Source organism: Aedes albopictus, chromosome 1 (assembly GCF_035046485.1).
Source record: "Aedes albopictus strain Foshan chromosome 1, AalbF5, whole genome shotgun sequence".
Lineage (NCBI taxonomy): Eukaryota > Metazoa > Arthropoda > Insecta > Diptera > Culicidae > Aedes > Aedes albopictus.
Genome location: NC_085136.1, coordinates 294505932 through 294794289, shown reverse-complemented (window position 1 = coordinate 294794289; position 288358 = coordinate 294505932). Strand labels below are relative to the sequence as shown.

The 288358-nt window shown below is 42.8% G+C and overlaps 2 protein-coding genes across 2 annotated transcripts in view; one reads left to right on the top strand and one right to left on the bottom strand.

Moving 5' to 3' along the window:
- The window catches only part of LOC134291962 (uncharacterized), a 24417-nt gene extending 10759 nt beyond the window's left edge, over nucleotides 1–13658 (bottom strand). The window contains exons 1-2 of the mRNA XM_062860519.1: nucleotides 13631–13658; nucleotides 11601–13503 (exon numbers count right to left, since the gene is read on the bottom strand). Coding sequence (XP_062716503.1) covers nucleotides 11601–13503; nucleotides 13631–13658 — 1931 coding nt within the window. The remainder of the gene's footprint in view (nucleotides 1–11600; nucleotides 13504–13630) is intronic.
- Nucleotides 13659–85511: 71853 nt separating this feature from the next.
- LOC109414765 (G protein-coupled receptor kinase 2) lies at nucleotides 85512–266608 on the top strand (the record flags this gene model as incomplete). The annotated part of the gene is made up of 10 exons (XM_062860508.1): nucleotides 85512–85632; nucleotides 127376–127496; nucleotides 152049–152494; nucleotides 153320–153419; nucleotides 224970–225075; nucleotides 249051–249240; nucleotides 263244–263492; nucleotides 263557–263918; nucleotides 263983–264246; nucleotides 264448–266608. Coding segments are annotated over 10 exons (2061 nt in total), but the record flags the coding sequence as incomplete, so codon positions are not given.
- Nucleotides 266609–288358: the final 21750 nt, after the last annotated feature.

The window sequence follows — 288358 nt, the reverse complement described above, 5'->3', positions numbered from 1 at the left end:
ATTCATATGGATTTCAGGTTTCCTTTCGGGCTACCGACAGGATGCTTCTTTCCATCTGGTGGTGGGTTTTGGAAGCAGCGTAGATGGTGGCGACGTACGGTAGACTCCTAAACTATGGACTAAAGTACCTGACGAAGAAAACGAAAACTACCTGCACTATTTTATGGCTTTAGGACATTTGGTCGAAAGACATTTAGTCGAATGACGTTTGGTCGAATGACATTTGGTCGAAAGTACGTTTGGTCGAAAGGACATTTGGTCGAATGGACATTTGGTCGAAAATTAGTTTTAAGATAATTAATTACACGACATTTAGTCGAAAGTGTATTTGGTTGAATGAGCAGTTAGTCGAATAGCGATTTCGCACATTTTATAAATTCATTTGTGTGTTTATTGTAGGCAATAATGTTGGCATTAACATTGGTTACATCTTGCTAGAGGTTTTCGACTGGAAATATTATGCTTTGGCGATTCTGGCTTTCTCAGTCTAGGGAATCCAAACGATTAAATTTTCATTTTTCTAAATTTTCTTTCATGTTACCTATTTGAATTGTGTTTGAATGGTACAGTAGCTGACATTTTAATGGATATTTTTCCTTCTTTCAAACATTGGCTGTTCTTCCAAGCAGAAAGTTTCATTGCGTCTTAATGTACCAACTGCGAGTTTTTCATCAGAGATTTTTCCTTCTTTTGAACATAGGCTGTTCTTCCTCAATGTGTTAGAGGTGTAGATTTTTTATCAGATATTTTCCTTCTTTTATCTGATGTTCTTCCAAGTCCATAATTCAACTAAGTGTGTTCATATGTTCAAGCTGCTTACATTACATCAGATGTTTTTCCTTCTTTTAAACATAGGCTATTCTTTCATGCAGTATTGCATTCGAATGAACGCGCCTCAAAAATCAACTGAGCGCTTTCAATTTTTTGATTGAGAAAGCATTGAACTTGCGTGTAAGAGATTTTGCTGCTCAAGAACGCCCCGCTTAGATCTCCATACGGCTCTGAGTACATAGCACTTATCTTCGTCATTAAATCCTATATGTCTTTTTAAGATACTGCTCAACAATTTGGATTTTTCGGAACCCACGATGGCTGGTACACTCTCTCAGGAGATGAGTTTTTGAATCCAACGATTGCTAAAATTGACAAAAAATGGCGGAAATATGACCATTTTTGTTTCACAGGTACCAGGGAACCATGCTAGCTATAGTATGCTACGGGTGCAGTTCTTGCTATTAGTTCATGCGGTGCTCAATTTGCGTGTTCAAATATATTTGATCGCAGTGTGCGAGTTTAAACTTGAACACAAATTGATCGTGTTCAAATGCATCACTGCAATTCGGTTCTGAACTCCTGTGCGCACAACAATGCATGACATATATGAGGAATAATTTCTGATGGGATGCGTATATAACCCGGTCGTTCCGGTCAACCGGGGTTCTGGAAAATCTGGAAATCTAATGTATTGGCGTTTATTTTCAGTCATGGCTCGTTGACAGACCTTATCTGGAATGGTCAACTTTGTTATTTTGACTGTTATGACAAGTCGAAAACTCCGTTAACCCTCCTAAGATGTTATGTTTAGCGCGCCACGATGGCGTAGTACACGTTCAACGTGTCTATCTGGATCATATTGACCCCAACATCCTACAAGGTTTAATGTATTGTATAATCATGTGCTTGAAACCACGGATTCTTCGAAGTCGATGTTGACTACACTGGTACAGTAAGAAATGCTTTAAATAGCGTTTCTGAACCGAATGAGCCCACGATTATTGAAATCTGTGAAAACATGGCGGAGGTTTTGCCACTTTAGTTTCGGGGGTCTCAGAGTACCCTGCAGGCGTTTAATTTGGAGTTCAGGCGTATTCCAAATTTTTTCTCTTCCAAAAATGGATTTCGACCAAATGTCCATTCGACCAAATGTCCGTTCGACCAAATGTACTTTCGACCAAATGTCATTCGACCAAACGTCATTCGACCAAATGTCTTTCGACGAAATGTCATAGATTCATTTGGTCTATACCCCTCCATCAGCGTTTCCTTCTTTCTTTCTTTGGGGATAGGAATAACTAACACTTCTTTTCACTCGTCAGGTATAGCACCTGTTTACCATACTTGGTTAAAGGTGTAAGTGTTCGCATTTCAGTGTGATGTGTTTTTGAGATTTTGTTGGAATATGAATCATGTATTGTTATAAAATAGGAAAAAAAAAACAGGTGCTATACCTGACGAGTGAAAAGAAGTGTTAGTTATTCCTATCCCCAAAGAAAGAAAGAAGGAAACGCTGATGGAGGGGTATAGACCAAATACCCTTAATTACCCGCTCGAGCAGATGGTTAACCGTCACCTGTCAACAGAACTGAGAAGACATGAACGTATCCTCCTACAGCAACACGCATTTCGGTGGGGCTCTGGATTTTGGAGAAAGCGTCCAGTGAGGACCTGCGATGAGGTCGCTAAAAGACCTATACAAGGCCTACGACATGACATGGTCCTGACAATCCTCAAGAGTTGGGATATCCAAGAATGAGACCACATTGCTATCCGTCAGCATCGGTGAGCACGCAGTCGAAGACGTGCGCGAGATGAAACTGCTTGGCCTTCTGATTGATAATAAGCTAGCCTTTATCAAGCACGCGAAACAAGTGAAGTAGAAACTCAACACTAAGTTAAACATCCTTCGGGCGCTGAATGGACGATTCGGTGGATACTGTCGGAGTGTGGAAGGCTATCACTGGAACATCTGGTAAGGGAAAATCTGTCTATAAAGGCTGCGCGTACCCTGAGCGTGCCTCAAGCCAGTGGCACGATCTTACGCCGACGAATCGCTCGCTAACCCGACCAGAAGCTCCTAACAAGATTATAACAAAATTATTACAACCGTTGTTAGAAATAACACAATTTGATATAATTTTGTTGGAAGAATTCGTATATGTGAATAATCATAACTAAATTGTAATAAAATTTGTTATTATTTTAAAAACAAAACTATAACAAAACTTGTATTATTTATTCAAACAGATATATAGCAGCATTTGCTACATTATGAATATCAAAATAATTGCCCATAACAAAATATCGTAACACATTTATTGCAGTATTTGCTACATTTTTTGTAACAAAATAATTTCAAAATGTGTTAGGGTTTTTATACTGACGCGAAATAGTTTGATTATTTTTGTAATACTGTCCACCCGAGTCAAAAGCCATAAAACAAAACTTATAGCATTCATTTAGAACGCAACACTAAAATCGTCATGTTTTAACACTTCCGTTACGCTTTTTTGTGTGAAAGTCCTAAAATTTTAGTATGGACCGTAACGTTCGGTTGTACTTTTGCATCTCCCTTGAGCGACGCGTAATTTGGGGACGGCGTCATATTTGTTTAAAAGTTATAATCTGCCAAATTCTTCCCAAACCAGCAGTGCTTTGTAGCGTTTTATAGAACATACTTTCTGCTGGAAGCTGTGGCGAAGAACCTGTTGACGCAACAGTATTTTCTAGAATCTACATGATGTTGGGTTAGTTTTGTGGCACAATTGTTAAGTCTTGTCTGGTGTGAAACAAAACAAGTAAACATTGACAATCTTCCCCTTCATCAGATCATAAGCTTTTCTGTCTTCTCTGTGAACCTTTGTTTTGTATTCTTACGCGATAGGTAGTCGGCTAAACAACGTGAAAAAAGGTTTGGAACTTTTTATCAGATCGTTTTCAAATTTTAGTCGGATATCAAAGATATAGTAGACGTTCGATAACTGCAACATGTTTACGTTTCACTTAGCGAACAAAAATCCGATAACTGGAACGCCTGACAGTAACAACAAACCATCAACTGACGTTAAATGAACGTGAACTTCACCCGTCTGTTCATTTGAGCTAACATGGCGAACCCATTTTGACATTTGGAGGTGCTTGCAGTTAAAAAGCATTGCAGTTAAACCGCTTGCACTGACCGAACGTCTACTGTAATAACCTTTCTGAAAGTAACCGTTTCCGAGATATTCGGAATTTTACTTCATGAGTTTCTCAATATGTAAGAAGATGTGCTATTTTCATAATTTATTCGATGCTCCATCAACAACATTATGTTATTTCCAACACATTTGTATATCCCAAAAACAATCACTCACTTGATTGGACGAACAGTTCGAAAGTTATAGGAAGATTGTGAACTTCATTTTGTAGAAACGATTGAAGTTTCTAACGTGAAATGATGATAATGGGTTGTTTTTATCGATAAACTCTAAGTAAGAACAAAGAAATACAACTTCGGAATAAGTGAATTCTCAGTTTGTAAATCAATCATGCGTTTTATTGTTTTAAACAAGTGTCATTTCTGCGTGAGCATTCCTATCAACCAGATTTGGATTTCCTTTATAGTGCTTTATCTGACGATAGTGTGCCATCGATTCAATACACACTTAAAAAAAATGACGGATTACGGTACGTAAAAATCACAGAACGTTCGGTATGTTTGTTTACGAATATCACTGTACGTACGGTAAATTTTACAAATGATCAGTAAATATTACAGACCGTACGGTAGTTTTTCACAAATTTACGGCGATTTTATGAGAGCACAAAAAAACCTCTATTTTCATAAAAAATGTCGATCATGGGATTGAATACACGGCCTTCTGATCAGGAACCACACTTGCTGCCACTGTACAAGACAGTCTTGCTTGGAGATGATGCGCAAATTCTAATAGAACTGAAGCTCAAAGCTGCCGGCGTGGCTGTCAAACGCATTTTACAGTAGTACGGTAAATACTCCCATCACCGGTTTGTTCGGTAAAATATTCACAGTTCTTCTGTACATATGTCTGATTTCACCGGTTCTTCGGTGACTTCTTAGAATTCACCGATTTTCTCCTGTAATTTCATCAATTTCGCCGTAATACTGTAGTATGCTTGTTTACAGACCAGCTTCGGTGATTTTTTTCACCGAATACTGTAATTTATTCTAAGTGTGTACAAATCAATATCCATCGATATCGAAAATCTCTCACTGGTTGACCGGGATGGTTCAGGCAATTTGGCCGATAAAACCCTCAAGACGAATAGAACAATCCTGTCGATAATACCCAAAGTCATCCTATCTAAAACGACGGATGTTGCATGTGCTGCAATTTGCGACCGGACGAACAATGTTTCCGTTACATGGAACTACGTTTTGTATGCCTTCCAATACATTTGAGTTGAATTTTATACAAATGACGTATTTTTACACGCGAAAACATTAGATCGATTACAATAAATACCAAAACAGTACTGCTGTTCTAATTTTGCCAAAATGTATACCAAGTAGTGAATGGTATTCAACATGGAGAAAGCAAAAGTGGAACTAAATAATTATAACATGGAATTTATTTGTTCTACGCAGAAAAATGGCGCTTGTTTAAAACAATAAAACACATGGTTGATTTTCAAACTGAGAATTTACTTATTCCAAAGTTATATTTAATTGTTTTCATTTAGAGTTTATCGATAAAAACAACCGATTAGCATCATTTCATATAATGTCAAAAATTTCATTTGTTTCAACGAAATAAAAACCATAAACATGGTCCTAAAACACTCACACATCTATAAAATGCTTACCCCAACATCGCCACAACGAAGAATGTGCAGCAAATCCATCACGCCAACTTCCAAGTGCAGCTATATTTTGCTTTGACCTTAGGGAGCATTTATTAAGTACGTCACGATAAAATTGGAAATTTTCAACCCTCCCTGCCTTATCCAAAAGTGACGATAAAGTTAATGGATGACCCCTTATGTGATACATTCCATTTCATTGCTTAAAATAAAAACAAATGGAATATCACTAAATTATATCTACAGCTGCTATCATATCTGCATATGATATAATTGTGATAGATTAAAACAAAATCACTAACGACAAATCAAGTCTATTATACGTCAACGAGCTCAATGTGACGTCATACTACCCCGCTCGTGTGCGTCTGACAAACAAGGATTTGAATGAGGAAACTAGAAATACGCAGAACCAGTAAAGCTTCTATCACCGCCCTCTTCAAGTGTTGTGATGGCGTCATTGGCAAAGGCGTCAGATTGTTACCGATGGTAGGTGTCTTGGTTCGAATCCCGTTCGGACCCGAAAATATTATAACGTACTGGAAACTATTTTTTTTGTGACCAACTTTTTCTAAAAATAGAATAACACACTTAAAAATATTTACCCAAAAAATGAGTATACAAATTTAGTTTTTACCCTTAAAGGTTGTCAATAAATTATAACACAATTTGTTATAATTTTGTTAAATTCTATCATATTTCATGGAACAAGTTTTGTAATATTTTTGTTATGTTCTTAACAAAAGTTATTACATTTTTGTTCTTTTCTTGTGGGAACTTTGTTAGAATTTTTGTTATTTTAACTACTAACGGTACATGTTTTATAACAACTCTTGTTATAAAAATTTATTGTAACAAAATAACACAGCTTGTTATAATTTTGTAATGTCCATCTAGTCGGGAACGAACATGGCAGCGGCCTCTGGGATGCGGACGTCCCAAACATCGACTAGCGAGTGAAGGACGTTTGTGGGACTGGTATAAACCCTGAAGTAGCCTTGGTCACTTCAGCTGCTTCTATGTGGATCGGTCAAACTTTTTCATTGATGGCTCATCATGTACAAGTGGAAGTAGGTTATGGAGTGTCTGGGGGAAGCTACATATATAAACCGGTGTGGCCGGTTACCCGGTCTCTGTGGTATGTTCTCAGCTGAAGCCTATGCATTGCTGCAAGCATGCAGACTCCGCGAGTTGTCGATCTGCCCAAGAGCATGGGAAAGTTGGACAGCCTTACTGGTTGAAGGGCAAGGGTACACTAATATAACCTTTTTCTGGTTGCCTGGACACACAGGCATCCCAGGAAATGAAGCTGCCGATGTTCTAGCGAATCAGAGACGTCCTGCTCCACAGGAGGTAACCTCCGTTCCTCTATTGAATCAAACAGATCTCGAGGTATGCGTGGAATGCACCCAAACACTACAACCGGGAAGCCTTCCTCTGCAAGACACAGAACGACCTTACCTCTAAATGTTCACACCATGGATCCCGCACAACATCTCCTGCAGCGTTACGATGCCAAATTTGCGGTATTTCAGTACATCGGCGAGTATGCGGGTACAATTGGGAGATCTTCAGCTCCTCGTACCGAGTTTCCAAACGCAAGTCCTTTTCCGTCTCCGCCACGCACCGTTCTCCTGCACACCGCCGAAGATCGTCCTTAGCACGCGTCGCTCGATAGCTCCGAGTGCTTGCAGGTCCTCCTCGAGCATGGTTCATGTCTCGTGCCCGTAGAGGACCACCGGTGTTATTAACGTTTTGTACATGGTGCGTGGGTGAATCTTTTTCGACCGCAGTTTCTTCTGGAGTCCGTAGTAGGCCCGACTTCCGCTGATGATGTGCCTCCAAATTTCACGGCTCACGTTGCTGTCAGCCGTCAGTAAGGATCCGAGATAGACGAATTCCTCCACAACCTCGAAAGTATCCCCGTCTATCGTAACATTACTACCCAGACGGATCCGGTCGTGTTCGGTTCCGCCTACCAGCAAGTACTTTGTTTTTGAGACATTCACCACCAGTCCGACCTTTGCTGCTTCGCGTTTCAGGCGGGTGTACAGCTCTGCCACCGTTCCAAATGTTCTGGCAATAAGGTCCAAGTCGTCCGCAAAGCACACAAATTGTCCGGATTTTGTGAAAATCGTTCCCCGGCTGTTGAGCCCGGCTCGTCGCATCACACCTTCCAGAGCGATGTTGAAGAGTAGGCATTAGAGTCCATCACCTTGTCGCAGTACCCCGGCGAGATTCGAATGAACTGGATAGTTCACCCGAAACCCTTACGCAGTTTTGCACACCGTCCATCGTTGCTTTAATCAGTCTAGTCAGCTTCCCAGGAAAGCCGTTTTCGTCCATGATGATTCTCCATACCTCTGCGCGGTCGATACTGTCGTATGCCGCATTGAAGTCGATGAACTGGTGATGCGTTGGGACCTGATATTCACGGCATTTCTGGAGGATTTGCCGTACGGTAAAGATCCGATCCGTTATCGACTGGCCGTCGATGAAGCCGGCTTGATAACTTCCCACGAAATCATTCGTTTTAGGTGACAGACGACGGAAGATGATCTGGGATAGCACTTTGTAGGCAGCATTCAAAATAGTGATCGCCCTGAAGTTCTCACATTCCAAATGGTCGCCTTCTTGTGAATGGGGCAGATTATCTCTTTCTTCCACTCCTCCGGTAGCTGTTCGGTTTCCCAGATCCTGACTATCAGCCGATGCAGACAGGTGGCCAACTTTTCTGGGCCCATCTTGATGAGTTCAGCTGCGATACCATCCTTACCTTGAAATACAGAACCAAATTTTATTTTCTGTCCTAGTTAAGACGTCACGTCAATAGAAAGAAGAAGTATTTTATTTTAGCATTAGGAATAACGTCGACTTGTCTGCAAACTGCAAATCGTCAACGACAACCGTATACGACCACACAACCATTGACTGGGGATGTTTATGTCGCATCGTTGACCCACAAAATCCAAAACCTAAATCCGTCAACACGACGAGTTGTGACTCTCCGCACAGAGTAGGTACGACACCGGACATCCCAATCCCAACCGACCGACCAACCAGCTGTGTGTTTAGTATCACGTGTTGAATGAAGTGCTAAATTGATGGCATAGTTACTGGATGACAGGTTGTCGTGTTCAAGTCTACTATGGTCGGCCGGTCGACTTCGCCGGTCGCATCTTCTGAGAAATCGATAGGTCTTTCCGCGACCGCGGCGGAATGGCGACGACGCAGCGGAAGAGTGAATTGCGGTTTTTTTCTCCCGACTTCTCGCTTCAAGCTTCAAGCGAGTTAGACAAATGACACGTGATTCGAGTGACATCGACAGTGTTTGGGAGTTGGTCCGGGGCCAAAGCTGCTCATCTTCATCGCCGCCGCGCCATTGATAATGATGATGGCTCCCGCAGAAATGACAAATGAGACACCGTGACTTTGCGCCGGTGGGTGTGTGTGTAGTGTGTATGTGTATGTGTTTGTGAACGTGGGTGGCCGGCCATCCAGCCAACCCAACAGCGCTAAATCCGGTATCCATACAGTTTATTAGGGACCATCGCGAACCAGTGAATTTTTGATCGGGGTCATATTTCAAAGGCCATTGAATTTCATTAGCGATTTGGTGAGCGCAGGCGAGGAGCATGGTGTGGTTTGGCCTGGCCGGTAGTAGTAAAGCTCATGAATAATGCATACTTGGGGATGGGACAATGGCGACGCAAGCGATGATGAAAGTTTTAACTACGGTAAACGTCAGTCAAGTTTGACGTTGTTGGGTGATTTTTGGGATGGGGGACTGTTTTTGGGGATTACTTTGTAACAGGATAACTTTGATTTAGTAGTGTTTCGATGGTGGGGTGGTGATCAAGGTTATTGCAGAACTTGGTTTTCTAGATATTATCACTGTCTTAAAACTTCATGGTGTCAAAAGTTTCGGTTGACACTAGGGTTGATAAATCAAACCGAGCATTTGTTCTTTTGTTACATTGATCTTTAACGATATCAAATTTTCTTCTCTCTTTTCAGGTTTGTACCCACGTCAAATAAGGATTCTAATAAATCTATAGTTGGTAGGAATTATGTTCAAATTGTGAGTCGCAGGAGTGCTTTCCTTTGTAAAAGGATGATTTTTTTAGTATTCCAAATCTAGGTCAAGGCACGTATTGTATTAAAGAGGGGACAGAAGCGTTTCTAGAAATTAAGAGCTCTCCGGAGAAGATTTAAAAGGCTCCTGGAGGGCGATATACAAGCATTTGTTGGCGGTTCCAGAGTTTCGCCCTGAAACTCTCATGACTTACATACCTTACATACCGGTCAGTCTAGGGCCTGCTGTACGAGGCAGTCGTCTCCATTCCACTCGGTCCATGGCTGTGCGTCTCCTGTTCCGCACTCTGCGAAGAGTCCGCAAATCATCATCCACATGATCGACCCACCTAGCTAGATCGACCAACCGATATCGTGTTGACGTGACACGCCCACCGTAGCCTCCCGAATTTCGCGGTGTGGACGATGGTTGGTTATCTCAGCAGCTGATGCAGCTCATGGTTCATTCGCCTTCTCCAAGTTCCGTCTTTTATCTGCACTCCGCCGTAGATAGTACGCAACACCTTCCGTTCGAAAACTCCAAGGGCGCGTTGGTCCTCTGCACGTAGGGTCCATGTTTCGTGCCCATAGAGGACGACCCGTCTAATCAGCGTTTTGTAGATAGTTAACTTCTTGTTACGGTGAACTTTATTCGATCGTAGAGTTCTGCGGAGTCCAAAGTAAGCACGATTTCCTGCCACAATGCGCCTCTGAATTTCTCTGCTGGTGTCGTTGTCGGCGGTCACCAGTGAATCCAAGCACACGAATTCTTCAACCGCCTCGATTTCATCACTGTCGATAGAAATTCGGGGTGGCGGGCGCGGTGATTCCTCCCTGGAGCCCTTTGCTATCATGTACTTTGTCTTCGACCCATTAATGACTAGTCCGATTCGCCTGGCTTCACTCTTTAGTCGATTGTACGTTTTCGCCATCGTCTCAAATTTTGGAGCTATAATATCAATATCATCAAAGAAACCAAGCAGCTGAACGGACGATATTAACCTTTATGTTTCCGACAAACTTTTTGCTTTTTTCTACACCATTTGTTTTAAATGGGCGCTGGGTACCCGGGTACCCTGTCGGCCACACAAGGGTTAAACAGCAAACACGAAAGAACATCACCTTGCCATAACCCTCTGTGCAATTCGAAGGGACTCGAGCTAGGACTCGAGAGTGTCCCTGATACTCGAACTACGCACATCACTCGATCCAACGTCGCCTTGATTAATCGTATCAGTTTATCCGGGAATTCTTATTCGTGCATAATCTGCCATAGCTGGTCTCGATCGATTGTATTATACGTCGAATCGATGAACAAGTGATGTGTGGGCACGTTGTATTCGCGGAATTTCTGCAACACTTGGCGGGTGGCAAACATCTGATCCGTTGAATTCCAGGGCTGAGATTCTTAATAATGAAAACTAGTCACGGAATTAGTTCTACTCATAAATTAATAAGTGTTGGGGAAGTTTTCAGTTTGGACGTCGGAAGAACAATCCTGATAGCGGGTCCGTTAGACACAGCTTCAAAGCTAGAAATTTTATTTGCATGTTAATTTTAAGCATATTTAGGAATAAGTTTTACTCACATTTGGTGTTCTTTTACAAATTCTAGGTTATTTTTGTCCTCACTGTGTTCTTCGTTGTAATTCTACCTGTGATAATAGTTCTAAGTTTAGGTTAACAAATTCAATCGTGTATTACACATTTTTACCTTTAGAAAGCACAAATAGTAAATAAATTCAAGTAGAATAAGTTTTCAAATTAGTTTTAAGTTTAGAGTAATCTTTAGCTTTAGCTACAAATTTGTTGCTACACTGGTGATCTCAAAAAAACTGTTTCTCCTTGCTAGTGCCCAATGACAATTCTTCATCAGCCGTCACCGCATGGCGGATGATTATTGCGAAGGGCGTACCGCGTACTCACTCCTTCGAGTTCGAAAAACTGCACAGTGGTTCGCCAACATCCCCCCGCCCGTGTAGTTCCGGTACGCCAGACTCCGGTACTTCTGGCTCGTCTTTCGGCACCCTTTTTACCTCCAGTAACGCCAACTTCGTTGCTGGCCGGTTGACCAGTCCTCGTGCTGTTTGCACAACTGCTCTGCGCACCTGGCCATCCTTCCCTGATAGAACTTCTACCACTCTTCCACGAACCCATCCGTTCCGCTTTCCTTCTTCTACCACGACAACCAGATCCCCTGGTTTCAGTGGCCTCACTGGCTGGAACCACTTGGTACGTCGTGTCAACGTGGGAAGATATTCGCGGACCCAGCGAGTCCAGAAAGTATCGACGAGATACTTCGACAACTTCCAGCTGTCTCTTAGTAGTGCCTGCTCCTTCTCAATATCCCGACTTGGTTGATTGATGCCTTGCGTTCCGTATAGCAGGAAATGATTGGGCGACAGTGCTCCCTGGTTCACATGATCCAGCGGGACGTAGGTCAGTGGTCTGGAATTCACGAAGGACTCTGCCTCCAGAGCTATTGTCTCCAGGACTTCGTCACTGGGGTGGCGAGGATGATCTGCAATTGCCGACATTGCCGCCTTCACTGACCACACCAAACGCTCCCATGATCCTCCCATGTGGGGGGCGAGTGGGGGGTTGAAAAGCCATCGTGTGTCAGAGTTCGTAAAGGTTGTTGCACAGCACTCTCCGATCGCACGAAGTTGTTCCCGAAGCAGGTTGTTCGCGCCCACAAAATTGGTTCCGTTGTCGGAACAGAAAGTTGCGGGAGACCCTCTGCGCGCAACGAATCGACGGATGGCCATGACACACGACTGCGTCGATAAGCTGTGGACCACCTCGAGGTGCACGGCCCTGATGGACAGGCACGTGAAAAGAGCGATCCATCGTTTTACCGTGCTACGTCCTTGCTTCACGAAAACAGGCCCAAAATAGTCCACTCCGGTATGAGTGAACGGTCGGATGAACGATGTTAGCCGAATTTCGGGTAATGGTGCCATCATTGGCTCTTGGGGAGTCGCCTTCCGCACACGGCAATACTGACATTGTTTGGCTACCTTCGATACAACCGAACGGAGTTTTGGTATCTGGAAACGTTGCCGCAATTCATTAAATACCGTCTCCTTGTTTCCGTGTAGGAAACGAATGTGGTAGCTTTCCACAAGCAGTTCCGTTACCCGATGTTCCTTCGGGAGAAAGATAGGGTATTTCAGGTCCGTGGATACAACAGGGGCTGCAGTTATGCGACTGTTCATCCGCAGCACTCCATTGCTGTCCAGCATCGGTGACATGTTGAACAGGGCGCTCGATCTCTCCAACTTCCGAGGTTCTTCACGAGGGTGTTCTTTGTTGTACAGAAGCGTAGAGTATTCCTCCGAGTATGCTTCCCTTTGCACTTGCCTCCACAGCAGTGTTTCCGCACTCTGCAGTTCTTCCTGCACCAACGGTCCGTTCACCTTCAGGCTAAGGAACCGTTTGACCGCTCTGATAACGTAGGCTGTAGCTCGTACTAATCTTGTCCATTTGGAAAACCTCTCGACAGCTACGATGAACGGTGGATGCAGCTTTCGATGGTGCAAGAACGCTGATCCCATGTCTTCCGTTGTTACGAAATCCTCCGATGTATGTTCAGTCCATTTTTCCGTCGTGTCGGATAGAAAACTTGGGCCGGAGTACCACCAATCTTCTGGGTTGAAACTTGGTCCGTCCTTCCACTTCGTTGCCTGATCAGCAACATTCAGTTTTGACTGAACCTTCCTCCACTCGCCGATGGTGGTCGTAGTTAAAATCTCTCCAACTCGAAATCCGACGAACTGATGGTAACGCCGTGTTTCAGACCTCAGCCACGCCAAGACCGTTGTAGAGTCTGTCCAGAGATATCGTGCCGAGATAGGGATTGTTAGAGCCTTGCATATGGTGTCCAGTAAACGGCTCCCGATAAGAGCCGCTTGCAATTCCAACCGTGGAATGGATAACGGTTTCAGCGGCGCTACTTTCGTCTTCGCCGCTATCAGCGTACATCGTGGGATCCCGTTATCGGAACTTCGCAGGTTTTTTTTTTTTTTTTTAATTTATTTAACGACACTTTACACTTAAAAGTGCTTTCGTGTCGGATAGTTTAATATATTTTACAATTGAAGTATAATTTTGCTAAATCATTTTGAAGATATTTCAAAGCTTATCCTTTTTTTACATTTCCTAGATCGCGTAATCCTCCAGCCTAAATCTGGAGAATCAGCAGTATCATTTCTTTCTGATATATTTTCAGTTTTTTGTTCTTCACTGCGCATTCGTTCTGTATCGTTATCATCACTTGATGTTCTTGCTGACAGTCGCCGCTTCGTGGTGGTTTGCAGTTCGCCGTCAGTTGCGCTATCTCCACTGTTGCCGTCGTCGTCATCGTCATCATTGTCGGTTTCATTCGATATTGTTGGTTGATCATCGCTACGGTTTGTTTGAACAGTAGCAGAGCACTGGGGTCCAAGCACGTCGGAGCTGGATGCTTGTTTCTGACACTGCTTTTGTTCATCGCATTTCTCGTGTGTTGCGAGTTTCTCACCCTTCGCATAGGTGACAAGCGAAAGTTGGTTGTCGATAGTGATATGAGACGGCACCGGTTTCTTCATCTTCATGCGCACTACTCTTACCCCGTTCGGTAGTCCCACAAAATAGTGTTTCCATACTTCGTTTGATACTTCGCAGGTACGCAACGCAAGCGTATGCATTTTCGCTGGCATCCACAAACATATGGATCTCGGCGCCATTGCATACTGATCTATTACCGGAGAAGAAACACCTTGGGGGCTGTCCATTAATTACGTAAGGGTTTATTGGGGGAGGGGGGGTTTGAAAAATCTTACGAGCCATACAAAAATATTTAGGTCTCCATATAAAAAATCTTACAAGGGGGGGTGGGGGTGTCGAAAAACCGGAAAAATTCCCTTACGTAATAAATGGACAGCCCCTTGGCACGCCAACTTCGTTGATCTTCAGCAGCAGTCCGCTCCATCTACGCCAGTCTTCTAGTATTTCGCAACTAATCGCTTCGTCCCAGTCTAAGCCTTCTCTCCAGATGCGCTGCATGATTAACTTGCCGTGCACTATGAAATGCGCTACCAAACCCAACGGATCAAAAAGAGACATTATGGTCCGTAAGACTTGGCGCTTCGTAGGCGTCGTGTTGTTCAGCACAATGTTCCGTACTTCTTCTTTCAGGTCCAACTCGAACGTGAAGATATCCTCCTCCGGTTTCCACACCATTCCCAAAACTCTTTCGACGATCGACTCCAATTTGACTAGCTTTTGTTCAGCTTCGCTGACTTCTCCGATGCGCTCGAGAACTGCAGGTGAATTTGATGCGAAATTCCGGATCTCCATTCCAGCCATGGCGTGAACGTGTTTCACATCTTCGATAAGCTCCACTGCTTCTTCGACCGTATCAACACTATCCAAAAAATCATCCACGTAGTGGTTTTCGACGATGGCACGGGCTGCCTCAGGATATTGCTGTTTGTAGTCCTCTGCGTTCCTATTTTTCAGGTACTGAGCGATGCAAGGTGAGCACGCAGCGCCAAACGTGGCGACATCCATCACGAAGATCTGTGGAGGTTCTTCAGGGTGCTCCCGGAAGAGAAATCGTTGTGCCTGTCTGTCCTCTTGCCGAATCCGGAATTGGTGAAACATTTCTTTTATGTCTCCGCTAAAGGCTACGCTTTTTTGGCGAAAACGCAGCAGAACAGATGGTAGCGCTGTTAACAGATCCGGCCCTTTCAGCATCAGGTCGTTGAACGAAACACCTTCTGATCGGGCTGCAGCGTCCCAAATAAGACGGACTTTTTCCGGTTTGCGTGGATTTCTCACCACCCCCAGTGGCAAGTACCATACCCGACCCGGTTCTGACGATTCCAACTCGGCAGCGGTAATTCGATGAGCGTATCCTTTGGCAACATACTCCTGAATCAGTTGGTTGACTTTCTCTCGTAGCTGCTCATCTTTTGCCAGCTTACGCTCCAGAGCTTCCGCTCTACGGACTGCCATACTGTAGCTATTCGGAAGGGAAGGTTCATCGTTTCGCAACAACAGGCCAGTTTCCAGCCTACCGTCGATCCTTCGGGTAGTTTTCTGTAATATCTCCAACGTTCTCTTGTCTTGGTCCGATAGTGGGCTCTGGTTGACGCTCGCTTCATCGACCGCCATAAACTGCCTGAACAGCTTGTGTAAATCCGTGTCTGCGCCGTGTAACTCTTGGTGCGTGTGCACGTACTCTACTGGACTACTACCGACGGTATGTTTTCCGAAGAGGCTCCATCCGAGCCGCGTTTTGACCGCGACCAGCTCTCCGTTTCTACTCTCTCGACTTTTCAGTGTACTGATCAGCTTAGCGTTATCTACACCGATGATGAGACGAGGAACAGCACTAGTGTAACTTGACAATGGAAGCTTTCTGAGGTACGGGTGACCCAGACAAAGTTCCTCGTAATCCACCGTTTGGCTTGGCAGTTTTAGTTGGCCAACCGTCCTAGCCTTCAGTGGGAACATGTTTGCTATGTTGTGCCCGGAAATAGCGACATTGACGTGCTGGGAATCTTTCTCGATCCTCGTAATATCTCCAGTCCAGCCCAGACACAACGGCTCAGCCGGTCCCGCTGCACCCAGTTGTTTGGCTACCTCTGCTTCCATCATCGTCGATGAAGATCCATCATCCAAGAACGCGAAGACCTCTACGCTGTTTCCGTTGTAGTGCAGCGTCACGGGAAGGTAACGCATCAAAGCACAAGAGGTAACGGAATGGTGGTTTTGATGGACGATGTTTCTTTCCGTCGGCGTTGATGTTGGAACTGTTCCAGTCTGCACCTTGTCCAGGTGTAGTAAAGCGTGGTGACGCATGCGGCAGTCTCCAACTCCACATTCTTGTTTTGAACGACAAGGCCATGAACGATGAGGGATCAAGCATATTCTACACAGCCCTTTTTGTCGCAAAACCTTCCATCTTTCGTCTACACTCAGTCGCTTGAAGTCTGGACACTCAGCAACACGATGGTCTGTCTTGGAGCAGTGCACGCAGGGCTTGACGGTGGGGTTACTTGATTCAGTCCCAGACGACCCCGATGTATTTGATGAAGATTGATGGACGAACAGCTTCTCCTTCGAAGCTCTTTCTCGTTTCGGCTTCTCCTGCTTCTCCGCCGGCTGTTGTCCTATACCAGTCAGGAGAGTCACGTCGCTGGCCATCGTATCAAGGTCCTTCATGAAGTCGTTGAAGGTCGCCAAATTCACTGTGTGGTAGTGACGCTTAAAGGAAGCCCACTGTAGTTTCAGAGTCGGCGGAAGTCTGTCTACCAGCTCTTGCAGCAACATTGGGTTGCTAATATGCTGATGTTGTTGGGCTAGTATCATGTGTTCCACCATGTTCCCCACGCCCATTCCGAACTTGATCAGGGTTTTCAGGTCATCACCCCTGGGTGAGGGTATTTCGCGCATCCGCCTCAGAAGGGAATGGATAATCACTTCCGGTCTGCCATACAATCGCTCCAGGGTTGCCAGCACGTAGGGAACTGACTCCGGAATCAGCAATCGACTTCTCACGCTTTCCAACGCATGTCCACGTAAACATCGTTTGAGTCTCGCCAGGTTCTCAGCGTCGTTATAGCCGCAAGCCTCTGTCGAGTTGTTGAAGGAACTCAGGAAAAGCGGCCAGTCCTGTGGATCTCCAGCAAACACGGGCAGCTCTTTTGGAATAACTTGGCGAGCTGCACTCGACGAGGTTGCGATTGGCTCGAGTTCTGCCATTGCTCACGCTGATCCGTCCGGTGCTGATGATTTGGTCGCGCCGTTGGTTCCGGGTATGTCTGATGTCCCGGCAGTGGTTCCAACCTAGACGTGCTCGGAAGAGCCCCTTGCTGATAGCCTGTAGACGTCAAATACTCTGTGGAATTCAGAGCATAATCCGGTTGGCCGTACGTTGAATGGAAAGGGATCGATGGCTGATATCCGATGGTTCCAAGATGCGGAACCGATGGCCATGCCGGGTTCCATGTTGCTGCCGTTGGTTTCCTCGCAAAGTTCTCGTATCCGGGGGGAGGCTGATTCACAAATTGGTCTCTAGCACTTGTCACTGTACACTGTTCACGACCGGACGGTGGTTGTACCTCTTGACGATCGGGCACACTGTATTGCTGCTGTTCCACCGGAGGCACAAATGAACGATTCACTTCACTACCGTGACCGGGCACAAAGACGGACGATTTCGGAACGCGTATCTGATTCTGATCGGAAAAAGGTTGCTTCGCGGCTGGTTTTGATTCGCAAAACTGCGCGGATTTCAACGACGGTATTTGACCCATTGTGTTCAACCCTGGGGGAGGTTCACCCGATGTTGGCACAGTGCCCAGAGAATGATATAGTGCTAATTGACCCTGAACTGCTCCTAGCTGATTGCCTGGCTTGGCTAGATTTCTATGGGTTTGTCTATGCCCTGACTGTCTACCTACGATTTGCTTTATTGTTGGTATTAAAGGTGTACTGGTTTGGCCTACTTCTGGTATAGGATGCAATCTGACGTGCAAGGTACTAACGCTAGTTCTCACCTGGCTCTCTGAAGACAAACCTGAACCGGTAGGTGACGCAACTCGTACACCACCCCGCGTCATACCTGCATTGGTTTTCGTATAGGCTGCTCTTGCCTTCTGCTGTACCCGTTCTTCGGACTCCAGTTCACCGGTAGTAAGCACTCCAGTATGCCTGCGGGATGACGGAATAGCTCCGGCCGACGTGTCTGTCCCCGAGCCTTGGTGGGACGTAGGTACTTGGGCCGCTACTGTGAACTCCGTGGAACGAACGGTTTGCTGCTCTTCAAGAACGCTGACGACGCTGGTCGTCTTGTTGGGTTCAGCTTCTCGGTCGCCTTCGGCCGATGCGGGTTGGAGTGCTTCTTCGGGAATAGCTGCTAACGTGATCTGGTCTTCGGATTCATCTGCTGGAGTACGCAGGGTTCCATCTAGGCTTGTGGATACGATTTGAGCCGACGTGGTAGCTACTTGACTATTTGCTCCATCTGTCTGACTCGATGCACCGACCCACTTCTTGGTACTCTCGCGGATTTGCCTGGAACTCACTCTGCTCTTGACGCTACGATGCTCATCCTCATCCTGCAGTTGTGCGTCAAGGATGGCAAACTGTTGTTTCTCGAAGTCCTCCTCGACCTGACGCCGCAGTCGCTGGAACTTCTCAGCATCTTCGAGCTCCCGGAGACGGTTTTGCTTCTCCTTCTCAAGCTGTTGCAGCCGCAGTGCCACCCGTGCTGAGCTGCTACCACTATGTGACGTTCGCCGGGAGCTGCGGCTAGTGCGGTGGGATGAAACAGTGACGACTTCATCGCTCTCGACGCACCTCTTGCAGGTGAAACTCCGATCGGGATCGGCAATCGAGTCTCCCACGTCCGCGCACGAATAGTGTACGTACCCGTCACAGCGGTCACACTGGACCAGATTATCGGCGTTGTTCGGTCTGTTGCACATTATACAGTGGCTGTCCGATGGATCCATTGTTCCTTTGTTCGGATGGCAACCACATGTGCTTCGAAACAATCGCAAATCTTTGAAGATTTTTGTTGGGGAAGTTTTCAGTTTGGACGTCGGAAGAACAATCCTGATAGCGGGTCCGTTTGACACAGCTTCAAAGCTAGAAATTTTATTTGCATGTTAATTTTAAGCATATTTAGGAATAAGTTTTACTCACATTTGGTGTTCTTTTACAAATTCTAGGTTATTTTTGTCCTCACTGTGTTCTTCGTTGTAATTCTACCTGTGATAATAGTTCTAAGTTTAGGTTAACAAATTCAATCGTGTATTACACATTTTTACCTTTAGAAAGCACAAATAGTAAATAAATTCAAGTAGAATAAGTTTTCAAATTAGTTTTAAGTTTAGAGTAATCTTTAGCTTTAGCTACAACTTTGTTGCTACACTGGTGATCTCAAAAAAACTGTTTCTCCTTGCTAGTGCCCAATGACAATTCTTCATCAGCCGTCAACGCATGGCGGATGATTATTGCGAAGGGCGTACCGCGTACTCACTCCTTCGAGTTCGAAAAACTGCACAGTGGTTCGCCAACAATTAGTTTTTTGATTTTCTACTCAGTATCCATTAAAATCGGAGCAGCTCAATGGCTATGAGTAGCTCCTTTTTGCTGAACAGTATCTAGTAGAACAGTTTCTGGGTATAATAAAACAAAAAAATCCTTAAGTTCTTCATTACACCACGAAACCTAACTTTCAAAGATTCAGGATCAGAGACGTTTCTAGAAATTAAGAGGGTTGCAGAAGGAGTATTACAAGGCTTCCAGAGAGGCGCTGCCCATAAACTACGTAGACTTTTTTTTTAGGCAATCTCAGACCCCCCTCCCCCTCGTAGACTTTTGTCCATACTAAATTTTCGAAATTTGTATGGAGCGTAGACTTTGGCCTGAACCCCCCTCCCCCCTTAGAGTCTACGTAGTTAATGGAAATGGCCCAGAGGGATTTCGACGATGATACAGAGATTTTTGGGCAGTTGCATGAGAGTTTTCTGAAGCCTCTCCAAAACCGCCTGAATCCCTCAGAAATGATCTTGAAATTCAGTAAAACGTCTTTGAAACTGCTTGGAGCTCTCCTCCCAGAAGTCCCTTTAATGCCTCTTGGTATTCCTTAAAAATCATTAAAACATTCTTGAAATCTCTTGGAATCCTCCTGAAATTTATTTTAGTTCCTTTTGAAAGGTTCTTGAAATCTCTGAATGTCCATTTGAAACCCCTTTGAATCGCTCTTGAAACTCAACGAAAAACAATGAATTCTTCGAAAACGCTCCAGAAACCCCCTGAAACTCTCATGAAACCGCTTTCGGACCCTCTGGCAACCCATTGAATCCTCATGAACCCTCCTGAGTCCCTTTGATCCCAATGAAGTCTTCTCTAAAACCATTTTCAACCCCATGAGATCCCTTAGAAACTTCCTGAAACGTTCCAGAAGTCCACTCAAATGTCCTTGAATTATTTCATTAATTTATTTAGTATTCATATTTTTATTTCAATTGAACTGAACCATCAATTCCTCGTCGCATCGCTTGGTTCGTGGTTGCAGTCCTCCATCCTCGGCCGCGCCTCACAATAGCCAGATTGTTCTGCACTTCGCATGCTGCCCTCCTGATCTTCTTGTACCATCCGGATCTCTTACAAACGTCATCTTTACAAGGTTGTTGTCTTGTCTGGCATTATTTCAACATGCCCTGCCCATCGTATCCTTTCCGTTTTTACCACCTTCCGGGTGCTGGGTTCACCATAGAGGGCGGTGAGTTCGAGGTTTCTCCTTTGCCGCCACACACCGTTCTCCTGCAAAGATGGTGCTTAGTACCTAACGTTTTAAAACTTCGAGTACTTGCATGTCCTTCTCAAGCATAGTCCAGGTCATGTGTCCGCAGAGAGCCACCGGTCTTTTGAGCGTTATGTACATGATACATTTGGTGCTATGGTGAATCATTCTCAAGCGCAGATTCTTGTGCAGCTCATGGTCCTCATGACCCGACTTCCAGTTATAATGACGCGCTCACCACCAGTCTGACCTTTGTATTGTTGCTTCACGTTTAAGGTGGGTGTACAGTTCTGCCACCGCTCCAAATGTTCTTGCAATAATGTCCTCCTTCTCCGTTAGATGTTCGGTCTGCCAAAGCCGGTTCAGACAGGCAGCCAAGATTTCCGGTCCCATCTTCATTAGCTCCGATACCATCCTCACCAGCTGACGTGTTGTTCTTGAGCTGCTAGATAGCATCCTTAACTTCCCTCAACGTGGGAGATGGTTCACCCTCTGCTCTCTGCTGACGTAGTCATTTCTTCCACTGCCCAGGCGGTCCAAGTCTGCTCTCCCCACACCATTCAGGAGTGCATCGCTGTGTGGCTTCGACCTGTTGTTTAACTCATGTCCGTACTTCAAGATGCTCCCGTCCTATCCGAAGGATACGTTGAACTTCTGGCAGACCTTTCATTCACAACATTTTTCATCCACCTTGGAGACTCTTCGAAACGCCCCAAAAGCTCCCTAAACGTCACTAAGAAGCCCACTGAAACTCCAATTTCTGATAACTTTTCTAAAGTTCCTTTGAGACTCCTCTGAAGCTCGCAGAATGATCTTGAAACATCCTGAAAGTCCTGGAACACCAATGGAACGCTCCAAAACTTCGATTCTTCGATTGAACCACTTGAAACTTTGTTCTACTCACTCAGATTCCCTTAAAGTCTTCAAAAGGCCCCTGGAACATCTGAAACCGTCTTTGGAGGGCCCTTTGAGTACTTCCCAAGTAACTAAAAGTTCAGATGAAAGGGTACTTTATAAGCTAAGCAGCTTGTTCGAGATTGCTCATTAGCCTTCTAAGCAGCTTCATTTTTAAGTAATTTTGGAACTTGAAAGTTCACATGAGCACGCTGGATAGCCTTCTAAGCAGCTTCTGACAGAACTTGGACGAAATTCACGCAGAAACAAAAATGTGTTTTTCAGAATTACAACCCCGGCCCTGTTGGTGGGTTTGTGATTCATGTCTGAAAATTGCTTCTGATAATTACATTTTCACACATGTCGCTGCTATGTAGAAATGAACTAGATCCTTCTGCGTGATAGCCTGCCGATTTACCACTGCGCTGCTGAAGACACTTGACAAAGTCAAGCTAACTTCACTGCTGTACAAATGGGCAAAACTAGCTGCCGACAGAAAATCGATTCAAGTCAGACTTTACCTGCTGTTCACTCAATCACAAGTGTAGTATCGTGGTAGAGCGTAGACTCTCACGCAGCGACTCTCGGTTTGAATCCGATGGGCGACATTTTTTTTGCTCAAGCCAAGTATTCATTGATTTGATAAATTCATATTTGTTTTTTATTCGTGTATCTTTAAACAGTTGTTTTCTGTAAAAGAAATAAATTTAATCTTCATTGAAACACAATGCTACTGAACTGAACTTCTATGAACTTGAAAGTTCTGACAAAGTTTCGAGTAGCATCTTGAGCAGCTTTAAAGTTCCACGAAGCTCAGATAAAGTTCCGAATGGAACTTTCTGGCTGCTTAAGAGGCTAATAATGAGCCTTATCTGAACTTGTGGCCGAAGTTCCAGCAAGGCTCATCGTTAGCCTCTTAAGCAGCCAGAAACTTCTATTTGGAACTTTATCTGAACTTCGCGGAACTTGAAAGTGCATTTTGTCATGGGAAGCGGAACTTTTGGTTACTTGGGTTATGTCATCAACTAAAGACGATCTACTGAAATTATCTGAAACCCTCTGGAATCCCCCTGGAGCGTCTTGAGCTCCCTTGAATTCTCTTTGAACTGCTGATGCCCTCAGAAACGCGCTGGATATATTACTGAAACCCTTTGATAATCCCCCTTTGCGCCGCCCCAAAACTCCGATGTAGGGGTCTTAGGGAGTATTGATGATGATGCTTAGGGAGCTGCTGATCACTGATGATGGCAAGAATTTGTGTGAAGAATTAGCCTATGTTTAAATTCACGAATAAAAAGAAATAAAAAAGATGGCAAGAACACATTCTACGCGCAGTCGAACGTGAGTACGACCGTTGCTCAAGCCACTACGCAACGGTTCTACCCAGCCTCCGTTATCGCTACACGTGGAGACTGGAGATACATAAAACGGAGTCAACGGAACGAATATTTGGAAATGAAATCCGAAACTTTCGTCATCATAACTTTGATAACAATCGCATCACACTGAACAGTGACAGTGAGTCATTTCGAACAAGCTGTTATTATTGTTCAGTTGAATACTTACAACCGGCCGCATTCAACCCTGAGGAGGCGTTCATTTTCAGCAGGAATTATTGCAAATCGTTCAAATTTTCAATCCGCGAACGACAACGCCTCACACGCAAATGCCAATCAAATTTTTAATGCGCCACCGTGCAACTATTGTTGAACGCCACCTCCGCCACACAATAATCGAATGGAACAGCAAGAAATCGCATTCACATATGTGTATCTCTCTTGCTGGCATCTGTTGACGATGCCAGTGAGTGAGTATTGTTGAGATCGGTTCGGTAGCAGCGCTGGCTGTTTGGATATTTTTAGCGTAGCGCACCGCGAGCGAGCGCCAAAACGCCAAGGCCACCGAGGAATCCCTATCAAGCGCAACGACGACGACGGCGACGACGACGCCGATGCCAATGTCGACGCCACACCGCACCGCAGTCAACACACTCCATCGACTGTGAGGGGTGTGTTTGCTGCACGATGAGCCGAGCCACACTATTGACGTCGAAATCCAGAGTTTGGTTGCTGACGGCCTCCAAAATTGACGGCGATTGACGTCATCAACGGCGTTGTTGGTCGGTCAGGCCTCAGCTCATCCAGTCGGCGGAGAAGTGCGGTAGTCGGTGATGTCGATGTTGGCTGGGTTCCGATTTCGATTCGCCAGCTGTCATGAGTGTGGGATGCTGGAGCGAGGCCCTTCGGAATCGGCGGCGACGCCGCGCACACCCACCCACCGCACCGCCCGAAAACGCCGGTCCGGTCCCGGTAATTGATTGGAGCGTTTACGTTTTAATGATGATAATCTCCGGTGAAGTAATGGGTCCAATTACAGCATGATTCGATCGACACGCGGGCGGGGGGTTTAGTTTTCGGGTGTTTCATAATTCAATGAAGCAGATAATTTGGAAAATTTTCAAATTGAGCGAGCGCGGTGGATGCTGTGCCGTTGTTGTGAGACCTTGGCGGAATGACCGCTGCCGGGCTGGAGCTAGATTTGTGATACATGCGAACAAGTGTTCTCGGTATTCAATTTGCGTAATGCTAGTGAGGTGAATTAGATGAATCGTAGAAAATTAAACAACATGTTATAACTTAAAAATGACGATTATTCAATAGCTAAGATTTTTCTCAACTATTGAGGAAAAGCTTTCGCAATTTTTGTGAACAAAATACTATGAATGGATTTTGTTTGGTTTCGACAGTTAGAAAGTTCAGCACCCACCAGCTGACGAACGAGAACAGCCTATTTACAACTGATTAATTTCGCCGCCCCTAAGAACATGATCACACGTAGCAACTACTTCCTGCATAGTCTCCCTTAACGTTGACTACGCAACAGCAGATGGAATCCCAAATCGACTACGTCCTGGTTGACGGACGTATCGACGTCCTGAACTATCGATGCGCAAACCTCGGCTTTTGATATTCTTTGAGAAAATTCTAAAATTATTAACTCAATTGCTGGGGTCGATTTTGCGAAAACTCCGTAGAGAATTCCTGTCGGTACGTTTGATGAAATCTTTGGAAAAGTTGCTGGTCGATCATAAAGATTTTGTTTTGTGGAACTTCAGCATCAAAACATTGCCGTACCTAGGATTTTTTCCTGGAGGGGGCCCAGGGGGGCCTGACTTATAATGACTTTTAAGCGGGATGGGCGCCAGATATGTGAATATGCAAATCGGCATTGCAGTTTTGAGGAATCAAAATGACTGTTTTAGATTTGTTCATGGTTTCGTAAACTATATGAGTATAAATAAGAACTCCAGGATTTTCACCCGCGAATTCCCTCTACAATTCTTTCAGGAACAACTTCCGGGATTATTTTAAAAATGCATGCAAGAACTCTTCTTGGGATTCCTTCAGAAACTCCTCCAGGAATTAATCCACGATTTCAGGATTTCCTTAGGAATTTCAGCAATTTCTTCAGTACTGAGATTTCCTCAGAAACTTCTTCTGGAATTCCCTCAGAATTTAAACTTTGTATTTATTCTGGAATTCTTCCTGGGATTCCTTCGGGAATTCCTCAAGGGACTCCTCCGGGAACTGCTCAAGCGATTTCTCCAAAAAATCTTCAAGGAATTAATTACAGGATTCCTCTGAGAATTCTTGCATGGATTCCTCTAAAAATTCTACAGGGATTCGTTCAGGCATTCCTCTAGAGATTCCTCTAGGGACTCCTCCAGGAATTCTACCAGGGATTCCTCCTGCAATTGTTCCAGTGAGTCATTAAGAGAATTCTCCAGGAATTCATTCAGGCATTGCTCATGGAATTTTTGCAGGGAGTCCTCCAGGAACCCCTCAAGAAATTTCTCATGGAATTTCTCTAGAGATTCCTCTAGAGATTTCTCTAGAATTCCTTCAGAAATTGCTCTAGCACTTCCTCCTGGAATTTCTCGGGAAATTCCTCCTGGAATTCCTTCAGATATTTATCTGGGAATTCCTCTAGGAATTTCTCCAGAAATTTCTCCATGGATTCCTTCCAAAACTTATCTAGAGATTCCTACAGGAATTAATTCAAGGATTCCTCCAGGAATTCTCCCAGGGATAGTTCCTGTTGGGAATATGCAATACTGTTTCCTCTCAGTGTGGCATTCGGCGAGATCGAAGGCTAGATCGAAGGCGATATCAACCCTGCGAAAACTTTCCACAGCAGAGCCGAGCGAGCGCGCCACGCGTGCATCAATGAGTAGCATTATTCATTCAGTCCCTTACGTTAAACCCGTTCAGACGTGATTAAAGTATTTTTCTAGTTTCATTCACACGAAGTCCGATTCCCTTTTTTTAGTTATTTCGTTTCCATTGTGTTTTGTCCACCTCTGCCCAAGAGTTCCACGGAATTGCCCCAAGAATTCTTCTACGGATTTCTCCAGGAATTCCTCCTAAGATTCCGCCATGATTTTGTCCAGAAGTTCCTCCAGGAATTCCTCCTGGGTTTCCGACAGAAATCTGTCCAGAAGTTGCTCCAGGCATTCCTCCTGAGGTTTCTCTAAACATTGCTTCAGGGATTCCTCCAGGGTTTTTTTTTCAAGAATTCCTACAGAGATTCTTCAAGAATTTCTCTAGATATTTCTCTGAAGATTCCTCCAGGAATTCATCCAGAGGTTTCTTCAGAATTACCCCAGGAATTCCTTCAAAAATTTTCTCCAGACATTGATCCTGGAGTTCCTCCTGAATTTTCTACAGAAATTACTACCGCAATTTCCTTCAACAATTCTCCCAGGAATTTCTCCCGGATTACAGCAATTACTCGAAGAAATCCTCCAGGGATTCCTGCATGAACTCCTCCTGAGATTCCTCTAGGAATTCCTTCAAGGATTTCTTCAGGAATCCTCCAGGAAGTTCTCCAGGGATTCCTACAGAAATTACCCCAATTCTCCTGGAATTATTTCAGATATTCCTCCAGGCATTTCTCGATGGACTTCTCCAGGAATTCCACCAAGAATTCCTTCAGGAACTACCCCAGGTATTTCTTCAGGAATTTATCCAGGAATTTCTTCAGAAATTGGTCCAGGAATTCCTCCGCGATTTTTTTTTCAGAAATTCCTGCAGCATTTCATCCAGCAATTACTGCTGGAAATCTTCCAAGGATTTCTTCAGAAATTTATGCAGGAATTCCTCCAGGATTTTTTCCAGGGATTCCTCCGGAAATTCTTCCATTATTACCTCCAGGAATTAATCCAAGAATTTCTCCTCAAGGGATTCCCCCGGAAATTATCACACAGGTGTTTCTCCAAGGATTCTTCTAGGGATTTCTCCAGGAATTCTTCCTAGGTTTCCGACAGGAATTTGTCAAGAAATTCCTCCAGGCATTCTTCCAGAGGATTTCCTAGAAATTGTTCCAGGGATTCCTCCAGGGATTTTGCCAAGAGTTTCTCTAGAAATTTCTCTAAGGTTTCCCCTAGGAATTCCTCAAAAGGTTTTTTTTTCAGCGTTAGCCCAGCAATTCCTTTAGAATTGCCTTCAGGAATTCTTTCAGGAATTGATTCAGGGATTTCTTCAAAAAAATTGCTACAGCAATTCCTCCTGGAGTTTCCCCAAGAATTCCTTTAGGGATTTATACAGGAATTCTTCCTGGGTTTCCGACAGAAATTTGTCCAGTAGTTCTGTCAGGCATTTCTTCTGAGGTTCCTCCAACAAATTTCTTCAGGGATTTTTCCAAGAATCCCTAAAGGGATTCTTCCAAGAATTTCTGTACAAATATATCTCGAGATTTCTTCTGGAATTCCCCAAAAGGATTCTTCTGAAATTTCTCCAGAGAGTCCTCCTAGAATTCCTCTAGGGTATTTTCCAGGAATTCATCCAAGGATTCCTTCAGGATATTTTCCAGGGTTTGCTCAAGGAATTCATACAGGAATTTCTCCAGGGAGTCCTTAAGGAATTTCTCCAGGAATTCTTCCTGGGATTTCTCCAGATATTCCTGCATGAATTCCTCCAGGAATTCCTCCACGGATTAACACAGGAATTCTTCCAGGGATTATTATAGGAATTCATTCGGGAATTCCTCCAGGGGATTACTCCGGGAATTTTTCTAGAGGTCTCTCCCAGAATTCCCAGGTTTCATCAGAAATTCATCTAGGGTTTTTTCCAGGGATTGTCCAAGGTATTCGTTCAGGAATTTCTCCAGGGATGCCTCCAAGAAATCCTTCAATTATTCCTTCAAAAATTCCTCCAGGGATTTGTCCAGAAGATTCTCCAGGATTTCCCCCAGAGATTCGTCAAGGAATTGCTTCAGGGATTTCTCCAAGAATTCTTTCTGTGATTTCTCAAAGAATTTCTCTAGGGATTCTTTCAGGAATTCGTCCAGAAATTCCTCAAAGGATCCATCCAGATTTTTTTCTTGTAATTCTTACAGGGATTCCTGATGCGGTTACTTAGGATTCCTCCAGGAATTCATCCAGGGATTCCTCGAGGCATACTTTCAGAAATTCTTCCAGGGATTTCTACAGTTTTTGCTCCAGGCATTCCTACAGGAATTCCTCTAGGGGGTTTTCCAAGAATTCCGTCAAGGATTACTTCGGGAATTCCTGTAGTGATTCCTTCAGAAATTCCTCTCAGGATCTTTTCAAAAATTTATTCAGGGGTTTGTTCAAAAATTTCAGTAACCCGTCAATCATCTTCTCCAGGGAATCACTCAAGATTTTTATCCAGGATTATTTGAAGATTTTTTGAATTTCTTGAAGGATTTCTAGAGAAATTGCTCCAGCGATTTGTATTGGAATTCTTCAATATTATTTTTCAGGGATACAGTAGAAAGGAAATTCTCCAAAAAGTCATCCAGGTATTCTTTCAAAATTATCTCCGGGAAATCATTAAGGAGTTCATCCACAGACTTATTCAGGAATCCATCCATGAATTTCTTCAAGAATACTCCCTGCAGTTCCTGCACAGTAGTTTCTTCATAAAGTCGTCCTGCGATTCTTTCGGAAATATATCCTGTGATTCTTACACAGTCACTGTAACTAACTTTAAATATATAAGTACTTACATGCTAGAAGCGCTTTCGGACATTTCTCCAGGTAATCTTTCAGGAATTCATCCAGAGAAGATTCTTTCGGAATTCTCCGAGGAACTGTCGAGGAATTCCTCCAGGGGAATTCGCGAATTTTTCTCCGAAAATACTTTGAAAACTTATGATTTCGTTATTCGGCGATTTAAAAAAGAAGTCATACAAAGAATTGCTATTTATATATGTAATTATAATTCATATTTCTGGTACATATCATATTTCCAAACAAAACTAATGGAGTCAATCACATAGTCCATTTTGGACAATGATCTTGTAAAATGTGACAAGTAGAATATGTTGGCGAAAGTGCAACGGTAGCCCTAAATTCGACCTATTTGCGGAACCCCCTTTGGTCGACCTAATTGCCGACACCATTGTGCGCATGTATTTGACGTTTCCCTTTGCGCACGTCTTAACAACAATATATTTACCATTCAATAGTGTACTAGTATGACCAAAGTTTATTTACATTCATTATACGTTTTACTCTTGTGTACGGCACATTCGAGTTGTTTTCTCCGGTATTATTTATCCGAAATTCCCGTGAGTTCTTACGTGATTTGATACGCGATTCCGCTGTAGTTGTCCGCTCTGGCTAACAGGTGATGTGCCCAGTGATAATTGCGCGAAGAACGGTGTAAACGGGTCGGAAAAGCGTTGAGAAAGTGACGGTCGTTTGTGTGGCGCGTGTGAAACTTTCGTCCATCACTAGCAATTTCCCAGCAGCAATGGAGGCTTTGAACAAGTTTGTCCAGTTAAACAACCAAAACTGGCAAACATGGAAGTTTCGCATGGAGATGCTGCTAACGCGGGAGGAATTGTGGTACGTGATCGATACCCCCAAGCCGACAGTGAACTCGAGTCAATGGGAGAAGGACGACAAGAAGGCCCGCGCAACGATGGGGTTGTGTATCGCGGAAAGTCAATATGGGCTAATCAAGGCAGCGACAAGTGCGAAGGATTTCTGGTGTTACTTGAAAAAGTACCACGAAAAAGTGACTGTGACCTCCCGTGTCTCCATGTTGAAGCGGCTGTGCAGTCTTAATCTGCTGGAAGATGGCGATCTCGAGTGCCATCTGTTCGAGGTGGAGGAACTTTTTGACCGTTTGACGCAAGCTGGGCAGGAGCTGGCTGAATCGCTAAAAGTGGCAATGATATTGCGAAGTCTGCCGGAGTCGTATTCTGGGCTCGTTACGGCACTGGAAGGAAGGCCGGATGCAGATTTAACACTGGAGTTAGTGAAATCGAAGCTTCTGGACGAGTTCGAGCGTCGGAAGGAGCGGTCTGTGCAAAGTTCTGGTGAATATCCTGGTGAGATGAAAGCGCTGAAAAGTCTCAGCAATCGGAATACTTCGGAGTGGAGATGTTTCCGGTGTAAGCAAAAGGGGCACCTGAAAAGTGATTGTCCGGTTCAGCAAGAGGAGAAGGAACAACGCAGTGAACACAAGAAGAAGAAGAAGAGTGAATCGTCAGCTGCGAAGCAAGCAGCGGTGAATGACAGAAGTGCTGTTTTGTTCCTGGCGAACGAAGTGCGGTCATGCGGCTGGATTATAGATAGCGGTGCCAGTGTCCATATGTGCAATGACAAGCGACTGTTTGACTCTATCGATGACGAAAATGTGTGTGAGGTAGTGCTGGCTGATGGAAGGTCAGTGAAGGCTCAAGCATTCGTCATCATTTTTCGGAAAATGAAAAGCAGTTTTTTCTCTCAAAACAAAAGTTTTTGCCATGAAAATGTTTTCATTGTATTTCATTCCTCATGTGAAATACAGTGAATACATTTTCATTACAAAATGTTTTGTTTTGAACGAAAAAACTGCTTTCAAATGTTTGATGATGACGATGATTTCAATGACGAATGGTTCAACGTGAAGGCGTCTGGATCTGGAACTGTGAAGATGGCTGGCGTGAATGGCTGTGGAGGAATAGTGGATGTGATCTTGGAGAAGGCGCTGTATGTCCCGTCACTGAACAGTGGGCTGTTGTCAGTGAAGATGCTAACCTCCAAGGGATTCTTTGTCAACTTCCGGAAGAATGGCTGTGATATCGTGGATGCGGCTGGAAAAGTGGTCGTGAAAGGAAATCGTTGTGGCAGCCTGTACAAGCTAAAGACAGTTGAGCAAGCGCGGAAGGAAGATCGCAAGAAGCAATGTGTGGAATACCAAGCCTCGGTAGCAGTGCGTGACCATCGTGAGCCGGAAGAAGTTGAACGTCAGGAGGAGGTTATGTCAGGGAAGCCAAGTGAACGTGTGGTGTTGGATGATCCGGACGACGGTGAAGATCAAGATGAGCCCGAAGAGTTTTACGATTCAAGTTCGTCGATCCCGGATGACCCACCGTTTGAGGAGGAGCTACAAGATAAAGTAACGTTTTTTGGAAAGTCGTTCCGTATTGATCGGGGTAAGTTTGGCGTGGACTGCGAAGTAGAAGGCCCGATACAGGAAGTCAGGAAGAAGTCTGTGGCGGTGAAGTCAGCAGGGAAGAAGCGAAAAGTACCCGGATGTTCGTGTACTTCAAAGATGGCGGGCTAGCCGTTGAGGAGGAGTGTTGGCGAAAGTGCAACGGTAGCCCTAAATTCGACCTATTTGCGGAACCCCCTTTGGTCGACCTAATTGCCGACACCATTGTGCGCATGTATTTGACGTTTCCCTTTGCGCACGTCTTAACAACAATATATTTACCATTCAATAGTGTACTAGTATGACCAAAGTTTATTTACATTCATTATACGTTTTACTCTTGTGTACGGCACATTCGAGTTGTTTTCTCCGGTATTATTTATCCGAAATTCCCGTGAGTTCTTACGTGATTTGATACGCGATTCCGCTGTAGTTGTCCGCTCTGGCTAACAGAATAGTCTCCAATAACTATCAGTTCAAACGCATATTATGCCAAATCAATGTCTTTTATGGATCTATGTTTAGTATTAAGACAGTGGCTCTCAGATTTTTTTCTAATTTCTATACATAAATTCATGAAAAATTCCTGGGAGGGCCTGGCAGATTCTGGGGGGGGGGGAGGTGGCACTACACTACAAACAATTGTATACGTATCCTCGAAAATAAAAGCATTACTTGTTATTTCTGAATAATCAAGAACAAAAGTTGAACTAAGCCTGTATTGTGACTGAAGAAGCGATGTGAACTTCACAAAAACATATGCTTTGGGTGACTTGTTAAAACTTATTTGGTTAACGGTTGAACAACAGATGATTAATTCTGCATTCTGGTGTATGCTTTAAAGCTGGTTATTCTGATGAATAATATTCTATGCATTGCTGATTAAAGAGGTTGAATTAGCCTTACTTCAGACCAATATTCAGCTGCCATTGGGTTCAGCCACTGACACCATTTATCAGCCACTGTTCAACGACTACTCTCACTGTTCAGCATTCATTGTTACTTGGCAATACGTGCTTAAGATAGCGTGACAAAGAACGGAAGGAGGTGGGTCTAGAAATCCCGAAAAACGAAAGGTTTGTTGAATTGTAGGTACATTCTTGGAGATGCATCACACAGCTCAGTGAGGAGCTAGGTATCAACTGGTAGGTAAAGTATGATGGAAATGAATTGTAAATAAGTTATACCTAGATTGAATAAAGGAGAGACACTGCGCTGGTAGCGATATCAGTCAGTGCCTGGGTTTGGAGAACAAAGCCTCGCCTGTGTTTTTATTTCCAACAGGATATGGGCCCAGGGACGCCCTGGCGGTGGTTCGGGAAGCGAGGAGACCAAGATGCGGTACCATCCAATATCCGATGAGGTATCAAGATATCCAATATCCGATGAGGTATCAAGATTAGTGCCCCGAAATCGAACTTGAAAATCGCCGGGTCTACGCTGCGGCGGCAACACATCGACAGATCCGAGGTCGTCCCATAATTAAGTAATTTCAGGTCAAACATCCATTTCGAAATGCTCAACGCTTCCAACGACCGAAATTTACTCTGCGCAAAGCAAACTTCGCACAAAGCGTTACAAAGTATACCTACCAAGTTGGTAATTTTTGCTCGCAGACAGAACTTCATTCCATCACGTTCCGGTACCGAAGGTACCACCGCCACCATTGAATCCAGCTGTTTAAGATCGAGCAGCAATCATCATTCGATGGCCGTCAGCGAAGTCACACTCTCGCCGCGCGACCTCCAGTGGATCAGCAGCCAGCAACGGCACAGATCAAACATCATTAAATCGATACGGTCCGAAGCCCGGTGGCGTTGAGTTTTGAGTTGCCTGCAGCGCAGTTCGCAGCTTCGTGCGTTCAACAGCTGTCTGGCTTGGCTGGGAACACACGGCTCTACCCGTTTGCTCACACGACGACGTTCGTTACCTTAGCCAGTTAATTTTTGCACAAAACCATATCAATGACACTTGCTTGCTTGAGAGCTCGGTGGTAGCAGTTGACTACTAGTACCCATATCCAGCGGGAAAATCTTTAATTCATGAGAGGTACTTAATTATCCGCACTGCGTTCCGAAAGGACGGTATCGCACCGCACCGAACCCTCCCCGAACTGATTGGTGTAGCAGTGTTGCCAGTCAGAGTGACCTTTTATCGAGTTGCTTCTTTACAGCTGTTCAATTAGCTGTTGAAATTTGCAAGGACAGACTCTCTCATGTCCCTCAAACTTCTGAACCATCTGGCGAACTCGCCAACCAATTTCCTCCAATCGACGACGACGACAGCTGCCCTTGTTTGTCGCTCCACCGGGGCACTAATCACCGAATTAATTTCCGCTAGCATCACCTCGCCTGCAACCCTACACATAAATTGGATTTGATGGGAAGTCGGTCCTTCGTTTTACAGACAACGACGGGCAGCGATGGAGTTTCGATTGGGTCGATTTTTTTTTTCATTCATTCATTAACTTTCAAAGCCCTGAACCGCACTTGTTGTCACCACCGCACGGCACCGACATCGTTCGAGAGGGTAACAAGAAGAGTGTTAATTAGTGGCAGATATCATTACCTCTGCCATTGTGTCGTCTATTGGACTGGAGGTGCGTGCGTGAGAGCGCGCGAATTCGAAGTGAATCGAGTGGACAAGGGTCCACAAAGCGTGACGACAATGGAGTCGCAAACTAATTAAATTGTATTGAGTGTTAGCAGCGTTTAACGAGAGTGATTTCAGGGTGACGGTTTTAGTTGTGGTGGTTTTAATTGTGGAATTAAAAGAATGCTAACCTTCATATTCATATTTGTTTTATTTTCAGTAAAAAATCTAATCAAATGCAATTTTTTTTGATCTGCAAGTTGGTCAGTTGTCTACAAACATCTATACATATATTTGCTCAACGTCACTTAAAGTGATACGGTACGCCGTGTTATTTTACCTATCTTTTCTAATAATTTGTCGCGCAATTTTGAAGATGGAAGTACACTCAAACCTCCATTTAAGTCGAATCCATTAAAGTAAATTCCCTTAAAGTCCCTTCATTTAAGTAACGCAACTTAAATGGAATTTGACTGTATTCACAGCAAAAAAAATGTAAATATGATACGGATTCGAAAACATCTGTTCTTCGAAAAGGTCATAAGACTGAATAGGCCGAATAGGGATCTTTTTGGCCCAGTCATGAGGCTGAATACTTCATTAGGCTAATACGTCATTGGGCCGCAAAAATCGTTAGGCCGCAAGGATCATTAGGCCGCAAAGATCGATAGGCTGCAAAGGTCTCTAGGCCGAAAAGGTCTTTAGGCCGAAAAGGTCTTAAAGCCGAAAAGGTCGTTAGGCCGAATAGGTCTTTAGGTAGGCCGAAAAGATCTTAAGGCCGAAATGGTCTTTAGGCGCCTGTTTGATCTCAAAACTGCACTACGCTCGCACTGAATACAACGAGCAAGGTTTTTGGTAGTATAGTACATACTTTTTATGACCTATTCGGCCTAATGACCTATTCGGCCTAATGACCTATTCGGCCTAATGACCTATTCGGCCTAATGACCTGTTCGGCCTAATGACCTATTCGGCCTAATGACCTATTCGGCCTAATGACCTATTCGGCCTAATGACCTATTCGGCCTAATGACCTATTCGGCCTAATGACCTATTCGGCCTAATGACCTATTCGGCCTAATGACCTATTCGGCCTAATGACCTATTCGGCCTAATGACCTATTCGGCCTAATGACCTATTCGGCCTAATGACCTATTCGCCCTAATGACCTATTCGCCCTAATGACCTATTCGCCCTAATGACCTATTCGGCCTAATGACCTATTCGGCCTAATGACCTATTCGGCCTAATGACCTATTCGGCCTAATGACCTATTCGGCCTAATGACCTATTCGGCCTAATGACCTATTCGGCCTAATGACCTATTCGGCCTAATGACCTATTCGGCCTAATGACCTATTCGGCCTAATGACCTATTCGGCCTAATGACCTATTCGGCCTAATGACCTATTCGGCCTAATGACCTATTCGGCCTAATGACCTATTCGGCCTAATGACCTATTCGGCCTAATGACCTATTCGGCCTAATGACCTATTCGGCCTAATGACCTATTCGGCCTAATGACCTATTCGGCCTAATGACCTATTCGGCCTAATGACCTATTCGGCCTAATGACCTATTCGGCCTAATGACCTATTCGGCCTAATGACCTATTCGGCCTAATGACCTATTTGGCCAAATAAACACTTTGATGTAACAATATTTTTCGGCCACACGACCATCTTTCGACCAAACGATATATCAGCCTTATGACCTCTTCGACCTAACAACATTTTCGGCCTTATGGCCTTTTCGACCTATGCAATAACTTTTTCGCTCTTACGGTCTATTGACTTGTTTCGATAATACTGTAAATATTTTGACGTAAACTGCAATAGGCCAGGGGAAGTGGTTCACCTAGGATGAATCAAATGTCAAATCCACTTTTTTCTTTTCATAGAGGCTCTGTGGAAGAAAAGTAGCTTTGACATTTGGTTTATCCAAGGGCGCTCCCCTATGGAAGAGCATGAACTCTATTTAAGTCAAAAACAGAATCCATTTACGTAATGAATCCATTTACGTAATGTATCCATTTAAGTATCCCCGACTCATTACTTAAATGGAGGTTTGAGTGTATCGATTTCTATCACACTGAAGTTGCTGAAAAATAATCAGCATATGAACTGCAAGTGACCATACTTAAGCAGTCATTAGTCTTAAGCAGTTCTCCAAGAATTCATATGAGTTTTCCGGAAATTCCTCCATAATAACCCTGAGCATTTCAAAATCTGCACAAAACTTCTTCCAGAAGTCCTTTAGGAATTCCACGAGAATTCCTCTAGGAGTTCCTGGGAAATTAATACAGGAGTTCACGAGAATACCTCCATGGCTTCCCCAGGAACACTTCCAAGATTTAATCGGTATATTTCCCCAAGAATTCCTCCAGCAATAATGCCAAAAAGTTCTCTAGTAATAATGCCTGGGAACTGATCCAGCAGTTCCCCAAAAAACATTTGCACAAGTTTCTCACAAAAAAATCCTCCAGAATTCCTGGGAATTCATCCAGGAGTTTCCCAAGAACTTCTCCAGGAATCTCCTGAGATTTCCTTCAGGAGTTTCCGGTAATTTATCCAGCATACTCCAATAACTCTCTGGTAGTACCTCCAGGAGTTCCCTGGGATTTTTTTCAGGAGTTTACCGGGTATTCCTCCAGGAGTTCCCCGGACATTTCTTCAACAGCTCTTCGAGAATTACTTCACGAGTTCCCAAGGAATTCCGCCATAAATTGTCCAAGAATACCCCCAGAAGTTCCCCAGTAGTTTTTCTTGGAGTTCCCAGGAATTTCTCCAAGAGTTCCCCGGTAATTCCTGTAGTAGTTTCTAGGGAGTTTCTCCGTGAGCTCCCCGAAAATTCTTCCAAAAGTTCTCCGAAAATACCTCCAGAAGTTACCCGGCAAGTCCTCCAGGAGTTCCCAGAGAATTCCTCCAGGAGTTCTTCGAGAATTCCTCCAGGAATTCACTGGGAATTCCTGCAGGAGTTCCTCGAGATTTTTGTCCAGGAGTTCCTCGGGAATTGCTCCAGAATTCCTTTTGGAGCTCCCAGGGATTTCTTCCAAGAGTTCCCCTCGAATTCCTCCAGGATTCCACTAGGAATTCTTCCAAGAGTTCCGCGGAAATTCTTCCAGGAGTTCCCTGAGAATGGCTCCAAAAATTCACCGAAAAAGTTACCCGGCAATTCCTCCAGGAGTTCTTCGAGAATTTCTCAGGAAGTCACCGGAAATTCCTCCAGGAGTTCCTCGGAAATTCTTCCAGGAGTTCGTCGGGAATTGCTCCAGAATTCCTTTTGGAGTTCCCAGGGAATTCTTCCAAAGGTCCCCACGAATTCCTCCAGGATTCTTCCAAAAGTTACGCGGGAATTCCTCCAGGAGTTCCCCAAAAATTGCTCCAAAAAATCTCCAAAAATACCTCCAGAAGTTACCCGGCAATTGTTCCCGGAGATCCCAGGAAATTCCTCCAGGAGTTCTTCGAGAATTTCGCCAGGAAGTCACCGAAACTTCTTCCAGGAGTTCGTCGGGAATTGCTCCAGAAACCCTCCGAAATTTCTCCAGGAGTATTTCAGCATTTCTTCCTGGAGTTTCTCGGAGATGCCGTAGATATTTTCCAACAGTTCTCCTGGAAGATTTTTTTTAGGAATTCCTGGATATATTCTCGAAGTGCTTCTGAATGAATTCATGTAGAACTTCTGCAGGATTTCCCAAGTAACTCGTGGAGAAACTCCCAAGCATTTACTAGAAGAAATCCAGGGGAACTCCTGAAGGAACGCCAGGTATTCCCGAGGAACTCCTTGAGAAATTCCCAGAGAACTTTCTTGGGAAATCTTGAAGAGGAATTACGGAGGAAATTGTGAAACAATTTCATAGGAACTTCTGGAAAAGTTGCCAAGAATCTCCTGGGAACATTGCCAAGGAACATTTGGAGAGATTCCCGAGGAAGTCCTGGAGCTCTTTCCGAGGAATTATTGAAGAATCCTTTAAAGTATTCCCGTGAAACTAATGGAGTAATTCCCGAGGAGCTCTTGGGGGAATTTCCTAGCAACTCCTGAAGGAATTCTCGTAGAACTTCTTGAGGTATTCCCGTGGAACTCCTGGATAAATTTCTGAAGAATACCTTGAAGTAACTGGAAAACTACCGGGATCTCCAAGGAAAATCGCCGTGTAACTCCTGAAGAAATTCGCGAAGTTATAGAGGAATTTCGTGGAAGAATTTCCGAGGAACTTCTGATTGAACTGTTGGAAGAATTATCGAAGAACACCTAAAGAAATTCCCAAGGTACTTCTGTAGAAATTTTCGAGGAACTCCTGGAGGAATTCCCAAGAAACTTCTGAAAAAGATGCCAAGGAACTCCTCGAAAAATCCCTAAGGCCTCCCAAAGAAACTCCTTGAGAAATTCCAGTGGAGCTCCTGGAGGAATTTCCGAGGAACTCCTGGAGGAATTTCTGAAAAAAAAAACACCAGAAACAGTGCTATAGAAGAAGTCGTGGATAAATTGCCAAGGAACTTCTGCAGAAATTCTCGGGCAACTCTTGGAAGCATTTCCTTGGAATTTCTGGACAGGTTCCCAGGGAACTCCTTGAATACATGCCGTGGAACTTCTAAAGAAATTATTGATGAACTTTTTGAAGAAATTCCGAAGAACTCCTGAAGCAATAGTGGACGTCCCGGAGGTACTCCCTGGGAACTCTTGTAGAAATTCCCGGGAGCTCCCTGAGGAATTCCCGTGAAACTCTTTGAGGTACTCCTGCAAGAATTTTCGATCAACTCCCGGAAAAAAATCCAAGAAACTCCTGCACCATTTTCCGAGGAGCTCCTTGAGGAATTTCCAATGAACTGCTGAATGAATTCCCGAGGAACTCCTGGAGAAATTTCCGGGGAATTCCTGAAGAAATTTCCAAGAAACTTTTTGAGGATTTCCCATGGAACTTCTGGATGAATTCCCAAGAAACTTCTGAAGAAATCACCGATGAACTTCTAGAGGAATTTCCGAGATATTACCGGGGAAAATATGCTTGAATTCCTTAGCGACTCCTGGTGGAACTTTCGAGTATCTCCTGGTGGAATTTCCCTAGAACTCCTGAAGTGTAAAGAAACTTGTGAAGTAACGTTTGAAAGATTCCTACCAATTAAAACTTTCTTACATATTCTAAAAACTGTTAAGGAATTCCTAGTCTTTGGAAAAAAAGAGAAATTATTATTATTATTTAAAGCTTTATTAGGGAGATTTTCAGCCCGAGGCTGGTTCATCTTCTAAAAAGAGAAATGTCACTTTTTTCTTACACGGAGCCGTCAAACTACCCAAATTTGAGTTCTTTTGACGCAACCCCATAGTTTGTCCCAATAACTCAAATTTAAGTAAATCGATTAAACTTACACTAGGTAGTTTGTCTTCAATTCCAGCAAAAAAAATAAACTCAAGAGTAGGTAAATTCAACCCAAACGTGAGTTTTTTCAACCCAATTTCGACAAAAACGGCATTTACCCAAAATTGGCTTATTGGGCCAAATACCCCCGATGGGTCGATGCAGCTCGCTTTGTTTTTGACAACATCGGTGGGGGAGAAAGAGATAACAACTTAATTTTGGGTAGAAAGTTTAATCGATAAACTTTCTTTTGAGTAAAAATAAACCCAAAAAATAGGTAGTTTTAGTTCTCCGTCTAGCCTTGCACATTTTGCACATTTTCGTGGTTCGCGGGACGAAGCCGTTGCGGGATATAGGCTGGTCTGCAGTTTTTGCCTTTGTTTGTATCGTTTCAGGTTCTGCCGGGTTCCATGCTGCAGCATTACCGCCCGTCAACTTCATTTTATGTGCCAGATACTGCTTTTGGCTGAGTCGTTGATGGCTGCTGTTTCTGTACTCCAGTATTCCTTTAGAGATGGCACAACAAGCTCGCTCCTGTCTGACAGTTCGCCTATCACCAGATAGTTCTCGGAGTCGATGTAAGCGCCACGATAGGTCCTAACTTCGATAATGTCGGAGAATGGATCAGAAGCTGGAGCTGTAGAGTTGTTCGGTAATAATTCATTAGAACCAACAAGTAGGGCACAAGAAAACTAAAACGAGATATAATTGCTTGTTAGTAAGCATGGAGAACCATCAACTCTGAGATGTTTAGAACAGTCTATGTGAAAAGAACAATTATTTTTGTCCTCAAAGCCCATGACTTCCGCTTAAACTTTTCTCATAGTCGTGGAATTTTAAAAGCTTTATTTTGTTCTTTTTATAGAAATAAATCTATTTCTTTCATGCATTAGCATTAGCATTAGCATTGAGCGAGTCGCACAAATTCGTAGGTGGTACAGTAGGTGGTAGACCGCTGTTATGAGGGTTGCCTCCTTCCCGTCCGAACCAAAGCACAAAGATTTGGGACTAATCTCTGACTCATAGACAAGACTGACGCAATGGTCGAGCACTGTCCTGGCCACGTCCTTGCGACTGCTGAGGAATGGGAAAGGATGGTTAGTTTTGGACACCTATAATAAATGTTGACAACTCTACGATCTCTCAGGCCTAGGTGTCACGGGAATTTGGGTGTTGTTAGTGGAAGGGTAAACTCCAAAGGATACGCTTGGTTAACGTTCAGGCACACCATTGTTAGACTGCCCAATTCATCCTGTTTTCCTCGTCATCTTGTTGGCATTTGGTTGAATTACTAGATTCTTCGGTTGATAATCTGAAAATAAAATAATATTACCATCGTACGTCAAATAAACTACATATTAGTGATACGCTCGCCACAGTTACATATTTTTAAAATATTATTTATATCGTACGATACATTTACCTGAATCCTGCTGAAATAAAATGTTAATTAGTAGTACATTGAAACACAAATACTACAAAACACAAGGAAAAGAGCATCAAACTTTGATCTTGGAATATTTAAAAATACGGTAAATATCAAGATCAAAATTTGATTTGGTAGATCTTACACCGCAACGCACCATTCTAAGGTGATCTACCCACGTTACGGGTGATAAATCTATTTCTTTCATGCATGGCCTTAGTAAACCTCGACTACAATCTACAATCAGATGGATGCAATAAAAACAAATTTTCCTGCTCTTTCTGCCACTGTATCTGAAAGCGATATCTTTTCGATTGAACTGTTGACATTCAAATTTTATATGTCCCACATCCCATACATTTGGGATCAGATCTCGAACCGCATGTTTGCGCTTTTCCGATTCCAATGCTTCGAATCCATTGGACCGTGAAAAAAAAAATAACAAAACGAAACAAATTCGTCAAGTGTGGTGCGGTGGAAGTTCCGAAGAACTATTCCAAAGGGTTAGGATACATTTGCTGTGGTGGAAGACGAAGAGCAGTCAGAGGTCAAGTGGGCGAGACGGGACCCCACCACAGACAGACATACTGCGTGCGGTCCTCAAATGATTTTGTTCCGCTCAGCGAGCTGAATCGCAGGCAGTTCTATTAACTGCGGTCGAGATCCGGACGATTTGTTCGCAAGTGTATGCCTGCCTCTAATAAATATACAACCGAGATCGGAGGAAAGGAAGAAAAAACAGCTACTTGGAATTCCGGTTTGCTCCCAATTTTATTGGGTTTCGGAATGTAAAAGAGTATCGAAACGGCTCATGCCTACGCCTAGGCTCTCGATGATGCTGATTCGACATTAGGAGGACTGTACGTATTCAGTTCATGTGTGGGTACCGAAGGGTTTCCAAGGTTGTGTGCTGACTGGCGCTGCCGCCGGGTCGAGTGAGACTGTTATTGAACTGTGGACTGTGTTGTGCAGAGTACAAATAGCGATTGATTGGAACTTTATTTTGCTGACATAGGCACCGAAATGAAATGTCAATCGAGTTGGGTGAATTTATGATGAAATCATTTGATATTGGGTCTTCTGTTGATTGTGGGGTTTTGTCAAAACATGTTCAAAGAAACTCGGAACTGAATTCTAACTTTCGACTGAATTATTAAGGATTGAGATACTGAGTTGCAATGGAATGCCTAGTAAAATCTCGAAGACAATTGTCAATGAATTTCAAAGAAATTCGAAATTGAATATAATTTAAATCCGGCATTGAGTTCCATTTGAATTTAATATGGAAGAAATTTGCTTCGTCATATGCGCCAATTTCCGTCCTATCAGATGAAAAACAGCCAAACGCAATTCCAATCTAACCTTTGCCAATGACTCATTAGATTCAAGCAAAAAATGTAGACTATCAATAACCAGTCGCTATAAGACTGGAAATCCAATATTAACGTAAAATTTCACGTTTCAATTTCACTCAACTTACGACTTTGCTTTTTTTTCTCGTTTTGCGTATGACGAAGGCAACCGCACCAAACCTGCAGCTAGCCGAATTGTTCTTCATCACCGTTCAATTTTAACCTCGCCAGATTCACTTATTGAACTTTCAATTCACACCCCACAAAAGCAATGTGGCACTCCAAAGTTGGGTTTCACTGCTGCAGAATGCATCAGTAAAAACTGTTAAATTATTGAAATACATTGCTTTTCCCGTCGGTAAATTGTAAACAAACACGTTGTCTTCGTCCTTGGGAAGATACAGGCAAATGTGTGGGTGGATTCTCTGCATTGACCAATCCAAATTCCTGTGTGGTAGTGGTTTGTGTTCAGATCTCCCGTGTTAATCTATTTGTAAGAACTTTGTAAACATCTTTTGTTCTCACGTATATGGATAGGCTTGCATTAGGTTTCGTGAGACATTTTTTGGACAACTCAATACGAAACGTCGTACTTCACAACCACAGAGAAAGATTTCTTCGTTGCACTGTGATGGCGTGTTATAATCTGGTGGGCAAAAATATTAGCCTAAAATATTTTGGTTGTTATTCTAAAGCTAAATCTATCTCAATTTTGAAGCTTTCTGCTCAATAATACTTTGAACACCAGATTTGATTTGGATTGCGAAGAATTTGACCGACATTTCGAATACACGACTACTACAACTAGTGTCACGTAGAAGGTGTGACGGAAATTGAATTCATGTTGTGTCCGAAATAGACGCGACCTAGATGGAAATAGAATTCGAGGGACAGTTATTCAATCTTGTTATTTTCCAGCTGACCATATTGCCAACGAATCGATACCACCGACCAAGCGATCTGTCGTTTCCTAAATTAGCAAGCTGTTCGATGCGATTGGTCAGGAGACCAATACCCCCCGATAAAATCGCCAAGCTCATCATGCAGAGGATTTGGCTAGTTCGAGTTTCGTAGGATGCGAAACTGGTAGGCGACTTTCTTCAAGAATGGTTGCAGTTTCGAATCTCTCTTCAGCAAGTTCGTCTTGAAGGTGGACAATATCAATCTCTGGACGGACAAGTCCTCGCTTGGCCGAAGAAACCACTGACACTGAGTTTAAAACTTCACCGATCGTCGCAGCATCGGCTATCAACCAAGATGAGCTACCTGTGTTTTCGAAATACAGCTCATTTCGAAAACTACAGCGTGTGACTGCTCTAGTTCAGCGATTCATTCGGAACTGCCGATTAAAGAATGTCTTACAGCGTGTTACCAGTCTTCATACTACGATTCCAAAACTACGATAGTCTCTGGAATTCATTGTGAAGGTCATCAAGCATGAGGCGCTAGCGGATGGAATTCATCGCATGGAGGCTCGTTGGCTGTAACAAAATTCTAAGAGTCGGAGGAAGACTTCAGCATTCGAAACTTCCTTTCGCCAGCAGAAACCGGTTCATGTTACCAAAGCATCCGATCCCGACCTCATCAGTAGATCCTCTGGTCTACTGGCGGCCCTTCGTCTGAAGTTTTGGCTGCTAGACGGACGATCATCCGTAAGGAAGATTACAAGATGCTATGTCCACTGCTCAAACCAGAGGGTTTCAACAAACAGGAAACCTGCCGTCCTGGCTAGTGACTCAAGCACATCCATTCGAAAGGACTGACGTAGACTACGCAGGCCCGCTACTGGTCAAGGAGGGCATGTACAAACCACCACTTGTGAAGGCCTACATTGTCGTATTTGTTTGCATAGCTAGCCAGCATTCCACTGGTTTACCAGTCGGCGTGGTTTGAGCAAGGAAGTATATTTTGAAAATGAGAGTAACTTCAGCTGCATAAACTGCATCAACTACATATTCCGAATCGAGGAGTATTGCCAACCGGAGAAAATCGCCTGGCATTTCAACCCACCCGAAGAACTGAATTCAAGACGCGTTACGATTTCGGCAGTCTTTGGGAGGCTGTGTGGTGAAAAGTGCCAAGTACCTTCTGAAGCAAACATTGAAAGCAGCTAAGATGACTTTTGAGCAATACCCTACGGTATTGACGCAGGTGGAGGCGATTCTCAATTCTCGATCTCTTCTCTTCATCACCATCTCCGCCGACCCGCTTCATACGCAAATTGTTTCAGGACATTTCTAGGGGAGATCCAGGGGTCTTGGTTTTTTTTTCTTTTTCCTCCCCTGTTGGGGAAATTAAGCCACTGCGTCCAATAGGCTGAACTTGGGGTTAGAAAGGGGTTTCAAAGGGGGTTTAGTGGTATTTCAGGAGGATTCGGATGCGTTTCAAGGAGTTTCAGAGGCGTTTTATGAGGTTTCATGGGTAGTTTGATGAACTTTCAGGAGCTCTTTGGGGAATATCAGACACGGAGCCCATTTTGGGCCATTTAGGAGGTTTGGTGAGGGTTTCAAAGGGGCTTAACCCTCTACAGGAAACCTTAAATGATGGTCCATTTCGGAGATCTTCTGTATCGTATGACCCTGATTTATTAGAATATCGGTGTCTTCAGTATAGTTGCTGGGTTGGTCAAGGACTTACAGATGCTGGACCGTTTAGTTCGGATTTTCATATATAGGTGGCGCTAGTGAGCATGTAAGTATTCAGTATTCGAGCACATATATATCAAAATCCTGACCACATAGAATTTTGGTATCTTCAGCAAAGTTGTTTATTAGGTAAAGTGTTTACTAATGATGGACCTTTTTTTTTTTTTAAAATTTCATACGCTTCTGAGCGTGTAAATTTTATATTAATATATCTCAGGATCCTGATCACAAGGATTCTGATGTTCAAAGACTGACAGATGCTTGTCCATTTAATTTGGAACTTCACACATAGGTGGCGCTAGTGAGCATGTAAGTATTAAGTATATTTACAAGATCCTGACCACATAGAAATTTGGTGTCTTTGGCAAAGTAGTTTATAGGGTCAAGTGTTTACTAATGATAGACCATTTGTTTGAAGATTTCACTCATAGAGGGCGCAACTAATCGTGCTAATTTTATATTTCATATATCAGGATCTTGAGCACCTGGAAAGATGATATCTCCGGCAAAGTTGTTAAGTACGTCAAGAACTTACAGGTGATGTACCGTTTGATTTGGAACTCTACGTATATACTACTGAGCACGCATATTTCTTATATCTCATATATCGCAGGATTTTGATCACTTAGACAGATGGAGTATTCGGAAAAGTTGTTGCGTAGGCCAACTACTTACTGACCATGGGCCGTTAAATTTGGGAATTCGCCATACGTATATGGTCAGCATGTAAATTGTATATGCCATATATTTCAGGATTCTAAGCTCAAAGAAACATGGAGACTTCGGCAAAGTTATTGCTGTGTGCGTTTAAGATGCAAACGGTGCCCAAATGCGCTTCAAACGCGGTAACACATGTTATCAAAGGCAACGTAGCAACCATAGCCAATATCACCGCCTACCTAGGATTCGAAAGCTCCCACTGACATCGGATTACTTGTTAGAAAATCTTACCGTATTTGGTGCTTCCGCATTTGATATTTGCATTTTGAATGCACACAGCAATATTGGGTAGATGAACGACTTACAGTTAATTGACCGTCTAATTCGGAACTCCACATGTAGGTGGCGGTACCGAGCATGCAAATTAAATATCTCATATATCTCAGGATTCATTGCCATACCTTTCTGATTTAACCATTTTGTTGAACAAGTTACTTTTTGCGTATTTGAAGTATAAAATTTGCATACTCAGTAGCGCCATGATTAGGATTCCCGAATCAAATTTTGCATCATCTGTAAGTTCTTAGCCTATGAAACAACTTTGCCGAACTCATCATCTTTCTATGTGATCAGGATCTTGAGATGTATGAGATGTAAAATTTGCATACTCACTAGCGCCATCTATGTGTGGAGTTTCAAATCAAACGGCCCATCATCTGGAAGTAATTGACAAGCACAACAACTTTCTCGAAGGCGTCATCTTTCTAAGTGATAAGGATCCACTGATATATGAGATACAAAATTTTCATGCTCACTAGCACCACCTAGTGGTGGAATTTCGAATCAATCGGTTCATTATCTTTAAGCGCTCGATTACTGAGCAACTTTCCCGAAGATATGACGCTTCTACAAGCTCTAGATCTTCCGATATTTCGTTTGAAGACATTATATTCCTAAATTGTTTATGCAAAATAGCGCCATCTAGTGGGGAAATCTCGAATTATTCAATGCACCGCCAGATGGCTCATGACTTACCGAACAAATTTGCCGAAGACATGAATATTCTAAAACATCAGAATCAAAAGATATAGAGAATTCAATTTGGGGTCCAAATGGACCCTAGGTATACAAAATCACCCGGTTCAACTTTGACATGGAATAAAGATCAAAGTATGCCATGAAATCAACTTTTTTTTTGTGCTTAAATAATAGAACTAGGTCTATTGAAAAAATAAAGTCAATATGTATGTTATATTCAACATGTTTGCCATTACTCCAAAGTTGCGTAGTCATTAGAGGGTTAATCGACGTTTCAAAGGGTTTCCAGCAGTTCAGGGAGCATTTGAAGGGTTTCAGAAGCGTTTTAGGAAAGAGAATTTCAGGAAGCTTATAGGTGACGTTTAAGAGGTTCGAGGGGTTTCAAGTTCGTCTCCGTAGGGGGTTTCAGGAGAGTTTCATAGGGATTTCAGAAACGTTTCAGTGGACTCAGTGAGATTTTAGGGCATTTTAGTGTATTAAAGTGTAATTCAGTAGGTTTCAGGAGCAAGATTTCAAAAGATTACACTGCAATTATGGCTAGAACTGCATAAATTAATAAAAGCACAAAAAGAGCGAAACTGTTGCATAACTTAAATTTGAGCTTTAATTGCGGGAATCTAGTTCGCAATAACAGGACTTGCTCCTGGGAATTTGAGGTGGGGCTTCCAGAAAGTTCCCAGAGAGCTCGAAAAAGAGGGTTCTAATGGGCTTCAGGTGCGTTTTCAAGGGTTGTTTCAGGGGATTAGAGAAGCTTTTTTAGGGCGTTCTGCCAAGATTTGTTGCCTTTTTAATGGAAATACGGGGAATTCAGAGGAGTTTTAATAGTATTAAGGGTGGGGGGGGGGGGGGGTTTCAGGGACGTTTCAAGGGGCTTTAAAGGTAAGGGATTTGACGGGCGTTCCAAGGTATTTCAGAGTTATTTCAGAGTCATATAAGAGAGTTCATTTTAAGGGCGATCCTAGAAGTTTTAGGGGCGTTTGATAGCATTTCTGGAGCGGTTCAAGGGGTTTTCAGGTGCGTTTCAGGGACCCTATTAACGGCGTCCAAAGGGGTTTCAGAGGCATTTCAAATTAATTATGATAATTTCAAAGGCGTTTCAATGGGATTACGGAGGTTTCAGAGACGTATCGAGGCATACGACCTTGACCTAAATCAGGGGGTTTCAAGAACACCTTTAAATCAAAGATTATTTCAGAGGCGTTCCAAAAGATATTGTGGGTTTCTTAAAACCCTCTGAAACTTACTTAAATGATTCCAAGATCCCCCTGAAATCCCCTTAGACCCAATGTAGCGCACCTTAGACCCTCGAAAACTTCTCCGTAACTCCGTTTCCGTAACTCCTATAAATCCCGCCGAAAATGCTCTGAAACTTCCTGAAATGCCTCCAAAATCCCTATGAAACCCTCTCGGACCCCATGTAACGCACGTGAGAGGCCGCGAAACCCCAGAAGCCCCTCCCCCGTAATGCCTCTGAATCCCGTCGAAAATGCACTGAATCTTTCTGAAATGCCTCTAAAATCTCCTTAAACCCCCTCGGACCCCATGTAACGCACCTGACAGGCTCCGAAACTCGCGTTAACTCCTCTGTAACACCTATAAATCCCGCCGAAAATGCTTTGAAACGTCCTAAAATGCCGCTAAACTCCCCCATTAAACCTCCTCGGACCCCTGGTAACGCACGTAAGAGGCTCCGAATCCCCAGAAAACTCCCCCGTATCGCCTCTGACTCGCGCAGAAAATACTCTGAAACTTACTGAAATGCCTCCGGAATCCCCCTAAAACCTCCTTGAACCCTAGGTAACGCACGTGAGACTTCGGAAACCCCCGAAAACGTAACTGTAACGCATACAAAACCCGTTGAAAATCCTCTGAAACTCTCTGCAATTATTCAGATCCCTGAAAACTCTCCTGAGATCTCCTGGGAGCCGGCTGAAACCTCTTGAGACCCCTTGAAACGCCCCTATAACCTTCCTTTGCTCGCCTCTATAAACACTCTCTGCCGCTGTTGCAATGATTCCCGTCATTATTAAATATTCGTATGCACAATATAGGTTCTGAGTACTTTTCAGTGGATTGCCCGAAGGCTTAAGGGGTGTTTTAGGGGATTTCAGGACATCTCAAGGAGCTTTGAGGGCTTTCCAGAGGGGTTCAGTAGAGTTTCGAGTGGTTTCAGAGCTGTTATACGAGAGTTTCAGGGCAATTGTGGTAACACCTGTCCCTGAAGCACCATCAAACCCCCCACACAATGCCTTGACATCTACTATAAGTCAAATGGAATCTCATTAAAACCATCTTAAATTCCTACACCCTAAAACGTATATTAGACGCCACTGAAACGCTGCGAAATTCTTCTGGAACACCCTAAATTAAAAGAAAATCGGGTTAAGTACGGTTCCTTGGCCAGTTACAAAAGTTCTCACTCATTTGTCTCTGATTCCCGTTAAAAACGGGTCACGAGCACGTGGAATTGTGTGAAGCACAGGTTTCTTTTTTATCTATTGTAATTCAACACAGATTTGCATTGGAATTCAACACAGAATTCCATTGGAATTCAACCCAGAACACTAATCAAATTTTGCTCGTAATTTCAGAAGAATTGGGCCAGACTTCTTGGAAACCATCAAGCACATCAAGACCTTCACAGTCTTCCTGTGCAGCAGCCGTTGTATATTTTTCCAGCAAAGTACACCAAAACAAATCCCGTATGACCAGCCTTCTCCCGTCGATCAATAAGTGCATGCCACTCGGACAAACCGGTCGATCTGAAATCTGAACGAACGCTTTCCTCCCTCGCCTCTATCCGACACAACAAACAAACAATCTCGCCGCAAAACATCAGAACCACACCACGAGCCACGGACACGGGGTCGTATGATTGAGAAATTACGAAACTCATTTGCTCCTCATCTCATCTCGGATCTCGAACAACGACGGTGACGGCGACGACGGTACAGAGCCAGTCTATGGGCTGCTTCCTGTCACTCAGTCAGTCAGGCCCAGGCCCGACCATTCATCAATAATCGTCCTAACAATGTGTTTTACCGATGTTTTTCCCTCCGGATCCGGACCTCCTCATGGAGCATCTTGTTCCCTTCCGGCGCAAGGAAGTTGGTCGTTGTTTATCAGGATCCGGACGGCAGGACAGGACTACCGCAATAATGTGATTCAACATTTTTGTCGTCCGGAGTCTGCCTCTTGTAGGCTTCATCATCGTTACCACTTCCACCACCAGGCTGCATCATCATTCTCCATGTCGTCGTCGTAGAGTTATGCAAATTGAAATGCATTGTTGCGGTGTAGGGTCTGATCTAGTTTATGCGTTTTAGTTTGAGATCTGTGGACTATGTGTATCCCCACGTTTCTAGGCTTAATTAATTTTATATCAGGAGTCAGCCAACCGGGTTAGGATAGCTGACGTAGTACCCTTTTTACTTCTTTTTTTTTTCTGAAAAAAAAATCACTACATTCTTGAATGAATGCTAAAATCAAACAAAAACTATGGAAATCCTGTGGAATTCCGGATAAAGTGCTCGAAGGGGTTTCTGGAATAATTTCCGAATAGATTCCTTAAGGGAGCACTGCGGAAATCCCTGGAGGGATTCCTGCGGAAATCCCTGAAATGGATTCCTGCGGAAATCCCTGGAGGGATTCCTGCGGGAATCCCTGGAAGGATTCCTGCGGAAATCCCTGGAGGGATTCCTGCGGAAATCCCTGGAGGGATTCCTGCGGAAATCCCTGGAGGGATTCCTGCGGAAATCCCTGGAGGGATTCCTGCGGAAATCCCTGGAGGGATTCCTGCGGAAATCCCTGGAGGGATTCCTGCGGAAAATTCTGGAGGGATTCCTGCGGAAATCCCTGGAGGGATTCCTGCGGAAATCCCTGGAGGGATTCCTGCGGAAATCCCTGGAGGGATTCCTGCGGAAATCCCTGGAGGGATTCCTGCGGAAATCCCTGGAGGGATTCCTGCGGAAATCCCTGGAGGGATTCCTGCGGAAATCCCTGGAGGGATTCCTGCGGAAATCCCTGTAGGGATTCCTGCGGAAATCCCTGTAGGGATTCCTGCGGAAATCCCTGTAGGGATTCCTGCGGAAATCCCTGTAGGGATTCCTGCGGAAATCCCTGTAGTGATTCCTGCGGAAATCCCTGGAGGGATTCCTGCGGAAATCCCTGGAGGGATTCCTGCGGAAATTCTTGGAGGGATTCCTGCGGAAATCCTTGGATTCCTGCCGAAATCCCTGGAGGAATTCCTGCGGAAATCCCTGGACAGATTCCTGCGGAAATCCCTGTACGGATTCCTGCGGAAATCCCTGGAGGGATTCCTGCGGAAATCCCTGGAGGGATTCCTGCGGAAATCCCTGGAGGGATTCCTGCGGAAATCCCTGGAGGGATTCCTGCGGAAATCCCTGGAAGGATTCCTGCGGAAATCCCTGGAGGGATTCCTGCGGTAATCCCAGGAGGGATTCATGCGGTAATCCCAGGAGGGATTCCTGCGGAAATCCCTGGAGGGATTCCTGCGGAAATCCCTGGAGGGATTCCTGCGGAAATCCCTGGAGGGATTCCTGCGGAAATCCCTGGAGGGATTCCTGCGGAAATCCCTGGAGGGATTCCTGCGGAAATCCCTGGAGGGATTCCTGCGGAAATCCCTGGAGGGATTCCTGCGGAAATCCCTGGAGGGATTCCTGCGGAAATCCCTGGAAGGATTCCTGCGGAAATCCCTGGAAGGATTCCTGCGGTAATCCCAGGAGGGATTCATGCGGTAATCCCAGGAGGGATTCCTGCGGAAATCCCTGGAGGGATTCCTGCGGAAATCCCTGGAGGGATTCCTTGGTGGGATTCCAGTGGAAATCCCTGGAGGAATTCTTGTGGGAATCTCTGGATGGATTCCTGTGAAAATCCGTGGAAGGATTTCTGTGGGAATCCCTGAAGGGATTCTAGAGAAATCTCTTACGAGGAAAACGGTCTTTGTGCTTTTCTGGATGGAAAATATTCTCTTTTGTGCTTTACAACAGAAATCCCACTCTAACCTCTTTCCGAATGTCCTTCGTCGCTAATTTCATCATCCATTCAGGGTCGTCAACTCGGTTACCGGTGCGGTAGTGGTCGAGGGCTCCTCAGAGAAAAGCAACCATTCACGGAACGGAAGGTAGAGATGCTTATTACCCTCTCTGCCTAGCCTTTGGCAGATGGCCTTCATCCGGTATTTCCGACTGCCGTTGCTGGTTGGATGAACTGAGCTAGGGAATTGTGGGATGGGCACCGACGCAGCGTGAAAACGGACCATATAAAAGGTTGATTAAATTTTAATTGAAGGTAATTGATTGCTTTGGGTTTTGCTTTCGTTTCTCTCTATTTTTCATTTCTCATGACGAACGTGTTGCAGTTGGTGGATACGACCTAATAATGGGAGAGGAGGCGGGAAAACTAATAAGTGGGGCTATTTTGGGGGGAGGTGGTTGGATCTGGGATTACACTGTAAGTACATGTGCGTTCGATCTAGCCATAATTCGTTTAATTGGTTTATTGTTTGCAGATGGTTTGTGTAATCGGAAGATTGGGCTTGACGTGGATGGTCGATAATTGAGGGTGCAACATGGCTAATTTTCGAGCATTGTTGAACCATGGATTGCAGGCTGTGAAAAAGAGTGTTCAACGGCTTGGGAAATCCGGCGATGTTCTAATGATTACGCTTTGTATGTTTATCTCAATTGAACGTGTTGGGAAACTATCTGTTTCTAGTGTGCATAAAAAAAACTAGGTTTTGGTGAGTTGATGCCAGTTAAAACTTAATTATATAACGTCAACCTTTTTTGACGTAGGACTACGATGTATTTCAAATATGCCACTTTGAATAAACTAGGTTCAAAATCAGGCTGCAAACACGCAGTTCAGTGTGGATTTCTGACCGCACATACATAGTAATTTAATTTCGAAAAAACTTTATTCTATTGACATTAGTAATTTTGACGTAGGACTACTGTACGTCCTCTTCTGTTCTGTATGTGTATTCGATTTAACTAGCAGCAGCTTTAGGTAGTATGATAAGAAATATTTATGACTTTATTCTGGAACGCTTTTAAGTGTCAAAATGAGTTTAATATTTGCCCGACGTTTCGACACGGAATATGTGTCATCTTGAGGGGTATTAACACCATTTACATGTGCTTAGTTGATGAACTATTCATTATTTTATGAATCTAAATACATCTCAAATAAATGATGAAAAACTCATTGAAGATATCATGAATTCTAGACCGCTTGGTGGCTGAATCATTGAAAACCTGCCGACTTTCCGTCTTCGTTCACGTAAAATTCAATTGCCAAGACGACATCACCTGCAGTAAAATCAATATCCATTTACTGTCATACACCAATAGTTCCATCCATCGTGTCACGTATCTTCCAACGTTCCACTGACTTCACGCTGGCTCTTCGTCCCAAATAGTCGACGATGATGGAATGGTTTCCTACACCATCGCCCTGTTTTCACAGTGCAGTGAGACTCAGGTGTTCGCCAATCAAACGCGCGCTTCAGATAAAAAGTTTCCCATTCACAAACAATATTCTGGCGCTTCTTCGCAGACACAGGTGTGACGAAAGAAGATGCATGTGTTCGATCATGGCGGTGGCAAGTACATAGCCAAGTGCCACCGAAGAAGACGACGACAACGACGACGTCAGCTACGTGACTTTTGGTACTTTTTTTTTGATGGTGATGGCTTTCTGTAATGCGCGACAGAAAAAGGTATCTTCCCGTGTTTTGCACTCTCTCTCTCTCGCGTCATAAGTAACGTTTTATCATCGTTCGCTCCAGCAGGTTGACGACGACGACGGTTTGATTCAATTATCACGGGGGCGTGAAACTATTGCTGTTTTGTTGAAGATGGGCAGCAGCTCTAGATAAACAGTGTTCGAGGTTGAAAGAAAGTTTTGCCTTGACGGGACCAACGCGCTGAGTTGGTATATTAGCAAATGAGTGCTATTCAGGAAGTTTTGCGAGAAATATTAGATTCGAATTAGATTTTCTTGTTTCTTAAGGTTTTTGTGTCTTTTTACTTTTCTGATACACCCACGAATATTGTTTATAAAACTTCCATGGTTCTTGTTAGCATCTTGTTAACCTTTTTTCTTTCCTTCTACTTTCAGGTATGCTCCAAATCGTCTATTTGTTGGAAATTTTGAATAACTGTGTTGGGTAAAACAAGGTAAGCTTGTAGGCCGATGAAATTTGGTTCCCAGTGAACAAGTGCGAAAATTGAGTGAGTTTTCTAAACGTTGTGAGCTGTACGGATATTTTAAATGTGCCTGAAGAGTGGAATCGTAAGAGCAGTTGACTAGTCACCACTCTGGTTACCAAGATGTTGTTCACACCTAATCAACAACTGAAGAACTTAGTATTATTAACCAGCTTCTTTACTGAACACACTTATTTCTCTATGGGTTATGGGCCCAGTTGCTTTAGGCCACTGAAGATAAAGCGAGTTATTTCAAGATTGGAAAGTTCGTTGGAGAAGACGTTAGAATGTTGAGTGCAGTCAAAGTTGGAATTGTGCAATTTGCCAGAGATACGACGCATGGAGATTCCGTGTAGAAACGCTGATGTTCGCTCACGGCGAGAAGAAGATGCTCATGAAGAATAAAGCGCAACTGGAAGCTCCCTGAAAGAACTCCTGGAGGAATCTCTGAAAGAACTCCTTGAGGAATCCCTGAGAGAACTCCTGGAGGAATCCCTGAAAGAACTCTTGGAGGAATCCCTGAAGGAACTCCTGGAGGAATCCCTGAAGGAACTCCTGAAGGAATCCCTAAAGCCTGAAGGAACTCCTGGAGGAATCCCTGAAGGAACTCCTGAAGGAATCCCTAAAGCCTGAAGGAACTCCTGGAGGAATCCCTAAAGGAACTCCTGGAGGAATCCCTGAAGGAACTCCTGGAGGAATCCCTGAAGGAACTGCTGGAGGAATCCCTGAAGGAACTCCTGGAGCAACCCCTGAAGAAACTTCTGAAGGAATCCCTGAAGGAACTCCTGGAGAAATCCCTGAGGGAACTCCTGAAGGAATCCCTGAGAGAACTCCTGAAGGAATCCCTGAGGGAACTCCTGGAGGAATCCCTGAGGAAACTCCTGAAGGAATCCCTGAGGGAACTCCTTGAAGAATCCCTGAGGGAACTCCTGGAGGAATCCCTGAGGGAACTCCTGGAGGAATCCCTCAGGGAACTCCTGGAGGAATCCCTGAGGGAACTCCTGGAGGAATCCCTGAGGGAACTCCTGAAGGAACTCCTGGAGGAAAGTTCGTTGGAGAAGACGTTAGAATGTTGAGTGCAGCCAAAGCTGGAATTGTGCAATTTGCCAGAGAAAGATACGACGCATGGAGATTCCGTGTAGAAACGCTGATGTCCGCTCACGGCGTGAAGGAACTAATGGAGGAATCCCTAAAGGAACTTCTGGAGGAATTCCTGAAGGAACTCCTGGAAGAATCCCTAAAGCAACTCCTGGAGGAATCCCTGAAGCAACTCCTGGAGGAATCCCTGACGGAACTCCTGGAGGAATCCCTGACGGAACTCCTGGAGGAATCCCTGACGGAACTCCTGGAGGAATCCCTGACGGAACTCCTGGAGGAATCCCTGACGGAACTCCTGGAGGAATCCCTGACGGAACTCCTGGAGGAATCCCTGACGGAACTCCTGGAGGAATCCCTGACGGAACTCCTGGAGGAATCCCCGACGGAACTCCTGGAGGAATCCCCGACGGAACTCCTGGAGGAATCCCCGACGGAACTCCTGGAGGAATCCCCGACGGAACTCCTGGAGGAATCCCCGACGGAACTCCTGGAGGAATCCCTGATGGAACTCCTGGAGGAATTCCTGGAGGAATTCCTGGAGGAACTCCTGGAGGAATTTCGGAAGGAACTCCTGGAGGAATCCCTGACGGAACTCCTGGAGGAATCCCTGAGGGAACTCCTGGAGGAATCCCTGAGGGAACTCCTGGAGGAATCCCTGAGGGAACTCCTGGAGGAATCCCTGAGGGAACTCCTGGAGGAATCCCTGAGGGAACTCCTGGAGGAATCCCTGAGGGAACTCCTGGAGGAATCCCTGAGGGAACTCCTGGAGGAATCCCTGAGGGAACTCCTGGAGGAATCCCTGAGGGAACTCCTGGAGGAATCCCTGAGGGAACTCCTGGAGGAATCCCTGAGGGAACTCCTGGAGGAATCCCTGAGGGAACTCCTGGAGGAATCCCTGAGGGAACTCCTGGAGGAATCCCTGAGGGAACTCCTGGAGGAATCCCTGAGGGAACTCCTGGAGGAATCCCTGAGGGAACTCCTGGAGGAATCCCTGAGGGAACTCCTGGAGGAATCCCTGAGGGAACTCCTGGAGGAATCCCTGAGGGAACTCCTGGAGGAATCCCTGAGGGAACTCCTGGAGGAATCCCTGAGGGAACTCCTGGAGGAATCCCTGAGGGAACTCCTGGAGGAATCCCTGAGGGAACTCCTGGAGGAATCCCTGAGGGAACTCCTGGAGGAATCCCTGAGGGAACTCCTGGAGGAATCCCTGAGGGAACTCCTGGAGGAATCCCTGAGGGAACTCCTGGAGGAATCCCTGAGGGAACTCCTGGAGGAATCCCTGAGGGAACTCCTGGAGGAATCCCTGAGGGAACTCCTGGAGGAATCCCTGAGGGAACTCCTGGAGGAATCCCTGAGGGAACTCCTGGAGGAATCCCTGAGGGAACTCCTGGAGGAATCCCTGAGGGAACTCCTGGAGGAATCCCTGAGGGAACTCCTGGAGGAATCCCTGAGGGAACTCCTGGAGGAATCCCTGAGGGAACTCCTGGAGGAATCCCTGAGGGAACTCCTGGAGGAATCCCTGAGGGAACTCCTGGAGGAATCCCTGAGGGAACTCCTGGAGGAATCCCTGAGGGAACTCCTGGAGGAATCCCTGAGGGAACTCCTGGAGGAATCCCTGAGGGAACTCCTGGAGGAATCCCTGAGGGAACTCCTGGAGGAATCCCTGAGGGAACTCCTGGAGGAATCCCTGAAGGAACTGCTGGAGGAATCCCTGAAGGAACTGCTGGAGGAATCCCTGAAGGAACTGCTGGAGGAATCCCTGAAGGAACTGCTGGAGGAATCCCTGAAGGAACTGCTGGAGGAATCCCTGAAGGAACTGCTGGAGGAATCCCTGAAGGAATTCCTGGAGGAATAATGGAAAGAACGCTTGGAGTAATCCCTTAAGGGACTTAAGGGACTCTTGAGGGAGTATTTCCTGAAGATACTCATGAAGGAATCCCTGAATGAATTCCTATTAAAATACCACCTTTTACGCTTGAAGGAACATCTGGGGGGAAGCCTGGAATAAATCCTGGAGAAATTCATACAGGAACTCATGGTCGAATTTCTGAAGTAATTTTGGGAAGACTCATGCAAACGCCAGGAGGAATCCCTGAAGGAACTCCTGGAGGAATCCCTGAAGGAACTCCTGGAGGAATCCCTGAAGGAACTCCTGGAGGAATCCCTGAAGGAACTCCTGGAGGGAGAATCCTTGAGGATACTCCTAGAGGAATCCTCGAAGAAACTCGTGGAGTAATCCCTACAGGAGCTACTTAAACAATCCTTAAAGTAACTCGTAGAGGATTCCTTGAAGGAATCCCTAACGGGATTCCTAGTGAAGATGAAGATATCTATATGATATCTACTAGAAAGCGGGTTAAATTGTTTTCGCCCTATTTGAGGTAGACAAAAATGTTGCAATGGAGAAAGATTTCTATTGAACCTGTAGTAGATATGTGGTTAAATATCTACTTGACATTTTGGTTTGTCTAGTAGATACCTCCTAGATTTCTAGAAGTTTCAGAGCGGGATGTGTCTGAGCATTCACAGACCGTAGATTCATTCATATGGTTCCATTTCCTCTTTATCGCTCATTCAATGTCCCGAACCGCACATCCTCGTCTCTATTGCAAATTGATAGACCAACCCTCCGCGGACTCTACTCTCCATTCAAGCTTGTTTATTTATATCTTTGTTAAAATCATTAAACTGTCATTAGCATCATCTCCGAATGCTGCTGGCAGTGCGCCAATAAGTAGTGCGGGATCGCACCACCGCACCGAATGAACCTCTCTCTCGATTCGCACTACCAACATATTCGCCCGCCACATATCATCCGATTGCCGCGCTTTGTTTGCCGACAAACTAAGCCCGAAAAGTTTCAAAATTCTGATAAATGAATGGGTAAACAGCCGACAAAGTTCGACGCTGGGAATATGCTGCGGGTACGAGCCTCTATACGTTGGGTATCCGGATTCCGTATTCCATTTTATGTGCAAACAGAGCTGGAGGAGACGTTTGCTATCACAAATGGTTAAATGTTCACATGTAGAAATTATATCATGCGTAGCATTTGAAATTGTCCTATACCTCAAACTTTGTTGTCGAATCGACCAACAAAATGTTTTCATGCAACGGTTTCGGTTATCGTGTGGATTTGTGCAGGCTGTCAAAGATTTAATTGGTCTCAAACGTCCTGGTAAGGGGCTGTCCATTAATTACGTAAGGGTTTATAGGGAGAGGGGGGGGGGGGTTTGAAAAATCTTACGAGCCATACAAAAAATTTTTGGCTCTCATACAAAAAATCTTACAAGGGGGGGTGGGGGTGTCGAAAAATCGTAAAAAATCCCTTACGTAATTAATGGACAGCCCCTTAAGGTGAAATGCGTTCACTGAAGTCAAGACCATTTCCAATAAAGTGGAATTCTTGGTGAATCCCAATCTTGGTGAGCTCGTTTCATGCTATTTTCGGTTAGTGTCCTCTGTATCTTGAGAGTGAAGCAACATTTTGGGTGCATGCGTCTGCGCTTTCGATGAGATTCCATTTTTTATTTGTACGTTTGTTGATGACAGCAAAAAGGCTATTGACAATTGATAACGCCATTATAAGTATTTGATCGGTGAGCTCGTTTCATTATAATTTTGTTCTGATTTTTGCTAGTTTTGATTATGGCATAAATATGATGATCTTGATTTTGCTTATTCATGTTGGATTATGCATACGCCTGAATCAATGCAAAATTTATTACCAATCAACTTGTTTAACTTTTTATTTTGTTCCCATATTGTGCAAGCCGACCTTCGCTTTAATAAAATCCCCATAAAATTCCGTCCGAATATACGTATAAGACAAAACACTTCGCTTTTGTCTTCCCAATCGCAAATAAACCCTTTCGCGGTACACCGTTCCACTAGACTAGATCCAAAACAAACCACCAGAATGGTGCGAGAGTGGTGTGGTGTTATAGTGTGGGATCAGGGCCATAACCCAAAATTGTAAATCAAGCCTTTACTGCTTGCTTGCTGCGTGCGGGTGTCGTAAAAATTAAACTACTTGTCACCGTGCGTGTAGAAGTATGGAAGGATGAAGACGGCAGCTGCGGCGGTTACCATTCGATGATCGTCCGTTGATGGCGCGAAGGCAGGCAAATTCGGGCAACAACAGAAGTCCTTGATTTATTGTTGATATGATTTATCGTCGAGACAGCGCACATTACCCCAATAAGTTGAGCATAAAATATTGTTGACACCTTCAAAACAAACCGAGAAAAGTAGTCCTTGAACAAGTGCTAACGAGTTCTCAATTTTAACGACTTGACAGTGGGAAGAAAAATTGGTGTTCGGGCAAACAATGCTGGTGAGCTCGTTCCATGCTATTAGTTTGCTTCAAACTTGAAAAAATATACATTATTCACAATTGAATGTTTCAATAATGATAAACTTTGCATCAAGCTTGACTATCAAGCTGTAGATATTTTGTTCGAATTGCAGTACAATCCATGATCTTGCAGTAATTGACATTTCTCTGACTACGATAAACATCGCATTTCCTATCGATACCTAGAAATATGGCCACCAGGTGATAATTTTTGCACACCCATGACAAATGCACACACCGTCCAAACCGGCGATGATGCCAATCAAATGCCTAGTTCTCCATGAACAATCGTGCACACGCAACGCAACAACGCCTTTCAGTCTTTCAGAAGGAAAGTGCAAATTTTCGCAATTATTCACTCGTCATCGTCACCGTCATCATCGCCAACAATAGCACGAGCCCTTCTTGGTAGGTGGTGCGTTGCGACGGATGCAGGGAGCAACAGTCCGTCAGTGAGTTAGCTTAGTCGGTAGGTACCTACATAAGGGAGAAAGGAAAAGTGTTTTCTAGTGCCCACCCAAGGTGAGCCAAAGAAAATCGTTTGCTAATTGGTTTCGATCACGCAACAGCAATGGTGGAGGTGTGGGTCATCCGGTATACCGGTTGGATTGACGGTCAAGTTCAGGTATAACCATAGTAGTACATGGAAACAGCTATGGGAATAACATAAATTTGCCTAGGATAAACGATATAAGCCATATTAGCTGTTAGATCTATGTAATGTTTGCCTATTCTATCGACCGCAGTATGCATAACACTTGGCCATTGACCTGCCTCTTTCTCTACCGGTAATCATGTACATTTAACCCTACTTGTGCATTGGGGTCATCATGATCTACGTTTTCCTATACTCGGCTCGTAACACTAATCATCTAGTCTAGTGGAATCCAGTCTCAGGAAAAATCTCCAGAAAAATTCTGAGCGGAATATCAGCAGGAATCAGATGGGAAGATGGGGAAGAAGTCTGCAGAAATCTCGGAAGAAATCCATGAAAAAATCTTGGAGTGCTCCCTGAAAGAAGTTCAAGAGAAATCTCTGAGAGACTGCTGAGGGAATCCCTGGGACAATTCCGGAAGGAATTTCTGAAAGAATTCGCTGAAAAAAAAAGCAAGGAATCTCGAGAGAATGACCATGACGGAATCGCTGAAGGATTCCCGTGGAAATAATTAAAACAATATCGGATGAATTCTCCGAAAGAATCTCGGGAGGAATCTCTGAAAGAATCATCGAAAAAATCGTGCATTGCGTGAAAAATCAATGAAGGAATCCCGGGAGAAATTCCTAATGGAAACCAGGGAAAATCAATTAAGACGATTCTGTGAAGGAATAACGGAAGGAATTCGTGAAGAATTCTGATAGAATCCTTCAAAGATCCTGGCAGAAATCTTAGAATGAATTCAATGAAAAATTGAAGTTATCCCTAGAAGAGTCTCAAAAAGAGCCTCTTTGCATATCCAGGAGGGATCTTGGGAAGTATTCCAAGATGAATCTCCAAAATATTCCTGGAGGAATCCCTGAAGAAATTTCAGGAAAAATTTCTAAAGAAATCATTGCAGGAATCTCTGGAGATATCCATAGAGAAATTGTTGTGGGATTTCAAGAAAACTCCCGGGAGGAATTCCGAAAGGATCTCTGAAGGAATCATTATATTAATTTCGAGAAAAAAAATCTTAGAATTCTTAAAGGAAATCAGGAAATACTTATTGAAGGTCTCGCGGGAGAACTTTCGGAAGGAAATCCGTAAAAGGAATACGAGAAAGATCAACAAAGAAATGCTGGATGGAATTCCTAAATAAATATCGAGGGAAATCGCTGAAGGAATCCCGAGAAATAGTGCCGGTAAATGAAAACAATGAAGAAATCCTTGGGGAATCTTTGATGGAATCTAGGGAGAAATCCCTTGTCGGAAAACCAAGAGAAATTTTCAAAAAAAAAAAAAGCCCACAGGAAACCGGTGAGATACCAATGGTGGAATTCTGGATGAAATCTCTATATGAATCTCGGATGGATTACCTGAAAGAATACCGGAAGGAGCCCGGGTCCAATCCCTGTAAGACTCTCGGGAGCAATCAACCAAGGAATGCCGGAAGGAATCCCAGAAGGATCCCGGGAAAAATCTCTGGCAGAACATCTGAATGAATAAATAAAAAGAAAATCGGGTTAAGTACTGTTCCTTTGAATTCCACTAAGAATTTGCATCCTTTGACAGATACGTATTTCGACCTCAACTGTAAGGTCGTCTTCAGTGTCTTGTACTTGAGTCGAGTCAAGTACAAGACACTGAAGACGACCTTACAGTTGAGGTCGAAATACGTATCTGTCAAACGATGCAAATTCTTAGTGGAATTCAAAAGAACAGTACTTAACCCGATTTTCTTTTTATTTACAGATACTCCCCTAACAAGCCCAGGTTAATCATCATCATCTGAATGAATACTGAAACGAATCCCTAAAGGAAACCTGAAAAAAATCGATGAAAGTATCCCGAAAGAAAATTCTGAGGGAATTCTTGAAGAAAACACGGGAAAAAACCTAGAGGGACTCCCGGTGGAATCTCGGTAAGAATCCGCGATCTCTCACGGGTTCTAACCGGAAATGGATTCCAGAAAAAAAATCTCTAATGGAATCTTGGGATCAACAAATAAGGAATCCCGGTAGGAATCGCCGATGAAGTGCTGGAAAATATCCTGGAGGAAAAATCTTTAAAGCAGAAATTTACAGATCGTGCACCGTGAGAAAGTACCTGTATCATAGGGTCGATAGAAATGCTATCAAAATTCTCAATCGACCTGTGTTTTTATTTAACAAGTACGATGGGAATACTGGAAAAACTTGTAATCAGAAGATTCAGAATGTTGATTAATTGGCAAATTGATGGATTAAACTGCGAAAAAAAACCGCGCTCTGGTGGGATTCGAACCCACGACTTCGTTTTCGCTAGACTGACGCTTCGACCAACTAAACCATAAAACAAAGCAACGATTCTGCGGAATAGAAAGCCAAACTGACTCCGAGCCCTCACCATGAACGCTCACATTTTCACAATTCCATCTCTCTTTCGGGCTAGATGCCAACCTCTCAAAACGCTCGCGGTCGTACCTACTAATTATACAAGCGAGAGCTTACTTCTTAGTGTAATTTCGATTGTTATTGTCAATCACTGAGTGACTATCAACTATGAATTTTAAGCGCATAGACTCCTTCATGATTCTACTAATAAAACTCTTTTTCTATTACACTACCACACTTCTGACTATCGTCTACGACTGAAACTTTCGATGAGCGAGATAATTTATCGGCAATAGCAGTCTGAGTGGTAGGCAAACATAGGCGACGTAGGAGCAAAAACTGTGTTTGCTTACCACTCAGACTGCTATTGCCGAAAAATTATCTCGCTCTACCACACTTCTTTGGTCTAATTCAAACCTTTTATTTTGTAAGACTATGCTGAGAGTGTCTGGGTTTGATTCCCAATATTTCCATGATATTTTCATAACGATGAATCCATAAATGAGGCCACATTTTTTTTATCAGTTTATGAAATTATTCTGCGTTTTGCAGCATGTTTTTTCCATGCTTGGCTCGTAACACTGTCGGTGAATCATCTGAATTCTCCCGTCACAGAAATCCAGGGAAAATCATCTAGTGGGATCCAGGCTCAGGAAAAATCCTCGGAGAAATCCTAAGAGGTATATCGGAAGGAAACACGGGAGGCATTTATCAAAGATTTCCGAGAGAAATCTCTGACGGAGTCCCGATCGATTTCCATGAAAGAATCCTGGGAGGAATTTCTGAACGAATCCCCGGAGAAATTAAGGAGGAATTCCGAGAGAAATTTATGACGGAATCGCTGAAGGATTCGTGTTGAATTTATTGTAAGAGTTTTCCCGGAACTCCGGAAGAATTCCATGAAAGAATTTAAAGTAATCCTGTGGGAAATCCATTAATGAATTGCGTGAGGAATCCATTGAGGAATCCGGGAGGGATCCTTGACAGAATACCGCAAGAAATTCCTAATGGAAACCAGGGAAAATCAATCAAGGAATCCCGGGTGGACTCAGTGAAAGAATCCCTGAATTTTGGAGTAATCTCTGAAAAAAAAAAACTCAAAAAGAGCTCGTTTGCATATATGTTTGGTTCTCTCGGAATATCTGGTAAAATTCCAAGGTAAATCAAAATATTCCAGGAGGCATCCCTAAAAGACCTAGTAGAAATCCCTGAAGGAATCATTGAAGGAATCCCTGGAGTAATTCCAAGAGGAATTATTGTAGGAATCCGAGAGAACTCCTCGAAGGAATTCCGAAAAGATCTCTGAAGGAATCCCAGAAAGAATTCGTGAAGGCATCGTTAAAAGAATTTCGGAAGAAATCCTTATAATTCTTAAAGGAAACCTGGGAAGCATCAATGAAAGTATCGCGGGAGAACTTTTGAAATGTTGGAAGGAAATCCGTAAGTAGCAACAACAAAGGAATGCAGAAAGAAATTCGGATGAAATATCGGCGAAAATCACTGAAAGAGTCCCAGAAGTAGTGGCGGTAAAAGAAATTAATGAGGAAATACCTGAAGAAATATTTGATTTGTCTTTGATCTTGTCAGAAAACCAAGGAAATTTCTAAAGAGATGCATAAAGGAACCCGGTGGGATATTAACCCGTTAACACCCAAGGTGTCTCACAATTTGAATCTTTAAATAGATTTGTTATCAAAGATCAAGTTCCAATGAAATAAGCATGATTTGTCGAAAAAAATTGAAGTCTATGGTGTTGTTCCAAAAAAATTCTTCATTGTAGGTCCTCAATATCTGATAATTTTCTCAAGTTCTACATCAGCACAACTTCGCCATCGTTATATTCTGATCCGTATAGATACAATACAGCTCTAAGCAAGTGAAAGAGATGATAAACACTCAAAAAGAATAGAAAAAGGACTTATAAATTGGGACAGAAATCTAACCCAATAAACGCCTAAAAGTATACATGGTCCTTATAATTTTATGTAGTTTCAACTGCAGTGTTCAACATTTTTCAAATTTAATTTACTAAAACAAATCAAATAATGAGTGCTCGCTATGTGTAGCATAGCTAAACGTTAAAATACTGTAGAAGTTAGATTTAACACAGGTATTGATTACTGATAATGTCATTAAATTTTTCATTCAGTACCCCACGAACTCTCTTACCGTACTCACCATACGTAACATTTTCAGAAATATTGCATGTTTTAAAAAGAAAATCGTGTAAAATACTGATCCTTTTAATTTCACTAAGAATTGGCATCCTTTGACAGAAACGTGGTTGACCTCAACTATAAGGTCGTCGTCAGTGTCTCGTACTTACATGTATTCCACTAACACGCCCAGGTTCATCATCATTCTATGTTTTGATATAAAATTTCAACCAGATATACTCTACACGGCTTCTCCACTTGTGTTTGTACTATTCCATGTTTTTTTTTTATTTGTGAACAATATGCGGGTTTTATGGTGTTATTTTGGGCACTATCAAAGTTACATCGAAAAAATAATGTGCATTCCGGCTACAGGACTCCCTGTAATAATTCAAAAAATCCCGGGAAGTAAGTAAATAAAAACGGGAAGAATATTTGAAGGAACCCCGACAGGAATCCCGGCACGAATACCTAAAAGAGTCTCGTAAAAATCTCAAGATTCACATAAATCTCTGATAGAATGCAAGCTGGAATTCCTGAAACAATCCTAGCAGGCATCTCTAAAGGCATCCTTTACGAAATCCCAGAAGGGATGTTTGAAGGAGCTCAAGCAGTAAAGGAACTAAAGGAATGTTGACAAAAAAAAACTTGAAAGAGACCTTTCAAGATTTTCCAAAACAATCCCGGTAGAAATTGCTGAAGGAATCCAGGGAAGATTTACTGAAGGAACTCTGGGTGGGACATCTGGTATAATCCTGAGTGGAAACTCAGCTTGGTAGGAAACCCTAAAATATTCACAGAAGAAATCCCGGGAGGAATTGCTGTATAAATCTCGAGAGGAATTCTTGAAAAACTCCCGAGAAGACAGCAAAGACCCCGGGACGTATACCAGAAAGAATTCCACTAGAATAGATTCCACTGAAAGTATACTAGGTTGAATCTGTGAAGTAATTCCAGCAGAAATCCATAAAAGAATGCAGGCGAGAATTTCTCTTAGGGTCCTTTCAGGATCTTCAAAAGCAATTTTGGCAAAAATCCCTGAAGGAATCCCGTAAAGAATACCTGATTGAATCCTTAGAGGGATCATTACAGGAATGCCGGCTTGAATCTGAGGAGGAATTCCTGCAAGAACCATAGAGGATGTCTCTAGGATCTAAAATTGCCTGAAAAAAAGTCTCGTGGTTTAGAATTGAAAGTTCCATCTTGGATATGTCCGCCATCTTGGATTTCAAAATGGCGTCAATGATCGATTATTGACTTCTACTTATCAAGCCCGATCGATAGATACTCATATTGCATGGTATTATAGCACAAACTACCATTCCGTGGCCACCATCTAGGATATTGTCTGCCATCTTTGATTTCAAAATGGCGTCGGATACACATTTTTGAGTTCTACTCATGAAGCCCGATCGAGAGATACCCATATTGCATGGTATCATAGCTAAAACTACCATTCCGTGGCCGCCATCTTGGATATGGTCCGCCATCTTGGATTTCAAAATGGCGTTAAATATCGATTTTTGACTTCTACTCATCAAGCCCGATCGATAGATACCCATATTGCATGGTATTATAGCTCAAACTACCATTCCATGACCGCCATCTTGGATTTTAAAATGGCGTCGGTCATTCATTTTAGATCTATTCATGAAACCCGATCGATAGATACCCATATTGCATGATATCTGAAGCAGCATTGCCGTTAAATAGCATACATTCTGGAGTTTTGGCCGCCATCTTGAATTCTAATTAGGGACACCTCCACATCCTAAGGGATGCGTTTGCCAAATTTGAATGAAATTTCTTGACGCATTCCAGAGTTATGCTAGAACATACATACATATAAACATACAAATAGACAAACATACAAACGTATAAACATACAAGCATATAAACATACAATCATACAAACATCGACTTTTGTATGTATTAATTAACCAATCTGCCGAAGAAATGAACTATAAATTATTAACCATTGTCAAGATTCCAGGAAAATATTTTTTTTCGCATTAGAAATGAAGCTCATGGATCGTGACAATATGTAATCTTTGCAGCATCGTTCACGCCACCTGGTGAACCAGTTGCAAACTATATTGTCCACTATGCGCAAGGTATGGATGTGGAGAACATCTTCTCTGAAGAAAGTATTCTAAAATTTCGCGTAATTCTGGAGATATTCACATCAAAAGGACTGCCCTATTTATAGGACGCTGGGCGTTCGGGGCATCTGTCCTATAAATAGGACGCTGGGCGGATATGGGTTAATAAAGGAATACCGAGTGAAATTTTTGAAGGAATTTTGGATGTATTACCTGAAAAAATGCCTAAAGGAGCCCGGAATGTCGGAAGGAATCGCGGGAGAAATCTCTAAACAAATCCTGGTAAAAATTCTTGACAAATTTCTGGACTGAATTTTGAAAGGAATCCCTAAAGGAAACCCGCAAATATGCCGGAAGGAATTCCTGAAGGAATTCTTGGAAGGAAACTTGGGAAGAACCCTGGAGAAATCCCTGGTGAAATCTCAGGAAAAATCAGCGATCTCTAACGGGTTTAACTCGAAAGGGATTCCAGGATTTTTTTTTCAAAAATCCGGTAAAAATTTTAAACACCGTAGTAAACATCTTCCAAGGATCAGCGCAATATTTCTCCGATATTCTCTTTATGAATCCAACAAAAATTGCCATTTATTTTTATACTACGTTTCTTCTAAGGATCTCATCCACCATTAGATAGAATCTAGTTCCAAAATTTCCATGAATATCAACTTTCCACTCAAAATCATAAAAGTACCTGTTAATTTCAATCTTTTTCAGTTTTGCGGAAACATTCGTATCACATCTCAAAATCTGTATATTTTTTGTATCCAGCATTTTGTTTGTATAACAATTTTTATAATTTTTACGTTGCAAATTGACATTTGAAACAGAAAAAAATCTGTGAATTTTTCACTCCGTGCATAGTGTAGAAATCTACTTCTTCATGTGCGCTAATTCCCGTCATATCAAAAGGAAAATAATTTAAAATCATTTAAATTTTAACTACTTTTCGCCAGTGACACAATAGACGGAAGCATAAAGATGTAAACTATCGATAATCACCCTCTATAGCACTGGAAATCAAATAAATCTCGTATATTTCAATATTAAATTTCACTCCACTTATGAGTTTGTGTTTTCCTCTCGATTTGCATATGCCGAAGAAAATCGCACCAAAGCAACAGTTAACGAAATGGTTTTTCATCCCCGTTGGATTCACTAATTGATCTGATCATCAATTCACACCCCACAATAGCTCTGTACCGAGAATAGAATTGGAGTAGACGGAAATAGACTTCGGGGCATCATAATAATAATATCCTATTTTTTTATGATTTTTTTTTTGGTTTTACAACAAACCATTACATTAATTGAAAGTTAATTTTTGAATTAATGCTTTAGTATTGCATTGATTATGAGGTATTAGGCACGGTGCAATAAAATACTCGATGGTTATTGGTTGGCGCTTCGTACGACGGGAATTAGATCAAACCCCTATAAAAACTTTTATAATTGTTTGTCCAGAAGTTTTTTTTTTAATCTGTCCGAGACAAGAATGAACATGGAGTGGGGTACGTAGTCATTATAGAGATCTAAACCGGAGCTAGGGTATATAGGAACGTGGATAGTAATTTTGGGACTGCTAGGGAAGCGGAACCATTTTGTCAACATGATGCGCCATACAGTCATTCAAAACCAGAGCACAGTTGCGTGCCTTTCTAGCTGAGGACGCGACGCCACTACGGGCGCCGCTTAGAGACGATGAGGCTGCTTGATTTGAATTTTTCATTTGCGTATCGATCGGCAACGCTGCTCCTTGGTTGGTCGTTGGCCATCCATATCCTAACCTGAATGCATCATCAGACTACAGGCGACGACGACGATACGACGACAGACGGGGACGGATACTAGGGAAATTTCCAACAACGACGATGACGAAGGCTACGACGCGATGACATTGGGAAGAGTGGTTGATGTTTCCAGATCCAGCCATCAAATTAATAGTCCCGGCTTTTGATGTATGCGTTTTTGAGCCCTGATGGGACCGATGATGAAATTGAATCGAGGTCGATTGGAGGATTTTAGGGATTTCGTAGGTATCCTGAAAGATATTGATTTTTGCATTCTTTCTGAAGTGATTGGTTGATCAGCAGTTAAATACTAGATACACAAAAAGTTGCTGTGTTTTGTCTGGATTGTCAAAATGAAAAAAAGACACTACATTTATTTAATGCGAAACTAATAGCGTTCAATGAAAAAGTCCTGAGTAAGTAACTGAGGGAGTGTTTATCAAATACCAAGTTAAAAGCGGCAGATTAGATGGAATACCAGGAACAGTGAGCTTCACTTTGAGCTTGAGCTTGATTGGCTTCCCGTAGGATCCAATGAACTGTTTGAAACTAACTGGTAGCTTAAGAGTGTGAGTGATTTTCTATCTTAAATAGGCAAGAATGGCGCATGCTACGTCAGATTGAAGGGCAATGTGGAAAAGAGAAAGGAAATCTCTTTTCCCATGGCAAACCGTAGACCGTATGTACACGCAGAAAAATAAATTGTAAACACAATTAAATTCCAGTTCAAATCAACCGATTTTTCAGTTTACTATAGCGAGAAACTGATTTCTAGTTTAAACTGAACTGTTCCATTGTTTGGTAATATTTTCATTTGTCGATGTTTTTGACAGTTCTAAAACAAATAGAGATATGGTAGTTTCAACATAAAATAATGGATTGTTTTAAACGACTGCAATTTTGCAATTAACAAAACCGGAATTGATTGTGTTGGTGACGACAGCAACTGCGGCAGCTCGGAAATCTATTTTTAGACCGCCGGCATGCGGATGGAAAGGAGAACGACTAAAAAAAGACAAAAAAGGCGAAACCGACCAAACTTTTGTGGATGCTGTCGTGAGTACCTGCGCGTTATCCATCACGGCCAAAGTTGCACTTGGAAGTTGGAGTGATGGATTTGTTACACCTTCTTCGTTGTGGCGATGTTGGGGTAAGCATTTTAAAGATGTGTGAATGCTTCGATAAACTCTAAATAAAAACAATGAAATATAACTTTGGAATAAGTCAATTCTTAGTTGGAAAATCAACCATGCGTTTTATTGTTTTAAACAAGCGTCATTTTTCTGCGTGTAATACTGCGTCAACACAAGTTCATGCTGGGATATCGAAGTGTTTTTGGGACATGGCTGTATGGCAGAGGGTTCACATTGGTGTGTAGATGCCAGACGTTGTGCGTTGATTTCTCTGAAGATGATGCGGCACAGTTCGATGGTTGCATAACTTGTAGGCGTGATATGATAGATTGACACTCTGCTCTGAAGGTGAAAGAAAGAGAAGCGACTTTTTAAACCATTTTTTGGTCTTGCGTTGTATGAGTAAATAAGAGCGAAAAAGTAGATAAAGAGTTACAAAGTAGGAGAAAATGAACGGGCCAGAGATTGAATTCAGGAACTGTTACATACGATTTAGAAACGGTAGCCATTAGACCATCAAACCCGTCATTATCACAATGAAATCGGACAGTTTTTTTCCCTAAATTTATATCCCAGTTTATCAATTAAACTTATAGTACACCTTCAAATAACGGATCAAACTTCGCAATAAAAATCACGTCATCGCATTAGCGACCTCGCCGGGTCAATCCCGCGCGCGCTAGACATTCACCAGACAGGTTGGACAGAAATTGTAAACATTTCCGCCGGAGATCCATGCGATGCACCGCAGAAAATCGTCTCGCACCATCGCATCGCATCGTCCCCGTCCATCGTATCTATCTATACACGGAAAGACAGGCAGGCATCCATCATCGAACTGTCTTCACAGACATCACATTCGCTCGGGTGGCTGGCTAGTGGCTATAGGTTGTCGCTCATCCACCGCACATCATCGCCACCGCGAGCACGATTAAAAACATCTTCCTTTTCCCGATCAAACATTGGCAATGTAAATAAACAGCTAGATGGCGACGGCAGCAACAAACTCTCACTGAATCCACGGTGGCGCAGCGGGTCCCCCTTTATTTGCATTCATCAGCTCCTCATCGGCGCGGCGCACGGCAATGATGTGCGATGATGACAACCCAAACAAAAGCAGAGGCGACGAAAAAAATATTCATTCCAATGCCAATTACGTCAATCCATTCGGTTCCGGCGGCGGCCAGTAGCATACACAACAATACACACCCCGTACTGTTTGTATCTGTGTTTCTCAAATTGCGGGTTGCGAACCACTGAAAGGTTTAAGGCACAAATTCCCCAAATGGAGGGGAACGTTCCTCTGGATGATGCTGACCTCAAGATTGGCAAAATCCATAGATAATTAAAACAGTGCAGTAGCTTTCCAAGTAGGACCCTTATAGCCGAAGCGTTAAACGAGCGAGTTTTAGCAACACCATTTTGAGAGTTCGATTCCTATTCGGTTGATGAAGGTTTCGTAATGAACATTTCCTTGATTTCGTTGGCTGAGAGTATCTTCGTTCCAGCCACACGATATACGAATGCAAAACGGTCGTTGACAGAAGAAACTCTCAGTTAATAACTGTAAAAAAGCTCATAAAACACTAAACTGAGAAACAGGATTTGTTGTTGTAAGGACGTCACGTCAATGAGATTGAGAAGATTGATTGATTTTTACATATTACAAATATCGCCAAGTATGGATAAAGATCCTCCATAAATTTCTCTAAAACTTCTATTAGATCCTCTTCTGTTGGAGAAATTAAGCCACTGCGTCCAATAAGCTGACTTTTGTGGCATGAATGAATTGGTGAGCTCGTTCCATACCACTACCCTTTCGCATTGTATTCCATTTTGTTCGACATTCTTCGTTTGAGAACCCCTGTGCCAATACCAAAGAGAGCCTTGCACATTCCCGGACCGGTTGATTAGAAGCACGAGAGAGAGTGAGAGAGAGGGCGAGAGAGAAGTAATTATCAAATTCCTAGATCGCGAGCGAGCGTTGTGCGGTTTCTTCCTGAAAATTCCAACGTCGCCGCCACAATTGTCGTCACTCACTCATATGCAAATGAGTAGCTGCGGTTGTTGTATGATGACGATGACGGACGCTGTAGCTTTGGGTGCGTACTTGTAAAAGATCGTGTAAAAGTCACCTAAAAAATTGAGCACCTTTGCTGTTGTTGTTGCAGTCGCAGTCGATCGCGAATCGTCGTTCACTCACGATACTAGCGACCGGCAATGAGTAAATCGTCAGAGGACTGTGTGACCTTTGACAATCTCTATCGCGATCCGACGACGACTCTATAGAACTTTAGAGGAAGCGTTCGTGTTAGTTGCGGATCGATTGATGTGGCGGCGCGCGGGATAGTTGATAATTCATCACACTTCGGTACAAGCTCTTAACAATCAGGGTTGTTTCAATTTCAGTAGGATTGATGAACGATGAGATCACGCTTTTGTAGCTAATTTCGTTTAGATTATGTGGTGGCGGAAGAATCGGCGAACCATCGGAAAGGTGCTGTATACAACTGTAGTTTTCCCGACCAGTGCGGAATGACAAAATTATGACAGGTTGTGATAATTTGCTACAATGTTTCTCATAACAAGTAGGAGAAATGCAGTATCGATAGCAGAACAAAGTTATTACACATTATGTTGTCATGTTTCAACCCAAGCAACCAAAAGTTCGGATAAAATAGCATGTTTGGGCTTAATCAGCTATTCGAAGGAAGATGAATAGCATTCTATTCAGCTCACTTTTTAAGTAATTAACCGAACTTGAGTTCACAAAAAGTACACTTGTGTCGCTGAAAGGAACGCTATTCAGCTTAAAAATAAGCTTCGAAAAAATTAAAAAAAAATTAGTCCTATTTATGCAATTTATTATTATGAGACGTTAGTACATGTGTAATCCAAATTGACTAATACCTTGAAATAATTTTTAATGTTTTTTACTTACTGAGAATTGAACTCGGGTTTTCCTCGTTGAAAGCCGGCGCCTAACCACTACTTCATGTATGTGTTGTTAGGCGCTGCGAGATTTTACTCAATGTGCTGATATCATTTAGTAGAGCTCAATCAGGTTCGCGTGTGAACTTTCTCTGAACCTCAAGCCGAAGGTTCGAAAGAAGTTTACGTGGAACTTCTTGTGAACTTACATAGTTTGACATTTTCAGTTTGTTTTGGTTCGTAATTGAATCAAGTGCAAAGCAATAAATTAGTGCTAGTGCCAATCATTCAGAAAAGTTTATAAGTTTTTAGTGACAACGATCGCGTCGATTACCGGCACGCTGGTGCGACAAGTGAGACGGAGTTGAAACATCCAGCAAAACTGGAGGACTTTTATCCGCAACCGAAAAAACTCCGGCGGCATCCTAGGCAGAACAGTTTTTCGCTGCGGGGGCAGCCTTTGAGCCACACAATACGGATGCTTTGGGTTGATTGCAAGTAAGTATGTTGAAATATTATAGTGAAACAAAGTGTACTTGTGAAATTAACACAAGCTGTGGCTGCTGCGCTCGATTTCCGAGTGATTTAATTGAATGAGAACTTCTTCCCGGCCCCGCTGTCGCCGAAGTTCAAATGAAGTTCACTTTTGGTGCGGTTAATATTTATCCGAACTATGAGTAGTAAGTTCAAAACAAGTCCGAAACAAGTTCGGAACGGAACATTTCAAGTTGTTGTAATATGCCCAAATGAACTATATTTGAGTTTTAAAGGCACGCAAAAGTTCAACATGAGTTCGGTTAATATTTGATTGAACTCGGTTTTAAAGTTCAACATAAGTTCTTCCAGAACTTTTTTTCGACTTGAATGTCGTTTTGAAGAGATGTCAAAAGCCTGTACATGTACTTCCAAGTTCATAACTAATACATAAGGAACTTTTTGGAGATTTAAGTTCAACGAAACTTGAATTGAACCAAACTTAAACTTCTGAGTTCGTTCTTCAAGTGATATCCGAACTTTTGGTTGCTTGGGAACCTCTTGGAGCTGGATTGTTCCGCCATAGCTGCTGTAACCTCGCTGGAAGCTCCTAGAACCTCAAGGAGGTTGCAAGAGAGTTGCAATTCCCACTAAATCTCCGTGAAACCACCATAAAACCATTGAAATGTTCCCGAAAGATCTCTGAAATCTCCAAACACTTTCTAAAATTCTCTTGAATCCCATGAATCCATATCACCTAAGTAACGCAGATATTATATAAAAGCTATGGCAGCGCAACTTTTGGTTGTATAGAAGTCACTGTGATTGTAAAAGTCCCCTGAAACACCCTCTAAGCCTCAGGGGTGTCACTGGAGCCTTTTAGAGCCCTTCTGAAACCTTCATGAGTCCCTCTGAAATCCCTTACTCTTGGAACCCAATACAGCCTTATTAAACTCTCATGAAAACTCATACAACACCTTTAAACTAAAATCACTATGTAACGTCCCTGAAACCCCCGTGGGAGACCCATAAAACCCGCAGAAACGCTCAGATACCTCCCTCGAAAAACTCATTTTGACGTCCTCTATAACCCCCATGAGGTATGCTGAAATTCCCATGGAACTACCCTAAAACCTCTTAGAAACTCTGGAACCTCCCAGCAGCCCTCTGAAGCTCCGATAAATCCCCCTGAAATGCACATAAAACCCAATAAAATCCCGTGGAACCCACTTGAGATCCCCTACTATCCCCTGAAACCCGCTTAATCTTCCTATAACATTCCTAGAGGAACTCTTGGAGCAATCCCTGGAGAATCTCCTGAAGGAATCCCTAAAGGAATTACTGGAGGAGTCCCTGAAGGAAATCCTGGAGGAATCCTTGAGGAAATTCCTGGAGGAATACCTGAGGCAATTCCTGGAGGAATCCCTGGAAGATTTCCTGGAGGAATCCCTGGGGGAATTCCTGGAGGAATCCCTGAGGGAATTCCTAGGAATCCCTGAGGGAATCCCTGGAGGAATCCCTGAGGAAATACCTGGAGCAATCTCTGTGGGAATTCCTGGAGGAATCCCTGAGGGAATTCCTGGAGGAATCCCTGAGGGAATTCCTGGAGGAATCCCTGAGGGAATTCCTGGAGGAATCCCTGAGGGAATTCCTGGAGGAATCCCTGAGGGAATTCCTGGAGGAATCCCTGAGGGAATCCCTGGAGGAATCCCTGAGGAAATACCTCGAGCAATCTCTGTGGGAATTCCTGGAGGAATCCCTGAGGGAATTCCTGGAGGAATCCCTGAGGGAACCCCTGAAGGGAATTCCAGAAGGAATCCCTGGGAGAATTCCTGAAGGAATTCCTGAGGGGTTTCCTGAAGGAATTTCCGAGGGAATTCCTGGAGGAATCCCGGAGGGAATTCCTGGAGGAATCCCGGAGGGAATTCCTGGAGGAATCCCGGAGGGAATTCCTGGAGGAATCCCGGAGGGAATTCCTGGAGGAATCCCGGAGGGAATTCCTGGAGGAATCCCGGAGGGAATTCCTGGAGGAATCCCGGAGGGAATTCCTGGAGGAATCCCGGAGGGAATTCCTGGAGGAATCCCGGAGGGAATTCCTGGAGGAATCCCGGAGGGAATTCCTGGAGGAATCCCGGAGGGAATTCCTGGAGGAATCCCGGAGGGAATTCCTGAAGGAATCCCGGAGGGAATTCCTGAAGGAATCCCGGAGGGAATTCCTGAAGGAATCCCGGAGGGAATTCCTGAAGGAATCCCGGAGGGAATTCCTGAAGGAATCCCGGAGGGAATTCCTGGAGGAATCCCGGAGGGAATTCCTGGAGGAATCCCGGAGGGAATTCCTGGAGGAATCCCGGAGGGAATTCCTGGAGGAATCCCGGAGGGAATTCCTGGAGGAATCCCGGAGGGAATTCCTGGAGGAATCCCGGAGGGAATTCCTGGAGGAATCCCGGAGGGAATTCCTGGAGGAATCCCGGAGGGAATTCCTGGAGGAATCCCGGAGGGAATTCCTGGAGGAATCCCGGAGGGAATTCCTGGAGGAATCCCGGAGGGAATTCCTGGAGGAATCCCGGAGGGAATTCCTGGAGGAATCCCGGAGGGAATTCCTGGAGGAATCCCGGAGGGAATTCCTGGAGGAATCCCGGAGGGAATTCCTGGAGGAATCCCGGAGGGAATTCCTGGAGGAATCCCGGAGGGAATTCCTGGAGGAATCCCGGAGGGAATTCCTGGAGGAATCCCGGAGGGAATTCCTGGAGGAATCCCGGAGGGAAATCCTGCAGGAATTCTTGAGGAAATTCCTGGAGGAATACCTGAGGCAATTCCTGGAGGAATCCCTGGAAGATTTCCTGGAGGAATCCCTGGGGGAATTCCTGGAGGAATCCCTGAGGGAATTCCTAGGAATCCCTGAGGGAATCCCTGGAGGAATCCCTGAGGAAATACCTGGAGCAATCTCTGTGGGAATTCCTGGAGGAATCCCTGAGGGAATTCCTGGAGGAATCCCTGAGGGAATTCCTGGAGGAATCCCTGAGGGAATTCCTGGAGGAATCCCTGAGGGAATTCCTGGAGGATTCCCGGAGGGAATTCCTGGAGGAATCCCGGAGGGAATTCCTGGAGGAATCCCGGAGGGAATTCCTAGAGGAATCCCGGAGGTAATTCCTGGAGGAATCCCGGAGGGAGTTCCTGGAGGAATCCCGGAGGGAGTTCCTGGAGGAATCCCGGAGGGAATTCCTGTAGGAATCCCGGAGGGAGTTCCTGGAGGAATCCCGGAGGGAGTTCCTGGAGGAATCCCGGAGGGAATTCCTGGAGGAATCCCGGAGGGAATTCCTGGAGGAATCCCGGAGGGAATTCCTGGAGGAATCCCGGAGGGAATTCCTGGAGGAATCCCGGAGGGAGTTCCTGGAGGAATCACGGAGGGAGTTCCTGGAGGAATCCCGGAGGGAATTCCTGGAGGAATCCCGGAGGGAATTCCTGAAGGAATCCCGGAGGGAATTCCTGAAGGAATCCCGGAGGGAATTCCTGAAGGAATCCCGGAGGGAATTCCTGAAGGAATCCCGGAGGGAATTCCTGGAGGAATCCCGGAGGGAATTCCTGGAGGAATCCCGGAGGGAATTCCTGGAGGAATCCCGGAGGGAATTCCTGGAGGAATCCCGGAGGGAATTCCTGGAGGAATCCCGGAGGGAATTCCTGGAGGAATCCCGGAGGGAATTCCTGGAGGAATCCCGGAGGGAATTCCTGGAGGAATCCCGGAGGGAATTCCTGGAGGAATCCCGGAGGGAATTCCTGGAGGAATCCCGGAGGGAATTCCTGGAGGAATCCCGGAGGGAATTCCTGGAGGAATCCCGGAGGGAATTCCTGGAGGAATCCCGGAGGGAATTCCTGGAGGAATCCCGGAGGGAATTCCTGGAGGAATCCCGGAGGGAATTCCTGGAGGAATCCCGGAGGGAATTCCTGGAGGAATCCCGGAGGGAATTCCTGGAGGAATCCCGGAGGGAATTCCTGGAGGAATCCCGGAGGGAATTCCTGGAGGAATCCCGGAGGGAATTCCTGGAGGAATCCCGGAGGGAATTCCTGGAGGAATCCCGGAGGGAATTCCTGGAGGAATCCCGGAGGGAATTCCTGGAGGAATCCCGGAGGGAATTCCTGGAGGAATCCCGGAGGGAATTCCTGGAGGAATCCCGGAGGGAATTCCTGGAGGAATCCCGGAGGGAATTCCTGGAGGAATCCCGGAGGGAATTCCTGGAGGAATCCCGGAGGGAATTCCTGGAGGAATCCCGGAGGGAATTCCTGGAGGAATCCCGGAGGGAATTCCTGGAGGAATCCCGGAGGGAATTCCTGGAGGAATCCCGGAGGGAATTCCTGGAGGAATCCCGGAGGGAATTCCTGGAGGAATCCCGGAGGGAATTCCTGGAGGAATCCCGGAGGGAATTCCTGGAGGAATCCCGGAGGGAATTCCTGGAGGAATCCCGGAGGGAATTCCTGGAGGAATCCCGGAGGGAATTCCTGGAGGAATCCCGGAGGGAATTCCTGGAGGAATCCCGGAGGGAATTCCTGGAGGAATCCCGGAGGGAATTCCTGGAGGAATCCCGGAGGGAATTCCTGGAGGAATCCCGGAGGGAATTCCTGGAGGAATCCCGGAGGGAATTCCTGGAGGAATCCCGGAGGGAATTCCTGGAGGAATCCCGGAGGGAATTCCTGGAGGAATCCCGGAGGGAATTCCTGGAGGAATCCCGGAGGGAATTCCTGGAGGAATCCCGGAGGGAATTCCTGGAGGAATCCCGGAGGGAATTCCTGGAGGAATCCCGGAGGGAATTCCTGGAGGAATCCCGGAGGGAATTCCTGGAGGAATCCCGGAGGGAATTCCTGGAGGAATCCCGGAGGGAATTCCTGGAGGAATCCCGGAGGGAATTCCTGGAGGAATCCCGGAGGGAATTCCTGGAGGAATCCCGGAGGGAATTCCTGGAGGAATCCCGGAGGGAATTCCTGGAGGAATCCCGGAGGGAATTCCTGGAGGAATCCCGGAGGGAATTCCTGGAGGAATCCCGGAGGGAATTCCTGGAGGAATCCCGGAGGGAATTCCTGGAGGAATCCCGGAGGGAATTCCTGGAGGAATCCCGGAGGGAATTCCTGGAGGAATCCCGGAGGGAATTCCTGGAGGAATCCCGGAGGGAATTCCTGGAGGAATCCCGGAGGGAATTCCTGGAGGAATCCCGGAGGGAATTCCTGGAGGAATCCCGGAGGGAATTCCTGGAGGAATCCCGGAGGGAATTCCTGGAGGAATCCCGGAGGGAATTCCTGGAGGAATCCCGGAGGGAATTCCTGGAGGAATCCCGGAGGGAATTCCTGGAGGAATCCCGGAGGGAATTCCTGGAGGAATCCCGGAGGGAATTCCTGGAGGAATCCCGGAGGGAATTCCTGGAGGAATCCCGGAGGGAATTCCTGGAGGAATCCCGGAGGGAATTCCTGGAGGAATCCCGGAGGGAATTCCTGGAGGAATCCCGGAGGGAATTCCTGGAGGAATCCCGGAGGGAATTCCTGGAGGAATCCCGGAGGGAATTCCTGGAGGAATCCCGGAGGGAATTCCTGGAGGAATCCCTAAGGGAATTCCAGGAGGAATCCCTGAGGGAATTCCTGGAGGAATCCCTGAGGGAATTCCTGGAGGAATCCCTGAGGGAATTCCTGGAGGAATCCCTGAGGGAATTCCTGGAGGAATCCCTGAGGGAATTCCTGGAGGAATCCCTGAGGGGATTCCTGGAGGAATCCCTGAGGAAATTCCTGGAGGAATACCTGAGGCAATTCCTGGAGGAATCCCTGAGGGAATTCCTGTAGGAATCCCTGAGGGAATTCCTGGATGAATCCTGGAGGGAGATCCTGGATGAATCCCGGAGGGAATTCCTGGATGAATCCCGGAGGGAATTCCTGAAGGAATCCCTGTGGGAATTCCTGGAAAAGTTCTGGAGGGAATTCCTGGAAGAGTCCCGGAGGGAATTCCTGGAGGAATGCCTGAGGGAATTCTTGGAGGAATCCCTGAGGGAATTCCTGGAGGAATCCCTGAGGGAATTCCTGGAGGAATCCCGGAGGGAATTCCTGGAGGAATCCCGGAGGGAATTCCTGGAGGAATCCCGGAGGGAATTCCTGGAGGAATCCCGGAGGGAATTCCTGGAGGAATCCCGGAGGGAATTCCTGGAGGAATCCCGGAGGGAATTCCTGGAGGAATCCCGGAGGGAATTCCTGGAGGAATCCCGGAGGGAATTCCTGGAGGAATCCCGGAGGGAATTCCTGGAGGAATCCCGGAGGGAATTCCTGGAGGAATCCCGGAGGGAATTCCTGGAGGAATCCCGGAGGGAATTCCTGGAGGAATCCCGGAGGGAATTCCTGGAGGAATCCCGGAGGGAATTCCTGGAGGAATCCCGGAGGGAATTCCTGGAGGAATCCCGGAGGGAATTCCTGGAGGAATCCCGGAGGGAATTCCTGGAGGAATCCCGGAGGGAATTCCTGGAGGAATCCCTGAGGGAATTCCTGGAGGAATCCCGGAGGGAATTCCTGGAGGAATCCCGGAGGGAATTCCTGGAGGAATCCCGGAGGGAATTCCTGGAGGAATCCCGGAGGGAATTCCTGGAGGAATCCCGGAGGGAATTCCTGGAGGAATCCCGGAGGGAATTCCTGGAGGAATCCCGGAGGGAATTCCTGGAGGAATCCCGGAGGGAATTCCTGGAGGAATCCCGGAGGGAATTCCTGGAGGAATCCCGGAGGGAATTCCTGGAGGAATCCCGGAGGGAATTCCTGGAGGAATCCCGGAGGGAATTCCTGGAGGAATCCCGGAGGGAATTCCTGGAGGAATCCCGGAGGGAATTCCTGGAGGAATCCCGGAGGGAATTCCTGGAGGAATCCCGGAGGGAATTCCTGGAGGAATCCCGGAGGGAATTCCTGGAGGAATCCCGGAGGGAATTCCTGGAGGAATCCCGGAGGGAATTCCTGGAGGAATCCCGGAGGGAATTCCTGGAGGAATCCCGGAGGGAATTCCTGGAGGAATCCCGGAGGGAATTCCTGGAGGAATCCCGGAGGGAATTCCTGGAGGAATCCCGGAGGGAATTCCTGGAGGAATCCCGGAGGGAATTCCTGGAGGAATCCCGGAGGGAATTCCTGGAGGAATCCCGGAGGGAATTCCTGGAGGAATCCCGGAGGGAATTCCTGGAGGAATCCCGGAGGGAATTCCTGGAGGAATCCCGGAGGGAATTCCTGGAGGAATCCCGGAGGGAATTCCTGGAGGAATCCCGGAGGGAATTCCTGGAGGAATCCCGGAGGGAATTCCTGGAGGAATCCCGGAGGGAATTCCTGGAGGAATCCCGGAGGGAATTCCTGGAGGAATCCCGGAGGGAATTCCTGGAGGAATCCCGGAGGGAATTCCTGGAGGAATCCCGGAGGGAATTCCTGGAGGAATCCCGGAGGGAATTCCTGGAGGAATCCCGGAGGGAATTCCTGGAGGAATCCCGGAGGGAATTCCTGGAGGAATCCCGGAGGGAATTCCTGGAGGAATCCCGGAGGGAATTCCTGGAGGAATCCCGGAGGGAATTCCTGGAGGAATCCCGGAGGGAATTCCTGGAGGAATCCCGGAGGGAATTCCTGGAGGAATCCCGGAGGGAATTCCTGGAGGAATCCCGGAGGGAATTCCTGGAGGAATCCCGGAGGGAATTCCTGGAGGAATCCCGGAGGGAATTCCTGGAGGAATCCCGGAGGGAATTCCTGGAGGAATCCCTAAGGGAATTCCAGGAGGAATCCCTGAGGGAATTCCTGGAGGAATCCCTGAGGGAATTCCTGGAGGAATCCCTGAGGGAATTCCTGGAGGAATCCCTGAGGGAATTCCTGGAGGAATCCCTGAGGGAATTCCTGGAGGAATCCCTGAGGGGATTCCTGGAGGAATCCCTGAGGAAATTCCTGGAGGAATACCTGAGGCAATTCCTGGAGGAATCCCTGAGGGAATTCCTGTAGGAATCCCTGAGGGAATTCCTGGATGAATCCTGGAGGGAGATCCTGGATGAATCCCGGAGGGAATTCCTGGATGAATCCCGGAGGGAATTCCTGGAGGAATCCAGGAGGGAATTCCTGAAGGAATCCCTGTGGGAATTCCTGGAAAAGTTCTGGAGGGAATTCCTGGAAGAGTCCCGGAGGGAATTCCTGGAGGAATGCCTGAGGGAATTCTTGGAGGAATCCCTGAGGGAATTCCTGGAGGAATCCCTGAGGGAATTCCTGGAGGAATCTCTGAGGGAATTCCTGGAGGAATCCCTGAGGGAATTCGTGGAGGAATCCCTGAGGGAATTCGTGTAGGAATCCCTGAGGGAATTCATGGAGGAATCCCTGAGGGAATTCGTGGAGGAATCCCTGAGGGAATTCGTGGAGGAATCCCTGAGGGAATTCCTGGAGGAATCCCTGAGAGAATTCCTGGAGGAATCCCTGAGGGAATTCCTGGAGGAATCCCTGAGGGAATTCCTGGAGGAATCCCTGAGGGAATTCCTGGAGGAATCCCTGAGGGAATTCCTGGAGGAATCCCTGAGGGAATTCCTGGAGGAATCCCTGAGGGAATTCCGGGGGAATCCCGAAGGGAATTCCGGAGCAATCCCGGAGGGAATTCCTGGAAGAATCCCTGAGGGAATTCCTGGAGTAATCAGTGGAGGCATTCCTGGAGAAATCCCTGGAGAAATTTGTCCAGGAGTAATTCCTGAAAGAATCCCTGGATGAATTCTTCGAGGAATCCTTGGAGTAATTTCTGGAAGAATCTCTGAAGGAATTCATAGAGGACTTCCTGGAAGAATTCTTGGAGGAATATCTGGTAGAACGCTGGTAGATTTCCTGGGAAAATCACAGGATGAATTCTTGAGGGAATCCATGTAGGAATTTCTGGAGAAAACCGTGGGATTCCTGAAGGAATTCCTGAAGAAATCTCTAGAGTAATTCCTGAAGGAATTCCTGGAAGAATTCCTGAAAGAATCCCTGGAGGATCTCCTGAAGGAATCCCTTAAGGAATTTTTAGCGTTATTCTAGGTATGCACCTCAAACACAATCGCTCAAGTAATTGAGTGCATCCTTTCTCATTGATTCCGGCTTGTTGTTCAGAGGCCGCGAGAGTGCGAGATATTGACATTTTAGAGCGGAAGGAGAGATAAAGTTGTGAGAGACGCACGTGGTTAGGGTTGTGTTTGGAATCCAGTTTGACTTTCTATTTTGCAGAATCGTATCTTATTCTGTGGCTTAGTTGGTTAAAGCACCGAACAAGCAATACGAAGTCGAAGGTTCGAACCCCACCAAAACAAGTTGTATTTTTTCACAAAATCATTTCTCAATGTCAATTAAACGAATTATGCCTTAAAATGCTTCATGTTTTTATGTGTATGACCACTTCCACAGTTTTTAACTCAGAGTTGTCCTAGTAATACTCCATGCCTAAGAATGTCAAGGAAATTTTCATTACGAAATCGGTACTGAACTCACCTTCCTCTGCATTGCTTTATGCCTGCGCCTTTACCGCTTCTGTTATATCTAGCCGTGTTGCAGATGTGTCATGATTATTTTCAAAAATTTCATTCAGGATTCTTTTTAAGTTCCTCCAGCGATTCCTTCCGCGACTCATTATGGAATTTCTTCCATGATTCTACCTTTATCCCTCCCAGGATTCTTTTGAGAAATGGTATCGAGAATCCACCGAGATTTTTCTCTGGAATTCGTACCGGGATTCCTCTTGGTAATTTCGCCAGGGATTTTTTCCCGGGAACCTTAGTAGATTACTCTAGAGATTTTCTCCATCATTCTTTCCAAAATTCTTTCTTCATGGATACTTCCTAAGATTTCTTGGAAGATTTTCTCGAGAATCCACCATGAATGTTTTTCGAGGTTCCTCCAAGGATCGCTTCTTTCGTACTTCAATGGAGTTTCTCGTGATTCACCCAGAGTTCTTTCTTGGATTATTCAGATATTCCCTCAAGATTAATATCCGAAACTTCTTGAACGTTTCATCCTGAACATTCTTGAAACATTCTTGGGGTTCTTTTCAGGAATTTGGCATAGGTTTCTCCTGTGGTTCCATGAGAAATTTTCCCTGGTTCATCCAGAGATTTCTCCTGAATTCTAATTTCTGCGAAGATTTATTCAGAATCTTTCCGGTATATCTTCAGAATTTTAAACGCCAGGCTGGTTCATCTCAGGGGACTGCTAGGCAGACCATCAGTAAACCTTCCAGATCTATTTCTTATTTGTATACCAACTTTTGTTTCAATTTATCAAAAGTATTTTACATTATTGGCAAGAATGTAACAGCGCCCAAGTAACTTTTTGATGGCTAGTTAGTCTCGTAGAGGTTTTTAGAACCATCATAAAACCTAATAACTTTTATTTTGGTTGTATGACGGTTCTAAGAACAGCTTCTAGTCTATTTGACCAAAAAGTGCTGCTTGGGCGGTATGTGATCCGCACCAAAATGAGTTTTCAATCATTTTCTGGCCTTTGTAGCGCACATTGATGAACTTTTCTGGAACCATGCAAGAAAGAATTCACTTCATAAATGTGGAAATGCCCATAGAATTGACGGGATGATGGGATGCAGACTATGTCCCAATATTGCCGTAATGTCAGGAAAAAAAGATTAGGGAAAAGCGGAATAATCAGAAATCGCATTCTGAAAGTATGGACAATTGATCCACACTACAACTTATGAAATCTCAGAGGGTAATAAAATCGGTTTAAAATCGTGATGAAGTCGGGTCTAGACAGAATCGGGGGCCGACATATTTAATTGAATGCGGAGAAGAGACTCGAGCAAGTGGGGTTCGCATCTCCCTTGTATGCGTCTGTTTGATGGACCGTTTTCTAAATTGGTGCGCTCGTTTCATGCTATTATTTGTTTTGTAAAGGTTCAATATATGTAATTTTCCCATATCACAAAATGTTGTGATAGTACTTATGTCTAAGTACGGCACGTTTAGATAGTCATCTCTGTAAATTTATCAAATAAACAGTGTAAAGCTCACCACTAGAAGTTTCGGCGTGAAATCCTAGAATACAGTTTTATTAAAATATGCATTCCTCCTGATAAGAGTGATAACATCCGATTCTGATGACGTCGTTCAGGAGGACATATTTAATCACTATACACAGGGATGGATATTTATCGGTGAGTTCGTTCCATATTAAAATAAATATTTAATACGAACATAAAATTGACCATGAGTCTCCAGTTATCCTAGTGGTTAAGGCTTTGGATCGCCAATCCGGAGACGGCGGGTTCGATTCCCGTTCCGGTCGGGAAAATTTTCTCGATTCCCTGGGCATAGAGTATCATTGTACTTGCCTCACAATATACAAATTCATGCAATGGCAGGCAAAGAAAGCCCTTCAATTAATAACTGTGGAAGTGCTCAAAGAACACTAAGTTGAAGCGAGGCAGGCCAAGTCCCAGTGCGGACGTAGAGCCACAAAGAAGAAGAAGAAGATAAGTATTCCATGTATCTAGTTCTATAGAAGTAAAAAACTGACCAACCTTAATAAAGTTGTATCCGTCGTTTAACCGTAATCAGTGATTGTCCTCAAATGACCAACATAGCACCGGCTCAGACATACTATGCTTTCAGCCTTTCGTATTCAGCCTTTTGTGCATTCAGCCTTTTGTTATTCAGCCTTATGTTAGAATCCCGTTCGTAAACATGTTTTATTGAGTGCGAAGAAGACTCGAGCAAGTGGGATTCGTTTCTCCCTTGTGTGCTCAAGTTTGATGAGCTTTTAGTCGATTCATGCGTATTTCGCCGATAATGCATATATTTATAAATTGGTGAGTTTGTTTCATGCTATTATTTCATTGTGAAATGTTCTGCCGTGTGCAGCATAGTTGTCCCATGTTCTATGGGAATCCCTATTAACATGGGACAACTATGCTGCACTCGGCAGTGTTGTGATAATAAGTCTTAGTACGATACGTTTTGACGGCCATCTCGGTATATTTTACAAATAAACAGTGTAAAGTTCGTCATTAGAAGTTTCGGCGTGAAATCCTAGAATACAGTTTTAATGAAATATGCATTACTCCTGATAAGAGTAATAAGAGCCGCTCTGTCTACGTCGTTCAGAAGACTGAACACAGGGATGGATATCTATCGGTGAGTTCGTTCCATATTAAAATTATTATATGATACGATCTGTAAAACTGAATCAAATTTTTTGTGTATCTCTACTGTTAAAAATTTGGCGAATGACCCATCTGACTTCTGTCATTATACCTACTTGTGTTCAAATGTGTAATCATGTTTCTGGTCGAGTCTTTTCCTCAACATTTGGTTCAGTGTGACTCGACACAGGTGAAATTTATCCAATTAATACGAAGAGCGTTGAATAAATGATAACCATTGCGCAAGAACCAACCTTCCTGATCATCGGGTAAAGTGCTTGCTTCTTACGGCCTGCCAAATGGCTTCATTTACACCCGACGGCCGTCATTGTAGGTGGGCTTCTAATTGAGTGTGGCCAGCCAGCGAGCCAGCTGTCGGTCGGTGGATGAGAAAGAAATGCAGCCTTCAAGGCACAGCTTCTACCGATCCAGCAGCGCCAACGCTAATTATGCTAATGAACCTTCTTGCTTTGCTTGGTGTTCGAAACAGCCAAGAGTTTAATTTTCGTTTGTTAAGTAATTCAAAGCGTAAGTACCGCAAAAAAACGGGGAATCACACAAAATTACATCGTTCGATTCGATCCCAAAAGAGTGGGGGATCTAAGCCTGTTGTGTCTCCTGGGCTGGGTCAACCATGATTACTTATGAAATTTTCTCAATTTCCCAGACCAACGATATTAATTGGTTCTAATTTTCTCCTTCTCTCACTATCTGTTTCTTTCCAGGAGGGTCCGACAGCAATAAGGGTAAAAGCAAAAAATGGCGCAAAATCCTCCAGTTTCCACACATATCGCAATGTATAGATCTCAAGAACAAAATAGGTAAGTGGACAACACGAATGAAGTTCTATGATGGAGTGGGTGGAGGGGTAGCTACGAAATGAAGTCCTGTGGTTCGTCGAATGTCCGAAGGGAAAAAGAAGAAGCCGACGATGAGACCCAATCTTATTTTTGGGTTGTGTATCCTTTTGTGGGTGGGTGGATGGTGCTGGGCCATGCTGAGCCTTGTTATGGTACCTTTTTGTCCTGCGGCAATGGAAATCTCATTGTCGAGTTCTTTTTCCTCTGTTTTGTGAAATAGGAATCTTCCGAAGAAGGAAGATGCTATTGCTGAAAAAGAGGACGAGATTTTAATAAGGTTTGGTCGCAGAATAATAGGAGATTTCTTTTATCGTGATTTCCTCTGGGCAGTTTCAGCTTTGGTCACAAACGAGAGGTTCTTAGAATGGGGTTTTATTCAATTTCAATGCGAAACATTTTGAGGAAACAGGCTATCACCAAGAAAGTGATGTTTCAACGTTTATTATATTGCCTGGAGGAATTCCACGAGGAACTCTTGGACGAATCTCTGGAGGAATCTCTGGAGGAATTCCTGAAACAATCTCTGGAGAAATTTCTGGAGGAATCCCTGGAGGGATTCCTAGAAGATTCTCTGGAGGAATCCTAGGATGAATTCCTGGGAAAATTCTTGGAGGAATTTCTGGAGAATCCTTAAATGAATTCTTGGACAAATGCCTGGAAGAATCCCTGGAGCAATTCCTGGTGGAATTCCTGAAGGAATCCCTGGAGGGATTCCTGGAGGAATCCCTAGAGGAATTCCTGGAGGAATTCCTGGAGGAATTCCTGTAAGAATCCCTGGATGAATTCCTAGAGGAAGCCCTGGATGAATTCCTGGAGGAATCCCTGGAGGAAGTCCTGGAGGAATCCCTGTAGGAATCCCTGGAGGGATTCCTGTATGAATTCCTGTAGGAATCTCTGGATGAATTCCAGGAGAAATTCCTGGATGAAGTCTTGGAGGAAGCCCTGGAGGAATTCCTGGAAGAATTCCTAGGGGAATGCCTGGAGGAATTCCTGGTGGAATCCTTGGGGGAATTCCTGAAGGAATCCCTGGAGGAATTCCTGAAGGAATCCCTGGAGGAATTCCTGGAGGAATCCCTGGAGGAAGTCCTGGAGGAATCCCTGGGGGAATCCCTGGAGGAATTCCTGGAGGAATCCCTGGAGGAATTCCTGGAGGAATCCCTGGAGGAATCCCTGGAGGAATTGCTGGAGGAATCCCTGGAGGAATTCCTGGAGGAATCCCTGGAGGAACTCCTGGAGGAATCCCTGGAGGAATTCCTTGAGGAATTCCTGGAGGAATCCCTGGAGGAATCCCTGGGGGAATTGCTGGAGGAATCCCTGGAGGAATTGCTGGAGGAATTGCTGGAGGAATCCCTGCAGGAATTGCTGGAGGAATTCCTGGAGGAATTCCTGGAGGAATTCCTGGAGGAATCCCTGGAGGAATTCTTGGAGGAATCCTTGGAGGAATTCCTGGAGGAATCCCTGCAGGATTTCATGGAGGACTCCCTGAGGGATTTCCTGGAGGAATCCCTGCAGAATTTCCTGGAGGAATCCCTGCAGAATTTCCTGGAGGAATCCCTGGAGGAATTCCTGAAGGAATCCCTGGAGGAATTCCTGAAGGAATCCCTGGAGAAATTCCTGGAGGAATCCCTGGTGGAATTCCTGGAGGAATCCCTGGTGGAATTCCTGGAGAAATCCGTGGAGGAATTCTTGGAGGAATCCGTGAAGGAATTCCTGGAGGAATCCCTGGAGGAATTCCTGGAGGAATCCCTGGAGGAATTCCTGGAGGAATCACTGGAGGAATTCCTGGAGGAATCCCTGGAGGAATTCCTGGAGGAATTCCTGGAGGAATCCGTGGCGGAATTCCTGGAGAAATCCGTGGCGGAATTCCTGGAGGAATCCATGGAGGAATTCCTGGAGGAATCCCTGAAGGAATTCCTGGAGGAATCCCTGAAGGAATTCCTGGAGGAATCCCTGAAGGAATTCCTGGAGGAATCCCTGAAGGAATTCCTGGAGGAATCCCTGAAGGAATTCCTGGAGGAATCCCTGAAGGAATTCCTGGAGGAATCCCTGAAGGAATTCCTGGAGGAATCCCTGAAGGAATTCCTGGAGGAATTCCTGAAGGAATTCCTGGAGGAATCCCTGGTGGAATTCCTGGAGGAATCCCTGGCGGAATTCTTGGAGGAATCCGTGGAGGAATTCTTGGAGGAATCCGTGGAGGAATTCTTGGAGGAATCCGTGGAGGAATTCCTGGGGGAATTCCTGGAGGAATCCCTGGAGGAATTTCTGGAGGAATCCCTGGAGGAATTCCTGGAGAAATTCCTGGAGGAATTTCTGGAGGAATCCCTGAAGGAATTTCTGGAGGAATCCCTGAAAGAATTCCTGAAGGAATTGCTGGAGGAATTCCTGGAGGAATCTCTGGAGGAATTCCTGGAGGAATTTCTGGAGGAATCCCTGGAGGAATCCTTGGAGGAATTCCTGGAGGAATCTCTGTAAGAGTTCCTGGAGGAATTCCTGGAGAAATTTCTGGAGGAATCCGTAGAGGAATCCCCGAAATAGTTTCTGGAGGAATCCCTGGAGGAATTCCTGGAGGAATCCCTGGAGGAATCCCTGGGGGAATTCCTGGAGAAATCCCTGGATGAATTCCTGGAGAAATCCCTGGAGGAATTCCTGGAGGAAATCCTGGAGGAATCCCCAGAGGAATTCATGGAGGAATTTTACGATCGATTTTTATATCACTCTCTCCACAACAACATTATAATTTGTATATCTACCATTACTGTCCCCGCGAGCAACCGGGTCATTATGCATCTCCGCAATAAATTTGTCATTATACACATTTTGCAGCCATAGTTTGTTGTACTCGGAGACGTCATCATTATCACCGTCATCATCATCACCATCACCATTACTCACCGAACCCAACTCTAATGGATCATATCCAGCGGGCTCGCCGAGAGGACGACCGCAAAAGAGCGCACAAGCGTGCGCGTGCGAAATGAAGTGAAATTATTTATTTACACAATTAAAATTGATATAAATTAGCGAAGATTTATTGATTCAAGCGCGGCTCACGCCCCTTGTTCTGCCCTGGTTCCTCTTCAGTTAAAGTACTCTGGACGGACGATGATCCCGGCGGTGCAGCTCTGCAATTTCAGTTAGTCGCCACGGCGCATCACATTCGCCGACCACCGACCAGCTCCAGTGCGAGAATCGAGAATGCGATGCTCTGGCATATTTTCACACTTTTATGTCCCCCCACAGCTTGGATCGATCGTCTGCTGGACAGCAGGGTGGACCGTTCTGATTTTTGAGACCTAAATTTTTGGGAAAAAAAACTTGAATTTCCTGAATCTAGCCGCACGCACGTCATTTATTACTCTTCGCGTCGAACCATTTCTGGCAAGGAATCTTCTGAATCTAGCCGTGCTCTCGTCAATGTTTACATTTCGTGTCGAACAACTCACTCCCGGCAAAGAATCTACCAAATCTAGCTCTGCTCACGTCAATATTTACTTTTAGCGTCGAGCAACAAACTCCCAGCAAAGAATCTTCCAAATCTAGCCGTGCTCACGGAAATGTTTACTTTTCTCGTTGAACTACTTATTCCCGACAAGAAGCTTCCTAATCTAGTCGCACTCACGACACATTTGATTTTTCGCGACAAAAAATTGCATTTTCACTTTTTAATATCTCGTACAAAGAATAAAGCTTCTTCCCAATACCAAATATACACATATTGCATGGTTTTAGAGCCTGAAACCCATTAAACAGCCACTACCTTGAATGTTGAACCGCCATCTTTGATATTCTGGTCGCCATTTTTGAAGTTCAGACTTCTTTCCCATACCAAATATACCCATATTGCATGGTTTCAGGTTCTAAAGCTCCATTAAACAGTCGCCATCTTGGATTTTAGTCCGCCATCTTGGATATTCTGGCTGCCATTTTTGAACTCCGGACATCTTCCACATTGCGGTAAAACTCCGGTTCGATTCGAACTATAATCCGAAAAATGGGCCAATGGAAAGTGCCTTAAAAATGAGTGAACTTTTTTGCGCACAGACATACACTCCCGTTCAAAAGTTTGGGGTCACCCCCTCAAAAACATGTCATTTTTTTAGGCCCATATCTCCGCCAATTTGCGTCCGATTTCAAAACCCTAGGTTTCATTCAAAAGATAATAAGTCAAAGAAACTTTGAACATGATTTAAAAGAAACTTTTTCAAAAAATTTTGTATGTAAACTTAACCCAAAGTTGCCAATTTTTTTTAAAAATGAATATAAACTTACGGCAGTGTCGCTGGAAATTGGGTCGACCAAATTTTAAGATGAGAGCGGTAATATGACCCATTTTCTATTAGCTTTCAACTGCTTTTTACAGAACTTAGCTAAAAAATCTAGAAAAAAAGTTATTATTTAAATTAATCCTTGATGTCATCGGCCAAAAGTTTGGGGTCACCCCTCAATATGATGTATCGGTCAAAAGTTTGGGTTCACTATCGTAAAACATGGAAAAGTGATTTGTTGATATCTTTGTCATCTTTCATTCAATTTTAATTCTTCTTGGCTTATTTGAAACAAAATGAATGATACTTACTGCATAGACATTGAACCACACATATTTGTTGAAATTTACATACTAAAACTTAACGTAAAGTTGCCTCATTTTTTGAAGCGTGGTAAAATGTGCTAACTTTACATAACATTTTTATATACAAAAATCGTTAAATACGTTAAGTTGAAGACATCAAACGTAAATTTAGTTAATTATCTTTGAAATGAGCCAAAAATAATTAAAATTGAACTATAGATGACGAAGATATCACCAAATTACTTTTCCATGTTTTACGAAAGTGACCCCAAACTTTTGGCCGATACATCATATTGAGGGGTGACCCCAAACTTTTGGTCGATGACATCAAGGATTAATTTACTCAATAACTTTTTTTCTAGATTTTTTAGCTAAGTTCTGTAAAAAGCAGTTGAAAGCTAATAGAAAATGGGTCATATTACCGCTCTCATCTTAAAATTTGGTCGACCCAATTTCCAGCGACACTGCCTTAAGTTTATATCCATTTTTTAGAAAATTTGGCAACTTTGGGTTAAGTTTACATACAAAATTTTTTGAAAAAGTTTCTTTTAAATCATGTTCAAAGTTTCTTTGACTTATTATCTTTTGAATGAAACCTAGGGTTTTGAAATCGGACGCAAATTGGCGGAGATATGGGCCTAAAAAAATGACATGTTTTTGAGGGGGTGACCCCAAACTTTTGAACGGGAGTGTACATACATACACACATTCAGACATCATCTCAATTCGTTGAACTGAGTTGTTTGGTATATGTGAGTTGATCCTCCGAGCCTTCTATCGAAAATTCGTTTTTCGAGTGAACATATAGCCTTTTAGTAAACTTCGGTGTACGAGAATGGCAAAACCGTTTGGAATGAACTTCTTTAAAAAAAATGAGCCACCCTACTGGAGCTGGACGGGGTTAGTGGCCAAGCTACCTCAGTTGGTTTGTAAAGTGTGCCAAAGGAGTGCAGTAACGGATTTCATTACTGCATTATTCAGTATAGTACCAATTCGGGTGCAGATATACCTTCTCGAATGTTTACTTTGGCCGATTCCAATCGAACGCGGCGCTGCTGACCATCATTTTCTGTTTAGGCGATTTAATACCAAACGTGAATTTTAACCAAAAGTAGTTGTAAGGTTTTCGATATTCAGCGAATTCGGAATGAACCGATCAATTCTTGAAACAGTGCGGTCCAACAATGGTCATTCCACCTTTTTCTGCCCTTGCGATACATATCCCCGTGCTATGGATCACCAACCAAATTGTTTATTGTTCGTTTTGGGCACTCCCGGTACCTACCCAACCTATACGGTTGTGGGTGTGATGTGAGTGAGTGCTGCTTGTTTACCTGTGCACCAATTTGGGCATGGCGAAATGAAACGTAAACATGATCACTGTAGGTAATCAATTGCACGCAGCAGAGGCAGGTTCCCAGAGGTCAACGTAACAGCGGTATTTGATTGAATTTTCGACAAAAACCACCGTAGTTTATGTTGAAGTTTTGCTTTAATATTGCCATATTCGAAAAAAAGGCGAAGGAACTCAATATAAAAATGGCTTCTGATTGCTATTTTATCATATCCGACGTTTCGGTCTTATTTGGGGCCTTTCTCTTCTGAGGGACTCAATTGGTTTGGCAACGAATGATGACTGATTTGGGAGCTTTGATTTCTTGGTTGTTCAGTTGGTTGCATGGATCGCATCGATGGCCAAAGTGAATTCCTGATCCATGCCATTATCAATCCCTTCTTACTAGTGACCATATGTTTAAAAGAAGAAAAAATCTTTGATGACATTGTTAGCAGCTGTCATGGCAACCAATCTCAACAGTATGACTCGAAAGAATAGCTCATGTTCAAAGAAGCAAAAATCTGTGATTGAAATATCATCAGTCATTTTTTATGTTCGTTGGTATGCATCATTAGCCTCTTCATTAAGCACAGCCTATGACTAGGGATCATATATGCAGCCGATGTGGTTAGCGAACGGGTAGTCATTAGTATGGGACAAACACCAAATTCTCGCTCCAGTGGACTTTTTTGATTCCATTTAGCTCCCATATGAACTGTGCAAAATTTCAGCGCAATCGGTGAAACTATAATTTAGCGCAAGCGGTTCAAAGTTTTCATAGGATTTACTATGGGAAAAGTTGTACTTTCTGATAAAAAATCCCAGAGGTCGCCTTTTGTCCCCTTAATTCAAATCGATCAATGCTTCTTGTAGAAAAATCATTTATGAAACTTTCCTTCGAAGATCGCAAAACGATTGGATGCTTGTGGAAAAAGTTATAGATTTATTACCGATTAGTGATCGAACGAACGGGTTTTTGTTTTGTTTTATTAGCAGCACTGTAGCTGCTGCTTTGGCTGCTGCTATTTCTGGGGGTGGTGATGCCTCCCGCCACCCCATGCAACAGCGGCAGCAGCAGTGCTGCTGATAAAACAAAACAAAAAGCCGTTCGTTGGATCACTAATCGGTAATAAATCAATAACTTTTTCCACAAGCATCCAATCGTTTTGCGGTCTTCGAAGGAAACTTTCATAAATGTTATTGCTATAAGAAGCGTTGATCGATTTGAATTAAGGAGACAAAGGGTGACCTCTGGGATTTTTTGTTTGAAAGTGTAACTTTTCCCATAGTAAATCCTATGCAAACTTTAAACCGCTTGCGCTAAATTATAGTTTCACCGATTGCGCTGAAATTTTGTACAGTTCATATGGGGCCTAAATGGGATCTGAAAAGTCAACTGGAGCGAGGATTTATTTTTTCCATACAAGCGTGTCCCACACTAGTAGTCATGCTGAGAGAGATACAGGTTCGATTCTCGCTCGGACCAGGAACTTTTTGTAATGGAAAAATCCTTAACTACTGCGGGCATAACGTATCTTCTTGCTTGTCACACGATATACAAATGCAAAGTGGTCATTGGCAGAGAAGGCTCTCAATTAATAACTGCAGAAATGCGTAAAGAAGCTGAGAAACAGGCTTTGTCTCAGATGGGACGTTACGCCATGAAATAGAAGAAGAAGAAGTACTATAACTCCTTTCCTGCGTTTTCGCAAATTCAGCCTTTTGTGCATTCAGCCTTTTGAAATTCAGCCTTATGTTACTTTCAGCCTTTTGTGAATGCACAAAAATTCAGCCTTCTGAAATTCAGCCTTATGTTAGCATCCCACGATAACATTTTACCGAAATTCTGTAATTTTTTACAGAATCTCGGTAACAATCCATTACCGAACGCTCAGCAGTTGAGATTTTGGTTAAAATTACCGAACGCGATTAGCTGCGTGGTACGACTTAAACTTAACGAACTGGAAAAGAAATCTTGAAAATGAGAAGACACAGAATATTGATTATTTGGCAAATTGAGAGATAAAATTGTGAAAAAAAAATCGCGTTCTGGTGGGATTCGAGCCCACGACTCCGTATCCGCTAGACCGGCGCTTTAACCAACTAAGCCGCAGAACTTCCCAGTTTTTCCCAGTGCGTTAAGCTGCACCAGCAAATTGGTATATATATTTCTGATATTTTTTGGTAGATGCCTTCAACTATCTTGGCGTGATTGAAGATGCCTGATTGAATTCCAAAATTTGTAGCAAATCCCATAAAAAGGTTATTGTTAATGCTTCGGCATATTACTGACATGACGTGTGTTAGATTATCAAAGCTGATTAGTCTAGATACCCCAAATTGAGCGTCCTTTCACTGGTACATTCCCATGTATGAATTCCTGGAGGAATCTCTGAAGGAACCGCTTGAGGAAATGCTGAAACAACTTTTAAAAGAATCCATGGAACAAATTTTGGAGAAATCTCTGCTGAAATGTCTGTAGTAATTTTAGGAATATTGATGAAGTCTCTAAAGATATTTCCGAAAGTATCGCCAGAGAATTTGAAAATTCTTGAATCTGAAGAAAATTCTTAAAGAATTTCAGGAAGAATTTGTGAAAAAAGCAAGAATATTATATGAATCCACGGATGGATTTTCTGAAGAACACATGAAGTAACACAACCTCTTGATGTATTTTTGAAAAAGAATCCCCTAATTAAAATCCTAAGCATTTTTTTAATGAATTCTCGAAGGAATCCATAGATAAATTTCTAGAGGTATACTTGTAAGAAATCCTGGATGAATTTCTGAGAAAATACATAGAGGAATTTCTTATTAAATCGTTGTGTGAATTCCTGCAGAAATCTCTGCAAGAATGAGTAACTCCCGTTGAGACTGGCCCACTATTTACACCTAGTCTTCAAAAAATTTTTGTTTACGAAGACGAATTTAAAATCTGATCCCACTAATGGAAAGCCGAAAGTTTAAGCTTTTCAAAACTCTAAAAAAGTTATAACAGCAATGCCCGCATTATTGAGAAACAGTCAAAAACGGAAACGAACCTACCATTTTTCCAAATTTCGCTGCACGGTGATATGTGAATATATGCGGTGCGCATGGAAATGTATGGAGAAAACGTGACTTGATTTACAAAACTGTAGTTAGCTTTTGACAGAAAAAAAATACATCTCGAATTTTTGGACATGTTGTGTATAAATGCCCCAGCTTTCAATTGATGCAAAAATTTGGAAAATCGGTGGTTGCCAACATGACTAATAAAAACAAAAAAAAAAGTTCTGGTATAACTATCCAAGATGGCAGCCAAAATCAATATGGCCGACCCAACTTTTTATAACTGTAAATAGTAGCTCTACCTTTCCCCTTTTCAACAACGTTTCGTTTTGAGGGAGTTTTCGAAGAAACTTTCGAATTATAACAGTTCAAATGAGCCAACATTTGACCAAAATCGAGGGGTGTGCAAAAATTGTTGTGGCTCTAACTAACGAGGGGTCCATCAATTTGAGCAACCAAATGAATTTTCCTTACTTTTTTGGCAAGGACTTTCAGAAAATCGCCAGTTCTAAAAATCAAAAAAAAAAATCATAGTGGCTCATAAAAAGATGCTGTTATGTATAATATCAAAATATTCATCTTCTATATATATAAAAATGCAGTGGTATACGTGGGACCGCGCATAACTTGCGAACGAAAGGTCTGATTTTGGTCGTCTTAGTTTTGTTCTGTTAGTTTTCACCCAAGGAAGGTTTATGGGGCAAAAAACATGGAAAAAAATAGAGTTTTTGATAATCGATCTTCCATACATTTTGTCAAGAAAGTGGACGCAAAATTTTCTCTATCCGTCAATTTTGCCCTTCTTCCATAATTTTAGTTCAAATTTAGTGTAATCAAATAACGAAATTGGACGTAGGAAAGTTCTGTAGCCGGGGTTTTCCTTGAAGTTCAATTGTGTGCAGGCGTCTGTTCCTGAAGAAAGTTTCGATTTTGTCTGCGATAATCCAGTACAAACAAACGGGAAGGAGACGGATGTACTGTTGCAAGTAGATCGATAAAAAGGCTGCGTATATCTGGTTTAAGCCCTGGATTGCGTTCGGGTTTCTGATGGCAGCATATGGAAAAACAGCATCCGGAAGCAGGTTGGACTCTAGGAAGGGCATAAAACTAGATGCTTGATGACGACGATGGCACAACTTATGGCAGAAATTTCCCTAAATTGGGGAGAACGTGCCTCTGGAGCCGATCTACTGACGATGAAGACAAATTTCCGAAGGATGACTGCAAAGTTTGGTGAGATCAATCTAATTTTACCCTTCATTGTTTTTGTATAACAACATTATACAATTTTCATTTATATTTTACCTATTGCGGGGTTTACACACGGGGGGGTAGCCTAAGGTAGTTAAATGACCTGATGACCGGACTTAAGTTCGTGGAATAGCCAGTCTTTTGTCATGAGATAGCAACTTTAAGTTGACTACCGAAGGGATTCAGCGATTTTAACTCACCCTGCTACAACAAACCATCAGGTAGATCATTCTTTTCCGGAGTGACTCTGCAGCCATAGGTAATCCTTGCGCTGATGGTGGGTACACTTTCATCATCATCATCATCATCATCGATCTTCCATACATTTTGTGACCAAGGAATTGGTCTTGGATAGAAACTTGAAACGTCAAAAAACGCAGTAGGCAAGACAAAGTTTGCCTGGTACAGCTAGTTTTTTTTAATTTTAAAACCCAATTCCTGCTTGAAATCCACTTGAAGGAATCTAGATTTTTTTTCTCTCTGATTGCTCCAGGAATGCTGCTGGGACTTAATCAGGACTTCCTGGTGGATTCCAGGAAGTCTTGCTTCCAGGAATAGTTGAAGGACTTCATAGAACAATTACAGGATGAATCCCATATGAAAGTGCTTCAACAATTCCAGCAAGAATTCCTGAAGAAATCTTAGTAGGAATATAGGAAAGAATCCTAGCAGCAATTTTTACTGTAATTTCAAAAAATATTCTTAAGAAAATCTTTGGAGAAATCTCTTAAGAAATCATAAGAGTAATTTCTAAAGGAATTCTTGAAGAAGCTGCAGGAAGTATTTGTATAGGATTCCTTGGAGAACCTCTGGTGCAATCTCAGCAAGAATTTTTAGAAAAAAAGCATTAGGAATTTTTGGAAGAATTTCAAGAGAATTAATCCAAAATTGTCTCAATGATTTCCTCCAAGGGTTTCTCTTGGTATTTCTCTCCGGATTTCCCCAAGAGTTCGATTAGGAATTCCTCTAGAAAATTCTCTAGATATGCCCACTGGGGTTTCTTCTGTGATTTCTACAGGGATTTAAAAAAAAAAACCTTCGCAAGTTTCTCCTGGAATTTCTCGAAGAATGCCTGCGTGGTTTCCTCCAGTCTAGTCTAGTCTAGTCTAGTCTAGTCTAGTCTAGTCTAGTCTAGTCTAGTCTAGTCTAGTCTAGTCTAGTCTAGTCTAGTCTAGTCTAGTCTAGTCTAGTCTAGTCTAGTCTAGTCTAGTCTAGTCTAGTCTAGTCTAGTCTAGTCTAGTCTAGTCTAGTCTAGTCTAGTCTAGTCTAGTCTAGTCTAGTCTAGTCTAGTCTAGTCTAGTCTAGTCTAGTCTAGTCTAGTCTAGTCTAGTCTAGTCTAGTCTAGTCTAGTCTAGTCTAGTCTAGTCTAGTCTAGTCTAGTCTAGTCTAGTCTAGTCTAGTCTAGTCTAGTCTAGTCTAGTCTAGTCTAGTCTAGTCTAGTCTAGTCTAGTCTAGTCTAGTCTAGTCTAGTCTAGTCTAGTCTAGTCTAGTCTAGTCTAGTCTAGTCTAGTCTAGTCTAGTCTAGTCTAGTCTAGTCTAGTCTAGTCTAGTCTAGTCTAGTCTAGTCTAGTCTAGTCTAGTCTAGTCTAGTCTAGTCTAGTCTAGTCTAGTCTAGTCTAGTCTAGTCTAGTCTAGTCTAGTCTAGTCTAGTCTAGTCTAGTCTAGTCTAGTCTAGTCTAGTCTAGTCTAGTCTAGTCTAGTCTAGTCTAGTCTAGTCTAGTCTAGTCTAGTCTAGTCTAGTCTAGTCTAGTCTAGTCTAGTCTAGTCTAGTCTAGTCTAGTCTAGTCTAGTCTAGTCCACACTTATACAGCCATCACTTGAAAGAATCCTGGAAAATGATAAAATCGACTACTTTTGTAAGTTTCTTGTCAGTATCAATCCTGGCATTGCATCGAAGATGCATTACAAGTATTGAAGCGGCCAGGCCTACTGTGTAGCATTAACACAATAAGCAAGACCATGGAGTCAGTCGTTCCGTAGAATATGTATTGTAGATGTCAATCCAAAACGTCAGGAGTGACGTTGCTAAGAAAGTTAATGCCACTCCATTGAAGCTCTTCGTTCTGGGATGGGACATAGGAATTTACGCCTCATGTCCTGGCTTAAGCGCCATTGTTCGCTCTTTATTGCATCGTACCCAGTAATCCTGTCAAAAACCAAGAAACTGTTTTAGGAACTCATCCAATTGATTGATTGATATGTCTATATTATAGAGACTTTCAGCCCTTGGCTGGCTGGTTTGTCTCTAATCAATCCAAGATTTTTTTTCAAGATTCAATATCTTATAAACATTTCTTTTGCAGGAGGGAACTCTTGCTGGGAAATTCCAAGAAATTCTTTTTCTATATTTTTCAATAAACCGGACATTTTCCTGATTTTCCATTCCATTCCATCTATACGTTTTCCGCCAGGACAGGAGTTTGGCTATATTTTGATAGTACTAAGCTATAAGTTTAAATTTCCTCAATCATTTTTTTTGCCCACATGATGTATCAGCACGAAGATGATCCACGATATTCCACGTAGCATTGCTAGCTATTTTTATTTGATGTAGAAAACATCACACCTTATACCGTTTTAGCAGGCACTGAGGTAATGCAGCCGTAGAAAACCTGTTCAAATCTCTATAACAGTGAAAATTACCGCCTGAAATCTGGCATCTCCAATGACGCGGTACCTATATTGTCGTGAAAAAATAAACCGAACCTATTTTGAACCAATCGGATTTGGCAGGTATCATTCAATCATCCAACGCAATCCCGCCTGTATCACCGGCTTACCCTGCCGAGGTTGCTAACTCGGCAAGTACACAAAGATCAAGTTATGGATCGGTGGGAGCTTGAGCTGGATTGAACCCAACCATGCGCTCTCCTGCTCGGATAGTACAGGTGAGTGCCGGTGCAGTTCGGATGAAATGCATGGTAAAAACTAAAATCAACAGTTCTGCCGGAGCGAACTAACTGCGATGCAAGTTGTAATTCTTTGCTGGCGCTGACGACGGTTACTGCTTGGAAAAATATTTATCTGACCCTAATAGCGTGTCTAAAATTATCTAGGAAATTATTATTAAAATTATTCGTTACATTTGTCACTAAAAGCTATATCATTAAAAAATTAAAAAAATAATCATGACAAGTATAGTGCACATATAAAAATAAAAAAAAATGAGAAAAAAAGATAAAGAAAATGAAATGCTAAAATAGCATATCATAAGACAACAAGAACAAAAACAAAAAATAATTAAAGAAACAAAGAAAAGAGAATCGAAAGATTCGAGAAGGTTGTTACCGAATAAAAAAAAACTAGAATCTAGAAGCGAATCCATCTCTTGAGACTTTACACCCAACAATAAACTTCTAAATTTCAAGTTGATGTCACAACCAGCACTGCTGTCACCATGACTCAATTACCAGAGAATGACACAGTCATTTTGCGCCTTCGCTCGCAATCTAGGCTAAATTTTGCACTTGAGCTGACCTAAATTAGTGCGCACCGAAATCGAATTAACCCATTGGAGCGGAAAACTTTTCCACTTGCTTCAACCTGTCACAAGTGCTTTCCACCATCGCCACACACCCACCAAGATCGCACGATTCCTACGATGATATCTTGGAAAGCGGCTGCCTCCGGAAGCGCGCAACGCCTTTTCTTCGTCTTCCGGATGACGCCCCTTTTCACCATAATGAAGGCGAAAGGCAACAACAACAACAACAACAGCTGCTGGCAGCTTGCGCGCCTCTGGTGCTGGGAAGCACGGGAAAAAGGTTTGAAGAATCGTGCTTGTTGTCCCTGGGTTTGGCGGGGTGGCGTGCGTCTTGCAATGTGTATGGGACAGGGGTTCCCAAAATTTTTCAGCTGGATCAAAATATTGATAATTTTATAGTATTTTCTTTATATTTTTTAAGATAATCTTTGGTATTCTTTCATCTTCAACGTTACAAGTGAAACAAAACCTGCTTCTCAGCTGTTATATGGCTACATGTAACAGGCACAAAGATACTCTATACCCAAATAACCGAAGAAAATTTTCATTTCTTAGACCGATTGGGAATCGAACACGTCATCCTGAGCATGGTCCGGCTGAATGCTCGCGCGTTAACCACTAAATAACCGTTAACCGTTGAACCGCGACCTATAGTTTGCGAAACACTGGTACAGCTTTAGGTGGAACTACAAAGGAATTTAAAGTGACAGAGAAGAAAAAAAATAGCTGAACCAGTCAGCAACGACGGCTGCGCTCTCTCATTATGCAAATTAGATTTGTATACCCATCACCAAAGTACGGCAACGACGACGACAACAACGGCTCCGAAACCCTCCATAACAGCAAATTGCACTTGGGAACGACTCTCCGGTGCTGCGCTGGTTGGCTGACTGGCTGGCAGGATGCCCTTTTTCCCATTCAATTTTCGTGTTACGTGCATATCGGGAAAATGTCCCTTCTCCCCATTACAAGGAAAAGTTCCCTCTAGCTCTGACACATGTCCTGACAGTAGGTAGTGGAACCCACAGCAGTCACAGTTCGTCCCAATTCGGGACGATAAAGGACAAATCGACAGGATTTATGGCTGGACATAAATCTCGATCGCGCGCGCAAACAAAAATGAAACTTGGTGCTCTATTGGAAAATTCCACCGTCTCTATCACGTTCGACCAAATGGGTTTTCGAAACGTCTTTGGTTGTTCGACAATTTCCTTGGAGTTAAATTGGAACGAAGGAGACGGTAGGATTCGTATTCACATATTTCATGGGGACAAGAACTATTTGTATAACGATGAAACGTGTGAATTTTACTGTGAATATTTTTTGTTTAAAAATTGTCCAAAAACTCACTTCAACTTCTGAATGGAATGAAAATCTGAACAAGACTGAATTTCATAGCCATAATTGTTTTAATTATGGAAAATAATTTGAATTTGAACCCACGACCCCAGAATTTGCTGGACAGGGTGCGTTTATCAACACAAAAAACAAATTACCCAAAACAAAAATGGTAAAATGAGTCATGATTTATCGATAAACTTGTGTTTTTATGTTATGAAAATATATGGGTCATTCCATATGAAGTGACCGAGAAAAAGTGGAAACGTGTTATCGACCATCACGGATTTTGACCAAATTTTGTTGGAATGTTTGTTTAAATGGAGGAAGAAAAAATCCAAATTTTGGTGCCGATCGGATCACCCCTCGGCCCTTGGCAGCACCCCTCGTCTTTGCCAATACAAGAAAAAACCAAGTTTTCCCTTCCTTTTCTTAATTTATAGCTTTGAAACTATAACATATACACATTTGTGACCTTCGGCCTTTTTGAAGAAAATTGTTGGAGGAATCCAGGAAAAATATTATTTTTTTGATACAGTGTTGCCAAATATGTTATTTTTCAATTTTAAAATTTAAAATCGATTTTTCTTCGAATGAGTATATTTTGATTTCAAATATTTTGATTCCATCGTGTTTATCAGACATTTTCCAGTCGAAAAAGCTTAACTCCCCGAGGTCTTTTTGGCCGTTTCAGAGATACAGCGTTTTAAAGCTTGAAAACCGGTTTTCTCTAATATATAAAATAAGCCCAATTTACAAGTTTCGCTAAGAAAACATTATTCGATGCAATTTAAAGGTGATTTGGGCTGATTTAGACCAAGGAGAATAGAAAACTATGGAAAAATAATAATATGACAGTGCTGCCAGTTTATCAATTATGGATTTATTAGAATGGATAACAAAAGTTTAAAATTTATGTATTATAATCCTTATTTCAATTGATATTCTACCTATGTAAACATTGAGGTTGAGGAAAGTGTTGCCAGACATTTTAATTTTATTGTAAAAATCTACATGAGAACTTTTGTATCAAATCAAATTATCAAGCTAGAATCAAGAATTCCTTTTTTACATTTTTATTGCTATTGGCAACACTGAACCTTGATAGTTTTCGTTTGATGTGCAACTTTCTATTCTTCGAACAAACCTTTAATAAGGGCAGTGGTAAATTCAAATGTTCACTGCAATTTATTCATGATTCAGAATTACGCAAATTGATTCCGACTGCTCTTGGTGTATTTTTAAGATTTTTAGCTGTTCAGTCCGATTGTGAGATCAAAAACAACCTTATGTTCTCATACTCCGACGCTTCGAAACGGATCGAAACGTTGGAGTAAGAGAACATAAGGTTGTTTTTGATCTCACGATTGGACTGAAAAGCCAAAAAATCCTAAAAATAAGTTCAGAATTACGAAAACCCATTCTGGATGACATGTTATGCCTTAACGTACAAGTTGCTATTCTTTTTTTTCTGTTTATCCATTGTTTTGAACTTGTACGGGGAAAGGAAAGTTCCCAAAAGTGAGTTCAGTTAACTTCATTAATTCGCATACAGACAGAGTACTTAGAGTAGAAGTTCTTTTTACCCAACAGCCAGTTCAAATTACTCAACTATCAATACTATGTCACTTACTCATTTTTTTACCAATTTTAATGTTGTTTAGGTGCCTGGATAATTACACCTTGTAAGCACTCCCGGGTTGCTAGTCTTTTAAATGTGCCATCTAATCCTTCGCTTGGTCCTTTTTCACGTGCGAAACAATGCAACACTACGGGAACTCAATAATCCTTCTCGTGAAACTTTTACATTTAAACTAACTTTTGAGCTCTTTTTTGCATCTTTGAGTAATTTGAACTGGCGGTTGAGTAAAAAGAACTTCTACTCAAAGTACTCTGTCTATATGCGAGTTAATGAAGTTAACTGAACTCACTTTTGGGAACTTCCCTTTCCCCGTACAAGTTCAAAACAATGGATAAACAGAAAAAAAGAATAGAAACTTGTTCGTTAAGGCATAACATGTCATCCAGAATGGTTTTTCGTAATTCTGAACTTATTTTTAGGATTTTTTGGCTTTTTAGTCCGATGGTGAGAACAAAAACAACCTTATGTTCTCTTACTCCAACGTTTCGATCTGTATGAAATCTTTCTAAAGATCCGATACGAAGCGTCGGAGTATGAGAACATAAGGTTGTTTTTGATCAAACAATCGGACTGAAAAGCTAAACATCCTAAAAATACACCAAGAACAGTCGGAATCAATTTGCGTAATTCTGAACCATGAATAAAAAGTTGCACATCAAACGAAAACTGTCAAGGTTCAGTGTTGCCAATAGCAATAAAATTGTAAAAAAGGAGTTTATGATTCTTGCTTGATAATTTGATTTGATACAAAAGTTCTCATGTAGATTTATACAATAAAATTAAAATGTCTGGCAACACTTTCCTCAATCTCAATGTTTGCATAGGTAGAATATCAATTGAAATAAGGATTATAATACATAAATTTTAAACTTTAGCCATTTATTGTTATCCATTCTAATAAATCCATAATTGACAAACTGGCAACACTGGCATATTATTATTTTTCCATAGTTTTCTATTCTCCTTGGTCTAAATCAGCCCAAATCACCTTTAAATTGCATCGACTAATGTTTTCTTAGAGAAACTTGTAAATTGGACTTATTTTATATATTAGAGAAAACCGGTTTTCAAGCTTAAAAACGCTGTATCTCTAGAACGGCCAAAAAGACCTCGGGGGAGTTAAGCTTTTTCGACTGGAAAATGTCTGATAAACACGATGGAATCAAAATTTTTGAAATCAAAATATACTCATTCGAAGAAAAATCGATTTTAAATTTTAAAATTGAAAAATAACATATTTGGCAACACTGTATCAAAAAAATAATATTTTTCCTGGATTCCTCCAACAATTTTCTTCAAAAAAGCCGAAGGTCACAAATGTGTATATGTTATAGTTTCAAAGCTATAAATTAAGAAAAGGAAGGGAAAACTTGGATTTTTCTTGTATTGGCAAAGACGAGGGGTGCTGCCAAGGGCCGAGGGGTGATCCGATCGGCATCAAAATTTGGATTTTTTCTTCCTCCATTTAAACAAACATTCCAACAAAATTTGGTCGAAATCCGTGATGGTCGATAACATGCGGTGTGTACACTTGGTGTGGAATGACCCATATGAAACACGGCATGAATTAAAATGGATCAATTGCGGCGTGATATCATGCCGCATGTACTCTGAGTCATGGCGAAAAATTGTGAATCCATAAACCTTATTAATAAAATATGTATTTGTCATTTACGATTTTGGTTCCATTGAAAAGAAGTAGACAATTGAATCATGATATCATGTCTGATGTAATTTAAAACCATAATGAAAATTTATGAAATCATGAGTCTTACTTGTCAAACTTATGCCAGTTTTTTTTAAAGATGCATAAGAAATTTCGATTCACAAAATAATGATTGAAATCAGGCACCTTCGTGGTGAATGAAGAAAACATATCTTTTCTGGGAAGTATACATTTTGCATACAAAGCTGCAGAAGTAATTCAACATAGCTTTTTCTTCACACTGAGGTACTGAAAAATTAACGCTACATACGCTGCTTCATGGTTTTGCAACTCAGCGGCATGTTTCATTCCTGAAAATTATGATGCTTGATAATTGAAAACAAGAATAGGTTTGTCGTAATGCTTTTGGCAACCATAGCCATTATTTATGAAAGTGGTTGAAATATTTATGATAATCGTCATGAGCTTCATGACATAATGACTCGTAGTCATGGTATCATAGAGAAGCATGTTTTATGAATTCATGACATTTTCGGCAACGCAATTTTTCCGCTAACAACAGAACAGGTAACGATTCTGCAGAGTAGAAAGCCGATGAAAAAGCCCATGAAATGAGACACAATAGATCGCGCTGATTTTTGTAATCTTGTACATATAGCTGTTGATTTGCTAAGGAGTTATGTATTTAGTATTAGTGTTGAATGCTGTTCGAAGCTCAGCAATGCTGGTCTGCAGAACCAAGATGGTGATTATTATATGGAGTTTTTTGGGCTCTAACATGTCATAAAACGTTTGTAGAAAGGGTTTGAAGTGTTCAGGAAAAGACAGGTTCTGTCCAGCTAGTGCATGTTGTAATGTTGAGCGTGCCGAATACAGCTTTTATTACTAACAAAAAATAATTAACTAAAATTTGGACGAGTGGAAAATTGGAAAATTTAAGTAGTAAAATATCAGAAGCATTTTTACTATTTTACCGTGTCTGTAGATGAAAATGAAACAAAACATAACATTTATTGCGCTATTCAATTAGTAAAAAATTTAAAAGTTGACCGGTTACAGGATAGAAGACATTTTTTTTTTAAATTATCATTAACTCCACAAGGGTTAATATGACCTAGACATTCTCGTACACTATGGTATCGTGATGCGTCTAGCCTAAAATCCTGGGAGGGTTAAATGAATATAAACGCGATATTTATGGACATCTTAAGTAACCATAGACATTATTAACACTAGTAAGATGTTGGGGTCAATGTGACCCAGATAGGCACGCTGAACATGCATTACGTCAGCGTGGTGCGCCAATCCCCACATCCTAGGAGTGTTAATAAGCACTATAACACCACTCATAGTGCTTTTGCGCAGTACGTCTGCATAATCTAAACCAAAGTGTAAAATATTTGAAGATCCAAAAAGATGATTGACATTCTAATTGTTTTCATTTGTGTTTCACCTAGTGTTTCACCGCATTAAGTGTCGGCTGAAAGTATCTCTTTTTCATTCGTTTCTGTGTCTTCAAGGCGTTTCTCCTGTGATTCCTAAAGTCTGGGATTCCTTCAAGAGCTCTTTCCAGGATTTCTCCAGGAAGTACTTCCGAGATTCTTCCAGATTCGAGATTCGAGATTCTGAGATTTCTCAAGGATAATCTTCTGAGATTACTTCAGGAGTTCAAAAATTCTTTCAAAATGCCCTCCGTAGTTTCTCTGGAAATTAATTCCAAGATTCCTTCTAGGATTACCCCAAGAATTTTTCCTGAGATTCCTCCGAGATTTTTTTCTCCATAACTTTATTCTAGGATTTCTCTAGGATTTCCTTCTCTGATTCCTCAGGGAAATCCAGCTGAGATTGTTTTTGGGATTCCTTCAGAAGTTCTCTCTGAGATCCTCTCTGAGATTTCTAAAATATTCCTTCAGAAACTCTTTTCAGGATTCCTTCAGATATTCCTTCTGGGACTTCAAGGAATTTTGCTTCGGAGCTCCTGGGAATCTTTAAAAAAATTCCATTCTAGATTCTCGATAGATACTTTTGGAATGTCTTAGAAGTTTTTTTTTGTCTTTCAGAAGGTATTCCTGGAAAATGTGTCTTCTGGAATTCCTCCAGGAGTTCTCTCGAAGATGGATTCAGGAATTCTTCCAAGATTCCTGTAGATGTGGGCGTAGCCGTGCGGTTAAGGTCACCAAGCTTCTAATTGCACCATGCTACGGGGTGAGGGTTCGATTCCCGCTCCGGGCGATGAAACTTTTCGTGAGAATAGTTTCTTCTCCGTATCCACTGGTGCATGCTCCGTGTGTCCCTTGTCTAGTGTTAAGTTTCATTCAGTCTGTACAGCCTCTGGCTGAAGACGGTGTCCGCGTTTTTCTTCTTTTCTCTTCTTCTAGAAACTTCTTCCAAAATTCCATCTGGGATTTCTTCCAGGAATTTAATGCGAGATTCCTCCCGGAGTTTCTTCTGAAATTTCTTCAATAATTTATTCTGAGATCCTTTCAGAAATCCTACAAGAACTTTTTTCAGTATTCCTCCAACTTCTCCGAGATTCTTTCAAGAGCTCCTTTTGGGGATGCTTTCAGTAACTGCATCTGGAACTGCTTCAAGAATTTTGGGAATTTCTGCTGGGATTAGGTCAGGATTTGATGTTGATGAGATTCTTCCGTTTTTTTCGGATTCCATCAGAAGAAAGAGGGCTAAAGAGTTCCGTCTGAGATTCCTTCAAGATCTCTTGCAAAAATTCCTCCAAGAAGTTCTAACGGGGTTTTTTCCAGAGATCCTTTCTGGGGTTTAAGGAATACCCTCTGAGATTACGTCATTTGTTCTAGGAATTCTCAAGGAATTTATTCAGCGTTCCATCTTAAATTCTTCCAGGAACTTCTTCCAGGTTTCCTCCAGAGTCTCCTTCTGGGACTTTAAGGGATTTTTCAAGGAGTTCCGTAAATCCTCCAGGAATTCCATCTATTTTTCCAATAGTTTGTATTGGGATGTCTTCAAAAATCGTGTTGGATTGCTACAAGAATTTAGCCAAGATTGTTTCAGAAACTCTTTCCAAAATTGCGTCAGGGTTTCTTTGCAAAAATTCCATGTGAGATTTCTCCTGGAGTTCCTTCTGGGATTTCTTCAGGGATTCTTTCTGAGATCTTTTCAGCAAACGTACAAGAACCCTGACAAGAACTTTTTTCAACATTTCTTCAAAATCTTTTTCGAGATGCCTCCAGGAACACTTTCCGGAATTCACTGGAACCTCTTTTAATGCACAGGGCTGGGAGTGTATAAATTAAAAATGTGCATAAATTAAAAAAAGAAGCATACAAATAGGGAAATTTATGCATAAATTATGTTTTTACTTTAAGGCAACACTGGACGCATTTACTCATTTTTTTGGTTTTTTATTTTTTATTATATAACGAATCAATATTTTCAGAAACGGTTTTCGTACACAGTTCGACAAAGGATCGAGCTATCTCCCGGTTTTTTTTTTTCAGGTGTAAAACTTTTACCAATATTTCAAAAACCATATTTTTTAAAATTGTATTCAAAACATTTGTCATTCAATTTGTATTCAAACATATGTCAAAACATTTTCCACCTGAAAAAAATAATCAGGAGATACCTTGATCCTTGGGCATTGGAGGTGGAGCTAAGGGGCTTTCCATAAAGTTCCTAGAGTACCTAAAAAAGGGGGCTTCAGGGACGTTTAAGGGGTTGTTTCAGAGGACTTGAGGATCCTTATGAGGGCATTCTGTCAACATTTGTTGGCGTTTTGGGATTCAGGGGCATTTGAATAGCATTAAGAGGGTTTCAGGGATGATTTGAGGGGCTTTAAGGACAATTCAAGCGATCTCAGGATCCTTAAAAGGGCGTTGCAAGGGGTTTGAGGCGCGTTTCAAGGTATTCCAAAGTAATTTCAGAGTCATTTAAGAGAGGTTTAGGGTGTTTCAGGAATATTTTAAGGGCGTTCCTAGAAGTTTGGGGGGTGTTTGATAGCATTTCAGGGGCGTTTCAAGGGATTTCAGGTGCGTTTATGGACTCTATTAAAGGCCTCCAAGATCTCTTTGATACTTCCTTGGACCCCACGTAACGCACCTGAGAGGCTCCGAAACTTCCAAAAATCCCTCCGTAACGGTTCCGTAATGCCTCTGAATCTCGCCGAAATGCCCTGAAACTTCCTGAAATGCCTCCAAAATCCCCCTTATCAACCTTATCCCTTATTGGGTCCGAGGGGGCCAATGTAACGCACCTGAGACGCTCTGAAATCCCAAAAACCTCCTCCATAACGCTTCCGTAACGCCTCTGAATCTCATCGAAAATGTTCTTAAATTTCCTGAAATGCCTCCGAAATCCCCTCAAGACCCACTCGGACTCCATGTAACGCACGTGAGACCCCCTAAAACGTACTGTAACGCATTCAAAACCCGTCGAAATTCCTCTGAAACTGTCTGCCATGCTTTTGAAAACCCCTTTGAGATCTGCTGGTACCCAGCTGAAACCCCTTGGGACCCCCTGAAACGTTTCTGTAACCTTCTTTTGTTCTCCCCTATAAACACCCCCTGACCGCCGTTGCAATAGTTCCCGTCATTACTTTTTAGTGTAACAGTTTCTTAAGCTGAACTTTGCTTAAGAGTTGTTTGTTCAACTCTTTTACAGCTAAAATGTTGATCGGCTACTTCTGGGGTTGGTTCAAGAGCTACATCCGGATTTTTTGTAAGCATTACACCAGTGACAACTTGGATGTGGTCAGATAAAGCTCCGTTATGCAGGAGTCCGAATGTAACGGCTTCCCTACTGAGCTTCGAAGAGGTTGACGATTTTATTCGCTATTCCTTTGCGTCTCAGGGTACCCTTAGATTTTCGTAGTTCAGTCGATCAAAAACTTCTTCGCAGTTAACCTTCGAGTGTTCGCGCTGTTGTATTTTGTACGTCACGTTGAAACATCTCGCTTTTTGTACACTGCATAAGCATGGTGTTGACGGTGGTGACCAACCGCGCGAGTTACGGAAGGTTAATGAATACCAAACAGAGAGACTCTTGAAATTCATTGTCCAGGTCTAGGCTAAATTGAAGCGTGACAATACCTGTGGTCCACACATGATTTCCTGGCATACAACCTGCCTGCTACCACCGGAGAGTAACGTCTCCCATTTAATTATCTGATTTAGGGTGACTGTGTACAGAATATTTACAACAATGCATGATGCCCCGCCAGTCGCTGTACTTGGCAGCATTCATTTATTAAGGAACGCTAAAATCGACATTTTTCGACCCCCCCCTCTCCCCTCTGTAACGCTTTTTTGTATGAAAATCCTAAAATTTTTGTATGGGCCGTAACGCTCAGCTGTACTCCCCCTCCCCCTAGAGCGTTACGTAATTTGTGGACGGCACCTAATCAGATTCCCCTTCTTTAGCTCGGGCTTGGTGTGATGGTTAAGCCACGTGACGATAACGCCGCGGACCTGGGATCAAACCCCACTTTCGATATGCATTATTTTTAACCACTTAACCTAATTTAAAGCTCTACTGACCACTAGAGCACTTCGTGAGAAATTCTAATTGGCAGCTGCACTTTCACTTTTGTACAGCGCCTAAATGTATTCTATTATTCTACTATATCGAACTAGCCGCTTTTTGCGCTGTTTTCACTTTCTACCCTACACACGAAAAAAAAAACCGTTCTGATAAACGTAAACAAACAAACGCAAATATGAGAACGAGCAAATATACGCCGTGAACTGGAACTAGTTCCAGCTGTCAAAATGGACGTTCTAGAGAACGTGAAATCTAGTTCATGGCTACTTGGGATGAGTTCGGTTCACCTACTTTCGTTTTTAATAAAACTAAATTGTCCGTATTCTTTTTTCTTCAAATTAAAAATTCATATTCATTCAAATGAATGAAAATTCCAATCCCAATTGTTCATGGGTGGGCACATCCAATTTGCCTACTTCTACTATGTACTCCCCCTTTTTTTCTTTTTTCAAGTCACATAAACTTCCACCCCAACTTCGCACAAAATGATATGTAAAAGTAACAGCCAAGTAAAGCTTCCCGTTTGATATCATTGATTGCATGTACAATACATTGCTGCTGCTTCGACATCCCCAAATTACACATTGCGAAAGGATAATGATTTCCGTTTTATTCCTTCAAAAAGTGGGGCACGGCGCAGTCGAGTCGCGTGATATCGACACTCCCGCTCCAACCATCCGTGTCCGTCCGTGTCGAGAAACAGCCAGCGTGGGATTAAATTTCCCAACCAGCAGCGTCAGCGTAAGAGGTAAAAATGATTCCCGCAATTGCTGAAGATATCTTTTCTTTTTTTTCAAATGGAGAAAACGGCGACGATGCGGAAGGGAATGAATAATTCAAAGTCTGCGTCGTGGAATGAAAACGCTTTCCAAATGTACATGAGTGTTTGCGTTTCTTAAGGGGGGAAATCTGTCTTACGCCGAAAATGAGATGGCACAGTCCCCCGGAAATCCGCTGCTAAATCCCTCCCACTCTGGGTTTGTGTTAAAACGGTTTGTAGGTCGGAGGAAGGTTATCTTCCTCTGCTCTCTCGGTAGTAAATGGCCAGAATTGCTCCAGATGGGGGATTTGGACTTAAGCCTCCAACATTTGAATCTCGGATATAGTCGAATTCACCATCAGCCGCCGAATATTAAATATTCAAATTGAGATGTCCCTGCGAGTGCTATTCAAGTTGGTGGTAATCAGAAGCAGCAGCTTAAGTGTTGTATCTATCCGCACGAGGAAATGTCATCCTGATGATGATGCTGCTGCTGCTGATACGCTCAGTTACCAGTTTCTGGAACCGAAGGCCGCTAAAATGTAGCTCCAGAGAGTCGTGCAACAGCTGCCGCATCGAGTTAACCCACGTATTACAATGAACTTTACACGGTTCACGTCATACCTGCTGCTCCTTCACGACAACCCCGAAGGACAACGAGCTGCCAGCAGCTGCCCAGTGCTCGTCGTACCTACCTCTAAGCCTCTGTCACACAGAGCTTCACGGCTTCGTCCGTTCCGCGTTGAATTCCCTTCTAATCTATATTAATGGATATGGCACTCCGGGTTGCAACGCCGACGATGACGACGGCGATGACGACGCTAACCGCCCACAGATCGTTCAAAGTGCTACGCGAACCAGAAGCGGAACTGAAAGCTTTGCCTTGGCCGGCGTGGCGGTAACCGCCTCTGATCAAGAAAAATGCGTTCACACAGCGTCAGCGTTTGGCATCACAAACGGGGGATTTATGCTGGCAGGCAGCATCACCGTCATCATCTTCACGGGTTCGTGGCGGTTGAGATGGATGCAGTTTTCGAAAAATGGCTGCTCCCGTGAGTTGAGTGACAGTTTGCGCCATTAGTGTCTTTTCCGCGCACACCTGCTGTTGTGGAAGCGCAGGTGCACACCGAGGGTAATAGATGGGACGGGCGGTGGTGGCTACTCTTCAAGACGAATGGGAATTGCATGCACATTGTTGCACATTTTATGAACGATGATGGCGTGTTGAATGCGATGCCTTTTATCAACGCATAATTTTCCACTATATTGCGCTGTGATGCAACTTTACCGTGGTCGCGTCGTTCATTATTACCTACTAAATAGCTTACTACACATGATGGTGGTGGTCGTGGAGGATCGTCATCCTGAACCATTGCCGGTCATCATCGCCTAGTCAGGTTCATTTGAATGAAATTCAAAAGAATGTTTTCGAAATGTCACCCACTAAAGAAGATTTCGTCCGAAAGTTTTCGAATGTCTTCACTAGGCCTTCACATGTATTCACTCTCTATCTATACTTTGGCTTCTATTATACTAAATCGACGTTTGCAGTCAATTAACCATATAAGATAATGTCTATGGGTTATACAATCTCGCGAAATGTGACGCATTATCTTCTAAGTAATAAATACACAAATCTATCACACCTGGCATCCACGCACCAATGCGTGAACCCTTATCACCCATATCCCATCAACACCCCGATATTCGCGTGAATTTGTGCAGCCTCAGTGATATAAATGGCCAGCCGTTGTTTCCTTTATTCCGGAATGCATTCTTCGACGAGCATCATCAAAGATTGCTCTAGTTTTTGCTTCAAAGATTCCTGTAGAAGTTTCATGTGAGATATGTTTAGGAAATCTCAAGGTTATTTTTCTCTGCAATCACTTGGCACTTCTACACAACTTTTTTTTAGGTTTCCCCAAGAAGTAGCTTCTGGAATTGGCTTTTTAAGTGATATTGAGATAATTCCATATTCTGAATCTGCACGCCAAACTGAGCCGAAATCCAAATTTTCATGAATTTTGGAGCCCGGGAATCTGTTTAAAAATCAATTTGAAGTTTGTATGGGAGCGATTTGTCGAATCACCCCTCGTCGGATTTTGTACTGGGCGAAGCTGTCAAGCAGTTGCCCAGCTATCAAAAGGTGATTTGAATAAATCTTTTTGAAATTGATTTTAGGTATCAAAACAAAGTTCTTAAAATCTGAGAAAAATCATAGAGGCTTAGAAAAAGGTGCTCTTTTGTTTAAAGATATAAAATCATTGAATTTTTCTATATTAAAAAACCCCAATTCCTCTAGGGTATCTTGTATTATGGTAGATATCTATTCGTCATATGCGCTAATTCCCGTCAAATTAGACGGAAAATAGCCAATAATTACAGATATAAGATGTATACTATCAATTAACCAGCCCCTATAGCATAAGATATCGAGAAACGATGCAAAAATTTCATGTATCAATTTCACTCCACTTACGAGTAGATTTTTTTTTGTTTAGAGTAAGACGAAGGGAATCGCACCAAAGCAGCACCTAGCCGAATTGCTCTTCATCATCGTTCAATTATTTTTTCGCCAGATTCACTTATTTGACCAACTTTCAATTCACACCCCACAATAGCTCTGTGGCATACATAGTTGGATTTCACTGCTGCGGAATGCAGCGTCAAATAAATGTTTTTTTTTCCATCAGTAGAATGTAAACAACAGTTGTCTTCATCTAGGGAGGATGCAAGCAAATGTGTGCGTGGGTTTTCTGCATACGATACATCGCATCGAAAATATCACAACCACAGAGAAAGACTTTTTCGTTTGCACTGTGATGGTGTATTAAGATCTGGTGGACACTATCTCAAAGCTTTCTACTCAAAAGTACTTTTATGGGGTAGCGAGCCACTTGCGCAGTGGTGGGTATTTTGGGCACTTTCCGCTATAACTCAGTCAATTCCAAGCTAATTGACTTGAAACTTTGTACACGGCTAGATAGTATACGTATCATACCGCGTTATAAAAATGGTGTCAATTGCTTTGAAATTGCCTAGAGTTATAGCAGAAAAGTACCCAAAAAAGGACCCCTGCCGAGTTCTACTTTCATACATGATTTGATTTGAATTACGAAGAATTTGACCGACTATTGACTTTTGAACTACGGTCAAATCATAATTTTTTGACCATCCTGATCCTATACACCATAGTGTCACGTAGAAGGTGTGACGGGAATTGAATTCAGGTTGGGCCCGAAACAGACGTGGACTAGATGGGTACAATTTTTCAATCTTATTATTTTGAGCAAGCTCATATTTTTTGTACATGATATGGAAGCTAGTTTATAAATAAGTAATTGATACCAAATTGGCTATGAGATATTAGGCGAGGCGCAAGAATAAACTCGGTGCCCATTGATCGGTGCTTGGCTAGACGGGAATTAGAAAACAAAATCTTATTTCGCTTGGGTATCTCATGGAATTCGATGAGAATTTATCGAAAAAAGAATGTCTGACTTCTGGGATTTCCTTTCCGAATTAATCCAGATATTCCTTTTTAAATTCCTTCTATGATTTCTTCGGGGATTTTTTCAGGAACTCCAGCAGGAATCGAAATTCATTGAGAGAACCGTTCTGAGTTTCAATCAAGAAATCTCATTGCAATTTCTCTCAGAGTTGCCTCTGAAATTCATCAAGATGTTTCTTCCGGTATTCCTACAAGTGCTCCTCTGCTTCTTTAGAATTTTCCATGGTTTCTCTTCCAAGACTGTTTTCTGAAATCCCTCCAGATTTATTTTCTGATATTCTTCCAGGAGTTTTTTTTACTGGAGTTCTCCCGAAATGTATATCCGTCCTGAGAGTTTTTCTTGGATTTCATCAGAAGTTCCTTCTGGGAATCTTCAAAGAATTTCTTCTAGTACTTTTCAATGAAATCTTCCATGTATTTTTTCCAGGAGGGACACTATAGAAATCTTCCAGGATTCATTTGAGGGAATTCTCCAGAAGTTCCTTCGGAAAATCTTCCACGAGTTCCTTATGGGAATCCTTCAGGGATTCTTGGTGGGCATCCTACAGAAGTTTCTTCTAGGAATCCTGCAGGAGTTATTTTTAGAAATTCTCAAAGAGTTCCTTCCTCAGCGTTTATAGTATTCCTATTGAAGGTTTTTTTTCTGCATATGCTCCAAAAGTTTCTTGTTTTCCTCCTTACTTATAGAAATCGTTGAGGATTCTTTTGAGGGAATCCTCTAGAACACAGTTTCTAGAACAGACGGGGGGGTGTCGCGAGAGTCAAGGTTGGGAAGTGATGGTCAAGAAGTCCCTTCTGAAAATCCTCCAGAACCTGCTTGTGGAAATCCTTCCAAAGTTCCATGTGAGAATCCTGCAAAAGTTCTTTCTATAAATTCTGCAGGAGTTCTTTTAAGAAATCCTCCAAGTTTTTCTTGTGGAAAACCTTGAGGGTTGATGGGATTCCTTTAAGAGTTTCTTCTCGGAATTCTTCAGGATTTGCTGGATAAATTCCTAGATCAAATTCCGGGATCCCAAATTTATCTCCGGTTCCCTATATGAACTAACTCGTAACAAACTGAACTCCTTAATTCCCTTGAGGAATTTCTTAAGGATTTCATGGAAAATTTCGCAAAAGAAATTCATAAAAGTATCTAGAAGAATCTATAGCTTACAAGATGAAATCCGTAGCAGGCGTTACCGCATTTCGGAAGTAATTCCTGGATGGAAATCCCGTATATAAATGCTGTAAGAATCTCCAGATGAAAGCTCGATTTTCCGGCACCCACGATGGTCGGACCGATCCAACCGAATATTCTCTCGATAGGCAATCGGCGTCTTAGTCAGTGATCTCATCTAGGTTACTCCAAGTTACTTACTGATTAACCAGCTCTTGAGCTCTTGAAAATTCGGATGTTTTCTTCAAGGGTTTCTATAGTATGTATTCCATATCATAAGAAATGCATCCAAAAATCTTCCAGCTATTCCTTAAGAAAATTGTTACGTTCTTTCCCAAATAACGCACATAGGAGTTATGGCAGTGCAAGTTTTAGTTGTATAGAAATTCATTTTCTTCAAGTTCAAGTTCTTTTATGACATGCGTGTTGCTTGGGTTTAGAATTTTCTGCAAACTTTTTCTCCATACATTTGTACATACATAAAAGTTCAAGGAAATCTTCTATGTATGTATTTCCGGAGTAAATCGCGAATAGGGTGTAACTGACAAAGCAATAACATTGCAAAAACAACAACCGAATTTTGCTGACACAATTTTAATTCTTATTTAGGAGCATTTCAGTGTAATTTAACATGAACAAGCTTAAATGACACAATTCTGACACATTTTCTTGACTTTCTAATAAAACAATACAAATTTGTTAATTTTTGCACTAAAAATTGCATTTATTTTATTACGCCCGAATTGATGCCCGATAATGCTAAATTCGCCCAAAACTATGCGCCTTGAATCGATATAAATTTCAGAATTGCCTTTTACTATTCGCCTTGTTTTTGATTTTGACAGGATTTCGCCGTTTGCTTTCGCCGTGTTTATGTTTTGATTTCAGATTCGCCTTTCACTATCGCCGTGTTTACGTTGTGATTTCAGTTTCGCCTTTTACTTTTGTAAACAAAAACACCAGAAGTGGAAGGCGTAATTCTTGTTTTGTTTCGTGCGACACAGAATGGAATTACGCCTTCCACCCAACCCGTGATTTTCAATAGTTAGAAAAGTGATATCAAGGAAAGTTTGTGAGTATTTAGTAGGAAAATCTAGCATCTTTTTCCTCTTATAATCACTTAATTTGTGTACATTTTGTCAGTTACGATCTTTTCGCGAATTTCTCCGGATTTCTTCTAAAATTAATCCATGGTTTACTTCCAAAATTGCTTCTGGAATTGCGTCTTATAATCTGCCAAGGATTTCGGCTCCGTAAAGCGTTATACGCGATTGAGCCCAAAATAAACGAACTAGATAAAAAAATCTGCCAAGGATCCTTTTGTTTTTTTTTTCTTGAGATATTCTTCCAGAAGTTTTCGAATATTCTTCATGGCTTTCTTCAGAAATTCGTTCAGGAATTGCTTCAGGAATTCCACAAGAGATTTGTTCAGGTATTGCTCTAGGGAAGCAGAAATTCCTGCTGAAATTCATTTAGTAAATCCTGTAGAAATTCCTCCATACATTCATGCATTATTGTTGCATATTACGCAGACTCCAGGTATTCTGGATTTTTTTCTGTAATTCGATCACACAATTCTTAAAGATAACTTTCAGAGAATGAGAATTTTTCCAAGAAATTTTATATGAATTCCGCAATATTTTTTCTAGAAATTCCACCAAGAATTTTCGGAAAAGTTTCTCAAAGCAGTTTTTAAGAAATTACTCCTTAGATTCCTCTTCAAGAACTTCTTTGGCATTTCTCCGAATATTGCTTCAAAAATTCTCCCCGGAAACAGTTTAGGAGACAGTCCATCTTGCTAATCACAAAACTCCTCAGAGTTTTTTTTTTCAGAAATTTCAGCAGAAATTAATCATCAGAATTATCTCTTAGGATTTCTCTAAAGATCGTAGCAGAATTTATTCAGAAGTTCTTCCAGAATCAGCACAAAATTACTGAAAAATTATTTGAAGAATCCTACGGTGGAGCGGACCTGGTGTGTTGGTTAAAGTACGTGACTATTGCGCTGAGGACCTGGAATCGAATCCCATTCCCGACAAACTTACAGAATGTGAGTTCTTCCTTCGGAAGGGAAGCACAGTGTGGGTCCCGAGATGAGCTAGCCCAGTGCTAAAAATCTTGTTAAAACAGTATAAAAAAGAATCTCTGATGGGATTTCTAAAACATCTCTGGAGAATTGTCCCAACAAATCCCTCAAAAACTCCTAGAGATGTCATTGGCAACTCCAGGAAGAAATTTTTAAAATTGTTTTGAAGTAATTTCTGAAATCATCTTGCGAGAAATTCTCTATGAATGCCTAAGATAATACCTAGGAGAATATTTGAAGACACACCGTAAGATAGCCCCTTTATTCTCAGAAAAAAAAACATGAGAGAATTATGGAGGAACTCTGCAAGTGATTCCGAAGAAAAAAAAAACTTTAAAATCGTTTGGAGGGATTCGTGGACAAATCCGTAAAAGAAATTTTGAAGGAATCTCTTAAAAACCATAGCAGACAAAAGTACAACCCCTCAATAGTTTTCTGAGGGACTCCTGAAAGATTTTCTGAAGGAATACTGGATGGTCGAATTGACACACCTCTGAAGGAATGCTCAGAAAAGAATCTTATGCAATTTTTAAAAAGGGATTTGTACATAAAAATCCCTAATTAACTGCCTAAAGAAATTTCTGAAAAAAAAAATTCTGAATCACTGAACTGAAGATTCAAAAAAAAAAATAATCTAGGCGAAATAATATCTAGAAAAGCTTGAGAACCCTCTGCAGCAATTTGAATAAAAATTTCTTTGAAAATTCCTTGAGAAAATCTAAGAAATAGATTCTGGAGTAATTTCAGCAGGAATTGTTGAGAAAGTCTTTGGAATAAAAATTGTGAAAGTATATGAAGAACTGAGCAAAGTCTGGAGAAATACCTGAAGAAACTATTTTAGACACTCCTGAAGGAACTTTCAGAAGAATCTCTCGAGAATTGTCTGCATGAATTTCCAAATAAATGTTCGACAAAACCCCTGAATAAATGTAGAAATACCTGAAGGAATTTCTGGAGAAATTTTATGAAAAAGTTGCTGGACAAAAATAAATTTCTAAGCCTCAAAGAAATTTGTGAAAAAAATCTCAGAATCTTAGTGAAAAAAATTTCCTAGAGTTGCAACTTTAATATAAACGGTTGGAGGAATTTCTGGAGAAATTCCTAGTAGATTTTTTTGAGAAATTTCTAGAACAATTAACGGAGAAATTTCAAAGAAAACACCCAGAATCGCAGAAGTAATTTTGGAATGTAACTTGAAACAATGGCCTTTTCAGTCTTGACAAAAATCAAATACTGTTATTTGATCTTGTCCAACGTTTCGGTCACCTTTGGGACCTTCCTCAGGGACTCCATTATCACAGATTCTTCGTCCAGTGTGTTCTGTTGAACAAAGGTTGTCCAGCGGATTGAATTTTCCCTCACAGTGGCGATCGATAAAGCACGAGGTGTCAAATTCTAGAGCGGTAAAATTCCGGAAGGGTTTTTCCACAGTTACCGATTCCCAACCGTCAACTGCTGTGAGGGAAAATTCAATCCGCTGAACAACCTTTGCTCAACAGAACACACTGGACGAAGAATCTGTGATAATTGAGTCCTTGAGGACAAGATTAAATAGCAGTATTTGATTTTTGTCAAGACTGAAACGGCCATTTTTTCAAGTTACATTCCATCACAGTCAAAACAAAAAACTGGTAATTTTGGAAGACATTTCTGAGGAAAACCGTGGAATTGCTTCAAGATGAATCTCTTGAAATATTTCTTGTGAAGCTCCTGCGTGAGCGCCTAGGAAAATTTCTGCGGAAATTCCTTAAGGGGTTGTATATGTTGAAGTACGTGGAGATTAGGAAAAGTATGAATTTTTGTAAAAGTATGTAGCCATATTTTCACGAGAATTTGTCTCGTTTTACGTCGTACATACACAGCTTGAGAACATGAAAAAATAGTACTAATTACGAAAGTTATTACAATTTCTGTGAAACGGTTATCCGTGACCATGATTACAGTCCAACGGCTTAACTAAAAGCACAAACCATAAACATCTCCGGTGTTAGAGGACTATGGTGTCCTTGAATGATCAGCATATCAAAAAATGGTTTTATTTTGCAAACGGCAATTTTTTTTTCAAAAAATCACTTTTTTCATAAAAAAATGTAAGTATGAAAATAATCATAACGCTTTTTTTTTCAAAAATGTTGATCGTTCAAGGACACAACACATGAATAGCGAACGCACTAAAACAATTAATTTAGTTGAAATCGCTTGAGATATGTTTCCGTAATCGCAGTCATCGCGTCAGTTTTTTTTTTTTTTAAACACGAGTTTTAGGCGATTGGGTTTAAAGTTTCAAGTTTACCCTCGTGAGGGAACGAGGCATAAAACACAGTATATTTGCTTCTATAGCTTGAATCTCTATGAAAATTTGACACAGCATTTTGAAGAACCCATATTTTAAGATAAAAGAATAAAAAGTCGATTTTTGCCCGACCTCAACATATATCACCCCGCAATTTCCTGAGGAATTGAAATATTTATAAAGAAATTTTCAGTGAGGATAATTGCAAACAAAAATTTCGGAAAAGCTTGAGATGGAATTGTCGCAAAGGTTCGTAAAGTCCTAAGTGTGGTATTGGCTTGTAAGATAAAATACATATCAATAAAAATAAATAAAAAAAATCGTGAGAAATTGCCTGAAAAATAAAAAAAAAATACTTGGATGAAATTTGAGATGATTTCCAAAGAAATGTTTAGAAAAATTGCTGGAGAAATCTCCTAAAATAAGGAGAGGTCCTGAAAAAATTAGGGTATGAGTAACCTTCTTCATCGTATGTCCCTATGTTTATCCTATCAAATAAACATACGTTTAATGCTCCGATTTTTATCGTTCATTTGCTTATCATACAATCTCTCTCCCCACAAAAAAAACTAGGATACAAAACAAATAGCGCTTACTTGTTTCATTTTAGGTAGAATGTAAATTGGAGCACTTTGCTCGAGATGGATTCCGTTCTTCTACATGAGAAATTGTAGAAAGAAGGCCGGGAAAATTTAAAAATAATGTTTGGGAACGATTCTGATAAATTTTAAGAATTCTTGAAAAAGGCTGAATAATTCCTAAAGCAATTTTTTAAGATGTTTTACAAACTTTTCAGGACTTTACTTCCAGGATTTGCTACGCAATATATGTAGTAGTTCATTTGAGAATTTCTCAAGGAGTCCTATTGCATGTTTTTTGTACAATTTCTTTAGAATTTCCTATGGCATTCTAATGGGAATTCTTTCGAAAGTAACTTCAGAATTTGATTCCAAATATTATTTCAGAAGTTCTTGCTGGAAATTATTTGAGAATTCCTCCTGCATTTAAAAAAAACGGCGTTTTATAAAAAGTTGCCACCGGCAATTTGTTAAGCATTTTTTTCGGTAATATTTTAAAGATTTCATGGAATACATTTCTGGAAAAAGTTAAGTAAAGAAAGCAATGAAAAAGTGTTGCGTATTTCCTTTCCAAATTACAGGTACAATTCCAAATTAATTTGCCTGAGAAAATCCTGGAGATTTTTCTGAAATACTGAAAAATATTAAAATAATTGTCGGAAGAATTTGTTACGAAATTTTCGGAGAAACTCTTGCATCCATTTTTTGCGGAGGAGCTAGAGGATATTTCCAAAAAAAAAAAAATCTTAGAATAGTTACAATAAGATTTCTCAAAAGAATTGCCGGAGGATTTTCTAAAATAATTGCCGCAGAAATTAAAAAAAATGTCGGGAAACTCACTACTTGATTGCCAGAGAGATTTTTGAACAAACTGCAGAAGAAATTGTTCAAGGAAATCCTGAGTAAAATGCTGGAAAATAACATGAAAAAAATGTCAGAGAAATTCTTGGAAAAAAATCCAAAGAAATTGTCCAAGGATTTTTGGAGTTTTCTCTAGCAATTCTCAAATGACTGGAGAAATTCATAAAAAAGAAAAGAATTGCCATAAGAATTTTTAAAGTTATTGTCGGAGGAGTCCCTTGAAGAAATATCAACCCCTTAAGGCGAAACTGGATCCATTTCCTCATTTTTTGTTTTTTTTTTTTTATTTAATTACGAAGCAATATTTTCAAAATCGGTTTTCGTGCACGCGTTGAGTATGGATCAAGGTACCTCCTGATTTTTTTTCTTGGTGAAAATGTTTTTCGTTTTTGCAGAAACCATTTTTAAGCAAAAACTCACAAAAAATGGTTTCTGCAAAAACGGAGAACATTTTCACCACCAAAAAAAATCAGGAGGTACCTTGATCCATACTCTACATGTGCACGAAAACCGATTTTGAAAATATTGCTTCGTTATTTAATGAAAAATCAAAAACCAAAAAAATGAGGAAATGCTTCCAGTTTCGCCTTAAGGAGCAGCCGAGATAAATCCTACTGGCGATTCGAGGGATCGCCAGTAAATAAATTTAGAATGTAGTGTTAAGAGAAAATAAATTAATAGCTCCAAAAAGATTCTATTGAATTGTTACACTAAAACATAAAAACTCAAAGCTTTCATTGCTACTGATTTCAATATTCGCAAAGTAAATCAACTAAAAGGAATTGCTAAACGTTGCCTTTTCTGCAAAGAATAAAACATCTCAACTCTCGTTTACCGGACGGACGTTCGCCCCTTTCAAGCACAAAAAAAAGGTTACACAAAGAAGACAAGCAGAGCTCAACGAGCCGCGGGCGGCGCGGGGTCGTCAGACGATTACATAATTAAAACACTGGAAGGCATCGTGTCTCTTCTGTCCGGGTGCTTGGCTCCCGACGGGTGGTCTGACGGCTGCCAAATAAAAAAAAAAAAAACGCAAGAAAAATGGCTTCCAACTTCGAAAACCCGGCAGACAATTCGGGGTCGTCCGAGCGTGGCTCAGAAAAATGAGACTTACAACCAACAATGGCCTAAACAAAGCTGGGAAACTCAGAACGTCCGACATCCCGGGAGGCTTTTTTCCTCCGACGACGAGACGTTCCGTTTCATGTTCCGGCCGCGGCTTCCGCCCGGCCCAGAACTCACAGGTTCAAACGCGTTGGTGAGTGCACCCATGAAGTACGCACAGGAAAAAAGACGTAATTAATTCTGCCGCCTAGCAGACCTGTGGTAGTCGTACCCATCAGGATGCTCGTTCTCGGAACGAACACGTGACGTGACGGTGGAAATAAGGCACCCATCTTGAGCAAAGAGTTTTCCGTTTTCCCGGGATGAAAGAGTGGCCCAAACGAAGAATGAGGGTAGATTAATGACAAATTAGAGGAAAATTTTGGCACACGACTGGCGATGGGTAAAATTGAGGAAAACTTGACTCCGGGAAAAAGCTGCGGAACTCTCGTCAAACACCTGATGAGGAAAAATGGCAGTCAACGCGCTCGCTCATTAGGCGCGCAAGGGGAGGGGATGAAGACGTTTCTTGCAGTAGGCAGGTGAGGAAGTTTGTTGCTTGATGGGTGACATATTGATGGGAGTTCATCATCTGTTGCTGGCATTCAAGCGAGAATGATGGGATTGAGTGAAGTGGGCCTCGGTTACATTGTTCTTGCTAATTACTCTCATCAGCACGAGGAGGTTTTTCTGCATGGAAGCACTTATGATACACAAGAGCTAATTGAATCCTTAAGAAGTTTTGAAGTCGATTGCTTCCTAATGTTACATAATTGATAATATTTTTTTACTTCCAAGTTATTTCTAACTTCGCTTGAAAGTTTCAGGAGAGCCTTAGAATAGGAGATTCCGTGGGTCTCCAGAGCTATACAATAAGGTATCATATTATTTCAGGGAGTTTTAGAAACGTTCAGGGATATTCCTTTGCAAAAGCTTCTATTGTTTTTGTTTTCGAAATTGCTGCATGGTTTCTTTCAGAAATAAAACTTCGGTTTTAAAAACCTACCAAAGTTTCTTTGAGAAACTATTCTAGCGGTTCCATCAGAAATTCTTCCAGTTTTTTTTTAGGAAATTTATCCAAGGCTTCCTTTAGATATTCCCTCTAGAATTTCTCCAGAAATTCCTTCGAAAATTCCTCTAGATAGATTGACATATTTTCATTTTTAATTTCCGTTGGGAATTATTTTATAGATTCTTCTAAGGAAAAAAGGTATTTGGAAAATCCTTTGGAAATTGCTCTAGAGATTTGTTCAGAAATTTCATTGAAAATGAAAAGGCGTCCAGAAATTGCCTCAGCTGTTCATTCCAAAAATCCTGCAGGAATTCCTCCGGAAATTCTTACATTACTATTTTAAGTGTTTCAGTTGGAATTCGCCCAGAGATTCCTGCTACAGTCCATTCAGAGATTCTTCATGTTTTTTTAGGAAATTTCTCAATAATTTACTAAGTGGATAAATCCAAAAATTTCTTCACAGATTGTTCACGGAATTCAGAATTGATTGATTGATTTGTCTTTATTTAAGAGACTTTCAGCCCTGGAATTCAGAAATACTTCCCATGAATATCTGCAGGAATTCCTGTAAAAATATCTCAAGAGTTTTTTCTATTTCAAGGGATCACTGAAGGAAGGCGTTTTTGAGGTATTCCCACAGTAGTTACATAAGAAATACGCAAAAATACAACAGATTGCTCCAGGAATACTCTCAGAAATTCCTCCAAGAATTTTATTAAAGGATTTATACAGTAATTTTCAAAAAAAAATCTAGGAATTCCACCAATGGTTCCCGAGGAGTTTCTCCAGTTATTTATCCAGGAAGCTCTTCAGAAACTCCTTCTGAGATTTTTTCAAGAATTTCCATGGTACTTCTTCAGATACTTTTCTAGAGATTTTTTCAGCAGTTCTTCTTGAGACTTCTACTGAGATTCTCTAGTTTACTTAATTTTTCTCCAGGGATTTCTTCGAGGATCTCTTCAGAAATATCTCCAGAGATTTCTTCAGAGTTTCACAATTTTCTTCAGGAATACTAGTAAACGATTTCTTTGAATGTTCTTTCATAGAGTTTTTAATAGGTTCCGCTAAAATTATCTTTAAAAATCCTACAGAGATTGCTTCGAAAATTCTTTCATAGGTTCCTCCAAGAATTTCTGCAGAGATTGTTGCAGAAATTTCTACAAAGATTGTTTTTAGAAACTGGTCCTGCAACTCCGTCATATCTCCTGAGATTCCTTTAACAATTTTTGCAAGAATTGTTTCAGATATTCCTCGAGGTATTGTTTCAGAAGATGTTCCTGAATTGTACAAAAAAAATGGAATAGCTGAAGGAATCCCAGGAAAATATCTTCTTGAAAGGATCTCTGATGAAATTCTTGAGGATGGTGTGAAGAAATCCCTCGAAAACACCTGGGGATACCTTTGGAGATTCCGAGAAGTAGTTTTTGAGAATTTTCTGGAGGGATTTCTGGACAATCTGGAGGGATTCCTGGATTTCTGTAGCAATTTCTATGTTTTCTCCAAAGAATGCCTGGAAAAATATCCGAAGGAATTCTTCAAGATACCTTTTAAATTTGAAGAAAAAAAAATATTGCAAACTTTTGTAGAATCTCTGGAAGTAATTCTCGCATAACTGTCGCATAACCCACTCGCATAACTGTCCCATATGAATAGGAATCCCAGCAAAGATGGGACTGATATGCGAGTGGGGACAGAAAACTTGTTTGAGAAATTTCTAAAAGGGTTCCTGGAGAAATCCATTGAGGGACTTTTAAAGAAATTTCTTCAAAATTTCTTGGTGAAACTGCAAATTAAGGTACTTATTGAATGTATAATATTTTTTAGGGATCCCTAGAAGATCCAGGAGATACCTCCGGTGTAACTCTTCTAGGGGAAAGACACTGTGCAATCCGAAGCAATTCTGAGTTACTCTCTTTTGCTCGTATCTAAACGGCTCTCAAATGCGTAAAATCTGACATAAATTCTCGATTTTCCTCTGGTACCTGAGAACGCTTTGTGAAACCAGAGTAATCAAGAGGATTCGTGAGTATCACTCTGAAAAAAGATCAACTTCCGTTATATCTGCCTTGCCCCTAGGAGTTCTCAGAAAAATTGTCCATACAATATCGGAAGTGGATAAAACATAAACAAGAAGAAAAGAAATTTCTGATGTAAATCTTACAGAAATGAAAACGAAACTTGGGTGGTTCTTCAGGGGACTACTGAAGAAATTTCTAAAAAAATTTTTTTTTGAGAAAATCAGGAGAATTCTCTGCAAGTATACATAGGAGAATTTCTTGACAAATTCCTTAGAAAATGCCAAGCAATGGTTTAAAATGATATAGGTACATTAGTGACCCGATTTTGTCAGCCCCTTTTCGGAACACATGTTTTGCTCCCTGCAAAAACTTAAACAATTTTTCAAACTTTTTATCCCTGTATGTTCTGCATCTCAGTTGTAGGTTGATGATAAGCAATAATAAAATAATAAAAATTTGACTGTAAGATAATGAAAGTGAAAAGTTTGTCGCAAAATGGGGCTGACAAAATCGGGTCCTTACTGTATCTGCTGAAACAGCTGAGAGAATCTTCGGAGACATTTCTGAAGTATCTAATCAATCCCTGGAAGAAATTCCACAAGAATCCCTTTAAAATTTTCTAAAGAAATTCATAAACAAATGGCTGAGACAATAAGAGTCCTACCTGGAAGGACCTCTTGACAAATACCAACAAGAAAGAATCTCAGAATCTCTGTGAAAAAAATCTCCTGGAACTGCATATTTTAAAGAAATCTTTAAATGAGTTTCTGAAGAAACTCATGGAGAAATCCAAGAAGAAATTCTTGAAAAAATTGTAAAAGAATTCCTGGAAAATTCCCAAAAACTTATGGAGGAAATTCTGATGATATTTTTAGAGGAGTTCCTTCGGAAATGTTTGAAGGAAAACATGGAGGAATGCATGCGCAAACTTCTGTAGCAGTCCTTGAAAGAATTTCCTAAAGAATCGCCAAAGGAGTCCCAGGAGGAATATCTGAAGATTGTTTGAGGAAACCCATGGACTGGTTTCAAGATGAATTTTTAGATAAACTTCTTGAAAAATTCTTGAAGAAGACGCAAGAAAAATTCCTGGTGAAAGTTCAACAGAAATATATTAACAGAAATGCACTTAACCTAGAGAAATCCTTAGAGGTATTCTTGCTGAACTAGTTACGAGAATCATATGTTTATGCCAGCTCCGGAAATTTTTTGATAAATTCCGAAAGAATCTCAAAAGTAATTTGTTGTGGTGTACCTGGAGGTAATCGGGGGAAATTCTTGTCTCAATTCTTGTTCAATTGCTGAATTACTAATTTTACAATCAGAGAGTGCTGATAACTTATGGGATTGGTGTTTTTGATCCAAGACTGGTAAACAAAAAAAGCTGAACTTAGAGGATTATTTTTCATAGAAATAGGGGAACTTACGTATGCTCGTCAGTTTTATTTTCTTGGTACCCCCCATTATTTTGAAGCTCTGAGAGGTCAACAGCTCTCAGAGCTGGCCTCAAATCTTTCCCAAGCAAGCTGAGTTATATAACCAAATTTCAGGCAATTTGGTCCACAAAAACACCACATGACGAAGAAGACCCTTCATTCTTTCTGCCGGAATTCCTGGGAGAATTTCTGAATTAATTGGTAATTTATTTTGTGGAATATCTTGAAATAGGGTCTTGTACCATGTGGGCAGGTGTACCTATTTTGGGCACTTGCCGCTATAACTAAGTCGATTTCAAACCGATTGATTTCTAACTAACAGTATCTAACTCTGTACAAAAATTCAAATAAATCGGTTTGAAATTGACTTAGTTATAGCGGCAAGTGCCCAAAATAGGAACACCTGCCCAAATGGTAAAAGACCCTACATTCGGAATAATTGAGGTTTTTAAGATTTTTTTAAAAACGTGTGTTTTTTATAAATTTCTTTAGAGTTCCTGAAAGAGAACAATCGGTTGTTATAGAAATAACAGTTTAGAACTTTATCGTATTAGTCCTGATAGAACTATTTGTGTTAAATCTGACAGCTGATTTCATGGACTACTTTCTGAATCTTTAGATAAGGATTTTTAGTAAAACTATTCTTGGAATTTCTTGAAAATTTTTTTAATGTTGTTGGTAGATTTGCTTGAGTAATATCATCTCAATTTTTTGGAGGAATTTCTAGTGAAAATTGTAATTAGTTCTGCCATAGTTTCTTAGAGGAATCCAAGACAGAAGGTCGAAAAACAAATAATCGTAACTACAAAAGGTAAAATGGACAAACCCTTGAAGAACCTCTTTTATCTTTCGACCTTATGCCTTTCAACCGTCTGTTAGAATAGTGGCGAGGGATTTGAAGAAACCCCAGAAAGATTGCTTTGAAACTTTTTTTTAATATTATATCATCATTTCTAAACTGATTTAAAGAGTATATTTTTTTTATCTAATAAATTTATGTAACATTTACTAACTCAAACTCTTTTCTTTCCCTCTTCCAGATGTAAGTTACGGTTACGTAGTTGATCAGCAGCCAATCGGGCGGGAGCTGTTTTTCCAGTTCTGCAAAGTTAAGCGACCGCAGTACTACCGGTATATCTCCTTTCTGGAAGATACGACGAGGTGAGTAAAATTCCTCCTATCTACAATATACACTGTGTAAACAAAATCATCCCACTACTGGGAGGAACGCATTTTCGCAAATCTTTTCGCTCCTACGAGGTTTCTTACTTTCCTAGAAGTTTTCCCCGGAGGCGCACCAGAAATCCTGTTCCTAATCTCTCGGGTCCCGAAGCCCCGCGGAATCCAACCAACTTTGGCTTCCCCAACTTCATCTTCGTCTTCGTCATCGCCGGGAGCGTTCTATTCTTTTTGTTTCCTCCCCTTATCTTTATCGGAGGGATAATCGTCGCCCACACCAAAGCGGACTTTGGGGCGAAGATTTCGGGGAACCACTTCCCCTCGGGGCTTTCAGGCGGTCGTCGCGTCGCGTCCATCGATGGACGGTGGACACAAACAACTCCTTGGAAGTCCATCAGCTGCGCCCGCCGCCGGCGGTCAAAGGGATCGTTTTCTTCCCACTCTGTGCTCCTGTTTGTTCGACATAAAAATAAATCCTTGGTGGCGAACAAATTTGCTGTTTGTGTCCTATTGATGATGCTTTGGCGTTGAGTTTTGCCGGTGCGATAAAAGATGAAGCGAAATTGATAGGAACCTGACGACCAACTCTTCAACTTGCCAAGACAAGCATCATCATCTGCGATTGTTGCCAGTCAGTGTCAGTTGCGACATGATGAGGAAAATTTACGGTGCTGGAGATATGGTTCTTTGTCTAAATAAAAGAAAATTCCAGGGCAAAGATGCCAGCAGCTATTTTCGCGGGGACTGAATTGTAAGCTCCCCTTAGGGATTCACAAAGAGCTCCTCCCGGTCACATCGTTACATTGTTTAAGGGAATAATTTTAACATTCTAGACAGCATCCTCCATGAATGGCGAATCTTCCAGGAGTCCTAGCTGTGGATTCTTCCAGAAATTTTCGCTGAGAATCCGTTTTGAAATTGCTATTGCGGATTCCACCACGAGTTCGCGAGCGAGAACTTCAGAAAGAATCTCCACTTCTGGAGTTCTCGCTGAAGATCCCTTCTGGAGTTCTTGATGAGCATTCCTTCAGGAGTTCTCGTTGGGTGTTTTCAGGATTTCTCGCACATTATTCTTCGAGTTCTCAAGTTCTCGTTGAAGATTCCTGAAGGATGCCCAGCGTCAGCTGGTATTCCTCCAGGAATTCTGAAGAGATTCCCAGTGTGTACTTCCAGAGGGAAACTCTTGGGAGAATCCAAAGCGGGAACTTCTGCAAGAAGAGGGATAGCCCTCCAAGAGTTCTTGCTAAGGATTCCTCCAAGAATTCCTGCTGGGGATTCGTTCAGGAACTCCTACAGAAGCTCTCGTTGAGGATTCCTCCAAGAGTTACCACTGTGGGTTCATCCAAGAATTTCTTCTGGGGATTTCTTTACCGCTGGAGATTCCTCCACAAGTTTCCGCTGGGAATTCCTCAGACTTCGAATGCTTAGAGAAGTTCCCGCCGTAGATTCTTCGAGTAGCTCTCTCTGGGAACTCCTGCAGGAGTTCTCGCTGAGAATACTTTCAGGATTTCCCTTGGGGATTCCTCCAGGAGTTCCCTCTAGGAATGTCTCCAGAATTAACTGAAAATTCCGCCAGAGTTTCCCTCTTAACATTTCTTCAAAAGTTCCCACTGGAGCTACATCCTGGAATTCTCTCCCTTGTATGGGAGTTCCCACTGGTAGATCGGTGGATCTGATAAGAGCTTCCTACGGGATTTCTTCCAGGAATTCCTCCAGGGATTCTTCTAGGAGTTCCTCCAAGAGTTCTTCCAGAAGTTTTTCTGGGAATTCTTCCAGGAGTTCCTCAGGGAATTCTTACAGGAATTCCTCCGGTAATTCTTCCAGGAGTTTCACTGGTAATTCTTCCGGGAGTTCCTCAATTCCTCCAACAGTTCCTCCGGGAATTCTTGCAGAAGTTCCTCCGAGAATTTTTCCAGGAGTTCTTCCGAGAACTCTTCCAGGAGTTCCTCCGAGAACTCTTCCAGGAGTTCCTCTGGGATTTTCTCCGGGATTTTTTGTGGACTTTCTCCAGAAATTCATGAAGAACTCCTCCAGAATACTTACAGGAGTTCCTCCGAGTATTGTTCCAGGACTTCCTCAATTCCTCTAGGAGTTCCTTCGGGAATTCTTCCAGGAATTCCTCCGGGAATTCTTCTAGAAATTATTCTGAGAATTCTGCAGAAGTCTCCTTGGGATTTTTTTTCTGGAATTTCTCCAGGAGCTTATGAGGAACTCCTTCGGAATTCTTCCAAGAGTACCGCTGGTAATTCTTTCGGGAGTTCCTCCGTGAATTCCTTCAAGAGTTTCTCGGGGAATTTTTCTAGGAGTTCCTCTGGGAATTCTTTCTGGAGTTTCTCCAGGAATTTATAAGGAAATCCTCCGGATTTTTTTAAGGAGATCCTAAATTCTTCCAAGAGTTTCTCTGGGAATTCTTCCAGAAGTTCCACCCGGAATTCTTCCAGAAGTTCCTCCGGGAATTCTTCCAGAAGTTGCTCCGGGAATTCTTCCAGAAGTTCCTCCGGAAATTCTTCCAGAAGTTCCTCCGGGAATTCTTCCAGAAATTCCTCCAAGAATTCTTCCAGAAGTTCCTCCGGGAATTCTTCCAGAAGTTCCTCCGGGAATTCTTCCAGAAGTTCCTCCGGGAATTCTTCAAGAAGTTCCCCCTGGGAATTTTTCCAGAAGTTCTTCCGGGAATTCTTCCAGAAGTTCCTCCGGGAATTCTTCCAGAAGTTCCTCCGGGAATTCTTCCACAAGTTCCTCCGGGAATTCTTCCACAAGTTCCTCCGGGAATTCTTCCTGAAGTTCCTCCGGGAGTTCTTTCAGATATTTCTCTGGGAATACTTCCACAAGTTCCTCCGGGAATTCTTCCAGAAGTTCCTCCGGGAATTCTTCCAGAAGTTCCTCCGGGAATTCTTCCAGAAGTTCCTCCGGGAATACCTCCAGTAAGTCTTTCTGGAATTCTTCCAGGAGTTCCACCGGGAATATCTCCAGTAGGTCCTTCGGGAATTCTTCCAGGAATTCCTCTAGGAGATTCTCCGGGAATTGCTCCCTAGAGTTCCTCCGGGAATACCTCCAGTAGGTCCTTCACGAATTTTTCGGGAATTCCTCTAGGAGATTGTCCAGGAATTCTTCCAGGAGTTCCTTCAAGAGGTCTTCCGGAGATTTCCTCTGGGAATTCTTCCAGGATTTCCTCTAGGAATTCCTCCGAAAATTCTTCCAGAATTTCCTCCAGGAGTTCCTTTGGGAATTGTTCCAGGAGTTTCTCCGGGAGTTCTTCCAGGAGTTCCTTCGGAAATTCTTCCAGAAGTTCCGCCGGAAATTCTTCCAGGAGTTCCTCCGGGAATTCTTCCAGCAGTTCCTCCGGTTTTTCTTTTAGCAATTCTTCCGGGAACTCCTTCATGAATTCCTCCGTAAATTCTTCCAGGATATCCTCAGGAATTTTTCCGAAAGCTCCTCCGGAAATTCTTCCAGGAAATTCTCCGGGATTTCTTCCAGGAGTTCTTCTGGGTATTGTTCAGGAGTTTCTCTGGGAATTCTTCCAGGAGTTCCTTTTGGAATTAATATGGAACTTCTCCGGGAATTCTTCTAGGAGCTCTCTCGGGAATACCTCCAGTAGGTGATTCGGGAATTTTTTTCAGAAGTTCCTTCGGGAATGCTTCCAGTAGTTCCTCCCGCAATTCTTCTAGAAGATCATCTGAGAATACTCCAGTTGGTCCTTCGGGAATTCTTTCAGAGATTTTGCTGGGAAATCTTTTAGGAAATTCCTCCTGGTTGTATTCCTCAAGAACCGAAAGTGCTAGGAAGAAGTGGAAATGTTTTTCGGATAAATCATCTCAAGGATCAGTTTCTCTAATATAGATATTTTGGAAAACCAGTGGTTTCCAATCTATGGTTACGGATCCCATGAATATCTCAAGAACCGCAAGTGTGACGATAAAATGAAAATGTTTTCCGGATTCTACGCCTTTGGATCAACTTACTTGAGTATAGCACAGCGGTTCCCAATATGAAACCACGGGCCACGGAAATTTCTGAAGCGCTGAAAGAGCTAGAACGAACGTAGACAAATATTTTTCGGATTGTTCATCTCAAGCAGCAGTATCTTTAATGCAGATGCGTTTTGAAGATCGGTGGTTTCCAATTCATGGTCACGACCCACGTTAAATTCTCAAAAACCATAAATTTGAGGCTGAAATGAATATTTTCTTTCGATTGACGTCTCACAGAGCACTGATTACTATAAAGTTGTGTTGCAAAACTCTGTGGTTTCCAATCTGGGTTCTCGGGTCACAAGAATTCCGCAAGAACCAAAATTGCCAGGAAGAAATGAACGTGTTCCTCGGATTGATCATCTAAAGAAAGAGTATCTTCAATATAGGTCTGTTGCAAATAGCAGTGGTTTTCATTTTATGGTAACGAGCCACACGGATTTCTGAAGAACCGAAAGTGTGAGAACGAAATGAAATTATATTTTGGGACCATTAGCAGGTCTCAGGGGTTCTCAAGGTATCCCAAGATGCCTCAGTGGAGTTTCAGGGAGGGGGTGTAAGTGTCATTTCAGCCGTTCTCAGGGGGTTTCAAGCGAAGTTTCAGGCGGATTCAGGTGTTTTTTTTAGTGGGTCTCAGTGTCATTTCAGGCATTCTCAGGAAGTCCATGGGGTAGCAGGGGCGTTTAAGGTGGCCTAAGATGTGTTACAGGGGTTTTCAAAAGGGGTTTCTCATAGGCGTTTCAAGGGTTTCTGGGGTTCGCAGGGGATTCCAGGGGGATTATAAGAGAGGTCCAAGTGGAGTTCCAAGAGAGCTAAGGGGGGATCCCAGGAGCGCTCAGAGGGGGGAGTTCCAGGAGGTCCCAGATTCATTGCAGGAAGATTCTGGGAGTCTCATGAGTGTCTAAAAGGCTCTTAGGGTGTCCGAGGGAGATCTCAAGAGTCCTAATGGGCGCTTCCGAGTGACGAGGGCCATCTGAATGGCCAAAATTTGGTCTATGTGGTTTATGAGCTATTACTAGATTACTATACGCCAAATACGACCGTTATCTCAGTTTGGAAATCACTATGCTATGTTACGCTCCTCTATTGTAAGAAATGGTTCGTGATGACTCCTAGCTTTTGAGAAAATTGCATGACTTGTGACCACAAATTGGGAACCACTGATTGCATAATCTGTAATATTTTTCAGTTAATCTGTTTATTTTTCTCATCGCACTTAAGATTCTTGCATGGCCCGTTCTCAATCTGAAGAACCGCTGAGGTTTACAACACCAGTATATTGTAATAAGTACTACTTGAGACGCAGAATCTTGAAAACATTCACACCTTCTCCTCGCACTTTGGGTCAAATGTGAGCTCACGTCGAGGCTGCAAAGAAGCTTGAATGGCCTGACAAAGTACTTTAGCAGCTGGAAGAGTTGTGTCAACGCGGTAAAGACCCAGGCCATCATCTTCTCCCGCTGCAAATCCCCAAGACTTGTTCCGGCTGATGATTCGATTGCTAGATTACCTTGTACGACTTCAGGCTTGAGTCTAGACAGGAAGCTGGTCTTCATGCAGCAGATTGATTAGACGGTGAAAAAGTGTAATATGTATCTTGCTAAAGCTTTTGTACCCGCTCGTCAATCGGAGGCGATATTATCCCTCAAGAATTGCAGATTAGGCTTACTGTCTCGAAACAGGCCTTCTTTCCGGTGCTCGAGTACGGCTTACCAATTTGGAAGAGCTGTGCTAATACTCACCACCTTAAGCTCCAGCGGATCCTTAAAAAATGATGATTCTGTACACTCCACCCTGTACATCAGATGCTGAGGTTCGTCGTCTGGCCGGGATAAAAATATTACAAGAACGCTTCGGTGAGTGTAACGAGAAATTCAGGGTTCGTTGCTTGGCCTCTGACAAGCCTATCGTGCGGGATTTGATCCAATATTAGTTTATCATGTGAACATGTTCCAAAATAGCAAATCTCCAATAGTCGGAATGTTTAATTAAAATTCCAAATTGAAACATCTTAAGCATAGCTTGAGCTTGAGCTTGATTGACCGCCCGTAGATGCTACTTCAGTATCGCCAGACCAGCTACACTCACACAAGGAACCAATCAGATATTTGCCGGGGATTAGCAGGCATCTTCAGTGTGTGAGCGTTGGGGGTCTTCTATTTTAGGAACGTCTGCCACGTCAGGTTGCAGGTCCAAACCAAAATTCAATGTGAGAAGGGGAAGGAAATGATTATTGCAATCATTTGTATCCACGTTAGACCGAATATACCTCTGCGTCTGCACTGCACAAACTCATGCGGATGTCGGAGTGTTGGTAGGAATGGTTGGCAGAGGGTTCATACATTGGTGCGTGGATGCCAGGCGTATTTAAGGTGACAGAATTGTGTGTTTTATTATTCTGAAGTTGCGCGGCACAGTTCAGCTGATTGCATCTCGTAGGCGTTATCTGATAAATACTGTGCAGTGAAAGTTGGAAGGAAGGGAAACGGATTTTTTCAACATATGAATGTTCATGAATTGTATATGTAGAGGGGAGGGAGAAAATACATAGAAAGATACAAAGTAGGAGGAAAGGGACAGGCCAGGGATTGAACCTAGGACCTTCTGCATACGAGTCAGAAGCGACAGACACTAGACCACCAAGCCCGTGAAACATCTTAACCATATTATAAAATCAAAAAGTTCTAAAGCGGAAGTGCCCAAAGGCAAAGTAATTAGGGAGCTCCTTATAAAAAAAATTGGAAGATTTCTACTGTTCAATAAATGATGAAATGAGAGCTAACATTTCTGTTGGGAATGACACTCATATTAACTTTTCTTACAAGTTAAATATTTGTTCAAGTTTAGCTTTGAAGGGCCTCTGTTTACTCAAATAGGGCCAACAGAGCCAAAGACAAACATCCCCAAAATTCTATCAACCAAAAAATCCTATCCAAACTAACCAACAAGTTGAGATCATAAAGAAACTGAGGGCGAGGATGCTTCTTTGATTTCCGTTGACTCATTCAAACAACGCCGGAAACAAATGGCAAGATGAATTGATTCCGGGGTTTTCTGATCTCCACGTGGTACACATTAGTTTCCCCCATTCCACGTGCGACGGACAGGTGCCAATGAAACTCAATAATCACCAATTGGTAGTTAGCCACGGTGACCCAGCAAATTTTCCCGCCCATAACACAAGTGTGGAACCAGCTAGCTAGCTAGCCAGCACGCGGCCAGCACTTCGTTGACCGAAACCTCTAACGAGAAAAGTTTTGTCTTTTCGGGAAAATTTCCCGCTACGGGGAAATCCAAAAATGGCAACTCATAGAGACGGACGGCTGTGTGCACTACTTCCTTCTTGGCCACATCCGGATCCGATACGATGATGATGCGCGAGGGTGTGCGGGGGATGAGGTGAGTGATTTTCCCACGTCACTCAAATGTGTATCCGCTCCGGATAATAGCTGGCTGGCTGGTGAATCCTAGTTGCTAGGTAGGTAGGTATGCGTGATAAGTGCTTTTCTACGAATGGAGCAAATCCAGACGGCCGGCGGCGGGACACGGACGCAGGAGCGCACATATTGGTGGCACTTGCTGCTTGATCGATGATTCGCAACATTCGGGATATTTGACAGCTTCATCCAGCAGAGCAGAGGAGCACGTACTGTTGAATCATGTTCGCTGTCAGAAGCGGTTATCGTTTCGATTTGGGCGGAAGAAAGCGAGACTTTTCTGTTAGGGCATTGTGAAATTTGAGATTATGACGTGCGCTTTATCACTTATTGTTCGATAAGTAGAATCACGAGCGTAGCCAGCTTTTTCTTCATCGATTTTATAATTTGATTTTAATTCTGTTCAATCGCTCCATACCAACCGTTCAACAATACCTCGAAGTGCACTCTCCTCCTGGTAGCCACCATTGTTTTATCTGGTAGTAAGTCTCCACCACGGTCGTTATGCATGACGGGAGAAGGCGCTGTCTTTCTCCACACGCTATTGACAGCTTCGTAAAACCTCCGCATGTTATTCTGTTCCACAGCTTGGTATTTGCCGATGAGGGACTTTTACTGAAGATAACAAATGAGACCCTTCAGATAACTAGCAAGTGAACCGTGTTCGCCGTTCTTTCAATCCGGTAGCTTACCTTACCAACTATCCACCAATAACTTTCTGCATTTTTTTTTGAAATTTCATTTAGAGTACCCTCTACGGATTGCTGCAGAAATTCTTTCAGAATCGCTTCCAGAATTTCCTCTAGATGAACCACCAAAAGTTTCTTCAAGCATTTCTCTAGAAAAGCATCCACGGTTGCCTCCCTAATTTCTCTACCGGAAATCGTCCACGAATTCCTTCAGAAATGCCTTCAGCGATTCCTTCAAAAAATCAAAAGTTTAGAATTCTTTCAGAAACTTGTCCAAGAGTTTTTTTAGAAACTCTTCTACAGACTTCTTCAGAAATTCTTTCAGAAGATTTTTTTCAGAAACTCGTCCAGTGGTTTCTTTATAAATTCTTCCAGGAATTCATAAAGCAATTTCTCAAGAGCTTCCTTCAGATATTCGCTAAAAAATTGCTCCAGAAATATCTCCAAGAATTCTTCCAGGTAGATTCTGGAACTCCGCCAGGGATAAGTTCAAAAATTCTTCTAGAGATTCGTTTAGAAATCATGGATGAATCTGCCTCGGGCTGAATTCCCCAATAATAAAGAACTAATAATAATCGTTTAGAAATTTCTTCGAAAATTTCACCAGAGCCTTTAGAATTTTCAGCAAAGAAAATTTAGAAATTCTTACAGTATTTCTTCAGAAAATCTTCCAGATATTCTTTCAGAAATTCTTACAAATATTTCTTAAAGAAGTCCATCAGATTTTTTTATACACTGTATATTTTAACTTAAAGCTAATTCTACACTTAAGTTTCCCAAAGATTTGTTCGGGAATTGCTCGAGGTAATCCATTGAACATTCTTGTAGAAATATTCCCAATATTTTTTTCAGGGGTTGATTAAAAAAGCCTGCAGTAACACTCCAGAGATGCTTGCATTATTGCTTTCGGTGATTCAGGCAGGAATTTTTCCAGAACTGCAGGATTTCTTCCACATATTCCATCATGCATTTACCCAGCAATATCATCAGAAATAATTCAGACATTTTTTCAGAATATCTAAAAAGTTTATCTAGGTGTATCTTCAGGTATTCCAACAGGGGATTTTTTTTATTACCGTACGGGTTTGGGCCGAAGGGTCTCAGATTTTCATGAAACTTTTTCCACAGGCGGGGCTCATGGATATATGAACAAAAAAAATTGAGAAAAATTCGGGGTCGCCTATTTTCCGGATTTTTTTGATTTTCCCTTGACACTATTGAAAAATCATAACGCAAGAACGAAGCATCGTAGAAACAAAGTTTTTTTTTAGAAAATGACAGCAAATTTTTTCAGGAGTCCAAAAAAAATGAACTGAAAAAAGTTTTCCATAGTTCAGAAAATTCGTAAAGAAAAGCCGAAAAAACTATGCCCGAACTCTTGGAAAATTTTCGAAAAAAATATTTTGGAGATGTGTTGGTGACGCCGCCTCATGTTTGGCAACCCTGTCAGGAGCAGGCAGCTGCCCGAAGCCAAATCAAGGAGCAGTTTAATACAACAGAGCAACAATAGATTGTAGATGCTGAAGAAGCGACTGAATCCACATATTTTTGCTATTTTTATATCGCTTTTAAAATAGTGCACAAATAATTTAGACACTAATATCTATTAATTAAGTGCGAAAAGTGAGTGCCTTGATTATATGCGGTTTAGTGGCAGCTGTAGTGACTGGGCTAAGATGCTCGTATTAAGAATCTAAGAGCAGTTAGCATTATAGGTTAGCGCACATTTAGATCCATTGAATTTTTAACACTGATGATTTAACTATGTCCCCATAGTGATCCCAGGTTCCAGTGCGTGTCATTACCATTAATCAACGCATTCTTCGGTAATTGCGATTAACGAAACAAGTATCCTCTTTCATTATTATATAAACCCAAATTAATTGCCTCTAAATCTGTTATTACGTTACAAGCCAAGAATTTATGCTGTTTGTTCGAGGAAGGTTAAAATTAGGGTGATCGGAATTTTTAAGTCACAACTGCGTCTTAAAAAAGAATTATTATTAACGAAATACATATTTCAGCTTAAAGCGTTATCGCTAAAAAGAATCGGCCGTCTTATCTTTCCCGAACAAGATGGTTATTTTATTAGCTTCAATCGCTGAAATTTTTGGAATGCTATTTTTTTTTAAGTTTTTGAGTTATGGCCAATTTTGTTGAAAAATGTCCAAATGTGCCATAAAAACCTTTTCTTTGAAAAATCATTACTCAAGAAAGAATCATCGTAGAAACAAAGTTTTAATAAAAATGAAAGAAAATTTTCTCAAGAATTCAAAAAAAAAATATGAAGTGGAAAAAGTTTTCCACGAAATTTTCCACCGTTGAGAAAATTCATAAAGAAAAGCCGGAAAAACTATGTCCGAACTCTTGGAAAATTTTCAAAAATATTTTTGAGACGGTAATTTCATGAGCTTTGATTGCTGAAATTTTTGGAATGCACTTAATTTTCGTTCCTGAGTTATGGGAAATTTAGTGAAAAATGACCATATAATATAGGCTTACATGGTCATTTTCACTAAATTGGCCATAACTCAGTAACGAAAAAAAAGTACATTCCAAAAATTTCAGCGACCAAAGCTTATAAAATTACCTTCTCAAAAATATTTTTTTGAAAATTTTCCGCGAGTTTGGACATAGTTTTTCCGGCTCTTCTTTATAAATTTCCTCAACGGTGGAAAATTTTGTGGAAATCTTTTTCCACTCCATATTTTTTTTTTGAATTCTTGAGAAAATTAGCTTTCGTTTTCATTCAAAAAACTTTGCTTCAACGATGCTTCGTTCTTGAGTTATGATTTTTCAAAGAAAAGGCTTTTACGGCACAATTGGGAATTTTTCAACAAAATTGGCCATAACTCAAAAACGAAAAAAAGTGCATTCCAAAAATTTCAGCGATTAAATATTATAATATTACCTTCTAAAAAATATTTTATCGAAAATTTTCCACGAGCTCGGGCATAGTTTTTCCGGCTTTTCTTTACGAATTTTCTCAACTGTGGAACATTTTGGGGAAAACTTTTTCCAGTTCATATTTTTTTGGATTCCTGAGAAAATTTGCCTTCATTTTCAAAAAAAAACTTTGTTTCTACGATACTTCGTTCTTGAGTTATGATTTTTCAAAGTAAGTAGTGTCAGGGGAAAACCAAAAATTTCCACCTGAGTTTTCCGGGAAAATAGGCGACCCTGATTTTTTCTCATTTTTTTGTTCATATATCCATGAGCCCTGCCTGTGGAAAAAGTTTCATGAAAATCTGAGACGCTTCGGCCCAATTAGTACGATAATAAAAAAAATGCCCAACAGCAATGTCTTTATAAATGAAGACGTTCACAGATTGCACCAGGAATACGTTCAGAAAATTCTCCAGGACTTCAATTGAAGGATTTTTCCAGGAATTTGAAATACAATTCTTAATAAAATTTTCTAGAAATTTCGTCGAAGGTTTCCTGAGGAGTTTCGTCAGGTATTTCTTCAAGAATATCCCTGAGATTTCTTCGGACATTCCTCTGGAGATTTATTCAATAGTACTTTCAGAGACTTCAATAGGGATTCTACTGGACATTTTCTCAGAAATCCATTTTGAGATTCCTCCAAAAATAACTCCTGATATTTTTTCAGAATGTTAGGAATTCCTCGGGAGTTTCAGCAAGGGATTTTTTCGAATGTTTTTTTTTCATGGAAGATTTTTTTTGAAATTACTTTCGTGGTTCTGCCAGAAATACATTATGCGATTCCTTCCAAGATTTATGCAGGATTGGTTTCAGATATTCCTCCAGGAAGTTTTTTAGTAGTTTTTTTTTCTAAAGCTATTCCAAAAAATACTGGAAGAACTGTTGATTGAATCCCTGAAGAAAATTCTATAAAACTCCGTGGAGGATCCTTTGAAGAAATCCCCTATAAACGACGGGGTATACCTGTGAAGGTTTTTTGGAGGTTAGGCTTGACATTTTTTGGAACAATTCCTAAACGAAAATTTCTAAAGTTATCTTTGAAGGATTTCTTAATAAATTCATAGAAGAAAACTTTAAAAATTCATAGAAAAAAATTTCTCATTATTTTTTCGAACTCCTGAAACAATGAAACATGCTTGATATTTCTTGAGGATTTTCTGAATCAATCACTAAAAAAAATTTTTGCAGAAATTGCAAACAAATCTACTGGTTTTTTGAAGGAATCCTTGGAAAAAATCCTAGAGATATTTTGGAGGAAATCTAAAAAAAAAAATATCATATATATCATGAGGGATTCGTAAAAAAAATCCAAAAAGACTACCTGAAGAAATTTTGGAAGAAAATCTAGCAGAAAATGAAACGTGGAGAAATTCTTAAGAGAACTACTGAAGAAATGTCTGAAATTTTCTTTTTCAAAGAATCTTTAATTACCTGGAGAAACCACTGCAGGTATTCACAGAAGAATTTCTTGGAAAATTCATTTAAATATGCCTAGGATGGATTCATTCTGGAGTAAATTTTGCAGGAATTACTAAGAGAATCTCTGGAGAATTTCATGAAGCAACACCGGACATTTTTTTAATAGAACCCCTGAAGAAAGGACTTACCAAATCTTGAGCTATCCCTGAAGAAACATCTAGAAGAATCTCTTGTGAGTTTTCTAGAGGAATATCTAAATAAATGCCTGAGAGAACCTTTGAATTGAGGGCCCATATAGCCGAGGCGGTAAACGCACGGGTATTCAGCATGACCATGCTGAGGGTGACGGGCTCGATTCCCGGTCGGTCCAGGATCTTTTCGTAAAGGAAATTTCCTTGACTTCCTTGGGCATAGAGTATCTTCGTGCCTGCCACACGATATACACATGCAAAATGGTCATTGGCAGAGGAAGCTCTCAGTTAATAACTGTGGAAGTGCTCATAGAACACTAAGCTGAGAAGCAGGCTTTGTCCCAGGAGGACGTTACGCCAAGAAGAGAGAGAGAGAGAACCTTTGAATTTATGGAGTAATACCTGAATAAAACTTGGGAAAAATCGAACTATAATTTTTGAAAAACTTTCAGGAAAAAAACTGAATTTCTATAATAGACCCCCAGAGCAGACAATCTGTGATAAAAATATCTGAACCTTTGTGAAACAATTGTTCTTGAAGGTGCATCTTCTGAAGAGATCTCTTAGAAACTCTTATTCCTAGAAAGAATTCACGAGAATTTCTAGAAGAATTTCTGGGGCCATGCACTAATTTCAAATTACATCTTTTCTTAAAAGACGCGGACACCGTCTTCAGCCAGAGGCTGTACAGACTGAATATGAAACTTAACACTAGACGAGGGACACATGGAGCATGCACCAGTGGATACGGTGAAGAAACTATTCTCATGAAATGTTTCATCGCCCGGAAGAGACGAACCAGCCAAGGGCTGAAAGTCTCTCTAATAAAGACAAATCAATCAATCAATCATCGCCCGGAGCGGGAATCGAACCCTCACCCCATAGCATGGTGCGATTAGAAGCTTGGTGACCCTAACCGCGCGGCTACGAGGCTCCACCATTTCTTAAGAAACTCCTGAAGAAGATCCAAGGAAAATTCTTGGAGGAATTCCTAAAAAAAAATCTATGGAGCAATCTTTGTAGAAACTGTCAAAGCTACATGGTCAGGAATGCATTGGAGGAATTCTTGCTCGAATCCTTTCTATTTCTAATGAATGATGTGTGAAATTTAATAAATCCTGAAGGAAACCTTTAAACAATTTCTAGCTAGTAGTAATCTTGGAGATAACTTTAAAGAAGTACAAATGAGATAATACATTCTAAAAGGACAGTCGGAGGAATCATACATTTCTTTTTTTTTTGTTGAACCCATGATGGAATCCCGAGCAAAGTCTGATAGCAAATTGAAATCTAAATTTGATGTTGTGGTATTTTAAATTTTGATAACTCAGGTTGTTGTCGTTTTGGTCGTTTTAACGGTTAAAACATCAAAAATAAGAGCAGAAAAATGTTCCTGTGACGACAAATTGAAAACAATTCCTGCTATCGATGATAGCATAATGATATCTGTTTTTGCTATGAACGCAAGAAAAATGGAAAATCTTTGAATGTAGAATAATTCGGTTGATATCTAATCATAGATGCAATAATATATAATTGCACTAAAGATATATCATTAGAATTACTTTACATAATTTACTAAAAGATTTAAAACCATTCTAACAATAAAGAATTACAATAATTTAAAATGACAGCAAACCGAAAACAAAATTTGAAATCACATTATGTAAAGTTAAACTGATATCAAAATGTGATATCAATTGGTTGCTGGATACAAATCATGTTATCGACTTGCTGTAATTTTGATATCGGGCTTTGCTCGGGATTCCTGTAAGAATAAGCCCCTTCCGTTGTTTTCGATTGCACCCACATCTAGATTCCCCAAAGTTGTTTCTAAGGCTGAAAATGACCTAGATACTGGTTCATCGTTTGTAAGTACTGAAAGTCAACGCTGGGAAACACTTCATTCCACTCATATCACCATACATTCCTCACCTCCCTGAACGACAACCGTCGAAGTCGCCAGTGGGTCTGGGCGATGAGAACATTTCCCGCATCTCGTTCACCATCCGTATCTACTGGTTCAAAAAGTACACATCCCCTACCTTCCGAACCTTCCCACAGAGCATAAACTTTTGTTTTCAATCGCATTTGAGCAACTGTGACTGTGCAGATGGTCTCTCTGGTGAATGCGTTTCCCTTGTTTGGAGTTCACATTGATCATTCCTCCTTACTTTCGAACCCTGCCCCGTCGCCACCATCGCATCGTCGACTGATCCGACCAGTAAAGTTTCGTTATCATAAGACAATCCGGAGATATCTCCGAATTCCTTTCTAGTCGTTTTTTCTCTCCCCCGCAGCAGCAGTTGGAATGCTTCCGGAATTCAAAATCCTGGGAAACTCCTTCTCCTGGGAAATCCCTGGGAATGCAACTTCCCTTCACAAGAAAAGCACCCATCAAAAATGGGGCATGGGGGTTGGCGTTACGGCTGACTTTGCCGGGAAGCAGCTCACACTTCTTCTCAAGTAGTGGTCGTGGTCGTCGTTTTCGGGACGCAAAAACATAAAGAGCCCTACAATGCCGAACTCGCGGTCATTCAGTTGATCGGTGCTCCCAATGAAGTTAAGAGATCGGCAGTTCCACGTACCCAGTTTCCAATCGCAAGTCCTCTTTGTTAGCTGGGGTCGTCTTGGTTATTATTCTGTTGCTGAGTTTTCGTTGCGTTTTCAGGGCTAGCTCGGAGGGCCGGACACTAACCTCCTACTTTCCGGAGGACCATAGTGAATAGTTGAGCTTAGAGTCCTTCACTGGCACTCGAACGTCGATCAGCCGCCCCTAACGTGGGGATTAGACGCTGTTGTGAATCGCTCCTCCTGGAGAGCAGACGCTCAGGTGTGTAGAAGCAAACCCTCCCTTCCCTGTCAACACACGACGAAAAGTCGCCATGGTTATCCGAAGATTACTCGCAATTTCCGGCCGGTACCATGGGGAGATAGGGATAGGAGTTGCTGGGCAGAGGCTAGTGATCTCAGTGGGATTTGAATCCAATTCCACACAGAATCCTAGTTCAAAAACTATATAATGCAGCAGCTTCCCCTTTATTATGTCTTTTTAATACCGTAGAACAATGCCCTTCACTGCACAGTACTGCACACTCTACATAACTTAGCAGCATCAGCAACTTTGACAGTCCTTTCCCGTTCCCAACCAGAATAAAAACGACCCCGGGTCAACAACGCAAACAAAGCTGAAGCAGCTCTCGGTTTTTGTTTTACGACCGGCACCCGTTCGTAACCCGAAAAAGCGTTCCACACATTTCCGGGGCAGTCACCAGTCAGCAGTGGCCGCGCACAATGCAATGCCAAGCATCCCGGACGGAGAGTTCCCCGGTGCCAAAAGTCATAAATGAAAATTTATGGCACTTGCCACAGATATTTTTTTGCATCCCGAAAACGACGACCACCACCACCACCACTTGAGAAGAAGTGTGAGCTACTTCTCGACATCGCAAAACCCCATGCCCCATTTTCGATGGTTCCTTCAAAGGAAGTTGCATTTCCAGGGATTTTCCCAGGATTTTGAATTCCGGACGCATTCCAACTGCGGCTGCGGGGGAACGAAAAAACGACCAGAAAGGAATTTGGAGATATCTCTGGATTGTCTTATGATAACGGAACTTTTCCGGTCGTCGGACCTAGTCGACGATGGTGGTGGTGGCGACGTGGCGAGGAACGGAAGTAAGGAAAATGATCAATGTGAACTCCAAACAAGGGAAACGCATTCACCAGAGAGACCATCTGCACAGTCACAGTTGTTCAAATGTGATTGAAAACAAAAGTTTGTGCTGTGTGGAGAGGTTTGAAAGGTGGGGGAATATGTCCTTCTTGAACCAGTGGATAGGGAGGGATGGTGAACGAGATATGAGAAGTGTTCTCATCACCCAGACCCACTGGAGACTTCGAAGGCCCTCGTCCAGCAGTGAGGTGAAGTATGAATGTGGTGGGTAGATTTATGAGTGGAAAGAAGTGTTTGTCAGCGTTGACATCCAATGCTTATGAACGAGTATGCAGCACCTAGATTGTTTTCGGCTTTAGTAACAACTTTGGAGAATCCAGATGTGGGTGCAAATGAAGATATTGTTCATTGGGCAATATTGGATGAACCAGATATTTTCTACATCCATTATTGTTTCCACGTTATTAACCCGTAAACACCCAGGACGATCTACTTTTGGTAGAAATGTAATATCTTCTTTTTTTAAACATTTTACCCAGGATTTTGTTATAGTCAAGGGGAATAGTTGTGCTATGAAATGCAAGGTACCTCCTCCCTTTGCACCCTCCCCCTTTTGCTGGGAGCCGAAAACACGTGGCTTTTTTGTATTTTTTTTAATTCTACATATTTTTGCTCAAATTTAATCGTTTTGTTAATCATTAATAGTTTTTACTGATCCTTTACATGCAATGTATTACTACCCATCATAGCCTGTTGAAGTTTTGATTCTAGAGCTATTCTAAGGCCTCCAAAGTACTCCGAAGCTTGTGACACAAATCCAACATTCTCAACCAAATTTTATACACGATGAATGATCACAGAACACAGTCTACGGTACTCAAAAAGCCTCAAAGCACCCCTAGAAAATTCCTGGTGCATGAATTGGGTGATCTAGGTTATCCAAACTACTCTAGAATTCATTTTCTTAAGATCTACAACATCTACCATATTTATTGTTCAGCCTGTTCAAGAAATGTAGTGACGTTGATGTCACTACAATTCTGCCAGAATTGCCACTGCAATTCTGCTAGAATTGCCACTGAAATTCTACCAGAATTGCCACTGCAGGTTTGCTAGAATTGCCACAGCAATTCTGGTAGAATTACGACTGCAATTCTGCTAGAATTGCGTCTGCAGTTCTGCTAGAATTGCGTCTGCAATTATGCTAGAATTATCACTGCAATTCTACTAGAACTGTCACTGCAATTCTGCTTGAATTGCGACTGCAATTCTGCGAGAATTGCCACTGCAATTCTGCTAGAATTGCCGATGCGATTGTGCTAGAATTGCCATTGGTATTCTGCTAGAATTGCCGATGCGGTTGTGCTAGAATTGCCACTGCAATTCTGCTAGAATTGCAACTGAAATTCTGCTAGAATTGCCACTGCAATTCTGCTAGAATTTTCACTGCAATTCTGCTATAAGTATCACTGCAATTCTGCTAGAATTGCCACTGCAATTGTGCTAGAATTGCCACTGCAATTGTGCTAGAATTGCCACTGCAATTGTGCTAGAATTGCCACCGCAATTGTGCTAGAATTGCCACTGCAATTCTGCTAGAATTGCCACTGCAATTCTGCTAGAATTGCCACTGCAATTCTGCTAGAATTGCCACTGCAATTCTGCTAGAATTGCCACTGTAATTCTGCTAGAATTGCCACCGCAATTGTGCTAGAATTGCCACTGCAATTGTGCTAGAATTGCCACTGCAATTGTGCTAGAATTGCCACTGCAATTGTACTAGAATTGCCACTGCAATTGTGCTAGAATTGCCACTGCAATTGTGCTAGAATTGCCACTGCAATTGTGCTAGAATTTCCACTGCAATTCTGCTAGAATTGCCACTGCAATTGTGCTAGAATTGCCACTGCAATTGTGCTAGAATTGCCACTACAATTGTGCTAGAATTGCCACTGCAATTGTGCTAGAATTGCCACTGCAATTGTGCTAGAATTGCCACTGCAATTCTGCTAGAATTGTCGCTGCAATTCTGCTAGAATTGCGTCTGCAGTTCTGCTAGAATTGCCCCTGCAATTCTGCTAGAATTGCCGATGCGATTGTGCTATAACTGCCACTGCAATTTTGCTAAAATTGCCACTGCAATTCTGCTAGAATTGCCACTGCAGTTCTGCTAGAATTGCCACTGCAATTATCACTGCAATTCTACTAGAACTGCCACTGCAATTCTGCTAGAATTGCGAGTGCAATTCTGCTAGAATTGCCACTGCAATTCTGCTAGAATTGCCACTGCAATTCTGCTAGAATTGCGAGTGCAATTCTGCTAGAATTGCCACTGCAATTCTGCTAAAATTGCCGATGCGATTGTACTAGAATTGCCATTGGTATTCTGCTAGAATTGCCGATGCGGTTGTGCTAGAATTGCCATTGGTATTCTGCTAGAGTTGTCACTGTAATGCTGCTAAAATTGCCATTGCAATTCTGCTAGAATTGCCACTGCAATTCTGCTAGAATTGCCACTGCAATTCTGCTAGGATTGCCACTGCGATTCTGCTAGAATTGCGTCTGCAGTTCTGCTAGAATTGCCACTGCAATTCTGCTAGAATTGCCGATGCGATTGTGCTATAATTGCCACTGCAATTTTGCTAGAGTTGCCACTGCAATTCTGCTATAAGTATCACTGCAATTCTGCTAGAATTGCCACTGCAATTCTGCTAGAATTGCCACTGAAATTCTACCAGAATTGCCACTGCAGGTTTGCTAGAATTGCCACAGCAATTCTGGTAGAATTACGACTGCAATTCTGCTATAATTGCGTCTGCAGTTCTGCTAGAATTGCGTCTGCAATTATGCTAGAATTATCACTGCAATTCTACTAGAACTGTCACTGCAATTCTGCTTGAATTGCGACTGCAATTCTGCGAGAATTGCCACTGCAATTCTGCTAGAATTGCCGATGCGATTGTGCTAGAATTGCCATTGGTATTCTGCTAGAATTGCCGATGCGGTTGTGCTAGAATTGCCACTGCAATTCTGCTAGAATTGCAACTGAAATTCTGCTAGAATTGCCACTGCAATTCTGCTAGAATTTTCACTGCAATTCTGCTATAAGTATCACTGCAATTCTGCTAGAATTGCCACTGCAATTCTGCTAGAGTTGCCACTGCAATTCTGCTAGAATTGCCACTGCAATTCTGCTAGAATTGCAACTGCAATTCTTCTAGGATTGCCACTGCAATTATGCTAGAATTATCACTGCAATTCCCCTAGAATTGCCACTGCAATTATGCTAGAATTATCACTGCAATTCCCCTAGAATTGCCACTGCGATTTTGGTAGAATTGCCACTGCGATTCTGCTAGAATTGCCAGTGCAATTCTGATAGAATTGCCACTGCAATTCTGCTAGAATTGCCACTGCAATTCTGCTAGAATTGCCACTGCAATTCTGCTAGAATTGCCACAGTGATTCTGCTAGAATTGCCACAGTGATTCTGCTAGAATTGCCACTGCAATTATGCTAGAATTATCACTGCAATTCCCCTAGAATTGCCACTGCAATTCTGCTAGAATTGCCACAGCAATTCTGCTAGAATTGCCACTGCAATTCTGCTAGAATTGCCACTGCAATTCTGCTAGAATTGCCACTGCAATTCTGCTAGAATTGCCACTGCAATTCTGCTAGAATTGCCACTGCAATTCTGCTAGAATTGCCACTGTAATTCTGCTAGAATTTCCACTGCAATTCTGCTAGAATTGCCACTGCAATTCTGCTAGAATTTCCAATGTAATTCTGCTAGAATTGCAACTGCAATTCTTCTAGGATTGCCACTGCAATTATGCTAGAATTATCACTGCAATTCCCCTAGAATTGCCACTGCGATTCTGCTAGAATTGCCAGTGCAATTCTGATAGAATTGCCACTGCAGTCCTGCTAGAATTGCCACTGCAATTCTGCTAGAATTGCCACTGCAATTCTGCTAGAATTGCCACTGCAATTCTGCTAGAATTGCCACAGTGATTCTGCTAGAATTGCAACTGCAATTCTTCTCGGATTGCCACTGCAATTATGCTAGAATTATCACTGCAATTCCCCTAGAATTGCCACTGCAATTCTGCTAGAATTGCCACTGCAATTCTGCTAGAATTGCCACTGCAATTCTGCTAGAATTGCCACTGCAATTCTGCTAGAATTGCCACTGCAATTCTGCTAGAATTGACACTGTAATTCTGCTAGAATTGCCACTGCAATTCTGCTAGAGTTGCCACTGCAATTCTGCTAGAATTGCCACTGTAATTCTGCTAGAATTGCAACTGCAATTCTTCTAGGATTGCCACTGCAATTATGCTAGAATTATCACTGCAATTCCCCTAGAATCGCCACTGCAATTCTGCTTGAATTGCCACTGTAATTCTGCTAGAATTGCCACTGAAATTCTGCTAGAACTGCCACTGCAATTCTGCTAGAATTGCCACTGCAATTCTGCTAGAATTGCCACTGCAATTCTGCTAGAATTGCCATTGCAATTCTGCTAGAATTGCCACAGCAATTCTGCTAGAATTGCCACTGCAATTCTGATAGGTTTGCCACTGCAATTATGCTAGAATTTAACAGATCGGGGAAGTACTAGATTTGTAGTAATGAGCTGAATTTTAGTATGGTGTGAAGGTCGATTCTCCGTTTCTGCAATGAAATGGTACAAAAAGCGTGGGTGATTCCTTGCCTAATTTGATGCTGTTTGAGCAAAACTTTGGACAACAGTGTTGTTGTTTTATCCCTTTCTTGGAACATAAACAACATAGTTATCCAAAGTTTTGGTCAAACAGCATCAAATTAGGCAAGGAATCATAATACCCACGCTTTTTGTACCATTTTATTGCAGAAACGGAGAAATGACCTTCTCACCATACTAAAATTCAACTCATTACTACTAATCTAGTACTACACCGAACGTGCCCCATTGCCACTGAAATTCTGTTAGAATTGCCACTTCAATGCTGCTAAAATTGCCACTACAATGTTGCTAGAATTGCCACTGTACTTCTGCTAGATTTGCTACTGCAATTCTGCTAAAATTGCCACTGCAATTCTGCGAGAATTGCCACTGCAATTCTGCTAGAATTGCCACTGCAATTCTGCTAGAATTGCCACTGCAATTCTGCTACAATTGCCACTGCAATTCTGCTAGAATTGCCACTGCCATATAGCTAGAGCCATATAGTCGAGGCGGTAAACGCACGGGTATTCAGCATGACCATGCTGAGGGTGACGGGTTCGATTCCCGGTCGGTCCAGGATCTTTTCGTAAAGGAAATTTCCTTGACTTCCTTGGGCATAGAGTATCTTCGTGCCTGCCACACGATATACGCATGCAAAATGGTCATTGGCAGAGGAAGCTCTCAGTTAATACCTGTGGAAGTGCTCATAGAACACTAAGCTGAGAAGCAGGCTTTGTCCCAATGAGGACGTTATGCTAAGAAGAAGAAGAAGAAGAAGAAGATTCTGCTAGAATTGCCACTGCACACTGGGCCACGAGCGGGATCTAGCAAGTAAAAACCTCTAGCGTTTTGGGAGTACATTTTTTTGAGTTGGTGTCTTCTGAGACTTGTATTAATTTTACCTGTACTTTTATATGGTGAAGAAATTTAGTTGGTAATTTTGCCGCATAGGTGGCGCTGCGATACTAACTTTTTTGTCTTACGTCCTAGAGGTTTTCTGTCTTCTGCAAAGTTGTAGAGCGTGCAAAAATAAGTAAAGTTGCCGAAGACACCAAAGTTGTGTGACTTCAAATAACAAAGTTATATTAAAAATAGTCAAATTTACGTGAAAATCATATTTTCATGACTATTTTGAATGTTTATCGCAAATTTATCAATTTTAACTCTTCACACGTGTTAATCAAAATAGCCTGTGTCTAATGATACCAACTTTACAATTTTTCGGGATCTTTAAAATGGTTTTTTGGGCAAAATAGTAAACATTACTATGATTTTTACTAGCAGTTTTTTCAAAAAGCTGCAAATTTCGGCTAAATTTGAAGCTTGCTTCAAAATATAACACTCAAGATCTATTAAATCTGAAAGTTTTCCGGAGGTATAACTTGGTGTTTTTGAGATATCTTGTTTTAAAACAACAAGATGATGTTTTTAAATCTGAATTATTTTGAAATAGAAGCAATTCTTTATTCCGGAGTTTTTTTTTGTCTGTATTAACGAGATTTTTAACTCTAGACTAGTTCATCTCGGGATATTCCGGAGTTGTCCTGCCAGTAGATACTCATGGATCACATTTCAATTAAGTGTTTTATGTTTACCCAACGCCCTGATTACTCAAAATTAACTTTTTGTGTTTTACTGTTTTGTGCTTCAATTTGTTGAATCAACAGTGCTCATATATTTATTGGTATATTGAAAGAAAGAAATTATAATGGTTTTTGGCCCTGTGTGAGCGACTCACGCAAGTGCGAAGTTTCGTAATACTAATCCGTGTGGTCAACAATGATTTTCAGTTACCTCAACGTACATACGTAAAAATGAATAAATTATTGGTTATATTATAAAAAATATCTTCAGCTCAAGATGAGATTTGAATTCACGACTCTTATACAAGTGCTTTACTTACTAAGTCACAGTGCCAATTAATGACATGACAATTAATGATGAGCTAAGTTTTTTTCATAATTTCATCAATTTCCATCTAAACATATGTATGTTGAGTTAACTGAAAATCATTATTGATTCCACGGATTGGTTTACTTTGCACTAACGTAAGTCGCTCACACAGGATCAAAGAGCATTATTTTTTTTTTTTCAATAGACTAATACATATATGGGCATTGTCGATTCAACACATTGATGCGCAAGACAATTGAACACAAAACGTCAATTTCAAGTAATTAAGGCGATGGGTAAACATAAAACTTTTTATTTAAAAGTGATACGTGAGGATCTAATCACAGGACAACTCCGGAATAAAGAATTGCATCTCTTTCAAAACAATTTAGGTATAAAAACAGCAATATTTTAAAACAAGATATCTCAAAAACACCAAATTATACCTCCGGCAAACCTTCAGAATTAATAGATCTTGAGTGGTATATTTTGAAGCAAGCATCAAATTTAGCCGAAATTTGCAGCTTTTTGAAAAAACTGGTAGTAAAAATCATAGTAATTTTTACTGTTTTGCCCAAAAAAACCATTTTAAAGGTCCCGAAAAATTGTAAAGTTGGTATCATCAGACACAGGATACTTTAATTAACACGTGTGAAGTGTTAAAATTGATAAATTTGCGATAAACATTCAAAATAGTCATGAAATCGTGATTTTAACGTGAATTTTACTATTTTTAATATAACTTTGTTATTTGAAGTCACGCAACTTTGGTGTCTTCGGAAACTTTACTTATTTTTGCACGCTCTACAACTTTGCAGAAGACGGGAAACTTCTGGGACGTAAGACAAAAAAGTTAGTATCGCAGCGCCACCTATGCGGCAAAATTACCAACTAATTTTTTCACCATATAAAAGTACAGGTAAAATTAATACAAGTTTCAGAGGACACCAACTCAAAAAAATGTACTCCCAAAACGCTAGAGGTTTTTACTTGCTAGATCCCGCTCGTGGCCCAGTGTGCACTGCAATTCTGCTAGAATTGCCACTGCAATTCTGCTAGAATTGCCACTGCAATTCTGCTAGAATTGCCACTGCAATTCTGCTAGAATTGCCACTGCAATTCCGCTAGAATTGCCACTGCAATTCTGCTAGAATTGCCACTGCAATTCTGCTAGAATTGCCACTGCAATTCTGCTAGAATTGCCACTGCAATTCTGCTAGAATTGCCACTGCAATTCTGCTAGAATTGCCACTGCAATTCTGCTAGAATTGCCACTGCAATTCTGCTAGAATTGCCACTGCAATTCTGCTAGAGAAACTGTTTGGAGAGCTTATGTACAGAATCCCGGTGAAATCTGTTAAGGGATGAAAGATTTGTTTAGTTGTTTATTTTCCAGAGTGACTTTGAATCTATTCATAGATTATGTAACCACCATTGAACAACCGACCGAGTGCAATTATTTCAATAAATTTTTCATTTGAAAATGTGCTATTGGCACCCTCATGCTCTGTTTGCACATACCCTCACCAAAAAACGAAGCTATCCGTAAATAACGATAACTAATATTTTCCCCATTCCAATTTCCCGCATCCATTCCACAGGTACGAAATCGCTGCCGATGAGATCCGTGTGGAGCTGGCGTACAATGTGGCCAAGCGGTACCTGGGTCTGTGCACCCAGGACGGGCACGCCACCGAGGACACCGGCGGTGGAGGCCGCGGCGATGACGGCGACGACGGGAAGTGCGACGACGACAGCGGAATCGGTGGCGACACCAAAAAGCTCAGCAACCACGATGACCCGATCACGGCGGAGAAGAAGAGCCTGGCCGGGTCGAACTCGTTGACCAACTCGAACGCAGCAGTGGTGGTGGCGGCGCCCGGCAGCAAAGGTGCTACGGTCAACAACAGCACCGCCAACAATGCCATCAAGAAGTGCTCCAGTGGTGGTGGTGACGCCAGCAACGACGAGGACTACGATAACGATGACTTTGTGTTGGACATTCTGAACGACGACATCGTGGCGCAGGTCCGGAGTAAACTGCTAAGTAGGTTGATGGGGAAGAGCGGGGTGGGGTACTCTGCACAGTGGACAAAAACGGAAATAAAATCGTATTCAGGATTCCCTCCGGCAATTCCTCCGGGAATGCCGCCGACAATTCCTCCCAAAATGCCTCCGGCGATTCCTCCGGGAATGCCTCCGGCAATTTCTCCGGGAATGCCTCCGGGAACGCTTCCGGCAATTCCTCCGGGAATGCCTCCGGCGATTCATCCGGGAATGCCTCCGGCAATTCCTCCGAGAATGCCTCCGGCAATTTCTCCGGGAATGCCTCCGGCAATTCCTCTGGGAATGCCTCCGGCAATTCCTCTGGGAACGCCTCCGGCAATTCCTCTGGGAATGCCTCCGGCAATTCCTCTGGGGATGCCTCCGGCAATTCCTCTGGGTATGCCTCCGGCAATTCCTCCGGGAATGCCTCCGACAATTCCTCCGGGAATCCCTGTGGCAATTCCTTTGGGAATACCTCCGGTCATTACTCTGAAAATACCGTTGTGAAGAATTAGCATAAGTCAAAAATCACGAACAAAAATAAACAAAAAAAAAAATCTGAAAATACCTCCGGAAAATCCTGAAAATTGCCTGGGAATGCCTCAAACAAGTCATTCGGGAAATCTCCCGTAGTGTTTAACCATGAAATTTTTTTTCTAGAATTTCCGAATATTTCAGCTATAATTCCCTTCTTGTCCACGGTGCATCACCGCGCGCCGGCGTGCGCACAAAGTTCGGAACCGTGTTACTAATTTATTGTGCAATTTGGTTTCTATTTTTCCGGTGGTTTCGTTCCGCTTCGTTCCATCCTGAATTCACACTGCAGATGGCAGTAAGGAGCTCTTCGAGGCATCGGTGACAGCGGTGAAAACATTCCTGCAGGGGGAACCGTTCCGGGAGTTCGAATCGTCGATGTATTTTCACAGGTAAGTCTATCTGGTTAAGGGTGGCTGGTGGTGCTGTAAGAGGTGCATACTTTTTTATAGAACGACAAAATTGCTTCGATGATTGGATGGAAAATTCTGTTGGTTGAGTTGACCACTGAAATGGGAGAAATTGGGGATGTTTGGGATGGGAAATGAAGAAGGGAGATGTCGGTTGATGACTGAAATATTGCTTTCTGAAAACAAAATGTAATGAAAAGATAAACTATAGAACATTAAAGATAGAAGATCAAATTCGAAAGATATAGATAAAAGATAGAGATCGTAGCTAGAAGGTAGAAGACAGAAGTTATAAGATAGAATAAAGAATAGAGAAAATAGAAGATGCAATATAAACGACACAAGATACAATAAGGAACAAAGAATTCAACAGTGAGGACAAAGTTGTTCCCACACAGTCCCACTCGTACTGCCACACAGAACTCGAGCTTCAAAGTGTGCTTCCAAGGAATCTTCTCCGCACGCAGTTTACAATCAAAATGGCACCAGAAGCGGTTGCTTCCATTTGTATGCATAACTATCGCTCCTCCTGGCTGGAAGACGACGCTTAGCACGAAATGTCGATGTCGTCGGTCGCCTTCGACGTCAGCCGGCATCTTCCGTCCATTCCAAGAGAGCAGCCCCCAGAAGCTAGAAGTGGGCAGAAGGCAGAAACAGAACGGAATGTTGTGAATCGCATTACTTGAATTTCAAAGGGTTGTTTTTCCGGGTTTCCTTCTGTGTGTCGCTTGCAGAGATAGAGGTATGTAATGCAAGCTGATGCGAACTGCTGGCAAACTGCTGCTTCAGCAGTAGCAGTAGCAGCAGCAGCAGCAGCAGCAGCAGCAGCAGCAGCACCATCCGTCGGCAATAAGCTGCATTTTCCATTTTGTGGTGAAAATCGAGAACGATGTCGATGCGGTTTTTCTGCGGAAGGGATGGTTATGCTAAGAAAATGGGACAAAGGGGACGGTGCGGGGCGTAAGAATTACGTAAGAGATTGTGTTAACAAGATGTTTGCTTTCGGTTGTAGCCGGGTAGTAGTGGTGCGTTCTGCTGGATTGGAAACCGCAGTTTTGTGGCCCCCTCCTGATGGTGATGGCGAAAGGGAACGTGTTCGGTTTGATGTATGAGAAGAGTATTGCTTCGAATTTCATCACACGTTAGGTGGATACCATGCGGACAAGCTGCTCCGATGGGGGTTAGATTGTGGTTTGGATTACGTTGTTCGATAATAGGTTAGTGAATAGAGATCTAATTAGTAGAATTCCTCACGTCATTGTTATGTTAGTGACTTTCTGTAGTGTAGTGGTGGTCGCTCATATTCTTCCTGCCTTAATATTGCCATTCTCCATCAAACACAAACATCAATAGTTATTTTTTTTTTCTTATTGATTTTTCCTATCTTTTACAACTTATTTTATTGTGTGCGTAACATTCTCAATGTTTGTACAGAGGGTTTTACTTCGTTCAGCCTTTTCTTGATCTTCTCCAGATTGTGTCGTCTAAACACTTGGTTTGCCAGAACGATTCATGATCACGAGCTACTACTTAATTTGACTTCGATCAGGATCGATCTGGCCACTGACTATCAACGCACGCTAGTTCGATGGTTCTTTGGTTCCTATGGCCGATCTCAAAATTTATTTGAATATTATAAACTTGCTTACGTTTTGTTTAGCGGTTTTGATTCATTTGCCTATAACTCTTATGAGTAACTTAACATTGAAGTATGATGTTCGTCAAACGTAGTCAGTATTTTTGCTACAATCGTCGCCACGAACATAATATTCTAACACTCATTCACGGAAAACCAGTGCTAGTACCACCTACTCGTACTAAACGATCAGACTTTTTGTTGTTTACGTTGTTTGGAATCCTAACTGCAGGGTTACTACTGTACCCAGACAACCAGGAGTCGCATAAGAAACCACGTTGTACATCGTATAAAGTACTATTTTAAGTCACTATCGCATATATGTACGGCTGACTGACAAATTTCATCGCATATGATGTTATTTTTTGAACTTATTACGATGTATCAGGTAAAGTCATATAAGAATATAAATCAACTTTTATAAGGTATGAGCAAATCGTAGTAGTTGATATTCTGATGTTTTATTGCGATGAACTTTACTTACTCGCAAAAGAGTGCGAGCGAACTCGCAAAGTGTCAAATGAATTCGCATAATTGCGTACTGCGATGATTATACGACTTCGCTTGGTAATTTTCTTGTTGTGTCAGTTTAGCTCGCATTGGTGTGTGGATGAAATCGCATAAAAGTACAAATAAACTCGTTGAAGTGTGCATACAAACTCGCATAAGCTAGAAGCGTTTATGTTGGCATTACGCGATTTGATATATGATAACAATTAAAGAGTTTCTGTTGCACTGTGGATGCAGTGCCAAAAAGCTACAAAAAAGTAAACAGCTATCATTATGGTTGCAAAATCATCATTATTTGTTTTGTTGGCTTGATAATCAACAATGGGAGGTGCTAGCCAGAGAGGGGCAGTAAAAACTGTACGGGAAGTCGTTTTTAGCCTGCTAAAAACGTACAGCGCAAGTGAACCAAGTGCATTCCAACAAACACTGAGGTGAGTTAGAATACCATGATAATTAATGAGTTTTTTTCATAAGTAGCGTTAGGTGTTGTGTGTGAAGTGTGGCTCGACAATCCAGATGTCATTAGTTTGATATCGAGCTGACAGAATTGTTTTTTTTTTTTGAATATAATTAAATCGCATAAGATGCTAAATTGCGTTTCAATAGTACACACGGTGCATCGCATAAGATATCGCTTCAAGTTATATAGCGTTATTATTGTGCCGTCAATGCACGTATAGCGCCTCCACTTTTGTACGCTTAAGGAACTTTTGCTGCATCTTATGCGATGTAACTTTAACGCATAAAAGTACGTATAACATGAACATAAACTTCATTATACGTGCAAATTGGTTGTCTGGGTAATAGACGTTTTCCGTTCATCTGCCTGGAACGTAATTCAACAGCTCACAACAACTTATGTGTCACTGACTGATTTTGGGCTGCTGAATTCGAATCCAGGCTCTGGTTTTTCAACACATCACGATTTTGAGATTAAGCCCAGTTAACATGGCAATATATGCAACTACGTTCTTTTTTTTACAGCCAGCCATTAAGCATGAACATTATTTTTTTAAGCAATTAATAGGTTAATTGGCTGATTAAATTCTAGTTAACTAACTATTTTTGGCTACGCAGTCATGAAATGAACAAACGACGTTATTTATTTGCCCAATAAAGTCGTTTGTTCATTTCATGACTGCGTAGCCAAAAATAGTTAATTGTACCATACAGTCGATTCAATCCCACTTCTAGTTAACCCTAACACCCATGATCTAACTATCATATTGCGTCAAAAATCCAACTCTCGAAGCTTGATTAGTTACTGATTTTAGGGACGAGAACATTTAAAGATTTTGTGATTGTGATCATCCCTAAAAATTTTGGAATTTGATATATTTTTCCATGACAATTTTATTTTACGTGTATATTTTAGGAAAATTTGAAAGTGTGATCAAGTTAAGTGGTCAACATTCTCACTGTACACGCTGCAGAGACTCTATTTAACAGAACATTAACGGTACCATCCACGTGCAGTCAGCTTGGCAGAGGGAAAAAATAGTGGACAGGAACCTTCTTTTTGAGGAAACTAAATTCACGAGGCCTCGCTCCAGGTCGATTGAAATGGGGCCAAGGGGATTTCCAGAAAGTTCCCAGAGAGCACAAAAAAGGAAGTTTCAACGGATTTCAGGGGTGTTTCAGTGGGTTGTTTCTGGGAATTCCGGGATCCTTTTGGTGGCGTTCTGTAAGTAAGATTCCGGGCATTTCAGTGGTGTTTTAATAGTATATCGTGAGTTTCGAGGACGTTTCAAGGGCCTTTGAGGAGATGGTTCAGGGGTGTATCAAGGCATTTCAGAGGGCATCATGAGGTTCCAGGAATGCTTTAAGGTTGTCTCGAAAGGTTTTAGGGGCGTTTGATAGCGTATCAGGGACGCTTCAAGGGGTGTTTCAGGTATTATTTAAAAGTGTTCCAGGGTTATTTCAAATAGATTATGAGGATGCATTGGCATTTCAATGTGATTGCGGAGGTTTTGGGGTGTTTCGAGGTATTTCAAGGCGTTTCAAGTGATTTCAAAGTTTTTTTTTGCTGGATAGATATCAGCAGTTCGAAGGCGTTCTAGGATATTTCAAAAAGATTACGGGGGTATCAGAAGCATTTTAATATCATGAAGTGCTCCAGAGACCTCCCTCCTGGAACCCTCTGAAACCCGGTGAGACCACTGAAACGCCCCTGAGACCTCCGGGGACTCCCTGAGACTCCCTGAAGCGCTCGTTAGCCCTCTATGCACCTCCCTGAAAGACCCTGGGATCAGGGATGTTAATTGTCATCGGAGCTGAAGCATAATCACTGACGACTACGAGTAATAAAAAGTTTGCGTCACTGAGTCAGCAACTCTTGAATATTTTTCTTCAAACACCGTCAGTCAGTTTGCTGGTCGTGACGGTGGTCGTGATCGAGTTGCTTGCACCGAACAGGGCAGACGAACGGATAATCAGCCTCACGGGAATGGCTGATCAGAAGAAAAAATGCAAAAATGAAACACGCCTTCATTTGGAATCGAACCAAAAACCTTCCGATTGGCACCACATCAAGCATACAAACAGAGCTAATTCAACAGCTCAGAAAGATCGTGGCTAAATCGTCAATAAAAGCTTGACTGGTTCGCCTTTCGTCTGCGGTCGGATGCCATGTGACGAATACAGGCGATGGCCAAAATGTTTGGGATAGGCAACTTTATTTTCTCTCACAAAAAAGTTCAACATGCTATAACTTTACATAGAGCGCATGGAAAAATCTCAAATTTTGACTGTTCGTCAACCTATTATATGTGCATCATTGGTACAAATTTGGGCTCGATTGATTATTATTTCGCAAAGTTAGAACTGTTCGCGTAAAACACAATTTTTTTGACAACTCATTTTTGAGCTGTCATATCTCGGAAACCTGTGAACCGAATTGAATGAAATTTTGAACGTACACTAACAATATGCAAATGCTTTACAAACTATTAAAACATAGGTACTTTTTAAACATTGAAAAATGTTATCATGGATTGACACTTTTTGGATTTTTCTCAAAAAAAAGGTATTTTTTTACATCAATGTTATTAAATTTTCGTGTTGATATCCAAAGATATTCCACTTCTGTTCTCAAATTATCTCTAATCAGATATATTAGAGCCAATTTAGCTTAAAGGAAGAACACATTTAGTATTTTTTATGTGGTATTGTAAATTTGACTAATTTTCCTCTATCAGGGTAAAAATTTCAACCCGGTATAGCTTAATTCGTCGTGAGAAAACATAACATTTTATAACGTCGTATAAGGTATCAATATATTGTTGATAAACGTTAAAAAATTCATTCAATTCGGTTCACTGGTTTCCAAGATATGACAGTTCAAAAATTAGTTGTCTAAAAAATAGTGTTTTACGCGAACAGTTCTAACTTTGCGAAATATTAATCAATCGAGCCCAAATTCGTACCAAAGATGTGCATATAACAGGTTGACAAACAGTCAAAATTTGAGATTTTTTGATGCAGTCTATGAAAAATTACAGCATGTTGAATTTTTTTGTGGGAGAAAAAAAGTTGCCTATCCCAAACATTTTGGCCATCCCCTGTACATGTTCGTTTTTCGTCTTTGCTAAAGGTGACAATAGAGAATGACGAAAAATATGGCTTCCTGTTTTATTTTCGAAGTGACGGAGTTTTATTTGCTGACGAACTTTTTTAGTTTTTCGTCGTTGGTCGGTGACGAAACTGATGGTTACCAACCCTGCCTGGGATGTTCTAAAATGTCCCTGAGACCCCCAAAACTCCGATGAGACCATACGGAACGCTTTTAAGGCTTCCTGAAGGATCCCTGAGGCCCCGTGAAACGCCCTTGTGACCCCTTGAAACGCCTTTGAGACGTCATGGCACCCCTTTGAAACCCCTGGGACCTACTCATATACCCCTGAGATCTCGTGGAATGCTCCTGAGCCGCCCTTAAACGCCCCTTAAGCGCCGCTGAGATCCCCTAGTGCCCCCTGAGACCCCCTGAGACCTCCCGTATCACTCCTGTAATCTCCTTCAAAGGAAATGGAGAACTTCTGAAACTCTTTTGAAATCTCTTGAAGAGGTGTTGCAAAAATTATGTTTGAAACAATTTCAGTCAACATCAACAGTGAACAACACTCTTCAATACCGCCTGACTGAAAAATTATCAAATTTCGGGTCAATGTTGGGTTAAATTTTACCCAATGTAACAGAGGACCCACATCGGATAACTGACGGGTTCGGAGGCTAAATAAAAGCAGGAAATTTTGGAGTAGTATTTTTATCTAATGGGTTATACCTATATGTAGAGGTCGGGCAAACATCTTTTTTTTTGTTCTATTATCATAAAGTTTGGGCTCTTAAGAACGCTGTGTCGATTTTCTTAAAGATTTTTTCAAAAGATGGCTTTTACTGTTATAAAAATTAAAACTTTTCCCTATTTTTACGCACCTTAACATATATAACCCTTTAAGGATTTCTTCCGGGTTTCCTTAATGATCTTCCTTCCAGAATTCCTTCGAAAAATGCTCCTAGCATTCCTACATTGAGTGGGTTTCGTTTACTACTCACAAAATACTTTCAGTTTTTTCTTCAAGAATTTCTTCCAGGATTCCTTTAGGTATTTCTCCCGCGATTGCTTCATTGATTTCTCTTAAGGTTCATCTGGCATTCAAAGATTTCATCACACTATTCCTTTATCGATAATCATCGAAAATCCTTTAGGAATATCTCCCAGGATTCCTTCCAATATTCTTTCAGGGAAATAGGGATTCTTTCAATAACTAACCGGGATTTTCTTGGAATTCCTGCATAGATTCCTCTCGAGATTTTGTCTCTTATTTCTTTTGAAATTCCTTCAGGAATCTTTAAGTTATCCCTCCAAGGTACATCTCAGGGACTTCTCGTAAAATTCTTTGATGAATTACTCCATGATGTTGTAATGGGTTGCTGTAGGGATTCTTTCAAGGATTTCTGCTGTGATTTCACCTAGATTCTTTCAGGGATTTCGCCACGGATTTCTTCCGTTATTCATTCAAGGATTCTCCTCCGTGAATCATTCCAATATTCCTCCTGGGATTTTTCCTGATACTAGACTTCTCCAGATATTATTCCCAGGATTCTTCAATGTGAGGTGAGGGGGTATTCTTCAACAGTGTGACAAGCCATGTGTTTATTCTGGGCAAATATTTAGGGGAACGATCCTGTTCCGACAGGAAATCGAATTAGGACCCTTTTAGCACGGTTGCAGCATCTTATGGATTAGTGTTTCAAACACCTAACTGGAGCAGCACCCCACAGATACTCGAATGTATGAGTGGGCACAATAATTATGCTGTTTTTTTTAGTGTGACGGAAAGGCAATCCATCAGAACTAGGTCCGCCCTTCTCGTCCGGTAGAATCATCTGGACGAGAAGAGAGCACCCAGTTCTAATGGATGGCCTTGAAATAAATTCGCGAACGTTATCTGAAACGTTGGAATACGGATATCGTAGGACGGTACTCCTCAGCACATGGAACAGGTGCTGCTCTGCAGAGTAAGTTTTCGAAATATTTTGCGAACCGATCAGAAGCTTCGTGGAGGTTGTTATGTAATACAATTTAAACAATACCGTACAAGTAGAACAGCAGTACAAGTAAAACAGCAGTTCGTGAAATTCCATACAGAAAAGTCCAGTCAATCGATGAGAAATCCAAGTAAAATTTTGATGACCAAATATTTTTGTAGAAGCTTTGAACACTGCCATAATACCTTTTATTTTGGTTTAATGATGGTTGTAAGAACATCTTCTGGTCTATTTGACTGTAAAAGTTACTTAGGAGAGCAATGTCGAAATTTTGAAAACTGCATTTTCTAAAATCGATTTCCAAATTTGAGTACTCGTTTTACAAAGCCACAATATACCCTACAATCAAATGTATATATTAAAGCATATATGCTTTAGGAAGGTGGCAAACGCTTGGTGTGTTGATGAAATTTGTTGAAGCCCCGTCGCGAACATGGTTCCAACAAGTGGAATTTCAGCTAGATAGAAGTAGAGGCTTTGTAGGATATACAGCCGTTGATGCCTTCGTCAAACCACCAATTGAGATTGGGCAGATTGTTATCTCCCACCGAGAACAAACTATCCGAGTTCATGGTGGAAATTTTTTGAACTGTCGGTAAATGCGTCCTGAAGACCTTCAAGCTAGAATTTGGAGGAAGGTAAATCGCTAAGAGATGAAACCGTCTGTTCGCCAACTGGATGCCAACTGGTTCCAGTATATCATCGTTACCGGACCGCGTAACAGATTCAAATCGGAGACGATTGTGTACCGCGATCAACACTTCTTCATCCCGACTAAGCTGGCTAGTTGATTCGTTGCGTTCACATCGGAAGATGGCTTAATCAGGAGAAAACTCTGCGTTGTCGATATCCGGATGAAGTCACTTTTCAGGGAACAGCAATATGTCGTAGTCACTACCGATCCCATGTAACATTTTGATGACCAATTAGTCTTGCAGAGGTTTTGGGAACCGTCATAAAACCTAATACCTTTCATTTTGGTTTAATGATGGTTCTAAGAACTTGTTCTAGTATAATTGACTAAACCGAACTGCAACCGAAATGGATCCGTTTTTGTGTGCATACTCTTGCAGTAGGTATAGAAGCAACGATTTTTTTTTCCTTGTTGGGGACATAATGCCACTGCGATCATTAATTTGATCTATTGTGGCGTCATCCTCTACATTTTTATATTGTTGTACTGAAAAGAACCGACACTATCAGGAGTGACTATCCTCACAGCAAATGGCGTTTGTCCCAATCAAGTACCGCATTTCGGATGAAACAACGATTGGTAGCACGTTTTTATGACGGTCAAGCTGGGAGTGAAATACTCATCAGACACGGTAGAAACACTGCAGCTAGGATGATCACCTTGGAGAGCGTCCGGAAGATCACTAGACTTGAACCATACGCATACGGGTGGCTTTGCCTGTGAGTCAAAGACTAGTTTAAAGGAACTTTTGGAACAAGCTCGATAGCGGTGAAGGATCTAAAGACATCCATAAGGCTTCGCTGCAATGGCTGGCGCCTCAAGTAACATTTTTTTGGCGTAAAGCCTGGAAGAGGTTCTTACAGCCATGATAAAACCACGATAAAAGGTTCTCAGAACCTTTACAAGACTAATTGGTCATCGAAATGTTACTTGGGTGAGACATGCGCTGTCGATTACAGGACAGACTATAGAAGCTGGCAACACTGCTGACATAAGCTAAGAAAGAGGATTTGAAATTCAATCACACATAAATTTTTTTAGTTAAACATCTTAGAAAAGATGAACTGAAAACTAAAATAAACGGTATTATGTTTAATGCCGGTTCTCAACACCTCTACAAGACTAATAAGTTGTCAAAACTTACATAAAGTTAGAGTTGATGCCATGGACAGTGTAGTGTTATTTAAATGAACTCTGATAAATCAGAGAAATAAACTTAATATATTTCATTTGAACATTTATTTAGAAATTTCAAATGTTCCGCAAGCATGAATAATTGATCAAGGTCTCCACATTATATAGTTGAAACAGTGAAACATTATTACATATCATAGAAGTATTTTTTCGTTTTCTAGAACACTTCAATGATATTCGTTGATTAAAAGTGTTTTCCTCTCTATAATGTCCGTGCACGTTGTACATGTATGGGATAACTACTTTCGGAAATCTGAGAGATTGATGAGATGGCGAGCCCCATTATAATTAAAAATATAGAACTAAAGAATCTTCTCAGCGAAAATATCATAGATAAACCGTTGTAGTTGTAAAATATTGATAGCGAAGGATGCCAGCTTGTGACTTCAGGTCGCCTCTGACTCAGATTTAGAAGTAAAAAAAAGCTAAAGCTACCTCAGTGCGAGGAGCATAAAGAACAAACTTCATCCCGATTTATTGAGGTGGAGAACAAACGTGCCACGAATGTTGTAGGTGCTTCCCGGTAAACAACTTCCCAATCCTACCTTTTGCTTACCATGCGTTGTTGATTGTTGTCTCCCCAGCTCTTGTGAACCTCTTTCCAAAGGTACTGGTCGGTCGATTCTCCAGTACCTAGAAGCGACGGACGCCGACACGACGAATAGAGGACGAAGTCGGAAAAAGTTTACAGCGATGCAAAGTTGATTGTTTATGGATGTCGAGTTTCGTTCGTGTTTTAACGTTCGGAACTATGCATATAAATTGGAAAAGTTGCGAACTTTATGTCGATGTTTAAAGCTCATGGCAGTTGCGCTCAATCGCTAAGTAATTATGTGATTTTGTCAGGTAGTTCGGAGGACCTATGATGACCCGGTTCTCGAGGAATGATGAAGTACGCTCTTTATAAATAGAATCTTTTGTTAGACGTTATCAACTAGAAAGTAGCGCATCAATAACTTTTGTGGAGTTACGTTGCATCGTTTTACTCCAAATGTTTTGCTGCATATATCAATTTCATGAAAAAAAGCAAATAAGTTAATGGAAAATAATAGCCCTTATTGACTACTTACAGCACATATGTGCTGAATTGTATGTGTTCATTGTAGTACTGCTTCTACCTTTCAATCATCTCGAGTAAATACTACAAGATATCGCTTTCCAAGCCATGAACAAACACAATAAGAAGATATTTTATCCAACTACGATCCCAATTTACCGAATTTATTATCATGAGAGGAATTCGGCGAAAGTTATCGGTCCACCATCAGAGTATTGACTCCCATCCGTTTACCGCTCAATTTGCGCGATTTGCTATCAATACTTTGTCATTCATTCGAGCAAACAATATTACAAAGCAATCAGTTCGTCTCTTCTCCTCATGGCAATGGCATCAATAGTCACCGATTCCCTGTACGGAACCAAGTCTCCACATGAACGCTCAAATTTGCTGACCATTTGTTTGTTTCCCCCACTCCGATATCTATCCTGGTTCCCATTCGGTTCGATTCAGTGAGGTATGCGAGAAAAACTTCCATTCACTTGGTCCCATCAATGAATGAGTCAAGTTTGCCACCGAGGTCATATCCCGGAATTCGACCTCCTCCTTCTGGGTGGCATCCATCCGTATGGGTAGTAGCCTCATTGTCCCGGATCACAAGTCTCCATTCTCATCAGCCAGCAACAGCAACGTGGTTGTGAGTCGTTGTCGGAGTAGATGTGAAATATTTCCGAAAGTCATGCTAGCTAAATGGGAGCTCATTTTTCTTCTTTCCGCTACTAACTATGCAGTGTTATCGTGTGTTCAACTCGAACCTGATGTGGTCGATGTGGTGTTAGCTTGGGGAGTGCAGTTTTAGATCGGAAAGAGCATATAGAGTCAATGCCTGGACATCTTGAATCTTGATACTTATTTCCTGATGATACACGCACTTCAATGAGGGTCTCAGACATCTAGGAATCGCATAAGGATTAACGCATTACATCGTATAAAATACTATTTTCGTATGATGCTATTTTTTAACTTACTCCGGATTCTCCACAAAATTCTGAGAGGATTCTCAACATAATCCTGAAATGATTCTCCACAGAACCCTATGAGTATTCCACATAGAATCCTTAGAGGATTCTTCCCAGGATCCTGGAAGAATTCTCGACAGAATCCTGAGAGGATTCTCGACAGAATCCTGAGAGGATTCTCCACAGAATCCTGAGAGGGTTCTCCACAGAATCCTGAGAGGATTCTCCACAGAATCCTGAGAGGATCCTCCACAGAATCCTGATAAGATTCTCCACAGAATCCTGATAGGATTCTGCACAGAATCCTGATAGGATTCTGCACAGAATCCTGATAAGATTCTGCACAGAATCCTGATAGAATTCTCCACAGAATCCTGAGAGGATTCTCCACAGAATCCTGAGAGGATTCTCCACATAATCCTGAGAGGATTCTCCACAGAATCCGGAGAGGATTCTCCACAGAATCCGGAGAGGATTCTCCACAGAATCCGGAGAGGATTCTCCACAGAATCCGGAGAGGATTCTCCACAGAATCCGGAGAGGATTCTCCACAGAATCCGGAGAGGATTCTCCACAGAATCCGGAGAGGATTCTCCACAGAATCCTGAGAGGATTCTCCACAGAATCTTGAGAGGATTCTCCACAGAATCCTGAGAGGATTCTCCACAGAATCCTGAGAGGATTCTCCGCAGAATCCTGAGAGGATTCTCCGCAGAATCCTGAGAGGATTCTCCGCAGAATCCTGAGAGAATTCTCCGCAGAATCCTGAGAGGATTCTCCGCAGAATCCTGAGAGGATTCTCCACAGAATCCTGAGAGGATTCTCCACAGAATCCTGAGAGGATTCTCCACAGAATCCTGAGAGGTTTCTCCACAGAATTCGGAGAGGATTCTCCACAGAATCCGGAGAGGATTCTCCACAGAATCCGGAGAGGGTTCTCCAACAGAATCCGGAGAGGATTCTCCACGGAATCCGAAGAGGATTCTCCACAGAATCCTGAGAGGATTCTCCATAGAATTCGGAGAGGATTCTCCACAGAATTCGGAGAGGATTCTCCACAGAATCCGGAGAGGATTCTCCACTGAATCCGGAGAGGGTTCTCCAACAGAATCCGGAGAGGATTCTCCACAGAATCCGAAGAGGATTCTCCACAGAATCCGGAGAGGATTCTCCACAGAATCCGGAGAGGATTCTCCACAGAATCCGGAGAGGATTCTCCACAGAATCCGGAGAGGATTCTCCACAGAATCCGGAGAGGATTCTCCACAGAATCCGGAGAGGATTTTCCACAGAATCCGGAGAGGATTCTCCACAGAATCCGGAGAGGATTCTCCACTAAATCCGGAAAGGATTCTCCACAGAATCCGGAGAGGATTCTCCACAGAATCCTGAGAGGATTCTCCACAGAATCCGGAGAGGATTCTCCACAGAATCCGGAGAGGATTCTCCACAGAATCCGGAGAGGATTCTCCACAGAATCCGGAGAGGATTCTCCACAGAATCCGGAGAGGATTCTCCACAGAATCCGGAGAGGATTCTCCACAGAATCCGGAGAGGATTCTCCACAGAATTCGGAGAGGATTCTCCACAGAATCCGGAGAGGATTCTCCACAGAATCCGGAGAGGATTCTCCACAGAATCCGGAGAGGATTCTCCACAGAATCCGGAGAGGATTTTCCACAGAATCCGGAGAGGATTCTCCATAGAATCCGGAGAGGATTCTCCACAGAATCCGGAGAGGATTCTCCACAGAATCCGGAGAGGATTCTCCACAGAATCCGGAGAGGATTCTCCACAGAATCCGGAGAGGATTCTCCACAGAATCCGGAGAGGATTCTCCACAGAATCCGGAGAGGATTCTCCACAGAATCCGGAGAGGATTCTCCACAGAATCCGGAGAGGATTCTCCACAGAATCCGGAGAGGATTCTCCACAGAATCCGGAGAGGATTCTCCACAGAATCCGAAGAGGATTCTCCACAGAATCCGGAGAGGATTCTCCACAGAATCCGGAGAGGATTCTCCACAGAATCCGGAGAGGATTCCCCACAGAATCCGGAGAGGATTCTCCACAGAATCCGGAGAGGATTCTCCACAGAATCCGGAGAGGATTTTCCACAGAATCCGGAGAGGATTCTCCACAGAATCCGGAGAGGATTCTCCACAGAATCCGGAGAGGATTCTCCACAGAATCCGGAGAGGATTCTCCACAGAATCCGGAGAGGATTCTCCACAGAATCCGGAGAGGATTCTCCACAGAATCCGGAGAGGATTCTCCACAGAATCCGGAGAGGATTCTCCACAGAATCCGCAGAGGTTTCTCCACAGAATCCGTAGAGGTTTCTCCACAGAATCCGGAAAGGATTCTCCACAGAATCCGGAGAGGATTCTGCACAGAATCCGGAGAGGATTCTCCACAGAATCCGGAGAGGATTCTCCATAGAATCCGGAGAGGATTCTCCACAGAATCCGGAGAGGATTCTCCACAGAATCCGGAGAGGATTCTCCACAGAATCCGGAGAGGATTCTCCACAGAATCCGGAGAGGATTCTCCACAGAATCCGGAGAGGATTCTCCACAGAATGCGGAGAGGATTCTCCACAGAATCCGGAGAGGATTCTCCACAGAATCCAGAGGGGATTCTCCACAGAATCCGGAGAGGATTCTCCACAGAATCCGGAGAGGGTTCTCCACAGAATCCGGAGAGGATTCTCCACAGAATCCGGAGAGGATTCTCCACAGAATTCGGAGAGGATTCTCCACAGAATCCGGAGAGGATTCTCCACAGAATCCGGAGAGGATTCTCCACAGAATCCGGAGAGGATTCTCCACAGAATCCGGAGAGGATTCTCCACAGAATCCGGAGAGGATTCTCCACAGAATCCGGAGAAGATTCTCCACAGAATCCGGAGAGGATTCTCCACAGAATCCGGAGAGGATTCTCCACAGAATCCGGAGAGGATTCTCCACAGAATCCAGAGGGGATTCTCCACAGAATCCGGAGAGGATTCTCCACAGAATCCGGAGAGGATTCTCCACAGAATCCGGAGAGGATTCTCCACAGAATCCGTAGAGGTTTCTCCACAGAATCCGGAAAGGATTCTCCACAGAATCCGGAGAGGATTCTGCACAGAATCCGGAGAGGATTCTCCACAGAATCCGGAGAGGATTCTCCATAGAATCCGGAGAGGATTCTGCACAGAATCCGGAGAGGATTCTCCACAGAATCCGGAGAGGATTCTCCATAGAATCCGGAGAGGATTCTCCACAGAATCCAGAGGGGATTCTCCACAGAATCCGGAGAGGATTCTCCACAGAATCCGGAGAAGATTCTCCACAGAATCCGGAGAGGATTCTCCACAGAATCCGGAGAGGATTCTCCACAGAATCCGGAGAGGATTCTCCACAGAATCCAGAGGGGATTCTCCACAGAATCCGGAGAGGATTCTCCACAGAATCCGGAGAGGATTCTCCACAGAATCCGCAGAGGTTTCTCCACAGAATCCGTAGAGGTTTCTCCACAGAATCCGGAAAGGATTCTCCACAGAATCCGGAGAGGATTCTGCACAGAATCCGGAGAGGATTCTCCACAGAATCCGGAGAGGATTCTCCATAGAATCCGGAGAGGATTCTCCACAGAATCCGGAGAGGATTCTCCACAGAATCCGGAGAGGATTCTCCACAGAATCCGGAGAGGGTTCTCCACAGAATCCGGAGAGGATTCTCCACAGAATCCGGAGAGGATTCTCCACAGAATTCGGAGAGGATTCTCCACAGAATCCGGAGAGGATTCTCCACAGAATCCGGAGAGGATTCTCCACAGAATCCGGAGAGGATTCTCCACAGAATCCGGAGAGGATTCTCCACAGAATCCGGAGAGGATTCTCCACAGAATCCGGAGAGGATTCTCCACAGAATCCGGAGAAGATTCTCCACAGAATCCGGAGAGGATTCTCCACAGAATCCGGAGAGGATTCTCCACAGAATCCGGAGAGGATTCTCCACAGAATTCGGAGAGGATTCTCCACAGAATCCGGAGAGGATTCTCCACAGAATCCGGAAAGGATTCTCCACAGAATCCGGAGAGCATTCTCCACAGAATCCGGAAACGATTCTCCACAGAATCCGGAGAGGATTCTCCACAGAATCCGGAGAGGATTCTCCACAGAATCCGGAGAGGATTCTCCACAGAATCCGGAGAGGATTCTCCACAGAATCCGGAGAGGATTCTCCACAGAATCCGGAGAGGATTCTCCACAGAATCCGGAGAGGATTCTCCACAGAATCCGGAGAGGATTCTCCACAGAATCCGGAGAGGATTCTCCACAGAATCCTGAGAGGATTCTCCACAGAATCCTGAGAGGATTCTCCTCAGAATCCTGAGAGGATTCTCCTCAGAATCCTGAGAGGATTCTCCTCAGAATCCTGAGAGGATTCTCCTCAGAATCCTGAGAGGATTCTCCTCAGAATCCTGAGAGGATTCTCCTCAGAATCCTGAGAGGATTCTCCTCAGAATCCTGAGAGGATTCTCCACAGAATCCTGAGAGGATTCTCCACAGAATCCTGAGAGGATTCTCCACAGAATCCTGAGAGGATTCTCCACAGAATCCTGAGAGGATTCTCCACAGAATCCTGAGAGGATTCTCCTCAGAATCCTGAGAGGATTCTCCTCAGAATCCTGAGAGGATTCTCCTCAGAATCCTGAGAGGATTCTCCTCAGAATCCTGAGAGGATTCTCCTCAGAATCCTGAGAGGATTCTCCACAGAATCCTGAGAGGATTCTCCACAGGATCCTGAGAGGATTCTGCTCAGAATCCTGAGACGATTCTGCTCAGAATCTTGAGAGGATTCGGCTCAGAATCCTGAGAGGATTCTCCACATAATCCTGAGAGGATTCTGCACAGAATCCTGAGAGGATTCTGCACAGAATCCTGAGAGGATTCTGCACAGAATCCTGAGAGGATTCTGCTCAGAATCCTGAGAGGATTCTGCTCAGAATCCTGAGAGGATTCTGCACAGAATCCTGAGAGGATTCTGCACAGAATCCTGATTCGTCTGATATGACAGATATGGCAAATTTTACCTTATTTTTTCAGGAATAACTTTTTCCTATATGAACTTTTTTTTCATTACTGTTGTTAGACTGAACATTGCTCCCTTCGAGTAAAAGAAGGTAAACATTCAACTCTAGCAAAATGTAAGCGACAAAAATCTCAATTTACCTTTTTTTCTCTGTGATCCTGATTTCAATTTGGCTGTGCAAGCATTCGTACAAAATCTAATTTCTACAAAAAAGCACCCTTCAAGGCATTCCACCTTTTTCTCGCCGATTTCCCTGCTCTTCCGAAGAGGCAATAAAAAACAAATGACATCCACTCGTTCGTTCGTCCAAAAAGATTTTCGCGAAGTCTACTTGTAGTTTTTTTTTCCCACCTTCTGAGTCTACTATCGACCGCGGTAACAATTTGTTCCAACAATCGTCAACCGTCTTCGTCGCTGTTCACATCAGTCAGCGTCAGCACCAAACGGCAGATGGCACCACACCATGTAGAACCGTTTACTGATTGCACTGCACCAGTACCATCACTCTATAGTGATTGATGGGATTCGCTGAATTCAATTCGCAGGCTTCCTAGGAAATCCTATTATACTTAGGCCTCTCGGATGTTCCTCCAATAGATGCAAGTACGTGGTATCCAAGGGTGGTTGGTATCTATGGTCTTTCTCTCGGAACGGTGGTGGAGTAGGGAGGGGGCGCCTGTATCCCCCCGAAAACACAATTATCGATTACTTCCTCTGATTTATGCCACTGGCCAATCACATTTTTGTATCGGACTCGGGCGTCCGCCGGAGACGACTTCTACTAGGTACTGGATGACAGGTTACAGCTGTACCCAGTCAGTGTCGGTATCTGTTCTGTCGGATCTCTTTCTCCCATCTCAAGCCAGGAGTCTGGAGCGGGCGCAGGGATGGGATCAGAGAGTTTCGATTGGAATCGAACAATGACGACCGACGGCTTATTGTCAGTTTTTATGACGAGTTTATAGCCGGCTCCCACGCATTTTAAGTGGAACGCTTGCCTGGTTTTCGTTCAACTGGAAGGAGTTTTCTTTCCTGTTGGGATGGGATTGATTGATTTCTGTTTTGACTGACATCAATAAACGATGGAGGGAAATCAGTGCCTATCAATTTGCGAGAATTTTCTTTGTTCGGTGGATTTGAGTCAAGTTTTTGTTAATCAGTCATGAAATGATGTTGGATATTTATAGATCTGAACAGTACGCATTCGGGTAAATTCATCAGGAAGATATTAAGTAAAACATTATAAATGCATGATATACTAAAGCATCACAAATGTGTCTCTATATATCTCACAAAGTTACAACCCTTTCGAAACCTCAATTATCCAAATAAAGCTTCGTTATACTGCAACCATACTCCTCACTTTCCAGAATCTAATTAATCCCCTTCGTAGCATCACACCCCCTTTCTCATCATCGATTCAGCAAGCACAGTCGCCGTTGCTGCAGAAGTAAACATTTTCTTGTTCTGATGCCACTTCGTACTTCGTACCATGTACCCTGAACCACACAGGAGCTGTTTCATTAATTTCCCCAAGTAAAATCTTAATCAATCTCTCCGACCAACCCAACCGGAGCGCTCAGTGCACCATTCCCAGGCCAATCGTTTGCAGCCATCACCCGCCCCTTTAGACCGACTCGGAGCAACTGCATCAGACCCAAAGACCTAGAGCTAGCTAGAGGGTTGGTTGAGTGCCACCGACTGTCGGTCGGGGCTGCGAAGCATCATAAAACTGCAAGTCTGATGATGCCACAGTCAACCAACCACCCACACAGTCAGCCCAACCAACAAACGTTGCAGCGTTCGTTGCGTTGCGTTGGGTTATAATAAATTAAACTCCAGAGTAAGTCACATCCCCTTGCCTTGAAGAAAGCGGATGGTCTGAATTACTTGGGAATGTGGGGCATTAGGGTGATCCTGGAGGTTTTGAATGTCCTTGGTAAGGATGTGATTTATCAACAGTTTTGTAAGTATTTTATACTCTAATATCGAAGACTTGCACGCTCCTTGACTTCCTTGAGAATGGAATAACTTCGTGCCTGCCACACGATACAAGAAAATTGGTCATTGGTAGAGAAAGCTCTCAGTTAATAACTGTAGAAGTGCTTATAGAACACATCCTTCATTGGAATTCTTTGGGTCACCCTAGTGTGTTCCTCCTCAGAACGTTGGAAAGTGAAGTAACCAAGTGAACCATATTTCGTTCGACGATCCCGCATAAAATAATTCATACATGTACCTATGCATTGCATTCATAGCATATCTATGTCGATCTTGCACATAAAATGGTACAAGATTGCATTCCATTCTCGCTTTTCCTTTTTCATAGTGGTGCAAACTGCAAAGAAAGATTAATTCATAGTATTCTGTCGCCTTTGGACCAGAAGGAGGAAATGGTTGTGACTCTGATGTTGCTCCTGCTCCGAAACTTTGACATGGGCATCGAACCAGTAGAGAGGCTACTTTCCATCCCTTGTTTGAGCTTTGGGCCATTTGCAGATAAAAATAAGTCAAAAGTTTTTTTTTTGTAAAACTTGATGAGTTACATTTTTTTGTGATTTGTAAAAGAACTGTAAAGTTTTCATTTGCCTAAATAAAATGAGTTTTTGAATTGTATTCTCTTATTCTACAAAGATCCACAGACGTATTACTCTATTCATTTTTCATTTTTGCCCCGTTTTTCGGTTAGTTCAATTGGTCGGCGTTAAGTCAGACAAGACCATGTGTCTTTTTTCTAATTTGTAGAAAAACAAAGTTTACAACTTTTTCAGGGATACTTAAAAAACCCTGGAGGTTTCTTCGAACAGAAATTCTTCATAAGATACCTTCATACATTTGTCCAAGGAATTAAGAAATCTTATATGGATGCTTTCAAAACTGCTCCATAGATTTTTCCAGAGGGTTTCATTCAGGAATTCCCTTGAGAACTTCACCTAAACTTTATTTGGAAATTCTTTTATGTAGAGTTCCATGAGTTTCTCCTGAAACTCCGCTGTACTTCAGAAATTATTTTGGGGATTCGTTTGGGAAACCCTTCTTATATTTATTCAGAGATAACCATCCGTAAATTATTAAAAAAAAATGTTTCCAGTGGTTTCTTCGAAAAATCTTACCAAGATTCATACAGAAATTTGTACAGGTATTTTTTTTCTAGAAGTCCACCAAAAATTTGTTTAGAGTTCGACTCTACGGATTGCCTTGAACATTCCCACAAGAATGTATCCAATGGATGAGTGCGAACTTCTAGAGGGATTCATCCAGAAAATCTAGCAGGAATTCCTCCAGAGTTTCCTACAGGAGTGTATACAGAGGTTCCTCCAGGATTTTGTTTCCAGAAAATATTGTTTTGCATACATATAAAAAGCCACGAATGATCCATGAAAATTTGCCAAATGATCCTTTGACAACTTTTCTAAATTGCGAGGAAAGTACGTGGGGTGAGGTGGGCCTTGGGGTCAGGTTGGCTTTCTACTTCACAGAATTGTTACCTTGTTCTGTGGCGGAGTTGGCTAATGCGCCCTGTCTAGCGAACTTGAGGAGACGTGGGCTCAAATCCCACCAGAACTACGTGGATTTTTTCGCAATTTTTCCACTCGATTTGTCCATTTTTCAACACATATTGTGCCCATGAACTTCAGGAATTACGTATGTCTAACTTTTTCATATTCCATAGAAGCATATCAGAAAAACATTAAGCAGTCATTTGGATCCATAAAACACTGTCGAATGCTCTCTTCTCTTCGTGAAATTTAGCTTTAAAAAATTCCAGAATTCATGTCCCGCGCAATGAAATGGCTGAAACGATCCATTGAATGATCCCAAAAAAATCTAAATTGATCCATTGAAAATATGTAAAAGATCCATAAAATATAGAAAATGATCCATAAAATTTTGAAAACGATCCATAATTTTTTTTTCCAAATTTCATGGATTATTTTTTTTTGTTCTAAGGATCGTTCTCTTATTTTCTATGGATCATTTTCCATTTTTCATGGACCGCTATCATATTTTCTATGGATCGTTTTCCTATTATCTATGGACCAATTTGTATTTTTTATTGATCGTTTGCAATTGTTTATGGATCACTCTAGGGATCGTTTCAACCATTTCAAGGAGCAGGAGGAAATTCTGGATTTTTTATTGCTAAATTTTACGAAAAAAGGGAACATTCGACAATGTTTCATGGATCGTAATGACTGCTTTATGGTTTTCTGGTATACTGTTAAATTATTAATGGATCATTTGGCAGTTTTCCATGGATTGTTTTATAAGTTTATCGGTGCAAACATTGTTGGAATTTCTTTAGAAGTTTCTCAAGATATTTTTTAAAGGATCGTTGCAGAAGCTTATCTATGCTTTCATCAGGTATTCCTACAGGAAGTTCTTCAAAAATATATCTAAAAATTGCTTCAGAAATACTTTAACTAAATTCTATCAGCGGTTCTTTCAGAAAATCAAAAGCTCAGAATTCCTTCACGGATTTCTTTAGAAAATCTTCCATAACTCCATTAGAAATTTTATTAAAGAATTTCTTCAAGAATTTTCTTAAAGATTGATTGATTGATTGATTTATCTTTATTTGAAAGACTTTCAGCCCTTGGCTGGTTCGTTTCTTCTCTTGAAGATTGTTTTATAAACTTTTCCAGGAACTGCGCCCAAGGCTGTTCCAAGGATTCTTTTCAGGGATTTCCCTATGATTTTTTTTTTCAAAGCTTCATGCTGTGATTTCTCCAACAATTTCCCATGTTTTTTTTGGAAATTCCTCTAAAATTCATTCAAATGTATTTCCTGAGATTTTTACAGAATATTTACTAGAGATTACTTTAAAAGAAAAAAACTTTCAGTGTTTTGTTTTTCAAAAATTCTTGCTTGGATTTTTTTTTTGATATTCCGTCAGGGATTCTTCCAAAAATATCTTCAGAGACTTCTTTAGTCAGAGATCAGGAATTACTTCAGAAATTTCAGTGCAGGATTTCTTCAACAGCTCTTTTATGGAGTTGTCCAAAAATTCACCGAAAAACTCCTTCAGAGATTCTTTCGGAATTTCACACAAGAATTCCTTTAAGAATTCCATGAGAAATTTCGTCTGAAATTCCTTCCCTTTTTTAATTGTCCGTCAGAAAGATATCCTAGGTTTCCTTCATAGATTAATGTAGAAATTGTTTCAGATAATAATTAAAAAAAAAAACTCTGAAAGAAATTCCAAATAAATTCCTGGGTGATTGCTTGCAGGAATCTCTTCTTTAAGAGACGAATGCCGAGAACGGTAAAGTCTCTATGAACAAAAAAATCTCTTCTTTTAAAATTCCTTGTTTTTTCTTTGGAGATTTGAAGAAAATATTCTTGATTTTTTTCTGGAGCAATTCCTTGACAAAAGTATCTGAAGATACCTCTCTGATTCCTAGAAAAAAAAAACATGTGAAACTTCTTGGGAAGCCTTAAAAGTAGTTTTAATGAAAAATTACTTGAGATATTTCTGGAAGGATTCGTGCAGATATTTGTTGAAAAGAATCTGAAGGAACCTTATAAAAATGTCGGCCAAAGTTCCTGTAGAAACTGCAGACAAAGGCACTGGAGAAATGCTTCTATAAATCCATCAATAAATTTCTTAAAGGAATCCTTAGAAGAACTCCTGGAGATATCTCCAGAATAATTACATAAAAATCCTGGAAGAAAAAATCCTAAAGGAAAATTTTTTGCAGAAACAAAAAATTTCTGCAGAAACAAAAAAAAAATCTGCAGAAAAGAGACATTTCAGAATCTCTTGAAAATTATACATGAGAAAATTCTAAATAAATGCCTGAGGGAATCTCTGCACCACCGTGGGTGCCCAGGACTGAAAGTAAGTAAGTAAGTAATATGACCTGAAGGAAACTCTGAAGAAATTCCATCATCAATTCCTGGAAGCGTTCCTGAAAAAAAAATCATTTCTAATGCAAACCCTTACAGGATTTTTTAAATGAATCTCTGGAATAATCTCCGAATCTCTGTCGACATTTTTTTTAGGGAAATGTATCATTTGGATTAAAAAAAGGTCCTTGACAAACCCTTGGAAAATTTTTTGGAAGAATTTCTGATAATATTCCTAGGGGAAAATTCCTACAGAAATGTGTAAAGAAACACATGAAAGAATATATGCACGAATTTCTGTAGCATCCTCCAAGTATTTCCTGAATAATTGCTAAAGGAATCCCAGGAGGAATGTCTGAACGAATTTCAGAAGAAACTCGTGAACTTGTTTCAAGATGATTCTTTTGAGAAATTTCTAACCTAGGAAAATTTCTTGAACTGAATACTGAAGATAACATATTTCAATATTTTTGTTTATGTCCTAAAAAATACACGTAAAAAGTCAAGCTACGGTAGACGTGAAAAAAAGACTAGAGGTTCCAGGGAGTTCCAGAATATTTCCGGGGGCTTTTAGGGGCGTTTCAATGGATTACAGGGCGTTTTTGGGGGTTTCAGGTATAAACACTAAAGATACCATAGACTCGTGAAGACATGGTTGAGCAATACGATTTTAGTGTGTTTTGCCGTGAATTTTGATTGTACCGTTTGAATTGGCTACAGTTGTTTTCGTCTCCGCGAGTCTACGGTATCTATAGTGTCTACAGTTTCTGGGGATTTCAGGGGGGGGCTTTTCGGGGTGTTTCAGGAGCGTTTTAAGCGATTACAAGCGTTGCAGATAGGTTTCAGAGGCCTTTTAGAGGGTTTCTAGGGATTTAAAGCGGTTTCAGGATGTTTCAGGTGGATTTTAGATACGTTTCAGGGGCGTTTCAAGGGGTTACAGGGCGTTTCAGGGAGATTTCAGAGCTGGTTTAGGAGGTTTCTGAGGGTTTCAGGATGTTTCAGGGGGCTTTTAGGGGCGTTTAAAGGCGTTTAAAGAAGTTACAAGATTTTTCAGGGAGGCTTCAGAGGAGTTTGAGGGGGGTTTTGGAGGGTATTAAGTGCGTTACATGAAAGCCGAGGGAATATTAGGGGGATTGTGCAGGCATTGACGTCAGTTTCAGAGAATTTTCGGCGGATTTCCAAAAAGTTACAGAGGCGCCACCTAGGGGGCGTGGGAGGGTTTCAGGTACGTTACATGGGGCCCGAGAGAGCTTTAAGGGGATTTCAGATGTATTTCGTAGGATTTTGGCAAGTTTCTGCGACGTTACATAGGCGATTTCGGGAGTTTGGGAGGGTTTCAGGTGCGTAACATGGGGTTGCATGCCTCCAAAATCGGCTAAAATCCCCTCGAACCTCATGTAACGTACCTAAATATCTCCGGAAACGCCTATGCAACGCCTCTGTAGCGTCTCGGAAATCCGCTGAAATTCCTCTGAAACTTCCTGAAAGCTTCCGCATTCCCCCTCGGTAAGTGTTTGGAATATTGTAGTTACACAGTTCATAATAATTTATGAAGGAGTAGGGCTTTACCTCGTAGATTGATAGCTCAGGTTCTGGGTTCCCACTCCGACATCGATGGGAAAACCAATCTTCCATGGAACAATGGGGTTTCAATTGTGCTCCATGCACATCATCCAATGGTGCCTTGTGCCAGCATGCAATCGACGGCGTTTCGGTGTCCAAATTCAATTAGATAACTCGCGACGGTTGTAAAACACGACACTTTATTCTTAATACACACGGAACATGCTAAATACGGTTTATTCACTAACTGTAGCTTAATATTATATTTCACTTAAAGCTAAAGGACACACAATACAAATTAAAATTCTGTCGAGCGTTCCATGCTCGTCCGATTCGGTGGCTCGGTTTCGGTGGACTGACTGTCTGTTGCCTAGACCTTGCAGTGCACAGATCGTTCCTAGCGTTGCGATGTTATTCCGTCGGCTTCTGCGAGCGAGTGATATTCTCACCGCTCTTATCACATCCTGACCTCGGTATCGGTCATCCTTATCACTCTAGGGGTCGGTTGTAATCGATGATGGTGATGATCGTTATCTCGGAGACTGTGAGAGGGAGATTTTGTTGGACGAGCGCAGGTAGCCCATCACAGTGCTTCAGCATACTTCGGATTGTTGATATTGGACTGTGCATTGTGTTGACTTGATCGGTTGTAGCTGCCGGTAACATCTAGAGTACAGGGTTGTAGTTTAAGAGGGCATTGATGTACTCTTCAACACCCTCACCCACCCTGAAATTCGTCGAATTTCTGCAAATAGAAAGAAAATCCTCTTCGACGGGATGGGATGTTGGGAACAGGGTTAGGACTACTGAGCTAGCTAGACAGTTTCATTCGGTTTTTCGCTGTCATCTTCTGGAAGCGGCAGGATACAAAGTTTTTCGACTGGTCGGGTCAAGAAACCAGTGGCAGTTTTAAGAGTCACGACTCTAACAACCTTATCACTCCCAGGGTGAACCTCAACAATGCGTCCCAATCTCCACTTCATGGGGGGTTGGTTGTCGTCCTTAATGACTACCAGCTTTCCTACATTGACCTGAACTGCAGGCTGCCATCGCTTGGTCCTAGCTTGCAATTGGCAGAGATATTCCCTGCGCCATCTCTTCCAGAAATCCTGCAACCTCCTTTGAGTGAGTTGTAGAGCATCCAAACGGTTGATTGGAAGTTCTCCTAAATCTGGTTCAGGGATCGACTGAAGGGATGAGCCGATCAGGAAATGAGCAGGCGTCAATGGTTCAAGATCATTGGGGTCGTCGGACAGAGGCGTAAGGGGGCGAGAATTGAGGCACGCTTCGACCTGTGTAAGCAGCGTGCTGAAGTCTTCGGGTGATACAGTTGCTTCGCCCAATACTCGCAGCAGATGGTATTTGGATGAACGGACTGCCGCTTCCCACAAGCCTCCAAAGTGGGGGGCGCTCGGCGGGATAAAATGCCATTGAATACCGTCCTTGGCACATTCTTTGGAGACAGTGTCGTGATGATTCCGGCTCTTTAACAGTGTCAAAAGATCTTGCAGTTTATTACGTGCACCGACAAAATTTGTGCCATTGTCGGAATATATATTCTCACAACGACCTCTTCGCGCCACAAACCGGCGGAGTGCCTGAAGGAATCGATCAGTTGACAGGTCTGACACAAGTTCTAAATGAACCGCTTTTGTGCATAAGCAAACAAAAATTGCTACGTAGGCCTTAACTGCACCACGACGAGGAACGGGACGGAGGTAAACAGGGCCAAAATAGTCAACGCCTGTGTTCGAAAATGGACGGGATACAGTTACTCGGGCCGCTGGTAAATCTCCCATGAACTGTTGGATGGTCGATGGCTTGGTACGAAAGCATTTTTGGCATTTATTCACGATGTTCCGAACGACACTCCTTCCTCCTAACGGCCAAAATCTAAGCCTCACCACACTCAGCATTAGCTGTGGTCCCGCATGCAGCAAACGATGGTGATAGTGCTGAAGAAGTAGTCGAGTGAACGGATGTCGCGCTGGTAGAACAGCGGGATGCTTCGCTTCTTCTGATTCCAAGGAATGCTTCAGTCGTCCTCCAAGTTTTAGCAGTTGATCGTTTGAAAGAAAAGGATTGTACCAGCGTAGACTTGACCCCTTTGCAACAGATTCACCCTTAGACAGCGCCTTCAGCTCCTCGATGAATACTTCTTTTTGTACCAAACGAATCAAGGTATTTTCCGCTTCCCGGAGCTCCAACGTAGAAAGAAACCTTCGGTTTTTCCTTTGTGCAGATGGTAGTCGAAGTAGTTTCATTAGACGCAACCAGTATGCGGTGCGGCGAACGAGGTCCGAATACGTGGAAAACTTCCGGAAATACTCATGGTTGAACTCTGCGATTGTGGAAACCGTTCCAGCGACAACTGTTCGTCGTTTCTCTGCTTCTACGTCTTCCGTTGATCCGATTTCCGGTAATCTAGGCCACTGATCCGGGCTGTATTTTAACCAGGCTGGCCCTTCCCACCAAACGTTATTTTCCAGGATGTGTTGAGGTGTAATACCTCTGGATATGAGGTCTGCTGGATTTTGCACTCCCGGAACATGACTCCACTTACAACCTTCGGTGATTGTCTGAATCTTCGCTGTACGATTAGCAACAAACGTTGTCCAAGTGGTTGGAGGAGCCTGAATCCATCGGAGGACACACGTGGAATCTGTCCAGAAGTAACAGGATGCTGCTATCTTAATCGATTCATGGACCTTCTGGAAGAGTTCGACGCCCAAAACCGCTCCGCAAAGCTCCAACCGAGGAATAGTCTGACATTTCAGTGGAGCGATCTTTGATTTGGATGAAAGTAGTTGCACCTTCACCTTTCCCACTGCATTCATGCTCCGGACATAGAGACAGGCTCCGTATGCCTTCTCCGAAGCATCGGAAAAGCAGTGGATTTCAATCGCTACTGCTTCCGGGATAATAACGCATCGCTCGATCTTTGGTTGATTAAGAATCGGTAGCTGTTCATGGAAATTCCTCCATGCCTCACCCACCGTTGGTGGTACAGACTGGTCCCAGTCGAGCGGATGCCCGTTTTCGTCCCGAATTGTCCATAGCTGTTGCATAAAAACCTTTGCCGTGGTAATTACGGCTCCTAGGAGGCCTAGAGGGTCGAATAAGGTTGCGATCACTGACAATATAGTCCGTTTGGTGATGATGGCGTCAGCGTCCAAAGCGGGAATGGTGAATTTAAATCCGAGAACATCCGTGGAAGGGAACCAGGTTAACCCCAATGTCTTAACCGAAGGATCTGGGTCCAGATTAATCCCATTCGGAGTTCGGATGGCCAAGTTTTCTTCTGGAATACCGGCTAATGCTAACGGGCAGTTGGACGCCCATTTCCGTAGCTGAAATCCTCCTCCAGACAACATCGTATTTAGCTGCCCTTGCAACTCCGTGACGGTTTTTACATCGTTCGCACCCGTGATTACGTCATCCATATAGGTGTCTTCCATGGCCGCTCGTGCAGCGAGCGGAAATCTTCCTTCCTCATCCAGTGCGAGCTGCCGAAGTGTCCTTGTGGCCAAAAAGGGCGCTGGCTTCGTTCCGTACGTCACTGTGTTCAGCTCAAACGTATGAACGTCTTCCGATGGTGAGTTTCTCCAGAGAATACACTGCAGCGGGCGATCTTCTGGACGGACGATGATTTGCCGAAACATTTTTTCCACATCCGACACCAACATGATTTGCTTGGTCCGACAGCGGAGGATTATGGTTCGAAGATCTTCCTGAACTACCGGCCCCACCAGTAGCACGTCGTTTAGTGAGACTCCTGTTGCCGTTTTGCACGAAGCATCAAACACTACCCGAACCTTCGTTGTGGTTGAAGCTTCTTTTACCACGGGATGGTGTGGCAAATAGCACCGTTTGATTGAAGTCTCCGAAGCCTCGTCTATCAATCTCATGTGTTCTAGATCGAGATATTCCGCCATAAACGCGACGTACTGTTCTCGGAGCGATGAGTCCCGAGCCAATCTTCTTTCGGTCCCTTGGAGTCGCCGGAATGCTATGTCCTTTGATTCGCCTAATCGTGATACAGCATCTTCCGTCCTTGGTAAAGCGACCGTGTACCGACCGCTGTGCTCCCGTTGAACCGTGCTGGAGAACCATTTCTCGCAACGTGCCTCCTCTGGTGAATAAGCCTTGCCGGTTCCCACCTCCTCGCAGGACCAAAAACGAGTGATCAAAGCTTCCAAATTGTCTAATGTGGAAACGTTACAGCTGATGTTTAGGGAACGAACTGGAACTGAAATACCACCGCTGACTACCCAACCAAACACGGACTCGGTCAGGGCTGGGAGTTGTTCCCCCAGGGAAATCCTCCTTCCGGTTTCGAAAAATTCGAAAAAACACTCGATACCGAGCACGAGGTCCACCACGCTTGATTCGAAGAATGTGGGATCCGCCAGTTGAATCCCACTTGGAAGAGTCCATCTGTTTGTGTTGATAGCGGTTGTTGGGAGGTTAACTGTAACCCTTGGAAGAACTAGGAAGCTTAACTCACGAGAGAAATCGGAAACTCTTGATCGAAGAACCGCTTGAATCCTTTGCCGAACCTTGGTAGCCGCTTGGCCAATTCCTGCCACCGAAATATCTACCCGATCTCGATGGACTTGTAACCGTTGACTCAATCGCTGAGTAATAAAATTACTTTCAGATCCGGAATCCAGCAGTGCACGAGCGGGGAAACGATTGCCAACGCCATCCTCGATCATCACGACTGCTGTTGCCAAAAGAACCTGTGTTGGGTGTTGGAGTGCAGCAGCCGATACTGCAGTTTCCGTGGCTGCCACGTTAGCCACTTGGGAGTTGGATTCCTGTGGTTCCTTGGAGTTCGACGGCTTGTTGCCCCCAGCAACTGCCGCAATCTTGGGTTCCCTTTCCTTCTCCTGCTTGAAACAGACCAGAGTATGGTGACGTCCCTTGCAGTTTCGACAGGAGTATTTGGATTGGCATTCCTTAGCCTGATGTCCCACCCTGAAACAGTTCCGACACAGGCCATGGGACCTCAGGAGACCATCCCTGTTGGATACTGTCATCCGTTGGAATTCGTTGCACTGGAAGAGGAGATGATCCGATGAGCAGGCAACGCAGCGTCCCCTAGACGCCTGGGTAGGAGCAGAACTATAGCTGGCCTTCATGGATGGTTGCCTTGATTTTGGTTGTTGTTGCTGCTGACCGACACCCCTAGTATCGGTGGATTTCGGTGGAAGACTCTCCAAAACCTGGATTCGACGCCGCAGAAACTCGAACAAATCCTCTAGGGTGTCCTGCGCCTTCGTGGATGAGACCTCTTCCCACCCCCTACGCGTGACCGGGTCCAATCGTGCTGTAAGGATGTTCACCAACAGAAGATCCTTGTATTCGTTCGGTTGAACGAACTGGTCCAGGGTCTGCACGATTCGTTCGAAGCCTTCTACTAGGATGTGTAGCTCGGCTCCGGATTCCTTGGAAAGTGTGGGCAGTTTGAAGAGTCCTTGCACCTGCCGCTTCCTTAGCTGCTTGCTATTATTGTAGCGCTTCAGCAGCGAGTCCCATGCCACCTGGTAGTTGGCCTTCGTGATTGGAAGAGGATCAATCAGGGCCTTGGGTTCACCCTGGAGACAGCCTTTCAAATAGTGGAATTTTTCCACTTCCAGTAGATCCACCTTCCAGTGGATGAGCGACGTGAATAGATCGCGGAAGCTCAGCCAATCGTCGATATCGCCGTTGAACGTCTGCAGCTTGATCTGCGGCAGACGGACGTGGTCGCTTGTGTTTGATGATGCTCCATCGCCAGCACGAACAGGCTGTTCCAGATTTCCAGAAGGTCTCTGAAGCTCCTTGATCTTGTCCATGAGGAAGGACTTGACCTCGTAGTACTGGTCGCTGAACTCCACACGTTCCTTCTCCAACGAAGCCTTTTCGGGATTGTAGTCTTCGTGTGCGAAGATCTCCACCATGGTTTCACTGTAGCCCTCCCACAGCTCATCGAGTTTGCCCAAGCGAATTTCCACTTCGGTGACACTGTTGGCATCGGAAAATGCCTGAGTGAAGCGGTAGATGTCGTTGAAGTTCAACTGGATTTCCTTCAGCCTAGCCGTCAAAGCCCTCATCGACGGTGCCTTGGTTGCTCCTCCAAACGGTGCCATGTTGCCGTCAGGATACCGTGATTTACAGAAAGAGAGAGGTGCGGTGTAGTATACTGCAAAAGCCTAGCTTCGCCAGGCATATACTATCTTAATTTACCCGGAGAAACGAGTACTGGCGCACCAAACGAAAGAACCGCAGCCGCGTGACGTCACACGCTCGATATCCGATCGACGACAACTCAGCAGCAATAAGTGGATCGAAGAGGAAAGCAAACAGTGTAGTAGGCAGAGTGTAGACCTAGCTTCGCTAGGCATATACTGCGTAAATTTACCCGACAAAACAGATAGCGGTGCTCCAAGGGTTCAATAGAACTATCACGCAAGCTAGTGTGTGCCCAAAACGTCTCAATGCAGCAATTACTCAATCAAAGGATGAAGGAAGAGGAGAGATTGTGGTGTAGTATCCAGAGTGAATGGCTTCGGCCAGACATATACTGCACAACTCACCACAGGAAAAAATGTACTGCACCAATAATCGATTTCAGTCCCAGCGATCCCAGCCAAAAACGTCCAATATCCAATCTCGTTCCACAATTCGAAACTCAAAGTCGGAGGAGCCCAGAAGGGCAAGCAGGGCTCAGCGGTCAGAGAGGTAACACGAAGAGGTTTGGATTCAAATTAAAATGGTGTATTTTCCAATGCCTAGCTTCGGCAGTATACTTATTCTAAATTTACCTGGGCGAAAATACTGCGGTACTGCCTCTCTGCGCCGAGATCGTCCTCATTGACCAGTGGTTCCCTCACTGGCTTGGAATTCCGGTCGTCGTTTTCGATTGCAAATTCAGCCACAGTACCGATCGGTGTACTCTTGATTTACAATCTTGGTAGCCGGTCGACGGCCGCCAATGATTTGCTTGTTGCAGATGTCCTGCTCGTACGAGGCGCCAGATTTTCGCCACACGGGTCGTATGTTTGGTGGAGCCCCCTAGTTATCGTGTCCTATGAATGGGCTGTCCACTTGATGCCGTCTCATTGCCAGCACACCGTTGGATCCACGTCACAAATCACCGAATCGTAGACAAATTCATGCGTTAGAAGGTTGTATTTTCCTAGCTTGGCTTGGACATATACATAGTAAAGTTCACTAACCTGCACAAACTACTCCTTGGCTAAGTCCAAGCCAAAACTGAAGCGATCAACCGAAATGGCCGTCCGAAGAAACGCCGCCACGTCCTAGGCGCGCTGTGACCCGGCCTTGAAAACGCCTTCAATTGTCTCCCGGTGAGATGGCGCCCAGAATCCAAATGGTGATGGCGATTGGTTCGCCGGTTCCAGCTTCGATCTCGTAGCAGTTTTCGTGTAGTTCAAGGTCCGGTGTGGTCCGAATCCGGCTCGAAGGACCAGAATGAAGGAGTAGGGCTTTACCTCGTAGATTGATAGCTCAGGTTCTGGGTTCCCACTCCGACATCGATGGGAAAACCAATCTTCCATGGAACAATGGGGTTTCAATTGTGCTCCATGCACATCATCCAATGGTGCCTTGTGCCAGCATGCAATCGACGGCGTTTCGGTGTCCAAATTCAATTAGATAACTCGCGACGGTTGTAAAACACGACACTTTATTCTTAATACACACGGAACATGCTAAATACGGTTTATTCACTAACTGTAGCTTAATATTATATTTCACTTAAAGCTAAAGGACACACAATACAAATTAAAATTCTGTCGAGCGTTCCATGCTCGTCCGATTCGGTGGCTCGGTTTCGGTGGACTGACTGTCTGTTGCCTAGACCTTGCAGTGCACAGATCGTTCCTAGCGTTGCGATGTTATTCCGTCGGATTCTGCGAGCGAGTGATATTCTCACCGCTCTTATCACATCCTGACCTCGGTATCGGTCATCCTTATCACTCTAGGGGTCGGTTGTAATCGATGATGGTGATGATCGTTATCTCGGAGACTGTGAGAGGGAGATTTTGTTGGACGAGCGCAGGTAGCCCATCACAGTGCTTCAGCATACTTCGGATTGTTGATATTGGACTGTGCATTGTGTTGACTTGATCGGTTGTAGCTGCCGGTAACATCTAGAGTACAGGGTTGTAGTTTAAGAGGGCATTGATGTACTCTTCAACAATTTATTCAAAGGACTAGCGTTTAAAACAAAACATTTTTTTCCTGCACACTCAACTTTAGTTCGTTGTACATATTAAGCTCTTAGCCCAGTTAGTGAAAGACTTTCACTAACTGGGCCGAGTTTTAAACTGTCAAATAATCCCTAACAATGAATCTCTTGCTACCAACCTCGACAAATCCTACTTCACGTCAAAAAGGGACGGTTGACTTCGTTTTAACTGGGCTTAAGCCCACCTAAGGTGCGCCTAGTTAAAACGTAGCCCAAGGAACGAAGGTCGGCTGTACTTTGCTAATTGCTCGCTCATGGCGCTGGCATCGTTTTTGATCCTGTTTGACGTTTGCTCACTACTGCCACCTACCCGAGCAAAGTTTCATAATAAACGGATAACAAACTATGTTATCTGATATCAAAAATAATTAACTAAATTTGTTCTCAGTTTGGTTGAATAAGCAGGCAACATAACAAACATGATTACAACCAATTATATCCACGATATCATTAAAATATCTCATTATGTTATCATCAAAGGCATCCTGATAACAACTTTTGTAAATCAATTGAATTGATCTGATTGAAAACTCATTTTGTTATCAGTGAGATATTTTCTCGGCCATTGATAACTACCTTCCGATGTTGTTGTCGATGATGACGCTTCAGAGTTTGACAGCTGCGGTAACTTGAATTATCAGGATGATAACACAAAATTGGTAAATGAGTTCTGGAGTGAGCACCAGTTATCATTTTGTTATGGCGATGATTTTCATTACAATTTGTTCAGATGTAGGGTAATTCGCGTATTGTTGAATAGTTTCTGAAAATTTTATTATTAATTGAACGCAAGTAATTCTCACTCATTGTAAACGTATAATGCAGATGCGTTTACATGTGTGTGACGATATGGCACAAATTTAGTTAGACGATTATAAATATTTTACGTTAACAAATTTAATTGAAAATGTTCTACCGCTGATGATACGAAAACTGCACAATTCGTAAGATTAATTTTAAGAAATTGGTGTTACAAAATAGGCTTTACTTGCAAACAGACCACAAAAATCAAAGCTACACCAAGTTACAACAGCTGGAAGGATGTCGTAAACATGTTTATTGTTAATTCACAAAAAATATCATACTTTCATTATGCATCCTGATTCCTGATCCAATTGTTGGATTCTCGCATAACCTAAACTGATAACATGACTGCCAGATTTTTTTTGCCTTTACCTAATCATGAATTTCAAGAGGATTTTCAAGGATTCTCCAGAGAACTTCAGGAATGTTGTTCCAGGGATATTCAAGGGGGTTCAAAAGCGTTCCACGAGGGATTCAGAGGCGATACAGGCTGGTTGCAGATGCGATCCAGATGTCTTAAAGAGGTTCCAGAGGCGTTCCAGGGGTGTTAAGGGAGTCCCATGGGTGCTTCAGGGGTTTCCAGGAGTGTTTCAAGAGCGTTTTACGGGGTTACTGGGGGACCCATGGATGTTTCATAGGGTTTCAGGGGCATTCCATGATGCTTCAGGTACGTTCCAGGGGATTTATCCCTGATATCATATGAAACTCTGAAACTGTTTGAAACGTTTCTGAACATTCTCTGAATCCCGCTCAAATCTCTTGAACCAATGTTGCAAAAGTTCATCATATCCATGTGCTCATTATCCAACAAATCTTTTCATTATTTTTTGCGTTTAGTTATGTTTAAATGGGTTCCAGTCAACTAGAGCTCTCTTCAAATGAGACGTGATTCCTTGTCATTTGAAAGCTGCGCACAATACATGAAACAATGGAAGAATGAACCGTTTTGAGTTTCTCCCCGACATTGTTCGCGGATTCTCCCTAGTGGCATTTCTTCAAAATTCGAACAATTCTTTCCGGTGTTCTTCATTAAGAATCTTTCAGGATTGTTGAACCGACCGTTCGTTTCCTCCTGGAGTTTTTCACGGAGATCTTACAGAATTTCTTCCAGAGATTTCCTGGCATTTTCTTTAAAGTCCCACGAGAGAATTATGTCCGGAAATTTTCGTGGTATTTCTTCCAGAATTCATAATGATATATCTACAAGAGCTTCACTCGGGATAAATGGCGTTTTTTTTCCTAGAGTTTCTCTCGGGACTCGTCTTCACGATTTTGCACGACTACTTCCGGCTTACCCAGGAGATTTTCCCGAAATTTCGCCCAGAATTACTACAGAAGGTGATTCGGTGATTTCTGCTAGAGCCCCTCCAACCGGTTTTTAAAGAAGTTTTTTTTACGATTTTTCTGCAGGAGTTCCTGTCTGGATTTCTTCTAAAGTTGCTTCTGCAATTACTTCTAAAATATTAGCTTGTGCTATTTTGTAGAGTTTCTCCCTGTATTTCTACAAGATTTTCAGCCAAAATATTTCCTTAAGGTCTCGCGGGATTTCTTTTGAATTTTCACGTGAGATTTCTTTGAGAGTTTCCCCCTAAGACTTCTTCTCAAAAGATTCCTTTCAGTGTTGGGTCCTGGGATGTCTCTTTGAATTTTCCTGATTTCATCATGGACGTCCCCTTTTTTTTCTGGAGATATCTACAGGAGCTATTGCTTATTTTTCTAAAGGAATTCTTTCCGTGATTTCTTTCCGAGATTTTTTTCAGTTTTTTTTCTAAAAGTTGTTAACCCGATATCTTACAGATACACATGAGATTATTATTGTTTTTACAGATTTTCTCAGAATTTTCCCAGAGCTCTTCCCCCTACCAGAGATTGTCTCAAGTTTATGGATGTCTCTCTGGGATTTCTTCAAATGCTGCAGGGATCTTGTACCGACTTTTCTAACCCTCTAAGCAGAATACCCTCTACGAATGAGTAGTGCAATCAGTTTTGTACCTTTTAATTCCTCCCTATTTTGCTTATCTTTTGACAGATACGCGTATTTCGACTACCACTTGTAATCTTCCTCAGTGTCAGTTATCCACTAGGATTACGAAATCCTCAAAAGAATGGTACATCTAGGAAAAAGTTATCGGAAAAATCCCGAGTAGATATATTAAGAACATTCTAAGAGGAACTTTGAAAACGTCCAGAACACTAAAAATATCGTATGCAGTTTTCATTGTCCATTCTCCATACTTATATGCGATTGTGACATAAAATAGTACATACTAGATACGACTCTTGGTTTACTGGTATTCGTTCTAAAGTGTCAAACAATTTGATTCAACTATTTTTTATCCTGTAAGGAGGATTAATCAGCGTTTTTTCGAACATCACAGACTGCATTGAACCAGGCAGATGGAGGCACTTTGTAGCGCAATATTTCTTTCAACTGAGGGCTTCACATTCAGTATGTGTGGTAGGGTTCCCCCATTATTCTGCTGCAAAGCAAAGAATGGCGGCAAAATGGAGCACATGGAACCATCGAACGTGAGCTGGATTTGCCTTCCATGATTGCCCCCGGTTGGTGGGTCCCAGAAGGAGCCGCTTTTGGTACTGCCGCAATTCGTTTCTTCCTTCGGAAAAGGTTACATATGCGTTCGTATATTTCCAGGGAATACCTACTCTGTTGTTGGGCGGTGTTTCCCTAGAAACTATTTGGAACGTGTGCAACGTGGAACTAGCTTTGAGCTTTGACTTTCTGCCTTTCCACACAGTTGAAAGGTGGAACCAATTTTCGTTCGTTACATACCAAGTTGCGCTGGTTCATATTTTCCAACGTATTGCCATTGTTCATAATTGGTTTTCCCACTCGTTCGTACCCATTTCCATTGACTGCCGCCAGTGAGGTTTTCCGCCAGTGAGGATTTCTCGATTACTATTGGGGTGGATAAAGCAACCAGAGTCGAAAAATAACATCGAAATAGGGTACAGTGAAGTTAACGCTTCCATGTTATTTTGTTTACTTTCGAATATTGATAAAATGTTGTGATTTTGGCAGCAATGACGTCTGCTACGTCAAAATGGAGGCGATTGCATACGCTCATTGAGAAGAAGAAAAAAAAACCCTTGTGAGGTATCATTGAAGCATTATGAATTGACGTTTCCTTGTGGCCAATTTCCTTTGATCTTATCGACGGTTACGTGAAGCTAACACAAAATGCGGTACAATTTATGATGATGTTCCCATGTCTGTGTTTTATGTAGTTGTTTTTGCACTGCAATCCAGTAGCTCTACGTAATCGAAAATTTCTTGCCACACGTCATACACATGCAAAATGTTCATTGGCAGAGAAAGCTCTCAGTGAATAACTTAGGAAATGCTTATGGGTGGTCTTGCTCAATATCCACTAAATATCTTATCATAACCATCACCTTCTTAACGTCGGTAACGATTTCATAACATCCCACCTGCAAATTTTTAGATTGTGCAAGCACCAAACCAACCATTCCAGGTCATCCCCATCTCAGACAATTTCTTCAATTTCAAATCAAACGCCTTCTGATGTCGTCGTAAACATTCCGACAGCAGGGAGCTCGTTTTCACAGAAATGAATCCTTTTTTTCGTTCGCTCCTGAGGAGGACGAAGGAGATCCAATATTCTCCTGTTAGTCCTGGTCTCAGGTGCGAAGAACGATAAAATGTTCAATCTCGTCGTTCGTTTTACGGGTGCACATTATTATCTTTTGCCACCACCGATGTGGTGCCTTCATAAAAATCTAGGTGTGTAGTTGCTGCATAGTGAGCTACGTCTCGGTCGGTGGGTCGGTCGGTCGAACATCAAATATGTGTTTCCGTCCAGCTTAAAGTTTTACCTTACCGGGCGGAGTGTCCTTACCTGAAAGGATTCTCTAGAGAATCCTGGAAGAATTCTCTGCAGAATCCTGAAAGGACTATCTGCAGAATCCTGAAAGGATTGTCGGTAGGATCCTGAGAGAATTCTCTGCAAAATCCTGAGAGGACTCTTTGAAGAATCCTGAGAAGATTCTCTGCAGAATCCTGAGAGGATTCTCTGCAGAATCCTGAGAGGATTCTCTGCAGAATCCTGAGAGGATTCTCTGCAGAATCCTGAGAGGATTCTCTGCAGAATCCTGAGAGGATTCTGTAAAGAATCTTGAGAGGATTCTGTGCAGAACCTGAGCGGATTCTGTGCAGAATCCTGAGCGGATTCTGTGCAGAATCCTGAGCGTATTCTGTGCAGAATCCTGAGCGGATTCTGTGCAGAATCCTGAGCGGATTCTGTGCAGAATCCTGAGCGGATTCTGTGCAGAATCCTGAGCGGATTCTGTGCAGAAACCTGAGCGGATTCTCTGCAGAATCCTGAGCGGATTCTGTGCAGAATCCTGAGCGGATTCTGTGCAGAATCCTGAGCGGATTCTGTGCAGAATCCTGAGCGGATTCTGTGCAGAATCCTGAGCGGATTCTGTGCAGAATCCTGAGCGGATTCTGTGCAGAAACCTGAGCGGATTCTCTGCAGAATCCTGAGATGATTCTCTGCAGAATCCTGAGAGGATTCTCTGCAGAACCCTGAGAGGATTCTCTGCAGAATCCTGAGAGGATTCTCTGCAGAATCCTGAGAGGATTCTCGGCAGAATCCTGAGAGGATTCTCTGCAGAATCCTGAGAGGATTCTCTGCAGAATCCTGAAAGGATTCTCTGCAGAATCCTGAGAGGATTCTCTGCAGAATCCTGAGAGGATTCTCTGCAGAATCCTGAGAGGATTCTCCACAGAATCCTGAGAGCAATTTTCACAGAATCCTGAGAGGATTCTCCACAGCATCCTGAGAGGCTTCTCCACAGCATCCTGAGAAGATTCTCCACAGAATCCTGGAAGGATTTTTTTGAGACACGGACAACGTCTTCAGCTTTCGGCTGTACAGACTGTTTTAAACTTAACATTAAACAACGGACAACGGAGCATGCACCAGTGAAAACGGGGAAGAAAGTTTCAACGCCCGAAGCGGGAATCGAACCCTCACCCCGTAGCATGGTGCGATTATAAGCTTGGTGACCCTAACCGCACTGCTACGAGGATTCTCCACAGAATCCCGAGAGGATTCTCCACAGAACTCGAGAGGATTCTCCACAGAATCCCGAGAGGATTCTCCACAGAATCCCGAGAGGATTCTCCACAGAATCCCGAGAGGATTCTCCACAGAATCCCGAGATTATTCTCCACAGAATCCCGAGAGGATTCTCCACAGAATCCTGAGAGGATTCTCCACAGAATCCCGAGAGGATTCTCCACAGAATCCCGAGAGGATTCTCCTCAGAATCCGGAGAGGATTCTCCACAGAATCCGGAGAGGATTCTCCACAGAATCGGGAGAGGATTTTCCACAGAATCCGGAGAGGATTCTCCACAGAATCCGGAGAGGATTCTCCATAGAATCCGAAGAGGATTCTACACAGAATCCGGAGAGGATTCTACACAGAATCCGGAGAGGATTCTCCACAGAATCCGGAGAGGATTCTCCACAGAATCCGGAGAGGATTCTCCACAGAATCCGGAGAGGACTCTCCACAGAATCCGGAGAGGATTCTCCACAGAATCCGGAGAGGATTCTTCACAGAATCCGGAGAGGATTCTCCACAGAATCCGGAGAGGATTCTCCACAGAATCCTGAAAGGATTCTCCACAGAAAGGATTGTCGGAAGGATCCTGAGAGAATTCTCTGCAAAATCCTGAGAGGACTCTTTGAAGAATCCTGAGAAGATTCTCTGCAGAATCCTGAGAGGATTCTCTGCAGAATCCTGAGAGGATTCTCTGCAGAATCCTAAGAGGATTCTCTGCAGAATCCTGAGAGGATTCTGTAAAGAATCTTGAGAGGATTCTGTGCAGAACCTGAGCGGATTCTGTGCAGAATCCTGAGCGGATTCTGTGCAGAATCCTGAGCGTATTCTGTGCAGAATCCTGAGCGGATTCTGTGCAGAATCCTGAGCGGATTCTGTGCAGAATCCTGAGCGGATTCTGTGCAGAATCCTGAGCGGATTCTGTGCAGAATCCTGAGCGGATTCTGTGCAGAAACCTGAGCGGATTCTGTGCAGAATCCTGAGCGGATTCTGTGCAGAATCCTGAGCGGATTCTGTGCAGAATCCTGAGCGGATTCTGTGCAGAATCCTGAGCGGATTCTGTGCAGAATCCTGAGCGGATTCTGTGCAGAAACCTGAGCGGATTCTCTGCAGAATCCTGAGATGATTCTCTGCAGAATCCTGAGAGGATTCTCTGCAGAACCCTGAGAGGATTCTCTGCAGAATCCTGAGAGGATTCTCTGCAGAATCCTGAGAGGATTCTCTGCAGAATCCTGAGAGGATTCTCTGCAGAATCCTGAGAGGATTCTCTGCAGAATCCTGAGAGGATTCTCTGCAGAATCCTGAGAGGATTCTCTGCAGAATCCAGTAAGGATTCTCTGCAGAATCCTGAGAGGATTCTCTGCAAAATCCTGAGAGGATTCTCTGCAGAATCCTGAGCGGATTCTCTGCAGAATCCTGAGAGGATTCTTTGCAGAATCCTGAGAGGATTCTTTGCAGAATCCTGAGAGGATTCTCTGCAGAATCCTGAGAGGATTCTCTGCAGAATCCTGAGAGGATTCTCTGCAGAATCCTGAGAGGATTCTCTGCAGAATCCTGAGAGGATTCTCTGCAGAATCCTGAGAGGATTCTCTGCAGAATCCTGAGAGGATTCTCTGCAGAATCCTGAGAGGATTCTCTGCAGAATCCTGAGAGGATTCTCTGCAGAATCCTGAGAGGATTCTCTGCAGAATCCTGAGAGGATTCTCTGCAGAATCCTGAGAGGATTCTCTGCAGAATCCTGAGAGGATTCTCTGCAGAATCCTGAGAGGATTCTCTGCAGAATCCTGAGAGGATTCTTTGCAGAATCCTGAGAGGATTCTCTGCAGAATCCTGAGAGGATTCTCTGCAGAATCCTGAAAGGATTCTCTGCAGAATCCTGAGAGGATTCTCTGCAGAATCCTGAGAGGATTCTCTGCAGAATCCTGAGAGGATTCTCCACAGAATCCTGAGAGTAATTTTCACAGAATCCTGAGAGGATTCTCCACAGCATCCTGAGAGGCTTCTTCACAGCATCCTGAGAAGATTCTCCACAGAATCCTGGAAGGATTTTTTTAAGACACGGACAACGTCTTCAGCTTTCGGCTGTACAGACTGTTTTAAACTTAACATTAAACAACGGACAACGGAGCATGCACCAGTGGAAACGGGGAAGAAAGTTTCAACGCCCGAAGCGGGAATCGAACCCTCACCCCGTAGCATGGTGCGATTATAAGCTTGGTGACCCTAACCGCACTGCTACGAGGATTCTCCACAGAATCCCGAGAGGATTCTCCACAGAACTCGAGAGGATTCTCCACAGAATCCCGAGAGGATTCTCCACAGAATCCCGAGAGGATTCTCCACAGAATCCCGAGAGGATTCTCCACAGAATCCCGAGAGGATTCTCCACAGAATCCCGAGATTATTCTCCACAGAATCCCGAGAGGATTCTCCACAGAATCCTGAGAGGATTCTCCACAGAATCCCGAGAGGATTCTCCACAGAATCCCGAGAGGATTCTCCTCAGAATCCGGAGAGGATTCTCCACAGAATCCGGAGAGGATTCTCCATAGAATCGGGAGAGGATTTTCCACAGAATCCGGAGAGGATTCTCCACAGAATCCGGAGAGGATTCTCCATAGAATCCGAAGAGGATTCTACACAGAATCCGGAGAGGATTCTACACAGAATCCGGAGAGGATTCTCCACAGAATCCGGAGAGGATTCTCCACAGAATCCGGAGAGGATTCTCCACAGAATCCGGAGAGGACTCTCCACAGAATCCGGAGAGGATTCTCCACAGAATCCGGAGAGGATTCTTCACAGAATCCGGAGAGGATTCTCCACAGAATCCGGAGAGGATTCTCCACAGAATCCGGAGAGGATTCTCCACAGAATCCTGAAAGGATTCTCCACAGAATCCTGAAAGGATTCTCCACAGAATCCTGAAAGGATTCTCCACAGAATCCTGAGAGGATTCTCCACAGAATCCTGAGAGGATTCTCCACAGAATCCTGAGAGGATTTTCCACAGAATCCTGAGAGGATTCTCCACAGAATCCTGAGAGGATTCTCCACAGAGTCCTGAGAGGATTTTCCACAGAATTCTGAGAGGATTCTCCACAGAATCCTGAGAGGATTCTCCACAGAATCCTGAGAGGATTCTCCACAGAATCCTGATAGGATTTTTTTTCCTATTGGATAAATTAAGCCTCTGCGTCCAATATGGTGAACGTATGTGGCATCGTAAGAGGATTCTCCACAGAATCCTGTGAGGATTCTCCACAGAATCCTGTGAGGATTCTCCACAGAATCCTGTGAGGATTATCCACAGAATCCTGTGAGGATTCTTCACAGAATCCTGTGAGGATTCTTCACAGAATCCTGTGAGGATTCTACACAGAATCCTTTGAGGATTCTACACAGAATCCAGTGAGGATTCTGTACATAATCCAGTGAGGATTCTACACAGAATCCAGTGAGGATTCTACACATAATCCAGTGAGGATTCTACACAGAATCCAGTGTGCATTCTACATAGAATCCAGTGAGGATTCTACACAGAATCCTGTGAGGATTCTACACAGAATCCTGTGAGGATTCTACACAGAATCCTGAGAGGATTCTACACAGAATCCTGTGAGGATTCTCCACATAATCCTACGAGGATTCTCCACAGAATCCTGTGAGGATTCTCCACAGAATCCTGTGAGGATTCTCCACAGAATCCTGTGAGGATTCTCCACAGAATCCTGTGAGGATTCTCCACAGAATCCCTAGTGGATTCTCCACAGAAGTTTTAGTTTATTTTACAGAACTCCAATAGTCTTAAGCTCTAATCGTGATTTGCCTCAGCGGGTAGCTTAACATAAATTTAGTCAACCTAAGCTCGATTTAACACATAACTGTTTGACCAATTGCTAATAACGATATTTCTTTCTGTTTTTTTTTCAGGTATGTGGTGTAACAAACAGCTGACGTCAGGTAACATAAATATTGATGTACGGCACCTTTCTAGAATTTTTTTTTTCTTTTTAATATCTCTTTAATTTGGGATCTGCAAATGAGCGTAAAGAAATGTCTTTCGATGGTCTTTCAAGGAGGCGGAGTGGCTTCATAGCTTGGAGAAATAGAAGTTTCGGTCTGCGAAATTGGGGGTCGTGGGTTCGATTTCCACCAGAGCACGTGATTTTTTTTTCTAAATTCAAAAATCAATTTTTTCATCAGACACAGCTTTATGATGTGTACTTGAATGTCAACGCTTTTTAAACAGTTAACTGTGAGGTCACAAGTTGGCTTGTTTACCCTCAGTCAAAATCAAGAAATTGAACACAGAGATCCTGCTTACAAATTGAGAGTGGGGCTGGCCGACTTTTGTTTGGGATGAAGTACTACCCAGACAACCAGTAATCGTATAAGGTGTTGCATAAGATGATGAAGTGAAGGTCATATGCATACATGCCTCCATTTAGGCGCATGTAAAATGTACGCATTTCGCCTCCACTTTAACATCTTTTTGAAAATCTTATACGACCACTGGTTGACTGGGTAGTAAATGAAGTTGTGATGGAATGAGTTTGATGAAGTGCGATGAAGGCTTAGTTTAGTTTGGAACACTTGTGACCTTAAACAAACTTTTTCACGCAAAGCAAATACAAAGTAATACAGCTGCAAGAAAGAACCACCAATCGACAAAACGAAGACACCTAGATAGCCTTTTTCAACTTTTCCTCACTATGGAGGAACCGGCTGTCAAACACCATCTCATCATCTTTCCAGTCAATGCGGAGGCGACTTTGTGCTCTCTGCCCCCACATACACACACATAAAACGCCCATTGTTCACACGTTATAAGTGCTTCCTGCGAGTAAATCCTTTCAATTTCCCCTCCGCATCCTGCAACACCTTCCACCCCTATCCGTCCACCCCTAGTTGCCAGCGAACCGAGCAGTCATCATCCACTACTGACTGTGCCGTGCCGGAGGAAAATCTTTTGAAATACTGCGCAAAGTGCAGCAAAAGGTCTGCGGGTCCTCCTGTGCAGGTACGTAGGTGCACCAACCTACCTACCACCTAGGACCTAGGTACAACAACTTCGACATTCAACTGCAGCCAGCTTCTTGGACCAACATAAATCAATATGAAGAAACAGACGCATGAAATTATTACCAGGTGTGGTGTGTCATCCCGCCCACCACCAACCAGGTCGCTCTGGTTGTGGTGTTCGGAACGGGTGCTCTCAGTACCCAGTGCACGCGGTGAAGGTGTCCTTGGTAGGAGGAAAACTTTGTTCCGCAATGTAATGCAATGGCGTGCACACTTTGTAAGCCAAAGTAATACAATGAATGGGGCTTCTCTTGCTGCAAGGTGCACTGCTCTCAAGAGGTGCAGTAGGTAGATGTTTCCCAACTCGGTTAACAGGTCGTCGTCGCCGGGGTTGGAGGTCGTTTGAATTTCTGGATTGGGCTCATAATTTTTGAACTCCTTCTTGTTGTCCAGTTTTAGTTTATTATTCATATTTTTATTATGTTTTATGACCACTTCTAGCTTCTGGACTTTCTGCCTTCGGGACTTTTCTGTCTCCATTCGTTATATTGCTTATCGATTTTTAACAATTTTTGTCATTTCAAAGTTTCTGCTTTCTCATTTTGTATGCTTATTTTCCCTTTTTTGGTTTCTGCGTTTTATTACTTCTGATATTGCATTTTTTGCCTTTCTACTTTCCCTATGTTTTTTTTTAATTTGTAGTGTACCCTAATGAATCTTACTTAGACTTCCTAAGATATTAGGTTTATCGCATCACGCTGACGTAGCGCACGTAGAGCTTGACTCTCTGGATCATATTGACTTCCCAATACATATCTTACTAGATTGATTGATTGATTTGTCTTTATTAAAGAGACTTTAAGCCCTTGGCTGATCTTACTAGAGGTAATGACGATAACTTTGATTTGAACACATTTATCGATTTCTGAATATTTTCAGCTTATCAATTACCTTTTGCTGTCTCTTCGGTCCAGCGGTCTTTTCAGAATTCCTAAGAATTTTTCTCATGAATTCCTCTTAGGAATTCCTGTGAAAAATTGCTCCCTGGAATTCCGAAGAATTACTCTCAGGAATTCCGAAGAATTCCTCTCAGTAATTCCGGAGAAATCCTCTCAGGAATTCCGGAGAAATCCTCTCAGGAATTCCGGAGAATTCCACTCAGGAATTCCGGAGAATTTCTCTCAGGAATTCCGGAGAATTCCTCTCAGGAATTCCGGAGAATTCCTCTCAGGAATTTCGGAGAATTCCTCTCAGGAATTCCGGAGAATTCCTCTCAGGAATTCCGGAGAATTCCTCTCAGGAATTCCGGAGAATTCCTCTCAGGAATTCCGGAGAATTCCTCTCAGGAATTCCGGAGAATTCCTCTCAGGAATTCCGGAGAATTCCTCCCAGGAATTCCGGACAATTCCTCTCAGGAATTCCAAACAATTCCTCGCAGGAATTCCGGACAATTCTTCGCAGGAATTCCGGACAATTCTTCGCAGGAATTCCGGACAATTCTTCGCAGGAATTCCGGACAATTCTTCGCAGGAATTCCGGAGAATGCTTCGCAGGAATTCCGGAGAATTCTTCGCAGGAATTCCGGAGAATTCTTCGCAGGAATTCCGGAGAATTCTTAGCAGGAATTCCGGAGAATTCTTCGCAGGAATTCCGGAGAATTCCTCTAAGGAATTCCGGAGAATTCTTCTAAGGAATTCCGGAGAATTCCTCTAAGGAATTCCGGAAAATTCCTCTAAGGAATTCCGGAGAATTTGTCTAAGGAATTCCTCTAAGGAATTCTGGAGAATTCCTCTCAGGAATTCCGAAGAATTCCTCTCAGGAATTCCGGAGAATTCCTCTCAGGAATTCCGGAGAATTCCTCTCAGGAATTCCGGAGAATTCCTCTCAGGAATTCCGGAGAATTCCTCTCAGGAATTCCGGAGAATTCCTCTCAGGAATTCCGGAGAATTCCTCTCAGGAATTCCGGAGAATTCCTCTCAGGAATTCCGGAGAATTCCTCTCAGGAATTCCGGAGAATTCCTCTCAGGAATTCCGGAGAATTCCTCTCAGGAATTCCGAAGAATTCCTCCCAGGAATTCCGGAGAATTCCTCCCTGGAATTCCGGAGAATTCCTCCCAGGAATTCCGGAGAATTCCTCCCAGGAATTCCGGAGAATTCCTCCCAGGAATTCCGGAGAATTCCTCCCAGGAATTCCGGAGAATTCCTCCCAGGAATTCCGGAGAATTCCTCCCAGGAATTCCGGAGAATTCCGAAGAATTCCTCTCAGGAATTCCGAAGAATTCCTCTCAGGAATTCCGAAGAATTCCTCTCAGGAATTCCGAAGAATTCCTCTCAGGAATTCCGAAGAATTCCTCTCAGGAATTCCGAAGAATTCCTCTCGGGAATTCCGAAGAATTCCTCTCAGGAATTCCTAAGAATTCCTCTCAGGAATTCCGAAGAATTCCTCTCAGGAATTCCGAAGAATCCCTCTCAGGAATTCCAAAGAATTCCTCTCAGGAATTCCGGACAATTCCTCTCAGGAATTCCAAACAATTCCTCGCAGGAATTCCGGACAATTCTTCGCAGGAATTCCGGAGAATTCTTCGCAGGAATTCCGGAGAATTCCTCTAAGGAATTCCGGAGAATTCTTCTAAGGAATTCCGGAGAATTCCTCTAAGGAATTCCGGAAAATTCCTCTAAGGAATTCCGGAGAATTTGTGTAAGGAATTCCTCTGAGGAATTCTGGAGAATTCCTCTCAGGAATTCCGAAGAATTCCTCTCAGGAATTCCGAAGAATTCCTCTCAGGAATTCCGGAGAATTCCTCTCAGGAATTCCGGAGAATTCCTCTCAGGAATTCCGGAGAATTCCTCTCAGGAATTCCGGAGAATTCCTCTCAGGAATTCCGGAGAATTCCTCTCAGGAATTCCGGAGAATTCCTCTCAGGAATTCCGGAGAATTCCTCTCAGGAATTCCGGAGAATTCCTCTCAGGAATTCCGGAGAATTCCTCTCAGGAATTCCGGAGAATTCCTCTCAGGAATTCCGGAGAATTCCTCTCAGGAATTCCGGAGAATTCCTCTCAGGAATTCCGGAGAATTCCTCTCAGGAATTCCGGAGAATTCCTCTCAGGAATTCCGGAGAATTCCTCTCAGGAATTCCGGAGAATTCCTCTCAGGAATTCCGGAGAATTCCTCTCAGGAATTCCGGAGAATTCCTCTCAGGAATTCCGGAGAATTCCTCTCAGGAATTCCGAAGAATTCCTCCCAGGAATTCCGGAGAATTCCTCTCAGGAATTCCGGGGAATTCCTCTCAGGAATTCCGGGGAATTCCTCTCAGGAATTCCGGGGAATTCCTCTCAGGAATTCCGGGGAATTCCTCTCAGGAATTCCGGGGAATTCCTCTCAGGAATTCCGGGGAATTCCTCTCAGGAATTCCGGGGAATTCCTCTCAGGAATTCCGGGGAATTCCTCTCAGGAATTCCGGGGAATTCCTCTCAGGAATTCCGGGGAATTCCTCTCAGGAATTCCGAAGAATTCCTCTCAGGAATTCCGGGGAATTCCTCTCAGGAATTCCGGGGAATTCCTCTCAGGAATTCCGGGGAATTCCTCTCAGGAATTCCGGGGAATTCCTCTCAGGAATTCCGGGGAATTCTTCTCAGGAATTCCGGAGAATTCCTCCTAGGAATTCCGGAGAATTCCTCCCAGGAATTCCGGAGAATTCCTCCCAGGAATTCCGGAGAATTCCTCCCAGGAATTCCGGAGAATTCCTCCCAGGAATTCCGGAGAATTCCTCCCAGGAATTCCGGAGAATTCCTCCCAGGAATTCCGGAGAATTCCTCCCAGGAATTCCGGAGAATTCCTCCCAGGAATTCCGGAGAATTCCTCCCAGGAATTCCGGAGAATTCCTCCCAGGAATTCCGGAGAATTCCTCCCAGGAATTCCGGAGAATTCCTCCCAGGAATTCCGGAGAATTCCTCCCAGGAATTCCGGAGAATTCCTCCCAGGAATTCCGGAGAATTCCTCCCAGGAATTCCGGAGAATTCCTCCCAGGAATTCCGGAGAATTCCTCCCAGGAATTCCGGAGAATTCCTCCCAGGAATTCCGGAGAATTCCTCCCAGGAATTCCGGAGAATTCCTCCCAGGAATTCCGGAGAATTCCTCCCAGGAATTCCGGAGAATTCCTCCCAGGAATTCCGGAGAATTCCTCCCAGGAATTCCGAAGAATTCCTCCCAGGAATTCCGAAGAATTCCTCCCAGGAACTCCGGAGAATTCCTCCCAGGAACTCCGGAGAATTCCTCCCAGGAATTCCGGAGAATTCCTCCCAGGAATTCCGGAGAATTCCTCCCAGGAATTCCGAAGAAAACCTCCCAGGAATTCCGGTGAATTCCTCCCAGGAATTCCGGAGAATTCCTCCCAGGAATTCCGGAGAATTCCTCCCAGGAATTCCGGAGAATTCCACCCAGGAATTCCGGAGAATTCCTCCCAGGAATTCCGGAGAATTCCTCCCAGGAATTCCGGAGAATTCCTCCCAGGAATTCCGGAGAATTCCTCCCAGGAATTCCGGAGAATTCCTCCCAGGAATTCCGGAGAATTCCTCCCAGGAATTCCGGAGAATTCCTTCCAGGAATTCCGGAGAATTCCTCCCAGGAATTCCGGAGAATTCCTCCCAGGAATTCCGGAGAATTCCTCCCAGGAATTCCGGAGAATTCCTCCCAGGAATTCCGGAGAATTCCTCCCAGGAATTCCGGAGAATTCCTCCCAGGAATTCCGGAGAATTCCTCCCAGGAATTCCGGAGAATTCCTCCCAGGAATTCCGGAGAATTCCTCCCAGGAATTCCGGAGAATTCCTCCCAGGAATTCCGGAGAATTCCTCCCAGGAATTCCGGAGAATTCCTCCCAGGAATTCCGGAGAATTCCTCCCAGGAATTCCGGAGAATTCCTCCCAGGAATTCCGGAGAATTCCTTTCAGGAATTCCGGAGAATTCCTTTCAGGAATTCCGGAGAATTCCTTTCAGGAATTCCGGAGAATTCCTTTCAGGAATTCCGGAGAATTCCTACCAGGAATTCCGGAGAATTCCTACCAGGAATTCCGGAGAATTCCTACCAGGAATTCCGGAGAATTCCTACCAGGAATTCCGGAGAATTCCTACCAGGAATTCCGGAGAATTCCTACCAGGAATTCCGGAGAATTCCTACCAGGAATTCCGGAGAATTCCTACCAGGAATTCCGGAGAATTCCTACCAGGAATTCCGGAGAATTCCTACCAGGAATTCCGGAGAATTCCTACCAGGAATTCCGGAGAATTCCTACCAGGAATTCCGGAGAATTCCTACCAGGAATTCCGGAGAATTCCTACCAGGAATTCCGGAGAATTCCTACCAGGAATTCCGGAGAATTCCTACCAGGAATTCCGGAGAATTCCTACCAGGAATTCCGGAGAATTCCTACCAGGAATTCCGGAGAATTCCTACCAGGAATTCCGGAGAATTCCTACCAGGAATTCCGGAGAATTCCTACCAGGAATTCCGGAGAATTCCTACCAGGAATTCCGGAGAATTCCTACCAGGAATTCCGGAGAATTCCTACCAGGAATTCCGGAGAATTCCTACCAGGAATTCCGGAGAATTCCTACCAGGAATTCCGGAGAATTCCTACCAGGAATTCCGGAGAATTCCTACCAGGAATTCCGGAGAATTCCTACCAGGAATTCCGGAGAATTCCTACCAGGAATTCCGGAGAATTCCTACCAGGAATTCCGGAGAATTCCTACCAGGAATTCCGGAGAATTCCTACCAGGAATTCCGGAGAATTCCTACCAGGAATTCCGGAGAATTCCTACCAGGAATTCCGGAGAATTCCTACCAGGGATTCCGGAGAATTCCTACCAGGAATTCCGGAGAATTCCTACCAGGAATTCCGAAGAATTCCTACAATGACCCCACACCGATGAATCACCTTAATTTTGTACACTATTTATGAATCACCGTGTCAGTTTATCAGGAATTCCGAAGAATTCCTCTCAGGAAATCCGAAGAATTCCTCTCAGGAATTCCGAAAAATTCCTCTCAGGAATTCCGAAGAATTCCTCTCAGGAATTCCGAAGAATTCCTCTCAGGAATTCCGATGAATTCATCTCAGGAATTTCGGAGAATTCCTCTCTGGATTTCCGGAGAATTCCTCTCAGGAATTCCGGAGAATTCCTCTCAGGAATTCCGGAGAATTCCTCTCAGGAATTCCGGAGAATTCCTCTCAGGAATTCCGGAGAATTCCTCTCAGGAATTCCGGAGAATTCCTCTCAGGAATTCCGGAGAATTCCTCTCAGGAATTCCGGAGAATTCCTCTCAGGAATTCCGGAGAATTCCTCTCAGGAATTCCGGAGAATTCCTCTCAGGAATTCCGGAGAATTCCTCTCAGGAATTCCGGAGAATTCCTCTCAGGAATTCCGGAGAATTCCTCTCAGGAATTCCGGAGAATTCCTCTCAGGAATTCCGGAGAATTCCTCTCAGGAATTCCGGAGAATTCCTCTCAGGAATTCCGGAGAATTCCTCTCAGGAATTCCGGAGAATTCCTCTCAGGAATTCCGGAGAATTCCTCTCAGGAATTCCGGAGAATTCCTCTCAGGAATTCCGGAGAATTCCTCTCAGGAATTCCGAAGAATTCCTCTCAGGAATTCCGAAGAATTCCTCTCAGGAATTCCGAAGAATTCCTCCCAGGAATTCCGGAGAATTCCTCCCAGGAATTCCGGAGAATTCCTCCCAGGAATTCCGGAGAATTCCTCCCAGGAATTCCGGGGAATTCCTCTCAGGAAATCCGGGGAATTCCTCTCAGGAATTCCGGGGAATTCCTCTCAGGAATTCCGGGGAATTCCTCTCAGGAATTCCGGGGAATTCCTCTCAGGAATTCCGGGGAATTCCTCTCAGGAATTCCGGGGAATTCCTCTCAGGAATTCCGGGGAATTCCCCTCAGGAATTCCGGGGAATTCCTCTCAGGAATTCCGGGGAATTCCTCTCAGGAATTCCGGGGAATTCCTCTCAGGAATTCCGGGGAATTCCTCTCAGGAATTCCGGGGAATTCCTCTCAGGAATTCCGGGGAATTCCTCTCAGGAATTCCGGGGAATTCCTCTCAGGAATTCCGGGGAATTCCTCTCAGGAATTCCGGGGAATTCCTCTCAGGAATTCCGGGGAATTCCTCTCAGGAATTCCGGAGAATTCCTCCCAGGAATTCCGGAGAATTCCTCCCAGGAATTCCGGAGAATTCCTCCCAGGAATTCCGGAGAATTCCTCCCAGGAATTCCGGAGAATTCCTCCCAGGAATTCCGGAGAATTCCTCCCAGGAATTCCGGAGAATTCCTCCCAGGAATTCCGGAGAATTCCTCCCAGGAATTCCGGAGAATTCCTCCCAGGAATTCCGGAGAATTCCTCCCAGGAATTCTGGAGAATTCAGAGATTCCAGAGAATTCCTCCCAGGAATTTCAGAGAATTCCTCTCAGGAATTCCAGAGAATTCCTCTTAGGAATTCCAGAGAATTCCTCTCAGGAAATCCATCGGCTCGATGTAACATTTTTGCAGGTGACTACTCCCCGTGGCGTCATCCATTCATAAAACAAGAATGAAGGTTCATGATTGAGTCATTTTATGTAAACAACGGCGTCACGTTCATTTCTGTTCGCCTCCACGACACATGCGAGCACAATCCGATCCGAACCACACTTTATTTTCAAAATGACGGTTAAATCGTGCGATGATTTCGATTTGAGTAGTATGTCTGTTTGTCTGTGATAATGTTTTTCAGTCCTGAGCACCCATGGTGATGCAGAGGGTCAAGTTGGAAGATCTGCACCCTGGGCGATTGCCCGCCATTGCCTTGACATGTGCCTGGGTCAAAGGTCTGTCCTATCCTGCTTCCAGGAACTCATTAGTAATACATTTTGTAATCATGTGACACGACTCTGCTTAGCTCAGCTCACTGAAAATTATTGTTTTGTTGCAAGGAATGCTTTAAACACTTCTTAAATATCTGGTCAACCTAGTTTTTGGACCAATGACGTCATCATGACGTCCAAGCTCTACCTAAGAATTTGTTAGCTTTATTCAAGTTATTATTTTACCGTACTAATCGTACCCCCATTTAGTTTTCGGTTTATTTTTTCATTTTCATATCTTCATTGGCGTTTTTTCTATTCTCTTTTGATGTTGATGCTTTAAGTATATTTCTGCTTTTGTCTTCTGATGTTCTCTTTTATCTCCTTTTTCGTTTCTTCTATTTATACCCTTTTTATTTTATCTTTTTTTTTCTACTCCTTGCATTTCTGTCATAGTGTTTCTTTTTATTGCATTTTGGATTGTTACTTTCTGGTAATATTGGCTTTAGCTTTTCCGTTTTTTTTTCCTATTCTTATTCTATCAGTCTTCTGTTTTTTTGCTTTCTAGCCTTTTTAGCCTCTGATTTTCTTTAAACTTAGTTTACTAAACTATCCTTTACTTGCAAGACTATAGTATAAATAGATAGTGAGTGGAGTACTTAATATCTGGTCATAATTAGGGGCCATCCAAACCTATAGTTTAAAACTTTATGACCTCCAAAATCTATCATTATTTTTATTTTATTTTTTTTTTCATTTCGTCCGAGTGATCATTTTATTCTATTGAGTTGCATGTACGCACCATTTGGTTTTGTAGAAAGCATTCAAAAACGTCATAAAACGAAAATTATGTCTTTCATTTTGGTTTTATGATGGTCCTAATAGCCTCTACACGTGTATTCAACCTATGTCTGCATGAGTTAGTTGGCAGTTTACTTGAACCGATTTGAAGCGATTCGAGAACCGCTGTTCTCTTACATCATTCCGAACTATTGCCGTTGGTTATCATTGAAGCACACGAATTGAGCTGTTGGAAACCCATTGGAGCAGGGATTGGGTCGCTTCATTTTCCCTTTTTTTTTGCCAATCAGGATAGTCGGACGAGGAACAAGAAACTGGAGGAACCGGGCGGCGGCAGATTTTATTTTTCAATTTTCTTCCGTAGTCCGGTAACTGTGGGGGTGCCCGGGAGGGCACCTGACTAGGTGCTTTCTGAAATGGAAAGTTCAACCTTAAAGTGTTGCCGTGCCGTGTGCAAGTCCGGTTCTCTGCTCGATGCCCGGGCCTTGGGGCTAGGTTAAATATTTACGTTCCATATAAAAGTTAGTCGCCTCTCGAACTGGGACTGGGAACTGGGTGGTGAAGTGTGGTGGTTGAGAGAGTCCTGGAACAAGGAGAGCGCAAAACTGTCAGGCAATGAGTCAGGGCAAACCGAAAGGTGCAACCTCCCCCGATATAATGGAAAAAGTTTCAATTATGATTTTGCTAAAAGGATGTCAACTTTTCTGTTCTACGACAAGTCAAACTTTGCCGTTGGACAGATTGATGGGTTCGTGATAATTGAATTCTGTGCCAGTACGGAATCAGTTTTACATGAGTTTAAATGGCCTAGATTTGGATCGTTTAATTCCGAGCCACGCGTTATGATTGCATTAGAGATCTGGGGGACTGTTCCATCCATCTAGAGCCATGGGAAATGTATGAAATATTCATGAACCACTTCTCGTTGGGGAAGGAATTCTCATCTTTTGTTATCGCATACATTGTCATCTCTTCGTAAGAGATGCTCGTCGACTCCTTAAGTCGTCGTACGTCGTTTGTTTAGTATGTATTGCACAGGACTCAAGCCGGAGCAATAGACAAATGGCCATTAATCTTCGTTTTTGCTCTGTTTCGAGTCTCCGAGGATTCAAGTGGGTGAATACAGCATGTAAGGAGCGGGTGGTTCAGAACCAACCAGCGCATTGCAACGGAAACTGAATAAGTTCGTTATGAAAACTTTGGTATTTCCTAGCGATAAATTGTAAAATAACTTTGAAGATAGTGGAGCGGACCTGGTGTGGTGGTTAGAGCACTATCATTAGAGACTATCACGCCGAGGACCTGGGATCGAATCCCACTCCCGACAAACTCACAAATGTGAGTTCTTCCTTCGGAAGGGAAGTAAAGCGTGGGTCCCGAGATGAACTAGCCTAGGGCTAAAAATCTCGTTAATTCAGATAAAAAAAAACTTTGAAGATACATACGTGTCCAACATGTTCCAATCAAAACCAAGGAGACGCATGGTGACCCATAGTTGTTTTTTTCTCTTGAGTGACAACAAAGTGGTGATCTCATTCCATTTTAATTTTCCACACAAATTTTGAAGTTTAAGTCAAAACAAAAGTCGCTAGTTTTAAACAAAGTTTAAGGGAAAGTTTCAACCAGCAAATTAAGTAAGGAACATGGGATACTATTCTTCCCTATTTAACCTGGGGCATTTATTTTTCACACCACCAGTCTTGGCATGTCACCTTTGTTATGCTACATCACATATTCATATTCTCCACCATCTGTGTCAGGAAGATGTCCCTGTCCAGCTTGAGATTATTTCCTTATGAATGGAATTTGCTAGTATCTGGATGAATTCATTGCAGTACGCCCTGTTTGGAAACCACTTGGTTAAAGTATTTCGAATATTTCTGTAATATTTCGTCACTTTTGTGAGAATGTGAATTATCAATTAAGCTTTCAAGAATCTACTGAAATTTTCTGGTGAAAACCTGATCAGTGCTCCAACGAAGTCTTATCCGCAAAGCACTTTCCGTACATATCCCCAAACCGTTCGGCAGGGCACGTTCCAGTAATAAATTTTCCGCCACATTATTCACAAGACAAAGCGAAAGCAATTTTCGTTCACTTAGCCCCAAAACATTATTCCGTTTTTGGCGTTCCTTTTTGCTGCCATGCCGAAGCAGCAGGAGAGGGGTTCGTCCTGTGCACGTATGGCTAGCTCCGAACAAACATACTTCTCCACCCTATCTCTGCACCAGGGCCACAAAAGGAGAGCAATTTCCATTTGCTCATTCGATGATGATTACTGGAAAAGCTGCCTTTAACTGGCTGTGTTGGCTTTTAAGAGTTTGAGCAAACAGCAACTCGGTCGCATATGATTTGCCCTCTAAGCAAACATCATTATCGATAAAACTTGTGGAAGTTTTCAGGAGAAGTTCGCATGTGGAAATCGTCATGGTCATGGCTGAGCTGCGGGCACTATTTCTTTTCCTAATCTAAGCTTGGTTGGTGTTTCCTGATCTTGAACTACATTACATCAGTTTAAAGGAACGTCAATCAAAGGGAAAATCATTTCAAGGCATTAACTCCTAGGATTTTTCTCAAGCCGAGTAAACTGTGTTCGTTCGTGTAAATAAGTCATCGTTTTCTATGGAACTCATTTCACATGGGGACTTTTCAAATAACACAAGCTCATTCAACAAGGTCATTTCAAATCGTGGAACATATGCTTTGAATTTTTCATTTCCCTTACCAACATACGTGGACAATCGCTGCTCATGAAGGACGATCAGTGTAGTAGCAGTAAAACTTACTTGAAGTACTTGTCGAAAAGGGGAAAATTGCAAACATCAAGTATTATTCATTTCCAGGGATAATTAAGTTCCTAGATTTAGTGTACGTATTCAAAGGTTTCTGACAGTGCTGTGTTATGTCATGAACGTCACGCGACTTGACTTTGTAAGATATTATTTTCTATGACCATTTCTGACACACGTTGCCAGATTTGACATTTTACAGCACTGGGTCTCCAGTAAGCCTAGGGGTTAAGGCTATGGATCGCCAATCCGGAGACGGCGGGTTCGATTCCCGTTCCAGTCGAGATTTTTTTCTCGATTCCCTGGACATTGTTTATCATTGTCCTTGCCTCACAAAATACAAATTCATGCAATGACAGGCAAAGAAAGCTAGCTCTTCGATGAAAAATTGTGGAATTGCTCAAAGAACACTAAGTTGAAGTGAGGCAGGCTAAGTCCCAGTGGGGACATAGAGCCATAAAGAAAAAGAAGAAGAAGCACTGAATTCAAACGAACTTTATTCTATGCTATATTATAATTTCTCTTTTCAAAGTAGTTGTTAATACTCTATTCTGCAAACCATTATTCGCTTCTCATTGTCTTCCGGCAATTATAAAACTAACAATCGTAATGTTTGTCTCCATTTCAAGGAACTATTCAAAATTCATTCCCACTCACATACGATCCGCTTCCAGCGCCAATCACCGCTAGGTTAATAGTGCATATCTACACAAAACCAGCCTCCCATTAGCCGGGGTCGTGCTTCTAATTTGCAAACACCTCTGCCTGTCGCGTATTTGCTACTTGCTGTTCGCATTATTATCAGCTTACACACCCATTCCCCTTCCCACAGCTCAATTTTCGCAACGCACAGGCAGAACAATACCGCGACAAAACCAACATCATTAAATCGCGTGCCAGGCGAAACATGTGCCAAAACACCCAGCATCCCCAAGAGCGCAGTGCTTGATATCGTTCTCATCGGAACGAGGAAAATCGCGCTTTTCCCCGTGGAAAAGTTTTCACCGGAAACGGTTATACATGAATGGCATTTGTACTGGTTCTTCAAATATTGAAATGGGTTTCTTTGGAATTGCATCATATACTACTTCTATTCGCAATCGTTTCAGTTTACAGAATTTGTATCATAATTTTGCACTTGTTTTAGTTGTGGTCTTCTGGAGGAAAACCTGGAGAAATTCTAGGAGGAATTCCTGGAAGAATCTCAGGAGAAATTTCTGTAAGAATCCCAGAAGAAATTCCTGGAGGAATCCCTGAAAGATTTTCTATAGGAATTCCTTAAAGAATTTCTGTAGGAATTCCTGGAGAAATCTGTAAAGACTTCCTGGAGTCATCCTGGAAGGCACTCCTGGAAGAATCTTGGAAGGCATTCCTGGAACGAATTCCTGGAGGAATCCTGGAAGGCATTCCTGGAGTAATCCCTGAAAGAATTTCTGTAGGAATCCTGGAAGGCATTCTTGGAAGAATCCTGGAAGGCATTCGTGGAGGAATCCAGGAAGGAATTCCTGGAGTAATCCCTGAAAGAATTCCCTGGAAGGAATTCCTGGAGGAATCCTGGAAGGAATTCCTGGAGGAATCCTGGAAGGAATTCCTGGAGGAATCCTGGAAGGAATTCCTGGAGGAATCCTGGAAGGAATTCCTGGAGGAATCCTGGAAGGAATTCCTGGAGGAATCCTGGAAGGAATTCCTGGAGGAATCCTGGAAGGAATTCCTGGAGGAATCCTGGAAGGAATTCCTGGAGAAATCCTGGAAAGAATTCCTGGAGGAATCCTGGAAGGAATTCCTGGAGGAATCCTGGAAGGAATTCCTGAAGGAATCCTGGAAGGAATTCCTGAAGGAATCCTGGAAGGAATTCCTGGAGGAATCCTGGAAGGAATTCCTGGAGGAATCCTGGAAGGAATTCCTGGAGGAATCCTGGAAGGAATTCCTGGAGGAATCCTGGAAGGAATTCCTGGAGGAATCCTGGAAGGAATTCCTGGAGGAATCCTGGAAGGAATTCCTGGAGGAATCCTGGAAGGAATTCCTGGAGGAATCCTGGAAGGAATTCCTGGAGGAATCCTGGAAGGAATTCCTGGAGGAATCCTGGAAGGAATTCCTGGAGGAATCCTGGAAGGAATTCCTGGAGGAATCCTGGAAGGAATTCCTGGAGGAATCCTGGAAGGAATTCCTGGAGGAATCCTGGAAGGAATTCCTGGAGGAATCCTGGAAGGAATTCCTGGAGGAATCCTGGAAGGAATTCCTGGAGGAATCCTGGAAGGAATTCCTGGAGGAATCCTGGAAGGAATTCCTGGAGGAATCCTGGAAGGAATTCCTGGAGGAATCCTGGAAGGAATTCCTGGAGGAATCCTGGAAGGAATTCCTGGAGGAATCCTGGAAGGAATTCCTGGAGGAATCCTGGAAGGAATTCCTGGAGGAATCCTGGAAGGAATTCCTGGAGGAATCCTGGAAGGAATTCCTGGAGGAATCCTGGAAGGAATTCCTGGAGGAATCCTGGAAGGAATTCCTGGAAGGAATTCCTGGAGGAATCCTGGAAGGAATTCCTGGAGGAATCCTGGAAGGAATTCCTGGAGGAATCCTGGAAGGAATTCCTGGAGGAATCCTGGAAGGAATTCCTGGAGGAATCCTGGAAGGAATTCCTGGAGGAATCCTGGAAGGAATTCCTGGAGGAATCCTGGAAGGAATTCCTGGAGGAATCCTGGAAGGAATTCCTGGAGGAATCCTGGAAGGAATTCCTGGAGGAATCCTGGAAGGAATTCCTGGAGGAATCCTGGAAGGAATTCCTGGAGGAATCATGGAAGGAATTCCTGGAGGAATTCTGGAAGGAATTCCTGGAGGAATCCTGGAAGGAATTCCTGGAGGAATCCTGGAAGGAATTCCTGGAGGAATTCTGGAAGGAATTCCTGGAGGAATTCTGGAAGGAATTTTCGGAGGAATCCTGGAAGAAACTCCTGGAGGAATCCTGGAAGCAATTCCTGGAGGAATCCTGGAAGGAATTCCTAGAAGAATCCTGGAAGCAATTCCTGGAGGAATCCTGGAAGGAATTCCTAGAAGAATCCTGCAAGGAATTCCTGGAGGAATCCTGCAAGGAATTTATGGAGGAATCCTGCAAGGAACTTTTGGAGGAATCCTGCAAGGAACTCCTGGGGGAATCCTGGATGGAATTTTTGGAGGAATCCTGGAAGGAATTCCTGGGGGAATCCTGCAAGGAATTTCTGGAGGAATCCTGCATGGAATTCCTGGAGGAATCCTGCAAGGAATCCCTGGGGGAATCCTGGAAGGAATTTCTGGAGGAATCCTGGATGGAATACCAGGAGGAATCCAGGAAGGAATTCCTGGAGGAATCCTAGAAAGAATCCAGGAAGGAATCCTGGAAGGAATTCCTGGAGAAATCGCAGCCGAATTCCTGGAAGAATCGCAGCGAAATTCCTGCAGGAATCCCAGTGGAATTCCTGGTTGAATTCCAGCGGAATTCCTGGAGGAATCCCAGTGGAATTCCTTGAGAAATCCCTGCGAAATTACTGGAGGAATCTTGGGAGGCATTCCAGGAAGAGTCCCTACGCAATTCCTGGAAGAATCGAAACGGAATCCCAGCTGAATTCCTGAAGGAATCCCAGCGGAATTCCTATTGGAATCCCAGGGGGAATTCCTGGAGGAATCCCAGGGGGAATTCCTGGAGGAATCCCAGGGGGAATTCCTGGAGGAATCCCAGGGGGAATTCCTGGAGGAATCCCAGGGGGAATTCCTGGAGGAATCCCAGGGGGAATTCCTGGAGAAATCCCAGGGGGAATTCCTGGAGGAATCCCAGGGGGAATTCCTGGAGGAATCCCAGGGGGAATTCCTGGAGGAATCCCAGGGGGAATTCCTGGAGGAATCCCAGGGGGAATTCCTGGAGGAATCCCAGGGGGAATTCCTGGAGGAATCCCAGGGGGAATTCCTGGAGGAATCCCAGGGGGAATTCCTGGAGGAATCCCAGGGGGAATTCCTGGAGGAATCCCAGGGGGAATTCCTGGAGGAATCCCAGGGGGAATTCCTGGAGGAATCCCAGGGGGAATTCCTGGAGGAATCCCAGGGGGAATTCCTGGAGGAATCCCAGGGGGAATTCCTGGAGGAATCCCAGGGGGAATTCCTGGAGGAATCCCAGGGGGAATTCCTGGAGGAATCCCAGGGGGAATTCCTGGAGGAATCCCAGGGGGAATTCCTGGAGGAATCCCAGGGGGAATTCCTGGAGGAATCCCAGGGGGAATTCCTGGAGGAATCCCAGGGGGAATTCCTGGAGGAATCCCAGGGGGAATTCCTGGAGGAATCCCAGGGGGAATTCCTGGAGGAATCCCAGGGGGAATTCCTGGAGGAATCCCAGGGGGAATTCCTGGAGGAATCCCAGGGGGAATTCCTGGAGGAATCCCAGGGGGAATTCCTGGAGGAATCCCAGGGGGAATTCCTGGAGGAATCCCAGGGGGAATTCCTGGAGGAATCCCAGGGGGAATTCCTGGAGGAATCCCAGGGGGAATTCCTGGAGGAATCCCAGGGGGAATTCCTGGAGGAATCCCAGGGGGAATTCCTGGAGGAATCCCAGGGGGAATTCCTGGAGGAATCCCAGGGGGAATTCCTGGAGGAATCCCAGGGGGAATTCCTGGAGGAATCCCAGAGGGAATTCCTGGAGGAATCCCAGAGGGAATTCCTGGAGGAATCCCAGAGGGAATTCCTGGAGGAATCCCAGGGGGAATTCCTGGAGGAATCCCAGAGGGAATTCCTGGAGGAATCCCAGAGGGAATTCCAGGAGGAATCCCAGGGGGAATTCCTGGAGGAATCCCAGAGGGAATTCCTGGAGGAATCCCAGGGGGAATTCCTGGAGGAATCCCAGAGGGAATTCCTGGAGGAATCCCAGGGGGAATTCCTGGAGGAATCCCAGGGGGAATTCCTGGAGGAATCCCAGGGGGAATTCCTGGAGGAATCCCAGGGGGAATTCCTGGAGGAATCCCAGGGGGAATTCCTGGAGGAATCCCAGGGGGAATTCCTGGAGGAATCCCAGGGGGAATTCCTGGAGGAATCCCAGGGGGAATTCCTGGAGGAATCCCAGGGGGAATTCCTGGAGGAATCCCAGGGGGAATTCCTGGAGGAATCCCAGGGGGAATTCCTGGAGGAATCCCAGGGGGAATTCCTGGAGGAATCCCAGGGGGAATTCCTGGAGGAATCCCAGGGGGAATTCCTGGAGGAATCCCAGGGGGAATTCCTGGAGGAATCCCAGGGGGAATTCCTGGAGGAATCCCAGGGGGAATTCCTGGAGGAATCCCAGGGGGAATTCCTGGAGGAATCCCAGGGGGAATTCCTGGAGGAATCCCAGGGGGAATTCCTGGAGGAATCCCAGGGGGAATTCCTGGAGGAATCCCAGAGGGAATTCCTGGAGGAATCCCAGAGGGAATTCCTGGAGGAATCCCAGAGGGAATTCCTGGAGGAATCCCAGGGGGAATTCCTGGAGGAATCCCAGAGGGAATTCCTGGAGGAATCCCAGAGGGAATTCCTGGAGGAATCCCAGAGGGAATTCCTGGAGGAATCCCAGAGGGAATTCCTGGAGGAATCCCAGGGGGAATTCCTGGAGGAATCCCAGGGGGAATTCCTGGAGGAATCCCAGGGGGAATTCCTGGAGGAATCCCAGGGGGAATTCCTGGAGGAATCCCAGGGGGAATTCCTGGAGGAATCCCAGGGGGAATTCCTGGAGGAATCCCAGGGGGAATTCCTGGAGGAATCCCAGGGGGAATTCCTGGAGGAATCCCAGGGGGAATTCCTGGAGGAATCCCAGGGGGAATTCCTGGAGGAATCCCAGGGGGAATTCCTGGAGGAATCCCAGGGGGAATTCCTGGAGGAATCCCAGGGGGAATTCCTGGAGGAATCCCAGGGGGAATTCCTGGAGGAATCCCAGGGGGAATTCCTGGAGGAATCCCAGGGGGAATTCCTGGAGGAATCCCAGGGGGAATTCCTGGAGGAATCCCAGGGGGAATTCCTGGAGGAATCCCAGGGGGAATTCCTGGAGGAATCCCAGGGGGAATTCCTGGAGGAATCCCAGGGGGAATTCCTGGAGGAATCCCAGGGGGAATTCCTGGAGGAATCCCAGGGGGAATTCCTGGAGGAATCCCAGGGGGAATTCCTGGAGGAATCCCAGGGGGAATTCCTGGAGGAATCCCAGGGGGAATTCCTGGAGGAATCCCAGGGGGAATTCCTGGAGGAATCCCAGGGGGAATTCCTGGAGGAATCCCAGGGGGAATTCCTGGAGGAATCTCAGGGGGAATTCCTGGAGGAATCCCAGGGGGAATTCCTGGAGGAATCCCAGGAGGAATTCCTGGAGGAATCCCAGGGGGAATTCCTGGAGGAATCCCAGGGGGAATTCCTGGAGGAATCCCAGGGGGAATTCCTGGAGGAATCCCAGGGGGAATTCCTGGAGGAATCCCAGGGGGAATTCCAGGAGGAATTCCTGGAGGAATCCCAGGGGGAATTCCTGGAGGAATCCCAGGGGGAATTCCTGGAGGAATCCCAGGGGGAATTCCTGGAGGAATCCCAGGGGGAATTCCTGGAGGAATCCCAGGGGGAATTCCTGGAGGAATCCCAGGGGGAATTCCTGGAGGAATCCCAGGGGGAATTCCTGGAGGAATCCCAGGGGGCATTCCTGGAGGAATCCCAGGGGGCATTCCTGGAGGAATCCCAGGGGGAATTCCTGGAGGAATCCCAGGGGGAATTCCTGGAGGAATCCCAGGGGGAATTCCTGGAGGAATCCCAGAGGGAATTCCTGGAGGAATCCCAGAGGGAATTCCTGGAGGAATCCCAGAGGGAATTCCTGGAGGAATCCCAGAGGGAATTCCTGGAGGAATCCCAGGGGGAATTCCTGGAGGAATCCCAGAGGGAATTCCTGGAGGAATCCCAGAGGGAATTCCAGGAGGAATCCCAGAGGGAATTCCTGGAGGAATCCCAGGGGGAATTCCTGGAGGAATCCCAGGGGGAATTCCTGGAGGAATCCCAGGGGGAATTCCTGGAGGAATCCCAGGGGGAATTCCTGGAGGAATCCCAGGGGGAATTCCTGGAGGAATCCCAGGGGGAATTCCTGGAGGAATCCCAGGGGGAATTCCTGGAGGAATCCCAGGGGGAATTCCTGGAGGAATCCCAGGGGGAATTCCTGGAGGAATCCCAGGGGGAATTCCTGGAGGAATCCCAGGGGGAATTCCTGGAGGAATCCCAGGGGGAATTCCTGGAGGAATCCCAGGGGGAATTCCTGGAGGAATCCCAGGGGGAATTCCTGGAGGAATCCCAGGGGGAATTCCTGGAGGAATCCCAGGGGGAATTCCTGGAGGAATCCCAGGGGGAATTCCTGGAGGAATCCCAGGGGGAATTCCTGGAGGAATCCCAGGGGGAATTCCTGGAGGAATCCCAGGGGGAATTCCTGGAGGAATCCCAGGGGGAATTCCTGGAGGAATCCCAGGGGGAATTCCTGGAGGAATTCCTGGAGGAATCCCAGGGGGAATTCCTGGAGGAATCCCAGGGGGAATTCCTGGAGGAATCCCAGGGGGAATTCCTGGAGGAATCCCAGGGGGAATTCCTGGAGGAATCCCAGGGGGCATTCCTGGAGGAATCCCAGGGGGAATTCCTGGAGGAATCCCAGGGGGAATTCCTGGAGGAATCCCAGGGGGCATTCCTGGAGGAATCCCAGGGGGCATTCCTGGAGGAATCCCAGGGGGCATTCCTGGAGGAATCCCAGGGGGCATTCCTGGAGGAATCCCAGGGGGCATTCCTGGAGGAATCCCAGGGGGAATTCCTGGAGGAATCCCAGGGGGAATTCCTGGAGGAATCCCAGAGGGAATTCCTGGAGGAATCCCAGGGGGAATTCCTGGAGGAATCCCAGGGGGAATTCCTGGAGGAATCCCAATGGGAATTCGTGGAGGAATCCCAACGGAATTCCTGCAGAAATCCCAGCGGAATTCCTGCAGAAATCCCAGCGGAATTCCTTCGGAAATCCCAGCGGAATTCCTGGAGGAATCCCAGGGGGAACTCCTGGAGGAATCCCAGGGGGAATTCCTGGAGGAATCCCAGGGGGAATTCCTGGAGGAATCCCAGGGGGAATTCCTGGAGGAATCCCAGGGGGAATTCCTGGAGGAATCCCAGGGGGAATTCCTGGAGGAAACCCAGGGGGAATTCCTGGAGGAATCCCAGGGGGAATTCCTGGAGGAATCCTGGAAGGAATTCCTGGAGGAATCCCAGGGGGAATTTCTGGAGGAATCCTGAAAGGAATTCCTGGAGGAATCCTGGAAGGAATTCCTGGAGGAATCCCAGGGGGAATTCCTGGAGGAATCCCAGGGGGAATTCCTGGAGGAATCCCAGGGAGAATTCCTGGAGGAATCCCAGGGGGAATTCCTGGAGGAATCTCAAGGGGGATTCCTGGAGGAATCCCAGGGGGAATTCCTGGAGGAATCCCAGGAGGAATTCCTGGAGGAATCCCAGGGGGAATTCCTTGAGGAATCCCAGGGGGAATTCCTGGAGGAATCCCAGGAGGAATTCCTGGAGGAATCCGAGGGGGAATTCCTGGAGGAATCCCAGGGGGAAATCCTGGAGGAATCCCAGGGGGAAATCCTGGAGGAATCCCAGGGGGAAATCCTGGAGGTATCCCAGGGAGAATTCCTGGAGGAATCCCAGGGGAAATTCCTGGAGGAATCCCAGCGGAATTCCTAAAGGAATCCCAGGGGGAATTCCTGGAGGAATCCAAGGGGGAATTCCTGGAGGAATCCCAGTGGGAATTCCTGGAGGAATCCCAGTGGGAATTCCTGGAGGAATCCCAGTGGGAATTCCTGGAGGAATCCCAGTGGGAATTCCTAGAGGAATCCCAGGGGGAATTCTTGGAGGAATTCCAGGGGAAATTCCTGGAGGAATCCCAGCGGAATTCCTAAAGGAATCCCAGGGGGAATTCCTGGAGGAATCCAAGGGGGAATTCCTGGGGGAAATACAGGGGAAAGAGGAATCCTAGGGGGAATTGCAGTAGGAATCCCAGGGGGAATTCCTGGAGGAATCCCAGGACCCAAGCAACACACATGTTATATAAAAGTTACGACAGCGCAAGTTTTGGTTGTATAGAAGTTTATTTTACGTAATTCTAACATTGTGTTGAAATAACGTAAAATAAACTTCTATACAACCAAAACTTGCGCTGTCGTAACTTTTATATAACATGTGTGTTACTTGGGGAGGAATTCCACGGGGAATTCCTAGAGGACTTACAGGAGAAACGCTAACAGGAATTCCTAGAGGAATCGCAGTGGGAATATCTGGAGGGATCACAGTGGGAATTCCTGCAGATATCCCTGTAGGAACTCCTGGATTAATCTCACGGGAAATATAAGGAGGAATAGCTGGATAAACCCCTGAATGAATTCCTGGAAGATTTTCTAGATTAATTCTTTGATGAATTTCCGGAGGAATTTCTGGATGAATTTCCGGAGGAATTCATGGAGGTATCCTCGTCAAAGTTCTTTAAACTTGAAGAAGCCGAAAGTCTTGTACTCCAAAAGTGATTTTCGGTGAAATGTGTTGAAGTGATTGCTGGAGTTATCCTAAGACCCATCTCATCACATTCATCCACTCAGCTTCCGTTCCACAGAATTACTTCCACCCATTGCTTACCTTTAGCGCAAATGCTCTTCTCACGCTGAACCGTGTGATGGCTTGTAAGTAATCTTCAATTAATTAACTAAAGTGGATACCTACTTCCCAGCAGCAGCCCTGCAAGCGATCAGAGAATAAAGTAGAAAAACGTTCCTTCGATAGATGCTCGATACATTTAGCTTTCTCACAACCGTCTTCTACAAGGATACCGAAAGCCGAAGCTTTTACCCCTTTAACGCAAATGAAAACTACCGAAATATGTCGAGGATGACATCAAAGGTACGACGAGGCAGCGTCGCTGTGATGGTTGCCATCGTTGCTGGCCGTATTCGCACCTTCACATCCTGTGTTTGCGCCAGGTTAAGCTTTCTTAGTAGCGCGTGCACGTCGAAGACCGACGGTGCGATAATGGCTGTTCTTGGAAGTGTGTAGAAAACGCTTTTTGTGAATTGGATTATTGGAACGGCTGGCAGGGAAATTGGTTGCTTATTCTCTTTGTGTCAGATGAGGTTGGGCGGAAATTTTCAGTTGATTGAAATTGAAGAGGCGTTTCCCGTCTGAGAAATTCATTTTTTCAGCGTTGTTCAGTTTGCCATGTTGTCTAGTAGCTATGTTTTGCAACGTTGATATTTTTGTATAATCGCTTGTTCATAGTTTCAATTGTATTTTTTATTATTTATTATTCAGTATATGACAGCCTTGAACAACTTTTCAACATGTGAACATATCTTCACATCAACCACGTTGAAATTCTTGGGCAAACCGGAAAACAATTTCATCCCGCCCCGAGGCGAGTATCCCTCGTTCCCGGTGGCATTCGTCTATTTTCTCCGATTAATCTACCTTCGACATGTGTGTGTGCGTGTTTGCGTTGCATGAAAATGATAGTACGATAGAACCGCTACTGTCTTGCCTCTTGCCTGAGGGTGACACCATTTTTGGGGTCCCAACCACGCATCGGGAAAATTCCGGCATTCACTTATGAAATTGTTTCGGTAAACATGTTTCCTTGCTCTTCGGGATAGATTGTTTGGCGTTAATATGGGAGACAAGCAAATAACTGTTCCGGACACTGGGTAAACATGTCGTCCTTCCGCTTGCTGGAGGAAGGAATGGCGGTATGAAACACTGAATAGTACAGCATTTCATAGCTAATACGTGGAAGAACTGTCACTAAAAGATCTATATGATTTTTTTCGCAAAGAATTGTTAAGATTACACGCTATGTCCAAAGGGAAGTATTATGATATCTTTGCTTACACTCTTGTCCAAACGAAAATTAATAATTTTGATGCAAATTGCCAAATGAAGCTTTCTCTTTAACAAAAGTTGTACATTCATCGAAAACTGCCAACTTTATCTTTGCAGGAACAGTCAGCACAAAGAGAGTGTGATGGTTGAAGCGTAGGGAAGCATGGAGCAGAACAGTATGCAAAGATTTTATACAGCTTTCAATGGCGCGCGGTACAAAACTGCGCCGCTAGTTCCTTCGTTTCTGATTCGATCAATTTGTAAATTTCCGTTCGAAAATCTCACAGAAATTTCCCCACGAGCTCCGCCATAGATTTCACTAGGAATCCTTCCTGGAATTCCTCCAAGATTTTGCATTTTCTCTTGATATTATTTCAAAGATTCCTCAAAAATTTTCAGTTGATCCTACAAAAAATACTTTACAAATTTTGAAGATATTCCCTAAAGAATTTGAAATAGTACTCATGTTGCTGCAGTTCTCCTAAAGTTCTTCTATGGGTTCTTTAAGGATTTTTTTAGCAATTTCTTCACGGAATTTATTAGAAATTGCGCCTGGAAAATTATTTGAGAATTTATTAAAAAAAACTCTCAACGTACATTATAAAGAATGGCTACTGGAACTTCTACAGGAGTTTTCCAACGAATTTGTATAAGAATTTACCACGTTAGACAAATGTTTTATTTTTGTTGTTTTTGTTCAAACTCTTGAAATTCCTTCAAGAGTTTTTCATAGCATTTCTATTTCTATGAATTCCCCTGGGAGTGCCTCCAGATATGTCACCAGGGATTCTTCCAGGAATTTTTCTAAAATTTTCTGCAGGAATACATCCAGAAATGCTTTCAGTAAATCCTACAAGGATATCACATGAGTTCTCCCAGAAAGGGTGCGGTCGTTTGGACTCGCTGCGGACTCCTTTAGCTGTTACCAAGAGACATAATTTCTTCCAAGCGTAAGCGTGCGGGCGTCGCTGTTGACTCTTTTGATTGTCACCAAGATTCAGAATTTCTCGCGCATGTAGGATCGTCCATAAATTACGCCCATTTTCAACCCCTCCTACACCTATGGGTTGTCACACTTTACTGAACTCCTCCCCCCTAAAAGCGTCACGTAATTTATGGACGCTCTCTAAGGGTGCTCTCACCCGCACACGCTGTGGCCTAGAGAGAGGTCATCCGGACACGCTGTGTACAATGATACGGTCATCCGGACGCACTCTAGACCAGAGTGCGGTCATCCGAACGCGCTGTGTATTAGAGTAGGGTCATTTAGACGCGCTCTCGACTAAAATGTGGTCATAAGGACACGTTTTGGACTAAAATTTAGTCTTTCGAACGTATTATGAAACAGAGCTCGGTCATCCCGACGCCCTGTAATTAAGAGCGCGATCACCCGAATGCGCTATGGATTACAGAATTCCTCCTGGAATTCCGCTTGAAATTCCTTCTGAAATTCTTCCTGGAACTCCTCCTGAGATTCCCAAGAATCTCTTCTGGAATTCCTCCTGCAATACCTCTAGGAATGCCTCCTGCAATTTCTCCTGAAATTTCTTCTTGAACTCTTACTGGAATTCTTTCTGGAGTTCCTTCTAGAATCCCACCTGGAATTCCTGCGGAAACTGCAGGAGGAACTGATGTAGAAATCGCAGGAGCAAGTCCATGAGAAATCCCAGGATGAACTCGTGAAGCAATCCTAGTAGTGCCCCTTGGAGGAATTCCTCTTGATGTCAAAAACCCTATAATTTCTTACAAACGTAAAGGTGCGGGCGTCGCTGTGGATGTTTTTACTGTCACCAACATACAGAATTTCTCGCGCATGTGTGGTGCGGTCATCCGCACACGCTATGGACTAGAGTTCGGTCATCCGGATGCACTGTGGATTAGAGTATGGTTATCCGGACGCGCTGTAGACTAGAGTGCGGTTATCCGGATAAGCTGTGGATAAACGTAGGCTCATTTGGACGCAATCTAGACTAGAATGCGGTCATCGGAACGCGTTTTGGACTAAAGTTTGGTCTTCCGAACGTGCTGCAATCTAGAGTTCGGTCATCCGGATGCGCTGTGGATTAGAGTAGCTATCATACGTAATTTCTCCTGGAATGCCCCTTGAAATTCTTCTGCTATTCTTCCTGGAATTCTCCCTAAAATTCCTTAGGAATACCTTCAGGATTTTTTCTAGAATACCTCCTGGAATATCTTCTTGAACTCCTACTAGAATTCTTTCTGAAATTTCTACCGGAATCCCGCCTGGAATTCTGCCTCGTATTCCTCCTGAAGTTTCTCCTGGTATCCGCCTAAAATTCCTTCTGGAGTTCCGCCTAAAATTCCTCGCGGAATTCCGCCTTAAATTCTTAGTGAAATTCCGCCCGGAATTCATCCTGAAATTTTCTCTGGAATTCCCCCTGGAATTCCATCTGGAATTCCCCCTGGAACTCTCCCTGGATTTCCCCTGGAATTCCCCCTGGAATTCTCCCTGGAATTCCCCTGGAATTCTCCCTGATATTCCCCTGGAATTCCGCTTGGAATTCCTCCTGATATTCCCCCTGGAATTCCCCCTGGAATTCCTCCAGGAATTCCCCTGGGATTTCCCTTGGAATTCTCCCTGGAATTCCTCCTGAAATTCGTCGTGGTTTTCTCTCTGGAATTCTCTCCTGAAATCCTCCTGGAATTCTTTCTGGAGTTCCTCCTGGAATTGCCCTGGATTCCCTCCTCTAATTCTTCTGGAATTCCTATACGAATTACACCCGAAATTGATTCTGGAATTCCTCCTGGAATTCTCTCTGGAATTTCTCCTAGAATTATCTTTGCAATTCCTCCTGGAATTCCCCCTGGAATTCCTCCCAGAATGCCCCCTGGGATTCCTCCTGGAATTCCCCCTGGAATTCCTCCTGGAATTCCCCCTGATATTCCTCCTGGAATTCCTCCTGGAATTCCTCCTGGATTTTCCCTTGGATTCCTCCTGGAATTCCTCTGGGAATCCTCCTGGAATTCCTCCTGGAATTCTTCCTGGAATTCCTCCTGGAATTCCCCCTGGAATCCCCCTTGGAATTCCTCCTGAAATTCCACCTGGAGTTCTTCCCGAAATTCCCCCTGGAATTCCTCCTAGAATTCTTCCTGGAATTCCTCCTGGATTTCCCCTGGAATCCTCCTGGAATTCTATAGAATTCCTTTAGTTCCTGGAACTCCTCATGGAATTTCTTCTGAAATTCCTCTTAGAATTGCTCTTGGAATTCAACTTGGAATTCTTTCTAGAATTCCTCCTGAATGTCTTTTTAAAATTCCTCCTGAAATTCATCCTGGAATTTTAACTAGAATACCTTCTGGAGTTTCTCCTGGAATTCCTCCTGGAGTTTTTCCAAGAAATCCTCTTGGAATTACTACTAGAATTCCTCTTGGAATTCCTCCTTGAATTCCTCTTGGAATTCCTTCTGAAATTTCTTTTGGATTTTTACTGGAATTCCCCCTGGAATTTCTCCTGGAGTTCCTCTTGTAATTTCTCCTGGAGTTCCTCCTGGAATTTCTGCTGGAATTTCTCCTGGAATTGCTCCTGTAAATCCTGTAAATCCTGATGGAATTGTTTCTAAAAATCTCCTTGAAATTCGTATTCAAATTCCTTCTGGAATTCTGCTTTAGATTCTTCCTGGGGAATTTCTCTTGAAATTTCCCCAGGAATTTTTCCTGGAATTCCTCCTGGAAATCCTTCTGTTTATCCTACTGGAATTGCTTCTGGAAATCTTCTTGGAATTTCTTCTGGAATACTTCCAAGCAATCCTCCAGTTCCTGGAATTGGAGTTTTTTTTTCTAAAATTTCTCTTGGAATTCCTCCTGGAAATCTTTCTGGAATTCCTTCTGAAGTTCCTTGTGAAATGCCTCCTGATATTCCATCTGGAATTCTTCCTGGAATTCCTCCAGCAATTCTTCCTTAAATTTCTTTTGGAATTCCCCTTGGAATTTCTTCTGAAATTCTTCCTTAAATTCCTCCTGGAATTCCTCCTGGTATTTCGCTTTGAATGTCTTCTAGAAATCCTCCAATAATTCCTCCTAGATTTCTCGAAATTCCTACTGAAAATACCCTAGAAATTCCTTCTGAAATTGCCTCTTCTTGGAATTCCTCCAGGAATTGCTGTTGGAATTCCTCCAGGAATTGTTGTTGGAATTCCTCTTGAAATTCTTCCAGGAATTCGTCCTTGAGTTCCTCCAGGAATTTCTCCTGGAATTCCTTCTGGAATTTCTTCTGAAATTCTTCCAGGAATTGCTTCTGGAATTCTTGCAGAAATTCCTCCTGAAGTTCGTCCTCGAATTCCTCCTGGAATTTCTCCTGGACTTCCTCCTGATTTCCTCCTGGAACTACTCCTTGAATTCTTCATAAAATTCCTCCTGAAACACACCGTGGAATTCCGCTCGGAATTCTTGTTTCAATGTTCATGGATTTTATGCAAACGAAACATCGTGTTTCACTACTTTTGCTGAATTTGCTACTGGAGTTTCTTCTATTATTTATTCTGGAATTCTTTCTGGAATTCCTCCAGTAATTCCTTCTGGGTTTCCTCCTGGAATTTCTCCTGCACTCCTCCAGGAATTGTTCCTGGAATTCCTCCTGCAATTCCTCCTGCAATTTATCTTGGAATCCGTCCTAGAATTTCTCCTGAAATTCATCGTGGAGTTTCTACTGAATTCCTCATGGAATTCCTCCTAGCTTTACTCCTGGAATTCCCATTGCTATTCGGCCTACGATTCCTTCTGAAATTGCTTTTGAAATTCTTCGTAAAATTTCTCCAGGAATTTCTCTTGGAATCTCTGCTGGGATTCTTTTTCATCCAGGAATTTCTCCACGAAAAACTCCTAGAATCTCCTAGAAGTCCAGTGCAAGCTGCTGCACTTGTTTTCGCCAATAGCTACACTACTGTGGTTGCGTAATGAATATAAATAAGTGAGCTCGTTCCATGCTATTACCTTTCTCGTGAAGATTTTGCATGAATGTTCCTTCTTTATAAACATTGAATGTTCCATCACTGCAATACGACAAAGCAGCATTTGTGCTGTGCAATTTTGCAAATCCTTTGAATTCTCTAGAGTCCTAGTCGTAGAGAAGGACACTGTTAGTGTGGCCAACTCCTCCCGACTACTTCTACTTATTGCAAACACATCCAACCTACACAGCGGGAGCAATGTTTCACTTCATTAATTTCAGATTACACGGCTGAGTGGACATTTATCTTCGTCTACGATTCACAGCTTCCGGCTGACTGGGTGAGTAGTAGGTTGATTCCTAGCTGGCTGGCAGTGTAAGTAGTCGTAGGCATCGCACCGTTGTCAGTGCTCCTCACCAGGCGCAATTGTAAAAGTGTACGATGTGGTGTTACCAACCGGGCTGTACTGCCCGGGGGAAAAGCACACATGAAATTCTGATAAAAAAGAAAATCGCATGTAGGATGGTAGGAAAGTCTATACACTTTGGCGTTTGGTGGTACGGAGAGGCGCCGTTGCTGCCTGCGCGTGACTTGGAAGTTTCCGGAATATAAATTGGTACAGCAATGCTGTGAATTGCGATTCGTGACCACAAAACTCATCCCAGCTATAGTCCACGGCGTAGATCCGTCATTTCGCAGGAAACACTGTATTTGTGGGAATGCATTTGATTCAATCAATTTCATTGCTGGAAGCGCTGCTGTCAAATCATAGGCTATCACAATCGAAACGAGTTTTTAGTCTCTGTTCTCTGGGGAATCGATATTGACATTGAACCGGATCGACATTTCGACGAGCGTCGTCTACACCTCCGCTCGCATCGAACGTTGCGTCGCATGGTCTACACCAGCAAAACAAAAAAAAAAATACAAATCCATCAATTTCCAATCATGAAGTTCTCCGCTGTGGTGATCAATTGATATTAATTTCGGTTTTGTTTCGATTGCCTTTTTTCGTTACAGATACTTACAATGGAAATGGCTAGAGGCGCAGCCGGTTACTTACAAAACGTTTCGGATGTACCGAGTCCTGGGCAAGGGGGGCTTCGGCGAAGTGTGTGCATGTCAGGTGAGTTTATTTGGAATTCATTCGTACTAGCTGTAATCATGTAGGTATGAGATAATTAGTTCTTTGGTAGATTATCAACGGACTTTTGAAGCCACCCTAAGAAATATTTATAAAAGCAATTGCTGGAAACAAATTTGATTTCTATTTGAAAATTTATTTAAGAATATAATAGAGTATACTATCTCCAAGGTTGCAACCATTCATTTGCAAAGATTTACATTCATTTGCTATTATCTCAGTTCAGAAGCATGCTATCGAAAAACAATGTATGGATGAATTTAACCTTGTAGTTTTATCTGAAAGTTTTCCGAATAACATTGGGGTCGCACACGCATTCCAAAGTCGTGAGCGAGCTGTGAAGGCAACTTTCCACAGCGTGAATGAAATTTATATTCACCGCGTGGAGAGTTGCTTTCACAGCTCGCTCACGACTTTGGTATACGTTTGCGACCCCAATGTTATTCGGCAAACTTTCAGATAAAACTACAAGGTTAAATTCATCCATACATTGTTTTTCGATAGCATGCTTCTGAACTGAGATAATAGCAAATGAATGTAAATCTTTGCAAATGAATGGTCGCAACCTTGACTATCTCTAGGAAATTTTAACGATAGCTTTGACATTCAAAGACAGGGAACAAACTATAAGAAAAAATGCCTTGTAATGAACAATCCTCTCCGGATTCTGTGGAGAATCGTCTCCGGATTCTGCGGACAATCCTCTCCGGATTCTATGGAGAATCCTTTTCGGATTCTTTGAAGAATCCTCTCCGGATTCTGTGGAGAATCCTCTCCGGATTCTGTGGAGAATCCTCTCCGGATTCTGTGGAGAATCCTCTCCGGATTATGTGGAGTATCCTCTCCGGATTCTGTGGAGAATCCTCTCCGGATTCTGTGAAAAATCCTCTATGGATTCTGTGGAGAATCGTCTCCGGGTTCTGTGGAGAATCCTCTCCGGATTCTGTGGAGAATCCTCTCCGGATTCTGTGGAGAATCCTCTCCGCATTCTGTGGAGAATCCTCTCCGCATTCTGTGGAGAATCCTCTCCGCATTCTGTGGAGAATCCTCTCCGCATTCTGTGGAGAATCCTCTCCGCATTCTGTGGAGAATCCTCTCCGCATTCTGTGGAGAATCCTCTCCGCATTCTGTGGAGAATCCTCTCCGCATTCTGTGGAGAATCCTCTCCGCATTCTGTGGAGAATCCTCTCCGCATTCTGTGGAGAATCCTCTCCGCATTCTGTGGAGAATCCTCTCCGCATTCTGTGGAGAATCCTCTCCGCATTCTGTGGAGAATCCTCTCCGCATTCTGTGGAGAATCCTCTCCGCATTCTGTGGAGAATCCTCTCCGCATTCTGTGGAGAATCCTCTCCGCATTCTGTGGAGAATCCTCTCCGCATTCTGTGGAGAATCCTCTCCGCATTCTGTGGAGAATCCTCTCCGCATTCTGTGGAGAATCCTCTCCGCATTCTGTGGAGAATCCTCTCCGCATTCTGTGGAGAATCCTCTCCGCATTCTGTGGAGAATCCTCTCCGCATTCTGTGGAGAATCCTCTCCGCATTCTGTGGAGAATCCTCTCCGCATTCTGTGGAGAATCCTCTCCGCATTCTGTGGAGAATCCTCTCCGCATTCTGTGGAGAATCCTCTCCGCATTCTGTGGAGAATCCTCTCCGCATTCTGTAGAGAATCCTCTCCGCATTCTGTGGAGAATCCTCTCCGCATTCTGTGGAGAATCCTCTCCGCATTCTGTGGAGAATCCTCTCCGCATTCTGTGGAGAATCCTCTCCGCATTCTGTGGAGAATCCTCTCCGCATTCTGTGGAGAATCCTCTCCGCATTCTGTGGAGAATCCTCTCCGCATTCTGTGGAGAATCCTCTCCGCATTCTGTGGAGAATCCTCTCCGCATTCTGTGGAGAATCCTCTCCGCATTCTGTGGAGAATCCTCTCCGCATTCTGTGGAGAATCCTCTCCGCATTCTGCGGAGAATCCTCTCCGCATTCTGTGGAGAATCCTCTCCGCATTCTGTGGAGAATCCTCTCCGCATTCTGTGGAGATTCCTCTCCGCATTCTGTGGAGAATCTTCTCCGCATTCTGTGGAGAATCCTCTCCGCATTCTGTGGAGAATCCTTTCCGCATTCTGTGGAGAATGCTCTCCGGACTCTGTGGAGAATCCTCTCCGGATTCTGCCGAGAATCCTCTCCGGATTCTGTGGAGAATCCTCTCCGGATTCTGTGGAGAATCTTCTCCATATTCTTTGGAGAATCCTCTCCAGATTCTGTGGAGAATTCTCTCCGGATTCTGTGGAGAATTCTCTCCGGATTCTGTGGAGAATCCTCTCCAGATTCTGTGGAGAATCCTCTCCGGATTCTGTGGAGAATCCTCTCCGGATTCTGTGGAGAATCCTCTCCGGATTCTGTGGAGAATCCTCTCCAGATGCTGTAGAGAATCCTCTCCGGATTATGTGGAGAATCCTCTCCGGATTCTGTGGAGAATCCTCTTCGGATTCTGTGGAGATTCCTCCCCAGATTCTGTGGAGAATCTTTTCTGAATTCTGTGGAGAATCCTCTCCGGATCCTGTGGTGAATCCTTTTCGTATTCTGTGGATAATCCTCTTCGGCTTCTGTGAAGAATCCTCTCAGGATTCTGTGGAGAATCTTCTCCGGATTCTGTCGAAAATCCTCTCCGGATTCTGTCGAGAATCCTCTCCGGATTCTGTGAAGAATCCTCTCCGGATTCTGTGAAGAATCCTCTCCGGATTATGTGGAGAATCCTCTCCGGATTCTGTGGAGAATCCTCTCCGGATTCTGTGGAGAATCCTCTCCGGATTCTGTGGAGAATCCTCTCAGGATTCTGTGGAGAATCCTCTCCGGATTCTGTGGAGAATGTTCTCCCGATTCTCTGGAGAATCCTATCCGGATTCTGTGGAGAACCTTTTCTGAATTCTGTGGAGAATCCTTTCCGGATTCTGTTGAGAATCCTTTCCGGATTCTGTGGAGAATCCTCTCCGGATACTGTCGAGAATCCTCTCCAGATTCTGTTAAAAATCGTCTCCGGATTCTGTCGAGAATCCTCTCCGGATTCTGTCGAGAATTTTCTCCGGATTATGTGGAGAATCCTCTTCGGATTCTGTGGAGAATGCTCTCCGGATTCTGTGGAGAATCCTCTCCGGAATCTGTGGAGAATCTTCTCCGGATTCTGTGGAGAATCTTCTCTAGATTCTGTGGAGAATTCTCTCCGGATTCTGCGGTGAATCCTCTCCAGATTCTGTGGAGAATCCTCTCCGGATTCTATGGAGAATGTTCTCCGGATTCTGTGGAGAATCCTCTCAAGATTCTGTGGAAAATCCTTTCCGGATTCTGTGGAGAATCCTCTCCGGATTCTGTGGAGAATCCTCTGCGGATTCTGTCGAGAATCCTCTCCGGATTCTGTGGAGAATCCTCTTCGGATTCTGTGGAGAATCCTCTGCGGATTCTGTGGAGAATCCTTTCAGGATTCTGTGGAGAATCCTCTCAGGATTCTGTGGAGAATCCTCTCAGGATTCTGTGGAGAATCCTCTCCGGATTCTGTGGAGAATGTTCTCCTGATTCTGTGGAGAATCCTCTCCGGATTCTGTGGAGAATCCTCTCCGGATTCTGTGGAGAATCCTTTCCGGATTCTGTGGAGAATCCTTTCCGGATTCTGTGGAGAATCCTCTCCGGATTCTGTGGAGAATCCTCTCCGGACTCTGTGGAGAATCCTCTTCGGATTCTGTTGAGAATCCTCTGGGATGTTATGTCAAGAATAAGGCCTCCCCGACCCGATTCTATTTTCATCAGGGAGTATAAGAAATATGCAATAAAATTTCAGAGATATTCAACTTGTCTCCCCAGTCAGAATGATTCTAGTGTTCAACCTCCTTCCCTCGGGTAAGCTTTAAAAGCGGAACAGAATAGAGCCAAGAATCTGAGTAAAATCTCCATCATGGCTGGAAAACTTTTCGCATCTTTATTCAAATAGCAGCCAATTTGTATGCAGACGATCACATCGCAATGCACACACTTTATACCCCTCTCTCTTCCCCCTTTCCAAAATTCTGACTTTGCTTGCTTGTTTGCTCTCCGCGCTTAGCTGCTCTAGCTGCTGGAGTGTCCTCAAGTAATCAACGATAAGACCCGGCTGAGAACATACCAACAGATGAAGGAAATCTATCCCTTCCGACTAGCCAACGACGACGACGACGACCAGCATCTCCTTCACTTTTCCTGTGGAATTCAAGTAGATTACCGACCGCTAGTTGCTGACGAACGATATGGGGGAGGATGGAGTAATATGCCTGACTTGGGAAAACTCAAAATTGTGAAATATCAACATATGTTTGCTTGCCTAGGAACGGAAGTATTTACCATAAAACATTGTTAACGTCACATATGACTTTTTCCTATTTCAGAAAATGTTCGGTATATTGTTCATGAAGAAAACTTGTTCATACTGTTTGAGAAAAGGGTCGGTCAATCATACTCATACTTTGAGACTCTTCTAATAAAAAAGGCTACAAAAGTTCCGAATCCAAACAGTTTTAACTTGAAATCGCATTTTTCACCGGTTTCTCCAACCGTATCATAGAAACGAGCAAAACGCTGTAGCATTAGTGCATAAATATGTAGATCCCGGTGTCCACCCTTTCCCCGAAGCAATGAAGGGAAATCCCGGAAACTGGGGAAACTGGACCATGTTCTGTGTGTCCAGTTTCAAATCATTTCCCAGTAAATCTCGGCGGCTTACACGGGTTCGGACCGCCGCCACCATCTCCACCTCCTAGTTTTTTTTGTACCTCTTGTTCATATCACTCTCTCGATTCTGTTTCACACGGAGGGTGGTTTGGGGAGCAGATCCTGGAATTGAATTGCGCCAGGAGAAGGTTACAGTGTTCAGTGTGGGTAAAACATGAACTTTCAAGTGGTTATCGTCGCCGCTGCTGCTGGGTGAAGCACATAAGTGGGTCTCTTGTCTAGAGGTCTAGGTGTCTGCCAATTCGCGAATATCGAGGTGTTGTATGTATAATTCAGATGCAATGAAAACCGTCAATATATGGGTGACAGTATCTGGGACAAAAAAGATAACAGTACTAAGCCAATTACATCGATACATCACAAACAAACAGACATCTGTGGATATACTACTCACTTACTTGCAGTCCTGAGCACCCATGATGGTACAGAGGGCTGCATTGAAAAATCTCCATCCAGGGTGATTATGTATTCGTCATCATCTTGGCCTACCTTGGTTCCAATCTAACGCTTGCTTGCAGATTTCGTCTCCACCCCTGCGTAGAGTGTGGCTGACCCACCACCACTTCAGTTTCTGAATTTCTGTCGCTATCGGCTTTTGATGACATACTATGGAGCTTCACGTTGGAGATCCAACTGTGAGGCCACCATGCACATGCACGAATATTGATGAAGACCTGCAGCCTTTGAGTGTTCTGCACTGATACGCACCAGGTTTCACTGGCGCACAGCAGCACAAATTTCCCGTTTGATTTTGCTCCAGGATGATACGGAGCTTAATAATATGGTCCACATAGGATCGTATGACACGGAATCCTGCTTGCTGCCGCCGGAGAGTTGCGTCCGGTTAAGGATTACTTTACAGAGGACTTTGAGAACGATACACAGCAACATGATGTCCCGTCTATTAGCGCATACAGTCAGGTATCAGGGTCATCCTATTTGGGTACCTTTACTAAGACGCTTTGCATCCATTCGTCCGGAAATGTCACGGTTTCCCATATGTTGCTGAACAATAGTTGTAGCAGTTGTGCAGATACTGTGGGGTTAGCTTTGAGCATCGACTCTCGGGGTTCTGTTTCGACCGTGTTCTACGGATGGCTGTTTCTATCTCTTGCGTAGATTGAGCTTCGGTCTTTATCCGGCAATGCGTCGAAATCTTGGCATATCATGCTGAGATATTGGTGGCGTGGCCGGCACTAGGAAAAGGTTTCCAAGTGCTTTCAACCGGTCAGTTAGGTCGGACTGTCTTTATGGGCAACCTAGCATTTGCAGCTTTCTCGCCTTCATCGGTTAGGGAGTTCGCCCACGCTGGTTTGTACCGTCTAGGAGCGTTTCACTTACTTCTCGAGAGCCGAATATCGCGGCGTTCCTTCGCTCCTCTATCTTCCTCCAGGTATCATCTGTGATCCACTGCTTTCTCCGGGTGCGTAGCTCACCCAAATTATTCACGCCGGTGGCCATGAAGGCGTTCTTGATGGCGCTCCATTGATCTTCTACGCTTCCACCTTCTGGAATATTCGCAGCAGGCTCTCCAGCTCCAGCTTCAGAACTTTTCACCACAGTGTCTTTCAGTCGGTGTGTATCGAGCTGGCGCCAGATTCTCTCCTCCTGTCGATGGATCCTAGCAATGAGCCGAATCTCTCCGATTATGAGATAACGGTCGAACGCAACGTCGGCGCTACGTTTGTTCCGCATATCAAGAAGGTTTCGAGGTGACTCCGAGTTATTTACTGAGTAACCAGCTCTTGAAGTAAAAAATTAGCGTTCTTGCAAATAAAAAAAATCTTTGTATTTGTTTTTAATTTTTATGTACCGTCAAGGCACCATTCACCGTGGATTTAAGAGGATTCGGGGCAAATAAGGGCTGCCATTTGACACCAGTCTTATAAACATTGTTGGTGCCGCTTTTAATTGCCTTCATTATAGGTTAAAATTAAAGCAATATCAACAGAAGTAGAAAATTTTTCACAAAATTTGGTGATATAGTACAATTAGTAAAGGGTAGTAGGGTCGCCTAATTCCGTGGTAGGTCACCATTCACCGTGGTAGTAGGGACCCATTCACCGTGTATGAGAAATTTTATTCTACTTTGTTAAAAAATGCCCAGGTAACCACTAAGCATTTAAATAAGCCGTGTATCAGCCCGTATTACGCATTTAAACTGCTTGCTGCCCTACATAAGCAGTTCGAATGCATAGCTGCCTTGAGTTAGCATAAGCTGTGCTGCTCAAAAGCTTTCGGCTGTTAATTAGCATTTCAACTGCTTGAAGTGGTTTCACTTGGGAGCATACAGAATGCTTTTCAACTGCTCTTTAAATGCTAGGAGCAAAAAGGTTGGGAGATATGTTACGCATTTGGCAACACATTTTGTCTCTCTCTTACAGAGCCTATGCTTCTGTTTACAAATTTGTGCATCTTTTTTGTTTCTTCATTTTCCCCTACTCATCCAAAAGCACCAAAGAAAACATTACTGCAGCTGGATTGGATTGGGAACTTGTCCATCAAAAAATCACTAATTATTTATCATTTCGTCGGAAAATATGTGCCGAATAGATGAATGCTTTGGTGGATCATAGGATGTTTGAAAGAGGGAAGAAACAAACTTATTCCACAGATATTTAAAAGAATCACAATGAAATATCTCAATGAAAACAAGTTTTGGATGTTGAATCTGAAACAATTATCGAGTAATTCTTTATATTGGCGATTAAATCAACGCATGCCACCGGGACAGCTTTAGCATCGTGGATCAGGAGCAACAGAATCCGAATCAGATATGAATAATCAATCTCCGGATCGTAAGTTTAAACCTACATCACTACAAAAATCAGCAAAAAAGTACCGCCTAGCACCGGCTGGAATATGGAAGGACGATGAAGCGGGGAAGCAGGCTGAGAGAACGAGAAGCAGACGTCAATCTATTTTTGTTTTTTTTTTTGCTCGACGAGGCGTTACGCTTCTTTAACATTTCGTCACGACGTTCCTGAAGGGATAGCACTAAGACAGCCCGTTATTTTGCCAAAACCTGCTGTGAGGTAGCACTATAGGCGCATATACGGCTAATTAGCATTAAACGCCTTGTCGTAAAGGCTACTATAATGCTGAAGGAATGCTATTTTAAATGCTTACTGGTTACTTGGGTGATCAAAACAATCCAGCCAAGGGAATTTTCTTCGTTTAAATTCATTTCAAGTAATAACTTGCAAGATTTTATTAGAAAAGCGAATGTTCAAATTTTTGATTTTTTTTTCTAGATATATGGGACAATATGGGGCACGGTGAATGGAGACCATGGATTTTTAGGGTACCCATTTACCGTGCCTTTTTGTTTCAATTAAAAAGTACGAGTAATCGTACTTTCTTGTTAAACTTACTTCGGTAATGAAAAAAACATACCTGATCTGTGAAATTGCTTCTTGGTGGAATAAAAACGTTACTACATTTAGTTTATCGCTTAAATCACCTTAGCGTAGTTTTCGTTTTTTCACTATGAATGCAGTGAACGAGCAGAAACCCGCTTCATGCAAACACACTTTAGTGTCAAAATGATACTTTTAAATGTTTTTAATGAGCGTTTTGACATGGTAAGAATACCTTAGTGTTGTATTGGTGAAATTGAAGGGAAATTGTCATATCATTCAAGCATAATATGGAAATAATGAAAAAAATATTCGAAGGCACACGGTGAATGGAGCCCCCACGGAGAATGGCGCCTTGACGGTATGTGATTTTTTTATCGATATTTCTGGAAATTCAGCGTAAAATACACTGAAACCCCTTTTCATGTCATAAGCTTAGAGTGCATTCATTAACCTTCCTATTGCATCACGTTGGGAACAGCTCGCTGATGTAGTGTATGGTTTGGGTCAAAAATGACCGAAATGCCAAAGGAGGGTTAAAAATGTATAAATTAAGTAATGTATTTAAGGAGGAAACTTTGTTCGCGAGCATAGGCCTTGCTTCTTAGAATTTGAGAATGGGGCTTCCCAGGGAGCCCTTTAACAGTGGTTCCAAGTGGATTCATGAGCGCCCTGAGACTTCTTGGAACGCGCGAGACTTCCTAAAACCCCCTGAGGCCCCCTGAACCGCCTCTCAGTTCTCCTAATATCCTCTTGAAATCCACTGAAATGCCCCTGAGAAGAAAATCGCCTTTTAATTATTTTTTTTCGTCCTCGTATTGCGGTTTTCACTTTTTTTGTGGCATTACACGAACTAAAAGCTTTGTTGTATAGGGATTATATTAGAAATCCCTACAAATAAAAGAAATATTTCAGTGATTCTTTCAAAACTCGGGAGCTCTTCAGAAATTTATTCAAGGTTACCCCGTAAATTCCTTCATAAATTCATCGACGGATTAAAAAAAAAACTATTTATGCGTGTCTTTATACTAAAATTTTCTCCAGAAATTTCTTTGGTTTTTGTTTACAGAAAACAATTCAAAATTTTCACTAGCTATTGCTTTGAAATTTCATAAACAATTATTTGAAATAATGGATTGCTTAAGAAATTTCTCCATTTCTTCGGTAATCCTTTAGATATTGCTTCAGTGATTCTTTGAGAAATTCCTCCAGAAGCGTATCGAAGGATTCATTTGGAATACCTTCCAAATTCCACCATGGATTTCTGTAAAGGGTTTCATCAAGGATGGGAACACTCATTTGCAGAGAGTTACACTCCCTTGATGTTTTCTCAGCTCAGAAGCGTGCAATCATGAAATGATGTATGGACGACTGTTGCCTTGTGGTTTTGTCTAAAAGTTTGCCGAATAGAGTAGGGGTCGCACACGCATACTGAAATCGTGAAGGAGCTGTGAAGGCAACTCTCCACGAGGTGAATGTAAATTACACTCACCTCGTGGAGAGTCGCTTTCACAGCTCTGTCGCGACTTTGGGGCTGTCCATAAACCACGTGCTCATTTTTTGGGACTTTTCAAACCACCCCCCACCCACCCCGCGCGTGGTGATTAGTCCATACATTTTTTTTTATTTGTCCATACAAAATGGTCATTGGCCGAAACCCCCCCAATGACCACGTGGTTTATGGACAGCCCCTTTGATATGCGTGTGCGACACATACTCTATTCGGCAAACTTTCAGACAAAACCACAAGGCAAAAGTCGTCCATTCATCATTTCTTGATGTCACGCTTCTGAGCTGAGAAAACATCAGGTGAGTGTAACTCTCTGCAAGTGAGTGTTCCAATCCCTGGGTTTCATATATGTCTTCAGATTTTTTTTCCAGCTTTTCCTTCAGGAATAAATTTATTCAAGGATTCCTTCTAGAAATCGAATGTGAGTCCTTTTAAAATTGCATCATGGATCCCTTCAGATATTACTGCATGGATTCGGTCTTAAAGTTTACCAGGATTTTCTTGTGGGATTCGTTTAGAGAACCCGTTGGAAATTTCTCTTTGGATTACTTCAACGGATTATTTCAGAAATTCTTTTGATGCTCTTCTTATAAATTTTCAAGCGGTTTCTTAAAAATATCTTCCTTTATTTCTTTTTTTTTAATTTCTAAACTCTCGAGTGATCCTGCTGTTGTATACTGATTGATTGATTCACTTTATTTATGAGATGTTCAGCCGTTGGCTGGTTCATCTCATCTGTTGTATACTGTACAACACGTTGAAAACATCTCGCTTTTTGTAATCAGTATTACCAAGATGCTGACGATGGTGGCATGTTTAAGAAGTCCATCAGTGATTATTCAGGAATTTCTCAATTTCACAGGAATATGTCCAGGATCTTTTTCAGGTATTCAGTCAGTAAATTCTGCAGGAATTTCTCCAGAGATTCTTACATTATTCTTCTCAGGTAATTAAGGTAGAAATTCTACAAGAGTTCATACAGAGAATTATTCAAGACTTCCTATAGATCACCCTCCGTGTTTTTTTCCTAGAAGCCTCTCTGGTATTTCCTTAAAGGATAGCTCTAAGAATTTGTACACGGATTATTTAAGGAATTAACTCAGAAATATTTCTTAAGCATTTCTACAGGCATTCTTTAAGAAATACTTCATGTTTTTGTTTTCAGGGGATATTATAGAAGCTTGTCTTGACATGTTTCCAGGAATCCCGTCTGAAATATGTGCACAGAACGATCCAGGAATACTGTAAAATCCTTCAATAATTTTGTCAAAGGAATTTTCCTTTTCTAGGAATTCTAGGAAGAGTTTCTCGAGAAGTTTTTCAAAAACATTACTCAAAACATTTTTTTTTATAAATCCCTCTTGGGATTCATTCGAGAATTTCCCAGCAACTTCTTCAGTAATTCGACCAGACATTCATTCAATGATATTTCTAAAAAAAAATATGATTTCTACTGGAAATTTCTTCAAAACTGTCGTCTGGAATTCTTTGAAAATATCTCCAGAAACTTTTCAGAATTGTAGAGGTTTTTTCTGAAACTTGGTGTCCGGCCATTTGGCCGAATGCTATCTGGCCGAATGGTCGTTTGGCCGAAAGCCGTTTGGCCGAATTATGTTCAAAAGAATTCAGAGAAAGTTTTTAACATTCCAACTACCAATATGATCATCATAAATATTTCCTTCTTTTAATCATAGGCTTTTTTTTTCTAGTTTTGACACTCAGGGATGAGTTGGCGTTGACTCTGTCAATATTTTATCAAAGATTTTTCGTTCTTTGAATCATAGGCTGTTCTTTCGAGTTATACTGATGCGAGGAATAGTGACATGGTCACATAAGTTCATCATTTATTTTCGGCCAAACGGCATTCGGCCAAATGACCCGGAACCCTGAAACTTCTGGAAAGAACTCTTCAAAAGTTCTGCCATGGAGTTTTCCAAAAAAAATCATCTTAAAAATCCCTCAGAGATTGTTTCGGAATTTTTTATAAGGCTTTTCCCATGCATTCCTTGGGGAATTATTTCAAGAATTCCTGCAGAAATTCTTACAATAATTCTTATTAGTAATCGCTCCTGCGGTTTCGTTAGAAATTTCTACTGGGATTTCCTCAGAGATTTCTGCAGGATATGTTTCAGATATGCCAACAGCGATTTTTACCGAAGCTTTCCAAGAAATTGTACAAAAGTACACTGACCCCACACGTATGAATCATCTAAGGGTTTTTGCAACATAAAAAATCAATACAGAAGAAAATAATTCATACATTTCGATGTAGTCAATACCAAATAGTAGGGTTGTATCTATACTTCTAATTCCAGAACGCTTTGCTCGTTGAATATAATGAAAAATGTAAAAATTTTGACTTTCTAGAAGAATGCCGGAAACCACAATTTATGAATCAGCAGAATACTTGCCCACAAATATGAATCAGTTGAGACACTATTTATGAATCATCGAGTTTTTTCTCAAATTTCGTATAGCTCATGACACCATACGTCTCTATGGGTGTAGAACCACAATCTTAGAACACATGAGTGAAAAAGGAATCCACAAATCTGAATCGATTCCAGCACCTCAGAGGATGTGATGAACTTTAAAGACGAAAAATTCTCCAACATGGCATGTGTACATTCTATAGACATGCGCCTGAATACCTCGTTTGCGCTAAAAGGTATCGTAAAACTGGCATCGAAGAGTTTCAAGGTTATTTATAGTCAATTATTGATTACTAGGGATTAGAGATGGTCGGGTTTCAGATTTTTCAGACCCGAACCCGACCCGTACCCGAAAAAATTCAAATTTCAAAACCCGTACCCGACCCGAACCCGAGAAAAAAAGTATCGTCAAACCCGGACCCGACCCGAACCCGAAAAATTTTCAGCGGTCAAACCCGAACCCGACCCGAACCCGAAAATAATATTTCTAAAAAAACCCGACCGAAACCCGAGTTCAAAAATAATTATTAAATGTAACGTGCATGACAAATAAAGCATTTCTTAAGTACCACATTATCAATACTGATACCCAAACCCGACTTGAACCCGACCCGACCCGTACCCGAAAGTTTTGGAATTTTTAAAACCCGGACCCGACCGGAACCCGATTTTTTTTTAATTTTCAAACCCGAACCCGACCCGAACCCGTCGGGTTCGGGTTCGGGTCGGGTTTCGGGTCTGAAAACCCGAAACTCGACCATCTCTACATCAACGTCTTTGAATCGTTGCTTGCTATTTTCCTATCATTCACCACCTCTTTGTAGCATAACATAAAGTCTGAATGAATAAGACGGCGATTTCATCAAAAACCTCTTTGAGAGTTTTTAGTTGTGGCCACCATCATTCTTTCAAAAGCTGTTTTATTCTCATAAATTTCACATATATTTTAATCAACGCAACGTAATCCCAAAATGTAAAAAAATCCTGTGCTTTGGTCAATGATTGCTCCTGATACGCCCTCTACCAAGTGTCCGGCTGCAATAACAACGAATCGGTCGAAGGTCATTCAGGTTTCGAATGCTGAGCATTTCTCACGAAATTTAAAAAAAACTAGTAAAAAAAAATTGCAACATTTCATTTGGGTTTTCGCCTGATTCATAATTTGTGCCATGCCCGTGGTTTCCCCACATTTTATGAATCAGGTGTTTTGCTCAATGTTTCAGGTGAAATCATTGTTTCATTGCACTTTTCCTACATAAACACACTGATTTAACATGTTAGAGTTAGTTGCAGCCTAATTTTTCCCCAAAAAGTCATTCAGAAACGTCTAAATTGTCAGTTTTTAGTTATTGACAACAGTCACACGTGTTGCAAAAGCGGCTAAAAAAATGTCAACATTGACAGCATAAAAATCACGCCGATAACTATCGTTGATTTCGGGTGGAAAATCAGATTGTGCGCTGTAACACCTATTGTGATGTTCGATATACACAAGGAATTGTCCTGCAAAAATACTTTTCAGATGTTTTGTGACAAATTACCGTGCAATTTTATTATTAAAAGCCAGCTGATCCATAAACTGTGGGTGATTCATCGGTGTGGAGTCACTGTACTGGAATAGTTCTTGAAAGAATTTCTTGGGGATTTTTTTTTAGGAAATCCCTGGAAGATTATCTGGAGGGATCTTGTCTGGTGTTGTTTTTGGAAACTTATAGCAGGTACTCTTATTTTTTTCTGGAGAGATTGCTGGACAACAAATCATGAAGCAATTTCTGACGTTATCTCTGGAGGATTTTCTAAATGAGTGCCTGAAAGAATACCAGCAGAAATTCTTAAAGATACCTCCTCAATTCCTACAAAAAATCAGGAGAAGTTTCTGAAGGAACTCCAGAGAAATCATTCCTTCTGAGGGATTCTTGGAAGATTTTCTTTAGAAATCCTTGGATGCCCTCCTGAAGATAACTTATTTGAAGAATATTTTATAGAGTTTCTGAAGGGGTTAGTACAAAAAATCCCTTTTTTATCTGCATTATTGAGATTCGTGGAGCCTCGTGGCCATGCGGTTAGCGTCACCAAGCGTATAACCGTACTATGTCACGGGATGAGGGTTCGATTCCCGCTCCGAGGGATAAAGAAATGATCCTTCCTCGTACCCACTGGTGTCGTCAATGTGTGTCGTGTCCGTTGTCTAGTGTTAGTTCATTCAGTCTGTACAGCCTCTGGCTGAAGACGGTGTCCGTGTCTTTTCTTTTATTCTTAGCCTTAGGCTAATATCATTTGATTAGCTCCTCGGCGTGATAGTCACGTGCTTTAACTTTCACTCCAGGTCTGCTCCACGAACAAAAATCTATGAAGAATGGCAAAATTCCTGAAGGAAATTCTGCAGAAACAACAACAATCTTGGAAGAATTCTTAAGAGAATTTCTGAAGAATTTTTCGATAACAAACGTATCTTTGATGGGATCTTTTGAAGAATACTTGGTAGAACTGGAGAACTCTGCAGGTGAACGTGGAATAGATTGTGGAGTAGTTTCTGCAGGAGTAACTGTGATGATCTCCGGAGAAATTCCGGAAATAATCTGCACGTATTCCTAAAGAAAGGTCTGAATATTCTGAATAAATTCTTGGAGGATTTCAAACCCCTGGAGTAATTTCTAGACGAATTTTAAGAGAAATTTCAAGAAGAATTTCTGGAGAAATCCCACTACTCCGGGCGAAAATCTAAAAATATACTTGGAAGAATTAAAAAAAAAACATTTGAAGAAAAACATGTAGGAATGCATTTTTTTTTCCTCCCCTGTTGGGGAAATTAAGCCACTGCGTCCAATAGGCTGAACTTTTGTGACATGTCCCGTTTTGATATTCGCATCTAGCCAGCTAATTACCATGTGTCAAGTAATCAGCTACTGCCACGACGCGTCGTCTCCCAGTCAGGTGCAATGGAATTGATAAACTCCAAGACCTTCCCAGGTTTTGCAGACCAGATCTCACTGGGTTGCAAGCAACCACTATTTAGAAATCTTTGCCTGCGCGTGTATAAAGCACCACAACTGCAAAGCAGATGTTCCGAGGTTTCACGTTCCATATTACAGAAACGACAGATATCACTCTGAATATGGCCTATATACATATTTCAAGTGATACCTGCTCGGGCAGTGTCCAGTTAGTAGGCCAGTGTATGTACATTAGACTGGGTCAACAAAGTCGATTTTTTGGAACAAAGCTTTTTCGATTCGTTTTAGCGTCCAAAGCAACTGTGCAAAATTTGGGAGCGATTGGTTGCTTCCCCGTATTCCGCATTGCGATTGAAATTTGTATGGAATTTAGTATGGGAAAACGTGTTTTTTTGCATTTTTCTCATAAATTGAAATTTTTCGTCTAAAACAGTCTAACCAATGACGTTAAAGTATAGCCTAGGATATGCCGAAAAACTTTGCCGAAGACCACAAAGTGATCCGACACTTGTGAAAAAAGTTATAACGTACAGATTGCCCAGTGGTGCTTAACATTTAACATGTAAAGGAATAACATCAATAATAAAATCTCAATTTTTGGCCTAAGTTACCAGGCGAATAACTTTTTTCACAAGCGTCGCATCACTTTGCGGTCTTCGGCAAAGTTTTTCGGCATATCCTAGGCTATACTTTAACGTCATTAGTTACATGGTATTAGACAAAGGAATTCAAGTTATGAGTGAAATGCAAAAAAGGACGTTTTCCCATACTAACTTCCATACAAATTTCAATCGCAATGCGGAATACGGGGACGCAACCAATCGCTCCCAAATTTTGCACAGTTGTTTTGGGCGCTAATATAGATTGAAGAAGCTTTGTTCCGGGTTGATACGATCAAATTTAAAGTTTCTCCATACAACGTTGACCCACTCTAATGTACATAGAGCTCTCTTGTTGAGCTCTAAGAGCTTTTTGGTTTTATAAGCATTTGGTGTTATAAATCGTTTTGACTGATTGCAATTTTTGACATCCATCCAATTGGATATCACCCTCTGCTCAGCCCAGCGTTTCAGATCCATTTTAATTGTACAGTTTGATATACCACAGAATGGTTCTGGGCCAGTAAACTGTAAATTGGAACCATTTTTAGCAAGCTCGTCTGCCATTTCATTCCCTTCAATGCCACAGTGACCTGGAACCCAGTATAAGTTTACTGAATTCCTTTGGCACAGCCTGCGCAGTGAAAGAATGCATTCCCAGACAAGCTTTGAAGTACATTTGTAAGCGCACAATGCTTTTAGTGCAGCTTGACTATCTGAGAAAATACAAATATTTGCATATCTGTATTTTCTCTCAAGGCAGATGTTTGTGCATTTCAAAATAGCAAGAATCTCTGCTTGAAACACCGTAGGATAGTGTCCCATCGCCACTGAAATTTGTATTCCAGGGCCGTAGATTCCTGCTCCCGTTTTTATTCCAACTTTTGAGCCATCTGTATAGAATTTGATTGATCCTTGACGAACAGTGGGACCTCCGACTTCCCAATCTGCACGAGTTGTTTCGTGCAACTTGTAAGGAACGTCATGGTTCTCCACAGGTTTCATCCAGTCGTTAATCAGTTTCATTACTGGCCTATTTTGGAAATATTGTGAAATGCTCAGGTGACCTACAAGATCACCTGGCATAAACTTTTCAACTCGTTCAAGTCTCAGCAATTCCTTTTCTGCTTCTAATTGCACGTATTCGTGCAAGGGTAGCAGATTGAGAATCGCATCTAAAGCTTTTGATGGTGTGCTTCGCATCGCTCTTGTAACAGCAATGGACGCAAGACGTTGAATTTTCGCAAGCTTTGATTGCGTGGTAGCCTCTTTTGTTTTTGGCCACCAGACAAACGAAGCATACGTCACTTTTGGGCGGATTATGGCAGTATAAATCCACATTACCATTTTTGGTTTCAAGCCCCACTTCCTGCCAATAGTTTTGGAGCATAACCAGAACGCACTTGTTGCCTTACCGATCACGGACTCAATTTGAGCATTCCAGTTCAGTTTAGCATCCAGTATCAAACCTAAGTATTTGACTCGATCACTAGGATGAATTTGTATCCCTCCAAGCCGAAAAGCTTTTTGGTTGATCTTCCTTCTCCTAGTGAAAGGGACAATTACGACTTTTGACGGGTTGATGCTAAGGCCCTCCTTAATACACCATGAATGTGTATAGTTTAGGGCCCTTTGCATTCTCTCCGAAACAGTTTCGTCATACTTTCCTCTCACTATTATGACTATATCGTCTGCAAAGCCCACAGCTTCGAAACCTTTTTCCTTCAAGCTTCTTAGAAGATCGTCTACAACCAAGGACCACATTAGTGGTGAGAGGACTCCTCCTTGAGGGCAACCTTTCGTTGCCCTTACTGTTATAGAAAAACTTCCCAGCTCAGAGGTGATTTCTCTTTTTGCAAGCACAGTATAAATCCAATGTATGATACATTGGTCGAAGTTTTTGTTCTCCATGGCACGCTTCATAGATGAATAGGAGGCATTATCAAATGCTCCTTCTATGTCTAAAAAGGCGCATAGAGCTATTTCTTTTGCTGAAAACGTTTTTTCCACCTTTGTTACTAGCGAATGAAGTGCCGTAACCGTTGACCTACCAGATTGATAAGCAAACTGGAAGTCAGATAGGGGATGCTCTTTTATGTAAGAAGAATTGATAAAATCCTTCAAAACCTTTTCCATAGTCTTCAACAAAACTGAAGAAAGACTAATTGGCTTGTATGCTTTGGGATGCGTCTTGTCTCGCTTCCCCTTTTTTGGTATAAAGATAACTTTTACAAGTCTCCATTTTGATGGAACGTAATTCAATCTTAAACTAGCCTTGAACATCTCAATTAGTGGTGGAACCAACACCGCTTCTCCATTTTGAATCAGTGCTGGAAATATTCCATCAACTCCTGCAGATTTAAAAGGCTGAAAAGATCTTATCGCATTTTCCACTCTGGCCTTCGTGAAGATTTCATCAGCTAAATCTGAGGCGGTGTTTACTGTACTATTTGACTCCGATGAGTTTATACTAGGACATCCTTCACCTTCCAGAGATATAGTATCATTGGAATCCACACTTAGAACCGAACCTGGAAAATGGGTTTCCATCATTAAATCCAATGTTTCACGAGGAGTTTTGGTAAAAGCTCCATCGTCGCGCTTCAGGTTTCCCAATTCATTTGAATGATCTTTTGCAAGCGTTTTCTGTAGTCTTGCAACTACAGGAGTGCTGTTTATGTTTTCACATGTCAGCATCCAAGATTTTCTTTTCGATTTTCGTATTTCGTTGTTGTAATCAGTCAGGGCTTTCCTGTACTGAGTCCAATCTCCCGTTTGTTTCGCTCTATTGAACATTTTACGAGAAAATTTTCTAAGGCGATCCAGTTTAAAGTTCCACCATGGCACGTCTCTAGTAGAAGACGATTGTATGGTGGGACAACTTCTGTTAAAGGAATTGATGATACTTTCATTTACCCTTTGAGAAAATGATTCTAACTTTTGGGTTGAATCAATAGTTTCTCCCATTGTAAATGAATGCGTATTCAACAATTCTACATATTGATCCCAGTTTGTCCTCCTGGGATTTCTAAATGCGGTTCTAGAATAATCTCCACCACTCCAATTAAAGATTATGTGTTTATGATCAGATAGAGAAATCTCATCTGACACGTGCCAGTTTGTGATCTTGTCAAAGATTGCAGCATTGCACAGTGTTAGATCCAAGACCTCTTGTCTGATTACATTTGAGAAAGTAGGTTTATCACCATTATTGCAAATGTCTATATTCTTCGAAGACAGATACTCTAATAGTAACTCACCTCGACTGTTAATATCCGTACTACCCCAAACCGTGTGATGTGCATTGGCGTCACAGCCAATGATAAACGATTTGTTGTTTTCTTTACAGAATTGGACAAATGATGCGATCTCAGGAGGAGGTGCCTCAGGAACATCACCAGGAAAGTAAGCTGAAGCCACAGCGATCTCAGTTTTACCCCTAGTGGTTGGTACCTCTACCATGACTGCAACAATGTCCTTTCTGATAAACTCTGTAATAGGATAGCATTTTAACGTTTTGCGTACTAAGACAGCGGTTCTGGGTGAATCTTGTTGCTCATCATAAAATAGTTTACTATTTTGTGTCAGAACACCAAGAATCTTTCGTTTATTGGACCATGGCTCTTGAATAAGCGCCACTTCTAGTCCTTCTTTTTTAAACCTTCGACTCAACACAGCAGAAGCACCTTTTGCGTGATGAAGGTTTACCTGTACGAACTTAATTCCTGTCATAAAAAAAAATCATTTACCCACTTTTATTAAGCCTCGGAATTGAGACGTAAGAAAAGTGGCCGATTATCCCGGAGACAAATAAGGTCCACTGCGTCATTGCTCCGTTTAACACAGTAAGGGCAACATACTGTGGAGGGTGCCCTGGTACTCCACAGGCTCCGTTCACGGTTAAGTTTTTATAAGACCCCCCTAACCATTCATTCCTAGGCACGGTACGCTTAACACCATGAATTAGGGGTCGCTTGTTTGGTGGACTTTTACCACCGGATCAGGCAATCTTTTTTTTTTTTTTTTGCTAGGTTTCTAGCTGCACTCTGAATAGAGTTGAAACCTCTACACTAGACCCGAAGATAGAAAAGAATACGTAATCTTTCAGAAGCAGTTTGCCAGCCGTACGCGGAAAATGATATCCATTAAGACACTGTTGCAACTAACTCAGAAAGATACGGTAGAAGATTGGAAAGTTTTCAATTGGTCAGTCAGTCAGGATTTGCCTATGTAGTGTTATGGTCATACGGTTTGTGTTTGTCCCCTTGTTTGATTTTGTGGTATGGTTAAATATGTTTTCTCCTCGTTAAGTCAGTTGTCGTATGTTGTTTTTTTCATCGAATCAATCGAACCCTGTATGTTAAAATATAGTCGATCCTGTGTCAAATTGTTTTCGTGATTTCGCTAATCGTTTTCTACTTGTGTTCATCTCTTGTGTCCTTAAATTGTCATTGGTCCAAAATCCACAGAAACATGTAACTGAACTTCTAAACATCTAGGAGATAATCAAAAATACGCCAAGTTGGTCAGTTGATTGCAATAAAATTTCAAAATAATAAAGATTTCATGTCAACTTTCATCCCGCTACAAATACTATTAAAAATATTCAAATTCGTTCAATTGTCCTATCGGTCCTACCTAGATGAACCATGTCATTTTCTCAAGCGTAGCCTAGAAATGTCAACCTAGTCATACACAAGTAACGTTGTTCAGTTAACCGTTATGTGTCCGACAAACTTTTTGCTTTTTTCTACACCGTGCTTTTAAATGGGCGCTGGGTACCCGGGTACCCTGTCGGCCACATAAGGGTTAATATAAAGCAGTCAGTTTTTGTCCAAAATGTCACGTCGAACGCATTGACGTCAACAATGCGTTTAAGTGTTCGCACGTTAGCTTCGAATCTATCAGCACAATTAAGTGCTGCAAATCTCCTTCCCACTATTGATTCTTCGGTCGATTTTTATTGCTTTATTTAAAGAAAATATGACCAACTAACATTGTAAAAATTCGAAAAAGCGACTATGACATTAATAAATTACTATGTAATAAAAATCAACCGAGAAACGTAGGAAATAGAGCCCAAACAACATTTTGAAGTCAGATATATACTTTTATATAATATAATATAAATAATAATACTTTTATTAGGATTTGTAACGATCATCAAAACCTTCTCAAATCCAACCGACTTGGAACTATTGCTTGGGAATAGACTCTACTGAGCCCCGGCGGTTCCTCCTGTTTATCGAGCATGTCTGATGCATATGATCAGCCATACTCCATCTGCAGCAGCCGGTTCGTGATGAACCGTTGGAGGTGCATTAAAGTGTTAAAAAGGTGATATGTTTCACTAAAGAACACTACATTACAATAATCAAAATGAAACTCCTTCACTTTAATACCGTCAACCCCTGCGAACTTGCGGTGTCCCTGCAGCTTTTCATAGAGAAAACTCTAAAGAAGTAAGTGGGAAGCAATACATTCTAAAATGATTTCAGACAAACTTCGTGAAACAATAATGCACGGAAGGGTTTCCCTGTAATAATTTTAAATTTAGCGAAATATTGGGATAATTGCTGTGGCGGTGTTCTAGTAGAGGGGCTGCAGCAATTTGGAAACCTTCAGTAACCAGCTCTGATTTTACTATGATAGCACTGCAATCGTCGGTTTGTCGTCGGTTGACCCATGGAAGCAAGAGGTACTTGTGACCAGACTTTTCCATCTGAGATGATCTGAAATGATCTAATAACATATTGTTAGTTCGAGTCTAATAGGGTCTGGGACCATTTCCCTGATAAAAATATACAATAAAATCGCCATAAACTTCCATTGAATAATGATAAAGTTGATTGTTCAACAACAAATCATATTATGTACGTATTTTCCTGCTGAAAATTATGTATTGGAACTACAATATGTGCACAATAAAATGAATGGCACTAGAGATTTCAATAATAAAAACACCATAAATTGAATGGTAGTTGACTTGAATTTGCTCCAGAAAATTTGGATTTTTTATGGTAAAGATACATAACAACCCCCATTTTCTATTGTAAAAGTGACATTTACAATACATGCTATGGTGGAAAACCATAGGGTCTGTTGTTACTCTATCGTTTTAAACGATTGAAATCATGGTAACTACCATTCATTTCAGCGTGTTGTAACAATACATTTTGTTGTATCTCTATGATCTTTTTTATCAGGGTTGGGCAAGGGGGGGGCTATTTTGGGCACTTTCTGCTATTACTCAGTCAAGTTTTAACCAATTGACTTGAATTTTGGAACGATGAGATCGGATAGTATCTAGCCATGTACAAGAATTGAAGTCAATTCTTTGACAAGTGCCCAAAATAGGTCCCCCTGCCCAGATGGTCCCAGACCCTACCTATTCTATTCAATAACTATTTAGTCTAACGACTTTTTTGATAAATTACTCTGCATCGAAAGGAACAATTTAGTGATTGATTATCTAGGAACTTTTTTAGGATTGCATTGAAATCGAAGTTCAACTTTTTTCCAGAACTCGCTTTTATAATTCTGATGTATGTTTGCGAAAGTACTAACTTCCGAAGGTCCAAAAAAGCACCAGCCGAGCAACGTTCTGCGTTTTAGGCGAAGTCAGAAAATTCTTCCAAAATCGGGCAAGCAAAAACTTCCACCAGCAGTCAGTTCAGGTGCATCACAGCCCGTGCCAGAACTATTTAGCCCATCAGCAACGTGCCAGCCATGTCAGCTTAACCAGCACCTCTACATACTACTATGCGAAAGATTGGGTTTTTCTAGTGATGGTGCGCTTGCAGTGAACACGGCGATGGTGCCCCGACTAGAAAATTATATCAAGTTTATATCATGTTGTGTTATGATGTTATAATATTTTTCTCTTACTTATTATGTTATAAACTAGATGCAGGATGTTGTTAGAAAAAAACTAAAATTGTAACAAAAAGTACACTGGTTTAATCAAGATTATAACTTATTTTGTTATAATCGTATCAAAATTATAACAAAATGTGATATGAATTTTAGCCTCAGGGTTACTACTATCTATCAAAATTTGATACAATTTTGTTATATTATTTTTCACATGTCGAAGACTCAAAACTAAACTATAATACAATGAGTTATCAAACAACATTTATAATATAATATGATATAATTAAGTTATAGTATTTTAAAAACATCACCATCAGTTATAAATATATTGGCTTATTAGGATTCTGTTATATTTTTGTTACAATTTTCTTGTCGGGGCATCAGCAGCAGTTTCCGCCAGTCGCCTGTCAGGTTCATAGACAATAACGAAGGGTGACGGTAAATAGTTGCAGTGTAATGAAAGTAGACAAGTGAGAGTCTTGTAGAAATAGCTGACAGAATTTTCTTCAGATATTTGTGTCTGAAACCTTGGCGAAACTCATATTGGATTTTGTTTGGAGAGAATTTACACACAAATAATTCAAACACACTTTTTAAGTTATCTCAAGAAGTGTTCCTTGATGAATTTCTGAACATAAAACTTCTAAATTCTATAAGAACACATTTTAATCCTTGTTCAAAAAAAATAAATAATAACTTATAAGCTTGCAAAATATATGACGTATATTCAAAAATAGCTGTTGGAAACCGATTCTATCTGTTTCAAAAACTCTGCCATACATCCTCACCGCCCTGAGGATGGCTCCATTATGCAGCGATTGGACGTCAGTTTTCCACAAAACTAAGCCCCTTAGGCAGCGACCGACCAGGCGACACACTGTGGTTGATCAATGTCTATCTGTATATTACCATCGACGACTACGATGACGGCCATGGGGCCAAACGTCCCCACAACCAGACCGGCCGGCAGTGCAGTGAGTGCATGCCAGATCCCACTGCAGCTTTTCCCTCTTTATTCGGCAGTGGAGTTGAAATAATCGGACCTGACACACTGTGTCCTGTTTCCGTGTCCCAACAACCTCTCTCTCTCAGAGTGCTCGCCAGCATGTCACGCGTTGGTTGGTCGGTTGGGTTGAACGTTGACGTTGGTTGGTTTGGTCTGGCCTGGCCTAGTCTAGCCTGGAGAAGCGGCTTTCCGGATGCTGCTGTGGCAGGCTGTCACTTTGGTGCACCGCACCATTGGTCATTTCACTGCGCTGCAGCAGCTCATGGCACGGCCAGTCACTAGCTATGGTTCTGCTGATAGGCAATGCGACACTTGGAAGTTAAAATTTGATTGTTTCTGACCGCTATGCGGTCCACACAGGCTTGTGAACTCAGGCTGGCGAACAATATTTGATGAAACAGCCACGTCACACATTGTAACAATTTCACCCATATCTAAAATTAATCTGTTCCATTTTTTCTGGATTCTTTCAGGTACGTGCCACCGGCAAGATGTACGCCTGCAAAAAGCTCGAAAAGAAGCGCATCAAAAAGCGGAAAGGCGAATCGATGGTGCTGATAGAGAAGCAAATCCTGCAGAAAATTAACTCCCGCTTCGTGGTGAACTTGGCGTACGCTTACGAAACCAAGGACGCACTCTGTCTGGTGCTGACGATTATGAATGGTAAGTGGATGATGGATGTAGGATGTGAGACTGTTTGAACAGGGCGTCCTATCTTAAGCCTTTGAAGCCGGAATTTTTCCAAGCGTTATTATGAAACTTTGCCTACGTTTTTCTGTTGTTTTGGTGTCCAATAGCATAAAATGGTTAGAATATCATGCAGAATATTTTTTTCTGGATATCCTAGGTCACCCAACCTATTCTTGAGTTTATATCCTAAAGTCTACGGGTGTCACGGTAACTTCTTTCAGTATAAAAAGCTACGATTTATAATCTATCATGTCCAGTAACTCTTCTGAAAGTTTAATAGACAGTATCAGATCAGTCGGGATATCCTAGATTATCCAAATTGTTCTTGAGTTTAGATCCTAAAGTCTACGAATGTAAAGGAAACTTTTTTCATTATACAAAGCTACTATTTGTAATCTATCATTCCAGTGAGTCTTCTGAAAATTCAAAAGACAGTATCAGATCAGTCGGGATATCCTAGGTCATCTAAACTATTCTTAAGTTTAGATCCTAAAGTCTACGGGTGTAACGGTAGATTATTTCATTATACTGTCAGGATACAAGCAACCGTTTGTTGATCGGAAGAAAAAATTTCTCAAGATCGGAAAAGCGGACGATTTTTAAAAAATGCAAGCGGAAACCCAGAAAATATATCTCTTCAACGGGGCGAATTTTCCAAACTGGAGCTACCGGATGGAAACCCTCTTGGAAGAGCGGCAGCTGATAGAATGTATCCGGATCGAAGCGGACAAAATCGAGGAGTTCAAAGCCTGCTGACGGTGCCACGGCGCTGGTGACTGTTGAGAAGGAAAGGAGACTGGCGGAACGGAAACTCAGGGAAGCGCAATGCAAATCGCTTCTTGTGGAGAAGATTGCCGATTCGCAGCTGGAACCCGAGCAGAAGGGAATAGCAACAGCATAATAAAATGTGTTATTTTGGAAAAATAACTGAGTACCCGAGCAGGAATGAATAACTGGCACATAACTGGAGCATATCAAAGTCAGGTATCATACCAAGACAAGGTATTGATCGGTTATCCAGGTATTGAAAATAACTTATTTTGGTATTTTATAGGTATTGATAAAATATCTCAACGAGGTATTGGTTTGGTGTTGAGGACTGCTTGAGGTATTATTAAATTATGGAAAAATAGCTATTTATATGGGAAAATCGCAGAGTATTATTTAGGTATTGTCATACCTAAAGTCATTATTCACGCGTTATGCACAGAATACACACCAGTTATTATTTGAGGTATTTTAACTTTTATGCAGGGCTACTTAATACCTTATTCAGGTTGTAGGTATTCAGTTTTCCATACCCGAGTTAGGTATTCTTCAGCTATTTTCTCCTGCTCGGGTAGCGGAAAGAGTTATTTTCATGTTATTTACATAACATATCCTGTTATAAACTTGTCTGTCATAAGCGGCAAAATAACAAAAATTATAACAAAAAAATGTTCCTGGAAGACCTGTTTAATAACATGTTTTGTTAGTTTCAATACCAACTTAATAACAGCGAATTTTTAAAATATTTCAATAACAAATTTTGATATGAATACGTTATTGATAACAATCTGAAAACAAAATTTGTTTTTTTTTCTGTTGCGGATAGGAACTCCTTCAAAGTCCCATATGCATTCAATGGGATACGCAACAATAGGATCTATTGTTAAATGTTTCATTCATAATTGGGACGCTATTGTTGTCGCAAGCGATTCTTTTATTAAAAACAGAGAGAAACAATAGTTTTCGTTTATTTTCCAAACAACTTACGATGAAAAACTACCGTCGTTTTGAAACCCTTTATTAGGTGGTTCATTGTTTATAAGATTAATTTACTTTATTACCTCATTGATTGACACATTTATCCAAGTGAATCTAAGTGGGCTCGATGCAGTGAAATCAATAAAAATAAAATGCCTAAAAATAGTCAATGGAGTTCTTGATGACTTATTTTTTACATTATTGTCGAAAATGTGTTGTTCGTCCTTGAATTCCACCAGTTGATCCAATATGTTTCATAATGGCTAACACTCTTTTGCACTCTCTATTTTCGTTTTCATACACACTTAGAAAATAGTACCGAACTCGGTTAAATTTGAACCGAGTTTTTATCTGCTGAACACTCGGTTGTCCACTCGGTTGAAAATGTAGGAACCGACCATTCGTTTCAACTTTGTGTCAGTGTCAAAACGTCAAACTTACAGAATTTTTCGGTTTAACTATCGAAACCAACCGACCATCGGTTGCTTTTAAATAAAAAGATATTATTGGGATCTAGAGCAAATTTAGAGTTGTTCATCACAAACAAAAAACAAGTTTAAACTTAAGAAAGCAATATGCAATGCGTATTTTATTTCTCACATTTAACGTTGCTTGAAAGTTTATTTTGTATTGGCCTTGCAGTAATTCATCGGGTTCAGAGCGTTGTATCCAGTCCGCAAATGGCCAGAGTGAAATCTGAAAATAATCATTTTCTCCATGTACACTTTCACATTCAATTGAGATTTTATTGACTGAAGTACTTACTTGCACAGTCCGATAAATTTTGAGATAATGCATTCCAATTGGCTTTGATTTTCACAGATCTTTGGAAATCACAAGCAAATTCAACCTGACCGCAAACATTGAGAAAACAAACATGGCCGAACAAAAGTTTGGTTCGGCAGGCTGCTGAACCGAGTTTTCTCGGTAACGGCGAACCGAGTTCGTTTGTTTTGACAGATAACCGCCCTGCTCAGTAGAAATGGCTCAAGAATCTGTCAGAATAATGTCATACTTAACGAAGCTCGGTTTCAAGCGATGAATTTTCAGAAATAAAGCGAATCGCTCGGTTTTTTCTCGTATACCGACGTAATCCGTTGAAAATTTAAACCGAGTTCGGTATTTAAAACTAAGTGTGTAGCTAACTAAAACTGGGACAAAAAACAGGTATACTTTTCAAAGTGCTTATAAAACAAAAAGCTGATAAGTTGGTTCTGTCGCAGTTGAAACGTAATGTCAGTAAGAAGAGGAACTGATGACAAAATAATATTTTCTCTTACAGTTCCTCGCGGAATGCTGTGAACAACGATAATCTCGAATGGTGTAGTTTTGATTGCAAAGCTAGTTATGTTGTAATATTAATGATCAAATATTTGTACAGTCTCAATGACATAATAATAACTGAACAACAAAACATGTTATTGAAATGTAATTTAAAGAAAATATACCAAGAGCACGATCATAACAAAATAAGATTGCCCAACAGAACATGTTATGGAACGGTGATGACTTAATAAGTCAATAATAACAAACCGAGATATAAAAACAGGTTTTGTGATTCCGTTGTTATTATTTTGATATTTTCCTCTGCTCGGGAATACGTGAAGAAAAAATCCACTCCGAAGGCAATCTGGGAAGCGCTGCAGAACGTTTTCGCCAAGAAAGGGATTTCCGACCAGTTCTATCTTCTCAAGCAGCTGGCCGTGATAAAATACAATGAGGCTGAAACTATGGAGGACCATCTGCTGAAGTTCGACCGTATTATCAGGGAGCTGGCCACGGCGGATATCATAGACATTCCCACCGGAGCAGTGTTCATTGGATTTTGTGAAAGCCAGGTTGCTCTGTGAGAACATCAAGCGGAAGAACAATTTCGATGCCGGCGGTATGTCTAACGACGAAGCTGCTCTTTACGAAGGACGTGCTAAAGGATCCAAGCTGAAATGTTTTGCCTGCGGAATGGTAGGACATAAGAAGATGAACTGTCCAGCAAGACCAAAAGGGCAGGATGGAATACAGGAAGCCCGTTTGAAATCGGGAAGCGCGAAGCTGAAGGAAAGAGCAAGTGTTGCTGATTCCGAGGTAGCTTTCATGATTGGATGTCAAGCGAAGCAGCAGCGTGAGTTCCAGTGGATCCTGGATTCAGGTGCTTCCGAGCACATGGTGTGTTCTGCGGATTGTCTTCGAGATGTCAAGAAACTGCAAAACATCCAAATTGTAGTGGCGTCCGGTAAGGTGGTCTACAGTAACTATTCCGGAACGGTCTATATGGAAATCCAAGTCGGACAACGTCAGATCAAGAGCACAGTGAATGGAGTCCTGTACGTCCGGAGCTACAATACAATCTATTCTCGATTCGGAAAGTTGGATCCGTGAAATGCGGATCACATTTGAGAAAGACGTGGTGAAAATCATACGTGGCGACGAAGTTGTTGCAAGAGGAAGTGTATCCGGGAATCTATACGTGCTGAATGCCCTTGAAGCGTGGAAATGTAAATGAAGCGTTGGTGAGTTCATCGTCAAGTTCATATGAGCTGTGGCATCGCAGGTTCGGCCACATTGGCAGGAGCGGCCTAAAGAAGCTGGTTCGTGGCAACATGGTCAAAGGTATGACATTATCTGATGACGAATTAGTTTGAGGCTGTGTGAATCTTGTTTGAAAGGGAAACACGCCCGACAACCGTTCGAGGACGTTCCTTAGTAGCACACATGTACTATACAAGCATATGCAGCTCTTATTCAATCATACAAGAGTTATATAGGCTTTTGTAGAACATATGTATTACTCGGGTTGAAGCTCCAAGATGGAATCGACCCTTGGACCTGATACACAGCGACGTGTGTGGATTCTTTACACCAGCGGCGTGGAATGGTAAGCGGTACTTCGTGTCATTCACCGATGATTTCACTCATTTCACGGTGGTGTACCTGCTGACGTCAAAAGATGAAGTACTTGAAGCGTTCCAGCAGTATACAAGCATGGCGGAGAATCATTTCGACCAGAAGATTGCCAGGATACGGTTCGACAACGGCGGCGAGTATGTGAATTCCGGATTCAAAGAGCATTGCAAGGCTAACGGAGTGCCTTTGGTGAACACGATTCCGTACACACCTCAACAGAATGGCGTGAGCGAGAGGATGAACCGCACCATCTTGGATAGCGCAAAAGCGATGATACACGATGCAGGCTTAACGAAGAAGCTATGGGGCGAAGCGGTCCAGGCAGCAGTATATGTAAGAAATCGAAGTCCAACAGCAGCGTTGCAGAACAAAACCCCTTGCGAATTGTGGTATGGACACAAGCCGGACGTATCCAAGTTGCGAATTTGAGGCAGCAAGGCATACAGTTTTATCCCGAAGGAAAGGCGAAACAAGCTCGACGCACGTAGTGAATCGTGCTATTTTGTTGGATATGGGCCCGCTGGCTATCGTTTGTGAAAGAAGCAGAAGGTGTACTTGCACTTGGCTCGTGATGTTGTTGTGAACGAGAATTGGAATGATGCTGGTACCGGTTGTGTGGAACTAGATGCTAAGTCTGAAGATCCGGTTCGGACTGTATTCAGACAACCTGCTTCGACGAATCAAACAGAACCAATTGTGATTCAAGAACAAGTTCCAGTCAATGCAATTGTTGACGATGTGGTTCAAAGCGACGATGATGAATTTTCGTCAGGAGAAGATGAAGCCGAGCCAGCAAATGAGATTTCGGAAGTTCGAAAAAGTATGCGGGTGCGAAACCCTCCGCGAAGGTACGGCGATTCTACGTGTTTGGTGTATGCATTGAATGCTGAAAACTATGTCCAGGATTTGCCGGACCGCATCGAGAATATGAAGCAACGAGACGATTGGGTGTTCTGGAAGGAAGCCATAGAATCGGAGTTGAAGTCATTAGCCGAGAACAACACCTGGGAACTAGTCGATTTGTCACATGGACGAAAGCCAGTAGATTGCAAATGGGTTTTCAAGTTGAAGCTGAATCCCGATGACTCGATCCAGAAGTACAAGGCCCGACTGGTAGCAGAAGGATTCACGCAACGATACGGATATGATTTCACGGAAACATGTGCACCAGTAGTAAGGATGTCAACGGTCCGGATGATTGGCTTGCGATAGCCAATCAAGAAAATCTTTTGGTGCATCAGATGGACGTAACAACGGCATTTTTGAATGGTAAGCTGGACGAGCAAATCTATATGCGACAACCACGTGGATCTGAGGAGGGGAATCGCGTGTGCAAGCTGAACAAATCCATTTATGGACTTAAGCAAGCATTAAAAGCTTTGAATGACAAATTCCACGAGTTCATGAGTCGGATCGGATCGGATGCATCAACGATACCTGCCTCTATTTCAAGGAACGTGAAGGTGAGAAGGTATTTCTGCTGTTATACGTTGACGGCATTCTTGTGATTTGCCGAAGCCTCGATGTGATTTCCGTCATCAAGAAGCTGTTGAAATACGAATTCAAAATGCAGGACATGGGAGAAGCAAGAACATTCCTTGGATCGAAAATTGAACGTGACATTTTACAAGGCCGGATGACGCTCAGCCAAAAGCAATACGCGAAGCAACTTCTGAAGCGTTTTGGAATGGAGGAATCTAAGCCTGTTGCCACGCCCATGGAACCGAGTCTGCAGCTCAAGGAGAACGAGAAAGCGACAACACTTCAAAAGCCTTATCGTGAGGTGATTGGATGTCTTACTTACCTCTTGGTGACCTCTCGACCAGACCTAAGTGCCTCGGTAAGTAATTTTAGAGTAGCCCTTCAGAAGAACACTGGACACACGTCAAGCGGATACTTCGGTACCTTCAGGGGACTCTGGACCACGGATTGGTATACCAACGGAAAACTGCACCGAAACAAATAGTTGGATTTGCAGATGCAAGTTGGGCTGCGGATCCAAATGGCCGACATTCAGTTTCTGGAATAATCATCAAAATTTATGGAGCTGTGACTTCCTGGAGCACAAAGAAGCAAAATACAGTTTCGCTGTCATCCACTGAAGCCGAGTGCTCAGCGCTTGCTGATGCGACTTTTGAAGTTACATGGATACAAAAGCTGTTTGAAGAACTGGGAATTTTGAAAGATGGAGCAACGAAAATATTTGAAGACAACCAATCAATTGCTATTGTCGAATCTCCTGGAACTTCGAAGTGGCTAAAGCACACGGACGTGAAGCTATATTTTATCCGTGACTGTGTTTCAACTAACAAAATAGAATGCCAGTATCTACCAAAAACGGAGCAGCTAGCCGATTTATTAACCAAAGCATTGCCAGCAGCATAGTAGTCTGTAAAACTTAGGGTCTAATAAATCAGTTTGTATTATACCGTCCAAGCTAGTAGTCGGCTTTCCATATCCTTATCATATACAAAGCTACGATTTGTAATCTATCATATCCAGTAAGTCTTCTGAAAGTTAACCCTTTATAAGGCAGTGGCAACTATATTGCCACCTTATACAAATTATTTATGAATTTTATATGAATGGGCTTTTTTAGAACAAAATGTCTCTCCAAAAACTGCCATTTTTGAGTGTATGAAGGTTCATAAGCTCGAAATTCTGTTATGGTGAGCGAATTGAAAATCGAATGATGGGGAATGAAAGGCCTATGTTCCTTTTACTTGTGGACAAAATTTCAACTTGATTGCTTCATTACTTTTAGAAACTCAGCCTTTTGAAAAAATGTACTATAATAAATGGACATGTACTAAAATTGCCATATCGTCCAAAATAATTGACCAATCGAGACCAAATCCACACAAGTAACTTATGAATATTAGGGCAATAACCTGTCAAAAAATCAGCATGACTGATTAACGCATCACAAAATAACAACATTTTAAACTTTGTTGACAAAAAGCTCAAATTTACACCATTTTTTTTTTCATACAAAATCGACCATCGAATTTTTTGAAAATAAAAACGTTTTTGTTCATTACTGTACATGTACTTCATATTCCAAAGTAGAACGAGTGGATTCCGTGCCTGGTTCTCTCGGCCTTATAAAGGGTTAAATAGACAGTATCAGATCTGTCGGCATATCCTAGATTATCCAAACTGTTATTGAGTTTAGATCCTAAAGTGTACGGGTGTAAAGGAAACTTCTTTCATTACACAAAGCTATGATTTGTAATCTATCATGTCCAGTAAGTCTTCTGAAAGTTCAATAGACAGTATCAGATCTGTCGGCATATCCTAGATTATCCAAACTGTTCTTGAGTTTAGATCCTAAAGTCTACGGGTGTAACGATAGATTATTTCATTATACAAAGCTACGATTTGTAATCTATCATGTCCAGTAAGTCTTGATTTAACTTGATTTAACACTTTGTCCAGTAAGTCTTGATTTAACTTGATTTAACACTTTGTAGCCAAATTCTAACAGATAGAATTACCTCTTGGGAAGTATCTGACGAGGTATCTCTCTCAGATCATAAGCATATCACCTTCTCAATAGAGAGGGGAGAGACCGTGAGGGAATTCTATCGAGACCCCAGGAACACCAACTGGGATCTCTACAAGCAAATTCTTGCGAACAAGCAACCTCTGCTGGACGAAAAAATAAGAACAGCAGAGCAACTAGAAGAAGCTTCTAGGATGGTCACTAACAAAATTATACAAGCATACTACGAAAGTTGTCCACAAAGGGAAAGGAGTTCAAACAGGAAAGTCCCTTGGTGGAACAACGCTCTACAAAAAATGAGGAGGAAAGTAAGAAAACTCTTCAACAGAGCAAAAGCAACTTCGGATTGGGGCCAATATAGAAAGGCTCTAACCGAATATAGCACTGAAATAAGGAAAAGCAAACGAAGACATTGGAGATTCATGTGTGAAAACATCCAATACACTTCAGAAGCGGCCAGGCTTCAAAAAGTCCTTTCTAAGGAACACTCAAATGGCCTAGGCAACGTTAAGAAGGATAATGGCACATTCACCAGAAGTCCTTCAGAAACATTGGAAGTACTGATGGAAAAACATTTCCCAGGCTCATTTGCTGTTGATGAAAATTCATCGGGACAATTGAGGACAAATTCTGGACGCAATATGAACAGAAAAGATGCACTCATGGAATCCCGAAAAATTTTCACAGTGGCAATGGTGGACTGGGCAATAAATTCCTTCGACCCTTTCAAATCTGCTGGAGAAGACGGCATTTTTCCGGCGCTAATACAGCACGGTAGGGACATAATCATCCCTGCTTTAGTTGAGATGTTTATTAGTAGCATGACACTGTGCTACATTCCCAGTTGGTGGAATAAGGTAAGAGTGATATTCATACCAAAAAACGGCAAACGGGACAAAACACAGCCTAAAGCATACAGGCCAATAAGCCTAACCTCAATTATACTCAAAATAATGGAGAAGATTCTGGATGAGCATATCAAAGGCTCGTTTTTAAAAGCTCACAAGCTAAATAAATTACAGTTTGCCTATTGCAAAGGCAAGTCGACGGTAACAGCCCTTCACACGTTAACACAAAAAATAGAAAAAAGCATCAAATACAAGGAAGTAGCGTACTGTGCATTTCTTGATATTGAAGGTGCGTTTGATAACGCTTCACATGCTTCAATCAGATCAGCTATGTATAAACGGGGCTTTCATGGCTCAATCGTTGACTGGATCACTGCAGCGCTGAGAAATCGATGTATTGTCTCTAGACTGGGCGAATCAACCATTAAAGTAAGTACGTCTAAGGGCTGTCCCCAAGGAGGTGTACTTTCACCATTGCTGTGGTCTTTAGTTGTTGATGACTTGCTTAATAGTTTAGTGGCAATGGGATTCGAAGTCATTGGTTATGCAGATGATATCGTGATAGTGGTAAGAGGGAAGCATGATGAAACGCTATCAAACAGAATGCAAATAGCGTTAAACTACACTCTTGCCTGGTGTAAAGGAGAGGGATTAAACGTAAATCCCTCAAAAACTACTCTTGTAATTTTTACAAGAAAAAGAAATGTCAATATAAAGGCACCGTCCTTGGATGGGGTACAGTTGACATTCTCCTCCAGGGTGAAATATTTAGGAGTCATACTAGATAAAAAACTGAACTGGAGTGAACATCTAGAGCATGTAGTAAATAAGGCAACAACTGCTCTTTGGGCCTGTCGGAGAGTGATCGGGGGAAAGTGGGGGCTAAAACCCAGGATAGTTCATTGGATCTACCTGGCAGTTGTTAGACCCAAAGTCTCTTATGCCTCTCTAGTCTGGTGGCCTAAAACCAAAACCAAAACAGCCCAACGAGTGCTGGCTAAACTTCAACGTTTAGCAACAGTGTCAATAACAGGAGCTATTCGAAGTACTCCTGGTTCAACACTAGATGCCTTAATGCATCTGCTACCCTTGCACCAATTTGTGCAACTAGAGGCAAAGAAAAGTGCCTTGAAGTTAAAAAGTTATAAGAACATCTTAGAAGGCGATCTAACAGGACATTTGAAAATCTTAACCAATGTTACTGTAAATCCACTAGTAATACAAAATGAAGACTGGATGGAACCAAAATTCATCTTAGATATACCATACAAAGTTTCGATTGATGATCGGAGCGTATGGGAATCAGGAGGACCAACGGTTCGACCAGGATCTATTGTATTCTATACGGATGGATCGAAAATGAGTGATAGAACTGGGGCTGGAGTATATGGACCCAGGACTAAACTCGCCATACCAATGGGTAAATGGCCAACGGTGTTCCAAGCTGAAATTCAAGCTATTTTGGAATGCGCTGCCATCTGTCTTAAAAGAAAATATAGACATGCGAATATCTATATCTTTTCAGACAGTCAGGCAGCTTTAAAGGCAGTCTGCACATTTGAATGTTATTCTAAGCTAGTATGGGAGTGCATTACACTACTGAAGGAACTGGCTGGAAGGAATACTGTAAAATTATTCTGGGTACCAGGTCATTGTGGAATTGCAGGCAACGAAATTGCGGACCAGCTAGCTAGGGAGGGATCTCTGGGTGCCTTGTATGGACCGGAACCCTTCTGTGGAGTATCATCAAGTGCTCTATCGATGGAGCTAAAAAAATGGGAGAAACAGAGCGTAGGAGCAAACTGGCATACTGCACCTGGAATATCCCAGTCAAAGAGATTCATCGTGCCAAGCGTGAAAAACACGAACACACTACTGAAACTTAGTAAACGCGAATTAAGTGTGTACACAGGATTGTTAACTGGGCACTGCCCATCTCGACACTTTCTATTGAAGCTCAAGAAGATTGAATCAGAAGAATGTCGGTTCTGTGGTTTCAACTCTGAAACCTCGGAACATCTACTTTGTGAGTGTAGTTTTCTCTTTAAGAAGAGAGAACGTTATTTCGGTGGATGTATCATGCATCCCCGAGATATCTGGTGGAATATAAATCCCAAGAAGGTAGTGGCTTTCATTTTGGAAGCTATTCCAGACTGGGGTATAATGCAGGCCTAAAAAAAAACAATCGCTAGTTCTTAATACTAGTGAGTGTACTAATGTACTGCATAAAGCAACTGGGTCTTACCACAATAGATCAATTAATGGTCGCAGTGGTTGTGTACCCCTACAGGGAAAAAAAAAAAAAAAAAAGTCTTCTGAAAGTTCAATAGACAGTATCAGATCAGTCGGGATATCCTAGGTCATCAAAACTGTTCTTGAGTTTCGATCCTAAAGTCTACGAGTGTAATGGTTACTTCTTTCATTATACAAAGCTACGATTTGTAATCTGTCATGTCCAGTAAGTCTTCTGAAAGTTCAATAGACAGCATCAGATCAGTCGGGATATCCTAGGTCATCCAAACTGTCTACGGGTGTAGCGGTAGGTTATTTCTATAAACAAAGCTTCTATTTGCAATCTATCATGTCCAGGGTCTGAAAATTTAATAGACAGTCCAAATCAGTCGGGAAATTCTGGGTAATAAAACTATTTTTGAGTTTAGATCCTAAAGTCTACGGGTGTAACGGTAACTTCCTTCAGTATACAAAGCTACGATTTGTAATCTATCATGTTCAGTTAGTCTTCTGCAAATTCAATGTACAGTATCAGACCTGGTATCAGATCGGTTGGGATATCCTAGGTCATCCAAACCGTTCTTGAGATTACACTCAAAAGACTACGGATGTAGCGGTAGCTTCATTTATTATACAAAGCTATGATTTATAATCTATCATGTCCAGTAAATCTTCTGAGTGTTCAATGAACATCATAAGATCAGCCGGGGCCATCCAAACTATTATGATGTTTCTGTTTTGGCTATATAGAGTTTGTTGCATAATCTATTATACTTACTGGAGTTCACAGAATACAACCAGAGACTACGACATAGCTAAATTATCAAAAAATATCCATTCAGTATAGTCCTTGGTATGATCTTGCTACACGTATGTATCAAGACGAAACACGTGGCAGCATTCATGCGCGTCAGCGTGGTGCTTTTGTTTGATCAGGTAGGCTATGATAGGATAGGTGTCAGAAATTTGCAAGCTCCCGTCGTCGTCATACCGCAGCCGCACCATGGACTAGAGCAAACGTAGCTTCAGCTGCTGCTTCTACGACTGATCTGCAGTCCTATTCTGAATCTGGATAGTCTTGATTCGGATTCGTGCTCATCAGAGGATGTAGAAGTAGCAGCTGTGTCTACGGTAGCCTCGAAAATGATCGAAAAGTGGGTTCTGGCAAAGGTGCCGAAAAGTGCTACTTTTCAGCACTCTTAAGAGTGCCGAAAAGTAGTACTTTTCGGCACTTTTGTTTTAGTGAAGAAAAGTAGGCCGTTTAAACGTTACTACCGCGAGTGAAAAGTAGGGGAAAACGCAACGCAATTACAAAAAATACTTTTTTGCAATTACAAAAAATTTTGTATGCAACTCGTTGCAAAACTCGATTTTTTCAGCACTCGTCGTATTTATCCAACTCGGCAAGCCTCGTTGGATAAATGTACGACTCGTGCTGAAAAAATCATCATTTTGCAACTTGTTGCATAAATAACTAGTGTAACATTACTATCTGAAACGAAATCACCTCATGTCACAGTGGTTGTTTTTATCAACTAACCTTCATAACAGTAAGGAATCCCATAATATCCCAAAAAATATATAACAACGCTTATTGTTACTCCAACTACTTTGGTAATCCACTGTACGATTATGTAACACTACTTAACGTAGAAGAAAAAGCTATTATCGCAAGTGTAGACCTGAAGCTATGGTCTCCGGAGTACTGTTGTTGATCTAGAATACCTCAAAACTATCTTGAAACTACTCATGATGTGCCAGGGCGATAACAGATTACAGTTTAAAGTTTATTGTGAGAATAACTACTGTTACTATCGAGAGCTGAGCTTCAGGATAGTTTGGACGACTCTCAATGTCCCAAAGGTTCATAATAATATATAGTAGACTTTAGTTTGGTCCAGTCACCGCGATTGATTATGAAACGTTACTCAGTATGCCAGACATAGCTGCTGATGTTACGAGTGTAGACCTGAAGTTTTGAACTCCAAGATAGTTTGACTGACCTGGAACATTTCAAAAATGTCTCTAAATGACATTTGAGATTTCAAAAGCTGCAGATTATGCAATGCATTATTTATGGTGAAACACTTAAAGTTTTTCTTGTAGATTTGAAAGACTTCATTATATAACAGTTTGGACAAACCTAAATGCCCCAATGGTTTATTATCAACAAGTAGACTTCAGAGTGGTTCAGTAACTGCGGTTGATTGTGCAACGTTACTCAGTATAACAGATATGGCTCTTGTTACGAGTGTAGACCTGAAGTGCTGAACCCCAAGGTAGTTTGGCTGACCTGGAATATCCCTATAGTGTCTCTAGATGATATTTGAGATTGGAAGAGCTTTACGGATCCCAGCAGAATATGCAATACTATGATTTATGGCGAAAACACATAAAGTTATTCTTGTAGATTGGAAGGACTTCATTAAAGGACAGTTTGGACGATCCTGAATGTCCCAAAGGTTTGTAATAAGCTAGTAGACTTCAGATTACTCCAGTAACTGCGGTTGATTACGCAATGTTACTTAGTATAACAGATATGGCTCTTGTAACGAGTGTAGACCTGAAGTTTTGAACTCCATGGTAGTTCGCAAAAGATGCATTCGGCATAACTTCGGAGTAGCTTCGCAAACATCTTGCGAAATGCTATACCTCCAGAATTTACTCTTTGTTTCCAATAGACCAAATGCTTCGGAATGGAGTAACTAACAAACATTGCCAAACTCCGCGTTTCCCTTCCACAGGTGGAGATCTCAAATTTCACATCTACAACATGGGTGGCGATCCCGGCTTCGAGATGAACAGGGCGCGGTTTTACGCCGCCGAGGTGGTCTGCGGGCTGGAACATCTACACCAGATGGGCATCGTGTACCGGGACTGCAAGCCGGAAAACATCCTCCTGGACGACACCGGACACGTGCGGATATCGGACCTGGGCCTGGCGGTGGAAATTCCCGAGGGTGAAATGGTCAGGGGGAGGGTTGGTACCGTTGGTAGGTTCTCCGAGCTGACTCGTTCCAGCGGTGGTTCTTAACTTCCCTGTTCTCTTATTTCCAGGATACATGGCTCCGGAAGTCATCGACAACGAAAAGTATGCATTTTCACCGGATTGGTTCAGCTTTGGGTGCTTGCTGTACGAGATGATCGAAGGTCAGGCTCCGTTCCGGGCGCGGAAGGAGAAGGTGAAACGAGAGGAGGTCGACCGCCGGGTGAAGGAGGATGCCGAAAAATACTCCCACAAATTTAGCGACGATGCCAAAATCCTGTGCCAACAGTTACTCATGAAGGCCGTCAAGAACCGGCTGGGGTGCCGCAACGGTCGGTACGGTGCCCGGGAGGTCAAACTGAGCGGCTTTTTCAGCAGTATTAATTGGAAGCGGCTTGACGCGGGCGTTGTGGAACCGCCCTTTGTACCGGACGTGAGTTTTTATCGAAAGGTTAAGAAACGTGAATTCATCTGAATCTGGTTTTTCCAATTTTTAGCCACATGCGGTATATGCCAAAGACGTGCTCGACATCGAGCAATTCTCGACGGTCAAGGGGGTGAATCTGGACGCGACGGATGAGAACTTCTACTCGAAGTTCAACACCGGTTCGGTGTCGATACCGTGGCAGAACGAGATGATCGAGACGGAGTGCTTCCGGGAGTTGAACGTGTTCGGGCAGGACGAGTGCCCGACGCCTGACTTGCTCATCAATGCGCCGCCGGTGGTGGAGAAGCCCGGTTGCTTTCCGTTCCGAAGGAAGGTAAGTTATTGCACCTGTTTCAATTTGCCCCGATGTTCCTTATAATAAAATGTCTGAATACCTGGACTACTGCAACCAAAGTGGCCAAAACCATTATTCTACTGATTTTCTGTAACCGTGGTAGTTCCTACCCCTCACAAAAATCGCTTTTGAGCTTTTCAAATTCACCACTAAATTGCTTTTGTATTTCCTCCTTTCCAGAAAAAGCAATCCGCCCGCGAAAAGCCCGTTCCTTTCAACGAGAAATTGCTTTCATCTAGTCAGACCACGGTAACAGTCAGCTCGTCGCAGAACGAAAGCTGATAGTGTGATGGCCTAAGCCAGCCGCGTCAACCGCTAGAACGACAACAACAACATCAACAGCAACAGCAAACTGATGCACCATCACCAACCAAGATCTAACTGAACCAAAAATGTCCCAGTAGCTCGGAATTTTGTACATTTACACTGAAGAAGGAGATAGAAAAAAGGCGACGCAGCAGCAAATCTCGAACAGCCATCATCGCCATCGGAAGTCACGTGACTCCAGAAGCAACTCCAAATCGGCACACAACTCTCACCCAATGTGCAATGTTGTGCACACATTTTTAGCAACAAATTACCAACCAAACAACCAGACGCGCAAAACGGCAAGAAGGAATCGTACAATTTCTTCTCGGGGTTTGTACACACGGTACTAGGAGAGCGAACTCAACCGTAGGAAAGGGTGCCACGTGGTCCTGTTCCTCGTTTGCAGGAAGGAACCGTTCAAGCCAACAATCTTAATCCGTACATGCAAGAAATAGTAGGAAGCAACCACTAGTAAAGAGGTAAATTCTAGGAAGAAGTTGGTCGTAAAGAAGTTGAACAGTGCGCTCCGAAAGCGCGTATGGCAGAAGCGCGAAAGAAGAAATGGAAATGTGTGCTTGTTGAAGATTTTTACTTTCGAGTTGTTATTAGGTTCTTTTTAATTTCCGCAACAGAGAGATGCACAATCGTAAGCACAACAGCAGCAGCAACAGCAATCAGCAACAGTGATGATTTGTTATTTATTTTAACAGGAGTTTCGAATGTTTTAACCGTGAATTTTAGGTTTCCTCTGTACATAATCGTTTCTAACGCCTAGGTAAATTATGGGCGCTCGCAAGATGAGAAAGAGCCCCTCTTTCGGTTCTTCGATCCACTTATCGCGCTCAAAGTGTTTTTTAAGTAGCATTTTTTTCTATGTTTTAAAGCGACGTGATTTTAATTTACTATATAGTTGATAGTATGCAGAAATGTGTTGGCACACGCGTGCACGTGATCGATCGTGATCCAGCATATAAGTAGAAATGGAAAACATAACAAATTGTAGATTATTACAATGCACAATGGGAAAAATATATTTGGACTTCATATTCGGTGTACAAGGAATGCCATGAAACTTTAAAGAAAGAATGATAACAATTCTAGAATGTCGGATGAAGTTTTACTTTTCAAATGATTCTTGAGTAATTCAAGAAATATTCTACAGAAACTGAAGCAGTTTAAAATAACTCTGAACTTGCTTAAGAAAGCTTCTGACCCACATTTCTTTAAATGTTTCTGGAGTATCTTCACAGATTCAGAAGTTAGTTCAGAATTATTTTAAAAATGTTGGGAACAGTTTAGAAATATAAGCTTTCAATAGAGTTCCATTCAAGATTTTTTCTAGCTTAGACAACAATTTGATATGAATTTTATCTATGTTTTTCCCATTGCTCAGTGTACCTAAAACTAGAATTAACAATTAGTAAGTAACAGCAACTAGGAAGAAAGCAAGGAGAAAACAAGGATATGAATAACTCATAGGTGTTTTTGTAAGGTAAAAGAAAACATTTTCCAACCCAAGGAAAATAACCAAGTACAGCATAAATAGGCTTTTAATCTTTCTCCCGTGCCCTCACCTGCACCCCGCCACCACCCACTACCGGAGCCGGTCGTGACACGGGGTGTAACGACGAGCTATGGGATGTGATAGCAAGCAAAATGTGTGTAGTAGTAGCTCACAGTTTTTATTTCTCGCGAGAATAGTGTGTTTTATATACCGATTACGAGAGAAACCAAGTGCAAGACGAAGTAGACGAATGTGTCCCCAGTTTGTAGAGGACTTCGATGATTCCGTTGTTAACGAAAAAAAAAATGCGAAGGAGCAGTTCCCGATAGAATATCCGCGTAAATAGGCACAAAAATAAGTCAACTTAAAACGTGTAGAAGAAGAAAGCCAAAAGAATAGCGTGACTCGAAAACTCAAATCATACTCATTTGAATCGCAAGCGCACGCCAGATGAGATTAGTAACGAAGCAGCACAAAAACCTTTTTCGCTTATATCACACATACACTTACATCTTTAGATTGAAAACACTAGCACAAATACTGCACTCGCACATAACTCTTACCATAACCTACGAACTATGAACTTTCATGAGGCGATTATCGCCCGTTCAAAGCTTGGTGCCCAGCCCAGTGACCTGCTCAATAGGAAGAACGAAAAATTAAGATCAATTCATTGGAATGGTTTCAGCGCCTTTAGTGAGTCAACGGAGTAATCTTACGGGTTATTTGTACACCAGGTAGTGTGGGGTTAAGGACCGTCTTCTACCAAAAAATAAAAGAGTGAACGACAGGACTACTGTTTCCTCGATTCACTAAAAACATTCCCATGATCGCCACACCTTCATCTCTCCGGAATAAACAAGAAGGCATTATTTCAGAGAGGGGCTAGTGCACATCGTATCCTCAAGGTTAGCTGCATAGCCTGCAGCAACGAACATCGATGACTCGCTTTGGGGAGTTCACCAAGGTACCGTGCTGGCGTTTAGCCAGTTTCCCGAGTTGTCCTTACCACTCCTTTTGTCCTCGGAAGGCAGGCAGCGTCGATACCACGGTTCCAACTGCAGAGTAACTATCAAGAACTGATACCACGTGCACAGCGATTTGACCTTCCCGCAAGTAAGGCCCTATCTGCCAGCACACAGAAGGACGTGCCGACATGGGGCCTCCACCTGCCCCGATATTGCCGAGGAACTCTTTCCAACCGCGGGCTCGGATCTAATCCACAGTAGACCGACTCCACGACAGCAATGCTACCGCGATGTTCTTCCCGCGGCCACTTAATCGCTGTAAGGGTCGATTTAGACCACAGGGCACCAGTATGACCTACGTATCCTACTTTGAACCCTTGAACCTCTTCTGTAGCGTATGCACTACCATTCTCCAAGTCCACACAACACCTCCTCTGTAGGTCCAAGTTGGCAATCACTTAAGTCAACCAGTAAGCCGGTGGTCTTCCCATTTCTAGCGCCTCCCTAACCCTTCTTCGAAGTATGATATCTTCCACCTGCGAGGGCTTGGTATTGGACTAGCCGCCTCTTCCTCTACCCGCTGCTTGCTGTTGTTGTAGTCGATACTGTAGTGAACCTCCAGGTGATCGCTGTGAGTGTAGCAACCGTCTACTCTTCAGTTCGAACTACTTGTTAGGCCAGGACTACAGAAAGTAACTTCAGTAATCGACTCCGCACAGTTCCGACTAAAGGTACTCTTGGTACTGACATTAGCCAAGTCGACATCTAAGATGGCCAGTGTCTCTAGCAGGATCTGGCCCCGATGATTCGGTTTCCCCATTCTACGGCCAAGGCATTAAAGTCACCAGCTATTACCACCGGCCTTCGCCCTGTTATGCGGTCCAGCATTTGCGTGAACTGCTCGATCGGCCACCACGGAGGCGCATAACATCTACAGAAGAAGACCCCGTTTACTTTGGCAACCACGAAGCCCTCATAGGTAGTAGACACCAACTCCTTGACGGAGTATTCACTCGTCGTCTTATCATCGACATTTTTCTAGACCTATCCGCGACCCAGTTGCCGTTGCCGGTGGGTACTCAGTATCGGTCCGCTATGATGGCGATATCCATCTCCCACTCAGAAACCGCCTGACAAAGCAGTTGCTAAGCCGCGTCACAGTGGTTTAGGTTCAGCTGCGTTACCTGCACTGTGATTTGTTCACTGCGGCTTTCTTTAAGGCCGGGCACCTTGGACTACCCGTCGGATGTCTGTTGTTCACGGATTTCCCCGTACAGATCGTACAGATGGGTGGACTCGTGCAGCTTTGGGCCTTATGACCTTCAGCGCCGCATCGCCTACACAGTTTGCGCCTGTCAGGGCCTTTGCAGTCCCACAATTTGTGTCCTGGTTCCAGATACCTAAAGCAAACCTCTGGTGGCTCGTAGAATGTCAGGTAACATACGCACCAGCCCACCTTTACTCGCCCTACGTTTTGACGTCCGCCACAGGTAGCTGAACCAAAGCTATCTGTGTCCCTGCTGGCCCCTTCCGTAGTCTAATGGCTGCGGCGATCACCTGCATATTGCACTGTTGCCGCAGTGCCGTGACGAGCTCTTCCACTTCGGTGATCTCGTCTATGTCCTTGACCTTCAGAGTCGTCTCATGTGTGAGAGCCCTCACCTCTACTCCCTTACTCCCAGGACCTCTTCTGCCAGCCTCTTGTAGGCGGCGTCCTTGTAATCCTTCTCGCGCTTCAGCTCCAGGATCATTTCACCCGTACGAGTACGTCTAATACTGCGTTCGTCGGCTCCCGGACCCTCAAGCTTGGCGTTGCTTCGCATCGCCTTCAAGACGTCCGAGTACTTGGACTGTTCCGTCTTGACGACGAGCGCGTCGCCTTTCTCGCGCTTGGCACGTACCCTCCTGTGCCTTGGCTTGACGTCCTGCACTTCCAGCGGCGGATTCGTCTTCCTCTTCTTCCGTTCTACCTTAGTCCAAGTAGGGCCCTCCTCTTGGTTCGCCCTACTCTGCGGCTGCTGAGGGCCCACCATCGGTCGCAACCCCTTGTTCCCATCGTTCCGGGACGGACCAGCCTTTTGAGGCCCATCCTCCGCAGCTTCCCGGGATCCCTGGCTGGGGTCCGACTTTCCAGCATTGTTGCCGACCTTCGGGGTAATTATACGCCTGGCCTTGCGGGCACCGCCAGACAGCTCCTCACCTGACGGCTGCCTCGCCCGCTTCTGCGAGTGTTTGACACGCTTGTCACGAGCATTCGCATCCACTTTTCTCGGACTGCCTGCGAAGGAGAAGGCCTCCGTTTGGGTAAACTTTGGCACCTTCTCCTTCACAGGTTCCGCTGCTGCAGCAGCCATCATCGCGAGTACCGCGTGCTCCTGCTTGGCCTCATCAATAGACACCCGAAGTCGATACAAGGCCGTTTTCAGGTCCTTGTTTATATTCGACTTGGCGGACGCAAAGTGGATGATTTTGCCAAACTGCTACTCAGCCACCTCTATTGCGAGCCGTCCTTTGTTCTCTTGGCTGACGGCCCTCAGCAACCACGCTCCGTCCATTATCTCCACCGGTTGGCTTACCGGGGAGTGGACTGGAGCTCCCACGCTTAAGCTGCGGACGCAGCTACTCACGCCTACCTTCCGCGCTTCTCCTTGTCGGAGACCTCATCGCATCAACCCGCTCCTTGCGATGGGGTTGATCGCACCACTACTTCCTACACCTGCGTTTTGATTTTTTTTGTTTTGAGTTGATGTTTTCATCCCACGAGTAGCATGGGAAAGGAGGTCTACCACGCCAGAGCCCTGCATTAACACGGTAAGGGACAGCTTATTTTGGGGAGGGGGGCTCCGTTAAAGATCGAGCTTTTTTTCACCCCTTCGATCACTCATTCCTCGGCACGGGTCGATTGACACCTTGAATTGGGGTTAGTAGTCCTATTCTTAGCCGATTTTTCGATCGACAACTATGCTGCAAAAAGCCTTGATTTTACGGAAGTCTTTCATTGTAGCGGAGCGCTTCTCTGGGTGCACCAGGTGCAGTTGATTCCGGGGATTTCCTTCCTGAATTCGTCGGATAGGGTAAACTTGCATTGACTGCAGTTTCGTGGGCTTCAGTTTATCCATGACGACCGCTGATGGTGTCTAGTCCGGAATTCCGTGGATTTGAATCTGCCTTGATATCTTGTTGGCTACTTACCTTACCGATCAAGCTAAGGCCGGGGTGGCCTCTGCTGTACATAGTAGCCGTCTCTATTCCACTCGGTCCATGGCTGTTTGTCTCCAGTTCCGCACTCTGCGTATGGTCCGCAGATCGTCCTCCACTAGGTCGACCCACATAGCTCGCTGCGCACCACGTCTTCTTGTACCGGTCGGATGACTCTCGAGAACCATTTTAGTCGGGTTGCTTTCCGACATCCTGATGACGTGACCCGTCCACCGTAGCCTCCCGATTTTCGCGGTATGGACGATGGTTGGTTCTCCCAGCAGCTGATGCAGCTCGTGGTTCATTCACCTTCTCCAAGTCCCGTCTTCCATCTGCACTCCGCCGTAGATGGTACGCAACGCCTTCCGTTCGAAAACTTCAAGGGCGCGTTGGTCCTCTGCACGAAGGGTCCATGTTTCGTGCCCATAAAGGACGACCGGTCTGATCAGCGTTTTGTTGATGGGTTTAACTTGGTGTAACGGCGAATTTTATTCGATCGTAGAGTTCTGCGGATTTCAAAGTAGGCACGATTTCCTGCCACAATGCGCCTCTGAATTTCTCTGCTGGTGTCGTTGTCGGCGGTCACCAGTGAGCCCAAGTACACGAATTCTTCAACTGCCTCGATTTCATCACCGTCGATATAAATTCGGGGTGGCGGGCGCGGTGATTCGTCCCTGGAGCCCTTTGCCATCATGTACTTTGTCTTCGGCACATTAATGACTAATCCGATTCGCCTGGCTTCACTCCTTTAGTCGGATGTACGTTTCCGCCATCGTCTCGAATTTACGAGCAATAATATCAATACCATCAGCGAAACCAAGCAGCTACATCACTCGATCCATCGTCGCCTTGATCAATCGTATCAGTTTATCCGGGAATCCGTATTCGTGCATAATCTGCCATAGCTGTTCTCGATCGATTGTATCATACGCCGATTTGAAATCGATGAACAAGTGATGTGTGGGCACGTTGTATTCGCGGCATTTCTGCAACATCTGGCGGATGGCGAACATCTGGTCCGTTGTAGTGCGTTCACCCATGAATCCAGCCTGATATTGCCCCACGAACTCTCTTGCAATCGGTGTGATCGCGCGGTTGTTCCCGCAATTCAACTTGTGGCCCTTTTTGTAGATGGGACACAAGATACCTTCCATTCATTCCCCCGGTAATACTTCCTCCTCCCAAATCTTGGTAATGACCTAGTGTAGTGCTCTCACCAGTGCTTCTCGCTTGGTAGTTGATCAGCTCCAGCGGCTTTGTTGTTTTTCAACCGGCCAACCTCCTCCTCAATCTCTTGGAGGTCAGGGGCCGGAAGTCTTTCGTCCTGTGCACATACTCCTAGATGTGTTACCACGCCACCTTCAGTACTTGCAACGTCGCCATTGAGGTGCTCATCGTAATGCTGCCGCCACCTCTCGACCACCTCACGCTCGCTCGTAAGAATATTCCCGTGATTATCTCGGCACATGTCGGCTTGTAACACAAAGCCTCTGCGCGAGCGGTTCAGCTTCTCGTAGAACTTTCGTGTGTCCTTAGCGTGGTACAGCTCTTCCATCGCTTCGCGATCTCGTTCTTCCTGCTGGCGCTTCTTCATCCGGAAGACTGAGTTCTGCCTGTCTGTTACGTGCCTCATTCGCTCTCGTACGGTGTTGCAGCATTCTCGCCCATGCTGAATTCTTCTCGTTTTTCAACTGTTTAGATTCGCCGTCGTACCAGTCATTTCGGTGATTCGGAGTCGCGAAGCCTAGTGCTGTAGCCGAGGTACTACCTATGGCGGATCGGATGTCCCTCCAGCCATCTTCAAGTGTAGCTGCGCCAAGCTGCTCTTCCGTTGGTAGGGCCACTGCTAACTGCTGCGCGTAGTCTTGAGCCACTTCTACGTTACGCAGCTGCTCGATGTTGAGCCCCGGCGTTCGACTTCGACGCGTGGTGATAACTGTCGAAAGTTTTGAGCACATACATTGTTTGAACCTATAAAACATTATCAACCTTTGCATAACCCGTGAGATTACTGCTTTGATTCGCTCTACCTTACAACCATCGATATTGATCACTTCACAAAGATCGTGAAATTGTTCCTAAATATGTTTCCAAACACACCTCAACCGAAATTCATTCACGTTTCGATCAGTAACCAACACCTTAGGAAAGAGTGTAGCATGTCCAGACATTTTGATGTAATGCCATGAAATATCGGTGCTGATAGATGAGGAACTAGCCAAGGCTAAAACTGTTATAATGAAATGGTAACGATAAGGAGCATCCAATCAGCTCGAAAGAAACAATGCAACTCATACCAAGAGCACGGACCTAATGGAATCTCAAAGTGAGTCCTTTTTCGAAATCAGTGTGTGTTAAATTTGCTAGAAAACCACGAGAAAAAAGTATGTAATATAGATAAGAAAAAAAAACACATTCACCTGGATAATCATTACCAATTAGGCGGGCACATCGAAGAAGGAAGAATGTGCGATCCCTGGAAACCAATTCTACACATTTTGAAACGAGAGAGAGACTACTAGAAACTGGGAAAATCTGCAAACAGTATTAGTAGACAGTGTTTATTCATTTTGAAATCCTTCTAGAATGTACCAAAAGTCACGAACGCGGCAGAGGAATACAAATCAAATCTACTGACAATGATATAGTTACCAAAAAAAAAAACGGCACAAAAAGTGGAAGAGGCAAGCTCAAATCGTAACTATCGTCGAGCGTGTTATACGGCTCGTATGAAAATAGCGACGTACTAGAACAGAAATCAATAATGTGATGGAAAGTGGCAGTTTAATCCGTGATTCAAACCATCGCCGCTGAGCGGATGAAGCCAAAAATGTTTCACCAGTTCACACCAAGAGGCGCTGCTTCCATCGGTTTACATATTTATTCCTACTCAACGATGAGGAAACGGCGCTAGTAGAGAACAAGGCATGCATCATCAACAGTTGAATTGTGCTTCATTAGAAACACAATCTTCGTCTTCATTCAGACTTAGATTGAGTTTCCATTGAAGCAATTCTCAGTTTGTTATGGTGCACATTAGTCTTTCACAATCGTCGCAAAAACTTTTTGCCCAACCGAACGATGCCAAAAACCAAAAAAAAAATCGCTGAAGGCCATCACACTACTGTATTGTCAATAGGATAACAATTGCCAATTAATACAATCTCGACACCGGATAGGTTTCAAGCATCAAGCAAATACCAACCTATACAGATACCTACCATTCGACTACCTATTTCGTTTGCACCTGTTGTGATTCATTTTCTTTCTGCCCTATCTAAAAAACAGTTATCTCAATCTTTCGAACCTAACGTAAACACTACTGTTCGAGAGGGAAATCCCCATTGACTCAAGTATAAACTGATCAGCAGCTACTACAACAACAACAACCCAGATCTTACTTCGAATAACACTAACTTATATGGAAACTATATTATTCAAAACAGCAAAAAAACAAAAACGAAAAGAAAAACTTTCGAGAAAATTTAACCCAAAAAACCCGAAACCCGTGGACGGACGAAAGTTGAAAGAAAATCAACAAAATACAAATGATATGTAAATTTAAGGTACGCCCCCCACACTAGTAAAATGTAACAACTGAAGTAAAAATACAAATAAGACATATTAGTAAATTTTCCGGGGGCGGTGTATCGGATAGAGCGCAAAAGAAACTTCCTTCATGAGGCGGCGTCGCGCACGTGTGCAGAGTGCCTATAGACGTCGCGTCGTCGACGACGACGACGCAACTCTTGAGAAATCTCAGCTGTTTCGATCGTCGCCTCGCCGCGTCGTCGTCGTCGTCACTGGTGCGTGGGAAATCGTTCGAGTGCGAAATCGCTGGGGAGCGTGGCGGCATATGTGACGCTCGGCACGTTGCCAAGCATGCGGTAGAATTAGGGGGAATCGTCCTACTGTGGAGGAGTGAGGAATTTGACGTGCGTTAATAGCGATTTCTTTCCTAGCCTACCCCTACTTACAAATACTGATTAGAAACATCAATTTTATGCCTGTGTGATACCAACATTTAAGCATTGAAATAAACAATGGAAATTTGGTGGCAGCATGATTCCCTTTGAGGTGAGGCTAAACGCTCGCTAGTATTTTCTGCTTTGGCTTGATGTGAAATACCAGGGGGCTCCATCCAATTATTCATGGCCACAATTGAAGGTTAGGTTGATGCCCATGTATGTAATCAGAGCTCAATCGCTCAACTTCCTTAATTAGAATGCCCGGATTAATCTTTGGAGGAACTTCTTTAGGACTAGAGAATTTCTGTGGAAATTTAGGAAGGAATTCATGGTGAATCTCTGGAAGAATTCCTTAATCGATATCTGGAAGGATTCTTGGAATACCTGAAATGTTCTAGAATGTTCTTGGGGGCCATCCATTAATAACGTAAGGGTTTATGGGGGGAGGGGGGGTTTGAAAAATCTTACGCGTCATACAAAAATATTTGGGTTTTCATACAAAAAATCTTACAAGGGGGGGAGGGGGTATCGGAAAATCGCGAAAATTGCCTTACGTAATAAATGGACAGCCCCTTGGCAAGATTTCTGAAGCAATTCTTAGAATACTCTGGTGGATTAATCTGTAGAGGAGTTGTGGTGAAATTCTTGATAATTGTGCTTATTCTGCGAATAGAGTGACGTGAGAACAGTCGGAGTCGTATATCGAGGTGGGAATTCTCGACTCGGATGAAGTAACTATTCATCTGATTTACACAGCGAGTCACCTCATTCGTGTCGAGACACTATTCGCAGAATGAGCACAAATATCTCCGGAGCAGGTATTGCTCTTATATAATCCTTAGAGGAAACGATGGAGGATTTTTTGTGAAATCTTTGAATGAAATCATGGAGGTGTACCTCTGAAGAATTCCTGGGAAAGTCACTGGAAGGGTGAATTTCTAGACAAATATTTTGGAAAATTCCTGGGATAACTCTCAGAGAATACACTGGAAGAATTCCTGGCCAATTCACAGTGATAGAGGCTCCCCTATTGAAAATGCTGGAGGAAACTTTAAGAAAACACCTGGCGGAATCATTAGAAAAAATTCTTGACGAATCACAGAAATCATTAACCTTGAGAAATCTGGAGGAATTTTAGATGTGTCTATCCTTGGCAGATATTGTTAACGAGGTTAGCGATGAATAGATGTTATTGACACTCCTGGAATTCGCAACCTCATTCCACATCAAGACACTGAAGTGTACACGGTAAAAAATCTGCACGCTCGATGTAAGGGAAAAATCCATTAACTATTCAACATCCCAATCAACATGATCAGCATTGTTTTTCCATTGAAATCGCAATGCTGTCACTGTTGACTCCAGAACCAAAACAAACACGCCGGAGAAATTAACTGAAAATCAGTTCGATTTGCACTACTGTATAAAGCAGTACGATCCAAAGTGAAAAGCTATTGATTTGGTAATGACTGTTTTGGACATGAAAGTAAATAAAGATGACAGGTGGTAGAAAGTGTTTCGTTTCGATACGCACCTCTCTAACAGATGTGAAGTAGTGTAGTGGGGAAACAGATGATTGTGAATCTCAAGGTCCTGGTATTGAATATGGGTGTCGTGAACACTTTTTTTTTTTTAATTTTAGATTTGAAATCAAAACATTGTCAACAACGAATTGAAGTGAATTTCCATTAAAATTGAAGAGGGATTGAATTTTTTTTCGAATGATATTTAATTGATAAAAAACTGATTAGACAGTAGTGCGAATTCAAGTGCCAATCAGTTCATATCAGAGTGCAGATTTTTTACCGTGTACAGCAGCTACACTAAACGGCGGCTTGCGGTAATGACCAGCTTAAAAATGTTTTTAAATTTACCATGGCAAAACATGATCATTGACCCACCAACGCTTCTTGTGTGCGTTTTGTCTCTTCTCTCATCAACCGGTTCGATAGCCGAGTGGTAGCGTGCGAGCCTGCCCAACAAACATTTTTGTTGTACAAGAGTAGAACAAAGTACTCTTAAGCAAACTTTAGCTTAAGAAACTGTTGTTCAGCTAGTTCTGTTACTTGGGTGGTGATGTCAAGGTTCTTGGTTCGAATCCGGTTGCCAACAGAAACTTTTTTAATTGAAAATCGAGTCCATGGTAAAATTTAACACATAATTCTGTTGAATTGAAACGAAACTCAGTCTGCACAAATTTAGTGGCGTTGTGTATTTAAATTGACCCTCAGAATAGTAATTTCCACCGCAAGCCGCCGTTCAGTGTAGGGTCTGGGGACCATTTGGGCAGGAGCACCTATTTTGAGCACTTGTTGTTATAACGCAGATAATTTTTAACCGATTGATTTGATTTTTTCGACACGATCAGATACGCACAGTATCCAGCCACGTGCAAAAATTCAAGTCAATCGGTTTGAAGTTAACTGAGTTATGGCAGCAAGTGCCCAAAATAGGTGCTTCTGCTCAAATGGTCCCAGACTCTATTTCTATTTTAATAAAAATGTTCGTTGTTGTTGAGCCGTATCTGTTCATTTCGTCTAGCCCTCCCCTCACCGTATTCCTCCAAGTCCACGAAGGAAGGTTCCGAGATTCCGCAGCTGAATGGAACGAATAACGAGAACCGGCATTTTCGTGTTCAACTCTATCTGGATTCAGAGAAACTCCTTACGCGAAGCCAGTCCCCAGTGAAGCGGATGCTGGAAGAGCGAAGTTCCTGCAGATAGATCGGAAAGCGAATTATCTCTTGGTTGTATTCCTTACCGATGAGTGTCTCGGCATAGTCCGGAACAACGAGACGGCTCGCGATATGTGGAAGGCCCTTGAAGATACCTACGCGGAGAAGTTGGTTGCAAGTCAGTCACGGAAACTACGGAAACAGCTGTCGTGACTTCGGATGAAGGAGGAAACTTCAACGCGACATCATTCCAACAATTCGACAACATCGTAAGGCAGTTCAAGACTGCTGGGGTGAATCTCGAGGAGAACGATACGATGTCGCAGTTATTTTTACCCTTCTCGACGGTAACGGTTTGGAGAACATTGGTGAAAACGACCTGACGTTAGAAACCGTAAAGCCACGATTGCTGGCAAAAGATTCCAAGAGGTCTGATCGGGTGGAATATTTTTGTCAAGGTCGAGGTGCTGCGTTTATCGGAGGTCACAAGAGGCCTAAGAAGCTTTTCGGCAAGTGCCATCATTGTGGCAAACAAGGCTATATGCAGAAGGATTGTCGCGTCATGGAGCTCAAAGTTAAGGTCAACGCTGCTGTTGGAAGCAAATCGGTTTCGTTCATGATCAACAAGATGCCGGTGCAAAAGGAGCGAAAGAGGTCGAGCTTCGTAGTCGATTACGGATGTAGCGATCATCTAGTGAACAACGTGGACCGTATGCAGTCAGTCAGGAAGCTCGAAGAACCGTTCGTGATAGATGTGGTCGAGGACGGCGTCTCGATTGTTGGAAAGTACGAAGGAGAAGTTACGGGATTTTCAAAAAAAGGTGGGCGCTTTGAAATGAAAAACGTAATCAAGCTGAGAGGAAACCTCCTCACCGTGATGAAAATGCCCAAGGTGGAATCGACGTTCTGTTCACAAGCCATGACAGAAAGCATCAAGCGATCATGAATAAACATGGCTCGGTTATCGGAGTAGCAATTCTCAGAGGTAATTTGTATGTGCTCGATTAAGACTTGGATACTGAAGGAGCTTCGGCAAATCTTCGCGCCATGGATGTTGGAAACCTCTGACATCGTCGGCTGGGACACGCTAGTCCAGAGTTTCCCAAGCTTTTAGGAGATATCGCTCCCTTGGAGCTTGAGAAAAACTTTTTCGCCCCCTAAGTGATATTTAATTTGTCTATGATAAAAGGCTGAAGCTTTACTTAGCGGAAGCCCTCAACCCTCGAACAGTCGCGTCTTTGACTACTTGCAGCGACGCCGCGCTCACGCTGTGTACTACATGCGCGCATTTTTTATGGTGCGTGTACTCAGTACACGACGCGACCGCTCCCGGGTTAAAGGTTCACTATTTGGCACTACTGTTGCCAAACTGGTATTTAATGTTTCTAAATTAGTATGGATTGCATTTCCAATTAGTTCTTTCGCAAATGTATTAGCTGTCTGCATTTGACAATTGTTGCATATAAACACGATACATTTTTAAATCATGTTTGTGCTAAACATATTCTTGTACAAAATTGAGTAAAACTGAACGGACTGTGACTATTACGAATATAAACCAGATGATGATTAACCTGGGCTTGTTAGGGGAATATCTGTAAGTGTAAATAAAAAGAAAATCGCGTTAAGTACTGTTCCTTTGAATTCCACTAAGAATTTGCATCCTTTGACAGATACGTATTTCGACCTCAACTGTAAGGTCGTCTTCAGTGTCTTGTACTTGACTCGACTCCGATGTTTTATCAGTGTTTTAAAAGGGGCTTTAGATTGGTCACAAATACTCAAATAAAAGTGGGGAATTGAAAAACAATTACAAAAATATCTAGTGTTCGGATTAAATAGGTAGTATGTTTGCTGTGACTCCTATGCTGAAAGGACCTATTCAAATTGAATGCCAGATATCTTTTATGGGGCTGTCCATTAATTACGTAAGGGTTTATGGGGGAGGTGGGGTTTGAGAAATCTTACGCGCCATACAAAAAAGCTAGGCTTCTCATACAAAAAATCTTACAAGGGGGGGTGGGGGTGTCGAAAAATCGTGAAAAACTCCTTACATAATAAATGGACAGCCTCTATGCAGTATTGAGCATTTCTTTTTCCCAGTTAGTATAAGTGCGGGATCGTGAATGAAATTACGATTTTGCGTCGTATCGTGTCGGTGTCTTCTGCGCATTTATACATTACAAGATGCTGAATAAGAGCGCAGAAAACACCGAAACGATTCGATGCAAAATCGCAGTTTTATTCACGATCCCGCACTTATACTAACTACGAAAGGGGTCCAGTGAGGTGGGAAATGCGCAATAAAACTCAGAAATATATTGGTATATTTTTCAAATTTAGTCAGCTTTACTCAGTAACTGAAAATAAACAAGAGCCAGTGATCCGAATTGACAAGCTTCATAGGGGCCGTCCATATACCACGTGGACAAATTAGAGGGGGGAGGGGGTCTGAGGAAAGTCCACGCTTGTCCACGGAGAGGGGGGTGGGGGTCTGTCAAATGTCCACGTGGACAATATCGACTTAAGAAAAAAAAAAGATTTATCAACGATACAAATTATGTCGTATTGATGTGATTCTGTTTTATGACAGTTCCCTGTTATATGATTTTTATTAAATCACTTGTTTTTAGTTGGGGACGGCTGCTCAAAGGATAAAATCATAGCATTGCATACCAATTTTGAAATTTACTTAGCATTTTTTTTTTTAAATATCAGTGTTTTGAACTGTCTAGTAAAAACTACTAAACAAAATCCTGAAATTTCAAAATGAAGCGTAGATAGTAACAGTGATGGAATTCCTATCAAAATTTTCGTTAAAATTCTGTTTGGATTTCCATAAAAATAAATAATAAATAATTTTTTGAAACTACTTCAATGTTATGAAATACATATAGGAATGTAGAAACTTTCAAGTCAAGAAATTTTGCAGGTAATTTCTGCTAAATAATCAAATAAAGAAATACAATCTTTGATAGTTTTCGTAATATCTAAAGCATTAAAGTCAACTGAAAATTGGGACAATCATGGGTTGGGAAATATTTAGAAAGCCATGGTAACCTATGTAGATAACTTGTAATACGAAAATATTCGTAATATATAAATTTAAGAAATATATTTAATACATTAATTATTATTGGAAAAAAAAACTTTAAAAAAATTAAAAATCTCAATTTTTTTTAATTAAAAAAAAATCGATTTTTTTTTTCGGATGTCCACGTGGACATCAGGGGAGGGGGGTAGGGGTTAGTGAAATGTCCACGCTTGTCCACGGGGAGGGGGGAGGGGGTAAAAAATCATGATTTTTTTTGTCCACGTGGTATATGGATGGCCCCATATGAATTGGAGAGTTTTTATTGTTTTGATGGAATTCAACGTTGAAGTTGTGGAAAATTTTGTGGGTCGAAAGATTCCCCGGCGTTAAACGGATAAAGATACTTTGTGTCTTTCATCGATGATTACTTTGCATGCGTTTACATGATGAAAAGGAAGACCGAAGTATTTTGTCGTTTCAAAAGAATAAGCGATGATGACTGCCCAGCATGGGCGAAACTACGGGTTTTCGCCAGGGGATGCACTATGAACAAATCTCGCGTTCAGTTTCAAACGGGCGTATCTGCAATGATCGATTTCTCTCCATCGACTTTCTCTTCCATTAATAACTTGGCCGGGAAATCGGGTTTGGTTATTCTAATTGTTCTAGAAGCTACTTCTAGTTATCCTCTACCAAACCACGCAGACCAAAATTTGCCCATCTCAGAGTTGCCAGCATACAATAAAACAAAGTTACGCATGATTTAAACGTCATTACACTTCTATGTCTAATCTGCATCAGTTTAAATTTGGTGCAGATGGTTGAGCATGAGATTGTAGATTCGAAGATTCAAGGTTCGAATCCTGGAATAGGATATTTTGCGTCTCGATCCAGCTATAAGTTGATGAAACTACGCACTGCATCTCATTGCAATTTGGCATCATAGCATTGTATCAAAACCGTAGAGTGCATAGTAAGAATGAAGTTTCCCTTCATCGTGTAGTTGTGCTGATTTGTGGGTAGAACAAGTAAGCTCCACCCACAGTTGTTTAATGTTGCATCCAGAAGCATCATCGTATTGTTTGATTTAGCTAAATTGATCAGATGCTCAATACTTCGCCCAGCTGATCTCATCGACACGATTTATTGTCAACAAGTATAAACTAAATATCTAGCTAGTCCTGGAATGGGCTTAATTGACAGGTTCCGATCATTATTATTTGGGAGATTGCGTGTAAGTCATGGCAGATTCATCATCCTAACTGCTACAAAGTAAGAAAAAAAAATTATCATGTATTTGAGCTTGAACCTGGGACCTTCTGATCAACAGGCTCGAGCCTTACCATCTGCACCATTCCGATACTTAAATAAAAAGACTTTAGAAAACGATGGCATGACGTCTTAATCATGGGTAACTTTGTTTTAATTCGTGCTGGTAACTCTGTGCGATTTTTAGTAACAACGTGACATACTTTTGATAATTAGTCAATGAAAACGAATTCCTACACAAAAACGATTGTTCGCGAACATACGCTCCCAAGAAAGGCAGCAGCATCCAAAGCTGCGCAACCCACTCCAACCATCGCATCGGAACCGTCACCAAGCATCGCCACGAGGCTCGCACACTCACCCGAGCCGACGGAACATCAGCGAGCAGCAGCGAGAGAATGAGTGCCGTGAGATCCTGCCGTGAGAGCAGCAGCGAACCGCACCGCCGCAACCGTCATGATCATCATCATCGGCTCTCGTCGTCGGCGCCCTGTAGGTAGCGCGATGATGGTTTGTTCCACATACGTCGCGTGGCTTCTACGCGCGCGTAGAATATTCCACGTGGTTCTGGAATACCACATGTTTGAGTATAAATATGCGACCCGTTCCCAGTAGCGAGTCAGTTGCAAATTTAAAGTGAACAAGTGATGAGCGTTTCGCGTGGCTCGAACAACGCGAAGTGAAATTATCCAAGGTGAAATGTAAAGTGTAAATAGCAGTAAAGAGAGAAATAAAGTGTAGTGAAAGTGATTTTTCCCTCGCGGTCCGAAATTCCCCGTTCTCTCTTCTGCCGTGTAATAACCCCCAATACAGTCCAGTGTTCTACGCCTTAAAGTCTTGTGTTCATTGCCGAACAACGATGTATGGACGAAATGTTCGTTACACAAAGGAGTAATCGCTAATTAATTTAGTCACGTAAAATAATGTAAAACTACATGACTTTTATATGTAAAATCGTAAAAATATCGTGTTTTTTTTTACAAAATTGTTGAATAACTTCGAAATACGCAATTTAGACACCGTAGTGTCTTCGGCAAAGTTGTAGATGTAGAGTATTGTTCTAACTATATGCTAACGGTGTCTCCGGCATCTTTCGGAGCAATGTTTTGAATTTCTGAGTAAATTTCTTTGAAAACGGCTAAACAAAAACAAAATCGATTTGATACACCTTTAAATCTTCATCAATTTGGCTCAATTTCGGACTGACGACTTGGTTTTTCATGTGGATTGATAATTTGATGTGTCACGGAGAATCGGAGAAAAAAAGTTTCAAAGTGAACAGGTCTAATGGCCAGTAGTACACAGGGTCAAATATTTGACAAGGAAAGAACTCAAGAAGCAACATCAGTTTGACACTAATGAAAATTCGATCAAGTCAAACAAGATGTTTGAGCCTTTGTTTTTTTTTGGACAAATATTTGACCCTGTGTACTACCAGCTTATGCGTGTTACCTTCTGGCACACATGGAAGGACATCGTGTACGAAGATACGCATGCGAATGAAAAATTGTTCAACATATTTTTTCCCTATTGTCGAAACAAGTTCCGGTCTTCGGCAACATTCATTATTGAGTTCTGAAGAATCCAATTTGATTTGTACGCTATGACTTCTTCTTCTTTTTCTTCTTCTTTATGGCTCTACGTCCCCACTGGGACTAGGCTTGCCTCGCTTCAACTTAGTGTTCTTTGGGCACTTCCATAGTTATTAATTGAAGGGCTTTTTTGCCTGCCATTGCATGAATTTGTATATTGTAAGGCAAGTACAATGATACACTATGTGAGTCCAGAAAATTTTCCCGACCGGAACGGGAATCGATTCCGCCATCTCCAGTTTGGCGATCCATAGCCTTAACCACTAGGCTAACTGGAGACGCTATGACTTCATCTATGTTTAAATGCTCTACAGCGCGTAGTATCCTTTTTTTTAATTCTGTATAGCAATTATCATGTAAAGCTATTTAGATTTTAGGCCACCATTAAATCATCACCGAAATGGCTGAAAATTTTACAGGAAAAATATATGAGAGCTTTGAATTTTTAACATGTTTGAAATCTGAACTGCCCTTATGCAGAACAATATCAACATTCATTAGGTATCGTCAAGAAAACGTCACATTTATTTCTGGGAGCAGTTATTCGATAACTTGTGCCACCTAGCACAAGCACGGCATTACCTACCACAATAGGTCGAATACCCCTAGCGATTCAAATGATTTCTGCCTTCCCTTCATCGCCGTTGGGGAGCGGATAGGGACGGGCAAGGTTTATTTTTGTCAATGTGAAAATATGGAAGATAAATTTATAGCTGCATTGATTCGCGGTTGACAACAGTCTGGTCTGGTTTGTGAAGTATGAAGATGAAGTCAAAGCGCATTGGACTATACGTGATCACCGATTGCTATTGGAATTATTGATTTTTAATTGGTGAGATATGTTACCACCCTACAGGGATGAAGCCAAAGCCTGGATATACGTACCAGGGTCGTGCAATTTCGAAAGGAAAACATGACGTACGACGACTGTAGCAAATCGTTTCCCATGCGAACGGACTGCTGTGATGCTTCATCTCTCACCCAGCAACACACTCGTTCGTTGCTGCTACAGAAATAAGTGTGTATGAAACATGGGATGATACACTTGGATTTTCGTTTCATTTATGAGTCATTAAAATACTTCAACATGCTAAAAACACTATTTAAACCACATTTTTAAATAGTGGTGCACGCCAATAGAATGATAATTATGTTTTATGAAAGAGGATAACAAATTCGACCACTTAAATCCAATTAACCGGCGCCCGTAACCATTGAGAGACTAGCGCGCACCAGTGAGACACTAATGCTCTGACGGGTGAAGCACAAGCAATGCGACCGGGTGGGAGACTACCGAGTGCTACGATGAGTGGATTTTTTTTTTAACGACCGAGTTATTACTTAGAAAAATGTATGAAACACTTGAAGTGACTCATTCAAATGTTGCATGAAAGTGTATCATTGAAACGAAATTGTACGCCCCTGATACGTACAGCCGTACTTTGTTATTTTTCGACGTGCTTGTTCCATGCACTTTAACAACAATTATGGGATTCACTGATTATTGAAATGTTTCATGAAATTGTGAATGGAATAATCAATTAAATTAGATTCCCCATTTTTCATCACTTCCAATATTTTGGGATTTTTGAAGAGGGGGTTGACATGAAACAAATGAAATATTTGCTTCAGCCTAATGGACTACCGGTTGCGTTGAACAGAAGGAGTAAAATCAATTTGTTATGTATGGCAAAAGTACCTAACACAGAGAAAAAAATATGGTAATCACAAGCATTTCAACCCTTTATAAGGCAGTGACAACTATATTGCCACCTAAATTGGGATTACTAACAACGCCAGGTATTTTTTTTGGTACTAAACAACATTTTAGGAACCATTTGTAGTCTCAAAATGGCTAAATTTGACAGTGTGAAGAAAATTAGCTCAAAATTATTGTAAAATTATAGATTTGGTAGATATTTTAAGAAAAAATAAAATTATGGGTTGACATGAGCTGAACTACACAGTTTATATGATGGGTTAAGCCCTAATCCACTCTAAAATCCCTTTTGCGGCTTTTTGTGGAAGTCAAAAGAAGAAAAGTATCCTAAACGGGCAGTGGCAACTATATTGCCACCTAAATTTGAGAGTTTTGAGAGTTTCTTTCAAACAAAAATGGCTTTGTACATGTAATCATGCATATGGAGCCTCGTGACCTTGCGGTTAGAGTCACCAAGCTCATAATCGCACCATGCTATGGGGTGAGTGTTCGATTCCCGCTCTGGACGATGAAACTTTTCGTGAGAAACGTTTCTTCTCCGTATCCACTGGTGCATGCTCTGTGTGTACGTTGTCTAGTGTTAAGTTTCGTTCAGTCTGTAACTAGCTGAAGACGGTCCCCGTGTCTTTTTTTATAATCATTTCCATAATAGAATGCTCTGACAACTCTTCTAGTTTTCTCGGCCTTATAAAGGGTTAATTCTATTCAACCTAAATTACACATTGAAATTTGCACAAACAATATATCAGTTTCATTGAACCAATTAGTTAAAACAAATGGAAATTGTGGGTTATTTATGTTTCGACCTACAATGTAAAGTTAACCAAGATTTGTTCCAAGCAATCACAATCATGGTTGTCCTTTTTCCACCAACTAAAACAACCTAAAATATTGGTTGTTTTGAACTAAATGAAACTGTTGCAGCTGCAGTCTTCACGTTTTTTCATCCCTGGCTCTGTATTTCGTTCCCATAAGGTTCTTGGACAACCCTTGGGTGGCCACCCTCCAGGACTATTGCCAACTACTTCATTGACATGGAGGGATAGTGGCTTTAACCCGACGTCTCCACTAGACAGAAATGTCTTGCCATTGCGAGATGCGACGTGCCTTGAAAATCCAAACTACCTAATATTTGGGTCGATTTTACGAATAAACTCGTTACCAAAAATTAGGTTGTTTTCCTCTCTGGCTCACCAATGTTGTCAAAAACATACAAAGATGCATCTACCCAAAGGGGGTCCTTGACCCCAATAAGCCAATTTTGGGTAAATGTCGGTTCACTCAAAATTGAGTTGAATGAAGGGGGTCTTAGGTTGAATTTACCTACTTGAGTGTATGTTTTAGCTGGGGGTAAAGGCAATCTACCTAGCGTAAGTTTAATCAATTTACTCAAGTTTTGGCTTATTGGTCCGAGCTATGGAATTGCGTCAAAAGAACTCAATTTTGGGTAGTTTGGCGGTTCCGTGTGGGAGATGCGCTGGTGTGCGTGGCATGCGAGTGCGAGAAGTGACGACAACAAGAGAACAAGAACGAAGGAGGCGTTAAATGAATCAGATTTGTAAGGAATGTTGTGTTAAAGTAATATTTAAAAGAAGAATTCCTACAGGGGTGAAGACGAATGCTGGAGTGTCCCCCTATCAACAGTTGGGAGCGGCACGAGGCGATATTGTGTCGACTGAAGATGTGCAGATGGCGCAGGGTGCCTATAGCCACAGCTTTAAAAGCGTGGGTATTCAGCATATCTTTGTTGAAGGTTACGGGTTCGATTCCCGATTGGTTTAGAAACTATTCGTAATGTCAATTTGCTTGACTTGCTTGGATATAGAGTATCTTTTGCCTTCGATATACACTTGCAAAATGGTCCCTGACGGAGGAAGCTCTCAGTTAATAACTGTGGAAGTGTACATAGATCACTGCTGAGAAGCAGGCTTCGTATTTGTTGAGACGTTATGCAAAGTAAAAGAAGAATAATATGAGCGACGTGCCGCAGAAGTAAGCTACCAAATATATTGGTAATCGCTGAACCACTCGTTGATCTTATCGGGTACACCAGCGGGTGGAATACATCAGCAAGCACCCTTAGCAACGTCTGTTGCAACTCAACAAGTCAGTGGCTCCAGTTAAGAAGGAGTACGACCTTCTGGCAGAGGAGCGGAGCGTTGTTGACGCGCGCAATTGGGTGAGATCCACCCAAACGGACACCCTCTTCTTTCTTGGAAGCACGACGATGGCGCACAAAACCATGCAGTTCACTGGAGCCGTAGGGGAGAGGACATCGCCCCACGTTTTACAACTCGGTCCATACAATGCGATCGAAACCTGACGGATAGACGCGGCTCTTAAGTCGGTTACAAAGCGCGCAAGTAGCAAGGAAAGCAAGCCCCAAGAGGCCAACTTTTTTAGAAGACTAGGAACCAACCGTACCAAGAGAAAGAAGGCCCTTTGATCACGGTAGGGAGAACAATTCACTAAAAAAACTAAACCAGCGAGTACGAGACCTAGGTGGATACGTACCTCGAAGTGTTGACGGCCTTTACAGGAGAGATGATGTTGGTGCTGAAGAAGAAGGCGGCTTAAAGGTATCTCCAAGAAGGCACCGAGGAGCTCGCAGTCACTCAAGCAGCAGCGTGAGGTAGCACGACTAAGCTCCAAGTAGGGAAGGTTAACATGGTCGGCAAATCTGAGTGGACTGATCAGTTTGCCCGCATAATAGTTATGAGCTGCCATAAGTGTGCGTCAAGTGCTTCGATCAAGGACACAGATCGAAGATGTACAAACTCTGCAGGAAGTGCGGAGAAAATGCTTGGGAGTGCAACTCGGCACCAAATGCCTGATTTTCCCGGCGAACATGGGCCACACGAAAGGCCACGAACCTCGGTGAGGCTGCACAACGGTTGCTGTGGCAGTCAACCTCGGAGTCAAGCCATACCGCACCCCCCGATAACGAGAACTGGATAGCGGAAAACTAAACTAGCAACGATCTGTAAAACTGCTCGGTTTTCAGTACAGGTAATAATTTCCACGTCGAATGCGAGCACAAGTGGGATTGACTCCCGAGGTCATCGGTGGAGACTTCAAAGCCTGGGTGGTTGAGTGGGGTAGCCACAGAGCTCTACTTGAAACTATGACTAGACTGAACATTAGGCTGCGGCTTATTTTTCAAAAGTTGTTGGAACCTGGAATTCGTAAGCTCTTTTAGATTCAAATGACACAAAAAGAGAAACCTCTGAGTTTAAGTCAAAAATATTGAGATTTAGAGGTCGCGCAATCGCTTCAAAGTCGAATTTTCGAGTAATAAAAAGGTGTTTTCACTTCAAGTGCCATAACTTTCTCAATTTTCAACCGATTTTCAATCTTTTTTTATGAATTTCTCACAAATTAAATTTCGAATAAACTCGTAGAATATCATTTTTTTCCAAAGCCACACAAAATATGAGTTTTTGAAGATTTAATTCATTTTTTTCTTCTTTTTACAAAAATTTTTCGCTTTAGAGTCCTATAACTTTTTAACCGTTTGACCAATTTTAATTTTTTTAGCTTGCTTTTGTAGATATTTTTGTTGCCTATCTTTGTCCTAAACAAACTTTTCATCAAAGTAGCCATTTTTATGATACTTTTCATCAAAAACTGCCAAAATATGCCTTAAAACTTGATTTTTTTCATGCAAAATTGGAGTTTTTGACGATTATTCGCAATTTTTTACCCCAAACCAGATACTCAGCCTCATATTTAGGGATATGGAACACATTGGAGGATATTTTTTTCAGTTTTTTTTTCTGGCATTTTGAACATTAAAATATTTTTTGATTCAGAACACTCCAAAAACTGAAGTTTATGGCTTCCATATGATTATTG